General features: G+C 28.2%; 6 protein-coding genes and 1 long non-coding RNA gene across 12 annotated transcripts; 3 read left to right on the top strand and 4 right to left on the bottom strand.

Annotated features, from left to right (window-relative positions):
- Nucleotides 1–18,542: 18,542 nt before the first annotated feature.
- LOC129966541 (probable G-protein coupled receptor Mth-like 1) lies at nt 18,543–46,113 on the top strand. Its single transcript, XM_056080981.1, has 3 exons — nt 18,543–18,627; nt 23,612–24,368; nt 45,735–46,113. The coding sequence occupies exons 2-3, from the start codon at nt 23,662–23,664 to the stop codon at nt 46,021–46,023; spliced, it is 996 nt and encodes a 331-aa protein (XP_055936956.1). The 5' UTR covers nt 18,543–18,627; nt 23,612–23,661; the 3' UTR covers nt 46,024–46,113.
- Nucleotides 46,114–50,658: 4,545 nt separating this feature from the next.
- LOC129965682 (ADP-ribosylation factor 1) lies at nt 50,659–56,555 on the bottom strand. 2 transcript variants are annotated; one of them, XM_056079786.1, is made up of 5 exons: nt 56,421–56,555; nt 55,245–55,421; nt 54,069–54,179; nt 51,806–51,930; nt 50,659–51,141 (listed from the first exon to the last, which is right to left on the bottom strand). In XM_056079786.1, exons 2-5 carry the CDS (start codon nt 55,390–55,392, stop codon nt 50,980–50,982), a joined length of 546 nt encoding a protein of 181 aa, XP_055935761.1. In that variant the 5' UTR covers nt 55,393–55,421; nt 56,421–56,555; the 3' UTR covers nt 50,659–50,979. The 2 variants fall into 2 exon arrangements, with proteins under 2 accessions (XP_055935761.1, XP_055935762.1); XM_056079787.1 differs by lacking the exon at nt 56,421–56,555 and adding an exon at nt 56,379–56,401.
- A 324-nt stretch (nt 56,556–56,879) lies between these two features.
- LOC129966548 (uncharacterized) lies at nt 56,880–70,002 on the top strand. The gene is made up of 5 exons (XM_056080992.1): nt 56,880–56,909; nt 58,687–58,764; nt 64,338–64,751; nt 64,939–65,064; nt 66,114–70,002. The coding sequence occupies exons 2-5, from the start codon at nt 58,695–58,697 to the stop codon at nt 66,467–66,469; spliced, it is 966 nt and encodes a 321-aa protein (XP_055936967.1). The 5' UTR covers nt 56,880–56,909; nt 58,687–58,694; the 3' UTR covers nt 66,470–70,002.
- Nucleotides 70,003–74,261: 4,259 nt separating this feature from the next.
- LOC129965991 (uncharacterized) lies at nt 74,262–91,166 on the bottom strand. The gene is made up of 2 exons (XM_056080320.1): nt 90,730–91,166; nt 74,262–76,238 (listed from the first exon to the last, which is right to left on the bottom strand). The coding sequence occupies exons 1-2, from the start codon at nt 91,005–91,007 to the stop codon at nt 76,034–76,036; spliced, it is 483 nt and encodes a 160-aa protein (XP_055936295.1). The 5' UTR covers nt 91,008–91,166; the 3' UTR covers nt 74,262–76,033.
- LOC129965990 (dual specificity protein phosphatase 19-like) lies at nt 80,470–131,076 on the top strand. Of its 5 annotated transcripts, none has more exons than XM_056080318.1 (3): nt 80,470–80,692; nt 127,776–128,011; nt 130,270–131,076. In XM_056080318.1, exons 2-3 carry the CDS (start codon nt 127,792–127,794, stop codon nt 130,677–130,679), a joined length of 630 nt encoding a protein of 209 aa, XP_055936293.1. In that variant the 5' UTR covers nt 80,470–80,692; nt 127,776–127,791; the 3' UTR covers nt 130,680–131,076. The 5 variants fall into 5 exon arrangements, with proteins under 5 accessions (XP_055936293.1, XP_055936294.1, XP_055936290.1 ...); XM_056080319.1 differs by lacking the exon at nt 80,470–80,692 and adding an exon at nt 101,386–101,514; XM_056080315.1 differs by lacking the exon at nt 80,470–80,692 and adding an exon at nt 127,374–127,593.
- LOC129965989 (uncharacterized) lies at nt 101,380–121,038 on the bottom strand. Its single transcript, XM_056080313.1, has 3 exons — nt 120,965–121,038; nt 108,460–109,728; nt 101,380–101,494 (listed from the first exon to the last, which is right to left on the bottom strand). The coding sequence occupies exons 2-3, from the start codon at nt 109,603–109,605 to the stop codon at nt 101,399–101,401; spliced, it is 1,242 nt and encodes a 413-aa protein (XP_055936288.1). The 5' UTR covers nt 109,606–109,728; nt 120,965–121,038; the 3' UTR covers nt 101,380–101,398.
- A 15,404-nt stretch (nt 131,077–146,480) lies between the features above and the next one.
- LOC129966814 (uncharacterized) lies at nt 146,481–153,951 on the bottom strand. The gene is made up of 3 exons (XR_008784297.1): nt 153,640–153,951; nt 151,082–151,188; nt 146,481–147,585 (listed from the first exon to the last, which is right to left on the bottom strand). It is a non-coding gene; the product is annotated as an uncharacterized LOC129966814 (long non-coding RNA).
- Nucleotides 153,952–249,992: the final 96,041 nt, after the last annotated feature.

Below are 249,992 nucleotides of genomic sequence, written 5' to 3'. Positions count from 1 at the left end.
GAAGACCCATTTCGCTATTTTGAAGTACCGCTTTGTAATCAGCCTAATCTACCATTAGTGTGCATTTAATATTTTATTTTGAAGTTTGCGACTGTAGAACCTTGCCAGGTTTTCTCACCGGAAATAACAGTGAAATTATGTTTTTCATATTTCTATCAAAAATGGGAGTGATGGAGAGCAGGGGACCATTGAAAACTTATCTAAGTGTCATAAACTTTCATATGAAATAAAAATTGGTATAGGACTGTACATAGGGGACTATTCTTTGACTTTTGCAAAATTACTTTAAATATATAGACGATAAAAGAATAGCTGGTTTCTGGAAGATGCTAGTATTGTTTTAATGACTAAATGTGACTTGCATAATATCGGGGGATTATATAAAAATTTATTTGTAATTTTTTATAGCAGTCTTTTTATTGACTCAAACAGCATGAAAAATCACTTTAAAGGCATTTAGAATATTTCCCAACCTGTAAGAATTAGCTGATCTCTGATAGTTAAAAATTAATCACTGGGCACCCAATATCTTACGATAGATTTTTAAGTAGTCGGAAGTTTTACAAATCAAAAATCTAATTTTCCACCTTTCTCCCAAATCTTTGCAGCATCTTTCTTTGCCTATTTGATACTGTTCTAAATAAAATGACGAATATTTTAAGAATGTTTCTAAAGCGATTAGTAATCTTGAAAGATTTTTCCTAATAAATAAATTTCACATCGTATTAGGAGATTTAACCAGAACTTTACTCTTTTGATTTCCGCCTAACAAAATGTTTCAACCAAAACGGCTATCAACGTGCTTATTTTGCTAATCTTTCTATACTTTGGTCGTACCATGTACGGAAAAAGAAAGCCATGTAGATGTTATCACTTGGAATCATAAGTAGCAGAAATAATGCAGCCGGCATGAAAATTGCTCATGCTATTTAATTCAATCTATCAAGATTGAAATATTCTTAAAATATCCGTCACACTACCCTCAAATCGACGACCGGACATGCCTGTCACTGGAGAGGGTGTTCCGTGATAGGCGATGGACCCTAGAACTCAAACTTAGTTCTCACCAACGCTGTCGCGGCGGTCCGATCAGTCAATCTATATATGCCTTAGTGGCGGGTCGGAGTAGCCAATTTGTGGTTACAAATATTATTAGAAAATTTTCTGAATTACTGTAGATAACATGAAGCAGAAATTAATTGAAGATCCTTTACTACTTTAATAAAAATTTAATATTGGGGAGTGAAGATCCTAATTAGTCCATTTCTATCGAAACTATTAGTGTTTTAAGATGGTGTCGGCAAAGCGATAGATGTCTGTTTTGCTAAAGCAAACAATTTCATAAGCTTCCTTAATTTATGGAAACTGCAAATATTATTCGGAAATTGTATTATATATTTCTACAATTTAAAGGAACTTCAAACTCGAAACTCAAATAATTCGATAATTACGCTATAGAGCCATGTCCTATAAAAAAATAATAAATAAATGAAAATGGAAGTCATTTTTTTTGCACGTGTAAACTTATTGTAAAGTTTTTTTTTTTTTTTTTTTTTTTTTGGTGTTGAGATAATTGTAACTAAGATTTAACTTCAGAAGAAAACAATGTTGAAATATTTCTATAGAATATATTATAAATAGTTCGAACTTTTTGACCATTACCATACTTTATATTATGTATACGAGAAAATGAAATGGTAGATATAATTTCATATCTAGAGCTGTGTCAAGTATATTTATTTCCAGCAATATTTATTTACTGCATATTTATTTCCAGTGCATGTATAAGGTGAGATTGCTCTTTCCAAAAGTCTTTGTGTTCAGGAAAAGTATTAAATATTTTATTCCTTTAACTCTGTGTTCATTGTACTCATCTTTCACTAATACGCAGAGTTGCATCACATTTTAAAGAAAAATCAGTCGAAGGTTCAATTGGGTTTTTCCTTTTCAAAAACGAAAAACAAATAACTTTTCGACTTTTAAAATAATAAACAATTCAAACCAAAAAAAAAAAAAAGGCACGGATTACGAAATCCTTTTTTTATTGTATTCCAATCGAACAATTTTCCACACGAATCTGAGTAAGAAATTTATTTTTTAAATAATATTTTTCTATTCAACCCCTTAAATTTTGTGTTCCCCCTTCATTTTCAATGGTTTTTTTTTTTTTTTTTTTTTTTTTTTTTGCGTTTTTCTAGATGGTTTGCGTACCACATACCACATTTCCAACAGTTGATCCCCATACCTCATGATACCTATACCACAGATTGGAAGCTTTTATTTCAAAGTATCCGCTTGATTGATTTTTTACGCTACATAATATATATAGATTAGAACTCCTCTTTGGTATAGATGGAAATATACAGGAACTGGAAATTGGTTCCGAGTGTGTATCTAAACTAAGGGAATGGAGATTAAGAAACGCTTCAGTTCCCGTTACTCCACAGTAATACCATCGTTATTTGACAGTAATTGATAAAAGAGAACTTATCCCGATAGATGTTAGCATCCACGGGAATCGCAATTTTATAACAAACTGAATATAGACAGTTGAGATAATGTGGTCTATATGCCCACTTGCATGTCAGATGTGTTCCACCCATGCAGTATTGGTTTAAGCCTCCTGGAAGCTCTTAAGCAATACAAATTTTCTTCGCCTGTGCAAATAACATATATTTGTATATGTTTGTTGATATAATTTCCTTTTCCAAGGATTATTTTAGACACCATATAGAAAAGGCAGCATGAAAACTGGAACAATTAGGATATTTCAGGTTTTCAGATATGCCAGTATTAATATAATGCCCCGATCCTTGCATTTCGTGTGCTTGTGAAAGGTGCTAGAACATCCTCATTGAGAAGAATATCCATACTTCAGCATCTAAAAATACCTGAAAAGATCAGATATATAAAATAAGGCCTTAACACTATCAAAAAATCGATATGATTGACGGAAAGATCCTTTAAGAGAATTCGGCAATACCAAATACCTTATGAACGAATATGTCGCCCACTTGGTTTTAACATAAATACGAAGAGTTGCTCATATTTTTGATATGAAAATTCTTTTCAGAGATGTACATCATAAATTTTTATAAAGTCAGACTCAAAGATTGCTCCTCGAGATATATTTCGACTTTTGGGCTGTGATGTTTTCACATAAAAATAATGCAGATCGCTTTCTTATGGCAATGTCAGTGTTTCAGTCGTTTGCAGAGGATGATCAGATCATAACTTTTCAATGTTTTAGTCTTCACCAATTGCCAAAGACATTAATTTTATAATTATGACATGAGTGACTAATGTGATTGTAAAAATTTTAGTTTCAAAATCCATAAAATAAATATAAAAAATCATGTCTCGATGGTACCACCAAATCTCCGCCCAACAAGAAAAGACAGCCACATGTTCCGGATTTTCCGATGCTTACCTAATATTTCAACAGGACAATACCCTAGGGGTTACTTCCGGGACCGTCAGCCAACCGTGGCCATGAGATTTAAAAGTCGATTCATTTTGCTTGATCTCTAATAGATTAATTATTTAAATAGCTAGGCTACTACAAGATTACTTCATTGGGAATAGCAGAGCAATGTACATTTAAAAGATCGTCATGCATGATCAATACGTGGGATTTTGTTATACATGAGAATTGAGCAATGGTAGCTTCTCATGAAAGCCCTCTCTCTCACTTACCGTCAAGGAAAGGAAAGGAGAAAGAAAACAGGGAGTAATGTGAAAGGGTAAACCAGATCACTGTGTTGTCTCAGAATCATAGAACACATAACATTTATGGAAAATGAACGACTAATAAATAATTTAAAATTTCTAATGAAAAATAATCAATGACAGAAAATAGTATAATTTATTGTACAATTCTAACAAATAACTTTAACAGAATAAATTAATTCAGTCTGGAAAATACTATATTCTTCTCTATTTGGTGTCCCCATATTGACGAATATTTTCGAAAACAATAAGATGGAAATAGGGGCACGGAGAGAGTCCTAAAACAAATTTTTTTTACCACAGTCTTATAAATCATTTAACCTTATAATTTTAAATTTTTAAATTGGTGAAAAAAAATTCGTTAATTTAAATATAAGTGCAATATATATATATATATATATTCCGTATGAATTGTCGAAGACAGAATTTGCTTGCGCACAAAGTTTTTCGGAAAATAAGCAACTTATATAACAAAAGTTGCGCTAATTTACTCCCTAAGTGCATAGCTTGATAATCGTACAAAGTGATAAATATTTTAATAGATTTACTGGAATTATTTTACTTTTCATGTTATTAAAACATGATAATGCTTTAAAAAAACATTTTTAACATATTCGCAAGCATTGAAAAAAGTATACAAGAAAATTCTTTGATTTTGATTACTTTTCTTTATTATGTGTGTCTAAACATATCTGGAAAATTTCATATTGATATGATGATTTTGTTTCTCCTACTCGCAAACTCTAAAAATGTGGTATTGAAAAAAAATGACTTTAAAATAAAAAATCCTTTATTAATTTTATAATAAAAATCCTTATTATCATTTATAAAAATTTCTTTATTCACGAATACTACAATTAAATACAATTGGCCTTCACGTTTATGAATGAAAAGCCAATAGTGAGCTTCACGTTTTTGACTATATCTTTTTAACCAATTAACGTAAACACATGGGCAACATCTTAAAATATTCAGAATGGTTTCGGTTATAAAATGAAATCATAAAAAATGAAATTTAAAGGTCTTTTAACACAAACGCTGCATTAGTATTGATTTGATTCTTTGCTATTTCTACCATTTATAAAACACACGGCGAGGCAAAACAGTGAGTGCTATCATAGGTTTTGTAAATTTAACTATTTCAAAGCGAGTTTTATCCTTAATGGATTTTCTATCCTATGCTCACAGATAGATTATTAAATAGGCTCCACAAATAAATACTTATGGGTCTCGTTAGTTTCAAAGGCCCAAAGGTCTAGATATTTCTTTAAGTACTTTCAAAGTAATTTAATTTGTATTTTCTATTTCATTTACAAGGGCCCCGTTGTAAAATATATACAAATTAAAATCAAAAATTGTTTAAATTTTCTGTATTTTTTTTTTTAAAATCTTTTTTTTATTTTCAAATGAGCTTTTAAATTAGCATAATCCAATTTATTTTAGACATTGGTTGTTGAACTCACAAATCAACAAATCTGATAAATTTTATATATGAGTATTTTAAATTCACTAAAAAATGTTGCAATTTATTTTAAAAAAGTACTTTTAAATATTTATATTCTTTTTAAATAAATTTTTTTATACACAAATTGAAATCAACTGTCTTGAAGCTGACCTGTAATTAAATATTTTATTTATGTTGTCCTAATATTTATTATTTAAAATATTAATAGAAATAGAAATCATGTTAAAATAAGGATAAAATAATTGATAATATGATCAACCTTAAAAGGGCTTAGTTTTGATAATTTGAACTAGGATTTATAAAAGTATTGCTTTTTAATGTTGACGAAAAAATATTTTATAAGAATTCTTTTTTTTTTATGCATACCTCTGAAAAGTCAAAAACTATATATTGTCATAGAACAGAAAGTTGGTGGAACGCAAGGGGAAGCTCCCAGTAGAAGAAGCATACTGAAGCAGAATACTCCAGCATACTGAAGTGGAAATCAGATTATCTGTTCAAATAATTTTTATTAAATCATTTTAAAAAAAACTAATTAGGAAATTTGATTAGCCTTAGTAATTAACACTTTGCATAAAATTCATATAAATAAAATTCTATCTCTAACATATGAAAAAAAGTCCAATTAGAATTGTTCTCTAATATTATGAATAAAATTCGAAGAAAATTAAATATTTTTGACGTTTCTTTTGGGGTTTTTTTTTTTCGTTCGTTTATTTATTATTATTTGTTGTTGTTGTTGTTGTTTAAAGACTAAATAGAACTTTAATAAATATAGAATGAAACTGTTCTTTTTGAACCTAATTTACATGATACAAGACCTTTTTATTATTACTTTTTTTTTTCGATTTAACCTAGAAATTCATTGTTTTCAATCTTCGAAAGATTAAAAGATTATCAGACGATAATTTATACTAACATACATTTATAAACAATTTTTTTGGAAAATTATTACGAGTTAACTGTTTATTATTGTTACTCGTATTGTTTATTTTTACTCAAAACATATCGGAACTGTTTATCCTTGAAATTGAAAAAGAAGCACCCATTAAAAAAATAAAGACGAAAAAAAAAAAAAAAAAAGAAGAAGAGAGAGGAAAATATATGCTTCATTTGACGAAAAGAACTCCAAAAAAATGGGAAATTCTCCAATCAAAAAGAATTCGACACAGAGGAAGGGATTTCCAGCGCTGGAATTCATCTTCAAACTCAAAATTCCGCCGCTTCCCGTGGATCTTGACTTCCACCCATACTTGCGCACGTTGGGAAAAACCAGGCTGACCCGCGAGCTGTGTATATGGACGGTGGATGCATGGTAATGGGCTCTAGAATGAAACGACTTCGTGCGGGAAGTGATCAGTTTGATTTACTGCAGCATAGAATTCTTAATTTGCGAAGTCCTCTCTACAACTTGTTTCGGCAGTAGATGGAAGACAGGAGCTTTCAAAGTAAGAACCAACTTTTCTGCTTGTAACTGTTTTGAAACGTTAACTTGAATTAAGATCTGTTAATGGGTTTATGCATTTGTGATTTTTCATTCTTCATTTCGTTTAAATATTGTTACCATACCAAGAATTTAATTTTATGAACATTGTCCTCAAATTTTAAACCTTCCATCAATCCTAATAACGACGTATTTTTTATCCAACCAAGTTGTAGAAAGGATTTTGCAAATTAAGAATTCTATGCTGCAGTAAATCACAGTTATGCTAAAGAATATTTGTGCATATTTAAGAATGGAGATGTAAGGTGAAATATTAAAAAGCAGAGGAATTTAATGTGCGCGCATAAAAGCATTGATGCATTTAAAATATGCATGCATAAAAGCGACAGTAAGTGGTAATCATATAGTGAAGACGTATATAATTGCTATAATATAATCCAGTGATTATAAGTGATTTTGTAAATATAGATGACATAAGATTTTGATAGACAGTGATATTATTTACATAGATATATTATTTTTTCAGTCTCTTCATAATATTTTTAGTTCAAAAATAATGAAAATGCGTTTATGTTTTATCACAGTGACACACCCAAAGGCTGGCGCAGGGGAGATCTCCGCTCCGCTTATTCCTATATGTCACTGTTCTTTTGCTAAAAGAAAACACAATATTATGTGTGAAATTCCTAATAAAAGGTCAATAACATCCTTGTAAAAATATGACATGTGACCCGAGGTCAAAAATTATTTCACTTGTGTTATATGTAGCCGAGTGTTTTTTGGCGTTTTTACGTGACCAATCTGACGTTGTTCTATTTGCCACTGACAACTTCGAAAACAATCAATAGGAAAAAAAAAAGTTGAAGGAAATTCGAACCGCTATTTCAAAACATTACAATCTGATAATCTTTTCGGATTGATACATCATTTTTTTATATTGATTTTCAGAATTAACCTTATTTACAGCATCGTAAAGTGCACAATCAAAAAAATATTTAATACTGTTGCAATGCAGGAGTATATAAATATATTTGCTAAAACAAAAAAAAGTATTAATGCAACAGATGCTTAATTTTTTAATAAAAATTTATTAATATTAGAGAAAATGTTGTAGAGAAATTAAATTAATATCACTGAAAAGCCAATTTTTTAAAGTAGTGTAAAAATGGATTTTGGTCGATATTATATTTCTAAATTATTTAGGAAATATTATTTAATAAATTTTTAAAAACGTGAAAATTTTAATTAATTATTAATTAAAAGTTTCAAAAAGAATCCCTTTTCTACTGGATATTTACTGCCTAAAAAGTAGTTACCTGGGAGTTCTATGTCTAATCACCTGCTCTGTAGAGCATTTTGCACAGATTAGTGTGTCAAGTACTACAGTATTGTTAGGATTTAGCAATAAATATTAGAACTTTGAATAGAAGGTGTGTTCATATGACTACAAATTTAGAACGATTTTTTTTAAGAGAGAGTTAGGCTGATTGAACCTGGGAGGAATTAACCATGTTGTGGATGGATTCATTATAGTTTGCTTTCCTGCAGTATTTTTTCATAAACACAAAAGCAGCATTTACAGTAACTTTCAAAGCCCTTTCTGGTAATAAAATTGTTTTATAATTATCGTTCGACCGGATTATTGGATTTTAGAGTTAATTATGAGAATTTTAAACTGGGCGACTTGTTTAAATTTTGACTATAAATTTAGGATGACTTTTTAATAGAGAAATAGCTTAGTGAAGAAAATTGTATTCAGTCATTAAAATTTTCCATTTTCAATGGAATTGAAATATAATTTAAAATCTACTTTAGCGCACTTGGCTAAAGTAGGAAATTTTTCGCTTGACTAATATTCCATTTATATGCTCTCTTAAAGTGATACTGTTTACAGGTTGACATACTATCTGTAAATTGCGACATGCACGGTAAGATACCACCGGGGGGGGGGGCTGCTTATAACATTCTACAGTGCTATAATTGACTTATTTTTCAAACACTTTTAAACAAAAAGCAATGGCCAGAATGGTATATACTGCGATATATATAATGGCCGATGTATTGACGAGAGATTGAAACAGAAATTAAGGAATCATTAAATTTTTTTGTAAATTATTAGTGTAAAGTCATGGATTTTCCAAAAATTTTAATCTTTTCTTAAAATTTTAAAGGCTGCGTAACTTTGTAATAATCCATTTATGCCTTTATATTTTGGTCTCTTACCCGTCAGTATTATAAACTAAACATACGGAAAATTTTAGATTGATATTTTTAATAGAATTTTAGTAATTGTGTTTGAAAAATGAAAATTTTTAGAGAAAAGTGAATTTAGAGTTTACCTTTTTAATTTTTAATAGGATAAAAAAAAAAGGTTTTATCCTATTTAAAGGATCCTTTCCTTTTTAAAGAGTAATAAAGTTTGCTTAAACTTTAATGATTATTTATTTTGATCAGCTATGCAGGTAGCACCGGATATTTTCAGTACTTTTTTTTCCATTGATTTAAATTGAAAATGCATATTAACTAATCTGGAAATATTATCAAATAATATGTGTCTTAAAAATGGTTTAAATGTTTTCCGTCCATTTACTGTAAGAAATTACAACGTAATTGGAAAATTTACATACTACATATGATGATTCGCATTTATCAACAAACCATCAAAAAAGGAAACATTTATCATCAAAAACGGAAGAATTCATATTGTAAATATTCCAAAATAATATCTAGTATACAGTAAAAGAAATGGAATAGAAAAAGACAATAATTTTAAATTACCTAAATAAAAATAACAATAACAACTTGCTGATAGCATTGCTTACAATTCTATTTTCAACCGTTAAGTTCTATTAAAATGTATTTAATTTAATTTCTATTTATCGTAGACCTAAAATAAAAATGGCCTTGAGAAGATAAAAAGAAGAGGTTTTCATATAAATTATTAAAATATACGTTGTTTTCTGTCAAAAATGAATTTTTAATATTGACGGATACCTTAAACAGAAATTATAAACCCTTACAACAGTCAGAAAACATTTTTTTTTTCCCCTGTTAACATTTTTTTTTTACTTCTTATCTTCAGCAAGAAATCAAATATTCAAACGAAAACATGACGTCAGCATTAAAGAAAGTCAGTAATAAGATGCTTATTTTTTTAATGTATCAGTAACCAAATACTTTATCATCTAACTATTGGGAAGGTTAAATTTCATTTATTAATTTAGAGAAAGCACGATGATAAATTTAAATTTTCTAAAGTAGAAACAGTTTCGTAATGAATTTTATTAAAAATAGTTCAGTTCCTTCATCTCTTTGCTCTTCGACTCAACTTTTTGTTTCATTCCGGCACTCTTGACTCTGGATTAAACTGCTCTTAACTGGTTCTAACCGGAATATCAGATTGTTGAAAGTTCAATTCCATCTGACCTAGTTACTCATCAAACCAAGTGTTAATCAAAGAAAACAAATGTAAAAGTCTCACAGAATTGTTTACAGAATAATAATTCGTTATGGGGTTGTCTGAAAGTTTCATCCAAGAAAATGCTAAAATCTTAACTGGTTAAGAATTCGTATTCGTTTGTATTACTAATGCTTTAAATTGAATATAAAAGGCAACAGTGTAATTCATTAACTTTAACCAACTACATCGATTGACCTTATTTCAGTAGTGAAATCAAAAACAAAAGGAAATTCTCCTCGTCTTTATTAAAGCTTAACAAACAGAAAATGCTTTTAATACCTTAAAATAATTCTAATGAATTAAATTATAAGACTTAAATTAAAATATTTATTAAATAAATTACGATATCTCCTCTTAAAAAGCAATACCTTATATCTCAATTTTCCAAATTTTACAACGGGGGTGATTTATTTTTTCGCAACCAGTAACGAATAATTTTAAAGACATAGGCAGTCTCATGCTCATACCAAATGGGGGGGGGGGTCAATATTAATTGCAAAAAATTCAGTTTTTTTTTTTTTACCTGTTATAAATTTTGCAAAATTGTAACAACTGGTTGTTAAACGATAACAACATCGAATCACTAAATAAGCAAATTATACAAATGAGGGCCCCAAGCTTTTGAGATTTTTTATTTGCAGAATGTTAAAATTTATTTAACTTAATGTTTTTAATTAAATTAAAATGGCCGTGCAGTCGAACTTATTCCTATTAAAATAATAATAATAATAATAAAACTTAAATTTGGAACATAATATTTGTAACATTTCTAATTAATTGTCATTCTCAAATTTTATGCCATGTTATATTATAATTCCAAAAATTGTGTTGCTTTAAAATTCTAAAAAATATTAGATCTTATTAATAAATATTATTTAGAATGCGTTAAGAAACGTTTGTTATTCTTTTTTTTCACTATTTTGTTTAAAATTAATTTTAAATTCAGGAGTACACGTGAACTAGCACCACCGTCTCCTAACTTCATCATGCATCAATCAACATGAGAAAGTGTTTGGCTTACGATGTCAGGTTGAGCGTGCTCCAGGGCCACATACATTACGGATCTTTAAATGAATCAGGTTTGAACCTAGAGACATCCATCTCCTAGAGCAAGACTTTATCATTAGCCCATAATGGTCACATAATTTTTGGCAAATATTTTTTTATAGCTTTTTAAAGAATTTTTAAGTTTAACTACTACTTTCAATGTTTCGTGTCATCTTTACTTGTGTCTTATATCATACTCCTGGGGCCGCTGGGGCCTGGTAGTAAGGTCTCAGTCTTGGGGCTGGAGGGCTAAAGACTCGATTCCACCGAAGAATCGCCGTATAAGCGGGTCTGGTACACGCTAAATCAGTCGGGGCCAAATGACTTCTCGCTTGCGTGGTGCGGAAGTTTGGAGAGGGGGATGCCAGCTCATATGTCGTCATCACCATCTGACCGCAGTTCAAAATTACAAGGTCTGTCCTAAAATAGTGATAATGTAGCTTTAAAAACGGAACTTTAATATAACTAAGCTAAACTATAGCATATTCCTTTTTTAATGCATTTTGCGTTATCAACAAATTCTTGCGTTTTCTGATGTAACTTCTGTCTATTAAATTAATATGTCTTTTCAAAAATCCCTAATTATGCGAATGGATAAGTTTATATTATTTTTATTACGTCCTGTTTCGAAGCAACACCAGGACTTTCTTCGGACGGACTTCCTAATTTTTAATCATGGACATATCACGTGATATCTGAACCAGTAACCCTCTCATCAAATTTCAGGGTCACACCAATGGAAAAACATTTGGCCCTGACGGATTAAGTGTGTACCAGAGCCCCTTATATGGTAATTCATCGTATGGCTAATTATTTCGAACCTGAAACCTTTTAGTCACGACCCTATTACTTGGCTACTTCACTTTCATACTGGAGTAAAGTGATGAGGACAGCTATTTTTCATTTTTCCAAACTCCCTTACCGTGTCAGTGCTAAAATGTTTGGCACACCAGTTCCTATGCAACATATAACAAAGAAAGTTTCCAAGTAAAAAGGGATCGTCCGTGGACTGAGTCTACAATCCTCCAAATCCAATATCCCACAACCAGATCCTCGAAATGAAATAGAAATGCAATAAATGAAAGAAAAAAAATGCTTAAAGTTTCAATTTTTTAAAAATTGCAGGTTAGATAGCTGAAGTTTCTTTAGAAATTGAAGTCCTCTGCACCCGATTCACCTGAATCCTGAAATATTTCTTTCAATTTGACGGAGGTAAACAACCTTGAGTTCAAGAATTCCGTAAAGTCCCCTCAAATCGGCTTTCAATTTGACTGTGCCTGCGTCGAAGCTAATAGGGTATCTCCAAGCAAAGGCCTGCTTTTAGCCGCTTGGATCACTTATTCCCTATCGAGCCCCGCGCCAATATGCCATCTACCCTCCGCGAAAAGTAGAAGCATTATTAAAATAGATCTCTGCCAGAGGGTGCAAAATCGGTATAAGAGCGTGAGATCGGTTTAACTGCTACGATTTGAGAAACTAATTTTTTCTTGTTTCTTTGATTAAGAACGCGATAGATCAAAAACGAATAAATTTAAGTAATGATGTGTGCTATGTGATCATAATACCAAGTTGTAGGTTTTTATCAAATTATGAACGAAATCCATTTTAGAGAAGTCTATAAATCTTTCCCTATGTGTGCGTGCACATATTATGATTCCAAAAACGCATGAAGCTAGAAAAATGAAATTCAACACAATTTGTGGTATTTATCAAACTTTACACTGAATCCAACAAAATATTTATTATCTGTTGATCTGTCTATTAGTAAGAATGTGAACACTACAACTCAAAGTTAAAAAATGTAGATAAACGGAAATTTGGTATATGGTCATCCGGGTACATCATAAAGCATCAACTGCGTTTCCATATTAAAAACAAAACAAAAGGAATCGTACAAACTGCAAAAACAATTGATGGTATGAAAATGTTCAGATGTACTAGAACTCCCACTGGGGGGGGGGGTGCACTTCGTAATTGAGGATTAGAAGTTTCCGGTATGTTGGTTGGTTCTCGCCACCCTGGTGGGTACAGAAAAAGGGGATTCAGCTCCTCCCATCGATGAAAGGACGTATTCCCCAAGGGAAGGGTTGTACCGCAGTCGGTGATGGCCTTTAGGACTCAACCACAGTTCCCTCCAGTGTTGCTGTTGCGGCGATCCGATCATACAGATTTTTCCATATGCATTCGGGCGGACCGGTGTAGCCGGTTTAAGTATATGCTAAGAAAAAATAAAAGTATTAATCTAGAAATGGTGAATGAAACATTGTATGATCTCGTAACTCTAGATAACATTGAAAGCAGCTATATTATAAAAGAAGATAAAACGTTTTTAACTTGCAATAACTGAAACGTATTGTTAGTAAAGGCATAGGAACTATTGAATTTATCAATGGAGACTGATCCAAATGAAAAAAAGAAGACATTTTATGTGATGCAATTAAAAGACTCTGCGATTTATATATATATATATATATATATATATATATTAGAATTGCGTTAATCATGTCAAGACAAAAGTCTCCAACAATTTAAAAAATGAAAACGGAGTTCGAAAAAATAAATGCATCACGCAGACGAAATATAATAGAAGTCTTTTCAATTATATTTTCTTTTTTCTCTTTCTATTTTATTTACAAAAATATATGTTCGTTTCAATCATACATTCTTCCTAAATTCGAAGTATAGTAAACAATTATTTTTTCTACAGAAACTTAACTTTGCAGAAAGTGATTTTGTCGAGTAATGTATTAATGACGTAACTTCCGCATTAGGCAAGTATTTACTGTGGATACATAAGAACATTGCCAGGCATAAATAACTGTAATTCCGTCTGTCAAGTTTATCGACATGTAAAACAAACTGAAAAGTAATCATACATTACTAGATTATTCATTCTCGCTGTTATCGTTTAAGACAGTTTTGAAGTGATTCACGAATTTCTGTTAACCTTTGAATCTTTCCCAAACGTTTTAAAAGTGGAAATTTCAGTCAACATTAGCTAGCTTGATAAACACGGATTTGTTTATCTTGGAATGTTAGCATAAAAAATTTCTTCTAACCGACAAAATCAAAGCAAGAGCAATGTTGAAAATGTGATAAATATGATATTTAAACTTGAATAATAAATACAACGATTTGCGTTTTTATAACTTTATTTGTTATTCACATTCTTGGAGTCCATTGTGTAATTTCTATACAAACATGCGATTGTGTACGCAAACATTTTCTTGACTTTTCGTTACAACTTGCTAGTTGATAAATATTTAGTGATACGCAGTCACGAGTGTTGCAGGAATTTGCAATTAGTTTCCTGTGATAAAATTTTTGGTTTGGAGTTTCATGGTACAAAAGACGTTTTTGACAAAGCTACGCCAGTGTAAATACAGATGGATATGTGCGTGTGGAAAAGAATGCATTATTAAACAAGAATTAATAATTATATAAGAAATTTGAAAATGATTCAATATTTAAGAAATGGAATCCCCAAAATTTTAACAAAATATATTCGCATATGCATTTCTACTAATAATAAAGGAGATTGTACATGTGTATGTGTTAGCACTCTACATGATAGACCGTTAGACATAGAGCTCCCAAATTTGGCACATTCATATTTTGAAGGGTGGTAATGTGCATCTTGGGTTAATTTATTTTTCTGGAAATTTTAAAAAGAATTTTAATTAATTATAAATTAAGCAAAACCTATACCACTTTTTACCATAACTGCCGAAAATATTATAGAAAAAGTGAATTTTATATTATTTTAAAATTCGAAAAATTATCTTTACAATGATGCTATCTTTATTGCCATATATCTGTTTTATCTATTTTTAATTAATTTTTAGAAATATTTTGTTAAATTTAACTATCAAAAATACGATTCATTTTTATAATCAAACTGAAATCATTATAATTGTTTCTACTAATATTATATCTTGTTTTTTTTTCACTGTTGATATTGAAAATATAAAGATAGGGCTTATTTCCCCAGGTTGGACAGGTTCTATTTAAAGTATGCTTTCCATAATATTTTTGAAATTTTGCTGTGTATACAATTAAGGTTTAACTCTATATGAAAGCAACCATGAATTTTTTTTTTCAAATTCATCCATTATTAAATTTTTCTACTCTTTACATATAATTAGATGCTAGTATAACAAGATGTATAAAAATGTGCCGTTAATCTTTAAACATCGCTTGTATCTGAATCTGCCAAATTAGTTAGAATAGTGTATATTTCTTTTTTGAGGCAATTTATATGTTTTTATCTAAAAATAATAATTCAAAATCGGCAAAACTTGTATGGTGTTGTCAGGTCCGATCCGAACAAAAGTTGCTCCGGTCAAAGTTGATTTGAAGACCTTCGAAGAAAGTTTCGTTCTACAAAATAATAATTTATTACATTTTGCTATTTATTACAACGCACAAACAGTTGCAATCATGTTTAGCCACATTGATTTTTCCATGTTTTTTACACCCCTGCCCCATTTTTTTAAATAACGTATTTTTCATTGTTACATACGCAGCGAATTTTAAAAAATTACTGAAATGTATTTAGATATAATACAATTATTAAGGCTATTATTTATGCATGAAAAATGCAAATGATTTCGAATTTGTTCATATGAAGTTTTGATTTATTCTGGTATTTACGTATTTTATTTAGTTCGACTGTTTCGTTTCTATTCCGATGTGTACTTTTGCTTCAAATGTTCTATTCTTAAAAAATATCTCGGTGGTAAAAAAAAACTCTTGAAAATACATTCAATCATGCGATATTTCGCCCCAACAGAAGTTTTTTTTTTTTTTTTCCTTTTCTTGTTTCTTTTTACCTGCGTTTGCTTCCCATTGCAAAACGATGTCCCGTGCTCTCTTCTTCATTTCCATTGTTTATTGTGTTTCGCGTCCATATTGTATTCGTTAACGGGCGTATTATGACAGGAAGTGGAAGCAAGACCGATGCTGGTTTTCCCTTGTTAATAGGGTTTCGAACGGAGCTATGAGAATTGTATTTATGTCTTCGAAACGATGGAATATGCTTTTGCAATGAAATATTCCAGGTGTAATTTCCGAAAAGAAGAAATAATATTTTTGCTTTCAATATATTGTTTTGTTTTAAGTTTTGTAGTTATAAACGACCGGCGGGAATTTTCTACCTTTGTATGTACCAACACATGTGTAATTAATGACACTTTTGTTAATATAATGAAGATAATAGAATGTGTATTTTGGACTAAACATCACTGACCAGTTGAGCCCACACTTTGATACAAATTCGGGGTTTAGACTATATACTAAAATTCCTTTACCTAGTTCGTTGCTTTTTTTGGAATAGCATGCTTACACACATGCAAATAAAAAAACATAAGAAAGTCAGTCAATTGAAATACTCGAAAAATTTAATCTAAAATTAGGTAAAGTTCTACAATTTTGATATCAAAATCTTATTTTAAAAATCATCCATTTATCCTGCGATATGAATTATCGTGGTCATATACATCCACTAAGACACAGACACCCAGACAATCAACATTTTGAAGGATTTATTTTCAAAATTTCATGATTCATTTCAAAATTTCATGAGTTTCTCTCACACAATTTGATGTACAAAATTTGTGTGAAAATTGTACCTCGTTGTGTCCTTGAAAAATATTATTGTGTTTACTTCACTTGAATAAATGGACACACTTTCTATTAATATATTTCGATGATATGGTGATAAAAATTATATCATAAATTTATTAAACAAAGATTATCATCAATTTAATCTGACCAATGTTTTCTTCAGATGAAACTACTATATATATTTTATATAGAAATTATATAAAATAATATAGTTGCATTATTTTATATATCATACGCCATTACAATACACTTGAACGACATTTTTAAAGTTTATTTGTCAAAGACAGTTTTCATCTATTGCGAGTACTGATGGCCGCTCTGACCTCTCTTCAACCTGGATACTCGGCCAACCCTTTTCGAATTTTCGATGGCACTCATACTTTTTAATTCGACTCATTATTATTTCATCATTTGAAATGTAAATAATCTTGAGCTACTCATCATATACAGTAGCACTCATGAGCTATACACATGCGTTATAAGTATTCAAGGTGTATGAGATAGGTTGCTGTTGTGACTAAGCTATCACATGATGCTTTTCAAGGGTTCAATAGAAAATGAACATACATTTGGAAAATATTAAGAAAGGTTTCCGATTTTTTTCGAAATTGCGCACAAAATCCAGATGGCTCAGAAAGAAGCATAGGAAAATCTGGTCACTCTAGTTTATTATGTGACTGCGCTGTCGCATGAATTGAGCACAATGGTTTTTATTACATAACTATATTTTTGAAGTTTCACTCTATTTTTTAAAATAATTTATAAAAAATAGTGAATATAACTTAATAACAAAAATATCAAAATTTCTTATCAGAGGTTCTTTTATTTTATGCACTCTTCATCAATCTAACTTGCTTCATCCTTATAAGTATGTAATTTTGTTTTCAATTTTTAGTCATTCTCTGAAACGCTAGAATTTTGAAAGTTTGTATGTTTAAATGTTCTCGTTGACAATATTCTATTTTAATATTCTCAGTGCTTTAATATCAATAATTCGATTGACTCAATTAAATTTGTATTCATTACTAATAGTGCCATCTGTTAGGGAATTTAATAAAAATTGATTTCAAGATTCTGTAATATTTATAACAGTGTAATAGCATTTATAAATGTAAGACTAAAAACTTAAAGGCAATTGGAATACAAAAATGTAATTTGATTAAAATGTGTATTTAAAAAGGGCTTTTTTTTAATATTTTTTTTTTTTTTTAATTTCACTACCTTTAATTGTAATCTTTGGTATACTTGATTTTAGTAAGTTATTCTCTAATATTCCTTTTCATCCTTCTTTTCCAAACTATTCAAAACAATCATTTATAAGTCATTGTTTATGAAATTTGTTGAGAAAAATAGGAAGCCGCGGCGGCCTGGTGGTAAGGTCTCGGCTCGTGAAACGCAGGGTTTTAGGTCAGAGACCCAATTCCACCGAAGAACTGTCGTATAATGAGGTCTGTTGCACGTTAAATCCGTCAGTGCCAAACGTCATCCAGCTGGTGTCGTGTGGTGTGATGTGGAGAAGGGGGTGACAGCTCAGGTGTCGTCCTCATCATCTGACCGCGGTTCAAAATTACGAGGTCCGTCCCAATATAGCCCTAGTATTACTCTAAAATGGAAAGTTAATATAACTAAACTTGAAAACTAAAATACAGCTAATATAACTAAATAAAACACTATTTTTTAAATTTGTGCTCCGAATAATTTTCTATGTTTTCTCAACTTTTCAGTACAGCATTCTAATAATATATTATAATTTTCATTTTTAGTTTCCTGATGTCACTTCTGGCCAATAGGATATGAAAGTGACAAGCTTGCTTTCTTTGATATTATTCTTCGAAATGGAATCCTGCAGAATTGGAAGTTAGTAAATTCTATTTTTTTTTTATAGTAAAAAATTTCATAAGATAGTATTTCTAGGTTTTCTGAAGACATTTTCGGATTTTGAATTTAAAATGAAAGGCAACTTAAAAATTAATTTTTTAAATCTTAAATTTTTAATTAAATTTGGTAAAAGAAAAAAGAATTTTTCGATGAAATGTGATTCGGTTAATTCGTTAGTTTACGAGATAAAATTTAAAAATATTTTAAGGCTACTCTAGAGAAATTATGAATGTAGTAATAACTGTTATATTTAAAATCATAATTTTACTCAGACTCTCAGAGGTCTTAGTTTGAAATATTGTATTGTGGATTTTAAGCAATTTTTTCACTCACACCTTTTTCGTTCATACGCATTTTTGCCAATTACTTTTACTTTTTACTTTCTCATAGTATAGGGAAAGTATAGTAATCGTTAAAAAAAATTGGAACTCGAGATTTTAACGAGTCACCTCGTTTTATAACTCCCTGAGTTCGAAAAATCATTTCTAAGGAAAATGTCCTTCCGTCTGTCTGTGACAAAGATAATTGAGCTAGACGGATTAAATTTGGTATATGATCTTTACATCAAGTTTGAAGATTTCTGTCAAATTTTGAGTAACATCTGTTATGAGGAAGTCCGTCTGTCCGACTGTTCGAATATAAGTTAACACGATAATTATAAAAAGATGAGTGCTACATAGATAAATATTCAGTATACAGATTTCAATTTACAATATAGACACCTGTCAACTTTTGAACAAAATCCGATTAAGGGTTGACTGTCTGTCTGCCTATACTTTCAGAAATATATAAATGCGATAATTCAAAAATTCAATGTATCAAATTTGGTATGGAATTTTGTGACTACAAATGCTGTTTTATGACAAATTTTTGTTTCAATCGGTTGAGAAAAACGTAACTAAAACACAATTCGAATTTTTTGGATACTATTAACTCGCCAAGGGTGACACGTTAGATTCAGTTTAAAAGCTAAATTCACGCCAAAAGTTAATATTTCGTAACTATTGTACGCCAATGGCATGTAAGGCGTTCTCTGGCATGACAAGTTTATTAGAGAATTTGCGAGAAAGTTTTAGGGAGACCATTTCGACTGGTTGTTAAATTAAATAAGTATTTAGACGTTATGAATGCAAACAATTAAGATAATTCCGACACAACTAAGCCAGAAGCTTGGCAACTGAAGGGCAAGTAGTTATACATGTCCTGAGTACCAAACCAAGAGCGACATGAAGACAATATATTAATACGCATGCCATTTCTGAAAGGAAAATTTGATGAAAGGGCGAAAAAAATAGTTCCATGCTCAATTCATACATCCAAAGTCACTGATGATAACTAGGGATGAAAAAAAATTCACATTATGTTATTCTCATACGCCACTTACTTCCGCAACGCCACTGAGCTAAGTCATTTCAAACTAAAGAAATTGGTCCCTATAAATCTTTCTTGCATACTTTCTAATAAAGGCGTTATTTCCCACCCCCAGAATTATATTGTGGATTTTGAGTAAACTTACTTTATATGAATACTTTACAATAGTTACGAAATATTCATCTTCGGGTGAATTTAAGATTTCTACTGAATCTCTCATGTGATTCTTTGGCGAAATTTTTAACAATTAGTCCCTGCATGAGGTCATTAGTTTCTAAAAATCGAATATGTGTTTTAAACATGTTTTTTCCTAAACAATTGAAACCAAATTTCGACACAAAATTACAATTGCATTAGTAAAAACCCCACCAAAATTGCTTTCTTTTCTTAATTACATACTTTCTAATAAAGGTGTTATTTCCCACCCCCAGAATTATATTGTGGATTTTGAGTAAACTTACTTTATATGAATACTTTACAATAGTTACGAAATATTCATCTTCGGGTGAATTTAAGATTTCTACTGAATCTCTCATGTGATTATTTGGCGAAATTTTTAACAATTAGTCCCTGCATGAGGTCATTAGTTTCTAAAGATCGAATGTGTGTTTTAAACATGTTTTTTCCTAAACAATTGAAACCAAATTTCGACACAAAATTACAATTGCATTAGTAAAAACCCCACCAAAATTGCTTTCTTTTCTTAATTACATACTTTCTAATAAAGGTGTTATTTCCCACCCCCAGAATTATATTGTGGATTTTGAGTAAACTTACTTTATATGAATACTTTACAATAGTTACGAAATATTCATCTTCGGGTGAATTTAAGATTTCTACTGAATATCTCATGTGATTCTTTGGCGAAATTTTTAACAATTAGTCCCTGCATGAGGTCATTAGTTTCTAAAAATCGAATGTGTGTTTTAAACATGTTTTTTCCTAAACAATTGAAACCAAATTTCGACACAAAATTACAATTGCATTAGTAAAAACCCCACCAAAATTGCTTTCTTTTCTTAATTACATACTTTCTAATAAAGGTGTTATTTCCCACCCCCAGAATTATATTGTGGATTTTGAGTAAACTTACTTTATATGAATACTTTACAATAGTTACGAAATATTCATCTTCGGGTGAATTTAAGATTTCTACTGAATCTCTCATGTGATTCTTTGGCGAAATTTTTAACAATTAGTCCCTGCATGAGGTCATTAGTTTCTAAAGATCGAATGTGTGTTTTAAACATGTTTTTTTCTAAACAATTGAAACCAAATTTCGACACAAAATTACAATTGCATTAGTAAAAACCCCACCAAAATTGCTTTCTTTTCTTAATTACATACTTTCTAATAAAGGTGTTATTTCCCACCCCCAGAATTATATTGTGGATTTTGAGTAAACTTACTTTATATGAATACTTTACAATAGTTACGAAATATTCATCTTCGGGTGAATTTAAGATTTCTACTGAATCTCTCATGTGATTCTTTGGCGAAATTTTTAACAATTTGTCCCTGCATGAGGTCATTAGTTTCTAAAAATCGAATGTGTGTTTTAAACATGTTTTTTCCTAAACAATTGAAACCAAATTTCGACACAAAATTACAATTGCATTAGTAAAAACCCCACCAAAATTGCTTTCTTTTCTTAATTACATACTTTCTAATAAAGGTGTTATTTCCCACCCCCAGAATTATATTGTGGATTTTGAGTAAACTTACTTTATATGAATACTTTACAATAGTTACGAAATATTCATCTTCGGGTGAATTTAAGATTTCTACTGAATCTCTCATGTGATTCTTTGGCGAAATTTTTAACAATTAGTCCCTGCATGAGGTTATTAGTTTCTAAAAATCGAATGTGTGTTTTAAACATGTTTTTTCCTAAACAATTGAAACCAAATTTCGACACAAAATTACAATTGCATTAGTAAAAACCCCACCAAAATTGCTTTCTTTTCTTAATTACATACTTTCTAATAAAGGTGTTATTTCCCACCCCCAGAATTATATTGTGGATTTTGAGTAAACTTACTTTATATGAATACTTTACAATAGTTACGAAATATTCATCTTCGGGTGAATTTAAGATTTCTACTGAATCTCTCATGTGATTCTTTGGCGAAATTTTTAACAATTAGTCCCTGCATGAGGTCATTAGTTTCTAAAGATCGAATGTGTGTTTTAAACATGTTTTTTCCTAAACAATTGAAACCAAATTTCGACACAAAATTACAATTGCATTAGTAAAAACCCCACCAAAATTACTTTCTTTTCTTAATTACATACTTTCTAATAAAGGTGTTGTCGGCTCTGCCGAGCTTTTTTAATTCTTATTTCTCATCAGAAAAATTAATAAGGCAAAGACTGCCCTTTTAGTAAATAAATGTAAACGAAAATAATTGGCATGACACCATATTTAAATTTTTTTGACAACATTTAATTAACGTAGGACGAAACATAACATATATGAACACAATTACAAAATTTAGCATGAGAACATCATAGAACTCCGAACATCCATCTCTCTCCTCTCTCGGCACCGTCTCTCCCGCCGTCCTTCTTCTCCACACTTCCCTTCAGTTCGTTTTCTGGTTCTAATCATCCGCAGCGCCCTCACAGGTGTTATTTCCCACCCCCAGAATTATATTGTGGATTTTGAGTAAACTTACTTTATATGAATACTTTACAATAGTTACGAAATATTCATCTTCGGGGGAATTTGACATTTCCGCTGAATCTCTCATGTGATTCTTTGGGGATATTTTTAACAATTAGTCCCTGCATAAGGTCATTAGTTCCCAAAAATCGAATTTGTGCTTTAGACATGTTTTTTTCCAAACAATTGAAACCAAATTTCGACACAGAATTACAATTGCAGTAGTAAAATCCCCACCAAAATTCATACATTTATGGCATTGCCTTTTTTTCTTTTTAGTTATTCTGTTTACCTGATTTCAAAAGTACAGATGGACAGAAATTCAACCTTTTAAGGGATTTCATTTCATATTTGATAAATATCAGTGTATATGATAAGTATAAGTTTCATTTTTGATAAATATACTTTAGATGTCAAATCTGTGCACCAAATTTTTTTCCAAATAGTTCTCTTCGTTTTGTAGTTATTGTTAACTTATGTTCGGACAGTCGAACAAGATTCGAAAATCTATTTAATTAAATCTAATTCGAATTCTCGAAATAGATTTAACTCAAAATTTGATAGATATCTACAAATTTGGTGTAAAGATCATACACCAAATTTCATCCGTCTAGCTCAAAGTGTTTGTGAGCTATCTTTGTCAGAGACAGATAGATATAATGAGAAAAATGTATTTTTCTAACTGTAGGAGTTCTAAAACATCGAAATTCGTCAAAATGTCGAGTTCAAATTTTTTGACGATTACAGTACTTTCTCAATACTTCATACACGAGAAAAAAAAAGTAATAAAAATCAGAGCAGAAGATGTTCACTTTGATGTACTATGACAAAAATATTTATAGCTCAAAGAATAAGGCGCAGTTAATTACTTTAATTTATTTATAGAACATTGTTTCGTTTATAATTATATATGCTTTTCTTTTCTAGTATACACCTGCAGAAGAGTTCAGTAGGAAATTTCAATCAAGGCAAAGAAGATGGAAAATTTCACCTCAACTTCAATATTTTCATCTGGATTCAACGAAACTACTTCCAGTATTTCATATGAGAACTTGACCACAGTGCCAAAGCCCGTTTTGAACAAATACTATCCATATCTAGCTGCTGAACTTGGATTTTCCATATTGTGTTCTGTGATACTAATTCTCGTTTATGTTATAATAGGTGAATATAAGACATTACCTGGAAAAAATGTCATCTGCATTTCTTTGAGTTTGATTGTAACTTACATTCTGCTCATTGTAGACTTGTTAATGAGAAACAGAATACCATTCAACACCTGCTTCACAATTGGAGTAACAATACAAGCGACATTTCTTGCAACTTTCTTCTGGACGAATGTAATGTCATATGACATAATGAGAACAATGGCGTCTGTTAAGCCTGATACAGTCAGGACATCCAAATTCTGGAAATATTCAGCATATGCATGGTTCATGACTTTGATCTGTGTGTTGCCAGCAATTGTTATAGACCTTACTGATTTTGTTCCTGAAGAATATAGGCCGAAATTTGGTGTAAAGAAATGCTGGTTGAGTGGACAGTTAGCGTTTCTGTTGTATTTTAATCTTCCGGTAGGTCTGACGTTAGCTTCTAATTGTATATTCTTCGTATTAACGGCGCGGACAATTGTACGAGTAAGAAGCGCCACAGCAATTTTAGCAGCAAATCGGCATAAGAAAAGGTAAATATTCAATTATTTAAAAATTATTCAATGGTTAAATTCATGTTATGTGATTGAATCAAATATTGTTCATCATTTCTGGCTTTAATGGCTTTAATGACAATAAATGTATTATTATAGTTTTTTGAAAGGAGGTTAGGGCAACAACATACATTTTTGAAGTAAAAGCTATTATTTTTAAAGTTATCTAATCATTCATTTCAAATTCAATGTAAAATTTTAATGACAAGGTACATTTTGAAATTCGAAGATTCATAATCAGATGAAAGTTAAAATACGAACTAAATTAAAATAATATTAATGAATCAATTTATTAATTCAGAGATATAAAATAAATGAAAAAAATTAAATTTAATACAAATTGTCACCATTTATCAAAAAGAAAATTTAATAAATGGCATTCGAGGACATTATTTTTATAATATTTCAATAGTGTCCACAGAAGGAACTTCTGAAAAGTCTTTATAAAGGCACTATGATAGTAAAAATTAAAAGAATATTTGAATTCATTCAGTTTTTATCATTATCATAAAATTTGCAGTATTCATCTGAGTGGAAGTGCAAAACTAATTCAGAAATTTAGGTTTAAAGTTGAGGAAAATGGAAAGTGTGTTTGATTTCTGCTGATATAATGTTGCTATATGCATGCTTTATTCGTTTTCCTTTTCTCTTATGAGCAAGGGAATGTAGGAATAAAATATTCTGTTGATTTATTAGAAGTACCTGAGTAATTTACGATATTGAAGAGCAACAATATTTCAAGTTAGAAAAGTTTTTGATTTATAATTTACAAGAGAAAATAATGTATAATTCTGAAAGTAATCATAACCTCATTCGTTGCTTGTTTTGAAGTCGGAAATTTACCATTTGGCAATGATAAAGATTCTGAGATTTTAAATAAAAAGTTTTCCTAAATTTTGACGCTTTTTTGGGGGATTCCTTTTGATTGCTGATTTGAACTTTAGGATTTATATTTATCGCTTAAAAATCACAGATATGAAATAAAAGAAACATTTCCATCACAAAACGGAACTTTAAGCTAACATGAAAATTTTTATGGTGAATTATTGATAATGATAACGTTATAATGGATTTAAATGGTTTGTTTGGTTAGATACATCAACAGATGCTTTCTAATTGCAGAAGCTTAACTAAATCCAGCTGGAATCAACATTTTTGAATCAATTCATTGTCAGGCTTCTGAATATGGGATTTGTTGGACAATTACTGTTAGAATCACTCTTTTGTCCTTTTTCCATGCAAAACAAATTCACGAAAAAGAAGTATATATTCGTTTGCAGTTCTCACATTTCTCCTTTGGGATGTATTCACTGTTCTCATAGCACTAGAAGGGAATTTCATTGCCATGCCATTTACCCTGTTCACCCATGACCCTGTTATGTATGGATATTAAGAACCCTGAGTTCAAGCACTCCTGATGCTGCTCTCACATCGGCAGTCTTATAGTTCGTGATGGAAATGTTTCTTTTATTTCATATCTATGATTTTTAAACAATAAATATTATGTCTTTACAACAGACGCAAATGAGAGTCCCATGAAAGTAATAATTTAGAATGTCTGAATCATTGGCACTGGAAACATATACATGCATTAGATCTGATGATCTATATGATCAGATAAATTAATCAAATTAAGATGGTTAACGCATTAAATAATTAAATTTAACATACTTAAATATTTTTGAACAATTATTGTTAAAATGAATCTTCAGTTGTTGAATTGTTTTCTGCCATATCATTATATCTTTAGAATAAGATTGTATTCGATATTCTGAATACTTTACAATATTGGGAAGGCATAGTAACAATATTGAGAGAAATCTTCTGCTTATAGGAATACCATACACAAATCATTCCGATATACGGGTCATCCCATGGGCCACATCGTAATTTTTTCAACATTTGGCAAGTCTATGGTAGAGATAACAACTCTTTCAAAAGAATTCAGACTTCCGCGTAGATCGGCAGACATATAAACCATTGAGAGTTATTTCTGTTATTAATGTTTTGCCTCGTGTTTTAGGGCTGAATTTAATCAGCAAGTCACCACAGTGCAACCTTTTAACCCCCGATTCATTTTCCGATTGGATCAAAACTTTTTCAACCTAAAACAATGACATGTTTATGAAATTTTTTCTGGTTTGAAAATATTTGCGAAATATTTTAGAATAAAAATTTTGGAGGAGTATTTGTAAATGGGTTCAAATTGTTATCCTCATGACATTGAAAGAAATTCAGGAAAGACGACATCTCTTACCAGGAAACTCTACGAGGAAAGGGAGATGAAAGATTCAGAAAAATTCTAACCATAGTTCTTACTTTTGTACAAGATGAAGCTCATGTGTTCAGTTATTATCGTGAGAACCCTTAACGCCAAGTTCGAAAAAGATGTAAGTTCGCATGAACTCTAAGAGATTCGTTCTTTTTAAAGGCTAATCTATCTGCTAATTTTTAAAGCATCCTTCCTAAGACCATCATGCGCAACCAATACATAGAATATTTTACTGCCTATGAGAAAACAGCTAGAAGCAAACAGAGCATTGATTTTGAGGAAGGAGGGGGGGGGGGGAAGAAAAATATATAGAAGTTACAGAAGGTTATCCCACCAGAAATGGAAAGACATTTCTAGGGTACCTCAAGGTCATGTTGACCGTCACATGTGAAAAAGTTATGCTTCAAAATCTGAGTGACTCTCAAATTTTGATTTTTCTATGTACGAGGAATCTAAATATTTTATCTACAAAAGATTAAAAAAAAAAAAAAAAAAAGGAAACTTTTTTTTTCTTTTTAATTCACGTTTTTAAAATCCTTAATTATGCAGATATTTTCTGTTTTCGAATATGGAGGTTTTGATTTCTAAAGGATATATGTCTCTTTTTTTCTATTATGTAAATCTGCGAATATTGGCTTATATTGTGTCTTTTAGTGAGAAAATAAAGTAGGAATTATTTTCCTCAGCGGTAATACTCTTACTATTCTATGCATCAGAGATTGGAAATTTGTTTATACTTGATAAAATCTCTCGCATCGAAGTTCCGAGTTAATTAATTTTTTTTTATTATAGGACATAAACTTTTCAGAAATGTTTTATGTAAAGGCTGCCCGAAAAAAGCGTAATCTTTATTGTTGGACATTCAAAGACATCAGTTGCTTATTTAAGCTGGTTCGGATTACATCTTCAGAGAGAAAAGCAGCGCCATCTAGTTGCACATCCAGTAATTATACTTATTTTGTAATGAGTACACTACTTTAAGGAATTACCTCGAATTGATGAATTTGATTAGATAAACGTTTTAAGCACATAACTGGAAAGTTCTTATTATTCGGACATTTTAAATAAATATGAGTAATTTTCCTCAAGCTCAAATTTTCAAAATTCCAGTTCGTCAATTATCAACTTTGTAGAAATCGAAGAAAACAGAAATTATTTTGTTTGTCTATTTTTACAAATAAATAAATAAATAAAAATAAAGGAGTGGGAGTGATAAAATTTTTCGTAATTAAATAATTATATTGTAAAATAATCTAATAATATTATAAGATTTTACATAATTTATGATTACCTACTTTTTTTTTTTTAAATTTAGGGGCCATGGTAATTTAATACTTTCTCATCATTTGAATATTTGGAGAATCACTTAAATATTCGATGAAATAATTCTGTGTTTTTAAAACGTTACAAAACCTGAATTTACTATTCATACCATCAGACAATTTGTTAAGGGGTATTTTTCATGCTTCGATATTTGAATTATTTTGTTCTTGCCTATATTAGGAAAAACGTTTTCCTGCTCCAAACTCTGATAAACAACTTTAAAATACAATTTAAAGAGTTCCCACAGATATACGTAGACATATTTAAATACCAAGAAAGGAGGAAAAAATCCGGACCAAGGAAGATAGAGCGTACACTTTTTAAACACTCTTTCCCATTCCCAAATTAATAAATAATTATATAAGCTAGAAATTTATTTTTTGCATTTTAATTTTTCAGTATAGTGAATTCTGACAATATGAATAATATCTAAGGAATATTGCGTATACAGTAGACTCCCGATTATCCGCGGGCGGGTTATCCGCGGTGCGGATTATCCGCGCCTGCCACACGAAGTTTTTTTTTTTTTTTTACTAATTTTTTCAAAAAGGTGCAGTTTTACCGTTATGCTTTTGTGATTACCTACTACATTACAGTATTAAAACAGTACGTATGTATTAATTTTTCTGTGTATCCTTGACGCTTCTCGTAAATACAAAGCACTTTTCTGTTTTCATTAACAAAATACATTTTAGGTTAGTTTTTAGTGATATACTAAAATATTAAGCGTTAGTTAAAAATTTCCTGCTGTTTATTTTACGTTTTATTGTACATAAAACAATTTTTCAAAGTTGGAATGACTGTTTTCTTTTTTGCTATACCCGTTTTTAGCTTTATTTGGATTATCCGCGATTTTTGTTATCCGCGGCCGCCGCGCCACCCAATTCCGCGAATAATCGGGAGTGTACTGTAACTGAAAAAATGAAATGAATTCAATGCAAATAACAACCAAAAATAATACAGAAATAAAAATTATACAAAAATTATCATTGAATTTAAGCGCTCCTTGTGACATTATAAAACCAGATGCATTGTGAAATAAACACTTTGATAAGTTAGTCATTAATGCGTAGAAACCAAATTTTGCATGATCCGTAAAATGTTTTCTCTTTCCTTTCTTCCCCCCCCCTTCTTTTTTTTAAATAAGTACATTTTTTAAATAAGTACATTTAAATAAGTACATTATTTTCAAAATTTGTATTTTGGAACAAAAAAAAATGCATTCCTAAAGAAAATTTTTTTGATAATCAAGTAAAAATGAAGCAAGATATATGTAAAGTTTATTTTTTTGTGTTTTCTGAAGAACCTTTATGAAAAAATTAATAATTTAATTCGACAACTGCTGATAATAGTAGAATTTGTATAACTTTTTATAAGAAATTTCAGATTATTAAGAATATTATTAATTCTAAATAACAACAATAAATCGTCGAAAGAATTCTCTTTTCATTTTCTTGTACATATTATTTATTTATTTATTCACCATTTGTTTTGGACATACTTTCACCTTATAAGGAGAAGAATCGAGATTGCATTTTGGACTTCCTTCCATTGGCAATTTGGATTCAAAATACGAAACTAATCTATCATTTCAATGTCAAAAGCACATACCTAATTTTTAAATGGTTCTATTTTTCTGCTTTCTCGTAAGTGAAATACACTATGCGAACATATTGCTATCATCAAAGAATTCAAACTCAAGATGTTAACGAATCTCCACGTTTCAAATCGCCTTCATTTCGAAAAACACATTTTAAGAATATGTGAATCTGACTGTGTGAACACAATAACACAAAAACGCTCTGAAATAGAAGGATAAATTTAGGTATCACACATTGACTACTCCGACCCACCCCCTTGAAGCACATGGATAAAATTTGAATAATCGGATGGCCACAACACATGGATAAAATGGCGAGAACTAAGATTGAGTCCTAAGGGCCAACATCAGCCGTGGGACACCCTTTCTCTTGAGAAGCCCGTCCTGTCATCATTTGGGGGTAGTCGACCCTACTTCATTTCTGTACCCACTCGGGTAGCGAGAACCAATCACCATACCAGAAGCTTCTCATCCTCAAATCTGAGATGTCCCTTGTCGGAGATGAATTTAGATATATAATCGTTGCACCAAATTTATATATATCTGTCAAATTTTGAACGAAATTCATTGATAGGAAGTATGGCAGTCGATTGTCAGTGTACAAGCGAATGCGATAACTAAAAAAATATAAAGATTTAAATGGATAGTATTTGGAATACACAGTTAACGTCTAAAATGTAGATTAACGTCAGACTTAGAAACAAATCCATGAAGGAAGTGGCAGTCTGTTGGTCATACTTTCGAGTGCATGTAAACTCAAAATCTGATAACTTAAAAACGCAGAAGACGATATTTAGTATGTAATTCTATGATTACAATTGTAATTCTATTTCAGATTTTGGTTTAAATCGACAAAAAAAAAAAAAAAACAACAACATATATTGGATTTTCTGGTACTTGTGTATTAATCGCAATAAACCTGTCATTAGATTTAAAACAAAGATGGAGGTTTCTTAACTATTATAAAGCAATGATATGCAGTTAATACAAAGTACCAGTTGTCTTTACTATACGAAATACACGGGCCGCGGAGGCCTGGTGATAAGGTCTCGGCTTCAGAACCGGAGGGTTTGAGGTTCGAGACCCGATTCCACCGAAGAACCGTCGTGTAAGCAGGGGTGTTTGTGCTCCGGGGAAAGCCCGGAATTCCGGGGATTTTGAACTTCGATACCCGGAAATTCCGGGGATCGTCGTTCAAAAGGAAGTAGGAATAATAATGAATTATTTATTTTGATCTGGGTAATTTTGTTTGCTTTGAAAGCAGAAAACGCAAGGTCAGTGTGTGTGGTGAAAACTTTTCCTTTCTTTCTCCAAAGGCAGTGATAATGCGTGAAAAGCGGGGAAAAAACTTCTTTTTTGTTCTTTCCTTATTGCGAGTTATGACTCATTCCCCCGGTTCTCGGACATTCTCTTCTGGATTCTTTTCGGCAAGTAGGCGCGGCAGAAAAAAAAAAGGGAGAGACTTCGTTCAACCAGATGGGCGATAACGTGACTCTGGGTTCAAAGGTCTTATCTCTCCTGGCGTGGCGCCAATAAGTAGAGAAGGGGGATTTTTCGCTGTATTAGCTATTTGTTATTGATCGCTTCGCAACTTTTTTTTCTCCGCTGTGTAAAATTTTCGTTTCATTTATTGATGCACGTGTAAATTTTTATTTTCGCTTATTGAAATATTTTTTTTATTTATGTACGCAAGAGAATTTCACTTTGAAATTTCAGCATATGAAACAGAAATTACCCCTTAAAAATTCATATCTAATTAGTTTTACAGCATTAGATCCAGAGCTAAGAGGTAAAACCAGTACAATATTAGCTTTTGAAAAATTATCATCTTTTATGTCCCATATTTTTAGTGATAATGAAAAGTCAAAAGTAGAAGCTGAAATAAGGTTATACCAGAGTGATATTGATATCACCAAAGAAATGCTCTACAGATCTGATGAAAGTGGAAATCAAGTCAAGTGTACAATTGATAAATATTGGTCTAAAGTTTTTAATTTAAAAGATGATTTCACAAATGATTATAAGTATCCTACATTGGCTAAATTGGTCAAAGCCTGCCTTAGCTGCTTCCATGGCCCATTAGTGGAAAGTGCATTCAACTTAATGGATACACTTGTCACTGACTATAGAACCTCTCTTAAGATTGATTCCCTAGATGCAGTGCAGACTATTAAATATGATTTAATGGCTTCTAAAGAAACCTCATGTGAAAAATATGGCTCAAAAAATCCAATGACTGATCCAATTCACAAAGATCTCTTACTGAATATGAACAGAAGTTGGAAAACATATCAAGAGGACTTAAAAACATGTATTTCAGATGAGTCACCTATAAAAGTCTCTGAAAAACCTTCTACATTAGCAGAAAAGCAAACTGCTTCTACCTCTGCATGTGCAGTTCTCGAGGAAATTTCTTCAACTGTAAATGAGGAAAATAAAAGCCAACCTTCCTGCAATTATGAAGTTCACCACAAAAGAAAGACAAGCCCACAAACATCAGAAAATAAAAAAAAGCAGCAGAAATTAGATAATTTTTTTTAAAAGAATTAATTCAGGTAATTTAAAATATTTGCATAAAATGTAGTAGTTTATATGTTTGAAAATTTATGGCTATTAATTTTGCAAAAAAAAGTAATTCATTGAACTTTTATAATTAGGTCATTCAATACTTCATAATTGTAATTTTTCATTTCTCCCCCCCCCCCCCTTCTCGAAACTCCAAAATGCCGGTAGTAAGTCCGTAAAAGTTTCAGGGGATTTTTTTGGGGTCCCACAAACACCCCTGCTGTAAGCGGGTCTGGTGCACCTTAAACGTCCTGGCCAAACGTCCTCCCGCTGGTGTGTCATGGTGTGGAGAGGGGGGTGCCAGCTCAAGTGTCGTCCTCGTCATCTGACAGCGGTTCAAAATGACGAGGACCGTCCCAAAATAGCCCTAGTGTTGCTTTAAAACGGGACGTTAATATAACTAAACTAAACTATACGAAATACACAACTGTCATGGGGGAAAATAAATTTTGTGCACTCGTCATGTTCACGGCTTTGCTCAAGATAGACAATTTTATGCGGGGAGGGGGAGGGAGAGGCATGACACCATTATTAGAGAATATCCAAGAAAGTGTCCACTCTCTCAAGTTTAGTTATGGCGCTCATACTATAATGACAGAAACAGTCATTTTATTTTCTAATGGATTTAGTTCAAAATTTGATCCACATCAAATTGTTAGTGTGTTATCATCTAAAATTTTGTGTGTTAATGGGTTATCATCTGGAATTTTGATGTGATGATAACACACTGAAATTCCACCCTCTAGTTTATTACTTTTTTGAGTTACGACATAAATACAAACAGATATAAAGATAGACATTCAACTCGTTGGTGGATTTTGCCCGATTTGCATTTTCAGTGATAAGACATACGCCTGATTTCTTTTTATCTAGTGTATTGTGTTTTTGTATTACCGTATTTGCATGTACAAGTTTGGGCAGACAAATAGACATTTCTTAGATTACATCTAAAAGTGGTAGAAGCTAAACGTAATTAAATGAATTCCATACTATCTTTTTTGTATAATGCAAAAAAAGTAAACACTGCCATTATGGAGTGCAGCAGAGGGAAATACACACGCACAAAAACACAGTATTTGCTTTCCGTGGTTCCCAGGTTATTATTTTTAAACAAGAACAATAAAAAATTACACAATATCGCTTTTTTAAGGCATTTTTTTATTTTAATATTTTTGTTGTCTAAAGCTAAAATCTTTTTGAAAAAAAAAAAAAATAAAATTAGCTGAATATCTAAGCAACAAAAATAATTATTTCATTAAATAGCGTTTATAAAGAAGTCGCATGTTTTTTTTTTATTTTTTTAAGATTTAAGATACATAAACACTGACATTTCTAGATTTTAATTCCGTAGAAAGAATTAAAAACAGCAATATGAACTTTTTAAAGCAAAAATTAAAAAGAGTGAAAAATTGATATAAGCCCATAATGGTGAATAAATTGCAAAAATAAAATTTTTATTTTAATGAGAAATATTTTATAACTGCAAGCTTTCATTATATAAAAAAGATCGTTAAGTTTATTTTCGGAATATTGATTAATATATAGTAAAATAATTTCAATGTCATAAGATATAAATGTATAGTAATTAAATAATAGTTAACAAAGTTAAATAAGAGTTGAAGAACAGGAAATATTAATATATACAAATACAGTAATAGAATACGACTTCGTAAATCCCAAATATATCAAGATAAATCTCCTTTTTCTGAAGAGGTTTTAAGAAATTAGCGAACTTTATTATTTTAAGTTCAGTTTCAATCTAATCTAAGTTTCATTTAACCCTTTCTAGGGCCGTGGGAAGTATGTTTCCCACCAAATTTATCCATCTTTGTATGAAATTATGTAGGTTGGCATAGGTTCTGAAACATTTTTTTAGTAAGTCAGAAACTTAGATGCTTCAGTTCTTTATCTCAGACAAAATGATATGTCTTGATTTGTTATTTAATTATTAATTAACCAAATTAATTAATGAATCAAATTAAATTTATCTAATAAGCTAAATGAATCCCTTTTCTTATTTTAATTTCAAGCCTAAAAATATTTTAACATAATGTGACTAGAAAAAAATGGCCCTTTAAAGGGTTAACAGAATTTTTTACTAATGTTATAAGAGTGGATAGTAACTGTAAACTGCAGGATGCAAAATTTGTTCTAAATACTTTACAGGGCAGATAGTGGTACTTAATTCTACCAATAATGACACGTAGTTATTGTTTGGGTAGTAAGTGTGTACTAAAAAAAAAGGTTTAAGAATTTTAAATGCCTTTTTAATTAAAAATTAAATGAAACTTTATTATTTTCCTTCAAAATTTTCAAAAAATATTATTTAAAAAAAGAAAAAAAAAATTTTAATCTTTTTTAAAATTTTAAGGCAATGGTATCCCCGAAACGTTCTTGTATACTCATTGATGAATGTAGTTCTGTCTTATTAACCGGTCATTGGTGGATAACATATAAAAATGAGCCTATTAATGTGTGATTTCTGCGATTAATTGCTCGAATGCGGTAATTATACAAACACCGAATGTGCATTTAGAACTTTTTTTCATCAACTAACTAAAGCCAAAATTTGACACAGAACTATATTTGTAATCACAAAAGTACAAACGAAATTTCATATTTTTATGTCACTGCATTTTTGAATTACCGAGTTTACATAATTATGTAAGTACAGATGGGCAAACAATCAACCTTTTGAAAAATTTTATTCCAAATTTGATAGCTATCTAAACTTTAGATGTTAAATCTATATACAAAATTTTATCTATCTAGTCCCCTTCATTTTGTTGTTATCATGTTTACTTTTATTTGGGGCAGCTGCCTCTGATGGAAATCTATGAATTTGGGGAAAAGACCATATACTAAATTACATTCGTCTAGCTCAAGAGTTTTTGAGTTATTGTGTTCATAGACAAACATAATTAAAAAAACTTATATTTTTTCGGTCTCGGGTTGGATAAAACATGGAAATTCGTCAAACCTCCAGTTAAAATTTTTTTTGTTAATTATAACATTGTTTTTTTTTTCGTATACGAAAAAAAAAAAAAAAAAAAAAGCTGTGATGTTTCCGATTAGATGCTCGAATTTCCTTAATTTCTTCTTCTTCTTCTTCTTTTTTTTTTTTTTTTTTTTTTTTTTCATCTTCCAACAAATTGATATATAAGAAAAACATTTTTACTCTCTACTTTTATTACTTTATTTATTTACTACATTTATTACTTATTATTCTATATTTATTATGGCTTTGGTATGTTTTATTCAGAAGAAAAGTGGTTTATTTTACAGTGCAATATGATTTCCTATCGCTATATTTGTTTGAAAATTATTGCTTTTTCGTTTATCAAAACTTTACCGTCTGAAATGAAATTTTGTTTGTTTATTTTTACAAAATAATATATTATATCCATGTGAGACGGCAAATGTAATTGCATCTGTAAATGTGTTATCTAATTACACATTATTTCCGTCATTTTCTGTTCCACCATTTGCCCACTGGATTCTAAAATTAAACTGAAGCGGGGCACGTTTGAACGTGTATTTCATTTTATTAAATTAATTTTATCTCTGATACTTCTTTTTCCAATTTCACATATTTTAATTTCAGTAATTCCTTCAACGATACTTCGCATTTCAACTAAAGCAAACTGGCCAGTGTTGATTTAAATGCAACAGATATCAAAAACATTGTTTATACCTATAGTAAAAAGAGTATATGTTGGTCCTCCATATGACAGACTATTTGATTTAAAAGTATTAAATCTGGCAAAGATATATTTAGAGAGGATAAAATGTGTACATCGGCGCGATATTTTATAAATTTTCAATTATTAAAAATTAAAAGATGATCTGACGCTTTTTATTGATAACTCCCCAAAATATTATTGTACAAAATTAATTTGTCCACCTTTTTAAAAATAATTTAATTGCTATAGCATTATTTTTTTTAATTTTTATAATATTTGGTATTAATTTCAATAACATATTTCATTGTCTCAATAAAATTTAAATTCTTTTCATTATTTCATCCAATAATTTAATCGTTTGATTTTCTTATGTTATTGAAACCAAAGGAAAAAAGGTTCTAATTATTCGTGCAGTTTTTTTTTTTTTTTTAAATGTAATGAAACTTGAATCCATGTACTAAATGTTCATGTTCACAATAAATAGAACTGATCAATAGTTATTAACCCTCCAAGCGGCGAACCCGGAAAAAGACGGAATCTTTTCTCCCTTCAAAACGGCGGACCCGTCTATAGACGGAAACAAAAACTCCCTTAAAACTGTCACTGCCCGTATTTTTACGGGTTCCAGTTTTTCCCTACCCCCGATCTCAAGCTGTGAGATAATGAGAAGGGAATGTGAGATAAGGAAAAGTGAATCGTTATCAGTGGACGATATGATTGATGTCTTCCTGCTCGCGCCCTTTTAAGCATTTTAAAATCTCGCTTACGTTCTGAGGCGTTACTTTTGAGATTTTGATAATAATTACGTATCCAAAATGAAATTTGAATAACGAGAATAAAATTGAACGTATGGAAATATATACCTGGAATGAATACATACATAAACGTATTATTATTGATAATTTGAAACATAAGATTTTAAAGCTTTCTAACATAAGAAAATAGTTAATGTAAAAAATAAATAAAAAATATAAAATTAAAATTTGACAAGCTTCTTTTTTATAGCGTGCTTTCATTTAAGGATTTTAGAATTGACATTGCTTATGCAGCTTATTTTTGAAAATAAGACACTAAACTTATTTACAGAATTTACTTAACGAACGAAACTTTTTAACTTTTAATGAATTATTTTTTTAGTATTCCTTAATAAGTGTATTTCAAAACGGGGAGATATATAGAACCAATATATTAAAGTGCGATTTTTCGGAAAGATTAGTATTCGTTACATTAAATCCTTATTTTTATAACGTAATAAACTATATATGAAAATTGAATATTTGTTTCATTCTTTAAACCTTATAGAATTTCACAATCTTTGACAAATTCGAACAAAAATGTAAGCATTGTAGAGATATAAGTTTCATTGTTTTTATATTTTTCCTCTGGTTTTTAATAATATTTTCAAAGTTAATATAAGCGCAGTTTTTAAAGGTTCTATTTTTTGTATCGAAATATTAATCTTATTTCACTGTACAATCTTATATATACATCGCACGATTCTGTTTATATTGACATTTTTATTCTTAATGCTGAGTAATTTAATCCACGAATTTTAATCCACTTGAAAGTGAGTGAATGTGAGAGTTAAATATGAGAATTAATAATTTTAAAATTGTTGCCATTATTTTAACTTCTTGATCTAATTTTATCTCATATGTTATCATTTAAAAAATTTTTAATGCGTACAACTGGCATTTAGACTATTTTCTTCACCTGTTTGGTCAGTTCAAGTTCACTGGATGTGATTTTTAACAAACAAGACGGGATACGATCTTTGTTTTATTTTATTTTTGATCACGAGAGTAAAAAATATTCGGAAACTCCCACTTCCATTTAATTTGAAATTCTTTATTCTTAATAACCTTTAGCCTCACATTTTCATTTTTTAAAAATAGAACTAGTTTGAACAAGGGTGTCAGACATGTAGGTCGCTTGCGAATATTTCTATTAAAGTAGCGAATATCTCTAATTATAATGAATATGAATGTTCGTATTGGCGATCTCCAGATCAAACTGTTTGACTTAGAGCGAACACACTTCGTCATTAAATAATTAGAAAACTGTTAATGTTTACCTCGAGAGGAAATTTTCAAAATTTTAATTAAAACTTCTGTTAATTAAAAATTATTTAAAATTTTACCATTTATCAGCGATAAAATACGAAATTATTCTAATATAATTTATACAATGTGTCATTTATACATTTGAATGTATCACCAAGAAAATTAATTCTTTGAGGTAAAATTAAGATCTTGAACTTTTAGTGTTTTATTTATTGAGATGCTAATTATGGAGCATTCTCTTCAGCCACATGGTTTATTTGTATTTCAGTAAGAAATTTTTACCCCTTTGCTTTTAGCTTAGATCTTTTTAACCTTTTAACTAAATCATCATCAATGGGTAAAAAGCCGGAATGAAATATAAGGATAACAATGAAAACGTTTAGTTTCAATTCAAAAATAAAATATATTTTTAAAATATGCTAAAATATTTTTAATTTAATTAAAAGTGGGGAAAAAATTGAATTCACAATTAATGTACAAATTATTTTTCTACTGTGATATTTTCGAATCAACTTTAAAATTTTAACAATTTTTATAAACCCTTTAAAGGGCCTTTTTTTCCTAGTCATGTCGGAGTAAAATGTTTTTAAAATTAAGATTGGCCTAGGAAAAGTAATTCATTCAACTTATTACATCAATTTAATCAGATTTATTAATTAATTTTTCCAATTAATAACTAAGAAATAAATCAAGACACTTCATTTTATTTGAGATAAACAATTGAAACCTCTAACCTACAATTGAAACCTTATTGAAAAATTCGTAAGAATTTATGCCAACTTACATAACTTTATTCAAAAATTGTTGAATTTGGTGATGAGCATACTTCCCTTGTCCCTTGAAAGGGTTAATTAAAATTTTAAAGAAATGATTCCCACTGTCCAATGTATGTAGGTGCAGATTTTGGTAATTCTATTTCAAATTGTCTGGTCTGAAAAGTACCAATACAACCAGACAAATAATGACACACACACTTGTCCATCTTTATTATTAACTTAGACGAATGTTTGTGCGTGGCGTCTATAAGAGTTTCCATATATATCTTAGTGGAATATGTATCTTAGAAAATAAAAATGTGTAAAATGTTTTTTTTTTAATTTTTTTTTTCTGAAAATTTTTAAAAATTATGAATTAAAAATAAAATGAGATTTTGAAGTGTATTCTATCAGAACTTTCGAAATTATTACAGAATAAGAAGGAATTTTTGGAAATTTTTATTGAATAAGAGATATGATAAATCATCTGAGTCATTTCAAAAATTAAAAAGAAATATTCAGTATATACATAAAACTTTATTGCTGAATGATTTTATTTCCCGTATTTAGAAATTTAATAAGCCTGATTGGTTTCAACAAAACAGGTTTTGCATTAATTGAAGTTTATTCACTCCCGTTTTAAATTAAGGAATTACTGTCAAGGAGCTGACAGAAAATTAAAAAAATTTGCAATACAAAATGGTACAATGAGTCTGCAGTAGTATGAATTATATGACTATCAAAATTTGAAATTTCAAGACATTTTGCTGAAGAAAACATTTAATTAAAAATTTTATATTGGCTAGTAACCTCGACGCAACACATGTGCTGACCACCGAAAGCAATAAATAATGTAAAAGTAATAAGTAAAAAAGATCAATGCAATTGTATTTGCAAAGCTTTTAAATTCAGATTTTTCTTTTTAATGATTCGTTTACCCCACGGTTTGTCGTTACCCGATTGCAAAATAGTAAGAGCTTTGATTCTAACCCGAAAAACTTAAAACTGAGATTTTTCAAAAATTGTAATTTATTTTAAAACAGTACTTAATATTCTGTAGGAACTTGATTTGAAGGTATTCAAAAAATTCCAGTTGCAAATGGTTAATTATGAGTCTAAATAATCAGTATTATTTGAGTCATTTTTCCAGGCCAAATTTGTATCATGAATATTACAAAGAAATATTTTGACAATTATTTTTATTTGTTACAGTCATAAGGTCGACCAATTATTTCAGCATTACTGAATAACTGGCCAATTAGCTTTGCCAATTAAATATTGTATAGTATATTTAATTATAAAATTTTAATCATGCAGATAAATACTGAAAACCGATATATTTGAAAGTGAAACATTGCATGAAATTCCCTAATTACACAATTATTTTTTTGAATACTGAAGAAAAAAAGTTATAACGTAGTGTTACTTATCGCAATTAATGTTTTAAGCACGCATTTTAAAATATTAAAATAAATTGGCAATGCGCTGAAAGGGTTGTTTTTTTAAATTAAATCACTTACAGGTGATGTCGAGAAATAATTTCACAGTACTACGGAATAAAATAATTTGCGAAACATATTGCAATGAAAAAAATATTAGACGAGGACTTTCAATTTATAAAAACTAGACTAGTATCAAAATAAACATGATAATAACTTATTCCTAACATAAATTTTATGTATTGTTTTATAAAATAATTGAAAAACCTCTAAAAAAACCAATCACATTTTCGCATTTTCAATCGATGTTATTGTCAATCTCTTCCTAAGCACTGAAAGAAAAATGCTCTTAGAAATCGGAAGACTACGATAAGAAACACCTGCTACTCACAGCATGAAATTTGCTAATCACTTCCCACCTGCAGCGCTGAACTGACCACAAAAGGGGAAAGCAATCCTTTTGACCAAACCGCGACATTTTTAAGGTTGAACCTGTTATTCCGGCGTGCCGCTTTCGGTGAGGATAGCAATCTGAAAGCCGCCGCCAGGAGGGTTAAAATATGCTTGTCACAATGCAATGATTAAAAATATTTTGTTGAGGGAATCATGAACATCAAGCTTTGAATAAGAGATTAAAACTAAATACAATTAATATTCTCGGAGAATAAACCGATTGTCAAAGGCGGTTAGTTAAAAATAAATCTAATTATAGTTCAATTTAGTTGAAGAAGCTCTAAATCATTCTTTATAAAAATCATTATTTTGATCTAAATTTCTATCCATCGACAATTCGCAGCTGTTTTTGTTTATAAAATCAGCGTCTACTGTTTGTTCACCGCATTGCCATTTTCTAAGAAATATTGCTTTTTTAGTTTACTAAAGATTATGAAATAGTTGGTAGGTTTGAATTCTTGTTTGCAAACAGACATCGTTATCAGATTTTAATGCGTGTATTCATAGTTTTATTTACAGGAATGTAGGAATATCCTGTTTTTTGGATAAATGAAGTTTATACAGCATTTTCTCCTTGCTAGGAAGATAAACCAAATATTTTGGATATTCAAAAGGCTTATAACAGACGCCGAGGAGCGCTTTTTTTCAATTACATGCTAAGGTAAATATCGAAAACTACGCAGCAACGTTATTGTTTTTTGCTTTGGAAGCATTAAAAATGAAACAACTATAACAATAACATCCAAATCACAAACATTTCAAAGAAAAAAAAATGGCTCTGATGAAACACGAACATGCATTTACTTTCTGATGCTTGAAAGCATCAAGCTACCTGGTGCTTAGACGATTCTTACGAAATTTCAAAGGAAGAGAAAAAATTGGATGAAATCATTTAGTTCACCATATTATTGTGTACTAACTGTTATTTGTGAGCAGCTGGTGTCAAATAGCTACAGTAGTTCTTTAATCAAAATTAAAATAAAATAAAATGCTGCCGATTCACTCAATAATCTGTTAGCATTACATTGTGATAGGAATCGAGTTTAATTAATCATAATTTTCATAATCATATTTCTTAATATCCTTACACAGGTTCTATTTATGAGAGACAGTCGTAGATATATATAAAAAATATTTTTAAAAAACTTGTTATTTGGTGTCGATGAAAATGGCTTAAAGGGACAGGTTGTTTAGACAGATAAAATAATTAACTGAGTTAATTAACTAGTATCCCGACATTTTCACATTACGGTAATCGATATATTTCAATAACTTGAACCAGCAGGTCTTATTATGCACGTGCATCAAATTTTATTACGAAATTCGATATAATTCTTAAGACATATTTAGTTTTCTTTGCAGAAACTTTCTTCTAATCCACTGGGGACCGTATATTAAGTAAATCTCAGCTTGTGAATAGCAATAATAATAATAAAACTCATTTTCTCGTTTTAATTCACAGGAAATTCTGAAGAATAACAACACTATTCAGATTTATCCTTAATATTAAATTTTTAAATTATAATTTTTTTTTGCTTTTATTTTATTGAAGCATTATTAAAGCAATTATTCTTTTTAAATCGCTTCGTCATCTTTTTTAGTTTATCTCATATAAGAAATTAAGAGCCATTTTAATTATTATGGCAAATTGAACACACTGTTTAGCTCATTTTTTTAATCGTTGCTTGATGAGATGCAATTTCTGAAAAGACACTTTAAGCCAATGAAAGTGAGTATTTGTTAAAAGGAGAGAGTACATTCATCGATAACATAGCAATGAAATAAAAAACAACTGTCCGGCTAATCTATCTTTAATTGCGAGTTTTCTTTAGCAGGACTAGTTTACGCCCTCTAGGGGCCCTTTAATTAATTAAATCTTGGTGCTCTTTATTCCAATTTTTTAATTTCCTATACCAGATATATTTTATCGTTTTTTATAAATTGTGTAAGAAGTTTTATAAGCAAAACTTGATAAAATAATAAAATTTCGGAACCCTTTCGAGAGAGTTTCAGTATTTCTCATTAAAAAAAAAAAAAAAAAAAAATCAAGATTCAAATTTAAAAAAAATTGTGAGCAAAAAATTTCTGAGCCCAATCTAAATACTATTTATTATAAAGTCGTACATTTTTAAAATATAAAACATATTTTTTCACTGCTTTTAAATGACACAGTATAAAACTTTAAAAAGATAATTAAAATTATTAGAATAATGCTTTATCATTTAATAAATTTGAATAAGTTAAGAGTGCACGGCTTTTGTAAATTAAATGAAAACATTAGATTAATGTATTCAGAAAATATCGCAAAATAATATATTGAAATTTTGGGCCAATAAGCAGTTGTCTGCTTTACCTACTTGCTGGTTCGGCTCTGATTTTAAGCGGTAATATAATTCTTCTTCCTCAATCTTCATGTAAACTGTGAAGATAATAAATATAACCTTTCTTCCTTAGTTTTCAATAAAAAAAGCGAATCGGGCGATTTAATATTCGTTGAAATAATGAAACCGAGTCGATTTTCATTGTAACAATAAAAAGTATTAAAAAAATTCTGAAAAAAAAAGTTCAAGAAAAAAAGCCCAATTAAATTGATATATTGATTTTTTTGAAATTCATATATTGTAAAAATTACATCAAAACAATAACAATTTTCCGTAGTTATCTCGGTAAAATGACAAGAAATTAATTTTTAAGATTATCCGCCGAAGCATATATGCGCCAAATTTGGTACTTTTAAGTCAAGCTGTTTGGTCTATAGACATTGCGTTAATTAATAAAACAATAAATGGATAATGCAGTAGCAGTTGACAACATTTACTACATCAGATCAGGAATTCACCATTACTGAAATAATCTTGAGTTGTGTCAAGAGTAGGAAAACACAATGAAGCTTGATTTAAATACTAAATTCTGAAAATATCAACTATTTGTAGGAGGGCGATAAGCAGGTATTGGGTCCCTTCTTAGTTTCCACCAGCCTCTCCACTTTTGGTAGGGCAGATCTAATAATAATAATAAAAATCATTGTAAACAAACTAGCAACGCCATCTGGTGGTTACATTACTAATAAACTTCTTAGAAATATGATACAAATACTCTTCTTTATTAATAATCTTAATTTGGATATGCAGAAATGTTACGCAACTAAATGAACTCGAATACTATTAATAAAATTCTGAAACAATCATCCGATTAAAATTTTACCGAATATAATTTCTTTGATATTCGTCAATTATTTTTTCGTATATTTTTGTTTCAAGATAACGAATTTTACATAATTTTGGAAGCTTTTTACTAAATTATTTTTTCCATAATGCTGCCTCTCCATTAATTTTTTCAAAAATTTATTAATAGAATTAAATGATTTTTGTATTAATAAATTTAGATGAAATTTATTGCTAGCAAGTTTTTGAGCTATTTTGTATTACTTAGTTCCCAATAATATTTTCAGAATATATTATCAGTATTCATTTAATTTTGATTCCGTGAATTTGAAAAGAAATAAATGCTTTTAAAAGCTTTCATAACAATTATAATGATAATTTATAAAATACATGAAAAGACTAGTAATTTTATTTAAAAAATACGGTCATTAAAAGCATGCTGCGTGGACTCAATAATACGTAAATGGATACACAATGAATATCAAAAGAATTAAAAACTTTCATTAATAATTAAAATATATAATATATGCAATTAAAATTTCATTGGGCGAAGAGTATAAGTGAATTACAACGGCTATGACATCAACTTTATTTTGAAAAAAAAAATTATTTGTGATTACGAATATTATATTCGTATGCGAAGTAAAATGGTTTACTAAATTATGAACGAAAACAACGCCGTATATGTCAAAGTAATGTTGATGAATTTGAAAAAGTAAGTTGGTACACAACTTGAAAATAAGAATCTCAAGCCAATTTCTGCCATGTAGCTAGCGTTTGAATAATCGTTTTCACACACATTTGAATTCTATAAATTCAAATTCTTGAAGTTGAATGTTTTCAGAGCAATAAAATTCTTCTGTATATTTTGTACTAGCCGCCTTTGATGACTAGCTGGTTCGCCAATCTTAATGCTCGTTAAAATTTTAAAAATTAAATATTTTATGTAATTCCTACTTCAATAGCTTCTTCATCAAAATATTTTCAAATTTTGATAGTCATATAATTTACTCATAATATTATAAAGGCCTTCAGTCATAACGTAGTATGTATCTCTCTAATTTTCTGTTAACTTCAGTAGAATTTCTGCTTTAAATTAAAGTGGAAATGATTAATCTGCAATTAATATAATAATATTTTTTACTGAAGCATTTTTTTTTATAATATGATTACTGAAAACAGAGTCTCTGAGCATTTAAACCTTATGGGCACTAAAGAATATCTTTCTTGATTTATGTAATATCTCAAGAATTTGTCAACAAAATTTTCTCAGATTCATCACGAGCAGATCGATTAATCAACAATGTTTAATTTTAAATGCATCAACACTAAGAAAATAAACAGAATCGTTTAAAATAATCGGTCGAAAACAGGTTAAAAAAACGATGTAAAAACTATAAGCACCTACAAAAAATATATAACTCACATAAATACAAAAGCCTAACCTAGAAATAATTTAAATCAAGTCCGCATCCGTTGAAAATAATTGTCAACAATCAGAAAACAATGCGCATGCGTGAATTTTTAATGCCAGTTGGGGTAACGATATGCAGATTAGAAATCTTTAATTTCCTTTATTCTGTTTTATTTTAATTCAAAAGTACTTCAGAATGAATCTGAAAGATCGATAAACAATATTTAATTTTAAATGCCCCAAACATTAAGAAAAACAGAATCGTTTGAAATAATCGGTCGAAAAATGTTAAGCCTAACCTTATTAGCGGGGGGGGGAGAGAACTGAAGCCTTACTCATTTGGCGGTGGGGAAATGAAGATTTTTTTGGCGGGAAAGTTAGCTTTTAATTAATAATTAAAATTCTACTTAAAAAAAAAGAGACCCAGGTGCACATTCCCGACCTCCAAGGTATACTTGTACCAAATTTGGTAGCTGTAGGTCAAACGGTCTGGCCTGTAGAGTGCCTACACACATTGAGCTTTATTATAGGTATAGATAAGAGGAAATTCTTGAATATTTATATTATCACAACTCCCCCCCCCCTTCTTATCAAACATTTTTATTTTATTTCAGATTCCGTCTCTGTATGAAACTCGTCCTCATCATGGGTCTAGTATGGATTACAGAATTTGTTCCATGGCTAACAGGAATATATTATCTGTATGCCATAGCTGGAATGCTAAACTGCCTGCATGGCGTTTATTTATTTTTAATCTTTGTATGCAAAAGACGAATTCTCAAACAAGTTGTGACGAATCTGTCGTGTCGCTGTTCAAGAGCGACACCATCGACCATCAAAAAGAAACAATCACCTTCTTTAGATACAATCACAACTACAGTTTCAAATATTTGTTCACCTTAAAAAACACAAAACAAGTTTCATAGAAGTGTTTAAAGATTTAGACATAACCTGTGATAAATATTTGATACAACAGTTTTCAATTTTGAAATGCTTCAGTCACATAGCATTTATTTCATTTCATGACTATTGAATAAAATAAAAATATGACTTTTGAAGTTGCTGTTCTATTTCTTAGGTACCAATAATTCCGAAGTTTGAAATTTGCCAATAAGATCAGGTACAATAATTGCCAAATTTTTGTCTGGGATCCTACTAATGGAAAGTACCCACGTATGAAATTATTTTAGGATTCGTGTACTTTTCATTTACATGATTAGAATGTCTATTTAATTTCGTCCATATCCACTAGTCAAATTTGCTTTGAAAAAATATTTTAGTCAAAAAAATTCTGTTATTAATACAGTTTAATTAAATTTATGTACAATTTAGAAGCAATAAAAAGAAACATTCGATTCTATTCACTTGATTTCATTTTTAAAAACGTGTATTTAATGGGGAATTTTCATTTTGCTGCTGAATGAAGGAATTTGACTGTTTTGATTTCCAATTCAGATAAATTTCAAGTATGAAATATGTTTCAATGCATGGTGTGTGTGTGGGGGGGGGGGGGAGGTTGACTATGATAAAGGTAAGAGATGAATTATCCCATACTTGCATTCAATTTTAACAAGGGAAATTTTGATGCTAAATTTTCCACATTTACCTTCAAAAATTAATTTCAGTAACTTAAAAAAATATTTTTATACTTTTATTGCCAATTACCATTTGCATACTATCAACTACTTTAAATTATAACTTGCATCTATACTTTAGGAATGCAGAATCTTGTACTACATTTAAAAAAATTACTTCAATATTTTTGTGTATATATATATAGGCAAATTTCTTCCTACAAACAAAATTTTGATGTAATATTGATTTTCCTCAAGCCTCCAATAAATTTAATATTGTAAAGAGAAGCAATAATTCTTCCTTCTAAAATCTGAAGACCCAGCAACAAATATGCTATTATTAAAAAAAAAAGTTAAATGACAATATTTAATTAGATAGTAATGATTGATGTACACAAAGATTTTGTTTCATTATATAAAAATCTGTATATTTAATTTGAAAAAGTCAACCCTTTGATTGCAGTGGGGGTGTATATATGTCCAGCACAAGCCATTAGTTCAGTGATTGATTACAGGCAGTTATACACTGCTTGCATGAAGTACTTAAACTTAGAGCAATTAACAATCAAAATTTTAAATTGCATTACTCCATAATCAAATGCAAGTTTGAAAAATAGTCACATGTATGTATACTTTGTCAAGTTTTATCATTTCATACACTAAGAATCTTATAAGGACATCATATTATAAAAGATGATACATGTACAAGATTTTGCATTAAATACTTACCTTCAAATAGCATGCACTCGAAAGAAATTTATGTTATCTTTCAATATTAATCTTTGTTTGCAAACTAAACTACTCTTTCTAAAACATCTGGAAATTAATAATCAAAACAATAGCTATCAACGTCAAATTATAGTTTGTAAATCATCGGCTACTAAATTCAAGTTTAACATACCATTACCACTTAAAGCTATAAATAGTTACCAGAAAAATACAATGCCACCTTCAAAGTATTCACTAAAAAGTTCACTAAAAGTGAACGAGAAATTTTTCATAAATTCTTTAGATCATATCCCTAAATTCTCTATTTTAAAGATCACATAGTACTATTCAATTTCAACTTAAGACAATTACCACTTTCACTAAAAATTCCATCTTAGTAAATAAAAATGCTGATTTTTTTTCTCAAAGCAATATTGAAATTGATTTCAAGTACAAAAAAAATTTCACCTGCTTTTTATCTCTAAACCACATTTCTTTAAATCAATAACTGTACTAAATAAAAAGATCAAAAAAGAAGTCATTAAAAAAAACTTATTCCCTTAAAGTAGAAGAAATAAACAAATAGCTATTTTCAGCTAAGTATGGTAAATACAGCAAACTCGTGTAATGCAACACAAAATTTGTTTTTATATTCTATTTTGAATGCTAAAAACAAATTACTTATGAATAAAGAAATAGTTTATAAAATTAACAGACTGAAAGCAATAATTGGTTTCAAATTAAAAACAAGTTTGACTTAAATTCATTTAATGTGTATCTTTATTGTGTAACCTACAATGTTATTATCCCCTGAATTTCACTGAAGTCTACTAAATTTCACTGCCATTAAAAAAAATGACTAACTATTAAGTTTTGAAAAAAAAAACCCATTTAAATTGAACTTTTAATTTTATAAATTCACATTATATTTTGTTTTTGAGACTAAACATACTTTGATTTAATGCTACATCACTTTAGATATTAGAAAGAATAACATTAACAGAAAACAAAAAATTTCATGAATTAAAAAAATCTTGACTATGATATAAATATCCTGCAATTACAAAATTTTAAAAACCTACTAGTTTAAAACCTCACCACAATAGATAAATTTCTTTACAAGAAATACCAGAAATGATTTTTCAAACATTAGATCTTGAATGAGTGCAGTTATTTTTTTATAAGGAAAACAATAGTGCTCATCTGAAGATTTAATGAATAATAAAGAAAAACAGACATCCAATTTTTATATTTGCTCATCAAGCCTTCCTTACTTAGGGACGATTCTTATAACTTAATTTAAAAAGCCTATAATGTTACCATTTTAAAAATATACAAAAAAAAATAATAATAATAACAGTTACAGATTAAATAACTTCTATTCAACTCATAACAAAGAAATAGTTCTCATACCTAGTTAACAGGTTAAGCAATCTTACAAAAATTTTATAGAAATAAGATTTCAAATCCCTGAACATGTAGTCATAATTGTGAAGAGGCCCATTTGGAAATAAAATTAGTTACCCTGGTTTCTCAGTAAATCTGCATAGTAACTTGCCCTCCTATGCATTTTTAAATTTTGAATAAAATAAAGAGTGAAAATTTATGATATATATATTTTTAAGAATGAGATCAGATTTTTTAAATCTAAGCTAACCCTAGCCAGTATTATTAATTACCATATTTACTTTAGAAACAGTTGCACTGAATTTTTTTAAAAGCTTTCCTTTCATTTTTATTATATAGCAATTTAAAGCATAATACTTTATAACAAATAGACCAACAAAACTTCCAAGGTCAAAAAAGATCAAGAGCAATACACTATGACCAGAATATGGATTTTTTTTTAAAGCCTGAACTACTAGTAAGTGAAAATTAGAACAATTTTTGTATAAATGATTTTATACTGTTACATGAAAATGCAAACCAGATTGAAGAAAAAAAACTTAGTATGCTTTGTCTAATCATATAGTTTGCAACAAATTCCACAAATAGAACATATTTTATTATAACCTCAAGAAATTGAAATGAAATATAAATGATAGATTTTTAAAACAAGTTTTCAAATTATTTTATTACTTGATTCCAATTCAAATTTAAAAAGTGCCATAAACTACAGAATTATCCAGCACTAATAAGGCTTTCTATTTATGCTGAATATAACTTACACTAAAACCCCTCTTAAATATATACATACTTTGGAAAAAAAAGAATAAATATAACATACTTAGGTGCACAAATTAAAGTCTTTGCAATATAACAATATTAACGTACGAGCTGCATGTGAAGGTTGAATACCATACTGTAATCTTTTGAGGCAAGTTTCATTTTCTCTTTCACCAATTTATAATACTTTATGAAAAATATCTTATGTTTACTAAAAAAACTTTTAAGGGATAGAAAATTAGAATTGAAATGAAGGTGAGAAAACCTGGAATCAAAAATATATTTAGTATTGAAAAGACTGTCTTTTAAAAAAAAAACCTGTTTTCAAAATCTTGAAAATAAAACATTAAAAGCATAAAGGTAAAAAGATTCCTAAGCATTTAATGTTATTTAATATAAGTTACATTAGTTAAATATACAAACTTCACATTTGACAAAAACCAGCAAATGGAATAATGGTAATAGGAAAGTATAAAACAAACTGAAGAGATCAACATCTCATACTCTCAGTTCCATATTAAAGTGAGCCAACCCTAAAATTGAGTACATACCACACAAGCCTGCACTACCATTTTTAAAGCACAACTTAAACAAATTTGTGCTGATCATTAAAAAAAAAATAGCATTAACTGTCTTTAAGAATGTCATTTCTCACTTCCCAAGAATGATTTTAAAGATTTATGTATAAAAAAAGTGAAAGTGATTCTAAAGTAACTGAGAATTGTTTCTTGCAATATTAATAAATAAAATGATTATGAACTGTAAATGTATCAGATTTTCAAATTGTAAAAATTTAATAAGTAGGAAGGAAAATAAGTAGATTTTCACAAAAAGCAATTTATATAAAGTGTTTGATAATTTTATTGGAAGGAAAATTACAAGAAACATTCTGAATCAGTGAACTATCTATTGTGATGAAACGAGTACCAGCTCATTCAATTTACCTGTCACATTCACCAAGCACAGACAAAATATGAGCAAACTTTCTTATGCGATAAATTATCTTAAAAGCTAAAACAAATACATAAGTGTAATAAGACATCTTAGTACAATGTTAAATGGATGATCATTTGGGCCCTAAACACAAAGCTGAGAAGTTTTAATACTCATTTATTTACAAACATATGCCATTTTCAAAAAAATCTTTTCTTAGGCGTTACACTTTCAAGGTTGCAACCCTGATGAACAAGCCTTAAACTGAATAAAAAATAAATTCAAGAAATCAGATTTAATATAACATATCAGTTGAAGGCTCATAAATAAGGGAAGCAATAGCATACTGGGAAAAATACCAGCTTGATTTTTTTTTTCCTACAAAATACTTTTTCCCATGGAATTTTTGTTTACTTTTCTTCTCCATGCTCAAGTTTTTAAAGTTCTCAATATGAAATTGTTCGAAAGAGTTCCATGGTTACTTTTGGTTTTTCAACTGGTTAGAAAGCCAATCTAAGCCTTCATACAATCCATCCCCACTTGTTGCACATGTAGCCTGAATGTACCAGTTGCGATTTCGTAAGGAATGGAGGCCAAGTTTGTCGGTGATTTCTGCTGCATTCATAGCATTAGGGAGATCCTGAAATTATAATTCATAATTATGATTGTTCGGACACACTAAAAATAAGACAGATTTTATGTTCATAGCAGTTCTTATTAATTATTAAAATTAAAGTGTATATTAATGGCAAAAAAATTCATGCGATACCTTTATATGTAATAAATGAAATATTTTGAATACATTCCCATTAGTTCTCTTTTAAAGGTGGTTTAAACTACACTCAAAAGAATCACATTCTCAGGTATTAATATTTTCTATGTATTCTAATATGTTCTATATGCAATAAAATGAAATATTTCAATTTTCCCCATCTATATGAAATATATATATTCAAAGACATACTGCATGCAATTACTGCGGTTAAAAATGTAATACAAGCCTGTTAGATATGATTAATTTGACAATATATCCTTGTTTCATGAATATCTACTAGCAGATACCTCTTCAAAAATACCAAATAATAGATGCAAATAACGTCCTTTAAGAGTATTTAAAACTTAAACCCTATTCCTCATTAACTTCACGTTGTATATGAATTTATTAATAAAATTTTTTTTCAAAAATCTTTATATTATATGTATGCAATATAAATATACCAAAAACTAAGAATAAAAATGTTTTCAAGAATATTTTTTTCAAAAACCACCTAAAAACAATTATAGAAAGACAAAGCCATATTCACCTGTTTGTTAGCAAATATCAAAAGTACAGCATCTCTCAACTCATCTTCAGCTAACATTCTCATTAATTCTTCTCTAGCTTCTCCAATACGCTCTCTATCATTGCTGTCAACTACAAAGATCAATCCTAAAAAAGAAATTAACAGAAGAATTTAACCAGGGATTCAATAAGATAAATAGATTTAAATAATAAAAGAGGGAGAATTCATGAATTTTTTTAAAACATATTCACAAATAAAATATACTGGCAAAATATTTTATATATCATTTTTAATGATCATAAAGTAGATATAATACTATCAATATAATTTGCTTCGAACTTCACAATTATCAAATTAGTAACATTTTTCTGTGATGTCAACAATCATTAAAAAAATTAAATCTTGCATTCTTTAAAATGGGAATAGACTTTCCTTCTCAAAATCCTGCAAATCAAAATGAAAGAAAGGCTTTAATTACCTTAAATACATAAATTTTAATGAGATTGAAGGTAAAATTCCTTAAAATTCATATAATTAAAAGCTATAGGAAAAGTACTAACAATCACATAAACAATCAAGTTTAAAGATTATTATAATATTCTTCTCAATGTTTATATTGCTATATTTGTCAACTAAGGAGTACTATTGATTCCAGTTTTACATTAAATATCAACTTAGGAAAAGTGATTATAGGTTATAGTCCCCAATTTTCTACAACTGACTTTCCAAGCAACTAAATCAAATTCACACAGGGAGGGAGGGGAGAATCACTTGCACATTTATATCAGCTCCAGGTTACTTCTTCAATAATTTTATCTCTTCATTTCAAATCCCCTTTCAAACTTGTCAATATGCTTGATACAACAGCTAGAATACAAAATTCAGAGGAAAGATCCACAGAATGGCTAAAAACTTTATATTTATTACCTTTACATAACTTAAAAAAAAAAAAAAAAAAACGGATAGAAATACTTGCTCACAGCTTTTAAATCTTAAAATTTTCATTTCAAATTTACAAGTTTGATGAGAACAGTTATATTAGTTTTTAAAAAGTTATGTTGAAGAACCGATAACTTTCTAGAACTTTTAAATCGCAGCTGTTGACAGTTTCCTTATATCTTCAACAAATTCCTATTCTTCAATTTAATATTATTGATTTTTCACAACTTTTAAAAATATCGATCAATAATAAGCACACAAACTTAAGAGATACGAATTAAAGATAATCATTTATAAATAACTCATTCAAACAGATCTAATATTGTAACCTTTTTATCTCAATGAATTATTAAATTGTGAGAATAACTTTAAATGCTAATTATCAAGAAAAATATCAAATAAATTTATAATTTGCAAATAAAGCAAAATAAAATCCTCAATTACTATTTATTATGGAATCAATATCTAAACCTAGAATTTCTCTCGCTTTCTTGTAGGATGATTAATTTCTGCTCTTGACAAAATAATTTTAATCACATTTGTTTTAATAAAAACAAAATTTAGTCAAAAATAATCTTATAATAAAAATTCTTTTACAATATATGTTAATTACTTTCCAACTGAATACCTTAATCTTAAATAGACCATGAAATATTTGATATCCACAGCAATTAGAACTTTATCTGACGATCTACATAACTTTTACATTCTGATGTTTAAGCTTCAATTTTTTTTTCTTCCTTCAAATGAGTAAGATTTCATAAATAATTAATATACCTTTTTAATTTTATTTGTTTTACACAAGTAAAATACAATCTGTTCTCGCTTATAAAATTTTCATGTAAAATGTTGTACTAGGATATATCATAAACAATATTGTATATTGGTGAAAAAGGAATCATGACAAGATTTTAATTTAAGGCAGAAAATGGACTATTTTGGAATTCCAAATCTTTTTGATCTTTCCGTTTAATATATGCTCTAAATATAGAAGTGTTGTCCAAAACTTGGACACTTATTTCTAATATAAAAAGGACTTCAGCTTAAAATTATTTCTCATGTGCAAACTTTATCTGAAAAAGACAATAATAATAATAAAAAAAAACATTAAATACTTATTTCTTACAACAATAGGAAGAAAAAGTAATACTTTCACATGTAAAATTGGAATAAGATTTTCATGAAGTCATGAACCTTTTTATTATCTTTACTTTAAATATTAGCTTATTAAGGTAATATCAACAGAAATTGTGTTTATATATAGCTATTCAGCAATTAAATTGCCAAGCCAAATCAATGCCTTTAATTAAATCATCGGTGATTAAATGTCTTTTAAATTTGTTACCTTGAGTGTTCTGGAAATAATGTCGCCAGAGAGGTCTGATTTTATCTTGACCACCTACATCCCATACGGTAAAACTAATATTTTTGTACTCCACAGTTTCAACATTAAAACCTGTAAAGAAAAACAAATATAATAAGAATAATCACAGAAAGAATGTTCAAAATATAATTTAAAAAAAAACTCAAAGTAAAAATAAGTTATGGCAACAAAGTTCAAAACATCCACAACATTTCATGAAAATAAATTATTTTCTTCATAGTTTGCTAGCAAAACAATGCATCTACAATCGTATGTTTTTTCAACAAATAAAATTACAAAATCCCATAAAATGATACACATATACTTCTCTCATAATTTGTAGCAGTTCATTTCTTAAATAAAAAACCTTACATTTTACAATAACTACGAATATTTACTTTGGGAAAAACAGAAAAGACTATGCTTATACCTCTTTATTTATTCAAATACATTAACATAACTTTAAATATATAATAAGGAAAATATACACAATATAAAACAATTTTTATTTTCTTCGCCTACATGAGTATTATAAGAAATAGAAAGATAAATTTTAAAATTGAAAAAAAAAAACTCTTAATATGTATAAATTATCTTTATTCTTTAATATTACTATAAACCGAAATATAATAGTAAAATCACCTTTACAACTAGAAGTAAGAATTTCCTCAAAAAGATTAAACGGCTCATCTAATAAATACACCTAACAGAACAAAATTTTAAGAAGTAATTAAATGGCTAATGCAATTTCTAGTTAAATAAAAAGGAAATGGAAGAGAATAGAAAATCTCCAAAACATTCTTGTCTCAACTTTTCAAAACATTTAAGATGGGAATGTTAGAAAAATAGAACAATCTGTTGTCGAAAACTTAAAACAGAATTCAAATGTTAATAAATTCATATTTAAATAATTTCCGTGCAAAATTTTAAAAAATAAAAATTTAACTTAAGTATCAAATTCCATTCAATACTATACATAAAATATCTTTAAATGAATAAATGACTTTCTCCCATAAAAATAAATTACAAATTAAACCAAAATGCAAGGAATTAAATTTGATTTCAAGCTGATAATTAGATTAGAAATATATATTTTGAAAATATTAAATGAAGATAATAGCTCATGAAAACATTTAAGAGCATTATATATTTACTTACCTATAGTAGGAATTGTAGTAACTATTTCTCCCAACTTTAGTTTGTATAAAATAGTTGTTTTACCAGCAGCATCCAAACCAACCATGAGTATTCTCATCTCTTTTTTGCCAAAAAGGCCTTTAAACAGATTGGCGAAAATATTTCCCATGATGAATTTTACAGATTAACAGCTTTTTACTGTGAAAACAAATAAAAAAATTACAAGCTATACTTCATGAAACCAGTTATAATAAAAAATAATTTAGAACAGTTTTAATGAGCTTAAATTCTAAAACAGCGGTTTTAAGCAGCTCTACAGGAAATTTCGTATAGCAAACATTCTGTTTTCATTTGGGCGTAGCTACTTTACGAGAATTCTTTACATAAAACAAAATTTTTAAACACAAAAGCCCTGAATTTGGCCTGGCATTTAAACCACAAATTTATTTAAATGCAGAATTTGAAGTTTTAATAATATTAATTACGTATAAAAACTAAACTCGATTACGGAATGCATATGTAACAGGGTCATATCATGACGGAGCAATACTAGAACTGATAAGTAAATGTATTTAGCGAAACAATGGAATACAATTGATACTTTTTATTGATATATTTAAAATGAATGAGTTTAATAAAAATTCTTGAGTCAGTATTAAGATTTAACATTTTTTTTTTACCTTGAAATAATCACGGAAATTTATAACACAGCTAAATATAATTATGTATTTTCTTCGTACTTTTCTTTCCTATAAAGCAATATTTAAATACACAAAAGAAATGAAATATAAAAGTGCTACGCCTTCATATTTCGATATCGAAAATGAATGACGATAAGGGAAATACCATATAATAATATATTACCTAATGTTGATACACAGAATACACCGATTTTTCTAAACTTTTTCCACTGAAAATTGAAATATAAACTAAGGAAAAGAAGCGAATGTTTGATAAAACCACTTCGTTAAAACTGCTAAGGCAGACGACAGACATATAATTCTACCCTAATAGCACAAGGATATTTAAAGGTCCCAAGTCTCGTATTTACACTAACTTCTACCTAATAAAAATTCTTTATATAAATATAAAAGTTTTCAAATATTATTATAAACACTTATAAAAAGTAAAATGAATTTAATTCAATATAAATACCTCGATTTTAATGTATCAAAAGGCGGAAATTTCCTCACTTACCGGTAATGCTAATACGCAGAAAATGGCGGGCATAGAAAGGAGTTGACAAGGCTTATGCCACGTCTAGTCATTGGTGGGTACGCGTTGCAACATCCGTAACCTTCTTTTTCTAGTTTTTGATTTCGAACAGGAAAAATAGTTCGTTCAGTAAACATACTTTATATGTATTTTTATTCATTTTGAGTAAGAGAAAAATATATACTATCTAACAAAATATGAAATAACATATTATATAAATTCTATAAAATTTTAATATTCAAGATTTTTTTTTTCAAAAGAAAAAAGGATTCACTATCAACATATAGAATTATGATGATTTCTTTGTGCTTTTAGAGTAGTATTTTTGCAGTAAAATAATTATAAATCTTAATAATTTTTCTTTCATTATTAGTATGATTTTTATTTTTTTAAATTAAGTATGTTGATTTTTCTTAGTGTCATCCACAGAGAAATGTAACTGTGACTTTCGGGAATTCGGATGTTTTGCTTGTATGCAATGTTTTGATTTTAATGACATTTAATTTTGTTTATTATAATTGATCTGTGTCATTATATTTGAATAAATTAGTATTCATCCCTTATTAATATAGTTTTTTTTAATGAAATAAATTAAGCATTTTTAAAAATATATATAATCTAAAGACATGGATTCTGTTACGTCATTTTTTAATACGTAACTATTTCATGTGATGATGACTAATACTTTGCCAGTTCAATTTAAAACTAAAAAAGATTTTTTTTTTAATAATTTATTTATGTATATGTATTAAGCATAAAATATAGCGAGAATTGATTGCTGTTCAGCTTATATTTGGATTCTTTTGTTATAAAACTTGCAAGTAATTTATTAAAATGCTTTGCCATAGCTTTAGTTTTTTGTTTTTTTTAAACAAGTAAATAGCTGACAATAAAATAGAACTCTGTTTTTATTTCAAAACAACATTTTTTTATTTTCAAAGCAAAACAAAACAAAAAAATTCTTCATAAATACCATTGAGAATCGATTTAATGATTAATAGTGTTTCGATCGTGTTCGAACAGATCACTTTTCTGTGTTTTTCAATAATATAGAACATTTCTTATTGCAGTATATAAAATTAAATGTGAATTTTAATATTTTTTTAATTATTTCATTGAAAATTGTTAAAGGTATAGTTATTTTCCGAAGCTTTTTTAAATGAGATTGAAGCTATATTTTCATAGATTTACATTATTTCTCTGTCTTGGTTTGATTTTTTTTTCAAGTATAGACATTTTCAATGTTCTAATGCTTTGAACTAGAGGCTTTGTTTGATCTTAATTGTTTTAACTCATTAATGTCATGGATATGCTAATTAAGTTGCATTGTACATTATTTATTCTTTGTTCTAGTGAGTCCTTATATTTTTTTATTAATTAATATTTAAATACTCACAGTTTTATCTTGCTTCCTATAGAAAGCATTACCTATTTTTTAAAAAATTTCATTAAAATCCTACATGAAAATCCCATTGCTTTGATGCATATAAGTTGTTAAATGATTAAAAAAAAAAAAAATTACAAGATTTGTGCATTCTGTGTCCATTTTAAATCACTTTCTGAAACATTATTTAAATAATGGCATGCTTTATGTTAATATATATAATGATCTATTAATATCCTTTGTGAAGTATATTATTTTTGACAAATTATGTGGTTTTAGATCTGGCAGAGACTATATTAAAAATGTTTCTACAAATTCGATTCAGCAAAAAAAACAAAAAAAAAAAAAAAAAACATCCAATTGTAAAAAAAAAAGCATAATGGCAGTTTCCTAAGCTTACCATGCATTCAGTTTTGAATCGGAGATAATCGATTTTTTAAATATATTTTTTTATTGTATCAATTGAAGAAGAAATCAGCTTTATTCCAATTTCATAAGTGTTTTATGACACACTTTATGAATTAAACTGTCTATTCATGATAAATTTACTGTGTATATCAGAGAACCGGAACATGTTATATATTTGAATTTAAAAAATAAAGAATAAATTTTTGAATTTGACTATAGGTTTATTATATTATTTATTTATTTTAAATGAAAAGAAATCATTTATGTTGCAATACTATGTATCTGATGTTTCTAATTAATAGCACTGTTTTTAAAAATTTGGCCTTTAAATATTTGATGTAAGTAATATTGCATGGCTCTAATTATACTCTATTGTTTTCTAGCAGATTTGATCATTTAGATCCATATTCTAAAATTTTATTTTTTAAAGTATTTTTCTTTCTCTTTTCTTTCCAGCATTTACTATGAATTTCATTTTTTGTGTACCAGTCTTTATTTTAATAAATTGTCTTCATTCTGCTTCAACATATGAAGGTAAGTGCAATATGTATTTAGTTTCTTTCTAACAGATAATTTTTAACATATTCATTATATTTAAAAGGATTTTTGAAGCTCAACATTTTAACTTCATTATGTATTATTACTTTTCTTATTATGTTGTAAATTTTATTATATATATATATATATATATATATATATATATATTATGATTATTTTCTTTATATTATTTATATTTATGTATTATTCTTTATATTCTGTTACAAATAGTGCAAAAAAGCTGGAATTACTGATTTATAGCAAATGCTGTATCTCTCTCTGTTATTTCATATCTTGCCAACTTAATTTAGAAAATTCTGATCTGCAAAAATAATTTTTTTTGAATTTTAGATTTTTTAAAAAAATTTTTAAATATCATGTACAGGCTTCTAATTTTTTTTTTAAATTTAAAATAAATTTGTATATTAAAAGTTGAAAGGAATTACTGTATATATAGGATCTGTTCTAGATCCAGAGAAGAATGAAATGCATCTGTAGAAAAGATACCAGGTTTGATACGATAAATAAATTATAGATTTATTTTCGAAGGCCACTAAGGAAAACTTTTTAGCAAAAAATCTGCACTACAATTTTTTAAAGCTTAAAATATTTTAATCACTAATTTGACAAAAAAAAAAAAAAAAAAAAAAAAAGTTTTTTTTTTTTTTTCTAAATATACATTGTTAATGTTCAAATATCATAGTATGTGATTTTTTATTTCATTGAAATGAAGTGATAATGTCAGTCAAAGATGGGTTGGATTGTACTTGAAGAAGATGAAGAAATTAATGATCGATGCAAGTAGTTACTTTGATTATTTATAAAGTAATGCACACAAGAGAATAAAATATGTTGAAATAGCCATATAAACTGGTATATCAAATTTTGAAGCTCTTTTTAGTCATTTCTAAACTATAAACAAAGATTATGATTTCTTTTTTAAAGAAAAGTTGGCTCTACTTTTCAAAATCTATTTAAGAATATATCTAATTAAAAAATTATGAATGAAAAAATATTGATAAAATTAATTAAAATAAAAAAAAGACTAAATTATACTGTATTTGAAGAGGAAAAATATTTGAAATAACTAAGCTTTTTTAATATATCTTGAAAAAACTACAAATAAAAAAAAATAATAAATAAGCTATATCATTGTATTCAAGTAATAATCTTTAATGACTTAAGCAATAAAAAATAAATTATCTTGTTGATTTGAGGCACTGCATTTTTTGTTCATGAGGTAAGTTGTTTTTCTGTACAATAATTTAATCTTCTTAGAAGCCCAATTTAAAAATTCACTTTTCCAAATTTATCTTTGAATCATCTATTCTTGGTCTTCTTAAACTTTTTGTACCCAAAACCTTATTTTATGTTTTAAATTTTCATGTTCCTACATTGATTATAGCAAAAATAAGTTGTGCTCAAGGTATAATATGATTTCTTAAAAATCCTTTGTTGACATTGATGACTTTGCATTTGTAATTGGTGCCGAGAATATGTTATTATTTTTTGCCACTTCTGTATGTTTGATTTTAAAAAGCTTTATAGACTGTGGTGAATAGCTTCTACCCAAACGATCGTTTTGGTATAGTTGTTAAGTTACTGGACTGCTAACCACAAGGTCTCAGGTTCTATCCCCGTGCATCGCCTATCGCCTCATTGGTGACCTCGGACGATGAACCTTCAACCTTCTGATCAGCTGTTGTGGCCCCATCTACCTGCAACCAAAGTCGTCAGACTCACTTGACACAGCTAAATCAAAGTCGTCAGATTCACTTGACACAGCTAAATCAAAGTCGTCAGATTCACTTGACACAGCTAAATCAAAGTCGTCAGATTCACTTGACGCAGCAAACCAAAGTCGTCAGACTCACTTGATGCAGCAACCCAAAGTCGCCAGACACATTTGGCACATCAGATCCCACAAAATGCATGCCATAATGCTTGGCGCTAATCAACTGGGTAGGCCCATTAAAACAGCAGCTACTAATAACTTAATATATCACCACTTAACAGCCATATCGTTCGTCTCACCTTCGACTCACTGGAGGGAGAGTACTGTGGTGAATAGCATATAAGCCAGTTAACAATTCTTCTACCCGAACGATGGTATAATTGTTATGTTACTGGACAGCTAAGGACAAGATCCCAGCTTCTCTCCCCACGCATCACCTACTGCTTCAAGACATTTAAAGATTTATTTCCATGCCATCCCCTAAGATCTTATAGTCCTAGTGTGACTCTTCCCATCAGAAATTTTTACTGTATACCAGAACTTGAAAAATAAATAAGAAAGTATTGCTTAATAATCATTATAATGAAATTTAATTGTAAAAAATGGATTTTCAACAAATATAAGTCAACTTTTGAATGACTTCAATATCCTTGTCTATAAACAGAGTTAAAGTTGCAATTTAAATTTCAGAGCTATAATTTAACCTGCATATATATTATATGATTCTTTAAAAATTTCATAGAAAAAGGTTCCTTATTTTACAAAGATTTAATTTTATATAAAAAATGTAATTTATCTACTTTATTTATTTATTGTTCAGATTAAAAATCGTAGCATGTTCTCTTACAAGTTTAAATATCATTGTAATATTGATATTGTTTTTTTATGCTTGATTCATAACCATGCGCTTGTATCTTGTTTCATGTTATATAACACATCTATGATGGGCTAGATAAATCTTTTCTCAGTTATCATATTTTGCAATATTTATGATTACTAAATATCAAAGAAGTGAGATTTATTTTATGCAGTCTTAAATTTTACTGAGCAAAAGTGAAAATAATATAGAAACTATTTTTCTAAAATGCTTATTTAATTGCATTGAAATATACTTTTAATTCTTCCATTATTGTTTTAATTTTCTGTTAGACAGTATTTAATTTTTTTTATTGCAAATATTATCCCTCTTTCCATTCCTTTAGAAATGTGCTTTCTGTTTATTTAGTATTAATAAATTTTTGTGAACTATATAGAATGGAAGAAAATAGAACTATCTGGTAAATACATGATGTAATTTTTGCATAGATGTTTTCTTCTTTTGTTATCCATCTTTAATGTCTAGATGGTTTACCAGGATTAATAATTGCTAAGAATTCCAATTATGTCTTTTATACATAACTTGGTCTTAATGGCTTCCTCAGGAAAATGTTTTTGAATTTCAAATTTTGATAAATATATATATCATAGTATTTTTGAAGCCTTGCAACATTTTGTTTTTTGTGCTAAACGCTTCTCTAATTTTCTGTCATTCACTTAAAATTTGAATGTCAATTTGAAATGAGAGGTGATTATCTATAATTCAACAACTTTTTTAATATATTGAAACATCATCATAAAAATTATAAGCATAGAAAGCAGAATCATTTAGAATTGAAATTTTGTATGTATTACAGAATATACTTCATATTTATATTATTAATACAATAAAATTTCTTAGATTCTGTAAAAGAATTAAATGTATTGAAATAAGAATCCAAAATTTCAAACTAAAGGTGTGGTTCTATGAAAGAAAAGAGCAGCCATTCTTAAAAAAGCAAGAATTTTAAAGATATGTCATCATTGTATACTGATTAAGGAGCTGAAATTAATCTTTAACTGTAATTGCAACAAGACTTCAAAAATTTCAAGAAAAATAATCTAAATTTTCATATTTTAATCACCAAAAATGGAAGGAAATTCCTGGATCAATTATTTAAAACACTAATGAAGATTATTTAAGTTTCATTGCAATACTGAAAATATTATTATAAAATATATTTTAAAATATTTTTAAAAATTAAAATTAGACAGAAAATTTGATGATAACTAAATTAGTGTTATTGGAAAGATAATTTTTTTGAGCTTGAAAGTTTAAAAATCATTTTTATTATAATAATTTAGCGAGTTATGATGGGAAAATGTCAACATTTTACTTAATTTTTAATGAATTAAAATTTCCAAGAAAAAAAAATTGCTCTGAAAAGCATCTTTCATAATATTTTTGGTAGTTTTTGATCTCATAGTTTTCCTATAGAACACCAACACACCGATGCTAATTCCTCTTTAGAAGAATTATACTAGAAGTAATTATATATTAGTCATAATATAATTGGTAAAAAAATTTATAATTTTGTTATGAGGCTTTTTATTTTATATATACAATTCAATTTCTCCATTCTCATCAGGTTAAAAGTTCTCATCTATTTGGAAAAATAAATTTGATGCAAGAAATGATGAAATGAATGATTAATGAAAAGTTTACTGAAGTTCAAATTTCCATTTCAAACATAAGAATTCATGAATTTTAATGACTTCTATGCTTTCCAGAATGACTATTGAGCATCACAAACCATGCATCATTCCATAGTTTTTTAAAACTAAAGTTGTGTCTTTTAAATTTCTTATCTTTTTTCCCATTCCGAGTTATAAGATAATAAATTTAAGATAATCAGAACGTCTGAATTCATTTTTCCTCATTTTCAAGATTTTAATTCATTTATCAAATTGCTTTGAATAGAACTTTCTCTAAATCTAATATAAGTCAAAGTTAAGAAATTAATGACATGGATTTTTTAAAACAAATCTTCATTATATTAATTGATCAAAATTTTTTATTACGTCTTTATATTAAGTTTTTAAAAGTTAACATATCATTCATAATAAATTTCTTAATTAATATATTTTTAATACATAATTGTTTTTGGTAGGTTAAGCATTTATTACTTAAAATTTGTCTTAAATGTTTATAATAAAGCCATTTGAATATTACTATACATTAAAACACATATTAAACTATTTATTAACTTTCTTGCTTTGTAATCTAATTTTTGCTAAATTTCAAAGTTACACAATTTTGAAGGCTATTGTTTATTTCATTTTCACATGGTTAATAATATTTATAATTATACTAAAATTCTGAAAATTCTTATTGCTTTCTGTAATATGGATATTTATTAAATGAGAGTATGTTTCATTGAAGAACTTACTGAAATTGAAATTTTCCATAAAATGAGTATATTTAATAAGATATAATAATTAATTTTTTTCATTCTTTCTTTGCTTTTCCTCCCCCACCCATATCTCTCAATATGTATTTTCAAACTCATAAACAATTTTCAATTGCCATATACCATCTATTAGATTTTGAAGCCGAAATGTTGTTATTTTGAAATTTTTTCTATTTTCCTTAGATTTATTTTTCTTGTAATGCAAAGAATTTAAGGGGCAAAATCTGTATTTTTAGATATTTTATTTTATAAAAAAATTCTTTTAAATATGTATTTGTAAGAAAATTTCAAAATAACTTTTTTTACTATTTTTTTAAAAAAAATTTCTGAATAAAAATAAAAGTTAAAAGATAATTTTACTATTCAGCTATCTTAATCATTCAAAAAAAAAAAAAAAAAAATTTGAAATCTACATTTTAAATTAAATTTGATATTAAAGTGTTAAAATTGTATTATTATTATTTTGCAAGTACTTAAGCAAGTTGATTAAGCTGTTTAACAGTCAGAGGTCAGTTATTTTTTAATTTGAATTATTTATGACATTATATTTAAAAAGTTTTTTTTTCTAGTTTCTTATCTGAAATATTGCCTCAATGAGAGTAATCCTGATATTTTCCCGAGTGATGGAATTCATTCCTCTGGTTCCATCGTGATGACACCTCAACCAGAATCTAGTTCATGGTATATGCCTGACATGAATTGTTCTGTTACTTTTGCTACTGAATCGAATCATTATATTTTATTGACTTTTTCCAATGTCAGTTTGAGGAATTCAAGTATGGACAACTTGACAGTTTTTTATGATAGTGGAAATTCTAATGCTATTCTTGCTGGACAGCAAGTATGCTCCAATGAAAATTGTGAAGGTCTGAAATTTGAATCTGGAAACTTCAACAATATGACGTTGAAGTTCATCAGTGCTAATGTAACAGTGCCACAGAATGTAACAGGATTCAAAGCACATTATACTGTTTATGATTTAGGTAAAAAAAAATTATATGTATTTTTAAATATTTTTATTTCATTAATTTAGTAAATTGTAATTTTAACAAATTATTTATTTCTTTAATTCACGTTCAATCAATTCATGTTTTGTGCAGTTGTTTTTAATTTAAATATTTTTGTTAAATATATTAGAATTAAATTAATATTTTATTTATTTTTTTATAGCAAATCCTTTGACTGGAGCTTGTCGCGACAAGCACAAATTTTTATGTGAAAACAAGCATTGCATTTTGTATAATTTTGTGTGTGATGGGCACAATAATTGTGGTGATCTGTCAGATGAGACCAAATGTATGTATTTCTTTTTTTTTTTCTAAGCCTACCTTGATTTCCAGAATTTTCTTAGAATAGTTAAATACTTTTCATATATATCTAAATTACTACATTTCTTGGATTTGTATACATAAAAAAAAGATTCAATGCATTTTAAAACTTTTGCCACATTAAAATCAAATTATGAAAAATATTTGATATGGGAATTATGAAATTCATACATTGTAATAACTGCTGTACTTAAGAAATCATTTTTCCTTGTTTAAATATATTTTCTTAGGCTTATTATTTAGGTGAATGTTATTTCAAAAGAAAAGAGAGAGAGAGAAGGGTGGTGGGGAAGAATAAAGTGTAACACTAAGTAGTGAATTTTTTAATGAATTTTGAATATTAGCGTTATAGATGTTTCTGAGTAAATTTTGCTCTATCTGTTGTAATTTTTTTGGAATCAATTGTTTAAATATTTTGTGGATCTTAATTTATAATTTGCAAACGCTAAAATATTACATTTCCTTAAGATTGTTAAATATCATGTCTGATTCATTTTGTATATTTTTTGATTTTATTTAATTAGTAATAATTTTTTTCTATTCAGTTGTGATTCTTAATTCCTGTGATACTTATAAACAAAATTTGTGTGCTTCATCTTTTATAAAATTAGAATTATGTATTACTTTTGGTAACTTTATTATTTATTTAAATTATGGGTTTAATATTAAAATAAATTTGTAGAAAATGTGTTTATAAAAGTGTCATTTTTGCTTATTTTCTTTAATAAAAAACTGCAATAATTAACACCTCATGTTTTTTTTTTTCATATCAAATTATAAAGACAATAATGATAATAATAAATCTTAGCATCATGCCAATAATTTCTTTTTGTAAAAAACCATAATTCCAATGCATGTCTTTCTAAGAAATTGTTTTAATAAGAATTTATTTTGAAATATGTTAACTTTATTTATATCCCATAATTAATGTAATTTTATTTTTTAAATTTATTAAAATAATTTATTTATTTTTTGCAGTTTGAATTGTAAAATTTTTTTCTCAATTGAATCTTTCAGGTGAAATTCCAGTTAAAGATACTGTTTGGGGAATAGTAGCCATTGTTGGGGCCATTTTGGCTATTATTATATTTGTCCCTTGCATGATTTACTTGGCTTTTTCTGGCACGCAAAATATTGTGAAATTAGTAACTTTACCAAATGATCCGACTCCATTGTTAAATGCTGCAGACTGTGGGGAATCATCTAGTCTTTTGACATCTTCTGAAGCTGCCAATATCTGCTGGCCAGGAACATCTTATGATTCATGCAATTATGGAACTGTTCAGCATAATGAATATTCTGTTAATACTGAATCAAAGAAGATTCGTTCACCTTCTCAAATTCAGGAATCGCAAGAGAACAAATTTTTATAATAATGGATATTAGTATAAAAATTTGTTACATTAATTTATTCTGAGTGCAACAATTTATATTTCTTAAATATATTTCCATTTCGTACCTTTAAATAGCTGCAAAAAATTTAAGGTTTTTTTTATATGTTAAAATACATGTTTTTAAATGGTCTTTTAAAAAAATAGTCCTTATAGCAATAAATAACTTTAACGAAATTAAATTCAGCTGTTGTTTCATATTTCTGAATTAATTAATTAGTTACAAATTTTAAATATTATTAAGCTATTCTCTTTAAGCTATTCTTTTCTTCTTCCTCTTCTTATTACTAATGGAAAAAACTCATGTGCAAAAGTTTGCTTATTTCATTTTATTATTTTTTAAAGGAAATATTGTTTTAATTTTTGTAATGTTCTTCAATGCATGTTCTCTGTTTAATTTTGAATTAATTCAAGCAGCTTACTTGGCAGTTTATTTTCAGCTTACTTTGCAGCTGAAACGTTTTATTTAATATTGCCAATTTCAAAACAATCACAATTTTAAATTATTCTCTTTTTAAGCAGTTATTTGCTTACATTGTAATGTAATATGTGTTTTGTAAGATTTTCAAGTATTAGCTTGGAAAACAACAATTTTGTATTTGTGATGTTTGTATTGAAGTATTTTAAATATTTTTAATAATATATTTGTGTATCAAGAATTAGAATATTGACACTGTGTAGTTAAAATTTTTGTCCCAGTGCTGGAATAATTTAGATTCATATAGCTGTGAATGATCTATGTTTCAACAAAAGTAGGAATTTTTTAAGAAAGTAATAATTAGAGAAACAAATGTAACCAAGTTGAGATAAGCTTGCTTTCTTAAAGTTGTGTATTTTGTAATAACCTGCAGTATATTGAATGTTTGGATATCTTTAATGTTTTGTGTTGAGCTTTCTCTTTTGTAATCTTATCAGATTCATTCATTTATAGTTACTGTTTAAGTAATTTACAATTCTTGTTGAGTTATTGTTTGTTAGGCTTATTTTTAGGTTTTTATTGTATGGTTTTTAGGAAATCCAGTTACTTGCTTTGGATTATGTTTGTTTATATCTATCATTTTTTATGTTTTTTATCAACTAATATACATTATTCACAGTTATAGAGATAATCTGTATTGCCTTTTTTATATGTATATATATTCTTTCTAATTTTTTCCAAAAGTGGTGAGATGTACAGAATTTTGAGTAACATTTTAACTTTCAGTTCTTACTCATTGCTTTGGTTTTAAGGGTTTTGTAGATGAAAAGAACTTAGCTGTCAGAAGTACATATATACATAACGAATAATTAGAATAAGAATAAATTAAAATATTTTGTAAAGAAATGTGTTTAAAACTCTTCAATTTATAATGGTTATCATACTTGTTTTCTTAAAATAGAAATATTTTCATTTCTTTTAAAGTGTGTGTGTGTGTATATATATATACACACTTAAAAAAGCATTAAGATGTTTTGTGTGCCTAGCATTCTCAATCTACAGATATCTGCTGATATATTTAGCTATAAATAATTTTACTAAAGTTTTTTTTACAATTTTTTTTAACATTCCATTTTACTTTTTAAAGATAAACGAATCTTATGTATGTATTTGTCCAGATTATGCTTGCCTTCTTTCTTTATAATTGAGCTTTTAAAAAATTTGCCATTAACTTTCGTTATAGAAAACATTTTGTGACCTAAATTAATCCGAAAATTTTATTGTCTCCTTTAAATAAGTAAATGTACTTCTATTTAAAAATGAGTTATTTTTTAATTGAACATCTTTTTGCTTAGCAACTTTAATTGCAACACTTCAAAGTAGTATTATTTTCAAAACAGCTCTAGCTTAATAATATTAAAGAATTGAGAAGATAGTGATTGTGAATATCATATTTTAAGGTGCCCTTCTTTATGTCACCCATAATTTATTTCCCACATTGTTATATTATTTTGTTTTATACTAGGTGTTATATCAGTGCAATTACTCTAATGCATGGATTAAAACTGAATTTATAGCTTTAATTTTTTACATATGCTCTTTATCAATGTATAAGCTTCTATTTAAAACAAATGTTTATTAATAGAAATCTGTACACATATTAATTTAGTTATTTTGGATAATCATATAACATATTATGCATTTTGTGCAATATTTTGAAATGGCATAGAATAAATTATTAAGCAGGTAGCTCTATAAAATTCTCTTTGAAAATTTGCTGTCTATTTTGAAGTGGATTAATTGTGAAGAAATTTTATTTTTAGAATATTTGTAATCTTATTTCATTATTTATGAACTCTAGTACTATGTGAATATGCCTGCTTATGAATATACTTTCATTCATATGCCTGTATTTTTTTTTTCCTATTTTTTAATTTTAAACCAAAGAAACTAAAAACAGTTTAGGTAGAATAATCTGTTTCTTATGTATATAACAAAAAATGAGGATAAGATATGTTTCTTTTGATGCAAAGTAAAACTGAGAAATTGTTATTATTGCTTATAAATTATTAATCAAACTTCAGTATGTATAAGGACTTAATTATTTTATGTATCTTTATGAGACACATATATTGTTATCTTGGATACACTGCATAGAAGTATATCATAATTTCGATTATTTTTCTCTATCTGTAATTATATATATTGCAACAATATAGTCTGATTTACTAACATCCTGTATCAGGTGCTATCTCTGAGAAGTGAAATATTTCAATGTCCCATAAATGTTTACATATCAGTGCATTTGGCACTTAGATGTTCGGCAATAATTTTAAAAGATAAATGCCGTTGAAGATACCAATTTTAAAACTAATGGCTTCTACTATTTTAATGTATACATACAGTGTCATTTTTAATGTTGTTATTCAAAGAAAATTGTAATAGTGATTCAGTAAATTATAATCAACTGTAATAATAAATAATAACTTATTAATTATATTTGTTATAATGATTAATTTAAACAAATTCTTGAAAAAGAAACTTTTTGTTTCTTTCTTTCTTTCCAAGTCTTCACTTTTAATATGTGAATGTTTCATAATTATTTCATAAAAAATTAGTAAATATCAAATATTTCTATTTTGTTTGGTGTTTTTAATATTACTTTGGATCTGAATTATTCATCATCTAAATTATTTTTTCCTAGTAATCATGAAATTTGTGATTTTAATGAAATTTTTATTCCTATGTTTTGTTGACTTTCATTTTCTAGTTATATTTTCCCCCTGCAGAAAACCCTGTGACATTATTATAGCCAGTAATTTATAATCGGTGATATTATCTTATGTTTGCATATATTGTGTAATATACCGATTTATCAGTATTATATTTATAGTATTCTTATTTATCAGTGATATATGTACATTTCATGTTCTGAAAGTTACTGTTACAAAATAGAAAATAATTTGTTGTAAGGTCACAAAGAAATTGTATATTTAAGGTTTTATAAAGAATTTTTTAAAATTAATTTTTTATGTAGTCCCAATTTATATTCCTGTGATAAAACAACTGTTATATTGACACGTGCCTTGTGTAAATATGAAATTAAAATATTTACCATAAAAAGCTGTTTACTTATTTCTGTTTTCATTTCTCTGTCTTCCGTTAAATTTTAAGAAAATAACAGTAACAAAAATACTCAGTATACATGTTATTTACTTTTAATCCTTTTTACATGTTAAAATAATTAAAAAAAATTTTTTTTGACATATATTAAAACCATTTTTATCCACAGAGCAAAATTAATGAAATATCGTGAATTAATCAAGAAAATTGTGTGAATGTTTCTTTTTGTTACATGCAGACATGCACAAATTGAACTTTCAAATATCATTATAATAAATTACTTAATAATGTTTACCTCTCTAAATAAAAAGCTGTTTATATATATGTGTGTGTGTGTTCTTAGTTTTCTAAAAAATAATTTGTAATTTGTCAGACTTCCTGCAGTATTAAAAATATTATCAGTGGCAATAATCGGAAATTGTGTGCTTGCTGATGGAATTTACTGAAGAAATTATCTGTTAGTTATGCTTTTTTTTAATGAGAACCCAAAGTTTTCAAAAAGGAAAACTGCCAATATCTAACTTTCCTAAAAAATGATAATGAAAAATAGTCTATGTATTTTAAATAATTAGAATAACCATGTCATTTCTCAGCTCTGACCACTTTACCAGTCTTGCCAATTTTTATTTCATTTGAAACCTCACAATGTCACTATCCTTCTTTTATGTTAATTAAATAAAAGCTTGATATAACTCCCAGTCTCAGCAACTAGACCAATTTCACCATTTTGCAAGTGTAATAATTGAAAATGATACTTCCATTCGTTTCGGTAAGACATTTTTCATCCAAGTTGGTTGATATGACTAAATTAATGTTTTTAACGGTAACTGTCGAAGATGTCTAATTTTTTTTAAATTAAAGGATTTCTGCTAATTGTTTCCATTTCAATTTTATTCATCATCATTGCATAATTTATTTTAAAACATGCAATTGTACTGTTTTAATTGTAAATGTTTTAAAAATATAATCATACTTTAATTAAAAATATAATTTTTTTAAAAGTAAAAGTGTTATTATTAATGATAATAAAGTAATGTATAAAAAAATGAGTATCTGCAAGCAGGTTTTCCACAAAAAATTATCACTAAAAATGAATATCAACTGTAAAATTTGTATACTGAGTATTTAAATATATATTTCATCAAAAATATCTCATTTTAGATGGGATACTTGCTCACCAATTTTAATTTTAATTTGATTTGTTGTGCTTTTGTTTTAAATTTATTTTAGTTTTTACAATCAACCAGATCACTATCAACTCAACCCCATAATCTTTGATAGTGCTTTAGAAACTATGAGCCAGTACTTCATCCGTGGATAATGTAGAACAGACATTCGTAACATAGCGCGCATTTAGCAGTTATATCCAGTGGATCAGTTAGGATTATGATAATGGCGGAAAACACAAAACATAAGAGAATAAAATACAGAAATGTTTTGATAGATTTTGTAGATCCAGATCTGTATGCAAAATGAATGTTGGGAAAATCCAAAAACTAAGTATGTGAAAACCACCAGGAACTCGATGTTAAAACAATAAAATACTGTGAAACTACACTTAACCAGCATAATTCATTTCCGAATCTTACTAGTTATGCAAACACCCGTTAAAAGAAAAAGGGGTTTTCTTTTATATAAATAGAAATCTATATAAAATGGAAAAAATGCGTTCCACTCCAAAAAAAAAAACAACAAACCTGAAACAAATTTATAATAGTGTGATTTATTATTTATAATGTATCCTTTTTTTAAAAAAAAAAAATGTCTAACCATATTTGTCTTTGGTTACTAAAATGTGACAACATTATTATTAAATGAATTTCTAACAGTACATAACTACTTCCTTATAAGGGTGGTGCTTTTTAATATGCGATGCAATCACTTCCCATACTTTCAACATCTCCCTCATTTTACTGGAAGATTGTTGTTCTATAGAGTTCTTCTCTCCAGACCAAATCTCTTCTGCAGCTTTATGCTGTGACACAGAATACAGTTCTATAAGATCTTTGGTAGTTTTAGTTATGTTCTACCAGCTCATCAATGTCTTTACTATCGACCTGTTGCCCCATAATCTTTGCCACAGACACAATCTCGTTGATTCTGGCATCAAAGGCAATAGCTCAAACCTCCCGGAGTCGCGCTCGACAACGCTATCTGGTCGAAACTTTTTCTATAAAGGGTTTTTTTCAAACAAGCGTCCATCACACACTGATGCAGGCTGATTTGGTATCTGATTCACGGTGTCTCCTTTCCACTCGTTCTGCGAAATATCAGTCGTTAAGCGAGTCTGTTTTTTAAATTTTGTTTTTCTCGCTGTGCCAATCACCCTTTATGTGAGATTTGACTGCATTTAATTCCTTTCACAAACGAAATATTTGTGGGAAGAATAGGCTCTTCTTAGATGCATATTAAGAACAAATGTAGTAACCACGATTCATCAGAACCTAATTTTATAAAACTTATCCCGTGAAACAAACATTTGCATTAAAGTTGTCTTCCATTAAATTGCTGCTTATCATGATATGTAATTATTGACCTTTGTTTTAAAATTAGTGCGAAATTATTTCAATGTTCTTTTCTTTTGTAAGAGTATGAAACCAAAACTTGTTACAAATACAAAATCAAAAATAAATCCTGCAAATGTTAGGTTATTTTGAGTGATTTGACTATGAAAGAACATTAGCATCTCTATTACTAATAAAGAAGCATGTGCAATGATTTTGGATTGGGCCAACTATAATGTTTACTAAATTTTATAATATTATATATTAAATCTTTTTGGGACTTAAATAGCTAGCTCAGTAATGTTTTTTAGTCGTTATATTTTAATCATTTTCAAAATGTATGTTCAGAGTGAAAGCCTGAAACAAAAATACGGTCACTCAGTTTTTTTTACATTATTCTAAATTTATTTTTACTCTGAATCGGTTATTAGATGGTATAAATAGCTTTCCCAAATGAATTTAGTTTGTTAGTATTCGAGAATAAAAGCAATGGTTTTTATTAAAAATTTTTAAACTACGCTTGTTAAGTTTATTAACGTAGATGATGTTTATTTTCCCTACATTTTGAGAATAAAAATTATAATATTCTTTTAATAAAAATATTCTTTGTTTTTCGTTGCTATATAGTATTTTTACTTCTCTTATTTTTACAACAAATATTTATTAACATTATTTCTGATTTCTGCTAAAAGCATTTTTGATAAAACCATATTTTCTCAGTTATGAAAAGAACAGTTGTATGAAGAAGAACGAGGTAAGGTTCTTAGTTTCAGAGAATGTGGTTTGTATTTCTATGAAGTTGCAAAACGATTAAGAGGCTTAAAAATAATTTCTTGAAAAAGTTCTTTTGTGAATAATTTTTTTGAATGAATTTTTCTGTGAATAATTTTTTGAAAGAATTCTTCTGTGATTAACTTCTTGAAAGATTCTGCCCACTACGTTATATATAAACGATGGGGTAGAATATCTTCTCTGATCGATCAAAAAGAGCCATAATTAATCAGGCTCTTTTTTAATATTAAACTTTTACTCAAATTAAAAAGAATTTTGTAAATGTCTTGTTCGAGCAGAACTGTGCGTATTGTCCTTTTAAAATCCTCACATGTAAAATATGTCATTGAAAAAAACTATCTCCACTAACAAAATTACAAATGATTAATCGCGTAGAATGTGCAAAACATTATATCGTCCTTCGAAATAAATGGAATGACGTTTAGGGGAATATCTACTGTGATAGAACAATTCGTTTAATCTTTTTGAAATCAAAAGTTAACTCTGAAGGATATTAAAACTTGCTTGCTAAAAAATTACATTATGTCAAAAAATATGAGTTACAGTAGGCAATCTAAAATTCGTGGAAAAAATATGGAAACAACTTTTAAAAAGACTTGTGGACTCTATGACACCTAGCTTGATAGATATCATACTAAAACAAGTCAAATTTCTGAATAATTAGTTGTTTTGTAAACCAAATTTGTAACTGGTCTTATTTTATTTTCCAATTTTTCTTCTGTGTAAAAGTTAAACATGAGTAAAACTGTGATACATTAAAATGAAATAAAGAATAAAAGCGGCTTTTAATATACTTTTATTAAAGTGTTAATGACCATAATTTTTTTTATAAATATATAGAATCTTTAAATCAAGTTCTCTGAAATTTTCACTAAACAAGGAGTATTGAATAAAAAATAATTATAGTAATCAATTAACTTATAAATGAGTCCTAAAATATTAAAATAGTGTAGTGTCACTGAGAATACATAAATGGGCAAAATTTCAAGCCATCAGAACATAAGGAAGCGAGTAAAATATCGATTACAAAATTCCATTTTAGCAAACATAAAACAAATAAGTTACAAAAACAAGTCAGACAAATCAAACACCTCATAGTTCAAAAACTTTTTATTGAAAAGAAAACAATTTATTTACAATAGATGCACAAATGATGTGAATGTATTATTCATCATTAAAGAATTTTTATTAATTTCTTGAACTTGAATATTTTGATTTGCGAGTTAATTATTTATAGCTCTCTTTTTATAAGGTATTTTATGTCGCAGCAAAAAAAGGAAGTGGACTTTTCGTATAATCTTTGGGATAGTTTACTAAATTAAAACACCGTTATTTATCTATTATATAAAACAACACAATTTCATTAATTACATATGCATTTAAAGAACATATCAATAACGAGCTGAAAATTCTTGAAATGATTGTTGATTTCAAATTACAAAATTACGAATTGTAATTAAGTCGACCCCCCCCTTCCTCCAATTTCCATTAAACCGAATTTGCTTCAATTAAAGTATAGTATTCTTTATTCAAAGATCTTATTGATTTTTTCAGAAACTTTGGACTTTTAATAGAAAAAGTTTTTTTTTATATATATCGAATAAAATTTGTATAAATCGAATAAAAAATGTGCACAAAAAAGTGTACTAGCTGCTGTAAGAAAAGGCCATTGATTTCTTTCATAAAAAGAAATATTAAATAAATACGAAATTTATTTTTTACCGATTCTTACTGCATGAAAAATTCCAGTGAAACCGGAAATCGTTGATGAATGTTGAGTCATATGTTACTCTTACCTTCTGTTCTAAGAATCTATTTCTTAATATGAAGTGAAATTTTATCTTCAAATTCTATTTAGCTTTAGATTTCTAATATTGAATATGATCCCTGAATAGAAATCTTAGTGAACAGTGTGCCAGAGAAATTTAACTGAACAAAGATCTAGAAAACAAAAGAAAAAAAAAATGACAAAAAATATAAAATTTTGATTACAGTGATATTAACAATTTTGGATACTACTTGATTATTTGATCATTTTCTAAAATAAATTCTTTGGTATTTTAATTTTTTAAAGTCCGTTTTGAACCTAAAAAAATAAACTATGCATATTTGTTTTAATAAATAAATGAAAAAAAAATCCATCATGTATTTCCGCACATTGGCGTTTCTTATATCGACATTTCTATGAGTCGATTTTTTTCTTAGAACCCTTTAAGTTCCAATATATAAAGGCTCGACTGTGTTTGCCTATTACAAGGAAATAAAAATTAGTTTTATTCATAGAGTGGATAATTTATTTGGCAGAAATCAATAACTTCATTCTTGTTTTGTGCAGAGGATTCCTATTTTAAAAATGTAATTCAATCCAGAATTATTTTTAAAGTCAAATTAATGTATCCCAACACAGCATGCAGTACACAGCATTTTACGTGCATGATTTTCAATCACGTAAAATCCAAACACAGCACAAAATTTATGTACACAAAGTAATTATACATGCATGGTTTTCAAATGATGTGAAAGAAGAGCAGAGAACGTTTGAACACTCCCATCACTGTTGTATATGATAACTGTATATGACTCATCGCTACATGTCCATTGTTCTTGAAGCTGTTTGTTTTCATCAAATTAACAGTCTATGTGTCAGGTACTGAGTGCATGATTTGTATAAGTTTCAGAAAATAATACCTGTCACGAACTTTAGGAGTTCTAACAAGTGTTGTCATCGGAATCCACACAAGAGGTATTGTTGGTGCTATTTAATTCTGTCCGTTCCATCACCGTTCTGTCAAAAGAACGCACAAGCGATTGTCTCTCTTCAGCCGAAAGACGAGCAGTTACATTTGGTCCTCGTGTAAATCCTAGTTTTTGTAGAATGTCCCGTTGGATAGATAATATCCTGACCTGCCTTTTTCTGAAATGAAAGAAAAACGATTAATTTCAGTAGGTATTTTGATTAACGATTAATTAATTTGATAACGATTAATTTCAGTAGATCAACAAAATTAAAATGAAATTTGTCAGCGTAAATTTTACTGGGCACTTTCTTTACCTAAGACACTTTCTTAGGTATGAAGTTCGATACCATGCTGCGTACATTCATCTTGCAATTACCTGAGTCATGATAATTGAATTGAAACTTTTCCTAGCAAGTTGATTGGTCTCATTTAGCTTGTAGCTCTTACAGATCTTTATTTGTAGCTACGCATTTCTGTGCCCGAAGAAGTAATAAATAATAAGAAGTGTAGAGGATTGGTGATGAGCGAGAATAGAACCTGGGACCTAGTGGTTCACAACCCAGTAACATGGCCACGATACAAAAGCAACTGCTCTTGCAGCGTAGCTGTTAACTGGCTTATAAGCTTTCACCACAGACTCCAGTGAGTCGAACGATATGGCTGTTGAGTGGTGATGTATTAGCTGTTGATTCTAATGCGCTTGTACCCATTTGAGTAGCGCAAAGCGGTATGGCGAGCGTGTGTGGGTGAGTGGTTGCTGATGCTGTTGCTGCGTCAAGTGAGTCTGGCGACTTTAGTTACGCGTAGATGGCGCCACAACAGCTGTACGAAGGTTGAAGGTTCATCGTCCGAGGTCACCAATGTAGCGGAATGGAGATGAGAGAGGATAGAACCTGGGACCTTGTAGTTCACAGCCCAGTAACATGACCACGATACAAAAGCAACTGCTCGTGCAGCGTAGCTGTTAACTGGCTTATAAGCTTTCACCACAAAAGATTTTGGACACAATTCCTACAAAAACAAGTTATAGAATGCCTAACATCTTTTTTCTGAAATATCATAACATGAAAACTTTTCAAACTAGGTTCGTCTAGGAATTTAATTTTTAAAATTTAACTTTTGATTACGTAGCAAAAATTTAATTTCTTAGCAAACGCTCATGAGAATAAATCCACTAATTAAAAAAAATGGAAAAATTAGGTTGCAAAATATTCTTAAAATGATTAATTGCGATGATGAATTCCTCATACAAACGGTGTTGCAGTGGCCTGGTGGTAAGGTCTCGACTTCGGAACCGGAAAGCTTCAGGCTCGAGACCCGATTCCACCGAAGATCCGTCGTGTAAGCGGGTCTGGTGCAAGCCAAGTCCGTCGGGGTCAAACGTCCTCCAGCAGGTATGATGTGGGAGTTTGGAGAGGGGACGCCAGCTCAGGTATCGTTCTCGTCATCTGACCGCGCTTCAAAATTACGAGGTCCGTCCCAAAATAGCCTCACTGTTGCTTTAAAAAATCTGGCCGTTAATATAACTAAGCTAAAACGTCTCATGCAAATTTAATATTGATGAGGCACATGCGCGAATTCATTTGCTCGCTATATTATTCAGAACACTAAAATTATTTTTTAAAGATAATATAAAGATATGCAAGGGAATCTAAAATTTAATAACGCTTAGTTTAAGTATTTTTATTTTCCTTTTAGAATAAAGGCTTTTCTATCTTGCAATAATTATTATTACTATACGATCTCCCTTTACATATAATAAAGCTGAATGTGTGTACATGTCTATGTATGTATGTATGTGTGTGTGTGTGTGTGTGTGAGCGCTCTATAAGCTAGATCGTTTGATGTGAAGCTACCAAATTTCAAACATATATTCATTGGAAGGTAGGAATGCGCATCTCGGATTTTAAAATTTTAATTAGGAATTTAATTAATTAAAAATCAATAGTTTTACTACAATAACTACCAAAAATATTACAACACCACAATAATTTTTATATCACTTTAAAAGTTAAAAAAAGTACCTTTACAAATATACATATTATTTTGCAGTGTAATTTTTTAAAATTTTTAATTAATTAAAAATATTTTAAGAATATTTTCCAAACAAATTTATAACACAAGAATAAAATAACTTACACAGAGCACTTTATTCTTGCATGAGAAAAATATTACGTCCCGGCTTCTAGCCACATAATGAGGTATTTTTAGTAATGCAGTAATTCAACCCACAGTGGTGGTAGGGGCGTACCATCCCGGAGTGGCAATTTCTTAAAGCGATAAAATTTCACAGTAAATTATAATAATATTTTGTAATCGGAACTGAAAATTTGAACATTTTCTTTTTATATTTTCGAACTTTTTCATAATTTGGCAGGAAACATTTTATTATTAAATTTGTGACGGAGGAGCCTTAGAGGTGCAAAACAAGAAGGATATTCTTGAGGATGAAAGTAGAGATATCAACATGTCTCATGAAAATTAGTTGAGATCCAAGTTATTTTCTCCGTTAGATAGAATAATTGTAGAAATTTCTAAAAGGTTTCAGCAACTACAGAATTTGATTGAAAAGTTTGCCTATTAACGCCGCTTGTACTACTAAATTTGGACGATAGTGAATGAATATAATCTAGACAATGCATGTGCCGAAATTGAAGAATATAATTTGAAACTCGAACGAATCCGACTATGGGCTTTCATAGCTGCCACAGGTAAAGAAAATAAATTAATTAGGGTGGATTCAATGCGGAACTCTTAAATGAATAGACTTTATTGTGAAATCCACGCTGGAAAATATTCTGCCCTTTATTATAATGATGTTCCGAAAATTCCTTACTGTTGCCACAAGCAATACCAGTTGTGAGAGAAAATTTTCAAAATGAAATTAAATCAAAAATTATTTTAATTAAACAATAAATACATTAAGAATAACCAATTTGGCTACCTTGTCTTATATGTAGTTATAGACATCAAAAATGAAATAAAAGACTTTGTTCTTATAAAAAGCAAACGAATATTGTTTTAGTTACAGGTAAAAGTTTTATTTTTAATGTCATTAACTTTTCAATAAAAATATATATCATAACAGTGTTATTCTGGTTCTAATTGGAAGTAGATTTGTATTTTATATTCTGTTCGCTGTTATTCATTATGTGTTCTTCATTTTATGTAATAATATTCTTAATAATCTTATCGACGCATATTATAAATGCTATGTATAGGTATCAGTAAATGACATACATGAAAAAACTTTGGTAACAAATATATTTATTATAAAATTTACATATGTGATTTCATTATTTTTACCTGTATAAAAATAAATTATTCTTCCCAGAAAGTTCTTTAGAATTTCTGTTTTAGAAACTCTTGGATTTAAAAACTGAAATAAGGGAGCAGCGAATTTGGTCTATGTCCAGGCGGCTGAAATACATTCTATACCTTTATCATCACATCAATATTAAAATTTTTTAAAATAATGTACTTTAGAGTTCTATAATTAATTTTATTGACCCGTCAACTTTTTTTTTAAATATTACATAACTACAGTTAACAAACGTTTCCATCTCCCATGTAGTTTAATCCGTTTTGGAAGGATAAGACCGGATTTGTAAATAAGAATTGCATCCAACTTTGGAGATCTATGAAATTTCCGTTTTTTTATGTTACTTTCAGAGCCATAGAATTTTATGCTTTTATTTGAACTTCAAGGATCATGGACGTGGACATTTTCATATTAAAATAAGTATAATTTAAATTTCAGAATTTTGGAATATTTTCTTTTAAGTTTCAAAGTCGTTTGGAGATAAGTGTTCTCTGTTGTCAATTGACTGACTTATCCGTCAACAATTTCATTATTGTATTTAGAATGCGTTAATAAACTTTTGTAATTTTTTTTTTGCCATTTTGTTTTAAAATTGTTCTTAAATTAATTTTTTAATACAAATTATTGAAATAGATTCTCTTAAATGTCGTCTGGACTTAAATGTTTCATTTTTTCGATTTGTCCTCACATGTGTTATTTAAAACTTCTTTCATAGAAATTAATTAAAATCAATTAAAGAATATCCGATTTTAGAAGGGAAGAAACCAGATAAAAACTGGCGTTATTTAAAGACTTCTATAAAACTTAATTCGGCCCAATCACAAACAGAAAACATAATTCTAAAAAGATTTTTTTTTTTAACTCGCTAAAACGCCAAAGTAAATCAAAATCTCAAGATCGAAATTTTTTACTTTAACACTATTTTCTCTTTAACAATTTGTACAAAACAATATTTTTAAATTAAATCTGATTAAAAAACAGTTTTCACTTTTCAAATCTCATTTTCTGTATTCATTATGAACATTCATCTATCGAATTATTGCCCTTAATTTTATGGACGACGTGTTACTATCACGTGAACAGCACGTCTGTTCCAACTGTCTTATATATTTATCTTTAAACAAAAGAAAAATAATTTAACAATGGCTGCATCATGCTTATTATTTCAGAAGCTTCATCAGTTATTTTTTTCACACCGGAAGTTCCAGAACTAATTGAAGTTGTTTGCTATCCTTCAGCCAGGATGTGATCCACTATCATTCTCTTTCAACAGGGTTCATAATACGTCATTGGTTATTAGACCTCTCGGTAAGTTTTTACGTTTCCAACTCTTCAAATGTTTTGTAAACTTTTTGTGTAATTAAACTTAATATTTTAAACATTTTAAAATCTGATGTACGTTTTATCATGATAATACATTTAGATTATTCAGTAATTGCGTGACGTTGGTTCTAGAGGTATCAAATTTAAGATAATTTGATAGAGGTAATTACTTCTAGAATAATAGATGCTCATACTGGAAGATTTTTCAAGATTCTCTTTAGGTTTTTGATTAATAAAAATTAAACAAATTGTAATGCTTTCTCTCAGCTAATTTATAGCATATTATGCCATAAGAATAATGTTTGCATTATGCTGGGTCAAGATGAATTCATCTTACCAATATAATGAATTAGATCCCTTACTATTTATTATATTCCTATAAAAATTTTCATACGAAAAAGAAGGTTCTCAGTCAAACCAATTCTATTTCAGTGCAATTTTTCTATTTTTAGTAATTTTTTAAAGTTAATTTCGAGTACAATTTATAACAATGCTTTTTAGTACTGCAATAAAATTCAAAACAAATTTATTATCTCATCAATTCTTTCACTTTTGTACCTTCGCTTCTGTTAAAGTTATTTATTAACAATTTTTAACCTGAAATTCTTTCTGCAAACTGCTTGACATATTATAATGCGCCGAACTAAAAATTCCAATTTTTCTTTGTCTTAATGTTATTTTTTTATCGTTGTTGGCTGTAGCGTTAGATAGTTTTTGTTATGCGCAGTATATCTCTGCTAATAATAAAAGAGAATGTCTGTCTTTATGAATGTGTTGATAATTTGATCTAAAATACGAAATTTGTTATAAATATATTTTGGAAATTGGAAATGTGCATCTTGCAGCGATTTCTTTTTAAAATTTCAATTGATTAAAAATTAATTGAGGTTTTGGCGTTTTTCTTGAAATTAGTACAGGAAATACTAATGCACAAAATAAATTTTTATACTACTTTGAAATTTAGTTTTTATCTCTTCAATGATACTTAATTAATCGCTGTGCACATCTTTTCCGAATTTTGATGATTTAAAAAAATATTTTTTGCATCATTTTCAACAATAATTTTCACTATTGCAATGAAATTTAATCGTTTTCATTCTTTCTTCAAATACTTAGTCACATGTTTTGCTTCCATTGTTTAAAACTTATGAAGGAAGTTTCTTGCATTTTGCATGAGGAATAAGACAGGAAGATTCGTATCGCAGTTCCGCCAGACGATGTACAATTAGAAAATATATTACCTGCACAATTATGCTTTTAACAGTTTTATGATGTCATGGGACTTTATCAGAATGATTTATATGTTATAGAACATATGTAAGGCTATTAAAATAATATGAATGTCTATTACAATTACCTAAAAATATTGTGTTGAGGGAGCCATGAACAAATTATATATGAGATTTACTTCAAATTAAACACTGTCAATATTCCAATGGAACCACTTGATCGTCAAAAGCGGCTAGAAATGTAACATAACAGTAAACGCGGAAGGAAAAGGGGACATGCAATATTAAAACCCAAAAATAAAGTATTGATATTAAAGATAAAGGTCTAAAATAATTTAGCTTTAATGTATGTGATGACATTCCATAAGACAGAAAGTATCTTTGAAGCTAAATAATTTACAGCATTGTAAAAGTTAATGTAAGAAAAAATTATAATTATTATCACTATAAATGGAAAGCTGAATGTATTTGAAAAAATATGCAACATCTTACCACAGTGATATATCCGGAAGTGGTGTTGCATATATTAGAATACAATTCAGTATTTTCGATACTGAACGCTAAATATATTTTATATTATTTCCTAATTAAAATAATTTTTTATTTTTTTCTTTCTTTAGCTTATTTTTTTAATGCTACATTAAACTAGCGGAAATGTCTCCGCGAAACTTTCTCGTATACTCTCCAATAAAAGACATATCCTTCATTGGTATAAAATTGAAAACTTTAGGTAAGGCTGCGAATACTTTAATGACTTTAGTCAACGATTGTTACGAAATTTTTGGCGGAAATCTAGCATACACTGAATCTATCGTGAAAATCTGTATTTTGTTCAGCTATTTTAAAACTGATGGATATCAAAATTTGACACTACAGTAAAAATATCGGATTTTAATGATTTAAATCACTGCATTTAGATGCTAGCCAAAATATTTTTCCATATTTTGGAGGAAAACTGTGTGCCAAATTTTATTTAGCTAGCTTTTTGCCTTTTGTAGTAATCAAATCCATTTGCACTCGAACAGTCAAACAGATATACTTCTTGTGACCGGATTTCGTTCAAAATTTAATAGAAAACTGCAGATTTTACCATTATTCCATATACCAAATTTCAGCTATTTAGCTCAAAGTGCTTTTGGGTTATCTTGTTCATAGACAAACACAATGCCGCAATTTGTTTATCATTCTCAGGGAGATCTAAAATGTGGGGATTCGTCAAAATCTCGAGTTCGAATTTTTTGGTGATTACAATGCTTTCTCTATATTTCGTAGGCAAAAAAGTAAAAAAAAAAAAAAAAAAAAAAAAAAAAAAAATCTAGGAATTAAAAAAAAATTATAAAATTAGAGATCAAGAAAATTATTAGTATTTTTATCTTGTCGAAAGTTATTATTGCAATTTTATATATCACTGAAATTCGATAGTAATATTATGGAAATTTGATAAATTCATTTCTTTATCTGTATATATCAACAATTGATTTGAACTGAATATAAAAATATCAGTAAGGGAAAGCTAAAATTGAAGATTCAATCAATAATTTTTTAAAAATATCTAAAAGATGAAAGTGACTCGCTTGAAATAAGAATAAATATTTACAATAGCATGTTTTATTCATTCTTACTTAATAAGATTTTTTTTTTTTTGCATTGATATTATTTTACAGGAAATTGTCAATATATTTAACCATTTCTACGGTCGTGGAAGATATACTTATCAATAAATTCATCCCTTTTTTTGCACACTCTTATATAGATTGGCCTAAATTCTTGTCAAATTTTTATAAAACTAAAAAGAAAACCCAGATGCTTCATTTTTGTATCTCACGTCATAATAAGGCGTCGTCTTTTGTTAATTAACTTTTAATTAATAAAATTAATTCCCAAATAAAATTAATTTTATCTATTGCGATTAATGAATCATTTTGCTTAAACCAGTCTCAATTCCCGAAATATTTTAATGCATCATTAAAGAAAAAAAATGGTCCTTTAAAGAATTAAGCCAATTTTAAATGCATACTACTTGAACTATCGCTGATTAAATTAAATATAAAAATAAATTATACTTTTTTTTTTGCCGCTTTGCGACAAAATGTGCAAGAATATCTCGGCCTATATTCAGAAAATTAACATTTCCCATTATTACGCAAACAATTTCCTTTGAAACTATGTAGCAAACTTTATTCATTACCCAGATACTTATTTGCGATTTTAAAATAATCTTCAATCAAAATTATCTGATAAAAATATTATCTAATATTTTGACATTTATGGTGATTGATTATTAAGTATCTTGAAGATTGAATATACAAACGACGCGAAAAAATTAAAACGTATCATGAAGTTCGCTGGTTTTTAAAATAATTGAATCAAATGACCAATAGCTGCAATTTAAAGTAAATTGTAGTTCATCAAACAAACGAAAAATATGAAAGTTTTCTGATATAATTAAATGATGTTAATGGCGTAATACAGATAGCAGCTTCTTTTGTTATCTAAACATGAGCTATATAATTCTAGCAAACAAGTTTATAAGAAACAAGCTTTATACAACAATGTGTGCATTCTAATACAATGTGCACATTCTAAAAATATACATGAAATCTTTTTTACTGACATTTATTGTGTATGTCAATATTAATAATATTATTATTTAATATTATATTAATATTAATGTTTTTGGGCTTTTATTGTATACTAGCCGCCTTTGGCGACCAGCCGGTTCGCCAATCTTAATGTTCGTTAAAATTTTAATAATTAAATATTTTATGCAATTTCTACTTTAATAGCTTCTTCATAAAAATATTTTAAAACTTCAAATTTTGATTGTCATATAATTCACTCATAATATTATAAAGGCCTTCAGTCATAACGTAATATGTATCTCTCTCATTTTCTGTTAGCATCCGTAGAATTTATGCTTTAAATTAAAGTGGAAAGAATTTATCTTCAATTAATATAATAATATTTTTTACTGAAACAAAGCATTTTTTTATAATCTGATTACTGAAAATAGAGTCACTCAGCGTTTAAACTTTATGGGCACTAAAGAATATCTTTTTAAATTTATGTAATATCTCAAGAGTTGGTCAAAAAAAATTTCTTAGATTCATTATGAGCAGATCGATTAATTAACAATGTTTAAATTTAAATGCATCAAACACTAAGAAAATAAAACGAATCGTTTAAAATAAACGATTGAAAACAGGTTTTAAAAAAACTACTTAAAAAACGATGTACTTAAAACTATAAGCATATACAAAAAATATATAACTAACATAAATACAATTTACTTACAAAAGCATGCAACTAACCCAAAAATAATTTAAATCATCCATTGATAACGTTGTCATGGCAACAATCGGAACAGAATGCGCATGCGTGAAATTTCTTCGCCGGTTACGTAACGCAAATACGTGATTTTTTCTACGCCAGTTGGGGTAACGCTATGCGGATTAGAAATTTTTAATTTCCTTTATTCTGTTTTATTTTAATTCAAAAGTACTTCAGAATGAATCTGAAAGATTGATTCATTAACAATATTTAATTTCAAATGCATCAAACATTAAGAAAAAAAACAAAACCGATTGAAATAATCCGCCGAACAATTTTAACCCTAGCCTCATTACTGTTGGGAGAAAAAAAAAACTGAAGCCTTTCTCGTTTGGCGCTGGGGATAATGGAAGATTTTTTTGGCGGAAAAGTTGGCGGTGGGGAAAATGGAAGATTTTTTTGGCGGGAAAGTTAGTTTTTAATTAATAATTAAAATTCTAATTAAAAATTCGAAAAAAGAAACCCCAGGTGCACATTCCCAACCTCCAAGGTATACATGTACCAAATTTGGTAGCTGTATGTCAAACGGTCTGGCCTGTAGAGCGCCAACACACACACACACACACACACACACACACACACACACACACACACACACACACACACACACACACACACACACACACACACACACACACATTGAGCTTTATTATAAGTATAGATGACAAAAACACTAATATTAATTTTAGTAATTTTCTTTTCATATTTTTTAATGCTATATGAAATGTGAGATCAAGGAATGAAAGTCTACCGATAATTAAAGAAACCATACTTATTTAAAATTTAGTAAAAATACAAATAAATGACAACATTTAAATCAACGTTTCATTTATAATGGAGTGAACCATGTGATATATCAGCCATTTGACAAATAGAACAGCGCATGTCATTAAATATTTCATTGCATGTTATATTATGTTTTTCCTCAGCTGCTTATTAAATACAAGCACTTTGAGAAAACTCTTAATTTGTGGCTCAAAAGAAATAATAGCTTTTTTTTGGAGAGGTGTTTGCAAAATTATTCTCAACAATAATTAACTACACACATTGTATTTGTATATCGATATACAACATAATTTCTCAAGCTATGGCATATTGAATTATATATTTTATATTTTTATAATAACTTTTACATAAAAGATTTAACTGATTATTGAAATTGAATATAAAATTGTTTTCTTTTTAACATCTATTTTAGACTATAAGAGTTTTAATGCATTTCAGCACAATTCTTGCCAAGCTGATTTTTCGTCATGTTCTTAATAAACAAAATAAAAATCTGATGCGTTGTTAATTAAACCTCCTTTATGCTTTAAATCAACAATGAAGCCCGATGCAGCAACATTAGTTAAAATGAAGCGGTCCATTGATGCCATAAATTGTTAATATAATAAATCCTAATCATATGCTATTACGTATTACCATCCTTCGCTTTTTTATATGTTATATTTATATTTTACTTTATATTTATGTATTATATTTATATTTTATTTATATATTTATCTTTTTATATTATATTAATTTCATTTCATTTTTATTTTCATTATCATTGAATAATAAACATTTAAAAGGATTTATTCTTTGATTATAAACACTCCAATTAAAATTAGATGATTTTTAACGAGAAAATATTTTTTAAAGCGGGGCGTATATCTCTGATTCTTATTTATGCGGTATACAATTTTAATAGTAAGAAATCTTTTGATAAGAAGAAAGAGAAGCGATATAAAAATAATTATTTGTTGCTAATTTAACTGTGGCAATTTTAAGTTATCAAAAGCAACACAAGGTTGATGAATATGTGCATGGAGCGGGTATATATTGTTGATTGATAATTCGTTTGATAATTTTGATAATATACCAGAATATAAATTCTACAGTTCAAAATATTTACTCTCTAAACAACTTCAAGCAAAATTTCTTTTAACAACATCGAATCATAATCAAGAAGCCCTTTTTTATCCCTATAATTAAATACATTCTGATTGAAATGTATATATATTCAGGTATTAAATAAACACATTAGATTACAGCGTATTTAAAAAGTAACACTTTCATTTTGATGTAATATTTAACATTAAATTTTCTGATTAAATCAATTAGTGGATTCATAATACAGCAATACAGTGACTGGGGAAACATTGAAAGTTTTAGGAAAATTAACAATGTATTAAATATTGAGAGAACTTCTTAAATAGTTTCAATTTATATTTAATATATTAATTTTCTTTCATTGTTCAAGAGAGAAAACGATTAATCAAAAGCTTTTTGACTATAATAGGACCTCCTCCCCCAAGAATTAGGGATGCTTATAAAGCATTTCCGTAGTTTCACGTGGAGAAGCAATTTATTAATTTTTTTTAAAGTAATATATCAAATAATTTTTATATATTGGAAAACAAATATAATATGTAGCATAAAAACAACACAAAGAACGAATACACAACAAAACCAAAAGTAGATGAAAAATAAGATTCACAATAAATTTTGATATTGTAAACTAATAAGTATAATAAAAAAAATAAATCAATAAAAAATTTTTAAAAAATGACAATATATAAAATAATAATTATACAAAATATGAAAATTTCTAAAACATTAAAAAATTTTAACATGAACATTTGCGAGCGATAAAAATTTAATTCAAATAAATTGTCTAAGTTTGAAAAGATTACTTAACAATGAAGAGTAATAATGAACCATCAAAATAAACCAGGAGGGGAACTGATAAAATAACAAAAACAAATAAAAGAAAGTTAACTCCTATTTATCCAATTGAATTGTCATGAACTGTGCAAAAATGTGGAAAAAATATAAAATAGCAATTTCATTGGTTTAAGCTTAGTTGACTGTATAAAACAGGCCCGGATATGTTACCAATTAAAGGATGAAGGATTTGTGAAATTAAACTTCATAATTGAATGAAAAACATTCCTTGAAATTTCGCACCTTGGATCGTGAGCGGTGACTTTTTATTAATTGAAACAGGTTTAAGCAAAATATTCTTTAAATCAATCGCGACGTTTAACGAAATTTTATTCTATGTATATTATTAATGTAAAAATGCCGCAATAATGGATTTGAAATAAAAATTAAACGAATTAAAATTAAATCTGGGCCTCAATTTTCTCCAATCGTCCATTCAGCTGTGTTTCAGATATACTGCTAATTAAAAAAAAATAAATTAAATTTCTTATTTATTTTTCATATATTTATGTAAACATCACTAAACTTCTATCCAAACTATATAATATTCGTTCATCATATTAAATGTTATAAGAAACGATATTAATAGTGCATGAAGATATTATTTAATATGAATAATTCGATTCTCTCGCCATAAAGATGAGACTTGAAAGACAAAATAATAAAAGCACAGATGTTAAACAATAAACTTCTTCATTAGCATTCAAACAATGAAAGAAAATCAGGTAATTGAATATTTGACGAAACAATGAAGACGATTTAAATTTCTAGGGAAGAATGCGATCAATATTTTAAAATTGGACAAAAAAAAATTGCCAACATTTTAGAAAAATTTATATGATCATTAAACTAATATAATAAATTTTTTTTAAAAGTTTTGAAATGGTGTAAAATTATTTTTATGCGGTGGCAATTTCAGGAGTCATCGCGGGAAAACAACAAATATCCCTAATTTTTTGATTAATCAAAATTCTAGTTATTATTTTTAAAAAAATCGCTCCGAGATGCACATTTCTATCGTTTAAGGTATAAGGCATATCTGTGCCAAATTTAGTAGCTCCAGATCAAATGATCTGCTTTGTAGAGTGTCAACAGCAGCTCACACGCACGCACACACACACACACACAGAGAGAGAGAGAGAGAGAGAGAGAGAGAGAGAGAGAGAACACACACACAACACATACACACAGAGAGAGAGAGAGAATAGGAATGATTGAACTTTCCCGGATGTTAAAATTCGGTACAAAAATTGCGATTAACGCATAAATTCTATTATTCAAACAGCTGAATCAATAAAAAAGCATTTTTTTCCAGAACAGAAGATATATAATTAGATATTTTGATTAGATAACAGAGGAAACCGATTCAATTAATAGGTTAATGTTAAATCAATCCCCAGAAATTAAAAAAAAAATCTGTTGTTAAAATAAATTTGTTAAAAGAAGATCTAATTTGTTAAAAGAATAACGAAATACTTTTATGTCTTAAGTTCTTCTATTAGTAATACTGGTTCCAAGCGCTTTTCAGAAAATTAAGTTTAAGTTAGTAAATATATATATTTTTTTTATTGTATTATGTTCAAATAGAGCACTCAGATTTTATAAATTTCAGAGTTGGGAGCGCCCTTGAAGTAGAACGCTCAGATAGAAACTTTAGCTTAGGTGAGATGGAATATTAGAATAAATTCAAAAAATAAAGAAGTAAGTGATTTTTAAAACAATTGAACAATAGAGAAATATAATACTGTTAAGAAATATTCCTGGAAAAAGCAGAAAGAGGCGAAGAAGTACAAATAAAACAGTTTTTAATTACTTTTATCAGTTTTCTTTAGACACTTTCAGCTTTTTTTTTTAAAAAAAATTAAAACTATTTAAAAATTAAAGGTATTACAATCATAATAAAATTTCCAGTTTGAAATCAATGCACCTGAATTGAATGGTTTATATTTAAAAACTAAAATATTTTAAATTAGCATGTATCAAAATAATAAAGATTAAAACAAAATTTTAAAAGAATTGCTTTTTTATATTCATTTAAATTTACTGTATGAAAATTTTACTACCCAAAACTATGTTATTAGTGGTATATGTAGCAAAGGGTGAGAGCCCCGATCATAATCAAATTCTATATACAATAAAAGTTGTCAGGAACTCTTCAAAAGCAAACTGAAAGAAATTTAAAAGTAGCTTATCGTTTTTAAATATAAACTATTTATCGGCAAGTGGTATTTGGGATATTTAATCCCAATTTGGTGAAAATCAGGATGATTATTTCAATCCTGGATTACGATTCGAAATTCAGAATTGCCCCAGCTAATCTGAGACTTCTAGATATAATGGTCAATTACGTATATATTCTAGGCATTTTATTTTAAGTCAATTAAAGTAATATTTGTTGGACATATTAAAAAATGCTTTCAGTTAATCAGAGATTTACAACATCTTTGTAAATTATATTTAAATATTGAGAATCGCTTTTTCCAGCAAGGAAGATACATTTTTTTTTTGTTACTAGAAGTGATATTTTAAGATCGGAAATTCTTGTAGAACACATATTAATATACACAGCTGTCGAGTTCGTAAGAACATTTTTTTTTGTATATGCAAAAATTAATTTTTAAATTTTATATTAATTTGATTATAGGAAACAGAAAGGTCTGGAATTAGAAGTAATTGTATTAAAATAAAAGAATTCCAATGAAATAAGTAGGGAAAAGAGAAAAGAAAAACTGCATTTCTATTTAGTCTTAACCTCACCTTTCTCTGTAGCGAATAAGCATTTGATGAGTTTCGTTATCACTGATGATATCATTAATGCTGGTATTGGACACGAACAGATTATTGGCTTCCTGAATCAGCAACTGTGCTGCAGATTGGTTCAAGTGCAGAATTAGCGGAGTCGGCAGAACATGTTCCTGTGAGCTATTGTTGCTGTTATTAACCACCCCATCGGTATTTTCAGATTGGGAATGATGCAGAAAAAGATAAAAGCACAACACCCAAGCCGCCAACCTCAGGATCGAACAGAACGGCATGCTGTTTTTCTAGTAGGTTCTTTATTTTTGAAACCCATCTAGCAAAGGCAGCTGACTCATTTGCTGTAATTGTAATGTAACCATTCTCTAGAGCTGTCAATATACTAAAGAGCAACAAGTGTTTCTTAGAGGACAGCTACAGCGGAAATATAATACCCTGAGAATTGAACTTATCTTGTACCCGCCCCGTTAACGTGGTTCCTGGTTGCTATTACTCAGTGAAAGGATTAATCGTTTGCATGTATGACGTCATAATGAGGAGTAAAATTCAATGGAGGTCAAGACCTCTTGTTTCAAGTTCGTAGTAGGACTTGAGTGATGTGTCTATTTCGTTTTTTTTTTACTTACATTCTTTATCAGTAATTTAATCGTACCATTTGTGGAAGTTAGGGCGGTAAACGCGGGAAAATGATACAGTTCAGAACATTCCGAATTGTTACAGTGGAATCTGGCAATTCAAAAATGAAAAGATCATAATAAAAATAAAATTTATCTAAATATTCCAATAAAGAAAAATTAGAATTGTTAATGCTTAGATGCTGAAATTGGCCATAAAGGCTTTTCATCAGTATTTAATGATTGGAATAAATAATATATATAATTAATTACTAAACGTAAAGTAATTTTATAAATAGACTAATAATAATTATTGCAATTTTTTCCTAATTTAATCATTAATTAATGTATAAACAGCATACAGTCCCAACAAAAAAAAATTTGCTAATTATAAAAACGAATGTGTATAGGTCTATTGGCACTCTACAAGGAAGGTTATTGACACGAGGGTTATGAAATTTGTCCCATATCAAATTTGGAATCAGTGCTGGGTTTTTGAAGTTTTTAATTAGGATTTTAATGAATATTTAAGTGAAATTTTGATACTCTTCAACAATAACTTTCGAAAGTATTACTGTATTAAATTGTTTTTTTTATCAACATTTATATTCAAAGATCATCTATTCAATGATTTTTAAAATTATTTTTAGCTATTAATAGCAATAATGCTTTTCATTGTTGTAATGAAACATTCTTGATAAAATTCCCCTTCTTTTTAAAAGAAAAAATATAAACACACAGCAAAAAATATAATTGTGTTAATTTTTTTTAAAAAAAATTAGTTATTCCAAAGATTTGTGTGAAAATAAAAATAAAAAAAATAAAACAAACAAACAAACAATATATTTACATTTGAATTTGAGTAAAGCTAATTTTTAATTAAAATAATTTTTTAATTCTTTTTATGATTCTTGGTTAATGAATATAATTTCGTTTACTGAGTTAAAAAATGCACTCCTTTCTGCAAAGCATGATATAAAAACGATAATCATTGGAAAAAGCCTTGGTAAGACACGTGACATTTGTTGATAAGAATGTATGATAAAACTTATTCGGAGCATTTCACGGTCAACATGCAAAATGTCATAATCATAAACTTTCTTCATAATTGAGTAGAACAGTTTTTCTTATCAGTATTTACAGCTGTATAAATTACCAGAAAAAGGAACTTGGGAAACAAATGGATGTCTTGACCTTCAACTATTAGATCTGTTTATTTCCTTGGATAACCTTGAACTTCATTAACTAAAACATGTAGTTCAAGATAATTCATACGAAAAATTAAATTTTTTAAAAGTTCATTTAAAAATGATGCTTTGTGAGATACTAATATATTTTTCGGAAAGTTCTGAGAGTATAAATATGACCCTATTCTTCTTTAAGTTACAAAAAGGCACTTGTTTGTTATGAAAATTAAAGATCGATTTATTCAGAATATTTCACCGCAGAAACTGCAACATTTATCCATCTTTAGAACAACAAATGAATTCTCGAAGAAAAAAGCCTGATTGTTTAGATGCAATCTAGTTGTCAAACCAATTTTTGATTTTAGTGTGGGAATGGAACCACTTCCATAAAAAGACACATTTCATGGAGTATAATGAATTATAGTCTGAAGGAGTAACGTCTGGTGAATATGGTCAGTGGGGTAACATAATCTAGGAAAGTGATTTGAAAATTTTTTTTCACTGGTATGCCAACATATGTTTGTTGTCCTATGCCAACATATTGTTTGTCATGTTGGAAAACAATTTTGTCAAATATTTCGCCATATTCTGGAGGTTTCTCCTTCAATACTTCTTTTGAACTGATTAATTATTGCTTGTATCGCTCTCCACTGATAGTTTCATCAAGTAATAATCCCAAATCTGCATCTTGGAATTTTTTTTATGTTTAAACTGCTCTTTCGTATCAATTGGAACCATCATTTTTAAAACGCCAAAACTATTCTTTGCAAGTTGTAACTATAAATTAACGTTCACTATAAATGTCCAACAAATGTGTTTCTACTGCATTTTTATATACAATGTGACATAGATTCTTGCAAATAAAATTTATTTAACGCAAAATTCGACAGGTTTTCTCTCTCTGTATATATGCAGGCAAGCAGTATTACTAAATCCATCTAATAAAATAGATAGGATCATATTTATACATTCACTATAATTAATAGATGAATTTTCGAACAAGGAGGAAAACTAAAGCTGCGATATAGTGCTCATATTAATCCCAGTTCATTTAAGGTTTGTCATATTGTAATTACATTTGAGCAGAGTTAAGTTCCACAGGTGGGCAGCGAGCCAATTTTCGGTGGGTCGCTATAAGATCAAGAATGTATCTTACCACAGTTTTCAAAACTGTGATGTGCTCTTAAAATTTCTGTCACTTGACATGATATTAATGCAACAACAACAAAAAAAATAGCGCATTGAACAAACAAACGAGTCGAATGTCAAGAAATGAAAGAGCAAGTGTCTTTTTAAGAGCCGATATCCTATACAAATAAACCTTTTTTGTACATAATAGATTTTGTCGAGTCGGTTTTTGCTCCAATTTGATACTTCACTAAAGGTTATGCTTTATTGCAGTACTTCGGACCAGTCAACCTACCCAATTAGCAACTGTTGTTTGTTATAAACTTTCAATTCAGTTTATGTACATAATTTCGAAGATGTTTGTTATCAATTGTGTATTCGGTCTATTATCATTTGTCTAATTATTTATTATATTAATGACAATTTTTTTCTTCACAAAAGTTTCTTTTTGAAGCATAAAATTTCTTTCGAAATAAACGTCTGCAATTCGAAATGGTCTTTCAAATAATTTAATGCACCGTAGAAGGAGTGGGGTGTAATAGATTGAGTTTTCAAAATGCATGTTGCAATATTTAAAAGTTTGGGGTGCCTTGCCTAAAAGCATTATAAATAAACCTTATGCATTTTGATTAACTTTTTAAGTACAGGCTCCTTTTTTTTGCAGATATTTCTACAATTTTAAAAAAACTGTTATGAATTGCTTCAGATATTTTTCGAATTTTTTTTATATGATAATATAAATGAGGGCATTAAATATTTCTCTATATTAGAATTTTTTTCCCCAAAACTTTTGGTTGAAAATATAAATGGAGGAATAGAAAAATTTGTGAAATGTACACAAAATGGTTGGATATAAACTGATTGATAGATTTAAATTTTTTTGCAGATCCTTTGAGATATATCTGGCTTGGCAAATAAGAATCACAACATATTACATCATCCTTATTTTATTAGTTTAGATTAATTTCTAGCTGGGGTGACCTCATAATAATCAAACATGATCAAATAATCAGGAAGAATAATTGACTCCGAATCCTCCGCATTACACCTGCGAGGATTTAACTTATAAAACTGAATATAACAATTATTAAACACAGTTAAGATTTATAAATATCTCCTACTTATTAGTTTGACATACTGTTGATCGATCAGAACATCTGTTATACTTGTAAAACGAGAGTGTATCTTGCATTTCTAGTGTTTTATACAAGGTATGCATTCTAATCATGGCCAGTAATTACTTTCAATGACGTAAATAATTATATTTTGTGTTGCTTTAGTAAATAAAGGCACTGCTGAAAAAAAATGCGAAGTTTAACTGTCTGTACATATTAATCCCATTGTATCAATTATATTTGGTAAATTATTTTAAGCACATTAAAATCTTTGACAAAACAAGCTTCTTTGTGTTGATGGATGCTTGGAGGGAGGGCGGTAATAAGAAATACTTTAAAATTAGAAGACTAATCAAAAGGACCGGGAGGAAAAAAAATTCGATGCCACCGCACTGAATTGAAAAAGATAATTGAATTATATGCAAATAACCAATATAAACATGATCTTATTTGGATATAAAAACAATTATCTTCAGGTAATTTGTGCGATTGTCTTTTTCATCATAATATTTTAGCATTACTTTGTAACAATTACTAAGCCAAAAGTAAATATAGTTCCAAAAATACCCAGCAGCGTTGATCTTCTTAGTGGTGCCATTTTCCAAATCGTTAAACTTACAGGAAAAAAGATAATTTTCTGTCTTAAATCATAACAAAACTGAGATGAACCACTTGATAAGACGAGGAAAGTTATATCTCGTATTTTATCAGCGCTTTCTGATACAAGCGATGCAAACACAATCAACATTAGAAGAATCAGTATATTGCATGCTAAAGAGATCCCAGTTTCTGAATAGGCGGCACTTAAAAAGTTGCCAGAAAATCTGGTAAACACGTAAGCATTTACAAATATGTTGAATGAACACTGTAGTATGCACCAAAATACTTGACTCGAGAAGTCATCATCAAATTTGGAAACCAGGTTTGTTATTTCATTATGAAAGTTCAGGAGCATTTTATAGTTCTTACTTTTTTGAAAAACAACTCTGTATTCCAAAAATGTCACCTGTAGAAAATAACATAAAATGCTATAATAAATAACGAAGGAATTCATCCAAACATAACTTGGCTGCAAAATGAAACCGATGATGTATATAAACAATCCTGTTAGATATTCTGGCAGTTCTATATCAAAAATAAAATCATGAAGAATATTTCTTCTTAAAACTTAATCACTTAAAAATCGCCTAGCTGCTATGGAAGCTGTAAGGAATGGTATTATAAGTGAAATTATGCAAGACATCGAAGAATAAATTTTTATTTTTATTAGTAGTTTATTAGTAATAAAGTTCTTGGAGATATTTTGTATCAGATAAATGTTTTCGTCAACTTTGGTTCCTTTTTTTAAAAAGTCGAGCCCTTGTATGAGACTGAGCAAGCCATTTATTATTAAACTTATTTTCCAAAAATAATTATTAGTTTTGTGAAGTAATCTAACAGTAGAAGATAAAACAAACACTTTCAGAGTTAGAAAAATAAACAGAAGTGTTTTAGCGATGATGTTCAATCCGTGTTTCAAATATCCATGCTGTCTTCTGTTAGTGCGTCGAAAACCCAGTACATGCAGAAAAATCAAAAAAGGTTGAAAAGTTCTTGCATCGTTAGATTCGTCATGAGATAACGATTCAACCTGTTTCCACTTTGAATGGCTTTTCATTGATTTAGATTTTTCACTTACTTTTAAAGAGAATCGTTTGAAATTTTCCATAATAAAAAAGTAGGTATTATTTATTAAAGTGAAACTTTAGTATAAATCGTTGTAATACTTAGTTTAGATGACTAAATGTTCTGAATTTTAATCTGGAGTGCTTTCGCAATTGTGTGATTATCGGAGAGTATAATGGATTTGGTCGAAAACCAAAATAATGACAGTAATAAATACATAAAATACAAAAAAAAAGAACAGAAACAATGGAAGAATTAATTTTTTAAAAATATTCACAAATGCAAAAGGTAATAAAAACAGCATTGATAATATACATTTTTATCATTTTTGATAATTTTCTTCAGGTTGATTCAAACACACAGGTCATATAAAGTGGACATATTTTATAAATAATTAATCTTGAAACACACACACACACACCTCCAGATGCTAGATTTTTGAAATGAAATGAAACATGCTTTATTAATATCAGTAAGATAATTTAATTACTAGAAGTGGATAATCGGACACAATTAGATTTTAAATTTGGCAACAATTTTTAATCTAGGAAAAAGAATTAAAAATTTGGTCTAGCTTGGACAATCCGAGATATCCACACTCTATTCAAGATTTAAAAGTCATTCATCTTTTTTCGCAAAAAATGATATTCTGACCAATAAGACAAACATTTTAGTTCTTAAATGGTGCCAGGAAAGATTGTTCAAAAACATAGAATTATTCTACTTTCAAAGATATAAATTTAGAAGTTTCTTCATTAGTTTATGTAATTCCTGAAATTTAAACAGAAAAGGCAATATAACATTTGCGAACGTTCCAACTTAGATGATTATATTTGTGTTCATACATTCAGGAATTTGTAAAGTTTTTTTTTTATTGTCAGTAAAATTTGATAAACGTCCGATGTTTATTATAAATGTCTATTATGAAAACAACATGCAGTCAGTATTTGTAATGGAGATATATCGTATTAGAATTATATTAATCGAAATTGGATACAAGTGAAATAGTGCGGTGTTTCGCAATGAAGAGATAGAATTTTCATAATTTGTTGTGCAAATAGGACAGTGTTTACACTTCAATAATTTATTATTATTATCGCTGTTTGAGTCAAGTAAATTAAAGACAAATTTGTCGTATTTCAAAAATTGAGCTAAGATATATGCTGTTATTAAAAATCATATGCTAAAAGTTTACGATATCACTACTTTTCATACCTAAATAATTCAGAAACATTCTAACAAATTAAAATCGATACTAGTTGCATTGCCTGATATAAAGGTTTTGAATCATAATCAGTCTGTTGGTCATAACAGGAGTCATAAGCTATTCATTGTGATATATTGGAAAAGTGCAATGTTGTTTCCTTTATGTAAATTAAAAAATTAAAGTTATTGAAAATCAAATTAAAATTAAATTCAATTAAAAATTAAGTTATTGAAAATTTTGCTGAATAGATAAATTAAAATATATTTTTATTAAAAATATCTTATTTTAAAATATGAATATGACGGCAAATATTTTGCAATAGAAATAAAAGTAATTGCTCGTATTAGGAAAACATCAATTTCGAATAAGTTATGCTATTCAACAATATTGATATGTCGATATTAGCATTTCAACCAACCGTCTTCTTGTAAATTATCTGAAATTTTAAAGTGCTTTTTAAATTCTTAATAGATAATTCTATTGTAAACAACGTTGTTATAGCACGTGATGTTTAGAAGATTATCGATTTTAAAGGAAATTTTTTAATTTTATATATTACGAGTTTCAAAAAGAAACTCAAGATGATTTATTACCAAAATGCACAGCAATAAATGATTGAAACTATCAGAGTAAACAAAAATTATATTGCTATAAAATTTTTTAAAAAATATTTAAAAAATTAAAAAAAAAAATGCAGCTCAGAAAAATTTTAAGGTATCCGAACGCATTGAAAAGGTCGATTTTCGCTAAAAATGAAATTTAAAAAAATTCTTTTATTGGATAGACTAGTCTTTGAATATCCAAAACAGGTTTATTTTTGTCACTACGTTAATTAGAAGTCAAGACATTAATATTTTCGTAACGATCTGTAAACCGGAAGTGAACATTTAAATAACCGGAAGCATAGATTTAAAGGGCCAAAAACATGTTAAAAATTTGTGTAAACGCAAATTTAGTTTTAAATACGGAAAAGTTTTTGCACGGCAAAGTGCCAATGAGAGTTTCAGAGGTGTTTTGTGGGAATTTGTACCTAAAGATGTCTTTGTTGAGCTCCGAATCCTCAGGTTAGGGACATTTATGTCTGTAATACATTTTAACGAAAGTTTTATAAGATTACTGAATATCCTTAAGATTATTGGAGTGTATCCAAGTGCAAATGCAGTTAGAGAATTTGCTGACCTCGACAAAAACAGAATAAATGAATCTAGGTGTCATTCAGTGCCAAATGCAAAAATTGTCAGAAAAAAAATTAAAATGATTAAAAAAGGAAAATTATTAAAAGCTGAGGTAAAAGAAGGTATAATCTATAAATATGTTGAATTTTAAGTATGTACACCCATAATTTATTCTTAAAACATGTCACAGTATACTTTAAACGCATTTTTCTCAAAATTGATTTTTACTTATTTTTTGCTCACTTCAAATCAAGTAACTCAAAATATAATTATCATATTACTATGAAATTTGGTTTAATTTGTCTTTATACTATTTTATAGGGAATGAATTAAAAAAAGTTAGATTGAGCGAATATTTTTTTCTAATTTACAGCCTATTGTTTGAATAATAACGTCATAAATTTGCTAAAATGTCGTGATAAAACTTCGATTGGTTCTAAAAATTGTATTTATTATTATATTCATACGCTTGTAAATCATTTCCTAGAGAAAACTATGTAGTTTATTTCGGTATAAGTTTTGTTAGGATGAGAGTGATAGTTTTTGGTGTAGCCAATTTGAAGAATTTTTAAGAATTTGCTTAAATTTATGCTATTAAATGCCAATTTTCAAAAAGTATTACTGTTTATTTCAAATATTGACATCCTGTTACTAATTTTGAATAGTCCTAAGCCCAGAAATATGGTTAAAGTACACATACACCATGCTTTTCTAAAAAAGTGCTTCGAACGTGTTCGGATACCTTAAGTTGGTCGTTTTTATATAATGTTGCCATTAAATCCTTCTCCTTCTTTATTTTTATTTAATTAATTTTATTCAAGCCTTTATTCTTTACTCCACATGCATTTAAACAATTTCAAATTATAGAAATAAAAGAAAAGTAGAAGTTTTATTTCATTTTTTTCAAAACTGACAACATAAATTATTGATGTTAGAAACAGTCAAAATTAAGGCTTGAAAATTGAGAGCACTTTATAATAAACTTTGAAGTAACTGCAGCCATCTAAAAAAGTTGTTCTTTTTAATGATGCTCTAATTTGGATAATTTATCTTCAGTATTAAAGAAGTTAAAGCGAAATGAAAATTTTACCCTCCCCCACACACACCTCCACCCTTTCCAATCTCTTTGAGCGTCTACGAACTCATTTGAGTTTGCACTTTTTACAACATATTCCAAGACGGTTAAAATCCAAACAAAATTACTCTAATTATCTTGGTCACAAAATAACACACACACATATACATGCACACATTTTTTTAAATGTAAAGTGTAAATAATAATACAGTGGTTTGTGTTCCAATACTGCAAGAATCTAAGCTTTGAAAAGTGCAAAGATGTCGATAAGTTTAGTTACTCATTTTGCTCCGGTAAAAACTCAATAAAGAGTGTTGTGGATGTGAAAGCTGCGCGAATTTTAATTTTATCTTAAATTCTTTTAATAATGTTCGCTTTTATAACAATTTATTTTTCATTTTAATAAAATATGTGAATTTTAGATCAAATTGATTTAATATTTTCTTTTATGTTTGTAGAATTCATAAGAATTAGTCCTTTTACTTCTAATTGGCAAATTTCAGTTCAAAGTCAACAATCAAAACCAAATTTTTAAAAATCTATTTTAACATTACAATCGTTTTTAGTATTTTAACTAGTACGTCATCATGGTGTAATCAATAACATTAAGAATAATCCATCATCGAACGGAAAAACTGCAGTTGATGGTTGTAATCAATTGAGTCAAGGAGAAATCATATTTTATGTTTAGTTTAAAATAATGAAATTAGTTTAAATAATTATTGAACATTTTTGCATTTTGATATGTGTTATGTGTAATCTCAGAAAAAAACATAATATATATGTGAAATGAAATAAAATAAAAAAAATCGATTATTATTTTCTGCTTTATAAAGCAGTATCTAAAGTAAAAAAATAATTCAATTTAATACTCTAAGGACAGTTATGAAGTGGCTAATTGATCGCGTTAAAAATAATTCTGAATATCATTTTGATATGTTATAAATATTGTTATTAGTTAATGTATAATAATAAAAGAAGTTTATGTGTATGAAGTTTCAGTTTCTAATGCAATCGGTATGTGTAATCATTTTATATTTCAAACAAACAATTAAATTTCATTTCTATATTCGTGGGACATATGAGATGCCAACATACAAATTTCTTGAAACTTTCTAAAAGCCGCTAAGACCAAACAAGGTTTTATTATAAACTAAGTTTCTCGTGATGAAGCTTTTACTCTTTTCTTTTTATTAAATAAAATAACAATAAGGTGGAAATATTCTCCGGATTATTGATTAATGGAGTGTTGCAAAAATGTTTGTTTCAGTTTAAATACATGCAGAAACAATTACAATTTATTTCATAATCGAAGGCGAACAGGAAATACTTTTATCCTTCATTTTAAATTGCTATAAATGCCAAACGATCGCAATCTTTATCGTATGACGTAATGAAACAAGAATCATTTAAAGAAAAGAATGAGTCGAAACGGTGGAATGAAAGCTTTTGCTTACATTCTTGCGATAGTAATGTTTACTTACCTCTTAATTTTTCTATAATTTATTTCATTATCTGGGACAGCTGTTCGAGGACTGAAATCGATGTGGGACGCGCAGATGGATCAGGACTGGTACACTTTCGCATGGCTTGACGCAGCTGCAGAAAATGCAAATGAGGTATTAATTTTCTAATATTGTGGCAATGACATTTACAGCCTATAAAACTTTATATGGTATTGTTTTTCCGCTAGAATAAAAAGAGCGAAAAACGTTTTGATTACTACTAAAAAGAGGATTGAACGTTTCTATGACAATTTTATTTGTCGCAAGAATTCTAGAAATTTCTTTGAGAAAATTTACTTTAGGTTTCTGAAATACATAGTGGATCTCAAAAGCATTCCTACATTTTTTTTATAGAAATAGTGCTTTAAATATTCATAAATTTCGTATTGCAGAATAAATTTAAAAAATAATAATATTTATATTTTAATCTTATCAATTCCATGCCAACTTTTTCTATATATTCTATACTATCAATTCTCTTATGTCTTTAATCTATCAATTCTATTAAGTACACAATAAAACTATTTTTTTTAGAAATTAATTTTTTAAATATTATCAAAAATGTTCTTTTACTTAAGTATTCGGGCATTCATAAAAAACAACTGCACATTATCATGTTTTAGAATATAAACAAGTAATTAAATGTAAAAATCAAACGATAATTTAAACGTTTCCATAATGTAATATTTAAAAAAAAAGCGACAGACGATAATTTTATCAGTAACATTATCTGGAAATCTTTTAGTTTTAAAGCATTTTCATGGTGCGTTATTTCATTATAGGTTTGCATTTTAATTTTTATGAAAATTGAGCCAAGAATTAAAAAAAATGCTATGTTTTATTTAAAATTAAAGAGAGAGGATTGTTGTAAAAACAGTCAAATTTCTCTTTCACCAAAAAATATGCTTCTGTGGATGGTATTAGATAAATACAGTGGCTCCCAAAAGTGTTCGTACACTAAAGAAATTTGCAGAAATTGTGTTCTATACTTCTTAATAAAGCATTTTATTAGTTGGTTTTTTTAGTTGGCATCTTTAAATAGTTCTTAATAAAACTGAACAAATATTTTTATAAAAAATCAAGTAGTATTGTTCTAAAAAATAAATAAATAAAAAATGTCACAAAATTAGAACACAAAAGTCTTCGTACATCCAAACATTATTTATTTAAATTCATCATAAAAATATCTTTTGCTGCTTATTTTTCTTCTAATTGAAAAATACACTAAAATCGTTTGATTTCAGTATTTAATATCACAATTATTTATTCTATTTACTTTATTCTTAGGTATGACGCGCATTCGTAAAGAAACGAGTTTAGACGTACAAAAATTACTTATATTTCATTTTAAAGCTGGAAAATCAATTAGAAGCATTGCAACTATAACTAATCTACCTCATTCAACGGTGCAAAGCATAATAAAACGTTACAGAGAGGGAAAAAGGATTGCAAACAAGCCTCGTAGTGGTCGCCCTCAAATTCTGTCAGCTAGAAGTCAAAGAAATATTGTGAGTAAATTTCTAAAAAATCCACGTCTGAGTGCAATAAAGTTTACTTTACATTATAATGAATCAAATGGGACTTCTATTTCCTGTGGAACTATTCGTAGAATTCTTCGGAATGCTGGTATACATGGCCGCTCTGAACGAAGAAAATTCTTTGTAAGTCAGAAGAACAGAATTGCTAGGCTTAAATTTGCCAAATCTATGATAAACCAGCCAGAGAGCTATTGGAATCGTGTCTTATTTGCAGATGAAAGTAAGTTTAACATCTTTGGGTCGGATGGGAGAATCATTGTATGGAGGAAAAAAAAAAAAAAAAAAAAAAAAAACGAAGAATTTAATTCCAAGAATTTAGTTGGAATAGTAAAACATGGCGGTGGAGGTGTCATGGTTTGGGGGGTGTATATCAGCGGCTGGAGTAGGCAATTTAGTATTCATTGATGGTATAATGGATCATAGAGTTTATATAAATATTCTCAATAATAATTTAAAAGTGTCAGCACAAAAATTGGGCATTTTAAATAACTTTGTGTATTACCAAGACAACGATCCTAAGCACAAGGCCATGAATGTTCGTCTTTTTTGCCTCTATCATTGCCCTCAAACCCTTAAAACACCAGCTCAATCACCGGATTTAAACCCTATAGAACATATTTGGAAAGAATTAGAGGTGCGAATAAGAAGTCAAGACATTAAATCGAAAATACAATTGAAAGCAGTAATGATCGAAGAATGGAACAAGATCGGTGCAGAAGTAACCGACCGTTTAGTTAAATCTATGCCCAAACGTTTAAAAGCTGTTATAAAGAATAAAGGATATCCTACTAAATACTAAACATTTATAAAAATTTAGAAAATTTCATATTTAGTGATGTTTTTTTAAAATGTATGATCACTTTTGTGTCCTATTTTTGTGCAATTTTATTTACTGTCATTTTTAAAAAAATAATTTGCATCGTAATTAAAATTTATTCTTCACTGCTTTATTAAGAACTGTAAAAATATGCTATGAAAAAATTTTCATGTAAAAATAAGAATATATAATGGTAAATAATGAGGTTTTTAATTGATTCTTGTTGGTGTACGAACACTTTTGGAAGCCACTGTAGTATTAAAAAAAATTTTTTTTTGAGAAGACTTTTTTTTTTTTTTTACTAATAAGGAGTTCAAATATTATAGGCAAAATTAAATATGCATTATTAATTAATAATTAAATTTATGTTTTTAGAAAGACTGAAAATGCTATTTACGACAAATAACCCTTTTATAATACAAAACAATAAAGAATATTGATACTTCATTAAGAAAAAAATCCAACCAAAAATTATTAAATCTATATAATACATACATTAGAAAATCTGCTACCATGAATAAATACACACACATCTATATTACTCTGAAGAAATTATCTGTGTGATAATTTAACCCATATCTCAAATAAATTGAAATTCCCTATGCATTTTCAAACAATAAAACAGATAAAATACCATAAAAAAGACGAAAGGAAAAAATACTAAAAAGTCATGGTCATAAAAGGGAAAAATAACATCTGAAAATAATAACAAAATTATTGCAAATATATATAATGATTTAAATAGAAGCATGATACAAACATGAAATTTTTAGAAATGGTGAATGAATTTTAGAAGGTGATTTTTTTAGAAAAAGAATTTTACGGTTTATTTAGATCTTAAATGCCTAACATTTTATATGTATAAAGATATCGACGTAAGATCAACTAAAGCATGCAGGAATTCCCAAGGAAAAACTTATTTACTTTTTGCATTTAAATACAATTTGCATCTTAAAATTAAAAAGAAAATGAAGAAAACTCGAATTTCTAATCTGAAGCATCATAGCATAATCATGCTTGAAAAAACTGATTATTCTTTCTTTATTTATTTTCAAAATTTACTCTTAATTATGGCAATTAGAAGTATTCTTAAAAATGCATTTAATATTGGATAACAAGTTTGTTTGTAATTGCACTTATTAAAATGATGAAAAGAATGGAAAAAACACAATATTTTGGACAATTTGTGTAATTGAAAAAAAAAATATTGTAGAGAAATATATATAAAAAAAGATCACTGAAAAAAAAATCCTTAAATTTTAAAATAACCCAAAGATGTTTTTTGTGTATTAGTATGTTCCGAAGATATTAAGAAAAAAAAATTTAAATTTCAATCAGTTTTTAATTAAAAATGCACTTTAAGTTTTGAAAAATTCATTCTTTGTGAATATTTACTATCCATGAAATAAATATTGTTACATGAGATAGCTCTATGTCAACAATCTGCCATATAGCAAGTTTCAAATTTTTTTACTTGTGACACTACTCAATTTGCACATATCATACTGGCCTATGAACATTATCATTTTGAAATTTTGTACAAAAACTTTAACTTTTGTCTTATATGACAAAAGTAGAATGTGAACATTAGAAAATTAACGCGATACATACGTCGTACAAAAGAAAATGATAAATACTAATGGACTTCACCAATTCTAAAATTCATTACATGTTGTCCTACTGGTTCTGTACTCAGTAGAAGCTGTGGTTTAAAGCGCCAAAATTTTATGTACCTTTTGCCAAATTCCGCTTTGCAAGCTATGCTATCTACGGTTGTTTGTATGTAAAAATATTTGTTTGTGAGATATTTTTGTTGTTTTCTTACCTCCGCTTAACTAGGATACCGGTGGTATTTAACGATTCAGCTAGTAATACCAGTAAAATATACATATGTCCCACTCGTACAAATTTTTTCTCTCTTCATAACATGAAAAGAGGAAGAATGATAATTATGAAGCTAGTCATACTTATGATCAAATATGATTAACTTTAACAATGACTCTCTAGCAAATTTTTGTAGAAAAAAAATAAGTGAAAAGTAAAAATAGCTATAAAATAATAAAGCTGGAGTGGTCTCCGAAAACTGTTTTCGCATACACTCCAATAAAAGTCTTATTCCCCCTTTCTCTGCATAAAATGAGAGCTGTAGCTATAAAAATTGTAAAACTGGAGTGGTCTCCGAAAAATGTTCTTGCATACACTCCAATAAAAGTCTTATTCCCCCTTTCTCTGCATAAAATGAGAGCTGTAGGTATAAAAATAGTAAAGCTGGAGTGGTCTCCGAGAAATTTTCTTGCATACACTCCAATAAAAATCTTATCCCCCCCTTCTCCGCATAAAATGAGACCAGGAGAAAATCCGTGAATACTTTGCATGGCATTTGTGAACGGGAATTAAGAAATATGAATCTTTGATGTAAATCTAGCATTTTTACTGAATCTATCATGATAATATGTATTTTGGACACCTTGTTGCCGAAATATTGACACGAAACTACAGTTTAAATTGCAATGCATTTGGTTCCAAATTTGATATCTATATTTTAGATGATTTCATTTATCTAGCTTTTGCGATTTTGCTGTTACCGAGCTCATTTGCATTTGAACAAGCAGGCAGCAGATTTTCTGTGAATGAATTTTGTTAAAAAAAATTTGAACAGAGATCTACAGATTTGATCGTAATTCCATATACTAAATTTCAGACCTCTAACTCAAAGCGTTTTTGAGTTATTGGTTCACAAACAGATAGACAGATATGCTGCCAAATGTGTATTTTTTGGATTCTGATAGATTGAACTTGAATATAAACAGTGAGATATATAGCGACAAAGGCTGTTGTCCCCTAGGACCAATTCTGAGAGATCTGAAATGCGGAAATTCATCAACATATCGAGTTCACTTTTTTTTGACGAATTACAATACTTCTTCTATACTTCGTTTAAAAAAAGTAAAAATTGGTAGTCATAGGGTTAATGGGGGGGGAGGGAGTGACTGAAGATTGTGTAATCTTTTGAGCATACTGAATGAGCACAAAATCCAATAAAAGAAACAGAATATAGTGCAGTATTGTTTACTCTCAAGTTGATACAAAGTATAACAAAAAGAGAAATCAGTTTTAAGTATTATCTCAAAGGATTTGGCTCAAGCCTCCACTTGACACAGAAAATAGTCCCATTTAAATAAATTGAAATTGTTTCCTTGAACTTTTTGATTTAATATGAGGACTGCTTTTATTCGTGATAAACAAATAATTTAGCCAAATGAGCTCATAACAATATATTATCAGTTCTTATATATAGCGGTAATGGTTTTCCCAAATCTTTTTTTTTTTTTTTGCATACTTTCTAATAAAGATTTTAAATTCCTCTACAAAATTTTGGACTTTCTTTAAGGCTTCGCATACCTTGTATAATATTGGCTAACAATGGTTACGAAATATTGATTTTTGGCTTAAATTTAGCATTTTTAATGAGTCTATCATGCGAATCTTGGCAATGTTTTGGCAATTAATTTCTAGCATGGGTTTAATAGCACAGAAAAAATCAAATTTATGTTTTAAATGCTTTTTTCTAAACCCAAAATTTGACGAAGAACTTAAACTGTAGTCATAAAATAACATACTAGATTTGATATATTGAAAACACTGCATTTTTTTTTAATTATCGAATTTACATGCTTATGAAAGTACAGACCGATAAGAAGTCAACTCCTTGATGAGTTTGGATTCAAATTTAATAGATTTAGATTTTAAAAATGCATAAAATTTATCATGCGTCAAGTTCTTTTTTGTTTTGTAGTTATTATGTCAACTTATATTCGGATAGCCGGGCAAAAAAAAAAAAAAAAAACGTCCTCTGAATGTATCTCATTGAAAATTTTATAGAATTAAAAAAATGTATGTAAATATCGTATATCAGATTTCATCCGTCTACTTTAAGGTAATTTCAGTTATTTTCACAGACAGATATAATGAGAAAAAAATATATATCGAACTCAAGAGAGAAAATTTCCTGTATTCTATACTTTGTATAGAGAAAGTAAAAAATGTTATCAAGAATATACAGAAAACATTTCAGAATTCAGATCTATGTTTCTTGTAATTCGTGTTTTTTATTTCCCTTGGCACTAATGTTTCTCTCATTGTCATTTGGATATTCATATCCTAATTACGGATAGTGAATGGGATTAACATATGGTTTAATATGTGTTTTTACACGATCGATCGCAGTCATTAACAAAAGGTCGAAAAGTACTGAAAATAAAGAATTAATAAAAGCTTTGAAATGGCTAGTGCTTAATAAGGCTTAGTGCTGCTCTATAACCCAATGAATGAAGAGCCAGTTTTTGTAACATTGAGAATAACCTGAAGGATCTTAACAGTAAAAAAAATATAAAAAGTTTCATTTTATCTTTAAGTGATAGTTATTTTCAATGAAAAATTATACAGAAAATCTTTTAAAGTAAAAGATTGAACTCTTCACATTTATATACAAAATGAAACGCAATCCAATTCTCGTATTAATTTCAACAAACAAAAACAAAATCAGTGAATACAAGTTGCTGAATTGGTAATATTAAGCACTTCACTATCTTAAAAATAAACTTATAAAACTTTAATCCGTTTTTAATGTTTGAAAAACAATACATCATCACTCATGATTAATTTATAAAACTGAAAAATTCTATGATTTCTTAAAGAACTTACCGCATCAAGGATTAGCTCATCTTCATCTCCTTTGGTAGGAAAATTGAACAAAGGACATACATCCGTTCTAATTTCATCGATTTCTTTATGTTCATGCTTTTTGTTTTCATTCTTTTCCTTCCACAGACCTTTGAGATGTCCTATCCCAGATGAAAAAGGAAAACGTTTCTGTTTTCCAATAATATTCTCACTATAGCGTCTGCCACTTGCACCAGAATTTTGTTTAACTTTTGAAACTTCGTCAGATTGATCCGCTTCTAGTAATTCTTTGCTGTTACGAATGCCTTCTTCAGCAATATCACTTGGCCTCCTTAGATCCAAAAGACTCCTGCATCTATTGTCTATGTTCTGTATAACGTTCTGGATCCATTGGATAGAACCTGAACGACCACGTGGGACTGGCATGGTTATGTCAGCCGCTGAACGCCTTCGCTCAGAATACTTATCAACTGTTACAGAAAGTGTAGTATTACTTTCAGATGAAAGTTTTTCAATGACTTCATCTTTTTTCGTACAACTAAAAGAATTGACCAGTTTGTCTTCAGTACTTGGAACAGATAGAAACGGATCAGAGGATGTAATACTATTGAATGGCTTTAGTGACAGTTTTTCATAAGTTCCATCCCTACTCGAATCGCAATCTCCATTTTTTAGATAAGGTTTCGGGATCCTTTGGATATTTATATCACATGTTGAACTGTTTGCATATTGAAATTTGTTATCGCTTTTTGAAGAGCCGATATCAGTTTTTCTGGCGGATTCTGTAAAAGTAATCGCAGCGGATGAAAGTTGTTTTAAATCTCCTTCTGAGTTGCAAATGCTTTCTGTGATTTCAGTTGATTTCAGACTGATAGTTTTGTAGCTTAATGCGGTGACTGAGATATCTAGTTTATTTATCGCTGAGGGACAAGAATTATTTCTTGGCACTGGTCTTATTTCATTTTTTATGGCAAAATGTATTGGCTCACAGTAATGATGATCATCATCACATGAATGATTTCTTTGTACATATTTAGATTCGGTTTTTGTCGTGAAATGTATTGGTTCACAGTAATCCTCATCAAATGTTTCATCATCTGTGGAACATTCAGGTATGCTATACATCTGCATATTAGAACACGTAGACATGTTTCTAGTGAATGACATGATTGCTTTGGTTAATGGCTATAGATTAACGGTAAAAAGCTCAATGTAAATTACCAGAGCTATATATTTCATCAAAAATTCTTAGTATCACTGTTCAAGCAGAGATATCTTCCATTGAGTAATCTAAAAAACAAATAAAACAATTAAAATCGGAAAAAAATACGAAAAGATATATAATTGCAATTCAGCTTAAATTTAAAAGATATATAATTTAGCTTATTGTTTAAGAGCAGTTGTTGACAACACAATTATAAAAATTGTACACATTAAACTTGAAGCATTAAGTTTAAAAGAAACATATTTATAATATCTTTTAATTTAACGACATAGTTTCAATTTACTTAAACTTGATGAATGTTAATAATAAACCAACAGGAGTGGTATCTCAAAAATCTTCTTCCATACTCTATAATAAATTTGCCTTGCCAGAGAAGCCTTACATGACATTGGCGTACAGTAATTACGAATTATTAATATTTTGCGTGAATTTAGCATTTTTATTGAATCTATCGTGCCATCCTCGGTGAGTTATTTGGTGATAAATTCCTGGCATGCGGGTTTATAGTAATCCAAAAATCGAATTTGTGCTTTAGACACATTTTTCTGAACCAAATGAAACAAAAAGTCGATACAAAACAGCACTTGTAGTCAAAATACACTATACTAAATTTGATATATTTAAGTCACTACATTTCTGTGTTATCTCTAGATAGAGATATAGACAGACAGTCAACCATTAATTCGGCTCAAAATTTGACAGCTGTCTACACTATAGATATTAAATCTGTGCACCGAATCTAATCTATCTAGCTCTCTTAATTTTGTCATTATCATGCTAACTTATATTCGGGTAGACGGACTTCTTTTGAACAGATTTTACACAAAATTTGATAGAAATATGAGCATTTAGTGTAAAGACAGTATACGAAATTTCGAACGTCCAACTCAAAGCATTTTTGAATTATCTTTGTCAAAAATAAATAGACAAACATTTTACAAAAATATGTTTTTCGAACTCAGGGATGGATAAATGTGGAGATTCGACAAAATATCGAGTTCAAATTTTTTGACGATTACTATACTTTCTCTATATTAGGTGTATAAGAAGTAAAAATATAGTGCATAATCTATACTTATAATAAAGCTCAATGTGTGTGTGTGTGTGTGTGTTGGCGCTCTACAGGCCAGGTCATTTGACATAAAGCTACCAAATTTGGTACATGTATACCTTAGAGGTCGGGAATGTGCACCTGGGGTAACTTTTTTTGAAATTTTAATTATTAATTAAAAACTAACTTTCCCGCCAAAAAAATCTTCCATTTTCCCCACCGCCAACTTTTCCGCCAAAAAAATCTTCCATTTTCCCCACCGCCAAATGAGTAAGGATTTAATTTTTTTTTCTCCCAACAGTAATAAGGCTAGGGTTAACATTTTACGGCGGATTATTTCAAACGATTCTGTTTATTTTCTTAATGTTTTATGCATTTAAAATTAAACATTATTAATTAATCCATGTTTCAGATTCATTCTGAAGTACTTTTGAATTAAAATAACACTGAATAAAGGAAATTAAAAATGTATAATCTTCATAGCGTTACCCCAACTGGCGTAGAAAAATTCACGCATTTGCGTTACTGTAAAAGGCGAAGAAAATTCACGCATGCGCACTGTGTTCTGATTGTTGGCATGGCAACCATTATCAACGAACGATTTAAATTACTTTTAGGTTAGTTGTATGCTTTTGTAAGTAAATTGTATTTATGTTAGTTATATATTTTTTGTATATGCTTATAGTTTTAAATACATCGTTTTTTAAGTAGTTTTTTTTAACCTGTTTTCAATGATTTAAATTATTTTTAGGTTAGTTGCATGCTTTTGTAATTAAATTGTATTTATGTTAGTTATATATATTTTTTATATATGCTTATAGTTTTAAGTACATCGTTTTTTAAGTAGTTTTTTAAACCTGTTTTCGACCGATTATTTTAAACGATTCATTTGATTTTCTTAGTGTTTGATGAATTTAAAATGAAACATTGTTAATGAATCGATCCGTTCATGATGAATCTGAAAAAATTTTGTTGACAAATTCTTGAGATATTACATAAATTAAGAAAGATATTCTTTAGTGCCCATAAAGTTTAAACGCTCAGTGACTCTATTATCAGTAATCATATTATTAAAAAAAATGCTTTGTTTCAGTAAAAAAATATTATTATATTAATTGCAGATTAAACCTTTACACTTTAATTTAAAGCATAAATTCTACGAGGGGTAACAGAAAATGAGAGAGATACATATCACGTTATGACTGAAGGCCTTTATAATATTATGAGTGAATTACATGGCTATCAAAATTTGAAGTTTTAAAATATTTTGCTGAAGAATCTATTAAAGTTGGAATTGCATAAAATATTTAATTATTAAAATTTTAACGAACATTAAGATTGGCGAACCGGCTGGTCGCCAAAGGCGGCTAGTAATTAATAACCGCAGACATTTGTGTAGCAAGAGAGAAATGGTAATAAGGATGTAGAATGTAGTTTTGCTTTCTCTTCTTATCTAATATAAGAAGCCTGAAATAGATGCACTCATAATCTGCCTTGACGTTGCCTTTTGAGACTGACACAATCCTTATCTTAATCTCTTATGATTACGCCACAAACAACAAATCAAATTTTTATCACAAACATAGACTTAAAGATGTTAAGAATGGCATTTTACAACAACGAATTGAAAGTTTTTCTTTACATTTGTAAATTTTTTATCATCATTTCTATGTATATATATATATATATATATATATATATATATATATATATATATATATATATATATATATATATATATATATATATATATATATATAAGTTGAGAATTATAATTCATCTTTCACCAATCTCAAATCAAAATTATGAGCATTATTTCTAGTAGCTGGAGAGGAAGTAAATTTACAGATATTCCACTTTTTAAATTAAAGTCAGAGGTTAAATTTCATTTCTTTCCTCTTTTTTTACTTCTTCGTCGTTATCTTTATAGAGTAGCTTTCGATATTTATGTAAAATCTTAATGTATATATAAATGCAAAAAATTGAAAAAATACGGCATTATTGCCTCTGCATTATTCAGATATTTCATTATTTAATATAAAATGAATTCGCGAACTTAACTACTTTCATTTATCTCTACAATTAAAAAAAATGCATGTGTTGGCGCTCTGCAGATATACACTGTACCAACAATCATGGAATTCGACACAGATATATTCTTGAGAGTAGGAATGTACACCTCAGAATTATTTGTTTTTGAAATTTGATTATAATATTAATTGATTGAACATTGAGAGAAATTTTATCGTTTTTCCTAGATAATATTTGAAAATATCACAAAATGGGTTTCATAACATCTGAAAAAAAATTATACTTCGCATGATAACAATTTTATATTAACGCTGTAATTTTTCTGTAATTTTAATAAATTTTTCACTTTTTTTTAATATCTAAATTTTTTAATCTTTTGATTTTTTTATTAAAATACAAATCATTTCTATTGCTACAGGAAATATATTTTTTCCCCTGTGTTTTTCTTCAAATGTTAATGTTATTGCTTTATGAATATTTGACGTATTTTCTCCATATAGAGTAGGGTTCATTTTTTAAGTAAGGTTTTAATAAAAATTTTAAATGTTTGTAGTTTTGTGGTAGTTAGATATAGAGTTTAACTTCAAATTTATACAGTAATGAAATTTTAATTATAAAATGTATGTACATTTCTTTACAACTATATCGTATAATGCAATTGGATGTATAAAAGTATATCATATAGCCCTTGTAGTTTCTCTTTCTTACTGTAACGTAATACATTTTTTTTACTGAATCAGTAAACAGAAATTCATTAAGATATGACAAAAAAAAATGAAAAATATTCTGTATTACCAATATTAATTTTATGTTAAATGATTCATTTTTTATCATTCTGTATTTTATGAGGATATTTCGATTCAGCAAGCCAGTTAGAAGGGTCACTGAAATTTAACCATTTCTTCTCTCAGATAATAGTTCAAATTGTAATTGAGAAGGTTGACAAGTAAGAACATAACACAATGAAAAGAACTTTTAAAAGCTTTTAAAATATTAGAAGTTCCCTGCTATGAAAATTTGAAACTTAAAACTACTTTGTGAGGGGAATCATTAAGACCAAGTTGCGGACAGAAGATTTCATTGAAATTTTTTGTCCACGTTAATGAGGTGAAAAAGATAATTGTTAAAGATAGCCAATCTTAAATGAAATTTTTTTATAAGAAGTTATTCATTTCTGTCGGTTGTATGTATTTACGAAAGAAAGAAAGCTATATGTTCTGTTATTCATAATTTTAATTACAGAAAAGGCCATTTCTTATATAAAGATTGAATGGTGTAATATTAATTTCTAATTATAATTCTATCAAAAGTTTCAAATTTTAAATAATTGAACTAGAGCTTTTTGAGTTTCCGTATATGTAAAAATATTTCAATACATTCATTATTTAAACTATTGTAGTAATAGAATATTTTTAACTAGCCCACCAATTATAAATATTTAAAGAATGTTTGTGAAAAAGATATCACTGAAAAGCTAATTTTTTTTTTTTAAATTTTAAGGTGGTAAAACACTGATGGTTGTTTTAATGTTAATTTTTGAAGTTATTGATAGAAGATATAAACATTACAACATCTGAAAACAATGAGGATAAAACTTCATTAGGAAGAATAATTTCGGTTATTTTCAAGGAAATTTTAATCATTGACTTTCAAAACGTTTCATTGCATAATGCGCATGCGCATTTATTTCCAACCACTACGTCATTATGTACAATTATACGAGAAAATGGAAGGAAGAACACGTCCATCTTTTTCCAACGTATTGAAATTGGAATTCATGCGCTCATTTTTGACCACATGCTATAAATGACGTCATTAGATGTAATTATCAGTAGAAGTCAAAAGATGAATTCCATGGAAATTTTTCCTGTCATTTGAGATGACATTAATTTACGTAATTTCGTAATGACGTAAATTTTCTGCGGAATCATTGAAAACAAAATTTTTTATGTATTGAAATTCCTAAACATGCACTGAATCAATAAATATTCCATACATTGAACATTTATCAAATAGTATATTTTTAGGTATTTATTTTTTAATGTTATTTTTTTCAAAATTACTGAGGGATAATATGAGAATCAGGCCCTCTTTTATCAGAAATTCAAAGCGCATATACACGGAGACAGACTAACATTGATAGTTTTCAACACGAGACAACTTCATCGTTTCCCGTCAAATATAAGTGATTTGCTTCACAAGGAACCAGCGAAAGCGGTTTCCCCATACTTTATCCTATATTCCCGAATAAAGATGTTATTCCCTTACCTTCTGGGGAAAAAAAGAAAGCTGAAATAATCTTCCCAAATCTGACGTACAGTAATTACGAAATATTAATTTTGGTATGAATTTATCATATTTACTGAATCTATGGTGTAATTCTTGAGATTAATCCCTGGCATGCGTTAAAAATAACGAAAAACTGAATTTGTCTTTTAGGCCTGTTTTTCTCAACCGAAACAAAAATTCGACACAAAACTACTCTTATAGTCACCAAAATCCCATACTAAATTTGATATATTTAAGTCACTGCGTTTTTGAATTATCGCGCTTACTTGTTTCTGAAAGTACAGAACCGACAGACAGACAACCAGTAGTTGGATATGGCTCAAAATTTGATAGGTGTCCACACAATAGATGTTAAATTTGTGCACTGAATTTTCTCTATATGGCTCTCTCCATTTTGTAATTATCATGTTAACTTATATTCGAACAGCAGGACAGACGGACTTACTCTGAACAGATTTTATTCAAAATCTGATAGAAATCTGCAATTTTGTTGGAAAGACCATAAACCAAATTTCAATTGTCTAGCTCAAAACGTATTTGAGTTATTTTTGTCATAGCCTGACAGACGGACATTTTCCAAAAACGGGTTTTTTTCTAAATCAAGGAGATGAAAAACGTAGAGATTCGTCTAAATCTAGAGTTCGACTTTTTTTTATCATTACTATACTGTCTATACAACGTATACGAGAAAATAAAAATTGTGGACCTTGGGCAAGACCATGAACTCCGTGAATGCTCATATATTCATTTTCTGGCCCGCACATGAGTGTTTTGAGCTTCAATAGTTAGATGAAGAAAAGCAGAGTACACATTTTGGGCGTCTTTTTTTTCCGATTGATTGAAACAGAAATTTTACCCAAAATTACAGTTGTAGTATATCATCACCATCATATACAGAATTTCATTAATCTAAAACTTAGCATTTTTTAGTTTTCGCGTTTGCATGCATGAAAATATAGAGATCGAAAAACAATGAATCTGTCGACAGATTTGCTTCAAAATTTGATAGACTTATAATTTTGAGGCTAAGATTACTGACTACAATTTTTATAACTAAAACTAAACTAAAATAAAATTTTATTAATTTGAACTGTTTCCGTTTTGATGCTATCTAATTTACTTGTATTCGGGCAGATAGATATAAACCTCTTGTGAACGAATTTCGTTCAAAATTTGATAGCAATGCACATATTTGTTGTAAAAAACCCATTCAAAATTTCATTCTTCGAACTCAAAGCGTTTTTAGGTTATCGTTTTCTCAGACAGACAGTCAAACAAACAAACAGAATTCCAACCCAGGATTTCCTATGAATTCAGGTCTAATACTTGGAGATTTGTTAAAAGCGCGCGGATCACTTTTTTCGTAGATCACACTATTTTTTTTTTTTCGTATCTTTCTTCGTTTTTTTCGTATGAGATAGTACAAAAAAAAAAAAAAAAAAAAAAGTCAGGTCACAAGGCATTAATTAGGCAATTTAAATATGCAAATATTAATCAAATGTTTTCGCAGTGTTCATTTTTTTCTACAATCTTTATTATTATTAAATCACAAACAGAAACATATCCGTATGCACTATTTTTTTCCTTTGAATGTTCTGTAAGATAATTTTTCATTGCACAATTTTGACATGCGTGCATTTACCCTTCAAAACTTAGCACATCGGAAGATGATGCTACACTAAAAAATCAGCCAATTTCAAACACTAACTTTGTCTATTTTTGAAATTTTACTCATCTTTGGAATCAATTAAATTGTTGCTGTTTTTTGTTTAAACATGCCAAAAGATTTTGAAATGAAGGATAAATTCTTTTAATTCAAAAGCGAAATAATTTTAACAGAATGAAATTATTGTAAGGTGAAGGGTTAATTGAAATGAAACGAAATGAATCAGTTCGTCTATAAAATCGATCATAATAGCAATCGTTCTTGATAAACGATTTCGCAATTTCTTCAGGATAAATCAATAACCTGTGAGAAAGCCAAGAGTAATGAAATGCAATTATATGTTATAAAGTTAATCTTAAATTTCATTTGCCGTTAGAAGTTTAATCGGAAATTTATATGAATCATTTATTTCAAAACTATTTCAAAGACAACAGAAAGATGTAGCAAATATATGACTATATACTTGAAAAATATTTTAAACCTAAGAATTTCGTTAATAATAATTCATGCTTATGCATTTCCTTTTTTTGTAAACAGACCATTAATCTTCGAATGTGATTTTTAAAAATCATGCAAAAATTTCGCTACAAATATATTTAAAGTAAAAATTTAAAATTCTTAATTTAACGAATAATTTTCCTTTTAAAATAATTTTTCTTTATTTTAATATCATGTTTTTCTATCAAAAATAGTTCAAAACAGTTCAGATTTAAATAATATGAAAAAAGAAATTAATGTTAAATGAAAAATAAATTAATAAATAATAACAAAAATAAATGATTTTTTTTAAAAAACAATGTTTAAAAAAATCATTCCTTCTTACTTAGTACTAATTATAAAAGATAACATTTCGGATCGAAAACATATGTTACTGAATTTTATTTTATTTTAGTAATATATTATATGAGTGTGATTTCAATAAAATAAAAATATATATTCTTTCAGTCTTTTAAATAAAATTTAATTAAAAATTGGAAGAATAACTATTTAAAGTATTATTTTATAAAGATTTTTTATGATAAAATCGTGGAAATACGATAAGTGTTTATTAAAGCTTTGTCCTACCGCTAGGCTAATGTTAGATATTTGGTTACACTGATGACAGATAACTTCTACGCATTCATTTAATGGATCTCATTTCCTTGTAGTTGATACATTGTTTATGAATTCATTTTTGCTTTTAGCTGTCATACTTTGAAGGAAATGATACGCCTTCTTGATTCGTATTCATTTTACCTTATACCAAGCAAGATTCATAAATAGAATCATTTTGTTATTTAATTTTCAGATATGTTTTAATTTAAGGCACAAAATTTTTCTTAAAAATCTTGTTAGAAAATCTAATTTCTGGTTTTGGAAAAGAAAATACCTTTGAAAGAGAAAATATTTTCTCAGTTCTTCTTTTTTTTCACTTGTAATCAAATTATTTTTTCCTAAACTATCTCAATGAAAAAAAGAATATTGTCAAATATGTTTTTATAGTTATTCAGTTTAAATCTTTATTATCTTTTTATATAGCTCACACGATGGTGTCTAAAAAGATGTAGTATATATATATATATATATAAAGTTTTAAAAATGTTTGTAAATGGAAGAATAAATGGAATTTTAATATGATTTCTATTCAAAAACTTTTGCTTCAAATACTGATAAATTATTGCGTCTTTGATTGTTGCTAAACTTGTAAAATATTGTCAATGTTGTTTAAAAATTTTACTTTATGTAAAAAGCCATTTAAACTGTTTGTTTTCGTTTTTTCTGAATTAAATTCTAAAAAAGTAATTCTGATTAAATGCACATACAACAAAGCTCAGTTGGAGGAAGAATTCAACTACTTATAAGCCGCTCGACTATTTTATTACCCACTGAGTTAGGTTAAATAAAAACAAAAATATTATTTTTTGCAGCGTGATATGTCAATGCACAAATTAATTTAACACCAATCCGAACCTAGCCTTATATGATTATATAAACACTTATTAGAAATTATAACTTTTCATTATAACTTTTTATCTTGATGATATCTTCTGAAAATAGAATATATTATTGAACAATAAAAAAACTCGACGCTGAACTAAATGAAAATCTAGTTTAAACTGAGAACTGATTGGATTAAAAGAATTTAAGAAGATTCGAACATTTAGTCCGAGACATTATGGCATTTTAGTATTTTTGAGGACTGATTTATCTTTATTTTATTTTTGAATTTATTCTAAATTCACTGCCTTTGGTGACTAGATAGTTCACCGACATTAATGTTTGTTAAAATTTCCAATTAAATATTTTATGCAACTTGATTTCTTAATAGCTTCTTCTTCAGCAAAATATTTTAAGCTTCAAATTTTGAGAACTAAATAACTCTTTATTGAACTTTATGAAGATCTATTCATTGTAAAATGTATTTCTCAAATATTTTTTTAGGGCGTAAAATTTGATTTGAACTTTGAATTGAAGTGGAAATAATTAAATTTCGATTACAATGAAAAACCAAATTTGTTTTTTAAAAATAAATATGAGAGCAGAAAAAGAATAATTTATGATTGAAATTTTTATATGTAATGCAGAGTATATATTTTTTTATAATTTATGCAATATCTCAAAAAATTATTCAATAAAAATTTCTCTGATTCATCTTAAAATTTAGTTTTTTGTTTTACTTTCAAAAGGATTTAAAAAATAATATCTAATTTTGTTTCTGTTGATAAATGCACCTCTTATAAAAAATTAAATTATGAAGTCTAAATTATAAAGTCTAAATAGTCCTTTATACAATCCTAAGAAATCATATTTAATAAAATATTCTTGGTAATCCAACTTTAAATAACAAAAAAGCGCTTTTATTTCAACCGGCCTATTCTGATCAACTCACGATGTTTTAAATATCATTTTAGGAGAAATCTTCAATAATCATAATTTTAGACTGATCAGCTGATTCCGTGCACTGATTAGCGTATCTTTTTTGTTGCGATCAACAGAAATATAAAATCGCATCTATTTGTAAGAGAGTAATATTAAAATTTTCATAACTCGCTCAGTTTTAACTTTTCTTTTAATTTAAAATATTAGTGACTCAATATATATATATAACAGCACACGTATACGCATACATCTTTATTATAAGAAAAGATAAAGATTATATAGCAAAAATAACGCGCGCACAAAAATTACATTTAATAACATCAAAAAAAAAAAAGTCGAATATAAATACAATAAGCAAATAACGAAAAATGTTGTTGTGAAATGTGCTTAAAAATGTTTTTTTAGAAACGACTGAACTTGTAGAAAGGAAAAGAATTTACAAAAATAAAATTGAAATTATTTAATAATTAATTTTTTGTATTCTTAAGTGATACAAAAGTGATTTATGCGCACCATTATTCTTCGTAGCTATCGAAATTTTTTTAAAATTTTGTTTAATTATTAATTAAAGGTATGGTAAAATTTTGAAAAGCTATATGCATTTAATAATAGCATGCTAAATTTCATAGTTACAAGTCCAACAATGATTATTGTAGATTGCTTTGAATGATGTTTTTCATCGTGCATTTTCTATTTCATTTAGATTTACTCGGACCCAGCCTACCCGAACGGGTGTAAGACTGTTTATAGGCCAGAGAAGAAGAAGTTATATATTAAAATACAATAACTGCATAATAGTTTAATAAATTAAAATATAATAAAAATACATTAAAATACTTCAAATTAAAATAAATAAAATCATCATAAAATCTTTCATTAACGTACAATAAAATTTTGAAAGAGAAATTATAATGAATTCAAGTTCAAAAACAAGGAAATGAATAAGAACTTATAACTGTGACCGTGAATATAATTTTCAAGAGGAATCTAAAAATAAACTTGATACCAATTCCACAGAAGCCCCGACACTGCTATCCGATGAGCTCTGCGATTGCATGACTTAGTTTGCAAATACATTGGCATGATAGTGATTATAGTTAATAAACCTATAAACATTCTCATACTTCTTAACTTAGATATTCATCTGAATACTAAAAAATATGAACTTTTCCTCAAGTAACACATTAAATAAAAAATTAAATATTTAGAACAAAGCAGTTAAATTGCAAAGAATGCTTAACAACTCTAAACGCTGTGTCTTTATTCTGAAAAATATGTAGAGAAATTACTGTCTGAAATGATAATAATTTGAAATATGATTCAGTAAGTCAAAAATGATATTGATGATTACAATATTTTAAAATTAAATTAGGTGAAAAAATAATAATACGAGAAAAAAACTTACGTATGAAATTTTTAATGCTTGCAGCTTCGATCATCGTTTTCTTTCTAACTGCTGAGCTTAAGCATTTAATCTAGCATTTCCTGCGAATAAAGTAACTTCCTACAAAGATATCGGAAGTAAACATAAGAGAGTGGTAAGAACGATAGCGACTTTTCGGTTTTGAGAGGTTGCCTTTCCATATCTAAGAGAGTAGGAAGAGGTTGCTCGGTTTTCGAGAAAATTGAGTTTTACGTCAATATTGTGGCTAGTTATTGGTTTCTAATAATTTATGATGCGAATTTCTAGATTAAGAGAGCCCATCTGGACTATGTTAATCCAATCTAATCTTTCGCAGATACACAAATAAATCGTTATGATATTGGATATTTGTATTGTTTATATAATATTTCGTGGATTAGCATTTTTTTTATTGTTTATTAAATTGTTGTTATATTGGGAGAAATTCTATAATTTCTTGAATTTACTTGAACATTCTCAATGTCTCTGGCATATCTTATTTTGAATTAATAGTCTTTGGCAAATGATTCGTTGGGAAAATTGATTGTTTGGGTTAAATTTAATTAAACTTAAGGTATCCGATTAGGTTAAAAATATGAATTGCGAAAAAAATTTGCATTTTTAAAAAATAGGCACGTTTCTGTTTCCAGTGATATCTTTATTTTGGCTCTATGTCAATTAGAGGCCAAGTTGAAGTTTATTTATAAGAATTACTTTTAACACATTTTCTGAAGAACTGAATTTTTTTCACAATTCTACAGTACGAGCCTCAGAAAATAATAATAAGAACAATTTAGTGGTTCTTAGTTATAAAATACCTTAAAAAATAATCCAAATATCTGAAAGAAATTTATAATTAGTGCTCGTTATGTAATGCAGAATGTAATGAACTACGGATTTGATATTGAATGTTCTAGAAGTGGGTTTTATTTATAATTTTTAATGTAAATATTGTTGAAAAAATTCTAAAATTTCATGGATAAATTCATATATTACACACAAAAATTTTATTTTTGAATATAATTCTTAGATAATAGTTAGTTACACATGTAATGCACAAAAAAAACTGAAAAACTGTAAAAATTTATTTTTTTCTAGAACAATTCTGTTTTTGTAAATAAATGCTAAAATTTGCATCAAAATGAGTCTTTTCTTCAAAAGCTATATATGCATATATTTAAATAATTTCACTTTTATTCATCATTTTATCGTTATATTAATAAAAAATATCATATAAAAAGTAGAATATTTGTGTTTCTTTAATCCCCTCCGAATTTAGTCGGATACCTTAACTTAATTTCAGTTAGATCTCTGATGCATAAATTGAGGTTCAAGATCCCCTCAATAAAGTAATTTAAGCATTAATGTGTGACAAATATTAAAGTCGTGTTATTTTATTAATTACACAACTGATTTGTTTATTGTATGCATAATAATCCTGATTAATTTTGGAACCTGACATAATGGCACCATTGAAAATTTAAATGTTTAGTTAATTTATTTCAAATTGCACGTTGTCTCTTATGGTAATGTAATTTCCACTCTCTAATTCCTCATTTAGTGTAATTAGCAGAATCTTTTTTTCCTTGTTTTACGAAAAGGGGGAAAGATATAAATTCTTATATGAATATATAAGAAAACAGTTAAATATTTGAGGAAACAATGAAAACTGCTTGAATTTCATTGCATTTTTGGAAATTATGCTAAAATATTTGAAAAATTATCAAAATTCTGGAAAATTTTGAATGATAATTAGATTAATATACTTAAAAACATTTTAAAATGTAAAAATCAGGTTTGAGTAATAATATTTTTAGAGTGATTCCAAGAAAAGCAGTAGATGCGTTATTCCAAAAGTGAAGATTATTTTAGACTATGAATTAAGAAACATCCAAGTATGTTGATTTAAGAAAATAAATGGTCTATATAAGAAACAATTCGTACATCTACACATGGATGTGATGATTCAAAGATCTATTTATAGCTCAAAATCTATTATTGTTGCCACGAAAGATCTTTATTTTCAAAGATAATGAGGTTTTAATATATGTTTTTGATGCCCCCCCTCCCCCAAATGTGGAACATGCGTCTTTTTTTCCGCCAGATTAGAAATACAAATAAGTCTTTAACTAATCAATTTTTATATATTTTAATCTTGTGAAAATCGATACCATAAGAAAAACGATCAAAATGTCATTTTTTTCTTTATTTTTAATCAAGTTATGTAATTTACACAATTCTTTTAACTTTTTAAAAAATTTCTTATTTTCCGTTATTCTAGAATATTTACTAATACCAGTTGTACTAACTCAATTGTTTAAAATTGCAGAAAAGACATTAACTAACATAATTACTAAAATTCATAGAACTTTGTTTCCTTAATCATTTGAAACATTTTTTTTTCTAAGTTCACCAGCAACGTGATTAAAATACATGCAGAAGAAAATCCTGTAATTGATTTTCTTTATTAGGAAAATTAATTGCTGGAAACATTCAGAACGAAAAAATCTACTTCATGTGTAAATTTGTAATAAATGGCAATTCAAAATCTAATTGATATCATTTAAGGTATGAAGCAGACACACTTTGGAAAAAAATATAAACATGGATGAATAAACCTTTTTGAGAAAATAAGATGCTTTGGCAGAAGCATAACCATTGAGAAATTTGTAATTTTATTAAAATTCCTAATTCGAATGAAATATCCTATTTAGCATATATATTAGATTATTTTAAAAATAAATGTTTTAATCAGTTATGTCAAAAGTTATCTTCCAGGAAATGTTAATAAAATAATTTTACCTTTAATTTTATAGATAACGATAAAAATGTATTATAGAAAACGTATAATATTTTTCAGAAAATTGCAGTGACTCATCAGCTTGCAATCGGCAAAAAAAAAAAAAAAAAAAAAAAATCTTAAAGTATTTTCTATCAAAGAAAGATACAATTTGTCGGTATGAATAGAAAATTAACTCAATATTAGGAGAAAAAAAACTAGATAATAAATTGTTACTACAGCTGAATTCTATTAATTCAATAAAGAGTACAATTACAAATAATTTATTAACATCTTTAATTAAAAAACAAATGTAAAATTGCAAAATTGAATGAGGAAATGGGACTATCTTTTTGTTAAAAGGAATTCTTTTTTTTTTTTTTTTTTTTTTTGGCTGTACAAATGATGAAGATAAATCCACTGCGTTATTTTTTTAAAAATAAGTAACAAATGTCAATGCGAATGCAGAAAAAATTCTTGAAACTATAAAAATAATTTTCGCAGTTATATTTTCTTTTCTTAATATTCATCTGCTCTCAAAACAATTCGAAAGTTGCAGACGCTGAAGTGTCTAAACTCTCTTATGGAAACTATAAAACTTTTATGAAAGATTCTCGCTTTCCAGGGAAGATTTTCATTACATTTTTGCTGTTATCCTAATGACTTAGTAAGAAAGGGTCAAAACTTAAAGAAAGGATTCACATTAAAGGCTTGAACATGATTATCCTCGTTCCCATATTTGTAATGAATGGTAAACTAGGTATACCTGTAAACGTAGTCTCTGTAAGATAGGTTAAATCGATATGATGGTTGCGTTATATCGTCTAAGTAGCTTCAAGATAAGAGATAACATTAATAAAAAAAATCTATCTTTTATTTTGCATTTATTAAAAATAAAAGTTATGTTACAATATATTGAAGTATTGCAATTAGAGAATTCTGTGCAACAATTTTTTATATAAGTAATAGTCAACACAAAATAATTTTATAATAAAAAGAGAAAGAGAGAGGGACACTGCTTAAATAATCCTTGGTGTTCTATAGTAAATAAAATATTGAGTAATATCATAAATTTATTTGAGATCTTTTATACTCTTAGAGTTGTTGTTCTCGTGTTCGTGAATTAGCAGCAAATAAATAAATAAATAAAATGACAAAAAAAAGCAAGAAATAATTAAAAGCATCAAATACACTTCAAAATATTTAACTCAATATACTAATACCTTAAAAACATTCATTACTTTAAAATCTTAAAACACTGAATACCCTAAAATTTTAAAACGCCGTAAAGAAAAAATTCAGAACACAATTGCAGCATCAGAATCCTTCCAAAGACTGAAACAGTTGCGGCGGACGATTTCAGTACCTCAGGGCTATACAGTGTTTCACATAGTGGGTTAATGAGTGGTATCAGAAAAGCTAAACATTCAAAGATAATATTTTTCTGTTAGAGTAAATTACATAATATAAGACTCGATACAAAAACTTCTTTTACTTCTTATCTGGGGTCGGATTATTAAATAGGTAAAATAAATGATTCCCTATGATCTCCGTAACTCTAGAGGGCCCGGAGATTCTTTTATTTGAACAAGGCAATTTAATTAATTTTTTTAACTATTATAAAACCCATGCACACAAATTTATTAAAATAATATGAAGAATTGTATAAATTTTAGAACAAAAATCGTAGAATATTTTTTACGTTTACAAATTATAATAGCAGATAAATGTGATCTAATTTGTTTAGTAGAACGCAAACTTAGTTACAGATCTTTAGTTATGTGAGTTTCAGGGTCCTCCCCCCCCCTTCTAAATACAGGTAGTTTTTACATATTTCAATTTATAAAAATATGAACAGTTTTTTAAGCAACAAGCTGAAACAATAAAACAGGTAATTACAGATAATTTTCAAGGGAATTGAATTCAAAATTTAAAATTCGAAGAAATTTTAAATAAAAGGTTAAATGCATTAATTAAAAAACTTTTTCTATTATTTTTTTATAATTTTTTTTTCTTTCTTACCTTTCGCATTTTAAATAAACAAATGCGAAGATTAACAAAACTGTCAATTTAAGAATCGATCAGAAATCTTCAAAGAAAAAAATATCTGAGTACTCTAATCAGCAAGCAAATTAAAAAAAAAGGGGGGGGGAGGAAAGAAGAATGAAAGCTCTAAAATTTATACGCTGTTTCATTTTTATTTAAATTTTATAATAAAATTTCCGTTACGAATCAAATAATCATTTTAACACAAAATTAGATTACTCTGAAAATATCGACGAGAATGGAAGAGAGAGAGAGAAAAAAATCTTTTGGGACCTCTAAACAGTTGCCTGATTCAGCACTATGGTACCTATAAGCTGATGCGAGACAATTTTTCTGTCAGAATATTTAGACTGTGTTAAAAGATTTTATAATTTTTTTACAAAATACTTTAAACTTCTAATGTTTTAAAAACGTCACACTGAAGTTATTTCCTTTGAAGACGATCAACGAAAGAATTATCCTTTTTATTTTATTAAGTTTGTCAGAATATTTATTGCTTACAAGATGTATATAAAAAGATTAAATAAAAAATAACTGGTTTTAGAAGAAGAAATTGGGGAGAGCAAAGAGATACTTCAAAATTTGTATTGCCTAAGGGCTCATACAGGGCTTAACCCTACTTTGATCCTGTTATGATTGAGATAGTTTAAATTAAAAAGCGAAAATAATTTATTAGACAAATTTTAAAATATTATCAGTGTAGGAGGTTGTGGCTAGAGCTTCCAAATTCCAAGAGCGTTTAGACTTCGTCATCGATTGAAATATCATGATAGATACTCAATTATGAAGAATAAAAACTAATTTAAAATTCAGTTTTTAAGAAAATAATCCATTACTTATAATTGTACACTTATCATTTCAATAAAAATAAACTATCTCATCTTTTATTTTTAATATCGCGAAATATTCCACAATATTATTTGATATTTTCAATGCCGTGCAATATCAATATCTTGAAGTTATTGTAAGAATATTGTTGGGCATTCTGCGTTTATAATATTCTATAATTTGAATTGGAATCTATATCTTTGTTATGGCGAAAGCAAGCAAGGAGAACGTAAGAAAAATATTCTTTATTAGGAGAACAATAAACTTAAGACGCAAGTTATATAATTAAATTTTGCTTATGTGGTTAGGGATATCTGTATTCTTTGGTTCAGGGAACATTATTGTTTCCAACTTGAGCAAATTATGCGTTAAAGTTCGCGTCCATTTCTTGTCTTAATGCGAGACAAGAAAGCCAGAGCAGTTTACTGATTCAAGGCCAGTCGAGGAAAATTTGTGTATAATTTAAAGAAGAATGGAAAATTTTAAACCTAAGAAAATGATTTATAATTTAGTGTTTCTTTTCATTTTCAAAAAATAGGAAACATAAATAAATAAATAACTTCATTTGAAAAAAAAATGAAATTTATCCCTGAACCTTCCATTGTTAATAAATGGCGAACTTATGTTTCGTTTTCTGTTCATTGTTATTGTAATATAATATTTTTAGATCATTCATCTGGAATAAAAATTTTAAAAAACTGGAAAGACAATACAACTGCTTGTATTTATTTTTAGAACTTGGCAATGGTCTCTATTGTTTACGTTTTCTGCTGTTCTAGTTTTGCCGCTGTTTTTCGTTTTTGTTTCGGATTTCTTTTTATTGTCGATTTCCGAGATGAAACGCGCAAAAGATCCAACTTTCTGCCTTTTTATCGTTATCTAATCGTTGGATACACATCTAAGAATTAAGAGTCGTATTTTATCGTGTTTATGAGATATTTTACTTGATTTGTGTACTTTGCTCAGCTGCATTTTTGAGGTTGTTTTGCTCATTTCTATCAATCATATTTATATCTGGTTTCACACTGAGGTCACCGGCTTTGTTTTGTGTTCAGTAATGATTTACTATAAATATATATTAATTTATTTAAAATTTATTGCCATATTTTTAATTTTTCTTATGTGTTTTGAATAAATTGTAATCACTAATTCTTTTCTTAGGTTTCTTAACTGAGGAATGGAACAAAAAAATTTTCTTGATCAAGTCCGTGGTTTTCGTAATAATAGCCTAAAGAAAGTTAGTACAAAAGTAACTGCTGCTGATGGTCAACAGTTTATTGAAACTCTTGAAGATGGGGCTTACTCTGTCCATAAGCAATCAGTGATTTCAGCTGGTTATGTTATTGACAACAGAGCAGACATTACAGTATCATTAATTATGCCTGGTTTGATACTTGGTGAGAAGATACTTTTTTTTTTTTCGTTAATTTAGGTTAAGTTTAAGAAACTTTTTTGCTTATTACTTAGATTAAATTTGATTTATATATTTACAAATATCCTGTTTTGTAATGACTTAGCACTGCTTTTAAAATGAAATATTTGATTTTTTTGTCATAGTTTATTCATTATTTAAATTATATTATAAAACAGAAACCCATGTTTAATTACTATATCATGCATATGCATATGAAAAGGCTTCATATTTAAAAGGTAGCATTACTAACAAAAACGTTACAGTTTTGTTGATGAAGTGTCATGTTTCAATATATGTCCCATATTCATCACATTACCTGCTTTTTTTCTGTCTTTATTTTTTTTAAATTTTGAAATAGATTTTTATTATTTTTTCAGTTTTTTTGCTTTAAAAGTTTTTTTAATACATTTTGAGAATGTTACTTTTAATTTATTATTTTACTTAAAAAAATATTAACTGAGTTTTTTTTTATTAGTTATTATTTTCAAAAGTATTGGTAGGACATATTTATTTCAGTTCATGCCCACTCTTGATCTAATGGATTAAGAGACTGCTTGATTGAGGAACAATGTTATAGGTTCTGTTTTTTCTTGATGTTCTTAACTAGTATTATTCAAAAACTGACTGCAGTTTTGTGACAAATTGTTTGCTATTATCATGCTGATTTCTGAAGGTTTTTCTCCATGAAAACCACAAATGTGGGCCAGTTTCTTCTGATAGCCCTCCTGGTTATCATTCTATTTTTTTTTACAGTAGAACTGAGTCAGACTTCGACCTTATTTGATACTTATTTGCTAGGTGGTTAAATAGAAGATATCACACTTCTCTTTTATTATGAATTCTTGATTCATTGACCAAATTAAATATTTTAGGCTAAGTGAGAATAAATCCATTGTCAGTGCATCTAATTTTATGAGATATTAAAGAAACTTTTATTAAATTTTGAAAATTGAAGGATTTAAGATGTTCAAATCACATTTATTTGCTGATTTCTTGCTCATTATTGGAATAGTTATGTTATTGGAGATTTCATGATTTAATATTGTTTGAATTATTTCTTGTAAAGTCCCATTTGAAGTAAATCTTGATTGAAAACTCATTAAAAATAATGTTTATGTATTAACTGATTAAAATATATTATAATTATAAAATTTAATAGAATGTTTTTTAGAGAATGTTTACTGTATTTTAATAAAATTCTGTATTTTTGATTTGTAATTAAAAAATAAATTCTACTTTTTCTAAAGTTATTTTTTGTACAAAATATATAATTAACACTATATTTAAGTGAATGATTATTAGTCTATGATAATGAAAAGACTGCTCTCTCTCTCTCTCTCTCTCTCTCTCTCTATATATATATATATATATATATATATATATAGCTGATATAATTGTAGTTTAACCCAAAAATACATAAACCACAAATATCATAAACATAGTAAAATTAACATGATGCGTAGAAATACAGTTGAATATTTTTAAACCCATTAGTGTGTTTATTGACATAATGCAAAGCATTAGTGGAATAAAACCTGTCATCTCTACGAAGAGTGAAACCCTTCCTTATTTATTTGAATCATGCAGAATCATAGAATTCAAAGTAGATTTTTATTATTTAATAAATCTTGAAAACTGATATGATTTGTATACAACTCACTTTGTTTTTCATAAATTCTTTTGATTAGAAGTAATCCTGTAAATAAGTAGAGTGCTCCTAATCACTGGCTTGTATAACAATTCATTAACTAATGAATTATAATGCAATCTGGGAAGATTCATATTTCTATGTGTATTTGCTTCTCTCAAATTTTTGTCCTTTCCACTATTACCCTTTTCAGAGGCTAGTGTCAAATGAACTTCTGCATAATAAAGTATTGATAGTTTTTTCACTATTTGCAGTTTTATTCTTTGCATCTAGAGTCTCTTGGCTAATAATATGATGATTTTACATAATTATGGAAAGAAAAAATTTAAATTTTCGTTAATAAAACTTTTGGCTAAAAATATTCTTTGTTCAGACGCATGTTAAACAGCATTAAAGAAATTAATTCAAAATAGTTTTCTTTTTGTTTCTGAATTGTGTATAGGATGTCATATTTATTTGTATTAATTTTTAGTGAAAGATGATTTAGTAAATGTAGCATCAAAATATGGCTTAGATGAAATAAATCTGAATAACAGTTTAATTTTATTGTTCTAAAAGATCTTTCCCTAATACTTTTTTGTTTCTTTTTTAAGGTTCCCAAGATGTTGCTGCAGAACTACAGATACTTGAAGATTTTAATGTGACACATATTTTAAATATAGGTTTCAGAATTCCCAATCACTTTGAATCAAAATTTATTTATAAAAATGTTGAAATACTTGATGACCCTGGTAGCGATATCAAAATATTTTTTGAGGGTTGCTTTGATTTTATTGATGATGGTCGACAAGAAGGGTGCGTATTAGTACATTGTAATGCTGGAGTTTCTCGAGCGCCTACCATTGTCATAGCCTATTTAATGAATAGGTGCAAAATGACTCTGAAGGAAGCTTATAGCTTGGTAAAGAGTGTCAGATCTTGTGTTAGGCCTAATGATGGTTTTATGAAAGTTTTAGAAGAGTACGAAAAAGAACTTCATGATTCGAATGATAATCAACAATAAAGTACAAAGATTTGTTGTGTTTTTTATAGTTTTCTTACAGCAGTTTTTAATGAATAGAAGTGTTGTTTTTACAGATTTTTTAAAATTTTGTACATATTTGAAACATTTAAATGTGTGTTATGTTGTTGGATTTTATAGACCAGATCATGATTTTACTTGTTTTATACCACAATTCTATGAGTATATTTTTTAAATTTGAAACATATAAATATTTTGAATGAGTTCAAACCATTTTATAAAGATAATAAACTGTCCATGTTTATATTTTTAAAGCTTATCTTTTGATTTTTTTTCATTGGAAATGCTGTGAAGTTTATATGCTTGATAATTATCTATTTATTACTGTGAGAAAATAATAAAATGTTATTGTTGAAATACACCAATATCATTCATTCAGAAAAATATCAGTCCTTAGTAAAATATATATATATATATATATATATATATATATATATATATATATATATATATATATATATATATATTTGAACATTTATGGCATATAAGATAGACATTTTTCTGCATCAGAAGGATTTTTTTTCTATACTATATGCATCAAATTAAAAGTGTTTTGTTTATATCTTATCTGCCTTAATGATTCATTACTTTAATCATTCAATACAAGTGCCTTAGAAAATCTATGTCTGCTCCTCCCCCCTCCCCGTCTTATTTTGTATATAAATTCACGGTTCTTTTATGTCTTGAAACAAAAATTTAAAATTCCTTGTGTGAATATATTGTCTGCAAAATAATATTGTCAGTTAATGATAAAAAAATTTAATTTGAATTTGGTTTAGCATATCAAAATATATTGGATGCTGTTACTAGTATTATTAATGAGCTTTCTGTGCTAATTATCTCAATGTAGAAAATATTGGCATATAACAAGAATATAATAATCAAATATAACTAGTGTATAGAAATTTTAATGTGTTGTATAACATATTATGTATGCATATAATAAGATTAATTATTGAATATGTATTGACAAGTTGTATTTAATATTTTATCATATTTATATGTTTTTATAATAAAAGATCTGTTATTTCATTGATATACTTATACTATTCTTGTATTCCTTTCACTAACTGGAAGCATATCCATTAGGCATGTCATGATGAAATAAACATTAGCCATTTAGGTTTCTTTTGTAGATAAAAGCCATTTAGATTTCTTTCATAGATCCAAAAATTTATAATAAAGTTTCTTTAAAAAAGATTAAAAACGACAGAATTTTCCTTACATTAGATCTGTAGAATTATGAGAATTTCTTTGTTAAAGTTTGAAATATTCTTACAATAACATACATATAAAGTTTTAGAATGTTTTTTCAAACTGGGTGAAAAATGTGTATTTAATTCATTATAGATTTTCCAAAATGAATGCACTGAATGATTGCTAGTATGTAAAAATAAAAGAAAAGCAGTAAATATTACTTATTTATGAATATCGTTAATTTTGAGAATATCTGTAACATCAACTTGTTCAGATTAAAAAAAAATAAATAAAAAATGGAGGAAGAATTTTGAAAAGAAAAGAGAGGGCTAAAAAATCCCTACTAAAAGTATACAAAAAGAAATTTCTAATCTAATTTCTTCATATCTTTATAGAAGAAATATTACCCTTAAAAAATTGCTGAATTTGAATGTAAAGCTAATGCACTTGCTCAACAAGTGGAATAAGCTGGAGTCTTTTCTTTATTAAAAAAAATTAATGTATTGTGAAAAGCTATTAGTAAGGAAAGCTGAACTATTAAAAAAATTAGTTGAAAAAATTTCTAATGAGAATCAGGATATTTTATTTACATAGTTAATAAAATTTGCTGATTTTTATATCTTAGATATTTTTATTTATGTTTATGATTTTTTTTCAAGGGATTGAAATTTTAATGAAGTGGTGGTGTAATATTATGGTGTAATATTTCTTAATTCAACTAACAGTAATGTAATAAAGTAATTTTAGATATGCTATGAAAATGCTTTCATGAAAAATTTGCAGAAAAAATATTTTTGAATAACTTTGCTATCATATTTGTGAAAAACATTCATAAACTACTAGTGATATTCTATGCTCATATTTGTATAAAAATGAATACATTCTTTTCTAATTTAATGAAGTTCATCATAACACATAGTATCAAAACTATTAGTTAATCCTTTGATGACACATTTATTTTAAACAACTTTTGTATTTGAATGATATTGGTGTATTTCAACAACAACATATATATATATAATTTACAGATTTGTAAAAGTACAATTTTAGTTTAAATTTAACTAGAAATACTTTTTTCTGTATTTTGTTGAAAATGTAAATATAAAATAGAATTAATATATGCTTATTTCAAAAAGTTATCTACTTTTCTATTAATTTGTTGCGAAAATTTCAGAAAGTTATAGAATATGATAAATTTTATACTATCAAGTTTTTAAGAATATTAGTTGGTTTTATCACATTTTTTATCGTTTAATGTTGTTTTATATTAATTGTACTGTTACTGTGTTATGAATGTCGATTATTTTGTTGTAAATTATTAAAGATAACTCAGACTTAGGAATTTTATCTCCTTTTCATATTATTTTTAAACGTACACCATAGAGTTTTACATTAGGGAAATTTTTTTCTGACGCAATATTATCACTTGTTTTAAAAATTTATTTGATTTTTTTTAAAACAAATAATATTTATCCCCATATATTATATTTTCAGTGGCTTTGTAACATTATTAAAAACCAATTTTAAGAATGAAAACTGAAAAACGTTTATGTAAATTCTTATCAGATGAATATAATTTATCCAAAAAAGGTGACAAAAGCAAAATTAATCATCATGCATCTTAAAATAAGATGCACATCTAAATTAATTGATATACCAGCATTTAAGAGTTTTAAAAGAACTTTTATGTACAATGTTTTTGATATAGAAACTTTGTTAAATACTATACAAATTTCTTTTTAAGACATATGCATTGAAATTAATTTAATTCAAAGTCTTAACAGCGTCCGGCAAAAGAACACCTCCCTACAACTTGATTTAAAAATCATCTGCATTAAATTTTCTAAAGAATTGTTAAAAATTAAAAAATCCTATCAAAAGACTAACATGGCAAGGAAGCTTTATTGTAAATTCTCAACATATGGCTCAAAATTTGGGATTCAGTCAGCAAATGGGAAGAATTCATACTAAATTTCTTTCTTATTGACAGGAACTTGAAAACGATCGATAGAAAACGTCCTTCATTTACTATGTATATTAGAAAGTCGAAATGAAAACGCATCCACTACTTATATAAAACAAAAAATTGTAATTAAATTTTTTTTAAATGTTGCATTTTTCAGAACAGATGATTATATTTTAGTCTTTATTTTGAACAATGGAATTTCAATTAGATTGGCACAATTTTGCATAAATATCAATATCAAAAATAAATCGTACTTTATTAAAAAAATTTTGTTCTGAAATTTTACATTTGCATTTTTTTTTACAAGCACTTTCTACAGGATATAATCCGACCATCTTGACAACCATCGACTACTTCTCTTTAGAAAGATTGATTAATGTATTAAATTCATTTGGGTTTGTTAGCAATTCTGTATCTCGCTTGCATAATTTAATATCAAAATCGAATGTCCACCTACAGAAATTTTGGGCAAGATATTCAAAAGGTTTGCTGCAAGTTAGAAAATAGTCTCTTCGAAGTATTGTAATCGTCAAACATTTCGGACTCGAGAGTTTGGTAGAGTCATGGCTATAGAACTTCTTGCATTAAAAACACCTTTGATTGTGTGAATAGGATTGATAAAAAAGCATAGAGCTAAATGCTTCCATTTTAGTACATGATCTTTATGTCACCAATATACATTTCTGTTCAATTCTTATAAAATCTGAACAAGAACTATGCAAGTCTGTGCATGTGAACTCAACTATCTGGATGGATGGATAAAACTTGATGCATGGTTCTCACTAGAATCTGAAATGCGTACCAGATTTTATTTATCCATTTGCCTGAGAATGCAGTAATTTAAATACACATTCTGATAGAGGAATTTTAGCACGTCATCCTTACATCAGAATTATATATCATTTGAGTATTCATAGATTTGAGTTACTAAAAAACTTACAGCAATAAGTCTGTATTACATAAGATTGTACACCCTTAAATTACAAATAAGTCTACAAATTACATAAGTTATCAAATTAGGAAAAAAACTCGTAACTCTTAAAACTTAAAAAAATTAGTATCGTATAAAACAGTTTTGCTATATACACCACGAACTTTCATATTAACAAATATTGTTTTTATCTTGTTAGATAAGTAAAATTTGCCTACTGCTGAATAAACTAAGGGCCAAATATGATGAAACACTGCCTTTGCGATTGGTGCTGCTACAATGGCGATATTTTCATATTGCCTTAAAAATCTGTATATCATAAAATTAAGGTTCAAAGCTTAAGAAATAAACATTAATTTGTGTGTAAAACTTGTTTCTTAAATTTTGAATACAAATTTAATAACGTATATCGAATTCTTGGGCATATGAAAATGCCTACACTGCGGCGGCACCGACCGTAGAGTTGAAGTAATTGATTTTTTTTTGCAGTAATGAAAAGAATTCTTTGCTTGCCATTACATTGCATTACTTATGACGAATCTGCGCTAACTCTTTCTGCTCCTGAAGTATGTATCAAAATAGAATACAGATGTATTCTAATGTATCAAAATAGAATACAGATGTATTCTAATGTATCAAAATAGAATACAGATGTATTCTAATGTATCAAAATAGAATACAGATGTATTCTAATGTATCAAAATAGAATACAGATGTATTCTAATGTATCAAAATAGAATACAGATGTATTCTAATGTATCAAAATAGAATACAGATGTATTCTAATGTATCAAAATAGAATACAGATGTATTCTAAAGATTCTACATTTCTAACGACTGAAGGGTTGGTATAGATTTTTGTTAACTTGATTCCATACAGTCTACTTCCTTATCAGATAGTTTGGCATTCCAAAATATATAAAGATATCATATTATAGACTTACCATAAAATATAGGAATTTATCTTTACCAAAATGAATCTCAAATTTAAAGACTAAAAATATTAGAAGATATTAATAAATTAGGATCAAGAGAATGTCATATTTACGTTAAATTTCGAAGCATCTCGACAAATGCCGAGGGAAAGAATGCTTATATTCTGAACTGTTGTCAAGCTGACAGTTTATCCGACATTTATCAAATCGATTTATTATTCTAATGCCTAGGCCATAAATTTAGATATATTGTTGAAATTGAAAAAGAATTCGAGAAGACGTTTGGGATGGGGTTAGAATATTTATGAATTTAACATCCATTTTTTACTTTAAAGAATCCAAATTCTTATAAATCAGTATTCTTAGTTAACGCGAAATACTCGACAGTAAGATACTGTACAGTATTCAGAATATCTAACATCGTGGAATTATTAAAATTGGAATTTCTGCATCATGGAATTTCTGCTAATAGGATTTTGCATTTATTTTTAAGAACTTTAAAATATCGTAAAATAGCTGGCCCTTGGATTTCAGGAGTTTATATAAATAACAAGGCATACAAATAAAAATTAAATACATTGAGGACATGAAATAAAACTTTATTTATAAATCCATTACACATAGTTTGAAACAAGATAGACAAAACATTTAAACTTCTAACAAGATTAATAAAGATCTATTAATAATAATTTACATCTATTTCAAAATTGTTATTTATACTAATAGCAAAACATCAACAGAAATATACATAAGCATAATACATAATCATATGCTCAGGCATATAATATTAAAGTAAAATAGATAATATATTCAAGTTTTTATAATGATACAAGTAATTAAACATTCTAATTATTTTCTAACATTTGAAGAATTAATTTCTTAAAATGTTCTACAACTTAAAAAATTTACAGGAAAAGTTTATACAATTTTAGACACTTCAGAAAAGGTATGCAAATATGCGTTAATCGTAAATATAACACGGTTTGTTTCAATTTTGTAAAGATCGAATTTTGTAAGATAATTTTCACTCAATTCCCGATGGATTTTAGACTTTTTTTTTTTTTACTTCTATATAGGTAGTGAAAAGGCAATAATTTTCAGAACTTAATTATCAATTCATTTAATTAAATTGATTCCACAAGCGTGGCGCCATCTAGTAGTGAATTCGTGGAAATTGTTTAGATTATCCTTTAATATTATTAGGAATTATAAATTAAATTAAAAAATAGAAAACGATTAAATTTAGTAATTTTACAATTAAGTACTTTTTTTATTAATGTTTAAAAATTTTTAATTTAAACATTCCTATGATTAGAAAAGAAACTTAAAGGAAATTTACGCTCTTACTGTTCATTGCATCCATTCAGTACTTCGAATGAATCAACGATTTTACACATTAGAATTTATTGAATAGAGCATCTACACACAATTATATTTTTGTAAATAATTTAATTTTCGATATTATGAAGTTATATTTTTTTAAAGCATATTAATCACCATGTTGATCAAGCATGGCGATAAAATGCATTAAAAAATTCGGTGGATTCCTGATCGACTGGCTAGCACAGCCATCAGTCATCCTTTGTATTGTCATTAAAAACTCGTAATGAATCCCTTTAAATATGAAGAATTTACTTTACTTACAATTGTATAAATATTGAAAAAAATATTTTAGATTTAGAATTTAAAATATTAAGATAATTAGAATTTATAAACAAAAGAGAAACGCCAATTTATTATTGGATGCAATAAACAGAAAAGCATTTTGATAAGTTAATTTACAATGATTAAATTCTAACCTTTTCTGGAACAATTTTAATAAAATTAGATTTATACTCTAGTATTGTTGCGAGACATAATTTGCCTTTAAACTTCTTATAAGCGCATTCCGAAGTAGAAATTCATAAAATTGAAACTCGTTATATAATTAAATTCTGATGTTAAATATTTTTTAAACACTGACCGTTCACAAGATCAAAAATATTTAGGAACAGGAATTAAAAGATGTTGCATATCATTACTTGTGCACAATATCAAATTTTCTTTGTCAGGCAACTTTAAATTAATTCGCAAATATGGTAATTTAAGATGTTCTAATTAACAAATACGATATTAAATTTATAACATTCGCTTTTAAATATTACCAATGAAAACTTATTTAATCGTTATTTCAGTGCATTTTGCATTGTGTGCCAATTTTACCATGAGCTCGTAGCTCACTGATTCAAATATAAATCAAATTTTTCTGAAGACTTGATTATAAAGAGTAATCTCTTAATATTAATAAAATAATTAACACTGAAAATAAAATAATTAACACTGAATATTAACAAAAGCAGTAGAATTCATTCCAAATTTTATGTACATTAAGCACTCAAAAGACAGATAACAAGATTGTTGAGTATACATTCAATACATTGGAAGACAGGAATGGTATTACTCAACATTAAATTAAGCAAACATTTAATATTTTTCACATCAATAATTTCCCGCTGTTTACAAATTAAGCAATAAGATTTCATAGCAATGATTTTCATTCTTTTTATTAAACGATTTTGATAAAATTGTAGCATAAAATTTACAGTTTAAATGTGAACCAGCGAGAAATTTTAAAAGCTAAATCAAGTTTATTGTGATAATAAAAAGACAATTTTTATTTTAGTTACGTAGTTATAACCAATTCTTTAACATAATTACAATAACTCGCTTTGATTTAAGGTTACCATTTTATCCCATTTAGGAAAAAAAAATTATGCAAAATTAGAACTTTAGTGACAATGCATAAATTTCATTTATCTACGAAGTTACAATTTTCATTAATAATTTCCACATATCTATGAACAAACGGGCTGACACAGGATGGATCCTTTCGTGGATTTGAGTCAATATATACACAATAATTATGATAAAACAATATGCTAACTAAATCTTAGCTTTGAATTAACATGCCCACATGAAGATAGACAAGCAGACAAAATTTCATTCAAAATTTGATCGATATCTGCAGTTTGGTACTATAATCACAAACCAAATTTCATTCGTTGAATTATCGTGTTAGACCGATATTCCAAAAATATCTGGCTGACGAATCTCATTTTAAACCTTCCTTAAATTCTACAATTTTAGAATGAGGTAACTCGTAAATTATTTCATTTGGCACTTCTGGAAATATGGGCAGGCCATTTGACCTGCTTAATACAATTCTAGAAATATCAAGAACTAAGCTAACAGCACTCTGATGTGGGCCTTCTTTAAGTAATCGGTTAAAGGTTGGCCCAGGGTTTTCCATATTTTGCAGAATTAAGAATGTACAATTTTTTGAACTGAATATTAGCAGCCCAACAAAATTGGCTGTTTGTAAATCGCACAATCAGTTTAAATTCATTTGGAAGTTAAGAAAAAAATAAAACTTTGGCACTGTTTATTATATTTTACAAGCTACAATACCAATTCCTCCAAGCTATCGTTTGATCCTCCAGAATGAAGTGCCGAGTTTAATCTGAATAAGCAACGAATTTATTGCGCGCCTTTAATGCAAGATCAATTTTTTCTTTCAAATTCAAAGATACTACGAACCTATATTAAAAGTAATGCTTTATTACCAAGCTAGAATTTTTTTGAAATCCAAAAATGTCTGCAGAAACTAAATTTCGAGTTTTTGCAAATATAATAGTATTTCTAAAAAACTTTTGAACAAATATTGTTAATTGAGATTGATAAATTCATTGTGAAGCGAGAATTTATTCTGTTTTCCCAAAATATTAAACATCAAGACATTCATCAGTGGCCTTTGTAAGCGGTACATTAATTCTCGGAAAAATTTCGAAAGACTATGCTCAGCTGTGAGATACATGACTATCAGAATGCCCATGTGTACACCGACTACATTTATTTGGCGCACAATGTAAAATTTGAAAAAGTATTCACTTTCCAAGTATTAAAAAGGCATTAGAACAATAGCACTAGTAAAGATTAGAATATATCGATTTCTTTGATAATTTCGTAATTTGCTAACCAAATGAATACATCACATTTTAAACTGTTGTTGAATTCCTTATTTATAACGAAACATTAAGAAAAGAGTTACTTTACAATTTTGGATGTTTCCAAGTTGTCAGCTTGCTTGATTTGGTTCGACGTCACGGCTCAAAAGTCTGACTGTCAGAATGTCACGAAGAACTGGTCTCAACCTGTAACATTCTTCTGAAGACCCGGAATTCCAAGAGTGAATCAAGATACAGTTCTGAAACGTGTTCAGAAATAGTGCTTTAGTTCAAGTATGCTCTTGAGAGATCTGAAAAAAGGAATCGAATTAACAGATTAGATACGAATCCCTCTTATATATCAAGCCAAACAAATAAAATGCAGCTTTTGTCTAAATCTGTCAGCCACAAATTTATCTGAAAATAGAATTGCATCGAGGTCTCAGTTGGAGAAGAATTTAAAAGAAATCGGGTTTTTGAAAAACACTTTAAAAAAGGTCTAGAGTACCATTTGACATCGCCGAAATAACATGCCTTTCTAGGCGTTCCCGTTAATAATTTGGACTGGAGAGTAGTTGGGTCCTAGACGATAACGATTTGAAATAAATGGCGAATACTTCTAATAAAGAAAATAAAGATATAAAGTTCAGTTTTCCAATGATGAAATTAATTTAAAAACTAAGTTAAACGGAAATGATTAAGAAACTTCTACTGCATTAGAATGTGGAATTTAGTATATTTTAAAACATTCAATTGCGAACAATTTTATCTAATCTTTAAGATTTCTATAACAAATAAGTTATAAGTTTCGAATGGTTCTATATGTATAAATTTCAGATTAAGATAAAGAATGCAAATCATAAATATAGTAAAAAGTGAATTAAAAAATAATTTCATTTCAAATTGAAAATTAATTTGACATTATAACTCAACTTACCAAGTCCTTCAACTATTAGCTGATCTATCCATATCCTTGAATATCCATCCATTCCAGGAGAGTCTTCCAACAAATGTAGCAGTTTCCTTTGGTAGAGTTCGTTAGTTCAAATAGTTTCTTTGAGTGAATCTACTTCGTGATTGCATAGAAAATTGATTTTATCAGCAGACTTGTTCAAAAGTTCATAATGTTCAGAGCTTCATTTTTCTGAAGCTTTTAACTCAGTTTTTTTTTGTCCATTCATTCGCAAGGAAAAGTTTGTACCATTTCTCTAACAACTTTGATTAAAATCAAGAAAAATTCTATTTTGTATTCCTTGACAAAAACTAACTGCATGACATCAAGAGATTGATCATTCCTACTCATTCAGATTACTTTGATTCCATATCAAACAAAAATTTCCTAATGGAAAGAGTTTAAAAACGGGCCAGTACAAAATTTAAGAGAAATTAAATTTATCGACGGAAGGATATCATCCAACAAATATTCCCCGGCGGTTAAAATTTTTTAAATACGACTAATAAACTGATGGATTCTTAAAAATGGAGTTTATTTCTGTTGATTCATTAGTTAATGATTTCACTTCCAGTTCCCATCTTAGTCACTATTTTTTCCGACTGATATTTATTAACGAAATAGTTTCTTACGACTTAAATATTTATAGTTGTTTTGCCGCAAGCGTTTTTGGTTAAGACCAGTACGATTTCACAACAGTAATAAATATGAAGTCTACAGGATTTTATACATCTACAGATCTAGAAGATGAAATCCACATCAGCTTACGTCTTTAAAATTCCCTAGTTCAGTATAATCAAATGAAATCAAAAATATAATCCAAGATCTTTAATCTACCTGGAGAGGTATACAACAAACCATCGCTGTATGAAATTGATTAGTTTTAGCAATTTCGATCTTTTTATTTCAGTAATCGACTCGTACACACAATGAATAAATGCTATTTTTAAAGCTTATTGATACCTAGAGTTAAATATGTTTTCAATGTGATGCAACCTATTGTCTTCATACAAGGAGAAAATTATCAGAAATTAACACATTACCGCAAAAGATAGCTATATTAGTATAATGTTTGGCAATATGTAGATAAATGAAGGCTATAACCGCCAGTTGGCAATAGAAATAAATTATTCTTCCAGATATTACTTTAATATTAAAATTATTCCACATGATTAAGAAAAGGTGTCAAAACACACACACAAAAAACTTGGAATAATTTGCCGTTTTAGGGTCATCATAAATTTTAAGATTCTGAAAAAGGAATAGGATGAAAGTGGGAGAAGAATTGGATAATTAAGAATTCAAACTTGGATTTATTTAATAGTAAAAGGATCTATGGAAATTTCACTAGTAAAAAATGATTAAATAAAAAAGTACTCCAAATTGTTTTAGGTATTGAACCGTTTAATGGGAGTACAGATAATTATGATCGTCAGGTCGACCAAGCTCAGTTTAACGATGCTAATCTTTACCCAAATAGGACAATATTCATTTAAAAAGCGCGCGCGTTGAAAAGAAATTTTGTTCCTGCAATTATTCTTTTGAATTTAGTTTATAGGCTTATACAGCTCAAACCCGTCCTAATGAGAAGTTTTCTGAAATGAAAGTTGTTGCGAGAGAATTGCCTCTTTATTGAGTATTTGAGAATGCTCCGGATGGAAGTTTTTAAGCGATATAAAGATGTAATTAGTTACTAGTCAAAAACTGAATTCTAGTTAGAGAATTTTTTATTAACCTTAAAATTTGATATCCGATTCTTTGAATACAATGAGTTTGCATTTCAATCCAATAAATACAAGAAAAATCAAGATCTCGGAAGGTTTACACGAACTATTTCTCGATCTATATTTTACGTATGATTTCGGATCTCAATATTTGAATAATATCAATAAGTTATTACAGTTGGTCATTCATTTGTCACTTTCATTTATAAGTAATAATTGATTTCCGGAGCTCAAATTCATGGAAGGATGGACTTCTCTAGTAATGGAAAACGTTGAATTATTGAAGAAAATTTCGGAAATGAATTATTTTAAACTGTCAACATAGTAATTATCCCCAAATGGGTTGCCTTTCGGTTTGACATTTATCCTAAGTAAATGAAGCTACAGCTACAAGCTCTGGTCTTTTTCCCATCCGAATTTCTGGAATTTCATTTCGTATGTGGATATTATCTTAGTATGAATTTATTATAGGTAAGTTACAGAAACCTACATGTACGCTACTACTGTAAGCTACACGTTTCAAGAAAATCCAATGTATAATATCGAAGCAAATCGAAAAAAAAAAAAAATAGTATGAGAAGATTTCGAAAATGGGTAGAAAAATTTAGCATACACTTTTAATTTTCTAATTGAAAAACCTCGGAATGTTTCAATTTTGGAAATGCTATCACACTTGTTATAATTAAGGGTTTTAATTCTCCAGCATCTCATCTCTGTACAAACAATATACTTAGATGGACATTGTTTCCCTTTTCTATTATAGAAGAAAATTAAATTCTGTATTACTGGCTTCGTTGCAGATATTTAAATTTTAAAATTTTTGTTCATAAGATAAATCGGATCAAGGACTTAGATTGAAATTGCAAGAAAAGAAAAACTTAGCAACCAGAAAGATTTTATGAGCCTTTGATTCAAGAGCTGAATCCTGTACACTGAAATCAGTGATTAAAATATTATTAAAAGGTTGGGATTTTCTAAAATACACGTTATAAATACTGCTTATTTCTAGTATTTCCGATGAAATGTACATAAAATTTCTCGTTATTATGGGAAAATATTCACAATAAAACATCAGAAATAACACTTCGAGTTGAAAATTGCAGACCATTTAATATTACAGCAATAAAAATTTCCATACACTGCAACGGTTAGCATTATTCAATTTAGCCTACGTAGGAAAATGAAGTGAGGATTTATCACACATGCACACATACATTCCACACACCACATCCATTACCCACACTCCTTTCCCCAACCTTCCTCCACACACCACATCCATTACCCACACTCCTTTCCCCAACCTTCCTCCACACACCACATCCATTACCCACACTCCTTTCCCCAACCTTCCTCCACACACCACATCCATTACCCACACTCCTTTCTCCAACCTTCGTCCACACACCACATCCATTACCCACACTCCTTTCTCCAACCTTCGTCCACACACCACATCCATTACCCACACTCCTTTCTCCAACCTTCGTCCACACACCACATCCATTACCCACACTCCTTTCTCCAACCTTCGTCCACACACCACATCCATTACCCACACTCCTTTCTCCAACCTTCGTCCACACACCACATCCATTACCCACACTCCTTTCTCCAACCTTCGTCCACACACCACATCCATTACCCACACACCTTCACAGACCACGGTCGACACAACACATTACGTACATTCCTCTATTCTCGGTCCACACATTGCATGCATTATCCATACTATCCCTTCACAGCCAGGCCACACTACACTATCCTATCCTATCCTATCCTATCCATACCCCAGATATACGGCTTATATACACATCCATTCCTCACACTACTGCATCCACACTCAGTTCATATATCCTACATTACCTCTCCGGGAATTGGGAACAGTTTTTAATCTTTACACTTTTTGCGTCAAGATAGAAATTTCATTACATGTGCAAATAAAAGCTAATTCAACGCTGTGTATGTCTTCACCCATAAAGTGAAGGAAAGACGATATCCTATGGAGAAAGTTTTAATGCCCGTTGTGGAGAGGAAATATAACATAAGACAGAAAATATCCCTCTAGCACATTTTGCTGCACTGACTTCACGTTTAGTTATTTTTATGAATTAACAGGAAGTTCCTTCGAAGCTTTCGTTCATATTATGAGGAGGTATCACTACCCCCCTTTCGGCAGAGTGTCCTTTTAAATAAGAATTTTCCCATAAATTGGCGAAAAGAAAATGAAAACAATCAGTCTTGAGACAGTTAAATATCTGTATCTTGCATCACCTTGGTCTTTTCCTCATGTTCTTCCAATTCAAGTTCATTTTAATCTAACGATTCTTAACGAATTTCAATAATCTAACGATTTACTAATGTTATGTACATGGAAAATGGATACAAAGTGGTTTTAGATCTTATTTTGAAATAGTTTAAGGGCGGATTGGTTTAAATATTGCAATAATTTGTTGTTACCCATGAAATATTTTAATGAAATTTATCTTTCTCGTAATAGATATTTCTTTTCAGTCATTAGTTTTCCTGAAGGCATTTTTTAAAATAAACCTTGCGTTTGAATTTTGTATTTATCGGAAAAGCGAAATTAAGCACATGCATATATTTCAGTCTCTGGACAGGAAATAACTTGGATTTAGTCGTTAAAAGTTAGTTGGCGAGTATAGAAAGTTAAAAATATCGCCGATTACTCGTATTCCAGCACTTTGATCAAAAATTAGTGCATGCAGTACTACCGATTTCATATATGACAAAAAATTCAGAGTAGAAAAGTAAGATCTTAAGTACTGGTAATGAATGACTCGAGGCAAAATGCAGCCTATTTTTGATTAATGTTCTATCGAGATAAAATAGTAAGACAAGAAAGAAAATGGCAAGATAAGAAACTTATTTCAGGAATTTTATGTTCGAGATTTGTAGAGATTTCTAGTCGATATCCACCAATGAAATACCTCGTTGCTACGGATATAGGACTACACAACTCAGAATCCATGGAAAAAAAATTCATGTTTTGTTGAGCAAATGAGTTTAAATCGGAAAATATTGGAAATCACAGGGCGTGAAGCATCTAAAAGAAAGTTTTTGGTGATTTCATAGCTTCGAATGAAATCCCAAAAATTCACTTGATAAAATACTCAATTTTCGACACCTCTCTAACAAGATAATTGACAGCACGAAAAGACTATGCATTAAGATTCAAATTCATAGGACATTATTTCTCAAGTTTTATTGCAGATACGAGATTACTAAAATTTGGTAAAATCTATCTAAACAAATTAAACGACAGTTGATATCGAACCGGATATAGTCAAATAACGAATCCTTCCTGGAAATTGTTGAAACGGTTAAATGCGATACATTATCAGAAACCCCTATTGAGCTCTGAAATCAATAAAATAACTGCAACCGAGTGACGAATGAATGGTCAATTGTGATAATTTATTGATAATATTCAAATAAACATTTAGATCCGAAAGTATGCGATAAATACAGATCGAGAGAGTTCTCTTCAGTCTTACAGAAATCTTGGTTTTTCCAATATTGATTGTAATGAAATGCCAATTCGCTGCTTTTATAAAGTTTATATCAAAGAGAAATTCTATAAAATTCTCGATTTTTCGTAAATTTACTTACTCCTACAGCCAAAATGCATTATTAACCAGTCAACAAATCTTATGTAAAAAAAATAATTTCTAATAAGTTAACTATTGAACTATCCAGAACATACTTGAATGCTCCGTTTCAAGGAAAATCTTTCATAACGACCCCCAGTTCGGAAAATTTGGAAGATTTGATCTCTACAGAAATTTAAATGGAATAACCCAGAAAATTACACAAACTAAATTTTCCCTTAACAAGCTTTCTGAATGAATATTGCCCAATAGAAACAAATTCTACATCGTTTAACCAAACTTGATCTATTTAGCGATCGTAATGATGGGTACTCTTATTAAAGGGTTAAATTCTTGCTATTAATTTTAAGGCAACTTGTTTAATTTTATTATTTCCTAATGGACTTTAGATAGTTCATTTGACTATATATTAAGTTTAAATCGGCATACTTAAAATTATCTAAATCATTTCACATTTTAATCCCATTTCTTTTTTCATAATCTTAACATTTTATGTTAATTCTAAAAAGCAAATTATCCCCAATTACGCTTTTTTGTAACTTCTCAATCCTTCGCCGAATAATTTAATAATTGAAATATTACCTGAAAACTCAATTTATTCATATTGCCATCTGCAACAGTTATAGCCTTCATTTGCCTACATATCGCCGAAAATTAGGTTGATATAATCCACAATTGGGGCAATGCTTTAATTTGATTAGATTTTTTCTTCTATGGAATGGAAAATACTATCCTCATACACGTGGTTTAAGATTATACTCTTCACGATTGACTGATATTTATGTAGATTAATTACTGAGAAATTATATTAAGAATTTAATTTGTTAAAATTACTTAGGGAATCCATTTATTCATAGTAAATTTGAATCATTTGCCTACAACACCGATTTTCCACATATTTAGTTTAACGAAATTCGAATGGCAACATGCTATAGCGTTTTAGTTCATTCAAACCAAATAAACCGACTAACGGTTTTACTTCCAGTTCTTGTAAACTAATAAAATCTCCCATTTTTAAGATAAGATCCATTTTAAAGAGTAAAACGAAAAAGATATCTATAAATCACATACAATTTTTTTTAATGCTGAATATGACGTAAAGTTATCTGATGAATCAAGGGGAATATCTGAAGGATAACGTCTTATTTGTAAAATTAGTTTCCCGACATTTCAATTTCCCTAAAAGCAGACATTTTTTAAATTCGAAATTTTTAAAAAAGGTTTTTAATCATGATTTCCTGAGAGACTAAATGAGAAAGGAACAATTCTTAATGTCATACAGCCTGTTCCGATAAACGAATGTTCTAAATTGTGCGGTCTTACTCTGTCTTCCAAAGCGATGAAAGCTTCTTGTGTTGCCACTTAAAACAGGACACAGTGTAACTTGATAGCATCGACTTTTTTTCATAGGCAATATGCAATCATTACTGGGATATAGACAACTTATAATTCTGCGACTTTCGGCGACGGCGTGTGCATGACTTGCCAGTTCTTTGACTTGATTGATGGAGATGAGGATGGGCATTGCCTGGATACTCTGCATTATGAATTGCTTTTGCGACAAACTGGACCTGAAAAGATGAGATTGTATTAAGAATTAGTCCTCAGGCGATTATTTGGGTCTTTGAGTATATTAGTTTTCAGATTTAGATCCAGTTTCATGTCCGATTCCATTAGTGTCGGACATTATGCCATGTTATTTTATTTGTCTTGCGTTTTTAATACGTTCATGAATCTTTCCAATGGAGATTAGTCCCATGTCATCAAAATGCATTAATGAAATAAATTCATTTCTTATAAATTTCGCAATATTGTAATTTTAGTTATATCTATTAAAGAAGGCGCTTTGTAAGTGCGCCTTGTAAAGTAGAAAGATATTAAATAGAGTCATTCGTTTACAACAATGAAAGAAAGTCATGCGATTAAATAGTTTGAAAACGGTTGAATTTCAGGACACCAAAGTAATATATTGTTGCAAATTAGACAATTGTACACCATTTTAAAGTTTCATTTCATTTTTGTGCAACATTTTCAGACAACTAATATTTGTTATCATGGAAAAACGTTAAAGGTGAATTTGATTTTAATTAAAGTTGTTCCGTGATGCACATTTAGTTTTTAAAATATATGTGGGATAAATTTAATAGCTATAAGTCAAATAGTCTCGCTTGCAGAACGCTAACGCACAAGCTAGCATAACTTTAAAATATTAAGAAATTTATTCACATCATCCAAGCCATCAGAATAATTGATACTCAATTGGCATATAATCCTCCAGGTAATCTACGATTTGTATACAATGTCTACATCGCAGTTCTAAACATTTAAATCTAGTATCTGCTGTTATTAAATGACTGCCACTATAAAATTAACAATAGTCGTAAGATACAGTTGGCTTATTAGCAGATTTCAGTTCTATAAAGTTAATACCTTAAAATATTGTATCTATTTAACACAGAAATTTGATTTCTCACTATACATCTCGGTTCATATATCTAATAACCAACTTCAATGCTTTGTTTTTACACAAGATTTGCCTAAGTTGGTCTTCCAAATACTTGAAATTTCAATATGATTAATCATAGAAAGACAAGGTTATAGTCAAAACTTTCTTCATGCGGTTCTTTAAAGAAATTTTACTGTATTAGAATTTGACTAATTCGAAGATAATGAGACTACTATAAAACTATAAAAATCTCGATGAAAATTTGGTCTAAAACAGAATACAGCGTAAGAGACGCCTATTTGAAATAAGAATAACGATAAAAAAATTTTAATGCAATATTTTTACTAAATGCTTACATTGTAAGCAATTTTGAAAAATAAAATAACGGTTATAAAATAATTTTGAAAAATAAGCGAATTATAAATAACCAGGATACAGAACGTAGAATTGCACGATAATACATGTTTATTTAACTGTACTTCTAATCGCATTCATTCAAAAAGTTTGTAAAGACTCGGTTCAAATCCTTATGAACTAAAATGAAATAGAGAGTGGGCACAATGCATGAAAATTTAATGAAAAGAATGAAGAATAGTTTTTAATTCCGACTCTGAATTAAGCAATACAAGTTTAACCACTTAACTGTTTTATTTTCTCCATCTAATAATATGACACCTATTTTGGGAATGTTTTCTTATTTTGATTCAAATGGAAATCCATTGAATACTTCACTTATCTATGTATTCGAAGTAATTTTAACGTTGAATTATAATCGTTATGCAGGGTTTATTTTTGCTTACAACTATCAAAATTCGATAAATCGATGCACGTAGGGCATACGGGTAAAACAGTTAAGCGGTTAAATTAGAGCCGTTTTAATAAAAAATAGACAAAAATTCCATTTTCTGACAAATTCGAATTCAAAATGTAACTCCTTGCGTATGGGTGGGAGGTGGTGGGCACATAAATTACACTAAAAATGCAGCACGACAGTCGATGTATTAACCCAAGTCCTGTTAAAAATTTTGAACCCAACAGTTTCTGAATACCCCACTATTGATAATTTATAGAATTAAAACATTCTGGTTAGATGAAAAGTTGTAAAGGAATATCCTTTGCAATACATAGTATTTATCGCAATCATCGCATCAACTTGATGCTTGTCATTACATTGTGTATGCAAACATACTTTTTTGTGGTCCGACGGCCTACAGCATGCTTTTTTAGGACATTCTTCCCTCTTGCTCGATTCTTAATTTTATTTAAAAGAAACAAAGCAACAAGGATTTTTCTTAATAACCAAATTTAATGCAACATTCTAGTATTATTTCTCTGAATAATTAGATTTTGGTTTTGAGAACATTATCAAGAAATTATCACTTTAAGGGATTTTAAGAACTCGTACCAAAGATAATGTGAGCTAATATGTATGTCTAATGTCAGAAGAAATTTCTTAAATTTGAGTACTAAATTTAAAAAATTCGAAAACTAATAATTTAATTGTTTCGTAAAATTTTAAAAAGTAGATCGCAATGTGGAAAAATTTATCAATGCAATTGTCGAGTCTTCCAATCTTTCATAAACCTCAGTTGAGTGTATTTTAATTTCTCTTCCTTGTTATAATGGCGCAGTAAAGTTAAATATATTTCAATTTTGCATTTTAATATCTCGAAAGAAACCGATTTTTAATCTTAATACTTCTTATTTAAAGCAAAAAGTACCTGTAAAATACAGAGGGTATTTACATATTTTTAAAACGGCTTCCATAAAGAATTTAAAAGTGCTACTGTTTTGCAATAAAGATGTCTAGCAACAATTTATTTGAAATATCACCCGCTACTTTTAAATTTATTCTTTCAAAATATTTTATGTAAACAAGGTGTCATTTGAATATATTAGTGCTTTCTTAAGATAAATATTCCTATTCCATAATTCAAAAACATTGTGAAATGCACGATAGTAAAATTTCTAAGCGCAAAATAAACACTAATCGAAAATAGAAAATGTTTATCATTACTTCCACGTCGATAGATTCAAAAAGAATACCCGAGAAAGTTATGCGTTTCAATTACAAAAGTGAAATCGCCGGTTGAAAAGAAAATTCACGAATGCAGAAATCAAAGGAATGAAGTCTTTCAATACATTTGTAATAAAATAAACTAAGGTTTACAACTCGAGATTAAAAATATTCATAAGCCTTTGCCTGAGCCTCAGTGCAGAACAGTTTGTTAAATAATTTGATACAAGATTCCACAAAGGAAATGGTAATCGTATGAACCTCGATACAGTATACAGAATAGTTTACTTGCATGACTAATAAAATTAGGGCTATTTACTGCTGAAAATTAAAAATATACAAAACTGGTTCTGTCAATGCAAAGAAAGTTAAGTGAGGGATTTACGATTGTCATAAGGTTCTACAGTAGGAAATCAAGAGCGAGGGAAATGCCAAAATAAACTACGTACAATCAAGTTTTGTATCTTACATTTACAGAAAAAAATTCCATTAATTCCAATGATTCAACGAATTAAGTTTCAACAAAGCAAGGCTGCAAGTCATGCTTTGACAAATACCACAGAAATTCATGAAAAATTAAAGACTGAAAAACTTATCTACATACCTTTTCTACATATGTTTGTGAAGACTTGATATTTCATATTATGAACTATTATGCCTTTGGTATGTTGAAGAAACTCTTTCCAAGGGTAGACCTACGATTGATGGACTCTGAAAAGTAGTAAAAGAATAGAAATCAATACCCTTTGAAATATTTCTATGTATATAAATATGTTAACGTATGCAGCACAATATTCGCTCTTAGTGTCTAATAGCAACAGTCAAAAGTAAAAAATTGCTTTATGAATGTTTCAGACTCATTGAACCCTTTTCAGCTATATTTAATTCATCACTTCGTAAGTTAATAGAACTGTAAATTATTAGAAATGATCTGGAGAGAGCTCGCTTTATCTCTCAATACTTCAATCAGATGAAAAATGTAAAAGAAAGCAAGAGAATACAGCGTGAATTGCTTGTTGAGTAATAGCTATGACTTACAGAAATTGGTGACCATTTCTTCAAAATTATAATCTTACAAAAAGGTTTTTTTTTACATTATAATAAAAGAAATCAACTTTCTAATACTAATTTCAGTTAAATATTTTAAAAATTTTTTTAAGACATAATAAGTACCTACATTTTTAATGTTATGATGAAATTCAAATTCATTCATGGAAACGCTCAATCGCGTGATTTTGCTAAAATGAAAGCAGTGCTAAAGTTTGCTTCCTTCGGACATTAAATCCAAAACGGGAATTTCAATTTAGCTTTATACATTTTAATTTGAACCTCATTTATGACGCATTAATAAAAAATCATTTTTTCAATGTTATGAAGTAAGAGAAAGTTTGCAATTAATATTGAATACTTTAAACAATTTAAAACTAGCGAAAATAGGCGAATAAGCTGGTCAACTAAGGCGGCTAATTTCAGGAAAAGCCCCTCTACCATGGAAATCTCGACGCAGAGTTAGTTCAGAAAAAGGCTATGAAATTAAACCTTTATTAAACAATCTTCACATTTAAAACATTAATTAAACGGCCCCGAAGTGGTTCTAAAAATTAAACACTGCGTTTCAACTTTATTTGATTAATTTTCATTCAACCTTGTTTACAGCTACATTAACATTGTAGTTATATGAAAAGCTATAGTTTAAAAATTCTTATTCTTTTCTTTCCCCAGTTAACTTGGAGGTAAAATTTATTAGCGATGCAATATTAGCAAGAAATTTTAGAAGCATAAATTTAAGAAATTAAGGAATTTCCTTAATTCTTTAAGTGTTTACAAGAAATCCCGTTTAGAAACGGTCTTTCAATCCTACGGGAAGATCGCATTATTTGAAATGCCGGAAACTTAAAAATTCTTAACAGACGCGATGGCATTAAATTAACAAATTTATGAGTTAAAATTAAAATAATCAAAAAACACCATAATTCGATTAAAAATATTATATAACCCACAAACATCTCAAATATTCTATGACTTTTTAACTCAGTAGGATGGTACTCTGCCGATAGGGAAGATGCCATTTAATTAGCCAATGAAGAAAAAGAAAGAAAAAAAAAAAAGAAAGAAAAGAAAGATTAATATACAGTGAGAATTTAAAAAATATTTTAAAAGTTTTTTTTAAATTTTATTTTCAAAATGTCATGTTTAATATTTAAGAAATTCTTCGAAATAGTAAAGAAAATAGCAAATTAAAGACCATAATTGTACTTAGTAATGTAAAAGGGGAAAATTTTTCGAGCACAAATAAAGAAAGCATTTTATTCTTGTATTCATACCAAAACACTATGCATGAGCCCATGTAGGTTATTTTATAGATTTTATCACTTGTTTGCACGCGCGTGATAAATTACAATGAGGTGACCCTCTAGTTACATTTTTTTTGAACCCACATTTGATGTTCAATGATTCTTTACTGTGCTTTCTTCCTACATAGGCTTGTTTAAATTCCAGTTTATGCAACTTTGTTATTTTACCGCTTTCAGGGAAAATGAAACATTGCATTACCTAAATTGCCTTTTCCAATTTAAGCAACTGTTTGTAAACTAGTTTCAACTTTCGGGCAAGAAGTAGCTTAATTTAACCATTAAATAAGAATTAAGTCAGGGTTGATGCTTTCCCTCTAATTGTCATGTTATATTTTTTGCTTTTTACTTTAAAATAATTTCAGCAGTTACTTGCTTATTGTTAAAACATTTAATTGATAACATTCCAATTGTAAAAACATGTTCTTTTATTGCTTCCATGTAGCAATTTATTGAAATAAAAAATATTTCCACTAATCGTAATTACGACACTAACAAAAGTTCTGTTTATTTAAATTTTAAGAAATGAGGCTACGGTAAATGCACTGTATAATCGACAATAAAAAAACGTAACTAAAAGTGACATATTGGGACATTTCACTCTAGTAAACAATGCAAACAATTATAAAATGCTTTCAATTCCTTGAAAAATTTCCATGTAACGCATCAACCGAGATAAAAATCTTTGAGTGGGAAAAAGTTTATCTTAAACTAGTTATAATGAGTGAAAAATTCCCGTAATATTCAAAATAGAAAAACCAATTGATCAATAAAAGTTAGTGTTAAATTTATGCATACATAAATAACTTACTTTCTTAGCCTTCATGTGCGAAATAATCATCCTGCTATCATCATGGCGCAAGACCCATTCTCAAGGACATTCGAGCATCTTAAGACTTCATTTTAAAAAGCCATTTTCTTGTAAAAAAGATTGCCTCGTGTATAATTACAGTTTTTAAGCCGAAATTATGACCAGCTCAATATTTCTAATCTTCATAAAGCAGCAAAAGTCTGTTATGACAACAAGAATCAGAAGAGGCCAAAATAGTCTGCATAGAATTAAACGAAAAAAATCGCATTAAACTCGCAAAATCCTTAGCAGTTTCAGAAAAATTATAAACGATATTACGTGAATCATGCAAAAACATCATAGGTGAACCAACTTATGATATATAGATTAATGGCTGAGGGAACTTAGAGATATGCAAATGAGAAAATCATCCATTATTCTCTTCTTCATAAAAGTTGAGCACGTCAGCCGCTCGAATGGCATGGAAACGGAAACTAAACAACATACAAGAAGATATTCGGATTCGAATCCAAATAAAGCCTACATCAATATCTTAAAAATGCAGCATTAAAGGAAATATTCAACATCATTTAGTGATAAACAAAACAAAAAAATCGATTAATTTTCCCAAAGAATTTTGGTAATGAAAAGAAAGATGGTCTGTAGTTCCATCAACATATGTAGAAATAATATTAAATATTATCAGCTGTTTTTCTTTCAGGGACGCCAAAGGACTCTGTGGCATGGTAGTTAGGGTTGACTTTAGGATAGGAAGATTGCTATTTCAAGATACTATTCCATTTCCGATTCGCTGGGCGTGTGGGCTAGGTTCAAAATTCTCATATTAATACGGTGTGGAAATTTAGAGACTTAGTTTCGGTTCAGCTGTTGGTCTAACATGATAAAATTAGCCACCCTTGAAAAGTGTGAGATTGTTTCCAAGATATATATAATTTAGTTCAAAAACCAGTCTTCCATTTGTTTGAATTAACTAAATTAAACTAAAAAGAATTAGCCCAGGTTCACAGAAGATTTTAATGAAGTGCGAGGAGATGATCAAAAATTTCAGTTTCAAATCCAGCTATTAAAAAGTACGTATGAGCACTGAAATATATTAACATGATTTCATTGGTCGCTACTGAACCACAGCCAGTTTAGTAGCTGTAGTTTAAAATTTAACTGTTTTCTGTAACCTTTTAAACTAAATGTTTTATTATTTTATTTTTTAAAACTCTTTTTGCTTACAGTGGCATATATGAATTGAGTGACTGAATTCTCCATATTCTGTTACGCCAAATTAGAAATTCATTAAAAAAGACAAAAATAACCTTTCTTTACAATCTTATACGGATTACAGTAACAACAACTGTCACAAATAGGATGATATACTTAATTAAATAAATTCTTAAATCATTCGGTTAACGCAATTTTTCCACACCTCTATTTCCTCCCGTACTCTTTAGTGGGTGTCTTTATTTTTGACTCCCCCTTCTTTCAAATCATTTCAATCATTCGTTTGATTACAGAGGTTGCCAGAGATGTGCATCGAATTTCTGAATTTTTCTATATTTTGTTTCCTCATAATAATTGAAGACAAAAGTATGCCGAAGTATCTTAGATATGTTATACAATCTTATTTGTATTGAGATAATAATAATTGATTCAAAGAGAATGATCCATATAATTAGGTTCAATAAATCTGTATACCATTTGATTAATGCAGAGGTTACAGAGTCCATTTCCTCCCATATACTTTCCTCCCTCTTTCCATTTTAGAGACTGGAGCTCAGGTGTCGTCCTCGTCATCTGACCGTGGTTCAAAATTACTAGGTTCGTTCCAAAATAGCCCTAGTGTTGCTTTAAAACAGGGCGTTAATACAATTAAACTATACTAAATTCCATTTTAGAGACATTCTTATTTTATGTACTTCCCCTACAATCGTTCCTTCGCTTAAATTATAAATTCTTTTCCATTACCAATATTAAGGGTTTAAGTATATAGCTTAAAAGGCAAATGGCCAGAATAAATAATTAAATATATTTTATGGGCGTTTATTTTTGATTTTACATTTTATTGTTTTTTTATAATAGTCTTAGCTCTAGTGTATGCTTTAGATGCCGATGGAAACTTATTACAAAAGCTGATAATCATTCACGGCATTAATCATTCATTTCAATGGAAGAAAACGTCAATGCGATTTTTAAATTTGTTTCACGGAACTGAACTTTATAAAATTAGATTCAAGTGAAAGAAACTATGGATTGTATTATTAAGATATTTATTATTAACCCTTAACATACAAGTTTACCTCGTAATTAGATGACACATCCTGTTTGGGGGCAATTATTATTATCTTAGTTCTTATAATAATATTAGGGAATGCGAGATAATGATGCATTTTAAGTGATTTTTGCATTTTAAATTATTTAATACTTTCACTTAATGACATGTGAATAAAGGGCATATGTGCTGTCATCATCTGAATATGACTAAAGTAAGCATTTACGACTTCTTGCGGTAATAGGGTAAAGCTTAAGTTATGCGGAAAACTGTTTTTTTACCGTTTTAAAATCTAAAAAAATTATATTTAATGTTATCAACTTAATTGATATGTCTTTAATATTATCAATTTGATTAACGAATTTTTTATATTATCAGCTAAGAAGAAGAATTTTGTTTAGTATATCAGGATTATATAGACAAATTACATAATACAAAAATTATTTGATATATATTGTTATGTTTTTAATAGCACTCTCATATTATGGTATCACATTTGAATTATTGAAATCTTAGCTATCTTCAATTTATTATTCACCAAATAAACAGCAGAGGGCAGCACTATCCAATGACAATGGGTATTTTCCAAAATGTTTCATTTATAGATCTGCTTGCTATTGCAGATAATTTTTTTTTTCCTTCACGAAAATGGCTAGAATTATAAAACAAGAAAAACTATATTACAAAATATGGACTTTTTTTTAAACCCTATAACTTTATAAAATAGATCCCATTTTCCATGCAATAGGGATTTTTTTCTCCTTTTTCTGTATTTTTCAAAGCAAAATACTAATTCTAAAATTACAGAAAAGTTAGTATGTATATTTGTGAACTTGAAATATTTCTTAAACTTGCACAGATAAAGTATAGATGTGTGAAAAACAAGAACTAACTTTTGCATTTTTATGATATTTCCCAAGAAGAAATGAAATTGATATTTAACAATTTTTCTACAATTTTCCATCTCTTTCTCATTTTTTTAGAATAAAAAAAAAGCACTTGTGGAATTTTCTTTTTTTTTTGTTTATTCTAATCGCAGATTTTTTTTTCTCTGGCTTGTAGGAAGTGGAAAATATAAACACATTCTTCAAATTTGTAATATTCTTTTAAAATTTTGTACTATTCTAAAATTTCTGTTCTGGTTCTTTTATAAAAAAAGCATATTGTGTTAAAAAATTTCTTTAAAAACATTGAATGCTCTTTTTAAAAAGACTACAGATGATTTCAGTGATGTATCGAAGGAATTTTACGGTATAAGTGGAATATAGATACCCGAATGAAGTATATTTGAGATTTTAATGCATTTATGTCACCATAAAAAGTCAAATATGCTGAAAAGGCATATATATATATATATATATATATATATATATATATATATATATATATATATATATATATATATATATATATATATATATATATATGTCCAAAATTAAGGTCACAAACATAAAATCTGCGAAAAATGAAATCTATTCACAGTGTTGGCTCGAAATGTGGCACAGAGGTACACTACAATGAAAGAAAGAACATAGACATATAACAACATGGAAAAGATTTTAATTGGGAATTAAAAAACAGGGTATATCAAAAAGTGTTACATTATGAATCAGAGAAAAAGCATTTATCTCGGGAAAAGCCTGTCTAATATGGAGTATGACCACCGTGCACTGTTATGCAGGCTTCACAACTAGCTTTCATACTGTTTATGAGGGTGTCAATAAATGCTTGGGGCAACAAAGTCCATTCTTTCAAAAGGGCGGCTTTTAACTCTTGGAGGGTATTAGGAGGGGGGTTATGCTGTACAATGGCTCTTCCGAGACCATCCGAAACATGTTCATTAGGATTAAGATTCGGAGACATCGAGGGCCAGTCCATACGTCGAATATCCTCTTCCTAAAGAAAATCATCAACGATCGCGCTGTGTGTGGAGGCGCGTATAACAACGTTTTGCCCCATAACAAGGATTAATATCGTGTTACCGGTCCTTCACAATATATAAAATATAATTTGTTTAAATTTTACTGGTAGCCATTTAGAATTACTTTAAAAACATTTTTCTGACCTTAATTTTGGGCATGAGTGTGTGTAAAAGGTAGATTTAGATATTTTGTGACAATTGGCAGTGCATAATATAATGAATTTAATAAGTTAGTCAATTTAGGTTTATAATTCAGTACATTTTTAACATGTTGATAATTCATTTTAGGCTAATTATTTTATTTTATTTAAATTGTGAATATATATTTGTTTTTATTTAACATTTATGACTCCAGACTGTCAGACATCGATATTTCTTTATAATATTTTTGAAGCATGTGTTCGGTTATATAAATATTCTTTTAACAAAATGAACTTAATGAAACAAATAGCTACTGAATCGATTATACTTTATAAGGTGTCAATGTTATCCTAATATTTTATCATTTTCAGAATTTGTATTTTTATAAACTTATTTATTTGGCAAATAGGTAAAAAAAATTTTTAAATCGATCTGCTTATGGCCTCCTTTAGACCTAGAGGTACCAGGCAGCTTCCTGTTTGGAAATCCATTGCTATCACGTGCCTGTTTATAATGATGACTGAAGGATATGGAAAAAATTATATTATTCCCTGCATATAGTTTTCTTTCTCCACACCACTGGAGAGACCACGGTGACCTGATGATAAGGCTTCGGAACCTGAGGATTTCAGGTTCGAGACCCGATTTCACCGAAGAACCGTTGTGTAAGTGCCGGCGTCCTGGCATCGGGGTAGCACGTCTTCCCCGTGATCTTGGGGTCCTGGGTTCGAGTCCCGGTTCGGGCATGGTTGTTCTTCATCTGTTTTATCTGTGAGATGCGTGAATGTGTCCTCCTGTAAAAAGGGGTTGTGCAAGAGAATGTGTTGCGTGAGTAGCTAAGACGTACTCTTGGCCCTAGTTGGCGCTACTAAAATAAGAGACGCTCCCTTGGCTTAAATTCGCTGACTTCGTCAGCGAACTTATCCATGGCAAGTGCCATTATAAACAACAACAACAACCGTTGTGTAAGTGGATCTGGTGCACGCTAAATTCGTCGGGGCCAAACGTCCTCCCGCTGGTGCAGTGTGGAAGCTGGGAGAGAGGGGCTTCCAGCTCAGGTGTCGTTCTCATCATCTGACAGCTATTCAAAATTGCAAGACCCGTCCCAAAATAGCCCTAGTGCTGCTTTAAAAGGGAACGTTAATATAACTCCGCCACTGGAGGAATTACACTCTAACAGACAGCTACACAATCTTTGCATGATAAGACGTGTTTCTACCTAAACTACACATGTTTAGCTTTAAATTTCTTACATTCTTAATAATTTTTTATTTCATAAGAGAGCATTAGGTGTATCAGAAATTTAAACTAGGCTAAAATTCTCTCATCATATTCGTAATCTGTCTTAAATTTGATTTATTGCGGATTTAATCTGATTGCCCTCCAACTTGGAAGGTTACTCGAAAGGTGTTGGCGATGATTATCGTTCTTTTACAAATACCCTAGCCGATGCGAATAATACAGGAATTTATCGCAAAACTATACAGATTTTGCATTGCATTAGCATGCCGAGATTTAACATATAGCAACAAATTTTAAGTGCATCTGTAATCAAGCTGAGCTTAGGATGAATATAATGCTGAACCCACAGTTATATTTAGAAATCGAAATTGATTTAGAGAAACACCATAACATTTCTTTCTTAAATAATGGCAGATAAATTCTTGTTGCGTTATTTCATATCATATGATAAAGATGCGACGATCTGGGCTGAAAAATCTTGGCTTCAAAACTCGGGGATCCGAGATTCCAAACACGATTTCACCGAAGATCAGTCAAGCCTGTGTACTTTGTGTATGTTCAGTTTAATCTCGAAAATAGCTATTAGAGAAGAATTATTAAGAGCTGGATCTCATAATTTTACGGAAAATAAAGGTATCTTTCCCATTTTCACACATCCATACAGTAACTATGGAAATATGTTTGCAACTCGACTTTTGATTTAACGTGTTCTAGAACACCGCATATCATGGATTTTGAATGGAATTTATTTTCTGGCCTGGAAATCTGGAGTTATTAAATTGATACCTCAAAACAGCTCCATACTACAATCGCATCAAATTAAACCAGAAAGAACTAGTCTGAAAAAAAATTAAAATTGACCTTTAAAAGAATTTTCCAAAATTTATTTCTGTATTTCACTAATATGGTAAGCATTTTGGATCCATGAGATTCTCAGGTTGTTCATTATCAATGGAACTACTGTTATAATGTAGAAATAGAATTACAACAATGTTCAAGAAGTTATTAATCACTGTATAATGAGGTGTATTAGTAGTGCTGTCTTCCAATTTGCTTTTTGTGTAACAGGTATTCAAACAATAAAGGCTCTAAATAGCACGATGAAATGTATTTAATTTGGATTCAGATAATTTAAGAGCAGTCTGTTGCCAAACCGATAAATTACAAACAGAAGTAACCCTTTTCTTCTTTTGGAGTGTGAAGCCAAGTATATTTAAAAATGCTTGGCTTCAAAACGCTTCGTATTGTGCTTGGCTACAAAATACTTGGCGAAATTTGTGTTGCATTCTTTTCCTTGAAATAGTTCCAAATATCACTGCATATTTGTTTTATAAATCAAGATCGATGTTAATCCCTTTAAAATTAAGGAATCAAAAAATAATAAATTTTTCTGATTTGAAGTGTGAGAAAATTCTGTTAAGAATTTTCAAAACTGATATTTTACTAGGTTTTGCCAATCACAATCAAACATCTTGGTGACGTCACGAGTCGATACATTGTTTCTGTACCAATGCGCTTTCAAAGGAAAAGTGTATTGTTAGTCTAGACGAAGAATTGCTTAATAGATTTCAATAGGATTTCCATTGTAGCTTCATTTCTTCAGAAACAGAAACATGGATCCTAAGTGCACCAGATTACTAAAGGGATTGAGAGAATATATTGATGTAGCTGAAGAAGAGTATATGAATAAAGTGTATCCCAAATCTATCAGAGAGCTCGACAGTAAAGTACTAGCAGAAATTGCTGCAACAGCGGCGGGAGATATGGCTAAAACTTCTATTCGCCTTCTAAAGAAATTAGAAAAAGCAGGAAAAACCAGTAGAAATATCGATCAAAGATATGCAAACATATATGACGCGATTTCAAGTACAGACGAAAACAAAATTGCAGAAGCCCTTCAGGAACAAGAAATTTCCGAGTTTGCAAGTACAAAGAAAGACAAAGATGTAAAATGTGTTAAGGAACAAACATTTTCCAAATTCGAAAGTAGTGACGAAGAAAAAATTGTGGAAATTGTCCAGGAGCAAGAATTTTCCAGGCGAGCAAGGCTTTCCTCCAGTACAGAGGAAAGAAAAGCTACAAGAACCTTCCATGGGGTACCTTCACCTTCTGATTGCCATGCAGAATTATCTAAAGAAAGGAAAAAATTCCAAGTACAGTTGAACGTGAGCAACTTCTCGCCGAAAGACGTGGAAGTGAAAGTCCACGAAAAGTACCTTGAAATTCATGCGAAGCACGGAAGATTGATGGATGAGCATGGTATAATTTCTCGTGAATTCACTCGGAAATTCGAGATTCCAGATGACGTCGATCCTGAGACATTTAGAGCTTTGTTTGATTGCTATGGTGTTCTGCACGTAGAAGCTTCGTTCAAGCAAGATAGAAGCAAACCCAGAAAAGTCATGATACTATTAGATGAAGAAACTAGAGGACAGTATAATGTGGAATCATTTGAAGATCTAGGGACAGAATTTGAAGAATTAATACAAAGTTATATAGAAGACGGATATGAAATGGCAGAATTTGCTCGAAATCTTGCGAAGCAGTATCCATCCGATTACATTCCGATTGAGGAAGTCATTAATGATTAATCCGAAACTTAAAAGTGCAATTTTTGTGTTAATTTTGTTGCAGATAGCACTGCGATTCTTGTGCTTTCTGCTATGTTAGTTTTTTATTTCGTGTTTTTTTGCTAAATCCTAATAAGTGAAATTCAATAAATTTCAGTTGCATTTTTTCCAAATAGGGTATTTATTCCTTATTTTTATAGTGATTCACTAAAAAAGCTTATATTCATTTATTATTTAAGAACTTCTATGCATGGCCTACCAATTGATTGATCGTTTGATGCAAAGTCATCTTGTTTTAATGTTTTAAATAAAATTTGTAAGAAATATTTATTTTCAAATGAAATTTCTGTATTCTACTCTTTAATATTCCTTGCCTTCAACTCAAGACTGATGTTATCTTATTTCAAGGATAATCTATGGTAAATATGAAACTTTGAGTACCTATATACAATATTATTTACGTAATGCATGAATTTTTATGGCGTGATCTATGCTTTATTAAAGTATTTAATACTTTACAATTTCCTGCAGTTCTATAAACTGTATTAGGCAAGTCGAGGTCTCAAGTAGTTGATTAAAAAATTTTTGTTAGCTTAATTGCCAACTAAATTTGTAAAAAATGTAAGTTTTTTGAATTATAAAATATAAAAATAATGCTAGTGTTTTGTCATATAATTGTTCAGTTCTTAATTGCATCATTACTATCATTAGAATATTTATAAAACCGTGCATCTAATTAAATACTTTGCATAAACATAAATGCCATTCAATAATGAATCATCCTAAAATAAAAACGTATATTTTAAAAAATGTTACTGATATAAAAATTAACCTACAATAATTAATAAGCATATTGAATTAGTTAAAAAGGTGTAGAGATGTAAAATTAAATTGACTAAAATAAGGGCTTCTTAATTTTCACTGCTTAGGGCAGTAAAGTGTTTAAATCTATTACTGACAGTAAGTGTAAAAAGATAAAGAATTTTAACAAAAATATTTAGAATTGAGACGTTAACACTTTACCGACCGGTAGCGGTTCGAACATACTATGCCATTTCACCGTCCGCTCAGCTGAATTTTTGAAAACGACAGCTGAATTTTTTTCAGGGCATGCTGAATTGGTGGAAAACGTAGTCACCACAGATCGGTCAAAAGTCGATTAATCGACGACCGGTCGGTAAGCGCTGGGGAGCAAACGTCGAATAATCGACGACCGGTTGGTAAGCGCTGAGAACAAAACGTCGATTAATCGACGGCCGGTTGGTAAGCGCTGAGAACAAAACGTCGATTAATCGACGGCCGGTTGGTAAGCGCTGAGAACAAAACGTCGATTAATCGACGGCCGGTCGGTAAAGTGTTAATAGCGAATTTGTAATGTAGTAAAAATTTAGGTAATTTCTACAGTTATACAATTTTTGCATATAATCTTTCTTTAAATAATCGTCGAATAAATAATTAGTCGAATCAAGTGTTGTACCACTAAACTTCGAATCTCTTACAAATTAAAAAAAAAACATTCTTATTTTATTAAAATAAGATAAAATTTATTGGAATATTAAATTTAGTTGAATCAGATCGACAAAATGTACTCGCTTCCATGAACGTACTCCATTAAGTATGTAATTAGACGATAAAGGAAATTTCATTTTTGAAGTAAGAACATAGATTGCAGATTATGTCTCTTCAAAACTTCATCAATTTTTCATTTTTGTCAACCTAAGAAAAAACCATTGTTCGATTCATTCTGCAATTTAATTCAAAATACATTTGGTTATTCTAATTTTGCTATTGCTTTAAAGTGTGGAAAAAAGAATGTTTTTGCCAGCAAAAGTGTTGTTTATATCTTTTGACAAAACTGTAAATGGAATCTCATCCCAACAGCTTAAAATATGGAACATTATTATAAAAACATTCAAGCTAAAAACCTGCGAATACGATAAGGCCGGGTTTACTCTCGGCCAGTTATAAGAAGACCAGTAGACAGCGCACGAGCAGAAAGAGACTTATTTATGTTTGCCATAATTTCATAAGATTCTGGCATTCCATGCTTAGCTATAAATTGCCGTTTTGGCGTCACTGAATTTTTCTTTTTCACTGCGTATTTAATTGATATGATGAATATTTACACAAAGAAACATGGTAAAATGACAAAATCATGCACAAAATAGGGAAAACTATAAAAAAGAAATGACAAATACAATGAAAAAAAAAACGCAGCCTCGCATCAGAAAGAACAAAGAGCAAAAAATGCCGTAATTAATCTATGATAAATGATTAATTTTTTTCGTGCTTCAAAAAAAAAAACTGTCAAATTCTACAAACGCATGCGCAGTAAGCAATGAAGAAATACAGTACAGTGGCATGTTGTTGTCCCGTCAAGACAATTACTTGCTATCGACCAAACAGAATTTTTCAGCCTTTCTACGCATGCGTCTTATAACTGGTCGTTTTATAACTGGCCGAGTGTAAACTCGGCATTAAAATAAGAATAAATCACTTGAAAATATCTTTCTTTTTAAAATGAAGCATCTTATGGTAGAAATGAAATGTTTCTTTCTATCGCAATTTCACATGTAACAAATTACAAAAAATTTTCATAGCTACATTTTATATTGAAAAAAATAGTCCAGTAATTTGAGAAAGAAGCAAGCAAAAAGATACCGTAGATTTATATATTTCATTTTAATATCTTTAGATATAAAATATTTCTGCTTTGGATTAATAAACTGTATTTCCAACATTCCAAATTTTGTCAGAATTGGCTATGGAATGCATTATTTATTTATTTATTTGCCTTGTTATTTTATTTCATATGTCCATGCAAACGATTTATTTATTCGCATAAATAAGTAGTTTATTATAAATATTTAATTATAATCGTTTGGTTCGTGAATAATAAACTAGGAATGGCATTATTAGAGACTAAAGAAATATCATGGAATATTTTGTTTAAATTTTTATTCGAGGCTATTCAAGAAATATTGATTATTAAATCTTATGAGAAGTAAGGTAATAAAATATTTTTTATAAAATTGTTAATATTATTAATAAAGTTTATAATTCTTTAGATTATGATAAATATAATTAATAAAATTTATAATTATTTAGAATATGATAAATATAATTAAAATTTAAAGTTTTTAATTATTTAGTTTATAAGTATTTAAATTTTTAAAGTTTGAAATTATATTAGTCGCTAATATAAAGCTCTATATATATTTTAGAAAATTTATTCTTTCCTATGGCTAACAGTATCAATTAATAAAACCTTAACAAATATTGAATAAATATATGCATAACTATTATGTTATATAAAATGTTCTATTTTCTAAATAAATGTATATAGAAAACTATTCAAAATATTCATATTAAATTGTATTAAAAGTGCAAATACAAGAATGTTTTCCTAATTTTTACATACTATTTGCAGTTATTTAAGTAAAAGTAACTTTAATAAAAAAAAAGTTTTTTAAAATACGCATACTTATGTATTTATAAACAGAAATTCTTTTCTTTCCATTTTTAATTTAAAATTCATTAAATTTAAAAAATATCTTGTAATCGATTATCTTTTTCGAACTCACAACTAGATGGCGCTTCTCTTTTGAATCAAAATTTAATTACTGATATGGATTAACTATAATTTAGTTCTGAATATATTAAAACAGCATAATGTCATAGAACTTGAAGTGCATAGTTACGTAGATTTGAAAACTTTTGCACAAAGAAACTGAGTGAAAATTGATTACAAAATTCTATTTTTAAGCAAATGAAATTAATCAAATTAAATAAATTTGCATAATAAAATTTCTTCTTTTAATGACATTTAATATGCATTTTTTTTTTTACCTTTACAGACTTCGTATTCTTTAGTGATGAATATAAAAAAGAACTAATGCCTACGAAAAAATATATATAAATAAATTTCTTTTTGTCCTCCTCACACTTCGTTAACTGAGCTGACTGAAGGCTCGCATTACCAACTTTGACATTGATTAAACCTTATTATGCTTTATTATATTCGGTGGCATCATTTTACTGCTTAGCTGCAAAGTGATCCTAAAAGTGTGCTATCGCGAAGAATGAATGTAGTTACTTATGAATAGCGAGTGTTTTGTTTTTGAATATGTCTGATGGAATTAGAAACCACTGGTGATTATCTAGGACCATTTTCTACTGATGCTGTTAAAGGTATTTCTAGAATTTTCTCTTAAAACATATATTAACTATTTGTTTTGTGATAGTCAGCTTTGGAGTTAAATAACAAAAAGTTACTGCAATTAATATTTCCGTGTGATTTATGAAGAAACAAAAGGCATTATGAAGCTTTTAATAAGCCTTTAACGAGTATAAAATTTTTTTCGAATTCTGTTTTAAATATTCCTGTATAGGTTTTATATAACTGAAATATAAAAATTTTCCACTGTGATTTTTTATATTATATTTTCTTTTTAGAAGTTAAAGGTGATAGACATAAGTTTAAAATGTTTTTGATAAAGACCTCAGTCTAAAATTCTTTAATTTTAATCTTTCGAACTTAAATACACTAAATAAAATATAATGAATAGTTAGTATACAACTACAATATTCCATTTCTAGAATGTTAAATAGTTTTTTACCTTTTAGTTGCCACTTCAAGATCATAAATTTCTCTACAACATCATGGGCTGGCTGACTGCATATTTTCGATTATTTTTTATCCAAAACCAAGGAGAACAAGTCTCGATCTCATGATGAATTGTGGTAGGTGTTTTAAAGTTTTAGTCTATACGTTTGGCTTTTTATTTTTGGCATCTAAATAAACTTTTAAATTGATTCCAATAGATGTTGAGATGTTTTGGTAAATATTCATTTTGTTAGTAAAAATCTATTTATTTTACTTGTATAAATCTTTGAAATATATATATATATATATATATATATATATATATATATATAATATGATATGTTTAATAAATTAGAAGATTTTCAACTTGTAAATAAAGGAGAAGCTTTGTGATTGTTAAAAAGATATCATTATAAGGATCAATATATAAACAACACTTATTTTTGGAACAGAAGGCTAATTTTCCAAATTAAATCACATCGCATTTGCTTGATTTCTTCATAAAATAAACATAATTTGTTTAAAGTTTTTATGTTTATGGCTTAATCATGAATTTTTACCCACATTTTTACCAAATCCTTCCAATCGTACGATGCTCCAATTCGACAATTTTGCTGATGATTTAGTCGTGTTTTCCTTTCTTTAATGTAAAAGCTATTTAGCCATTCCTTGTAAAATGAAAGCCACAAAGTGTCTTTTTGGTAATCTGGAAGTCGTATCATTCTTAATTTTCTTGAAAATTCTTTGAGAATAGTAGACGAATTGAAAAGGTTTTTATTTAATGAACTATTATAGTCATTTACATAAATTATTTAGAAATAATCTTACACATGCGAACCTCTCAAAGTTATTGTTTAGAGAATTTTTTAGACTTTGAAACTGTACAGATTTACTAATGTTAGAAATTACAGCAAAGTTTAAATCTAACGTATCATATTTTTCTTCTGATATTAAGACATTTCAAAATATATTGTTTTAATATTCTAAATATTTTCTTTAAAAAAATGGCCTTTAAATTATCAGAAAGTTTCGCATATCTTGGAATCATTTGGTTTTTTGTGATTAAATACATATTATATCCACTATTAATCAATTAAAAATAGAATAAAAATCCGAATTATATAATATTCCCCCATTAAATAGGTATAATTTTGGTTATTTTTTTCAATAGTGTTTATCAATTTTTCGTATATAGATTAAGAATATACAAAATATTTTAATTGCAAATTCTTTTTGTCTATTATCAATCTGTTTGTACTTTTGTAAATAAACGCGATGATTTAAAAATTGGATTGATGGGATTTGGTTAATGATTATTTACGTCTATTTATAAGATTTATGCCAAATTTTGGTCTAGATGGATAAAGAAAAGAAGATTTTAGCCTAAATAAATAGTTTAAATGGTCGGATGTCTTTCAGACGCTCAAACTGAATTTAAACACATAACCAATTTTATTCATTTTGTTAAAATCTTTTTCTGATCATTTTAGCCATATTTCACTAGTAAAAATTCTTTTTGAAGTTCCTTACCGATCTTAAAATATTTATGTTCAGACATTAAAAATAAATCTTATAAGATTGGCAGTGCTGCTGGATATGGACCGAAGCTACTTTCAGAATGTAATTCAAATATACTCAAGTATACTTTGGTATGTTTCAGCTATAATTAAAGAGGAGTTACTTTGGGAGACTCATATAAAGATATTAAAGTTAACATTTTAGTACCTCAGTCTTTGTTACTATTTCATCCAGTTACATTGGTTTAGTGGAGACAGATAATAAGAAAATACCACACATCATTTACTTAACTTCAGTCTATATGTATAATTTCAGAGGAATAAAGACAACCTCCATCAAGATTATTGGAAATTACATTACCAGATTTCTTATCCGTTACAAGTTCGGAGAATACAGCAATAAAAAAAAGAATAAAATGACAACGACTTCAGTTGTTTGAATATCCCGGTTATTTTTTTTATGAAAGTAATTATCTTTTTGTTTTATTATTTAAGGAGGTTATAAAATGTTTTGTAGAATTTTGCAAAATGTGCTTAAAAAATAAGTCACCTGATAATCCTGTGACACGTTTTTTTAACATCCAGTAAGCCTTACTTCGCATTTCGCTATCACCAACCAAAGAAGCAAAGAAAAAAGATATAGTGAATTTATTATCATATTTTTCAGTTTGCGTCAATTTTTTAAAAGAAAAACCCATGTGAAATTCTTACAAGTGTTTCTGCAGCTTTACAAATGCAAATGCAGATAGAAAGAAGTTAAAAGATTTTTCTTTAATAAGATTTTTATTGTAACAGTTACTGTTTGCAACTATTTCTTAAAACTAACAATATACATAATTAAAAACCTTAGCTCTATATGCAAGAAATGAGCTGGAAATAAAGGAAAATAATTATTCTTTTCGTATAACCTAAGTGATATGAGTTGAAAGAAAAAATGTAATTACAAAACACTCAAAGTACAAAGAATCAAGTCACATAGATTTGAATTGAATTAAAAGTACCCTTTAAAACATATAACTCTACTTTTTAAAAAAAAATATGAGGTGATATTATATAAAGTACATTATATAATTCTGTTATATTCAGATAGTATAAATTTTCTCTGTAACTAAACATTTCACAAATTTTTTATTTAAGTCTATTTTTGTCAAAACTTTGTTTATATAACTTGATTATTTTTGAATGTATCATAGATTTTTTTTTTACTATAAGTAGTTTCTTTTACTATATAGTAATTATATATAACCAAAAGCATACCGAAAATAATATTAATAAGTTTTTATTTATTATAATTATTGCAGTATTCTGTAGTATAAAAGTCTATGCTAAATAATGGAATTCTAATAAGAGAAAATATATATTTCTCTTTCTACCATTTTAAGTTGCAGCGGATTCATAAATTTTTATGAAAGAATAAAAAAATCCGCCATGTTTTTAAGTAAAATAAACTTTTAAATTAATTATTTAAAAAATATTTGAAATTATTTTCAGTTGTTATTGTTTCAATAAAAATATCAATAACAAAACGAGATTAAAAAAAGAAATTATCGGGGAAAATTATATTTCAAGGAATAAAAAGAAATTTTATTCTTTCCTAATTCTGATTTTAATATGTAAAGTTGGTAAAATTTTTTATTTGCAAACATGTCTTGTATTCTTTCGAATCTCGTTAGAAAACCGAAAATAACCAAAAGAAAATTATTTTTTGGTAAAAGTTTGTTATCAATAATTCAATTTAGTTTTCAAAAATAGTTATTTCACAATACTGGCAAAAATGGTAAAAGCTTAAAATTAGATAAAAATAGGTAAATTATTTTGACCTTCCCTTATTGATATTAATAAAATACTGTAAAAAGTAAAAACAAATGCAGGATAATATTAAGAATTAACGATAAAACAAATCTAAGAAGTCGAATTTAGGAATATTTTTAGTTGAATTTAGCAGCAAAGTACTTAAATGCGATTTAGATTAATAACACATTGTACAAAGATCAGACCAACAAAATACCCTACGTCTGTTCTTGTATTTGCTTGTTTATGAACATAAACCTATTATAAATCGTATTTTAGATTCTCAGTTCCATTTTTGTTTCATTTTTATTAAGTTTTGAAAGCTTAACCAGACGGAAAGTTTGTTAGGTGAAATGTTTTGGTGAAATGATTCATTTTCCAATACTTCCTGAACTTTAATTACTTGGTGGCAACATATCGGATGAATTTCGATTACTGCTGTTTTACTAACTGAAGTTGTGATTACGGTTAAAGTTTAATTGCTATTTGCGGGGGAGATGTCATTGCGAAATTCTGTATAAACATTAGATAACACATATTGGATTTTTGGTTCATTGGACAATGATAATGGGTAAAAGTATTTTTTTATAAAGTAGGAGGATATATCAAACTTTATTTGGGAAGAAGGTATCTGAGTGTGTCCGTAAACTTTACTTTTTAGTTGATAATAAGTCACTTTATTCGTTCAAGTTGCATGGAAGGACATCTCATTCAATAGAAATGAATCGAACACAATATCAAATTTGTTCCACAAACATAACTACTAGTTTCCTTTTTCTATTTAGGTACCCTTTCTATGGCACATATCGTCTCATATAACTTTCGATTTCCTTGACCAAATTCTTTGCATTGTCATGTTCATTTGATGTTAAATGGATAATTTATGAAATTAGATATAATTTGATTTATCTTTGGCTTCGATATGAAGATTATTCTTACGATAACTCTATAAGTTGCATACTTTCAAGAAAGTTTCTGCAAAAGTTTTGATGTTTATGAAGGAAACCCATTGTTTTACATAATTACATCAATGATGACATTTATACAATCTTATGACATTATTCGACATACATAATAACCATATTTGGTAAGGCCAAATAAAAAATAGTACTTTGCATGTAACATTTGACATGCAAATTATTATAATGAAAAATATTTGTTAAAAACATTATCATTATTACTCTGAAATACAAGATGGTAAGAATTCAAGCATTCCTGTTCAGAATATGTTAGTTATAAAATTAGCGGTTTAAAGTAGAGGTATTTTTTAACGGTACGGTTTACAAATTAAAAAATTAAATTTACTAAATATAAAGGGAAAAAAATGGTGAAAATAGCTATGTTGAGCAATTTTGTTTAATGGTGATTTGAAGTGAGCAGTGGACTATACTTGATCTTAACTTCTTTATTTACAATCCTTTTGCTATGAACAATTCAAATACAAGTGCAAGAATTAGAGTTCACATGAAATCCTTAATACATGGCTGCTGCGGTATAACATTGAGGTAGCTTTGTTAAGCCTAACAAATTGAAGCCTTTTACAGCTTCTGTGGTGGCTGTTGTGCCGATGCGTGTTAACATTCTAATGAATCTTTGACAGACTCGAAGTGGTAAGGCGCGTAAAAGGGTTGCTGTAATTTTAAAACCGCCAAGTATGGCGCCATGCTACGTTCGCGTGAACAGTTTAATTTGTTCCAGATTTAAAAAGAGGAAATTTATCATCTACTTTTCTACATTCCTTCTTGATTCACTAGAAGTTTGCAATTTTATACACGTGTATTTTCGTTGGTAGTATTCCACTTTCATATTTTCAAGTTATCAGTTAATCATCAAATATTATTAGTAAAACATTAAAAAAATTATAATTTAATTTTTACTTAAATAAAGATGAATGTGCGTGTCTGTGTGCTAGTGCTCTACGGACAAGAATGTTTGATTTAAAGCTTACAAAACTTGGCATATATATACTTTGGAATGTCGGAGTATGCACTTCGAAGTAATTTTTTGGAAATTTTAATTAATTAATTATTAAGAGAAATTTTGGCATTTCTCTGAGATAACTTCTGAAAATATTGCAATGTGAAAATAATTTTTATATCAACTTATAATTCAAAATATTATCTATTCAATAATGCCAATATTTTGCCATATAAATTGACATCAATTTTTAATTAATTTTTTAAAAATAAATATTATAAGATATTTTCCGACAATTTATTTTATACAAAATAAAAATGATAAAATAAAAATTGTCCTAAAATAGTGTTATTTAAAGCTTCATATCTTAGTCAGATTTGGTTGCAGAAGATTGAAACGTTATTAGAGTTGATAGGGTCAAGGAGATATTATTAAGTATGATTACTTAGGACCAAAGATCTTGAATAAAACTAAGGCTTCATAATTTTTTCAGAAGCTCTATTAATAACATTTATTGACTGAAAAAAAAATAAAATATAATTATTTATGTCATTAAAACCTTTTTAAATTATAATTAAAGACTGAATTGTGATGAACCTGAGAAATTTTTATCGGATGACTCTTTTTAATATCTCATAAAATATATAAAAAAATCATGTAGCGCATACAAGACTTCAATGCTGAGCGATTCTATTTTCTTTATTAATATGTTTTAAAAAACATATTTGGTATCACCAAAAATTTTTTTAAATCCATTTCCGTTTCAATTTAAAATTCAAATCTTACGGGATTCGACATAAAATTAGAGAAATACATAGTACAATGAACAGAACAGAATAAGACAGCTATAATGTATGAGTTATATGGTTATCAAAAGCTATAACTTAAATATATTTTACTGAAGAAGCTATTACGATGTTATATGACTTAAATTACATAAAATAATGAACATTTTAGATACCATTAATCCCAATGAATTAGCTGATCGCCAAAGATGGCCAATCATTAAATTTATCCCTTTTGATTCCAATATCAGTGCCACTTGGAAGGGTGCTTGAAAAACAATAAATTTCAAGAATGAAAAATAGAAAAAATTGAAATAAAAAATTTCTATTGTTTTGTACTCTTTATAAAAGATGTTTTTTAAAAACTGTTATGTATTGATTTACATTATTTGTTTGGAGCTTTGACGCTCTGGTGTTCATGGTAATTGTTAGTTCTAGGAAGAGAATGCCTTTCTTCAGATTTTCTAGAGGTATAGGCACAAAATTATTCGTATTATTTAAACAAAGAAAAGTGAAAACAAAATTTCATGATTTAAATTTTACTGAAGGAAACTCTCATCCTGTTAGTTTATTGAGTTATGCTAAGCATGATTCTGTCTTACAATCCCCCTTTTTCTCTCTCCCAGATCTAATTACAATGATTATTAATTTAAATTTATCAGTTAGGTCAATTTAAAAATTCTCAATGAAGTATGTAGTGATTAATAAACTAATGTGCTAGATGTTTTGCGAAAAAAATTCAGTTTCTTTTCCTGTTTAAACGAATTATTAAAGGCATCAAAAATTGTATGCTTAAAAATCTATAAATATAAAAAAATACTAAAAATATTATAAATATTTCTATCATGATAATTTTTTTCTTTATTTTTAAGAGCCTTTTATAAGTCTTTCTGTTTAATTTTCTTCAGTAGATAATAAAAGGGTTTCATTAGAATTAATTTAAAATATTTTATTCGCTATTTATTTAGAGTTGAAAAAGGAATATCTCTTTAATATCAAAAATATCCTTAGAACAAAATGCATTTTAATATTTAATAGGGTCTATTCGATCAGAGTTCAAGAATGCACGATCCAACATATACTGTTTAGTTCATGTTTTGGGTAGAAAATAGAATCAATTTATTTATTGTAAATTCTTGCTTACACTTTAAGGAAATTAGTCGCTTTATACTAAAAGGCGAGAGTTCTTGCATACACTATAGTTATTTTCACATTTAAGACGAGGACGGCACATAAATAAAATGATAAAAAAGTATGCCTACAGCACAGTACGGCCATGAATACAGAATTCTTTTTACAACAATGTTGCTATACGCAAAAAGACAAATTCAAACAAATACAGTGCCGACATGGATACAGAATTCTTTTTACAACAATGTTGCCATTCGCAAAAAGACAAATTCAAGGGTATTAAAAATAAAACTGGTATATAGTATAATATAATATAGTATAGTATAAAATAATAACAAAATATACTGGGACAATTCCCAAAATAAAATAAAAGGTAATATTATTAGAATGTAAACATATCCAAGCAGAAATGTCTCGAATATTTTACCATAAATGGATTTATCAGACTTTGTTCATTTAGTATTCGTTAGAAATTGAAATACAATAGGAAGAATTTTTCGCTTTTATTATGTTTTACATTTGGTATAAAATTTTTTTTGAATAAACATTTATCGTTTTTGAATATTTCTAATATTTCAACATGTAAAAAAGTTTAATTTCATGTTATTGGCAAAAGAAATGATTTCCAGAGATACTACTAACAAAAATGTTTTATAAAAAAAAGCTTGTTCTATGAATTATTTTTATCAGCAAGCATTTTATAAATATATTTAGGTTTTTATAAAACGCTTAAAAGCATTTTTTAAAAAAAAATGTTTAGATATATTATAAATATATTTTTCTCCAATATTGACGATATATTTTGCCTAAGTATAGCTAAATGAAAGCCAATGCGCCTATTAAATCAAACACCTTTCTACTAAAGTCAATAAAGTTTGATGAACTTTTCGGAATTATCCACACATAACAACGTGATTCCATTCCTCTTGACTGCCAGGTTCATCTGAGTAATGAAATATTCAAGGCTTACTCAATTATTCGAACCCGAAATAAATCCATCAGTAAAGTAAACTCCCTCATTAACTCCAATTTTCAGAAATCCGAAATTAGTACCAGTATGCTGGATATAAAAAGAGAATGCACACAAAGCTCTTTAATAGAGCGTTCAATAATTACCCGTACTCGTACCTGATGAAGCTCGCTTGTTAATAAAAGATTAACGGAGCATAATGATCGCAACCTTGGTTTGCAGCGGTCCTGTCGTAAGTTTCAATTAATTTCTGATTGTTCAAGTGTTTGATGAAGTCAAAAGTCATTGTTTAAAGCAAAGTAGGATTTTGAAACGGATCATAAGAAATTGTTGAATCGTAATACTGTGGAAATAGCGGCTTAAAGTTTAGGTTAAAGTTCTTTATGATAATTAATTAAAATTAACTCATTCACAACTATGAGAATTTACGACTATGGTTGTAATCTAAAACTAAAAGAATATCAATGACTTGTTAAAATATCCAGTGTTCCCTTGACTGTGTTGTATATTCAACAAGAGATCATAACATGAGATGAAAAATGTTTTTACTTATATATTTTAAAACTACACATTCTAGGCTGATGGCAAAGGACTTTTCTTAAAAGGGAGATCCTTTGCATCTCAGATATTATATCACCTTTGATTTTTGTCTTCACGGAAAACAACTTTTAGACCCATTTATTACATGTGTCATTGCTAAAAATGACACATGTAATGATCCAGGAAAAGGTAGTAATATATTACTGTATTATAAAACTAAATACTTTGATCAATGTTTTTCATTTTATTCCAAATATTATCCTCCTGGCATAAAGAATAGTAATCTGTTACCAAAAGTAAAGTCTCCTTATCTCCATTAAGCGAACTGTTATTTAAGAGGACAGTGGACCTTGAAATAACAGAAAATATGAAATTTATTTTTAAGTTTTTATCACTAAAATATATATTTATATTCAACTAAAATAGCATTAGAAAATGTATTATTCAATAAAATGAATATTTGAAAGGTCCAGAGAAAAAAGTACATTTTAATGAATTTTTTTTTCAAAATGATATTCTAATTAGATTTAAATATCTTTGAAATGTATCAAGGGCCTTAATTTTTGGGGAAATTAAACAAAATTGATAATAGAGAATTTTGTTAAACATTAAAAGAACACAGAGTAAGCATTTTATGCTTCGAATTTATTTTTAATAGTTAAAAATTTATTTTAGTTCAGAAAAATTCTTCTGAAAATGCAGTGAATGTGCATAAAATTATATTTTAAAAATTAACATTTATTTGGAATTAAAAAATCGTTCACAGTTTTGTTCCGGATAAATTTATATAGGGTAGCAAGGAAAAAATAATCGAAAAAATTAAAAATTAAATCGCCTGGAATATTTCGAAAACTTTAAAAATTATATATCTTCTAATTTTTAAAAATAAGGTATTTCATTTTAAAGAATTTTTTAAATATATTTTATGTATTTATATTTTAAAACATACGCATAAAACATTTTATACTCTAACTGTATAATTTGTTAAAGTGCTTATTAGAGTCTACCGTCACCTTAACGAAATACTTTTAAGATTCTTAGTTTTGAATGATATCAACTCTCCATATTCCGAAAGATAATTTCTATAAAACAATTTTTTGGAATGTTCAAAACTACTCATTTTCCGAAAATGCAACAAAATCAAACAAATCGTCTACCAGGCATCTAAAAGACTTGAAAGTTGTTGAAAATATAGAACTGTTTCAATTTCTACATGATTACAAAAATATTGCGATCGTGGAAAGCAGAGCGAGAGATGCAAAATGTTACTATAAATAATAAAGAAACTAAAGTGAGAGATTTTGATGTCAATGATGCTAAAAAAATTTCACGAGTTGAAATGCTAACAGCATTAGATACAATATGAAGAAGATTATAGTTTTAAGAAAATAATGCAGATGATGTTTTTCAATATTTACAAAAATATAAAATATTTCTTTATAAAAACTTTATTATAAGAAAGGAACCTGTATAAAAAAGGTTTATTTATTTATTCTACAGTTTATTATATGTATCAAATAAAAAAAGACAAGTATGTTCCACTCATTATTATTTTCTTCTTTTTTCGTAACATAAATTTCTATTTAACCAATTTTCTTCATAACGAAATTTTTAATTGGTACTATAAGAGCTCGTTAAATAGAATCTCAATAGCATACGTATAAAATTATATTTTATTCTTAAATTTATTTTTTATCTTTAAGTTGATATTTAACATACGCTTGATACATACCAGCTACCCAAACTCTTTAAATAAATTTGACCGTTATCCTTTATAAATGTCCTTGAACTTATTTTTTTCATCCTTTGAAACTAGTTTAACAACGCAAATTGGAAAGCCTACCTTATGTTTGATTTATAGGCGGGGATGTAAATACATTTGACTGAAATACACTTCCTTATTGACTTCAGCGGAAATGAAGATTTTTAACAGCCTCCAAGAAAGATAAATTTCATTTTCTCTTACATTTGACGGAAATCTTGTTTTTTTTTCAATGTACACTCCTTAGTTTATTTATTTAATTGTTTATTACTGTACAGTTACTATTATTTTATTACTGTATAGTTACTATTATTTTATTACTGTATAGTTACTATTATTTTATTACTGTATAGTTACTATTATTTTATTACTATATAGTTTAATTATATTAACATTCTATTTTTTAAAATTTACTTCAAGATTATTTTTGGATCAGTATTGGAAGGATTATTTTTGGATCGTGGCTAGATTGATGGCAAGGCTAATTGGATCAGTGCTATCGTCTCCAAACTTATAAAGAACACCAGGAGAACAGTATTTAATAGTTGATATATTTAATGTGGCCCATGTCGACAGGTCCACATACACGGAGGATTTTCAAAGGAATCGAGTCTTGAATTCATTTTCCTCTATAAGACAATCCTAGTCGAGTATAAAGTCGATAAAAGGTAGGTATTTAATTGCTAAAAAATTCAGCTTAGTTATTTTGAAGTATATCTAAATTTTATGTTTCCCAAAATGAAAAAAAGTAATTCGTATATTTTGTGTAGATCAATTACAGTCAAAAAATTCGAACCCGTGATTTTGACCCGAGATCTCCACGTTTTCGACCTCCTTGAGTTCGAAAAAACATATTTTTAGAAAATGTCCGCTTCTCTGTGACAAAGATAACTCAAAAACACAAACTCAAAACGGCGGTATTTGGTCTTAGCGCCAAATTTGCAGATTTATATCAAATTTTGAGTAAAATCTGTTCAGAGGATGTCAGTCCACAGGCTGTTCGAATACAAGTTTACACGATAGTTACAAAGCGAAGAGAACTCGATAGGTAAAATTCGATACACTACTTTAATATTTATAGTGTAGACACTTGTAAAATGTTGAGCTAAATCCAACAAAGGGTTGAGTGTCTGTCGGTCTGTACTTTCAGAAACATGAAAACGCGATAATTCAAAGACGCAACTACTTAAATATATCAAATTTGGTATGGGAATTTGTGACTATAGATGTCTCACTACTGACTATTATGACTATTGTGTCAAATTTTTGTTTCAGTCGGTTCAGAAAAACGTGTCTAAAACACAAATTCGATTTTTGGATACTATTAACCCATACCAAGGATTAATCATCAAATAACTCGCAAGAATGACACGATAGATTCAGTAAAAATGCTAAATTCACACCAAAAGTTAATATTTGTGAAACTATTTTACACCAATGCCATGGAAGATGTTCTGTGGTATGAGAAGTTTATTAGAGAATATGTGGGAAAGTTCTGAGTAGACCACTCCAACTGGTTGGAATTATGATGTTAGGGGATAAGATAATTAAAAAAAAAAAATCAACAACTTATGAGAACGGAATTTGGCATAATTTTGTCATCAGAATTATTGATATACAATATCAACTCTTGAACAAATTTGTTTGCTGATTTTGCTTGGATGCGCTTCTTTTTTTAAATAATATTCAAAGAACAGAATATTTTTAATAAAAGAATGTATACAAAATTCTCGAATATATATGTATATAATATAATTTGTTTAAAAAAAATCTATTTTTCCAGCTGGCAAGAAAGTTTAGGAACTCGAATGATTTTTGAGATGAGAGAGGGGGGGGGGAGAAAGAAAAAACCATTGCTTTTTGGAAAGTTGATGATTGCGTAATACAATAGTCACGTTATTATTCCAAACCAGTTTAAACTGCATTTTCGAATAAATAAATAAATAAATAAAACTTTGAGATAAAATTTTGGAACTTGAACGATTTTGAAATGATGTTGTTTTTCTAACGGATTGATTCCACCTGACTCAAAAAAAAAAAAAAAAAAAAAAAAAAAAATGTTCTCGCATGATAACTTGAAATTTGCAATTTTTATATTTTTTATTTATTGATGAAATTTTTTTAAAAAAACCCGTTTATTCTATTATATATTTTTGCGTATTACCAGAAAATACACAATGTTAATAGAAAACATAGTTTTTTGGAAGTTTTTCACCTAGAAGAGATTTACAGAGTTAATTTAATATAAAAACTTCAATGTTGTCTAAAACTACAGAACACAAACAAATAATTTAGTTTTAAGCTATATATTACAGAAACATTGCATTTTATACAACACTATATTTTAAAGTCCTTGCCAAATTATCACTCATATACTATATTCTGTGTTACTTTATTATTTAGTTGTTTTTTTCCCTTTCTTACTAAATCTGATCCATACTGCTCGATAGAGGCACTAGAGCAATTTTGGTGTCTTCCTTTGCCACAAAACCTCTCAGACACATCCCAGGAGCTCTCCTTATGAAAGGTTAACCTCCTACTATTTACAAACTTCCTTTCTACGAGGTTCCATAACATGGAGAGATGATGGAATAGATATTCAATCCATCATAGCACTCATCAGCGAACAACCCGCGCACCTAATGCACATTCTGGCAAAACAAGCAGGCCTGGGGGAACGTTATTAGAGGGTCTGAAAGCTTTTCTTTAAACAGCGTTTTTCTAGGAAATTCTTTGGCCAACTGCGTTATGTTACTTTTCCTATAACAATAACGGTTGTAATGAGATGACGCGTTTCGGCGAAGGTTTAAAATATTTTCTCTTCAACAGCTTTTGTTGGCGGTAAAAAAAGATTGGGTATGAAGTCACCACTGAGGGTAATAAGTTTAGATAAGGAGAGAAGAAATTTGATTAATGTTCTCAAAGTAATATTTACACTTTTTGGTGCCAGAAATTGCGGTTTCTTCTTTATAAAGAAATTGGATTTACAATCTCTGGCTTTTTTGGGGTGGTGGTTAGATATTTTACGAAGTAAGAGAATAAAATAGTTGTTTTAAAGATGGTTGCAAATGTTTTTATTCTATATTATAGAATTGTCAGGATTTACACCAAAACATGTTTTTTTTTTTCGTTGAACCGTAACAGATATGAGAAGAAAAACATTTTGCGGTTTTTGCGTAAAGGAAAGAAAGAAAGTGCTTTTTTGGTATAATGCCAACACATCAGAAAATCCGAGTGATCAATGTTGCAAGAAATGAGTTATTACAATATTTCACTCGAAAGCATCAGTGAAATTTATTTCGGGAGAGTTTTGAGAAAATGATTCAAGTTTCCCAGTCAAAATATTCTAAATTTTTAATAGTTCTAAAAGAATTGAAAATATTTCTTTAAGCATTTATATTTCTGATAACATTTATATTTTTAAGAAATATATTTTTAGCACAGAATTCTTATTTCATTGCCAAAATTCGGGTTAAATATCAGATATCCGGGCTTCAACGAGAGTCACTAAAGCTGAAGACTTAGTAATTCTCATTAATAAATTAAAATACTTTTAATAAAAAAATGATTTAAGAAATTTTAAAATAATAATTTTAGATACTTTTAAATAAGATTTGCCTTATTCTATCAAATTACTATGAAGGATATATTAAATATTCTCCCAACCCTATATTAAGGTCAGCGTTCATTAGTTTTCTCATATTTTTTATATTATTTTTCAGTCGATGATTAACAGAAGGGAACATATAAATATTAATTAATGATTTGAAAGATAGAAGTGAAATTTGCACAAACAAATTTATTTAAGATTATTGAGTCTTCCACTCGTTAGAAATATGAACATATAGCCTTGTGATTATGAACATACTTTTCGATACTCATTTAAAACTGAAAGAATTTAAAAAGTGAATAACCAAATATTTATTACAATAAAATGTCTATGCATTTAATATTAAGTATCGAATTTCAAATGTACTTCTGAGATAGCAACCTTTCTGAGAATATGAGATTAGATTTTAGAACAAGATAAAGAGAAAAATAATATAGGAAGTCATTAAAAAAAAAGGCAAAGAAAGTACGGAATGAAAGGAAAATAAGAAAGACGAATGGCTATTCTTTGCAGACGATCGCACGGTTTCACACACCATTTCATTTCATTTCTAAAACGCCAACAATCATTTCCTTGCTCGAGGAATAAAATGGTCGCCCCGGGCATCATAGCGGTTATAGAAAGAAAGTTAACAAGCAAGGAAAAACAAATTATGGAGTCATGAATGTAGTGAGATATCCAAGAAAAAAGACATCTTTTTATTGCTTTTTCGACGTTTTTCTATTTTCGATAATCCCTCTTTATTCGAAGGAGGAAAGATTAAAATTCCACAAAAATATTCTTTCCGATAACTGAAATTATTTTCAGCTCTATTCTGAACTGCTCTAAAAATGCTCTAAAACTTATTTAATTTCTTTTGACAAATCCAGTCTTCAATTGATAAATAGTGAGATTATATTTCGGTCGGTATTTCAGCACGTGTTAACGAAAGTTGACAACTCTGTTAGTTATTTTTTTTAACTCAATGACAATTCAAAGAAGACTTGAAAAAAAAATCAGAGCTTAGATAGTTTTCATTAAAATTGCTTTATATTATTTACATCTCAAAAAATTAATTGTAGAGATAACGTAAAATGTTTCTTATTAAATTATTTTCATGAGTGTTTGCATCTGTTGAAAAATACTGTTTTTATATACTTTTATTTCCTGTTTAAAAAGGTAGAATAAGTAATCGATTTTCCACTCATTTTATTTTATGCTAGAGGTTTAAAATCTAATATGCTGCTGTATCCTCTATGATGCCGACGTCCTGGCCTAGGGGTAGCGCGTTTTCCCCGTGATCTAGGTGTCCTGGGTTCGAGTCCTGTTTCAGGCATGGTTGCTCTCTTACGGGATTAATAATTGTTATGTTAGTTAAATTTTAATTATTTTCAGGCATAAGTATTTGATAGTAAAATGATTATTTCTCCTTTTACGATTTTTTTTTACTTTTCGAAGTAAATACAAATACATCTTTGTCCAAGTTCTAAAAGCTTTTTATTGTTATTCTAAGGCATGAAGTTCGTATCAGAAATATGTGACAAAACTATTTCATATTTATTTTCATATCAGTTATTGAAGGAAAACATAGTTCACAAGATGGCTTATTGAAATATTTTAAATAATTATTTGCATTATGGATGGTAACCTTTATTAAATAGGCATACTATCCGCAAATAATGTGTACGCCATTTGACGTGTGTGATGTAAAATTTACTCAAAGTCCTCTATCGAGCAAATCTCTGGACCTAGAGTTTTCAAATTTAGTTCGAAATTATTTCTTTTGTAATTGATATCTACTAAGAAAAAAATGTTTCACAATTTTATTTGGATTTCTTATTTAGTATAAATTAAGAGGAAATTTTCATGCTTTTCCAAAATAACTTTGGAACATATCACTGTGGAAAAAAGGAAATTTTTTATGCCTTTAAAAATTTTATATCCTAGGAAATTTTTAAAATTTTACTACAATTTTCAAGATTAATTTTAAATACATAATTTTGTAACAACACTTTTCCATTAGTAACCGCTTATAAAAAAAATAACAAGATTATGAACAGTAACGATTAATTCCTGTGTGACAAAACAGAAATAAATATTAGATTTTTTTATTTAATTAGTTAATAATACTTAAATATATTACAAAAAAATTGAATTTTTTAAATACAATAAATTTTTTTAAGCTGGACGATGTAAAAAATTGCTGCAACTAAAAAGCAAAAGCTATTATAATGAAGGCACTGAGGACAAAATAATTGAACCAATCTTTGAGTGGTAGCATGTTGCAACGTTTGGGATTGGAATTCGAAGCTTACTTAATTTTTTTATATATTTGGAATGTAAATTGAATTTAAATTTTTTTAAAATTTAACTGAAGTTTGTACTCTAAAGGACTTTTAAAATTGGAAATCGAGCTCAATATCCTTAAGAGTTTTCAAAAATTATTTTATTAGTCATTTTCTGAAAAAAAATATTATACAGATGCTTAGAGTGATTTTTTAATGTCAGTTTTCCTTTCATTGTTCAAATTCAAAATAAACACCAAAAATTTCAAATGTAGATTTAATTTTTTTATATCAATAACTTACATTACATTTTTTCCAATCCTATTTTTAATAAATTAATAATGAACCATTTAATTATTTTAGATAAATTTAGATTAATATCAAGTTTTCAGCTAATAAGCTTAACTTATATCTTATTTCTATAAAATAAATACAGAATGAAAAAATGTCTTTTTTTATGTATAGGCATAAATAGTTATAAAAACTTTTGTCCACAAAACAGTTTAATGAAGCCAATTTGATTGAAAAATAATAATAATGATAAATATATTAAGAAAAATGTTTACATACTCAAATTTCTCGAACAAAAAAAAAAAAAGAAAGAAAGGACTTTTTAATTTTGCATAACCAAATATTCATTTACGAAGGAAGTACATTTTTGTCTGGTTTTTCCTCCGGAATAAAAATAATTTTCCTAATAAAACAAAAGGGCGCAAAAAATGATATTATACAGAGAGTATAGAATGAGGCTCTTGTGATTGATTGCCTCTTTAGGGATAATTGGGCCATCTCTTTTGACAGCTACAAGGCACGGCCGGAAAAAATGATCCAGGAAATAAAGTTAAAATCTCACAAAACAATTTCCCAGCGGTGCAAGCTCAAGTTATTGCATTGTTTATTAATGGATAATAAGAGAGCCTTCCTGCTTTACGCTGGGGAAATTAACTAATAAATGAAATGCATAAAAAGAGAGGTTTTTATTCTAAATGCCCGCTATAGAAAACTTTTATTTTGATTAGCCCAATTAAACGCACCAGTGATGAAATAAAATCCAGCTTCTTAAATAGAAGAATAGTTAGAATTAATGAAAATACTTCTATTATAAGTGTGATAAATGCGGATATGTCAAGCTTTTGTAACAAAGAGAACAAGAAAATCTAAATGTGATTATAATTAGTTGATTAAATTGAATCGATTAAAATATTTATAAGATAGCATATTATCTGTGTGATAGGATATGCATGATTAAGAATCATTAAAAATACCAAGAAGAACTGATTATTGGTCCCGGAGCTATCAAATTCAACAGACAGTTACCTCTTCAGCAATAAATGTTCACAAAAGGAGTGTTTTTTTACTTTCTCGCATATATATAGTCTAAGAAGAGAAAATATTGTAATCTCTAAAAAATTCGAACTCGAGAGTTTGATAAATCTCCACGTTTCAGATTTTCCCTATTCCGAACAATACATTCTTAAAATTATGTCTGTCTGTCTGTCTACATGATAGTTCAAAACTGTTTTTAACTAGATGGATGAAATTTAGTATGTGAATTTTAGACAAAATTTCAAATTTTGTACGAAATCTATTCAAAGGAACTCTGTCTGTCTGACTGTCCTACTATAAGTTAACACGATAGTTACAAAACAAAGAGAGCTAAATGGATGAAATTTATTTCACCCATTTACCATCTAATGTGTAGACATATGTCAAATTTGGAACCAAACCCTTCGAGGAATTGACCATCTGTCTCTCTGTACTTTCACATGTAAGTAATATGTAGCTTAGTATGTAAGCACAATAACTTAAAACCGCAATGAGTTAAATGTGTGAATTGGGTATGTGATTTGTATCCTGAATTTTAGTTTTATGTCAAATTTCGGATTTAATCATTCGGAAAACAAACGTCCAAAATACATATATGGTTTTCTGGTACTTTTGTATCAATTGCTTTCCAGCGATAAATCACCGAATATCTCTGTTTAATAAACTCTTTCGTAACTATTTTTCTGCATTGTCATAGGCTAATAATACATAATTAGAGTTATTAGAGAGTATGCGAGAAAGCTTCAGACCACTCCCCTTGATTTAAAAAAAGTATGAATTCAATTGCTAATTAAAATTAATCAAAAATTTACTGTTTCCCTCGAGTAACCTCGGAGCACATTACGGCACAAAAAAACTTTTTACGGCTCCTCAAGATGTAAATATTTAGCATTATGTAGATATCAGTTTCTTTTTCGTTCATTTTTTAATTTAATTTTTTTAAATAATTTTAATATATTTTATAACATAATTTGCCAAGTAAGATATACATAAATATATCTTACAAGTATATATATCTAACAAGTAAGGTATAAGTAAGTATATCTTACTTGTTGTTTTATATATTTAATAATGTTTTTATATATCTACTTATATCTTATTTGCTTTAATAACTGCTTAGACATCGCTCGTGCTTTAATGATATTGAATGCATTTTTTGAGTGCATCTCATACTTATTATAGTTGAGATTAAATTTTAAAGATAAAGATATAGATAAAAAAGATATAGACGATCCAATCTTAAAACAGAATTTTGTTACGATGCTTCGGAGTAGCACAACTAAGTTTAATTTTTGATTTATAAACCATAACAGATTAATTTATGGTATTAATAACTTATTTTAATTATATAAATATTCCGCTTCAAAGAAAATGTTTTAAAATAGACTTCGTAATTTTGAGAAATCCAAAAATCAGTGGTAACAGGTACAATTCTGCAAACTGCCACGCCACATTAGAGGACATACGGTTTTGACGTCAGATTCTATACATATTAGATACGGACATTTCTTGGTGATTTCGAAGCGCTTTATATTCGAAATCGTGTCCAAACCAACATAGCCTGGTTTTAAATTCAACAGCAAATAATTTTAGATGCGTTTGTAAGGGGAAAATTTATATCTTATATTACGCTTTTATATTATACATAAATAATTATTTGAGGAATTCAAAGTAAACCATATGATATTAAGATAAGTATTACAATTTGTTTCGTTCTTATAAAAACGAAATAACTATTTCACGGGGAATAATCACATATAAAAGATTTAATTTATTTTATCTTACAGTGAATATAAACATAACAAAACCTGTTGTTCCAAAATAAGGTATTAATAACGACATAATATAATAAAGAAAAGCAACAATCAAATTGATCAACCGTAAACACTATTTAATTTTATTTAAAAATCTGGTTTTATAAAAAAACCCATCTCTTAACTCAAATTTGTGAGAGTATACAGATTCCCTTGTAGCCATTACACACCATTTGATTTGTCATTTTATTTTACTAGTATGCAATTATTAGATTTTATATAATGAATTTAGTATTAATTTTTCATTTCAAAATACTATTGCCAAAAACGGTATTTTACATTTAAATTAAAAAGATGTTTTAAAGCTTTCTTAAGTTTGAATCTCCAATTCTACTACATTATTTATTTTATTTATACGAACACGAAGCCGATATGTATAAATTAAATAATACATATTAATATCTCGTAAAGCATGTCCTTTGTTATTAAATTTCTTATTTATATCTTAATATTCGATTCTCCATATTTGTTTTTTGTAAATTTTCTTTCGGAAAGAATATTCTTTTTTTTATATTTAGATTTCATATTATCATAATTAAAGGAAAATTAGTGTTTTTTATCAAATTTCATTGATTATATTTATTAATTATTGTTTTAGATTATGTTCATTAAATACTTTTTATTAATTTTTTAATTTAATATAAAATGAATCGATTTTCTTACATTTTTATAAATTGGCTGTTATATTATTAATTAAAAAGAGAAACTTACTGCATTAATTAGAAAATAATTTTAGCATTCTGATTTTTTAAAAAAATATAACCAGAGAGAATAGAAGGATTTAGAAAAAAAAATACCTGATATTTCTGTAATTATTATAAAAATTACAGAAATCAATTTATTAGAAATCTAATCATCATTTATTTTGAATTTTTATATTGCCAAATGGAAAAAAAAACATAGCTCATGGAAAGAAAACAAAATAATTTTTCAACTTTGTTGGCTTTTCATACTTTTTTATGGTTAAAAGTTTTTTTAAAAACAGAAAAGTTTTCGTGTTCTCAAAAATTAAGAAAAATATTGAAAAATGAATTCTGAAAAAGTTCTTCAAAATTATGTAACTTTTTAATTGATTACAGCTATCCAATCATTGAATTATTTTAATCAATCATTACAATTTTTTGTCACATTTTTTTTAGCATTGGTTAGAACTAAATTTTATTCTTAATTAAATTGGAAGATTAAAATAGAATAATTTTGCTTTTTATTCTGAAACATAAAGAAGACTTTACAAAGAAAACTTTTTGCATAAAAAGCAATTATTCTTTAATTTGTTACAAGGCATTTAAGAAAAGATGTTGAAAATTGTTTTTCACCAAGGAATTGTTTCTTATCTTTAATATAATTATATTCATTCGTGTTCTTTATATTACGGTTACATATCGTTTTAAAAATATATTTTACTAATCAGAAATTCGTAACAAATATTTAGCTGCAAGATTAATATTTAGGAAAGATATAAGACTTATGAATGATTTAAAAATCCAATTTATGCATAAATTAAATTGTGATTTTTAACTTTATTTAGAAATCCAATTAATGCGTAATTTAAATTGCAATTTTTAATTTTGTTAAATATTTATTATGCATCCAGAACATGTAATTTAATTAAACATTTGCTTAAATGATTGGTGCATTTAAGCTGCATTGACGGATATTTTTAACAAAATATATTAGGAAGATTATTTTATTAGAATTGGAAAAGATTAAATAAGAAATGAAGAACAAATAAAAGGAAAATAATTTCACTATGGAAAACGAAGAACTCAGAAGATTGAGAAGTATCAATTGAATAGAGAATTCTTTTTACGTTTATTAATCATCAGTTGGAGTTTCAATGAGAATATTGCCTATAAACATATAAATTCAATAAACATTTAATTGGGTATTCATTAATAGTAAATTTCAAATGTGAATGCGGAAGTTAAAATTAAATCGTAAGATTCGAAATAAAATTGGTTCGTTAATACGAAAAAAAAAAAAATGTGTTTTAGAAATGCTATCTTTATCTTTCAGCTTATAAAATCGTCTGCAGTTGGCGGAAAAGATATTTTAGACTATTTTCCCTTTGTTACAAAGATTGTATACGAATAAATATAAAAAGAAATAACAATGAATCTAGAAATGAGAACAGATGTCTTGCAAATAATATGTGTCGTGATAGCGATAAAATTATATATTTGTTAATAAACACAAAACTTTTTAACAACGCCCACGTTTTCACTGCGAATTGTAAAATAATAATAATTATATATATCTAAAAAAATTAAATTCTTTCCTCGTTTCCGATGTGATGTTTTGTATTTTATTTCTCTGATGCCACCAGACCAATAGCTCAGTCGTTTTCAAATAAAACTATTCATCACTTATATCCCAAAACCATATTTTGCATTGATAAAAATAAACAGCAAAATTTTATCATCATTATCTAAAATAATACGCAATCTAATTGAAGTCAAGAAATGATTCATTTTCAATAGATTAAATCGATTTATAGTTTCTCGATTGATGACTGGATCAGTTAAAGAAGCTGCTTTTCTTATTCTTCATTATAATAGTTAAGTTTCTCTTTTTAATGCCTAGTTTTCTCGAAATAACTATGATAAATGCATTTTATCTTGATTATAAGGTTTATCTGAAAATTTAAGAAATGTCATAGTATTTAGTTACAATGAATATTTAATCAGTATTTAATAGCATAAAGTAACTGAATTCCTTAACTTTTTTGTTATTATTAGTTCTTTATTCAAATGTTTTACATAATTTCACAAATCGTGTATAGTTATTTAGAAATTAGGGATGTTTTTCCGACGTTATATAAGATTGTAAATAGATGTAGGAACAAAGTTTCAAGCGAGACTTTTTCTTAAGATTTTTTTTCCATGAGTATTTAAATGCATAGGATGAATCTATTAAAAAAAGGTTGTTTAGCAGTGTTTCCAAGGGAAAATATAATGGGAAGAAATTTTTTAGTCAATATTGGATTGAAATTTTCGTGAGTTTCCTATGTATTTATTTATTTGTATATTATTTTTTTCGTACGATCTGATTTACTTCTAAAACTATTCAAAGAAATAGTTGAAGTATAGCCTTTTGAACTTCAAAGGGAAGTATTGAATGCTCGCTTCAAAAGTATGTGATGTCATTATAAAATTCGATTTCTTTAAATATTTGAACATTCCATCCATTTTCACCGTGAACACTGCATTAAATAAATTTACACTCGTATGACTATATCGTCAAAGAAAAAGAAACTATGTATCAGAAGCAGATCAACCTCTTTTTTAAAACTAAATATCTCTTAGAAAGAAAAATATTTACATACATTGATTATCTCGTTGCATCACTCTGATTTCTAACTAATATCTTCTAAGTTGGCGACATTCCCCTTTGATGTGAAAACTCAAATATAAGCTAAGTTCCTAGGACATTATTACACGAAGTCCTACTTCAAAGACTTTGCCAAAAGTAACATTTCTCGCAATAAAGCGGAGCAGATATTTAGCGAAGAGAAAATCTGAAAAAAAAAAAAAAATGCTAAATTTTTCTATTGAGCGTATTTTACAACTGATTTTATTTTTATCGGAAAAGTGAATTTAAAAAGAGATTGCTGCTCTAAAAAGTAAATATTTAAAGACTCTAGTTGCTATAGGTTTCATACTTGTAAATATTGCTACTGGTAACATATAGTAAATAGAATCATTGTAGCTTTAAGCGTAGGAGTAGCTTTTTATTTTCAGAAATAAAAATATTTCAAAGAATACGCTGTAAATATTCAAGGTCACTTGAGAAAAGTAAGGTTTGACTTACGGAGCGGGAATGCATCGATGACGTCAGCTGGGGAGCGTGGCTCTTCGTCTCCATGTTATGTTTTGAAAGAAATGGAACAAAAAACTTTTTCTAATAAATTTTCTTTCTACAGTGTTAAAGAGTCATAAAATGTGGAATATTTAATAGAAAATTTAAATCAAAATCAGTGGTCTAACTTACTGATATGGTGTATAAGCAAGAAATGATGAAATAATTATTTCTATAGCCCATAAACTTAAAGAGTAAGAATGATTTCTACTTTAAACATAGAAGAATTATTAAGGAACAGAATGATAAGAAATAAATTTATTTCTGATTGATAAAGCACAAGTTCATTTAAATAATAGTAATTCACTTGCTTCATCTATCTAAAAACGAAACCTATTTTTGCGTGCTCTCTTAAAACTAATTTACAATTTTGAATTAACATTAAACAAAATAACTTATTTTATACATGTTTGCTTTCTTAGCACATTTCTCTATTGAGTTATATACATACAATGAGTGACCAAACTATTACGATCACTCGACACTGATTCGCAGATCAGCTATAACTTCAGGTTACTCCATTAGAAGGTCAGATAGCTATGAAAAGGGAAGGCCGGAAAAATGAAGCATCAGTTGCATTATATTAATTTCGAAGAAATGGGCATAGGACGGTATTTAATTGAGTTTGAACGCAGGATAATTGTAGGCGCTCGAAAAGTCGTAACTAGTATCAGCAAAACGACTGCACTTATGAAATGTTCGAGCTCCGCAATTAGTAGCCTATTCAACAGAAAACTGAACTCAACATCAGGCTTGTAGTCTTCACAGGCTAGTGAATGCTTAATCTAAAGGGAGATTTGATAGAGATGTTCGGTACAATTGAAGAGTTATGATACCTCAGATTGCGGAGAATCTTAATCAAGAAGTAACTGCGAAGATCTTTGAATAAATTGGTTGCTGTATATTGCACAGCATAGGCTATGAAAGCGCTGATGACCTGTTCTGAAACCCATTAACAGGCCTTGAACAAACCCATCTGCCTTGAACAAGAGAAGATAAAGGATTGGACATTAGACGACTAGGAAAGATTCATGAATTCCGATGAATCGTGTTTTCAATTACGCCATACAGATGACAGATTGGGAATAAGGAGAAAACAGCACGAACTGATTAGCCCCCAACTGCATTGTCTTAATATTTGAAGCAGATAGAGGCAATATTATAGTTTGATGTAAAAAAGTCCTTATTAGTTATAGTTAAAAAGGACCTTAGTTTGTTGCTTTTTTTCTAAATGGCAAGAAAAATGGATCTGCAGATTTAAACCAAACTTTCTCTGCTTTGCCACTCTTCTTATACTGATATTGAATACAAAATTGCTTTGCCTCCGTATGCAGCAATTACATTCCATCCATTATCTGTTTTTAGAGTTTTTAAGAATATATATTTTTAAATCTCTTATACATTTTTTTAAGATTTAGATTTCGAAGTTTCTTAATTTTAGTACTTTTTTAAGGATTTTAGATAACACACACACACACACACACACACACACACACACACACACACACACACAAAAAGTTTAAAAAATGAATCATAAACACACACACACGTGTGTGTTTATGATTCCTTTTTTAAACTTTTTATTTTTTGTACGTTATTTGCCGTTTTTATAACGCACACTGCAAATTAGTTGCTTTCTGTAGCGTTCTGTCTTTCATTAAACTAATAAAAAATAAGCTCATCTTTGAAGAAAGGACATTTTGTACGACTTGATGGATAAAAAACACTATCAATATATATATGTATATATTTTTAATTTTTTCTCTTTTATTTCACATTTCTTTACCTGTTTTTTATTTGCTTTTCTTTTTATTCCTTTTTCGAATAATCATGACATTTTATTTTTTAGATTCATTTTTTCCATTAGGAAGTTAAATTTTCTTTTGTTATTACTGGATTTTAACCATATGCATGACTCCTGTTTTGCTAAGAATAACTCTTACGCCAAAAGAGATTATAATGAAATCAAAATAAAAAAAGATTTTTGATATTACTCAGTGTGTGAAGAACACACAGGGTGGCTCAATAAATCAATATGTTCTTTTATAAAATAAGATCAATTGAGCCAATTTAAGGCACAAAAGTCAAGAACGCCAATCCTATTTCATTTCGGTATTCAGTGTATATTTTCCAAGATGGTGTACACAATAAGAATTGAACATCTCACTGCTATTTCGTTTAAGTTAACTCCCTTTTACATTCAGTTCAAAAAAATGTAAAGATATTTTATTAAATTTATATTGATTATAAATGTACTTTAAAGTTAAGTTGATTTCTAAAACTTTGCAGCAATGTGGCAAATGCACGAAAACTTTATTTAAATGTTATTTCAGGCATATTTTGCATTTTTTATAAATGGCATGAGGATTTCACTGCTTACATACGACAAATATTAACAAATTTCTTTGAATAAATACTTGATTATCATATTATAGTTATATCATTATATCAGCTATAGTATGTATCTAATGGCAAAAAAACCCGAAGTATATTGTTCCTAGTTGTCGTGAATATTTCCAAACTCATCTTTTACAAGAAAATGTTTTTTTGTCTTGTAAACATTTCAGCAACATTTGAAATATTTATACCTCATGCAAAATAGGCTGCAGAAAATAGAAGACATAACAGGCTACTGAAAAATTTTTTCACATCGAATACTTTCAAACTGAGCGCTGAAGTAGAAGTTTTGAATAACTGGATGTATTTTAAATGCATTTACTTAAAATTATGGCTGTGAATAAATAATAAATTGTATATTCCTTAATTTAACCCGTTATATTCTGTTCTGAAAGGGGCAATCATTAAATATATTCGCAGGCATTTTCAAAGGAATGAATTTCATACCATGTTCAAGAATTTTCATACAATCCAATATAAACATTTTTTTATGCGGTATATTGGTAATGATATTTTCTGAATAATCTGATTCTATATTAGCCCCTCGAAATATTAAATGACTATACCATGATATATTTCATGATTTACACTGTAATTGATGAAAAAAGAATATAACCAACGGGAAAATTCTAAACTCAACTTTTTCGAGTATCTGTACGATATGTTTTTTTCAAGTACATTTTCATCTTCTTATGGTTAATTTTCTACTATTTTATTAATTATTAATTCTGGTTTTAATATTTTTCCACTTATTCCAGAAGTTATTTAATAACATAAAATTCCTAAAAATGCTTTATTTTTAAAAATTCTTTTTCCTTGAAATTTTCTCTATATATTATGTCATAACACGTCTTAAACTTTTATCTGATGGGTTAGGAAAAACATCCATTCCGGTTAAGACAAAATTTTTGACACTGAAATATAAAAAAAAGTACCTTCCCCTTTTCAAATCACTAAAAGATAGGATTTGCAGTTATCTCCTTGCGGAGTTGTTTATTTTTGTCTTATCTCACTATATATATATATATATTCCTTGATAATATGATGAGATAGCTGAGAAAGGGATTGAAGCGATTGGTTTATTCACAGATAAATATTCGGAGGAAGAGAAACTGCAATTCTTTAGTGATACAACAGTTGTACCAGTCCATATGTACAAAGAGAAAGGAAGAAAATCTTCTAATTCATTATCTTCACTGTTTGCAAACAAAAATTGAAACAATCCTCTATCTACAGGAAATGGTTTCAAAAATAATTGGAGCAATAACTAAATATTATTAAAAGGAGAGTTTTTAAAATATAATTGCATTTTTAAAATATAAGACTATAAAACTAAAGTAAAAAGAAAGTTTATTAGCAGCGATTTCCTAAAGAGATTGGACAGTTTGATATTTGTGTGGAAAACCCATTAAGTTACACTTATAAATTTTAAAAAATATAATAAATAAAATATAATGTTCAGTAATCTTTTTTTATTTCATATCTATATTCTTTTAAGTAAAATCTAAATACATTTTTTTAGATAAATATGGAATCAACTTTTCTAAAAACCATACAACCGAAGAAAAAACATGTCACAAAGTCATCGATATCAAAATATTTTTTTTTGATAAATTCATAAGAAATATCGTCATCAACTACTTTTTTTTATTTTGAAGTAGCAACGACATTTTAAAAATCATTTAGAATTTATCTGTGCTTATCTATTTAGCAATAATAATTAATTTATTATTTTATGTATATATTTATATAAATAATATTAGTGTAATAAATACATTTATGTATTTTAAAATGACTCTTAAATGGAAGGAAACGAACGAAGTTTACAAATCAGTACGCTATAATATTGATAAGTCAGAAAATTTATTTCAATCAATTATATACAATGCGAAGAAAAACTTTTGATAAGAAATTGCTGTACATCAGTGCTAATTCGACAAGATCATTGATTTATTAGTACAAAAACTTCAGAATTTCTACTTCATTTTCATTGGAAAATACAAGTATTTGATCAAATTGTGAATATGAGCATTCAGCCAAAAGGAAGTTTTTTGCGAGCACGAAGCGTTGCACTTCATTGACGAAATCAAAGATAAATAAGCCAGTGTTTGAAGGGAATAAATACCTATTTATAAGTGATAAGAAATGTTATATATTTTTTAATTTGAGATCTGTGTTTAAGGGAGTGGGGGAATAAACCCCGGGGAAAATGATCCTAAGGACTTAGAGCAGCAAAGCGAGGCAGACATATTTTATTACAATCAAGCCTAGGCAATTCGATATTTAATAATAATAGTGAATAGGAGGTGAGATAAAAGAAGTATGACTGAAAATTATAAATATAACTTTTCAATTAAAAATTGTAAAATATTTTTAAATTGAGAAATTTTTTTAAATCGTGTAATATTAAAATCCTAAGGAACAAAATGCATGACTGTACATGACAGATCGTTGGAAATAAAACTAATAAATCTGGCAAAAAATTACTTCTTAGATAATAGGTGTTCAATAATAAAAGTGTTTTCAGAATTGGAATTAGATTTTTAATTAATTAAAAATTAAAATTTTAACAGCATATTATTACATAATCTTTTTATATCACCCTAAAAAAGAAAAAGAAAAAAGGATTTTCAGTGGTTTCAGTTTTACTTTTGTAAAATTTTTCATCTAATTACAAATTTTTCAAATTTAATGTTAGCAATTTCTTAATTGCTTTTCCTTGTTGCAATGAAATTAATGTACATTTTGTTGTTTCATCAACTCTTTCACTCGCATGCTTTTGTTATTGTTAATTGTTAAAGTTAATTGCTTATTTGTTAAAGTTGTAATGAATTATTTTGAACATTAATTGCAAAGCAGAATTTTTCTGTTTTGCTTTCAATTTGGTAGCATTTTTATATAGACATTCTTTTTGTCAATTGAGTAAAGGAAAAATATTTTTTCACAAAACAGAATGACTGCTGAAAACAATCTAAGCTAAGATAAATCTGATTAATTAAATCTAAAGCATTATAATGCTACAATGTTTCGGATTATGGTTCTAATGCCCTATAATTTTACTTGTAGCAAAATCTTTGCGTAAATCTTTCGTAGTTTCATTTTATTATATATGAAGTTAAAGAATTTGCTTACATTTAAAAGCAAAAAAGGGGAAAAATAAAATAAATTTATTACAAGTACATGCATGAAAATTATTTTGAACCCATTTATGGTGGATAATATGGCACCCATAGAGCCACGCAAATTTAATTTGGAATTATTTGAATTTTACTGAAGTAATAAGGAACACGCCGCATAACAGTTATATGTAATATGACGTGGGATAATAATATCTTGAAGATTAAACAGTAATAATAATGATTTTCTTGCTTATAATTAATGAAATAAATTCCAAAACCTTATTTTATACAAAAGTAAGAATATATATTATGAATAAACAATAATATGAACATTAAATTACAAACAATCTAAAGAAAAATGCTAATTTTATCAATTTTTTTCTAAAAAAAACTGTTTTTGAAAACATTTTGATTTCTGAGGTGGTCCCAATAAGCTTGTCTAATGACGTGCGAAATCACTTCCTACTGCAATGTAAGGATGTGTCTCTCGATTGCTAAGTGACAGTTTAATATTTAGTGATAAAGTTGGGCTAATGGGACCATATCCAAAGCACTAATCACCCAAATCTCTTGTGCTGGCTCTTACTTCGACGCGTAAACAGTTTCTCCCCAAGACTTTTGACGATTACACAGTCCAGAAGGCGTATTATAATCCGTGCAATTTCTGTAAGCACGTGTAAATATGTAGGTTCCAGTCTACTGGATCGGAACATAAACAGGCAATTACTGAGTAATGGAGAAGCGGTAAATGACAAGTAAAAATCCGATTAAAATGTTTTTGAAATTGAATCTGAAAAAGACTTCCGATATCGTGCTTAGAAAGAACTTCAATTAATTAAATGCATTTCATATTTTACTACAGTCTACTGCATACTCTTTTCGAATATTTTCAATTTTTTTTCAAATTAATTTTAAATAATTTAATAATTAGGTTTTTAAAACATTGTTATTATTTATTTTAGACTAGCCATTTTTGTCGAATAACAGATTAATCAGAGATATTAGTTGCATTTATTTGAAATAAGTATCGTAGATATAACTTCATGTCTATGATTCTCTCAACAAACTATTTTTAGGAATCAAATTGTCATAGATATTAAAGTCATGTTATTTTAATAGTCTTACACATGTTCTGTTCAGTATGCGCATGAACCTTTCTAATGAAAACCATCCCATGACATTTTAGCACTAATATAAATGTAATTGATTGGTTTATCTTCTAATTTTCAGATGTTTAATTTCACTTTTTTATGTATCATGTAAATTACTCAGTTAAAAGAAATCAACCTTCCTCAGATTTTAATGATCCAAAGAAATTCAGTGATTAAATATTTGATGAAATAATGTAAACGCTTTGAATGTTTGAGCAACAATGTAATCTATTTTTGAAAAAAAAATTAAAGAAAAGAAACCATTCATTTTCAAGACGCATGCATAAGTTTTCAGTATATGAATTCTGAATTTAAGAGAGTTCTCTTAAGAAAAAATATGTGATAACAAATAGATTTCATTTTAATATTAAAATAATCCTTTTGTTTACTAGTATGTATAATAGTTTTTTCAACAATACATTCTTTGAAAAAGAGAATCCCTGCTTAAAAAAAAATTTTTTTTTGGGGGGGGGGGTATCATAAATAAGGAAAAGTATTTAAGAATAAAGCACTTTAAGATAGATATTTGTGTTAAATACACAAAGAAAGTGGAAAGAATAGTGGAAAAGAAATGAATGGCTTAATTTTATCAACTTATGAAGTCATTATATTTCAGATAATAATCATTTATCCGAAAACTTCGAAATTAATATGACTAATAATGAACTGAACACTATTATAATTACTGTTATATGTTATTAGTAACAAATAAAATTATTAGCAAAAATTATAGAACGAATAAAAAAACCACCCACTTTCATTAAAAATACTGCAACATTATTTTATTATCGATTATTATTATTAAATTAGTTGTTGCTTTTTATTAAACATCGATTTCTGCATTAAAATTTAAACAAAGCTCGAATATACATTAATGATATTATGGAAATTAAGAGATATAATTCTTGTGAAGGCGTAACGTAATATTTTGTTATATATCTAGTTAATAATTTATATAAGATGTTGTTATCTAATTAATGAAGTGTCGTTCATACTCAAATTTATGAACCTCAAAACACTAAATTTGAAGCTAAACCTTATTTACAACCAGATTTGTTTACAGTTCTCATTATACTATGTATTGATTTTGTGCTTCATTTGAACATGAACTCGGCCACAGAATGAAGGCACTGAGTCAAAAGCACTTGCAATTATATTTAAGCTATTAAGCTTAATTAGCTTGACTGGTTACTCATGTTGAGCTCGTAATTGCTCATTACATAAGCGACATTCTTGCGAATATATCGTTCTACCTGATATTTATCCATTCTTCCAGTTTTCTAACACTTGTATTAGTTTAAGTTCTTTTATACTTAGTATAATTTTGTCCTATGCTTGAATTTTTTGAAAAAGTTGTGTGAAAATGTTTTTAAATAAATTTTATAACTCGTTAATTATTAATAAGGTTATTGATTCACTCAATAACCTTAGTAGGTTTAGAAGATAATTACAAGAACTTGCTTAATATTTCTGATACCTAGCAATATTGTATGATATCACACAATAGTGTACAATATTTTAGACTAAATAAGCATTACTTTAAAATCGATCTATCGTCAACATAAAAATGTTTCGAATTTCTGAAAAATTCAATTGGAATATCTAAATAATTTAATGATTATGCATTTGATAGAATTCTATTTCACTCTTCTGATAATTTATGTGAATATTTAATGTAATGTTTTGAAATACATTTTTACAAAACATTTACAAATAATGTCTCAAAGGAACTTACAAAATTATTAACAAGATGTTTCGAACGCTTTGAACATTTTCACTTATTTAAAATGGGTGGATATTATAAATATTTAAAAAGATTCATTCTGTTTTGGGCTTAATAGAATTATCTAAACATATACCAAATTTCTTAAAATTTTCATGAAGAATTTGAATTAAAATATGTTTTTTGACAAAATGGCGAGGTAACTGAAGCTACTTTAAAGCATCCAGAAATTTAAATATCTTATAAAAATAATTTTTCATTGCAATCCGTTAATTTAATATTAGCATCTGACATTATATTTTGAAATTAAAAGTGTATATTTAATGAAAAAAAAATGAACGGCTAAACTGAAGAATTTGACCCAATTGCCAAACTATAATTTTATGAAAACAACGTGAAGTATTCTTTACTTGATATTTGGGGAGTTTGACTCAAGTTTGGCATGAGTTTGCCGGGATTGGTGAAAATTCTGAACCATGTTCCGTAGTTTTACTGAATGAACAATTTCAGGTGCAAAGTGTATGCTATATATAGAGAGAACCATTTTGTTGTGTTTTCCATACAAACAATAAACGTATGTTCTCCCTTTCACTTTCTCATTTAATTAAAGAATGGAATATGTTTTGTTTTGATCTTCGCATTATACAAAAAAGGATCGTGTAGGAATTTGGAACTTTTAACATTGAGCAAATGGGTATAAAATTTATTATAAAATTATAATTGTGGCATAAAGGCGTCATATCAAATTTCATCCATTTTGATTGTGAACTTTAAAACACAGAAAAATCCCCTTTTTGTATTATTTAGTACAAAATTATACATAGATTGACAATTTTAGTCTATAAATCATAACATCAATGACGTAGCGCCCACAGGTACATTTGATATGCTAAATTTGATCATAATTTTATTGATGTATATAATATTGGCCTAAGACAACATCGAAAATTCTAACAAAGTAACTTGTCGCTATTATTAATAACTTAATTGCAAACTGACAGACAGACATATTTAAAAAAGATTTCCTCCAGACTCGGAGATTTATTCTACTACGAAATTGAATTTTCAAAACGATGCATTATTTGCTTTTCATATGATTTATGTGAAAGGAAGTAGAAAATAATGCCGTAAATAAATTTTATTAAATAAAATGAATGTTAAGTTATTTTGTATAAAGATGAGTTTACAGTTTTAATTTTGAAAGCATTCCAATAATAAGTAAATAATACAACCTTGTATCGCAAATAATTCCTAGGATTAATTATATAAACATACCGGTTTCATTTGACTGCCTATATTATGGCACATTTTTAAAGCATCAAAATTCTTTTGTGAGTGACTGTAGGTAATATATGAAATAACTGATATTTTTTTCTTCTGGTAACAAGCAATATGTTATCTACCAATAAGATACTCATAGACAGTAAACTTGTACATGACTATCATTTTAAAAAACGACATAATTTGTTTTTTTGATAGATATTCTCCATTATATTTTCAGAAAAAAAAAACAGAGTTAACTTTTTGCTTAATGTCAATGAAAATATGATTTTAATCATCATGTTCGTGTGCTATTAATAATTATTTTTCTTCTTCAAAAGTAAACATATAAAAATATTTATATAAATAAGAATTAATCTACATGAATTAAGAATATTCAAAATCAATTTTATTTTTTATCAACAATAAAAACAACATAAATCACATCTACTAAGAATGTTACATTTGCTAAATTCAGAAAAAATATACATCATACGTAAATGTAAAAATATTACATCATGCTCAAAAATAGAGGACAAAATGTTTAAAAAAAAAAAAAAATTAAACATGTATTTATTTGTACCGGTAGATAGAATAAATTCTCATTTCGAAAAAATTCATTGATAACTGCTTCTAAATATAAACAAATAAAATTAAATAGAGGCCTACATTATATAGAAAGTTTAAAGTTAAATGGAGTATGACCACCGACAAAAATGTTACAAAAAAGGGTTTTCGTACCAATAAATCGAATAAATTTCCATTCTTCTATATAATAAGTTCATAAGAAGGAAGAAGAAAATCCAAAAGCTTTATCTAAATAATAAAGTAAATATAGAACATTTTAAACGCTTTGAAATTGCAAGAAAAATATTATAATAATAATAAACATAATTGAAGCAGGCTATTAATATTGGACAAAAAATTAGAAGATAATTGTTTGTCTAAATTCTAACAATCAAAGTAAACAATGATGTGCATATCATACTAAATTTCATTTATAATGTACGTTAATTTTTCTAAAACACAAGCTACGGAATTTACTTTCTTATTGTGGTTCAATACTGGTAACATGCATAGTTTTTTTCGGCTTACAATTATACAATTTTTTACTGACTTTTAAATTTTTAACAAAAATACTTTTTACTTATTAGTATTTTGACAAAACATATTTTTTATTACAAATGAATTTATTTTTATAATTGTAATTAGCTTTGATTAAATCAGAGGCAAAACTTGAAATTATAAAAAACTGTTTTTATTTCTGGATTGTTTTCGTTGGTTAAATGAATCAGCATCTTAACACTTCAAGGATCATTAGGAAAAATTTCCTAAGACTCTTAATTTACTCAAGGACCTCATTAGTAAATGATGTCTTTTACCAAAAAATTCTCATTTTTTTCAAAAAAAAAAAAACCTTGAACATGGTAAATTTATTTTTGAACATTAAATTTTTATTTGTGATTGTTATATTCAAAATGCTATTCATTGTATGTTTATTAAAATTACCTACTAATTAATTATTTTTAAAATTATAATGTTCTTAGTATTTAAGTAAACAAAATAATTTAATTTTTATTAATTATGTACTAGAAATATTATAAATATATCTTCAATGCAACTTTTGTTTTGTAATTTGATTATCTGAATAAATCTAATTTTTATTGCGATTCAACAACCATTTCACAAGTTTGAAATTTTGCTGGATCTTTTATTTAATTAGATGTCTATTTCTTAGTGAATAATTTCATCAGAATTTTCTAAATTTTATTTACTGTAACATAAATATTTGTTATTACCACTTTCTTCAAGGTTAAGAAGTTGCTCAATTACGTCCTGCTTTTTCGAATTTCGTCTCACAATGCTGAATAGTTGATTAGAGAAAAAATACATATCGAATGATACATACAGCAAATATTATGAATAGGCGAAATTAGAAATTTAATGTGGTCGGACAAAAGTTAATATTTTGTCTAAATTTTATCAAAAAATATTAATATTGCACACAAAACTACTAAAACTTAAAACTGAAATAAAAATAATGAATACATACCAAATCACCAATTGATAAATAGTTTCTATATAAAAGAACTGTTTTGTTTTTTTGATTAAGCCATTAATTTTCTTCGAAGACACTATAAAATTCGAAATCTAGAATTCTTTATATTCTCGTGTTCTTAAGGTAAACGAATAAATCATTAAATTACTAGATATTGTTCTAATCTTCCAATACGAACAACTGACAAAGGATTATTATTATTTCTGTTCTGGTTCTAAATTAAAATGTTTTGTTTAATTACGAACTTTTTATATAACGATTACGGTTACATGAAAATCATTGACATATCCATTTTTCACCACATTTTCATCAAATATTTCAAACATAAATAAGAATATAATCTTATAAAATAAAAATAAAAGTTTATGAATCGTTTGTAGCGATTAATGCCAAACTGTCAAACCGATATTTTTCAAATTTTGTTCTATAGTACAATGGAGCATGAGAAGAATTTTAGTAAATGCTCGAAAATATTGAATAAGTAATTTTTTATTAATAAAATATCATATTTCCATGTAAGGAAAATGCATCTTATGTTTATTTTTGCAAATATTATAGAATAAAAATATTTTATTTATATGTCTTCATGTTATTACGCGAAATATTAAAAGAAATGTTCTATTAATCCCTAAAAATATTATTTATATTTTTAGGAAATAAAAAGCATCATTATTATTAAAAAAAATTAGTTTCCAATATTTTTAAAAAATGGTTTATTACAGTTGATATCCTTATTGAGATTTGGAATAAATTGCAGACGATAAAAGAATTTGCATATGTTAATGTCTGATATATTTTTTGCATTCAATATTTTACGTAAGTATTGGCATTCCGCCTAATATTAATGCAAAATATATTTTTGTTTCTCGAATATGTCGTTTGCACAAGATAATTGTCAGCTGCTGTTTTGATATACAGGTAAGTAATCTTTATGTTTAATTATCTCTATATTGAGGGAAGATGGAAATAAGATTGAGTTATATAGATAGAAATAAGTTTGTATTAAATGTTGATGATTATATATAGTATATAATTTTTTTTTAGGTTTCAGCCAAAACTTTTTTTCAATCGTTTGATCTAATGGAATAATATTAGTTTTTCTTTAAAATAGATGTTATAATGAAAAAAAAATGATAATTTAATAATGATAATTTGATTACTCATAAAGCAAATCTCTGTTAATATATTTGTTAGAAGAAGTCTCAGCTAGTATTATAAGTTAAAGAGTTATATAGAAATAATACATGCTACATAAATAACGTGCAGGCAGTTAAAAAAAATGAGGTTAGGTGACATATGTAGTTGTGTTTGTCACGGGATGCAACATAAATTGAATTCAATGAGTTGAATATATGTGAGAAATTGAACTTCTGACAGTTATAGAAGATAATTTTTCAGTATTTTATTTTGACAGTATTTTATAGAATTCCTTTTTTTATAAATATTAATCAGTATGTAATAAATTCCAAAAAAAAATTGATTAGTTTTTAGTATCTGCATGAAAAAAAGATTCTTGCTGCATATATTGAGTTCCACTCTAATAGTGGCACTATGCTAATTTAAAATGGTTAGATATATGTTATTACTACTAAATTAAAAACTACTTTAAATAAAATATATTTTACATTATTTAAATCAAATAATGATGAAGAAAATTACGAAATCTTAATTTATAAGCATTTTTCCTATCCTTTTAATCATATTTTGAGTAAAACATATTTAATTAATTAACATTTTAAATAAACGAAATTAAATTAATCTACAATAAAAACAGACCGAATTATAAGGCATGAAACTTCATTATTTTTGGCCATTTTAGATCATTTTAAACGCCAACTTGAAAAAGTTTGCCGATCAATGATAACCGCTTTCTTGAAACGGCCTAAGATAGGCTTAGTGAAAGTTAAAACTTCACAATGCAATCAATATTTGTCTCAGAAGAGTGGAAATTTTCTTGTTTAAAATTTTATTATTTCAAAGATTATATTACTAAATATTATTACAAGATAGAAGAACTGTATAAGAATTAAGATTTCGCACTTTTTTCAAGAATCACATACTGTCCCAGTGAATATAATGTTTTTAAAAAATTTATTTACTTAATGCATTTTTGAAATCGAAATATATACATAGCTATAATAGTTTACAAATTAGTTCTGAGGCTATGAATAGATACGATATTGCTTTATATGGTAAAACGGAAATTAAATAAAACACCACGTACATTTACTTTATTTCTGTCTTTAGTTATAACATTTCAGTGAGGGCAAACGAAAGACATTATTCTAGTGTCTGAAAAATATAGTATTCCCTCATCAGCAAGAATTCTTTTTCTCAGTTAATAGCACTTTTCACGAAGTAATTTCATTATCCACATTATTTTCCGTATTATAAGCGTGGATGAAATGTAGCCATTTGTGTTCTTTCAATTCTCATTCCTTCCATTTCGAGGAAAATTAAAATTTTCAACTGACTAATTACAATTATAATAAGCTATAACTGTAATGGGTTTAATTAATTATAATTTAAAAATAAATGTGACATTCCTTTAGAGATGGTTTCAAATTCGTATGGATTTCTAATACTGTTTAAAATATTTTCAATTATTACATTTCAATTCTTTGAAAATATTGTTGAAATATAGAAAGTGTTTATTCCATTGTTACACTTTTGTGCCTTAACCGGTATCATTGTTTACAAAGAGAGTCAAAGAGAGAAAATATTGTGCATAATATCTCACATTTATTGATAGGTACGAATTCATGATTTTCAGCTGTAAAATAGATTTCTTATCGGGATAATTATTCTCTTATTTCTATTCAATTACTGCCTTCAAATTATTCAGCATACGACATGACCTTCATTTAACGTTTCTTTAATGAGATGCTTGGATATGGTGGTTTGATTGACGTACCTTCCTTTTATTTTGATCAATTGCTAAAATTGTGATGCCAGTGTACAATTTGCTCCACATAGTTTCGAAATTTTCATAAAATTTTATATATACTGATTTGTTCAAATTTTTTTTTTATCGAAATTGCTACAATTTTGTTAAGTTTATTATGAAAAAATAATAGAATTTGCAATAACTGATTTGTTTACATTATAATTTTAAAATACGTGATTAGAGTTTGTTTGCATTTGAATTGCAATCGTCGCATGCCTTCATGAGATAAGATAGGAAGACCTGCGCACAATAGATTTCATGAGTGCTTATTGACCTTCATAAGCTTGCCTTTTTAAACTGCTATAAAAATATAACTAAATTTTATATGCAAACTTTATGAATTTGAATGTAATTCTTAACAGCATTCCTTGTATCTCGCTTCCATTTTTTTCAGATTCGAATGCTTTATGGTCTTAACTATGATTTCTGGTATTTGTTCTGGTATACTTAGTCAAATCTATCTTGAGACAAAGGCTCAGGGTATAGGAAGGGTGGAATCTTCTGTTGATGAACGCGATTTTGGCGCATGTAATAAGCTGTCGGCTGAAGCAAAAATCTGATTATGTTCCAATATATGAAAGAAAATATCTTAGCCTGATTGTCCTAAGTTTCTATTTCATCTCTTAAATAATCCACAGGACCTAGTCGAACTTAGTGAACGATTCTTTACTGAAATGCAAGTTAGTTTACCAGTTTTTGCATAATATTATTGAAGATTACTCTCTGATTACGGAACTCGTAACATTCTTCATCTTGTTTTAAAATCAATGTTCAACTTATGTTTTTAGGGACTGAATTAAAGTAGCTATAATGTCTCGGAAGTTTAAAACCGTTCAGTCCGTGTTTTCCGTTTAAAATAAATCATCACAGGTGTCTTCTTCTTATTTATGTTCTTTAACCATGTCGTGACATGGTTTTATTACACCACTAAGCCATTAGTAAACTTGCACACAAGTGATCAAAATTAAGAGAATTTGACATTTTTATAAAATTTCTGCAAACTATATTTTGATGAAATTTGGTTTGGATACGAGTTTATATAAAGGAAAAAAAATTATACCGTAACTGTCATAATAGTCGGTAAGATTCGTCATTTTAAGAATATTGTCACTTTGAACATAAAATGAATCGGAAAGAAATTGTGTTCCAATTTCTTGATCATCACATGATTGTGCGATGACATGTTAGAAACGAAACTGTTGCTGAATCCTTGTGGTAGTCACTCCCAAAACTGAAGCTCGAAGATATCATGCGTATAATAGCCAAGAACTTCTTAAAATCTCACATTGAGGAAAGCATTTAAAGTTATTTCCATCGTGATTTCAACTGAAATCGAAAAGGACGAACTAAAAAAAATCTTTAACCAATACGAGATAAAAATGCACCGGTTTTTAAATACTTCTCGGGATAAAGGTTTTGAAATGTGGAAAAACATCTAAAATTCTGACATAAGTCTGGGAAGTAAATGCCAGGTTCAAAAGGTGGTGGAATCAGAATTGAAATTTTCGTAGAAATATATAAGAATATACTTACTGTTGTCGAAATGGGTCAAATAATTTTTACAATTGTCATTTTCATCCTCTTTTAAGTTGATGTCTTGACCCATTTCTCTAATCATGGCTAACTGCGAAATCGGCTTGGGAAATAAGAATGGTTTACATTGAAAATTATTTGTTGTAAAAAAATGTAATAAAAGCTAAATGGAATTTTTGTATGTTGTAGGTTATAATTGGTTTAACAATTAGAGCAAATAATTTAATGTCAAAGATGATTTATATAATTTACAGGAAGTGAAATTTTAAAAACTAAAATTGAAGTTACTGAAATGAACTATTAAGAATAGATTGGACAATCAATTGCTCAAATGTGAAGGTTTAAAATGAAGAAATAACAAATGAAAAAAAAAAGAACAAGGCTATTTTCTTTTCAAATATAAAAAGAAAACCAAACAATTAATCATCATGAAAGAAACATTCATTATTTTCCTTTGATTATACTAAATAAATAAAACAATTAATGAAAAGTACCCTTTGCAATCTAGATTCCATACATCTTTCTACTAAACAACCCTATTTTTTTTCTGGAGGTTAAATATATCCTTCAACAAAGGTTATTAGAATTTGGGGTGAAATTATAAGGTAGACTTCCAGTTAGCAAGCACCTAATAATAAATCACGTAATATCGTGTTTTGCTAATCAAAAAAATAATGTTATCCAATCGTTTTTAGGGTATGGAGTATATTTTTTTTCATTGTTCAGTAGGATTTGAATCTTTCCTCTGTTAATAAAAAATATATATTGTACATTAGTCTCTTCCAAAGATATATAATTCTAACATACGATAATCCAGTATGGAAATGGAAATCAACTCGTATAATCATATAGTTATTATTTTATAGATAAAAACTTATTTATAGATATATTCAAGATACAAATATATTTGTTTTTTATTAACATTAACATATTAATTCATGAAATATCACTAATTCTTAGATTTATCTTTTAGACTCCTTTTATTGGTTTTATATATCGCTCTTATCAGTCTTATATTATACAGAAAACTTTTTAATCCTTTCAGATGTTTAATTTAACATTTAAACATGAAAATTCGTGTCTCAACTTCCATTCTTTCCCATGCATATTCAGTAATATATCTAGTGCAAACTAGAGGCCTGTTGTGAATAGCCAACTCAACAATCCAACCTAAGCCACGAAAACTGCTGTAATGCCCCTTTTCCAGGAAAAAGAACAATTCGAATGAACTGCAACTTCATATTCAATTTGAACTAGCTTCTTAAAAGGGATAAAACGATCTATTTTTTTCGCCACGCCACATAACAATGTTTATCAACCCGAAGAAAATATAAGCTTGAATGATTGAATATCTACAACATTTTCATAACCTTTGGACAACTATCTTTTAAATAGAAAAAAAATAGTTGCAATTGCTAAAGAAATGTAATCAATATATTTTTTAAAAAAATCATAAAAAATTTGCCGTATAATAATGATAAAAACAAATTTACAACTTTGAGTTAAAGTATTTTTATTTTGACTGATGACCACCTTCTTCCACGTTAGAGGTAACGTCCTCTATCAGATTATGCTATGAAGAAAGATTCTTTGACCACATATCACACAATTATAAATACAGAGATGAGTTTCCATAATCTGTTCTATTAAGTATTCATTTCACCATTTTTAATACAAAATTTGAACTATAGAAATATGGAAAAGAAAGTGTCTTCATAACTTAAAGTTTAAAAACAGTCCCTTCAATGTATCGCATTCTATAATAGTTCGTATTCAACCTCATTAATTGATACGACAACTAAAAAGTTTACATTTTCTGTTTAAAAGCAAAAACTTAAAAAAAAAATTGCCCCGGAAAGGAACAAGCTAACAAACTCTTACATTAAATTTTCTGATCATGTACAAAAGCATCTGTAGAAGCAGGGGTAGTCTGGAATATCCGCAACTGGGGGCAGTGATCCGACTAACTGTCAACCGTGTCGGCAGTTTCCAAAAGGGTGGATTTCAGCGCAGTGGGTTAGTTGGCCGAAAGCTTTCTTATCTTAAAGCCACTCGTGCAAGTCGATTGGTTTGTATCGGTCAGTGGTACATTTGGATCGCTAGTTGACCTTCTTTGCCATATAGTACAGATTCCTTTGGAAAAGGTTGCAAATTCTGCGGTAAATGCTTTTTTTAGTAGAACGCTGCTTGTTAAAAGCAAATTATAAAAAGTGATTTGAGTTTGAGGCTAAATTACTAAACTGATAGAAAAAGTAGGTTTTAATGATCCAAGAACCCGAAATGGTATTGATAAGCCAAAAGGAATGAGATTTTTTTTTTTGATATTTAGGTATTGATAAGAGAATCAAATCGTGATGAGTACGATAAACATAATTGTGCGTGCCATCTGATATCCAACAGCACGTCTTTTCTGTCTTAAGACGGAATCTCCTTCTTCTTCCTGCAAGTCTGAGCAAGCATTTAAAGTCTTCGATAAATTTGTGTTTGAAACATTCTATGTTTTATTCACAAATCTATGACTTTTTCAAGAAAAACACTTGGGATTCATATATGATTGAAAATGAACATACGAACAATAATATATATATATATATATATATATATATATATATATATATATATATATATATATATATATATAACGTAGATAAGCATATGTTTATACGTTATGCAATATAAAACATAACGTATAAACATATGCTTATCTACGTTTTAGCAACTAACCATTTGAATGTGATTAGAGAGGGTACTTTCTGTATGTAATAACAATTGCATATTATAAAAATATACATTAGAAATATTTTATTCTTCTCTCATTTGAGGAGGGGTGGGGGTCAAAGAATTTATCTAATGGTGATTGCTTTTTTATTCCACGATTTTTCTAGGTGAAAGGTAACAACTTCATTGTGGAGTTTCTTATGTTTATTCACAAACTGATTAAAATACTACCGTAAACCCCATTTTCCGTATATTTTTGCAATTCTTCAAATGATCTTAAATAAGCAGATTATTTTAAGATAATTGCTGGCGCTATGTTCAGAAGAGAGCATTTCTGGGTTTCTTTTGTCTTTTATACAAGCCATCTGAGAAATCTTCATTCAGTAGAACATTATCATACTAATACTAGTTGCTATTGTCGGTCAGCTGTCCCGCCGATGATATTGGTTATATTTAATATTATTGAAACTATTTAGATATAATTTTATGTTCATGATTCTGTTAAACTGCTAGACACTAAAGTCGTGTTATTTTAATTGTATTATTTCAGTTCTGTTTATTGTTTACATGAATCCCATCCCATCACAGTGCTGTTAAAATTATAAACGTCCCATTCATTCCGGTTCTGAATTTCATGGTATTGTAAATTCACTTTTCTGTTCATTCTGTTATCTACAGATATATTAAACACAATAAAGCACAACGCACGCACGCACGCACGCACGCACACACACACATACATGAAGATAAGTTTTTCAATGGCTTCTTCATACATCACCAGTTCCAGAAATGGTTCAGGAGAATTTAAAATGAGGATAATTTTGAAAAACTTCAATTGACTTTTTAAAAACTATTTTAATAGGTAAAAGTGATTAAATGTCTAAAGAAAAGCTCTGATAACAAGTGTTTTCGTTGCGCATTTTGAGAAGTCTCCTCATTTAAAACGTTTTTGGATTTTAAAAAAATGATTATTTTTGAAATATATCTGGTTGTCAGAGTGCATGCGAGTTCATTTTTCTAAAAAATGCAACGAGTTGAATGAATGAAACTCTGAATTAGGGCTATGGTGTCTAGTCTTAAGATCTCGGCTTGGGGTGGAGGGTTCCAGATTCGAAACTGGTAACCACTGGATTGTATGTGAGTCTGGTGCTCGTGAAGAATTGAACTTGGTGAACCAAATACCTTATATGCCATTAGTGTGTTGTAGAAGCTTGGTAACAGTTCGGGTCACCTGGGTTCAAAATTAGTGTCCGTCCCAAGAATAGTTTTTTATTTTGAAATGGAACTTTAATATACTTTAACGAAGCCAACTAATTCTTCTTGTCAAAATTTCTGAGTGTAGTTTCGGAAAATAAATATAAATTTCTATGTGCTTTCAAATAGAATGAAGTGATTTCGAAAGAATGATGCGATTTGTTTTTATACTTGAACTTTTTTACAAAAATACAAGGCCATATTTACTATGCTACTTAGCATGCATGTTGTCATTCATGTCGAATGAAAATCTTATATACTTTTTTAGCGGTTGAAATAATTTATAAGCTCAGTGCTGTTCTGTTTCATATATTCAGCATTTTTTTTTAATTCACTGTCTTTCATAAAGCTATTGTATAAAAACTAAAAATCTCATGAAAGTAAACGAAAATAGATTTATAAAAACAATTAAGGTGTCTGATTACTTTCAGGATGAATTTTTTGAAAAACTCAGTAAAGTAGCTCCATTAAATTTTTTTTTTTTTTTTACAAAATATATCAAGAAAAGATATTTGAAACAAAAATATATTATTTAAATGCCAACTTTTTAAAAAAAATTGTAAAAACTGGAAGAAGGAGAGTTGGCTAAAAAAAGATATAGAACAAAAATTTTCTAACTTAAATGTTTATTAAATTATTTGTGTTAAATGTTGCAGGTAACTAAAGAAATATATTTCCAGTTCCTGAACAAATAAAAAAACAACTGTTTTCTGTCTAATTAACGATTGGGTTTCGATTGATAAAATGCACCAAATTTTCGATTTTATCGCAACGTCGAGCATTTAAACAACCATAAAATATTTCAAGATAAACATATTGCTTATTCTCTGTTTCAGTAAATGCAGAGCATACGGAGAAATTATTATAACAAATTGGGCCAAAAATTATACAATAATTTTAAATTATAAAACTTTTCGCAAGCAAATTCAACCAAAGTTTAGAATTTGAGAAAACAACATTTAAACATATAGCATTAAAATGCATACTGTAGTAAGATATTAATTTAGTAAAATAGCATCAAAATGCACACAATGCAAATATAAAAATAAACCTAACTTCCAAAAGAATGAATTTACGAAAGAAAACTTAAACGGTGTTATGAAGAAGATTGTTCAGAAATGAAGGATAGTAAATCAAACAATATATTTCCCGAATATATTGTTTGATATTTTCCCAAAAAACTGATTTTTCAACTTAAGTCATATAATCGCTTTAAATGTTTAATAGGTATAAATATATTTTTGAGACAAAAGTATATATAAGGTGATCAAAAGTAGTTTGATATCAAGTCTTTCAATTCGCAAAAAATTTCTGAAGTTAATTTAATCGTAATGTACGTTTTTTGATATCTTCGGAAGTTTTCAATGAAGTGCATAGTGTGTCACATTTACGAGGAAAGACATGTTAAAAGGGATTTGAGTTAAAGATAATATTGAGTGTCAGTTTTGTTTCCCTTTTTTAAGAAATATTGCTTTTGAATACTTAATTTCTAAAATTTTTTTAATCTTGAGAAAATCTCGAAATGGTTGAAAAAAAAAAAAAAACACTTTCCCTCTCCCTATTCTTTTCAAATCAAGGATGCTCAATGAACCAGACGAACTTAAACATCCTTGTGACGCATAAAAAAAAAGAGCGTTGGTTTTCATTTTTAAGTGAATGAACCGTAAAAAGCAGGTTCTGAAGCCTACGAATGTTTTTAACTGATCGGAAAATTTTTATTTTTATTTTCTATTTATTATTTTGAAAATGTTGAAATCAATAACATTTTAATTTAATGAAAATTCGTTTGAATTTTTATCGAAAGGTTGGAACTCACAGAGAAAAATAAAAAGAATCATAAAAGTATTGAAATCTAATTAATAAGAAAGACGAATGTGTGTGTATTTATGGGTGCTCTACAGACCAGAACATTTGATCCAGAGCCACAAAACTCGGTAGATTTTTAGACGTTAGAATATATATATTTTTTAACCGAATATACTTTTTGTATGATAGAATATATTTTGGATGATAGTATAAATATTTTTGAACTATAGAAATGTGCACCTCGGAGGGATTTTTTTTTGTCCGAAATACCGAGGTTTTCCCGGTTGAATTTCCAAAAATGTTTCGGTACAAAAAATTTTTTCATATCATCTTAAACTACTAAACTACTATTTTTAGTGATTTTTTTTTTTACCTCAAAGATGTTGCACTACAGGAAAGATCAGTACTTTAATACTTTATTGTATGAATGATGTTAATTGAATAACTACAAAGATTAAATTGTGGAATCTTATTGATTTATGACGGATTTTATAGGAGGTTTCTTTCTTTTTCTTTAAAAGTATCCCTATAACTAGAATTTCACCACATATTAAAAATTAAGCTGTAATGTATGAAAGTTCGCAGATTTTCTCAATGTTTTTCCAAATTCAGCATATATTTGCATTTTGTGATAAGATGATATATGAATCATTATTTACAAAACTTATGCACAATTTTCCGAATGGCATCTCTCAGCCAACCAATCAGAGCTAACCAGAACTGACGTCAGTTTTTCTGTTTTCATTTATCGTCTATATACTAAGAAACTTCTTGGTGTATTGTGTTGTGTTTGTGTTGTGATTAAATGTTTTATATATCCCATCCTTGTTTATTCAGTATATTTTTAAATTCACTCAGACAAAAAGACATCGGATAGATGCCAGCCCATTATTATTTGAAATTTTGAGTAGCATAGATTTACGCTACACAGAGAATGATGAACTTTCCCTAATGCATTAAAGAGACAAAAATGCTAATGAAAGGTTACAATTACATATTATTTTATACGAGAGATTTTATTTTACAAGCTCTAATGGATCAAAAAATTAATATAATAATTTTCGATTAATAATAAAAGTATAAAGAACAAAATGAATTAATAATTAAATATTATGCATAAACGTGGTTTTCTTTTCGGCATAATCGAAAGTGAAACTTTAGGTATATGTCACAACAGCGAAACTTGATTTTTTCTTCGAAATTCTCTGTTTTCTTTTAAGACAGGAATAGATATAGCAAGAATTTCTATTCACCGTTCAATTACATTAAACAATTCAACGTTATAAAGACAATTTATCTTGCTTCATAGGTAGTATCGAATATTCAATTCTTTAAAAAAAAGACAAATCTGGATGTTTATAATGCATTATCAGTATTATGATCGGGCAATTGATAGATTAGAAATTATTTCCATCCTCCTGGAACGTGCACGAAATCGAAATAAAAGTTTTATGGCTGCGGGCGATTCGAAAATAATCAAAGCGATTGGACAATTTAGGAAATCCCCTCACAGAATACATATTTGCAGGAAGATAAATTATGCCTTTCTATTAATACACTACAACGGTTATTTCTGGAAATCTCATTTGTTAATAAACTATATTTAGTTTCAGTTTCTATATTTGATGAAAAAATTGCCTTTTCAATTCATCGTAGTTATTTTGATCACCTATTGGATAATCAATTTTCAGAGCCAGAATTATTAATATTACACACATATATTGCATAAAGTCCTACCTTAAAACCTGCAGAAAATTTCGTTATCACTTCAGAAACATATTCTAACTTATAGATAAATTTTGAATTGGATTTGAGCGATGCACATATAGAGTTTCCAGTCTAACCATGAAATAAAATCAATTCTCTATTTTTAGCGATACAGTTAAACCTGTTTTTGTGCGGTTCTCTTTTATGCGATTTTATTTTTAAATGATTTTTTAAATGTAGTATATGAATTCCATCGGTGTTGGCATTAACACACTATTATTATATTTTCTATTAGTGTACATATATACACTTATACAATGTATCTTCTATACAATGTATTATCATAAACTGCCAACTAATTCTAATATTTGAAAATAAAATAAATAATATATTCCAAAAATAAATCAACTCTAATATCTCCAAGTGATTAAAGGGATTTTGAAACAGTTCATCACAAGAAGATTCGCGGTTTGGATTACGATGGGTAGTATTCAATTAGGTACATTTGAACATTTCTCCTTGTTTAAAATGAGAAATTAAATTAAAATAATGTTTACGTGTGTAATTTGATTATTTATTTTATTCGGGAAGCATTTTCTCATTATTTTGTAACTCTTCGACAGATTTTTTTAAGTGAGTATTTATAAGGTTCCCCTTCTCTACATAATTTTTTTTCTTTAATACGTTGTATTAAATTGTATGTTATAGCTATTTATGAAGTTTCGGAATATTATTTCCGTGGAATTTCTTTTATGCAGTCCGTATCTACCACACTCGTGTTTTCATGATTTCCTACAATGGCGGATCTCCGATAGGACAAACTAGGCAGCTGCTTAGGCTCTCTGAAATGATAAGGGAGTGGAGTCAAGCAGATTAGAACGATATTATTAACCTATTTCTACTTAAGCAAACTATAAGAAAGCAAATTCTGTGAGTTATAAAGTTTTAGGATACTATAAGTTCTTTGGCAAGTATAATTGGTCAGAATTTTTATTTGCTTTGTGTGTGCATTTTTTTGCGAAATTATGAATTTATTTTATTTAATATTCTTTGAACCTATTTCTTTTTAAAACATTGATTTTTATATTTGCATTTACATTTGTTTTAATGCTACTTTACATCGTTAGATGCGATTTTCTCAAATTTTAATTTTTTGTAAAATTTTCTTACGAAAAATCACATAAATTAAAATCTAATGCGCACTTTTTGTGTAAATTTGGTATAATAATTTCTCAAGATATTCTGCAGTTTATAAACTAGAGATATATTCTGATTGCAACCAAAATCTGATACAGAACTAAGACCGCAGGCATAAAATCATACCAAATTTCATATTTAATTCATTGTGATCTACAATTATCCCAAATACAAGCTTGTGGAAGTACAGACAAACTTTTGATAGAAATTGACAAATTTGGTATCAAGACCATATGCCAAATTTCATACTTTTAGCTCAAAGGATTTTGGATTTATTGGTTTTCACAGACGGTTAAATCTACAGAGAGATAATAATAATCCAAAAAATGTGTTTTTCAGATTCAAGGGGATTTGAAACATAGATATTTGCCAAAATCTCTAACTCGGAATTTTTTACGATTACAAAATTTTATTATTTTATACGAAAAAGTAAAAATTAGTTCGCATGTGTTACCCCATATTAACATTTTAACAATCTCGAAGAACAATCACAGGTAAGAATATTCGTGAAGATTGTTATTCTTCGTTGATTCTTTTGCATTTTCTCTACAATTCTCTAAAGGCTTTCACAAGAATATATTTCTTCATTCAACAGCATGAAACTTTCCGATTGCAATGCTATTTTTCATGAAAGTAATATTATTTGATCAGAAAACTTTAAAAAAAGTTTAACAGTGGAACTACGTTTATATATTTTAAAATTTTTATTCTTTTCTTAAAAATAACTTCCTGAGTAATGATCAAAATGATCACGATAAAGAGCACAGAAATGTGAAATTTGGCTAACTAATTTAGAAATCCCTTCCGAGAAATGAACTCCCTTGATGTTTTAAAAAAATGTTAAATAGTTTAATTTTCTTTTACTGCCTCGGTTAATAGAGTATCAGTTGATGGAGGCCCGAATAATCGAGATTCTACTATAACATATTATCTTCGTGCCATTCTCAGGAACAGCATTCGAAAGAAACATACTATTATACCACTAGTGACGCTGGTTACGACCTAAACGCTTCCATTGAAATTTCAGTTTTGATCGAAAGCTTATACTCTGATCGTGCAAGTATTATATAAGTATTTACTTGAACATGAGTAATGCTATGAATGTTTAAAACTTATGAGCGTAGGCGTATGAAAGTCCATAAGACTAATGAACCTTTAGAATACCTGCAATATTTAAAACTGCCACTACTGGAATTATTAATCTGCACTGTTTTAGAAACCGAGTGCACTTTTAAGCATTTCCACGGACAATGAATGCACTGGGGAATGCCAAAGAATGCAATGAGTAGAAACCTGGCAAGGTACTTAATACTGCGAAATTTTAACATCAAACGCTATTATAACGAATCTCTCGTGTAGGAGATTAAGATTTCAATAAATTACCCGTGCCGGCTAAATCTCTTACGTCGCATCATGTGGGTAACCAGGTATTCCTTAATTAATTCACTCTTAAGTGAGATCGTTTTAAGTTCTGGCGGTCGGCGAAGAATTCAACTGTACTTTAAACAAGAACTCCTGCGTGTTGTGTTTGCGCCATTACGAAGAAATTAGTTCACTACTAAGTATGCATGGTATTTAAGTTTTGAAAGGAGATAGGTTAAGTTTACTGAATAAATGATTATGTTCTCTGAAATAGTCTCTAGTTTATTATCGAGTGGTGAAATGAAATGGTACTCAAAAACAAACTTTAAGATTTGTTAATTTAAAATGTATGGAACTATGGTTCGTAATTCATCATTTCTATGAAAAAGAATTAAAACAAATAATTAATACTTCATATACAAAATTCTAAATTAGTCATATTTTGGGTCTCGATACCATCAGTTAAATCAATCAATTAATACCTTCTAATTGATTTTTGTCTCTCAAAGACTTACAGAAGAAAAAAAAATGCCTACTCAAATTGATTTATCCATAGCTTCACTTTACACTCTTTGGGAAAAAATATAGACAAATGAATTCGAGAAATATATAAATAATATTATGATTCGTTAATTTCTCAAAAAAAAAGTATTAAAATTAGAGATTTTTCCGAGGCTACAGGGTTTGAAATATCGCCTTCAATAATTAGTACAATTTATGACAAAAATTGTAAGATGAACATATTTTCGATGAATTACATTCCATTGAACTAAGTTGATATCTTTTGCTACAATGAGAAAGTTATAGGAAATCTGACTCCACTTTGATTACGTTCAGACCTGTGAGCACGTTTTGTTCGTTGAACTTTTATCTACTGCATACAATATGCCACACTGATTTTCTAGACATCTGTGCTATGTCTAAATAGCCCATTTTTATTCATCTTTAATTAAAATTTTTAATATATCATTTTGAAGCATGTGTGACTTGATGGGAGACTAAATATTTAAAAATTTAAATTTTATGAGTTATAACAATTGCTCCTCTTTTTTTTTTCTTTGCCATTAAGTATATAGTATTTCATCAACTAACTTTTAAACAGACATGTTTCATACATCCTGTCTTTTGGAATTTGCTATTTTTTGCAACTCAGCCACCGGATTGGAGCAGAAAGGCGAAATTTGTGTCCTTTTGGCCTCTTTTTTATCATTAAACATTTAGTATTTTATTTATATTCTTTTAAATCGACATATTTCTTATTTTTCTGTTATTTCGACTTTATCATTTGCTTGTATCGGAATCATAAGTTTGGCGTAGTATGTTTAAATATAGGTCTTATATCAGAAAAATAAATTAAAAATAATATGTAGAGTTAACCATTAAATTATAATCTACAACAAGGCTGTCAAAACAGGACAAAAGAGTGACAGTCTTCATAAGTCTTCCAACAACTATTTCGCTATAATATTTAATGAATCAATCATGATATTGTAGAATTGGATATACAATTTTTTATTTTTAGTCCTGTACAATATTTTTATACCTGAAGTGTCAGAAATCATCAACCTGGCATCGTATCCTGACAAAGATAACAAAACGACCGGAAAATACCAACGGGTCTTTATCTTGTCATTTTCATCAACAATATATATTTTGATATATATTGTTAATGGATGGAATAAAAATAAAGTTTCTTCAAATTTCATTTATAAATATTATGAATATAAGAAAGGATTTTAATGGTTTTCGGAGCAATTTACTAAACGTCCCCTTCTTTTTCAATTAAAAATTATGTTTACGTCGTGTAAAAATGCATCATGGCGTTGCCCAAGATTTGTTAAACAAACTGAATTTAATACAGGCAAAATAAGAATAAAAATATATTTAAATAAGATTAATTTAACCTTATTGATAAAGTGTGAAAAATATATTTTTTTAACTTGAAAATTGTTTTGAGGTTTACTGTTACTCAAAAATTAGTTTGGGAACCTGATAACATGTGTTTGACGGTCGATAGCAAAACGGCTGTTTTCATGTTCTATATTGTAAATAAGTTGCCATTTCACAATATTCAGCTAACAATTTTTTTAAACTTTTTAAGAGTTTATAAATGATTTTAAAAATGTTCTTTGAACGAATTACATTTCTGTGTTATCTAAAAATTATTTACATCAATCTGTTATTTTTCGAAAAAATATATTAAAACTCTTTGGCGCAAGATAGTTTTTCTGTTTGATTAAAAGTAAAATATTAAGCGATAAAAAGATTTTTTGTAGTGAAAACTTTTATATACAACGTCTTTTAAAATAAAAAAAAAGTTTCATTCGATAAAAGGATTTTGATCATATTATAAATGGAATTCTTAGACTTATAACAGGAATGTTTTTACTGCTCTTTATACATTTTACTTATTATACTGCTCTTTATACATTTTACTTATTATACTGCTCTTTATACATTTTATTTGATTTTTCCTAAGTTTGAAAACCGATAATTTTATAATTATTTTTCTGTTCACTTATTAATGTGGCCGAAGTTTGAAATTTTCTACAATAATACACTGTTTTAATATTTACAGAACTTTAATTATTAGCTAATAATTTAATTAAATTTTGATTCCTCAGTAGGTACAATCTTAAAATAGATGAATTTAAGAAATTTCTGATTTTAATATTTCGTAATATTCTTTATAAAATATTATAAATTAGGGTCTGAAAAGTAGAAGGTAATTAAAATTTAAAAAAAAATTGTACTCAAACAAAGGCATGGTTTTCAAAACAGTTTTTATTAAATTTATTAATTTCCCGTCTGCAGAGTAAATTAAATATCGAAATCATTAAAAAATCATAATCGAGATTTAGATGACTCTGTTCATTTTAAACTCTCTCAGGTCTGAAGACGATTTTTAAATTAGACTTAAGTATCTGACTGCAGACATTTAATATGGTAATTACAAAAAAAAGCGAGATTGATGAATGAAATCTGCTTTATAGTTTTTATTACCATAATTGCAGATCTACATTGTTACAGAAAAATCGTCCGATGGGTTTACGGTGAAAAAGTCCAATAAACAAAATAAAGAATAACGAAGTTTTATTCTCTATGATGACACCAAACGCGATAGCAAAACACAGCGAAGCTTACACAAGAACAGCACTTACAGTAAACAGTAGCACACAAGCAGCAAAATGTGATTAAACAATCACAATCGCAGTAAACGTTCAAGAAGAAATTGCCGGAGATCAGTACTCATTAGAAAATATTTATTCAAATACTCACGTCTCACTATTTTACGGATTTTTATAACAACATGGCATCAAATATTCTAAAACAAGCGCTGGAACGAGTCCTAATGGAATTATTGCCAAGATTCTTGAATATTTGGGTCCTTCATTTTTATAGCCAAATTTGTAACCAAGGTGGTAGTCATTGGCTTGGGATACATTTAGAAAAACTGTTACCTTTTAAAAATGACCTTCCTTACCAGAAGAAATACTGCGTAGGGAATCAATATTCTAAATTGTAATAAATTGGAATAAACCAAGGAAGAAAAGGAAACATTTTAAGCTATGTTTACTTTGTGATATATATCTGATTTTTCTGCATTATCATATTGATCCGTGTAATCCAACTCTGCATTTTTTATGATTTAAATGTTAATCTAATTATATTAAATTTTATTGTTTTTTAGAAAAAGAATTAATTTTAAACACTAGAAATATTATAAGCTCTGAAACTGTGCCTTTTTAGCTACATATCATCTCTTTTTACTATAAATATTTTTTAATCTCATTGTTTACTATTTCCAGAATTAATTCTTAGGAAAAAATAGTATAAAATCTTTTACATTTGCTTTAAAGTCATTATTCAGATAAAGTAACTTAAAAATAAGAGAGTTTTTGAAAACTTTTTTTAGGAATTAATCTCTTTAAAATGCATTTGTTGTTCCATGCTTTCTGTTTCGATATCCAGAATATTTTTCTCACTATGTTCAATTTTTTTACTGTCATAATAAATTCATTTTTTATTTATTATGATTTTGCATTTCTCGCTGTTCATGCTTATAATGGTGCGTTACAAAGATAAATAATTATCATATAACAAACTTTTCTTGATAAAAAATGTTCTTTTTTTATATAAAATAAAAGTTTGAGAAATTTAAATTCTACATTATAAATTCTTAAATCATTTTCTTTCAAGTCAGCAAATGAAAATGAAAAACATTCATTAATATTCAAGAAAAAACGAGATTTTCCAGCTGAAATTTTTCTAAAAATATTTAAATTTATTTAAAGTGATACTAACGACAAATATTGATAATTCATAAAAATTTTTTTTTTTACTATACCAAAAATTTTATTCTTTATTTTAGTATAGTTAAGTTCAAGTTATCAAATGGTTTAACATAAAAGATTTCTACACAATTAATACAGAAATTGCAGAGTATTTTGAATTACGCATTGTTTTGTAAGATTAATATTCTGTTTTAATAAGGACGATGATTCTTACGAGACTTTAATCAGATACCGAAAATGAAAGAATTTATATAGTGTGCAGTTTAGACCATGAGACAGCGAAAGATGCAATAAAAAAAACAGCGAGAAACTTTCTCGCATATTCTCTAATCGTGATGAGGGCCGCAGTGCCCTGGTGGTAAAGTCTCGACATAGGGATCTGAGGGCTTCAGATTCGAGACCCGATTCCACCGAAAAACCGTTGTGTAAGCTGGTCTGGTGCACGTTAATTCCGTCGGGAGCGAGTGTCTTTCCGCTCGTGTGGTGTGAAAACTTGGAGAGGAGTGCAGCTCAGGTGTCGTCCGCACCATCTAATGCGACTCAGATTACGAGATTCGTCGCAAAATAGTTCTACCGTTGCCTTAAAAACGGGACGTTAATGTATCTAAATAAAATCAAACTTTAATCGTGGTGTTACTTCACACCCTTAGAGCAAAATTGTTGAGAAAGTTCATGAGCACCGCTAATACTCAGTTTTTTTATTTCATCATACCAATAAATCAAAATACCAAATTTCATATAACTATGAGCCTATAAGCGTTTTATCATACATATTACTAGAAAAGAGGGTTTTCTTAAAAAAGAGTGTATACGCATTGAACATCTTTTTCCCAAATAATTTAGACAACAGCACATCTACAATTTTAGTAACAACAGCACATACCAAATTCCATATAATAAGGCAAGGTGTTTTTGAATTATTGCGTTTACATATACAGGGAAAGTATTCGTCAACTGGTGATCATTTTCTTACGATTTCTTACGAAATTTAATACAAATCTACACTTTAATTAATAAGACTGTATACAAAATTCTGTCTATCTGGGTCTTGCATTTTGACATTTTCGCGTTCACACATGACAGAAAACTTTTTGTTTATTGTTTTTGTTTGTTCTAAATTTGACAGAAATGTACAAATCTGCGTACACATCCCAAAGTCTAGTTCAAAGTGTATTTGAGTTAGCATGTTCACAGAAAGACAGATGTAATTCCAAAAATGTGTTTTTCAGGCACAGGGAGATCTGAAACTTCAATAATGGTCAAAATCTTGGGTTTCGAATTTATTGACGATTACAATATGTAGTATACGAAAAAAAAAAGTCGGAAAGAAGATAAATATGTGTTAAGAGTAACCTTTTGTTTTTTTAAATTAGAGCTCTAACTTGCATGCATTAATAAATTTGACTCAAGTTATTGATATTTATTTCCCACTTTTACTTCTTACAACCAATGGTACCCCACTCGTCAGACTTTCATGCCGCATCAACATGAGTAAGTTTGGCTTTTGACCGTTAGTTAAAATATTGTTACGAATCTGTAACATTGCTTCTCAGCGCGTTTAGTTCCATCGTAGGAAAGACCTACGATGGACTATTGGATGCTGATCGAATGCCGGATCAGTGACTCCCGAGCTTGGCAACAAACTTCGCGATCATTTGGCGACGAAACGAATTTGGTGACAAAATGGATGATACTAGAATCTTCAAGAATTTTGGCAATAGAGCCATTAAGAGCTGAGATATGCTTGATTGTTCAAGGACCTTCTCTACCTTGTTCCAGAAACTCTAAAAAGCCGGCAGTCCAAGCCGAAGACAGTCGGGTAGTGGTATAGAGTCATACAGCGAGTCAATGGCGAATTACTTGGATCAGTCCAATGAAGTGCAAGCGTTGAGTGGAGCTCAAGCCATTACTGAATTGAGCTGTGTGCCGAATCTTGGGGTTTAGTATAGAAGCAGAATCGAGTCGTGTGTGGAGTAGCCAGTCGTGTAGTTGTGAGTCGGCAGTTGGATACAGCTAAAACGAGGAGGCAGTGGATAATTGCTGGCGTTTGGAAATTCCGTAAAGATTAGCTATGTAGATTTCCTCCTCCTGCTTTCTATCTGGCCGCTTTCTGTGCTACCGATTACTATTAATGGGCTGCTGTTTCTTCTAAATGTGCTGCTGTGTACTGCTTGTGTACGTCTATGCTGTGTTTTGTCGCCTGTGAGTTCGAATCTTCGTCTTAGTAAACGTCTTTATTTGATACTGTGTCCTGCTGATTGTTTTGCACTATATACCCATCTAGTGGAGGAATTATAAATAAAATTGTATTATTAGAGTTGCTGTAATTTTAGGTACCAGTATTTTATATATCCAGTATAACTATTGGATATACAGAGTGGTTATAATTAAAGTTTCACTTTGAAATGGTTATAAAAGGAAAACTGAAGGACCAAATTTTATAAAACTTGATAATAATTTAAAGGAAGTTATGAGAATTTTTTTCGGTAAAAAAAAGGTTAAAAACTCACCCCAGGGGTGAAACGGCGCTGTATCAATATTGTTAAGCAAAATAGTACATGAAGACACCGAATTTTCTGAAACGCATTACAAAGCATGTTGTATGTTATCTCAAAAGCATTGTTTACTGTGAGAATCTAAACAATTTAACGGAACTAAAAGATGCGATACACCGATATGTGCATAACATTTCTCCTGATTTGCCAAAAGCAACTGTTAAGAATGCTGTAATGAGATTCAATTTGCTTTTAGAAAATGGTGGAGGCCACATTGAACATGCCTTGTAAAATGTTTCAAAAACCATTAAACACATTTTAAACCGGTATCTTAATGTCCTGTTTTGCTTAACAATTTAACAATATTGATACAGCGCCATTTCACACTTGGTGATGAGTTTTTGAACTTTTTTTGGAGGAAATTAAATTCTCATGAATTTCTTTAAACAATTACCAAGTTTGACAACATTTGGTCCAGTAGTTTTCCTTTTATGATCATTTCAAAGTGGAATTTTGATTATAACCATCCTGTATTTTAACCCGTAACAGGACACTGGAGTCAAAATGATTCCACGTTATTCATTAGCTTTTATTATCAAGTGGTATTTTGTCTTTGAAAAAAATCATAAGGCTCAATAATATCTCAAAAAGATAATTTTTTTTCAAGTCTAAATATATATTCCAGACAGAAATTCAATATTTTTCGTTTTTTTGTTTAGAATACATGTCTGGAAGCTTCCCTGTTCATATTCACATAAAAAAATTTTCATTCACATGGAGCAAAATAATTCCGTCTATTTTATACTATAATAATGAGATGAAATATACACACTTCTAGAATCCTTGGTTGCATTCATGCTAAGCTTTTTGAAATGAACAACAAATCCTCAAAAACGTCCAATTTATATAACTTCCAAATGTCTTCCAAAGTGCCAAAACATTTCTCAAAACTTCAGGATCTTATTTCAAGGATAAACAATTCTATGCCGTGTTTATCTGGTTAGGCAATCTCACAATATCATTCGAACTTTCAGAAACACAATACTCTGGTTTAAGCAAATATTGTTCCTTGTTAATAAGGAGGGGGACATTTTTCTGATCCCCCTCGATAGCTTCAAAAACTACAATTATTTCCATAACAGCGCCGAATTTTTCTTTAGAAGTCTGAGTGTAATGCTGAGCCCCTTCTGGTAGACATCTTTCATTAGAATTTGGTGTATATATTATATCGACCGGGGGGGGGGTAACTTGCATTGAAAAAATAGTTTAAATTTTAACTTACGAAAATTTAATTAAAAAAATCATCATCAAATTCTTTAAAATGGTATTCTGTGTCTAAAATTATTTTTTTACATGAAAATTCGAATTTTATTGGTCAATTACTATGGTTATGATAAGAAACCCTTTGTGTTGCATTGCTCGATGATAGACGTTTGAAAAGTTTGTGAAAAACGCTCTTGTTAAAGCAAAGTTTGAAAAAGATTATTAAATTCAAGGAGATTGTGGAGTTGGTTTTGCTGCCAGAGAGAGGACAAAAACATAATGTAATTAAAATTGTGAAAGAAGTAAATGTTATTAAGCTGTGGGTTGTACTATTTCTGAGAATCTTCACAAATTCTCAGCGATGGTAAGTGATTGCCTGTCTGTTTATCTTCGTATACTAATTGTTCTAACATTGATTTCAAAGCTGGGGCAAAACTTACATGGTTAAAAAGTTGCAATTCCATGACCCACATCAACCCATTGATTTTGCTTGCTTTTAACGCAGGACAGACACGCAAGCATTTATATATGTTATGAGGTTAGAAACTGAGCCACAATTTTAGTACTAAAAACATTTGTGAAAATTCACGATAAATTTATGTTATCGTATTCATATAAGCATAAGGAAATAGATTTGTGAATCTGCCCGTTGTAGGAATTAATCACAAATTATATACATTGTTATTTATTTAATTATAGAAACACATATCAAATTTCATATATTTAGCTTGAGGCTTTTCTGAGTTATCATACTCAAAGACCAAGAAACTATCATAAAAAAACTTTCAAAAAAATATTTTTTTTTGTCGGATTAAAAGAAGGAATTTCATTAAAATCTCGATGCTCAAGTTTTATCGAAAACAATATTTCCTCAACGAATGACTTCGTTTGTTTTTCGTTTCAAAAAAATAAAATATGAACAATAAATTTCATAATTATCAATATCTTCTTTCATTTCTTACTTGCCAGTCAAAACATAAAGATGTTCTTTCTATACAATTTGAAGAAAAAAACTTTTTCCCGATTATTTATAATGAGGTTTCCTGCTCCATTTTATACAAGCGGTAATTGTGAATCTGTTTTTCTGATATGAAATATAAAATACATATTTGAGCTAAAAAGGCTAATTTGATCAATTTTGATTAATTTCAGAGTTATACTATAGAAATATCTGTATAGACTTTTTTTAAAAAAGTAAGCCTATTATAGATTAACATGCATTTTAAATAATAAGAGCACTTTATGAAAGCTCCAATTATTTACGAAATATCCATTGAATTTCCCACATAATGAACTCAAACGTCTCTCTTATCATAACATTTAGAGCAACTCCAACTACTTAAGTACTCGAAACAAATTTGATTTATCTTTGAGATTGCCTTATTTTATTTAGAAAGTGGATAAAAATGATTATCTTTAGTTCTCTTAAGAAATAAAGAAAACAGTCCCCTTCCTTTTTTTTTTCTTTTATTCCTGAATGACAATGAATGAAAAAATATGAAACTTTAATATTTCACTTCAAAATGTTAAGAAAAATATGTGAAAAAAATTAATATGTTCGTAATAATTTATAAGTATTTCAATATTTAATAAGTACTTCAACAGTGGAGAGAGATTAAATATCCTGAATAAAAAGAATTTGTTCTTGAATAATGGATAATTTGAATGATATATTCCCGAGCTGGGTACACTTAAAATGAATGTACATAATTACGATAGATCACAAGATTATTTGCAGAAGTCGTATCACAAGTTGAAGTACTTCTTCATTGTTTTCTTAAATGGATCATGGTGATGCCGAACATAATAATCTTCGAAGGGAAAATGTCAAGAGATCTGTTGACTTTAAGGTTTTAGATTCAAAGACTTTTCATTTGTGATTCATTTTGCTTTACCGCTGATTACATTTGACAAAAATATTCAACGAGATTAACGACTATATTGCATTTTTGTAAAATTGTAGCCTTTAAATTGCTTATAATTATTGTTATGAAATTATTACATTTTTTTTTACATTTCAAACGCATTTTCATTATACAGTACACTCTCGAGTATGACTATCCGGCTTACGTACTATTCGGCCTAGATCTCTTTCATCGTAATTAAATGAGGTAGGCAAAGCGTTGCATTGGCAACATTATTTATGTTCCCTGCACTTAAGTTAGGTATTACAGAATTTATATTGAAATGTGAACTGTTTATATTCTTTAACTTACTTTTTCTCTAATAAATTCTTGAAACGTGCAGTGCAGTATATTAACATATATAAACTACCAGTACAGAGCCACCTAATTTAACTCGACACGTTACCGGCAACTGCTTCTATGATTTACCGGGACTGGCCAAGATCTTTTTATACGTGGTTTGAGATAAATAGAGGGTTTAATATTCAATAAGAAGTGAGAATCCTTTTTTATTATCCGGCCTGCCTTTCCGCCACATTACGCCGGATGCCCGGTAGTCTACTGTACTAAATATTAATTGCTGTTATAGGACTGTATGGTTGAAAGCTTTGTCCCGGATATTTTTAATTATTATTTATTTCATTTTTCAACAAATAAAATTTTAATAAAACTATCGAAAATACTATTGAAATGAATGCTGAAATAAATACATTGTATGCAAAAATTGAAAATGTTTGGAGATCACTTTTTATAATACTTTTTATGATACGAGGCTTCAAAATACATCAGAACTTATTGAAAAATTGTTGAAAAAAATTGAGAAAATGATTGAAAAAAATATAATTTTAAAATATTTTTTTTAGAGGATGGAATCTTTAAGAAATTAATATCCATTCTAAGCGACATATGGATACATTCTATAAAAATAAAATTATAATTTGGATTGCTATTGCAAATTTAGAATTAATTTAAATAAAAAAATTAAATTCATTTTATCTATTTAACATTTTAAAAATCCACATGCATTTTAATAAACGCTTTGGAAATTTTGAAAATTTTTATTAAATATCACACAGACGACGCCAGGAATTGAGGATATAAAGCCTAGGCTATTGTCCTTTACATTAATTCATATTTCTCTTAATGAATAAAGCAAATAAATTTTACTATACAGGAAAGCAATAAGAATATTGATGAACAGTAAAGTCCCGGAGCACTAGAATGGGCATCAAATATCTCATATTCGTTATTTGGATAACTGAATGAATCAAAAGTGGCAAGATGCTGATTGTTATCAAATTCATTCCAATTTACAAGATAAACCACTATTTTGTAATTGATTTAGCTTTGTGTACAGACATTTAATACAACTGAAATTTGATGATGCTGTCAATACAACGTCTCAAGAAATAATGAATGGTCTTGTGTTATCTACCCTTCATTGATTAAGAATTCACGTGATATCATTTTGACTGGTTAGTAGAGACCAGATCTTATTAGAGCATAATATAATATAGCATATGTTAAAATGAACACTTATTGTTAGATATTTCTAGAAATCTGAAGAATCAATTCGTTTTAATAAAATATTTCTATTTATTAATTTATTTCATTTTATTAAGAAATTAGTATATTTACAATATTTTAACCCGTATGATCTTATTAAACGTAAAGATGAATGAATGCACACGTTTTTTTCGTTAAGTGCCTTCGAATTTATTTCTAGTCGGATAAATGTATTGTTTATCATAATTTCATGTGTAAATTTAATATATGCCTATGGTACATCCTTTATTTAAATTATCTCTTTTGATATTGAAGTAGAATCACTCACTCTCTATTATGTCAATGTGTGATGGATTGTTATGGATGGTTACCAAATTTTGCACAGAACTGTGAATTTGAACTGTGAGAAAAGGTATTCTCGAGACACTATTTTTAGGAAGTTTGATTCACTGCAAATTAAGTAAAATGTTCAAGTTTCTTCACCCTATTTTCCGAAAATATTATAGCACAGAAATTATTTTTATCTTATTTTAAATTTCAGAAATTCTTTTTAATGATATCAATCAGCATATCGTAAAATTTTTGTATGAATTTGGACCATATTAAAAAATACTCCTACATTATCTTCATTATTGAAATGAGATTAAAACCATTTATATTGTTTAACCAAATCTTTATCATACGATTTTCTTCCATTCTTAAAAGTTATGAAAAATAAGATTCTTCTTATTGCCTAACAAATCAGAAGAGGAATAAGAAGTACCACGAATGGCAACATGCCATTAGATTATCCTGAAAATAGCATATTTTGATGGCAATATGATGTCATAATTTTTACTCTATTTGGGAGGATTTTTGGAAATTGATATTAAGCGTTGAAATCTATAGACACTCTTCATGACTCCAGCGTTTCATAAGATATATTAGAAGTAAAATACATACGTTTCCTGATGTCTTTGTTCTTTTAAGGCGTGTCTTTTCCGCAGCATCTCTTATTTCTCAGCCACCGACTTTAAAAGCGTTTGTGACAAATCATTCTAACGTGTTGGAAAAGCGAAATGGCAGTCTGATGACAGCGAGGGTTAGTTTACGAGATTCTGCCTGAGAAATTTGCTTCTTTATGCTCCCGCTATAAACGCTTTACTTCCAAAATATTTTCCAAAAAAATGTACCAAAGAAATATTTTACCAAATCTTTTTTTTTATTTACTTTGTGAAACGATATTTTACAAAAACAATATGTATTTTTTGTTTTATTTTTCTTTTCATTTATTTGGTCAATACATGGTTTTGTCTGTATCTTAAAGAGGAAGGAGGGGACGGCTTAAAGTTCAATATCAAAATTTAAAGTAAAAATTACATCTTGCTAACATGAAGATAAAAATATTGATTAATCTAAATTTTATTCTATAATGCAATTTTCCTATTTTTAATAATCAGCAGCTTTGAAAGAGAAATTTTCTTTGAGAATCTCAGTTTAATTAAAAAAATTAGTGAAAACATTATAAAATACTGAGTATATTTTGAGAATACACGTTCTGAGGATTCGGTTTTACATGTTATACATATCCGCCATATTTAAGAGAAATAGATACATTTTTAGAGAAAGGATTATTCTGCTCACGTTTTGACGCAAATATCTTTATCACCCACTCTAGTTAGAGAAAAGAAGGTGTCGCTTTGGACCGGTTGAAAGGTCTCGATTTCGGAGCCAGAGAATTTCAAGTTGGAGACCTGATTCCTCCAAAAGACTGGCGGGGCAAAGTGCCCTGCCGCTGGTGCAGCATGGAAGCTTGGAGTGGAAGGGTTCCAGATCAGGTGTCGTCCTCGTCATCTGACCACGGTTCAAAAATGATGAGGTCCGTCCAAAAATAGCCGTAGTGTTGCATTAAAGCGGGGCGTTAATATAACTAAACAAACTGTAGAAAGACGGTCTAGGTGTACCTGGTGGAAGTCCAAAATTCCGCGACCCATCTCTAAATAGTCCCTGTGCTGGTATTTGAGTTATTTAAACAAATAAAGAATCAAATTTATTCTGAAACTCTCTAAAATAATATAGTCGTGTTTTAGAAATAATAATACATTTTGACACTCAAGGTGAATATTTTAAAAATTCCTGCGGAATTGAACTAAAATAAAAATGAAGCCTTTCATTTAATATTTATTTTATTTCATATTCTTTATATCATGCAATTATCTTCATTTTTTTCTCACGTTGTGCTGTGTTATATTCCACTTGTTGTAAGATTTAAGGCGTATTTAAACTGTTGTAAGGGAAACAAACTTTCGAACACGCGAAACATTATGGTAAAATTTCTTCAAGTTTTAAATCGTAAATTATTTTCGGAAGGGGAAAAAACATTTATCGACTCGGGATAAAAAATAGTATTCATTGGTTAGTTCTAGGATGTTTAAGCAGGTGATGATTGCGACTGCACCAAAAATCCTGAAAATTAGTGTACAGTAAAAAATCCAACTAAATATCGAATAATTCAGAGCGTTAATGTGATGCGCATACATACATTAATATATTTTTTTTAAATTTATTATTAGCGCAAAAAAATGGAAAAAAAATTAGGCAACAAATATTTCACTAGCAAGTATAATTTTTAATAAATTGTGATATTTTCAAACGATTTCATTCTGCAAAAGATGTGGAATTTATAAAATAATTATTCAATATATCATTTCCCAATATTACTTAACCTTAAATCAGCATTTTTTAAAAATAATTCACATCCGGGTTTTTTTGAGATGGAAGCAGTTCTGGTAATTTTCAGAAATGAATGTTTCAGAAAATATCCATTCAGTTCTTGTTTATGAGATCCATCACCGTTAAGGCACAAAAATGTTTCAGTTTCACACTTAGACATTCTTTTAACATATAATTCAAATCAAAATGAAAGATACCTTAAAATACAAATAAATGAATCCGAATCAACACGATATCTTTAAAAAAGCATTTAAGATGCTTATGTACACGCATACTATTTTTAGATGCCTGAATATATTCACTGAGTTCAAAAGTTTTTAAAATTTTTAAATTGTGTTTAGACAACAACAAACACATAACTGAATACTTGTGCAAATAGTCTCGTTCTTATTTTTTTCATGATTTATGTATGTGAATTCTTCATTTAGTAAACGATCCCTATTTTTAAAACTGATATACAGCATTTTTATTGTAACGTCCTATGCAATAAGATTGACCCTTTCTGATGTTTTTTCTCTGTGGTATCAACAGTCATGCAGGATTAACTATATGAGTTTACGAAATCACGAGCACCGAAAGCGTAAAAAATGCGAAATCCATGCAGATTTTAGAAAGCGCAACATCTGAAGGTCTAGTATAAATAGGATAGCCATGCAGAATCTGAAGTTTCATGTTAGATTTTGAAAGAGGGATCAAATGCTTTTTCTTGGCTTAAAGGGCTGTGTAAAGAAAGAGAAATAAAAGGTCACATGCACATCAAAAAGAAGCATTTTAAGATATAACATATTAACCCAAATCTTCCCGTAAAAATGGCATGCTCTTTTTAAGGTAGCAAATAATATTCTGAACAAACTTTGTTTTCAATTATTTTTTAAGCAGTTTTTAGACTTCATTGCAAAAATATGCAAATTGCGACTTCTTTAAAATAAGGAAATTTTTATATAATCTGAGTAAATAAATAAAACCAATAAAAATACAAGATTTTTCAAATGTCTTCCAGATTATAGAAATTCAAATAAATTTAAAAATTCTTCTGATTCTTACGCAAATTTAGAATGCTTTAATGTCATATCTATTACTTAAATTATCTCTATTTCTAACAAAGGAGGTTGTCTGTATATCTATGTGTGTTGACTCTCAATCGGATAAACCGTGAAACTTAAGTTCTCAGTTGCACTTTTTTATTTAATTAATGCTACACGAGCTCTGTAAAAATGCTTACATCAGAGGTTCACACGCTCCCAGTAAAGGGATAAAAATATGCCAAGCTGAACAGTTTTTTTAAAAAAATACCTATAAATCCCTTATCTAAAATGACACGTGTAAGGAAATCCGTATCAGAATTTCATAGCATAAAACCACTGGGAAAATTATTTATGTCTCTTTCTCTTTTTTGCTCTTGTGTCGCGCTGTGAATTGATGTGGCTCGTCGCTTCTTGTTTCTTACATAAATTATGCCTGCCGGGATGGAATAAAAGCGAAGTTTAACAATTCAGTCTTCTGTCTCTTCGGCCTCGAAACTGCTGTAAAAGTTTTACACACACACACACACACACACACACACACACACACACACACACACACACACACACACACACACACACACACACACACACACACACACACACACACACACACACACACACACACACACACACACACACACACACACACACACACACACACACACACACACACACACACACACACACAATTAGAAACTTTAAATAAAATATGTGCAAAATATTTAACATATTTTTATTTCAAGAGTAGAGTCTTTATAATGTTGAATTTTTAGATATAGATCGGTCACTGGTTGCAATAAACAGGAATTATACAAAGATAAGAGGCTTTCAGAAAGATTTCTTGCAGCCTGAATTCATTAGAAACACGGTATTAGAATATAGATGTTGCCAATCCCACTTGATCTAAAATGTTTAGATCAATGTATGAATCTCATTGTATCATGGTGAAAGGGAAATGTAACACATACTGATTGGCAAGCGACTGTAGATAGCAGAAATCTTATTTAGTTACATTATCAGGGGATAAATTGAATTCTGTAGAAACTCCAGGCGAAACTGACACGTATTTGCAATCTGATTAGAGAAAAAAGCTTTTAGCTTCTAACGCTAGAGCAGAGAACAATTCTGAAATGCGTATCGGTTTACCAATGTTTGATTAATGCTAATTTAAGTCACAAATAAATAATGAAGTCCATGCATTTCATCCAATTTATGCTTGTCTGTAATTCAATGCCTTTAATCTATTTCAAAATATGTCAATGATCACAATCAGAAATCATCTCCGTCTTACTTATAATAGTTATTCCTGATTTTTTTTCGCCCAATGAATAAGTTTTTCCCCATTTATTTTAAATGGTTGTACTTAAACACGTTTCCTTGTCTAAATGGCAAATAGGTGTAATCATCGCGAATGGTAAAAGAAAAAATATTCAAGATATTAAATTTAATAAAGCAAAATACACAAATTTCTGAACAAATAAAAATTGCCCTTATAATTTTAATTATAATTTCATAAGAAAATATGAATTTATTATTTTATTCATATTTATGTAAAGTGTAAACTAATTATTGTTTAATTTTTCGATTGATATTATCTATGCTTCAAATAGCAAGAATATTTTGGGTTAGTGGATTGATTAATTAAACGCTAATGTCTTATTTGGAAACAGCGGGAGTTTTGTGGTAAATGTTTATTTAATTATTTTTTGATAAAGTTTTTGTAAATTCTTTATTAATAGGAACCACTAGTAATAGTAATGTAAATAATTAAATTGGGACGTAACGTTTTTGAATAATTGGAGAGTAAAATCACATTTTTCTATGTGTTTTTCCACATCTAATACTTATTTAAAAATAATATTTATATACATGTATGCTTGCAGATTAGAAATAAGTACTAACGTATAATATGTTATCTTCATAAGAAAAAAAAATATTTTCTTTGAAGAAATTATAAACTCTCTTACTTTAGAATGTTGGCTTACATCCATATCACGCCAAAGAATATCTAAATCAATCAAAGCGTAGTCAACTTTTACACTTCACGGAAAGAGGAAAAATATTTTTCATCTCGGGACCCAAAATAATATTTATACAAGAAAAGAGATAGACTCAGCTCAAATGTTTTGAAATGTTTCTTATGAAATACATCTGCAATATAACTGTACTTTTTTTTATCGTAAAGTTCATTACGTTATCATGCAGTATTTTTTTTTTTTACTAATGTGGAGATCGATATCCATGTAATCTAACTATTACCGTTTCAAAAGAAATTCCCTAGTTTTCTTAAGAATTCTTCACTTTTGATTTATTTAAAAGGTTACCGAAAAAAAATAGGACATTTTTCTCTAAAATAATTTTAAAAAAAGTGACATGAAATGAAATATTACTAAAAATGAAATGGCAAGTTTTTGTATATCTTTATTAGTGGCAGGTGGAAACATCTGTTTTCATAAACGTAGCCATATTGATCATAATCTATGAATATAATTTTTTAATAAAGAATAATAAATTTTGATCAGTAGAATTTTTTGATTAGTTTATGGGTCATTTTTTTTATTTGGAAGTGTATGATAAAATTGGGGCGGGGGTGGATACTTCGCAGTTTACAATGTATCTTAGTTATCAGTTGAGTGGTCTAATTTATTGAAACTTCCACAGCTATGCTTAGTACGATTAACCATTACAAGTGCATAATGTTGTTTTTAATAACCTAAAATGCTTTTTCTCTGTATTGGAATTTAATATTTATTACATTTGTCATACGAGTTTTCTACATACTATGAATGAGCATTTTTGTTCCCATCACATTTTCTACATATTATGAATGAGCATGCATATGAATATGCATTTATATAAATGCATATGTAATATATAAATGCATATGAATATGAATTTATATTACATTTGTCATACAAGTTTTCTACATATTATGAATGAGCATGCATATGAATATGTATTTATATAAATGCATATGTAATATATAAATGCATGCACTGCGTAAAAAAAGTAGAAGGACGCTTGATTTTGTAACAATAACCGAAAAATATTTTATTTTTATTAAAAATTTTTTTTAGAAACATTTAACAAATGTTTCAAAAATACAATTTTAACATCAGAATTCTGATGTTCAAACATAAAATATTAATGGCAACAAAAATAGTTTCTCTCTCTCTCTAATAGAAACTTTGTAAAAAAAGTAGAAGGACAGCATTATAATGAATGAAAAAATAGTGACTTTAATAAGGAATGGTCTTCCCATTGGCCTTTATAACTTCAAATATTCTGTTTGGAAGTGAATTGTATAGAGTTTGAATTTCATTTTGACAAAAATTGTCCCACGAGTCATTCAATGCTTCTCGAAGCTGAGTTTGCGAATCAAATTGCCTTCCATCAGCATAAACTCGATGAACTAGCATTGCCCAGATGTTTTCCACTATATTAAGGTCAGGACTTTTGGCTGGCCATAGTAAAACATCCACATTATTTGTTAGGAACCAATTTTTGACTCCAGTCGCGGTGTGAATGGAAACTCCGTCTTGCTGAAACTTCCACTCTTCACCCCCCCATGTCAGAGGCATAAGGAAGAAGCTCGGAATTTAGCACTTGAATGTAGTCTGTATGTTTTTGCCTACCATTTAAGAAAACCAGACTTGTCCTTCCTCCGTATCCAACAGCCAACCAAACCATTAAACTCCCTCCTCCCATTTGTCGTGTTGAATAGTATTCGCCTTCAGTCCCCACACAATGCCAGTAGTGCTGATATCCGTCTGGACCGTCTAAGTTAAATTTTTTTCATAGGAAAATATCACAGAAGTCCATTCTGTAGTCCAGGACATGTGCTCCTTAGCCCAGGCTAAACGGTTATCAATGTGAGCTTGTTTCCACTTAGGATGATGTTTCCGTTTTTTGAAAATGCATTTTTTAGATCCTTTAATATAGTTGTAAACTGTTTGTTTCGTCACATGATTAAGTCCTGCTTGATTTCTTGCCTTTGAAACCATTCCTTTGTTCTTCTTCAGCACACGAGCAAGTTTTCTTTCATCACGTAGTGTTAACTTCTTCGGTCTACCAGTCTTCCTTTTATTTCCATTTTTATAAGGATTTCTGATAAAGTTTGAAACTGTATTGGGGCTCACCTGCAACAATCGAGCAATCTCTCTGACACCTTTACCATCATTTTGATATGCAGAAATTTGCCCTTTTTTGCAAATCGTTCAAAGCTATTCTTTTAGGCATTTCTGAGAACGGAGAAACAACGTAACTTTTAAACAAATTAGATTTTTTTGACTGAAAAGGATAAACAAAGTACAAAATCACTATTTAAATAAAGAACAACTCACTAAATTAAATATATTAACAAGTGTCCTTTTACTTTTTTTACGCATCGGAAATTATATATACTAATTTTCTTAATAATATTAGTGGTAGATGTTTAATTTTTGCCTAAAATGAAAACAAGAGTCATTAAACTAAATCTGCATAAATATCTAGTAGTTTGGAGAAATTAAGAGATATTAATTGGCAAAAAGACTCTGTCCTTCTTCTTTTTTTACGCAGTGTATGTATATGCATTTATATATTACATTTGTCATACGAGTTTTCTACATATTATGAATGAGCATTTTTGTTCCCATCACATTTTCTTAAAATTCTTGGCTCTCTTGACTGTAGAGGAAGTAATACTTGCTTTCCTCCTACGAAAATATAAATGCAAACATTTAAGAGTGTTATTTCGACCCAATAAAATCGCTCTGTTTCATTTGTCAGCAAAGCAAAAAGGAACAATAAATATAAATTATAAACAAGTAAATCGAAATGTATGTAAGCGATGATTGTTTCCTGAATATTCCATTGATGTAAATTTTTTTTACAGATAATTTTTATTTTATATCAATATGAACAAATTATATGGATTACAAACAAAGAAGTAAACATACAAAGCCTTATTTTGATTACTTAAAAAATAATTTTCTAATCAATTTCAAGAATTCCATTTAAAATTGCCGAGCTCCAGACAAAAAGAAGAACAACACAGCTAAACAGAGATTCACTTCCTGAAATACTCTCACTATAATCGTGTCACATAGAATTGAAATTTTACAGCAAACAATTGATATGGCTGCAGGCGGGACAAAGAGTTCCGTATTCTAATTGTCAGAATGTTATGCAATTAGAAAGGAAGTAAGTAAGTGCTACCTAGAAAGAAAAAAAAAAATTAAGAAACAAGTTTATAGTGAATGGAGTAGTAAACAATTTATTATTTTATGAAACAAATTTGAACTGGAAGGTATAAATTAACTTGAGGCCAACAAAATTATTATTAAAATTTAGAAAACGGGGAAAACCAGTTCAGGAAGAAACTCAATGAAGAGATTAAATGACTAACTTGTATATAAACGATATCAAGAAATGAATCGAAGAAACAAATACTTAAATTAAGAAGATTAGAAGGATTCTGATGTAAATGGTACGAACAAGTGAAGTCCCCGAGGAAACTATTCAGCTAGAATAATATAGACGAAACAAGATCTGAGTAGTAATTTAATTATTGTTAAAGAAAATGACTCGTTCTATTTAATGCAATAAACTGTAATAATGTGTTATAGTTATAATTTAAATAAATTATTATAATTTAAAATTCCAAATGAAAGAATTTTATTATTTCCGAATTGTTCAATATGGAAAAATAGAAAACGCCCAAATGCCAGATAAAAATGTATATATTGCTACTTTAATAAAAATACCAACAAGAACAATGTTATGTGTTAAACGATATTTGCATTGATTTGAGTTTAAATGTAACCAACAGATAATTCAATTAGCACCTGCATATGTAATGAATCATGAGATTTACGATATAAATAAAATGATGGCAACTTGGAATTATTAGTGTTTAAAATTATGACCTTTGAATAATTTGTATTCTGCTAAGCATAATCAGTCATTTCAACTCAAGAAGACACTGTTTATTTCTTAACAAGGCATTTCACTTGCCATGTGTATTTACTATATTTTTTTTTCTTTATAAATATTATGTGCTTGCTTATTTTATATCAAGGTATCCATTTTAGTTGTTATTTAATAGTTGGTTATAAATCGTTAAAAATAGCATTACATTTTTAGTTTGGAAAAAGTTTTAAATTAAATAAAGATTAATTTTTATGAGTTTAAAATTTATATGTGTGTTGCTCAAAATAATGAAATCAAAAATTTTATATAATGGCTCAATGAGTCATGTTTGTAAAATAGTGTTCCCACATTACTATTTTAAACACAAATATTTGATCGTTTGAATCTAATTGCTTGAGTTATGAAGCTTTCAATTCCTTATTTTAGTCTATGAAAGGCATCTTCGATCAGCAGCGTGCTTTGATTGGTGGATTGTAAAACCTGTTGAAATGATTTAAAATAGACAAATGGTTATAAAATTCAAAACCTCATAAATTAGTCAGCTTGGGAGAAGAAAATTAAAGTTTTGTTTTGTTAAAATAGTAATATGCCGAGATACATTATTTTATTAAATATGATTAATAGGATCGGGGAACTGTAAAAAAATTTAGATTTTTCATTTTTTAAAAAGCATATTTACTGATATTATATTCTTAATGAAGTAATTTCATTTCTAATCCCTCCTTCATTTAAAACGTTCCTTCAAACATTTTTACTGAGAGCATATGTCTAAATCTATCGTTTAAGAAATTAGCTTTTATGTCTATGTATTTAGATCTGTTCTTTTTGCTTTGCTTATTTTATAAAAAATTTTGTTATTACTCACTTTATAATCTTTTCTTTCATATCGATCACATTTCTTCTGCCGGGACAATGCATTATTTCATTCATTTAAAACATTTTTTAGTATATGCAACCAATTATTGTGGTCCTTCCACATATTTATATTCAGTATACTTATGTCGACTTCATCTTAATCCTTTTGAAACTTTCTTCCTGTTTTTATTGAGTATATTTTGAATTTTGTAAGCCTTATGCTACAGTTGCGGACGAACAAGGAATATTTTTCAAGAATCTCAAATAATATCTATAAAATGAGTAAATGACGAAAAAGGAATAATTACTAAAAATAAAAATTAATAATCATAAATTTTAAGGACAATCTTTATGATGTTATAAATATGCATAGGACTAGGAGAAATAGTTTTATACTTTTTAACTCATTTAGAAAATTGGATATATTAAATTTTCAGTGTAAATAATTGTTTTCTTTTTCTTTTTTTTACATTTTTGTCTTGTGTGCTTGAAATTTTGGTATCAATTTTAAACTAATTACCCAATGAGATGCACTCTATGATAAAATTTGTACTGAACTGGTAAGAAAGAGTGTTAATATTTCAATATCGTCCAGTTCTGAGCTGTGTTTAAAACTTTAAATCCCTAGTTCTTCAGTAAGTTAGTTTAAAATCGATTGTAAAATCTATTACCTTACAGACAAATAAATAGACAGCCAAGAAAGCGATGAAAAGATTTTAATAAAAGATCTTATTAGCTTATACATTCAAAGAAACCTGTTCAAAGCACAAGACAAGTATTTTATTTCAAAATGAAACTCTAATTGGTATTGAATAAATTCTCCGGTGTTGTTTTTCTTTATTTAAAAGATTATTCTATCGGTACGAACAGATAACAATCGCCCAGCAATGAGATTATTTTAAACTTACGTTATTATATTATTTTTAATGGATTCATAATAAAAACATTTACATTTTAAGCAGATTTTTATTATTAATACGAGAGGCATGCAGAAATCGCTTAATAGTCCAATAAGATTACTTTAAAACGGCAAATATTGCATTTGTTCAAATATCAATAAATATTAAATTCAATGATCGTTCCGGAATTTCATCGCTTATACTTTATATTTTCAAAATCAATGTTGTTTTAAATAACAGTGTTTAAAATTCATCCAATAATTTAATATCGTATCATATTTTTATTTTCTAAGCGCAGTTAATCCGCAGGTCCCATGAGTAAGCTCATAACTTTCATATTAGTCCTTTGTTTGAACTGTTACTTTAAGATTAATAAGCGAAATTTCAAAGTAGAATATCTTCCAGAAATATAATTAAAAAAACATATGTATTATATCAGCACTCTTCAAAAGATAACCTCCTGGCATGAAATGTGAAAAATCCTGTCTCGGATTATTTCGATCCAATAATAAGTTTTCTTTTCAATCAAACCGAGGCATCCCACCCTTTTTTAAAAAGCCAACAAGTGGAAAGAGAAAACACTCAACAGAAACACCAAGTTTAATTTTGCTGCGAAGCGTAATCATCAGCTCGATGCTTACTCAAACGTATTCAAAAGCCTTTTCAAGCCCAAGATAATTGAAATTTCGAGAAGAAGCTCTACATAAAACTCTAATTACATAAAGCGAACCTTTAGGAAGAAATGAATGAACATGTGGATAGAAAAAGGAAGATATTCGAAGTCTTCAGGAGAAAGATTCGAACTGTAAAAATTCTGCAGAGGAAGGTTTATTTCGTTTCAGAGGGGAGGATTTACGAATTTTACATATCAAAATAAGGAACGAAACACGAGAAAGGCGTTGCAGAGGGTGAAGTAATTTAGAAGAGAAAGATTATTTACGTGAGAAACTGGATCACTTGCTGTGAATCAGCATACAATATAGCTCTCGTGGTAAGAGAATAAACATTTCACTCAGTTACAGTTACGTTATGAGCTTAAAATAAAATATAAAAAAAAAGAAGAGAAAAAGAGGAAAAATTATAAGATTGAAAAAAGAATTTTCTTCCAAATTTAGTTATTTGTGTAGTAATTTAGGATTGAGTGCAATAAAGTGTAGTATAGATAATGCCTATTCCATGTAAAAATAATTCTTATTCTTCTTATTAGGTGTGAAGATAATTCTTACTCTGATAATATTATGGTTATCATTATCATTATCTTTCGCAGAAGTCATCTAAAAAATGTGCGGGTATTACTTAGTTCACATTGTTCCTCTAAATGTTTTTCAATTATTACTTTCTCGTATACGTAGTATAGAGAAAGCATAGTAATCGTCAAAAGATTCGAACTCGAACAGTTTGACGAATCTCCGCATTTTACAACTTCCTGAGTTCGAAACACACATTTTTGAAAAATGTACGCCTGTCTGTCCAGGACAAAGATAACTCAAAAACGCTTTGAGGTAGAGGGTTGAAATGTAGTAAAAAGTGTACATCAGCTTTGTAGATTTTTATTAAATTTTGACAGAGGTTGTCCGTCTGTTCGAATATAAATTAATACGATAATTACAAATCAAATTGAGCTAGATAGATAAAATTCGATGTGCATTATTAATATCTATACTCCACATAAATTTTTTATTTTGAACAAAATCCAACAAGGGATTGACCGTATTTCGGTCTGTACATGTTCGAAAATATGTTAACGTGATCATTCCAAAACGCAATGGATTTGTGGCGGATTGGTATGAGCGAGGATAAAACTTGGCACCTTGTGGTTCGCAGCCGAGTAACATGACCACAATACAAAAGCAATTGCTCGTGTAGTGTCACTGTTAACTGGCTTATAATTTCACCAGAGCTTAAATGTATCAATATTGGCATTTGAATTTGTGACTGCAGATGCAATTCTGTGTCACATTTTTGTTTGAATCGGTTGACAAAAAGGTGTCTACAACACAAATTCGATTTTTGGATACTGTTAACGCATGTTAGGGATTTATTGTCAAATAACTCACCAAGGATGACACGATAGATTCAGTATAAATGCTTATTCACGCCGAAAATGAATATTCCGTAATTATTTTAAGACAGTGTTATGTAAAGAGCCCTCTGGCATTGCAAATTTATTAGAGAGTATGTGGGAAAGTTCTGGCTACATCACTACCACTGGTTCTCTCTGCTATTAGTAAAATATGCCTTGTCTTTCAGTTTTTATATTTTTCATGCATTTCCGAACATAAAAGAAATCTTCCACTTTCATTAAAGTATGCAGCAATCATATTTAAATGAAAAATAAAGGAAACTTTTAAACAGTTTTGTTAAAACTTTTAAAAAATGACCAACAAAACATATAATTAATCCAAAGCAATCTGATCGCTAAGCATATAATATATATAAATACACATTCTATTCATGCTTTTAAAGGTAATCAACAATGATTCATTTAATCATTTCCTGCATTTGCAGACAAAACTGTTTGTCCTCGTTTTTTGAGTAAAAATTCTGTAATGAAAAATAATTTCAAAACATTTCTATCGATCAATGTGATGATAATCGACCCTCTCAAGAATCGCAATGCCTGTCGCCTTTGATTTCTGTAAGATTTTTTTTTCTGTCTTTAAAAAGTCCCGCTGGCGACTCCACCGACACAAAACACCTTGACAGATCATCTCTTAGGAAGTGATTACAGTTCATCATTAACTTTTAAGCCAGCAGATAATCACCTACTGATTTTTTGGAGCATAACTGATCTGTCATCCAAGGGAAGGAGGTGAAAAAGAAGTGAAGTGAGTTTTTCGTTCCGGCTGCTTGGCTTCGAAAACGACAGTTGTTGCTGTTGCCAAGAAACTAACTTATCGGGTTGAGGAGTTCCTTTGCCACCGGAAGTTGCGACCGTTTTCTCTGATTTGATATCATCGTATGGTGTGATGCCTGATGAGAAAGCAAGCGTGCTTCAGTGCTAATGAGGCACGCTGTTTAGATCTGTCTCTTGGCGGTTGGTTGTTAATGAGTCAGAAATAAACAAACAGTTCACTGGATGGGGGTAGAAAGTGTTAACGTTGCGTTATGTCGCCATCAGAAAAGTATTTTCTCTTTCATTTTTTTGGATGGTTGAAATGCATTTACTAGTTTTTGATGCTATTCTAATTTAAAAAAAAAATAGAGGAGATATTTTTATTTGAAATATTTTTTTGCAAAAATCTACATATGAAATTAAAAAAAAAACTATTTGATTAGTCTTTTAAAGGCATATTTAAACAAAAATAGATCATAATATAATCTTTTACGTGCAGGAATGTATTATTAGATGAAGGATTGACACAACAACTTGAAATAAATAAAAGTTCTTACTGCTCCTTTTTTAATGTTTCCAATGTTTCAAGACTACCTTCTTTGAAAACGTGGTTCGATTCAGTAAGCATGCTATTATATTAGTTGAAATTCAATAACTTCTATTTCAAAATTAAAATTAATTCAGATGATTTAAAATTTTGTATACATTTAACATCAATATATCATTCACTAATCAACATTTTATTAACCAAATTTTGATTGATCATTGTCTAATCCTAATAACAAAAACAATTATTAGTAACAACAGCGATGATATCTTAAAAAGCCATAATCGTGCTTATGAGGTCTTTCCCATTGAATTGTATTGTAACTTTTTCACTGAAGATTATAAAATATATGTAAAATTAATGATAAACGTGGCTGCATTTGTTTTAAAAACTATTCTCAATTTTAAGTAGAAAATCGTAAACCTCTGACAAAATTATACCGAATTATTCTAAAAATTATGAAGTGATAATTGCACAAAATAAAGCGTTGTTTTTTATAAGGTAATAGCCAATTAACAATTCTAACAATATTTAATATTAATAACAAGGATGCTGTGACGAAAGATTTTCAAATGAAATAATTGACTAAATTCGGAATTTTAATATCGCTACCAATTTCTTTAGCATGATAATGATATAAAATGTTTAATATAACTTTGAACATATGTATGAGAGATATGATATGTAATTTATGGTAATTACTAAGCAAAATTTTTAACACATGATAATTAAAAATGTAGAATGCTTCACATGAATGATTGTTGGATTTAAAGCTACCAAATTTGGTAGGTAGTTTTTTTTTGAGGAACGGTACTCACCAAGGGAAGAGTTTCAATATTTTAGCTAGGCTTATGGTTAAAAATGAATCGAAATTTTAAAGTTTTTCCTCAAAAACATCGGAGCATATTACTGTAAAAAGAACTATTTTGGTACTAATTTTTACATAAAATAAGTTTTTCTGTAATAATAATTTTATTTACGTACAATATTTTTTTAACTAATTTTCTAAAGTATTTTAAAATTTATCTTATAGCCATTCTACTATTGTTTTACTGCGCTAATACACGCGCACATTTTGACAATATTAAATAAATTCTCTGCATGGTAAATTTTGTTGCAATAATTAAATTTTTAAAAATAATATAAAAATGGTGGATTCAATCCCCAAATATTATTATGCTACAATTTTTGATATTAAAGGTTCGAATCAGTTTTGATATTTTTCTCAGACATCCAAGTATTCTCAAAATGGATGAGACTTAAAAATAAGCGAATTCCAAAACAATAGGCAAAGTCTAAAATTCTTTTTCTTTGTCAATTCGAGTTTTGCTACATCGCACTGATCACATGAGACAGCTAACAGTAAAAAAACATTGCCGAACGCAGTTTTTTTTCTCCTGGATTTCAAAAGTCTCTTCAGTCACGCTGAGCATAGAATAAAGCTTTTAGGTCCAAAATGCAAACGCTTCTACAAATGTATCCGGAAACCCTGTTCTACACAGAACCGCTTTAAGCTTCCAGTTTGAATTCAGAACCCTACTTTTCCTAAAACGATGCGGAAAAACAGAAGAGAAAAAAAATACAAAGCTGCGATGAAAATAAAGAGGATTTTCTCCATCTTTAAGACTATAAGGGAAGATAAAGTGTTCTCTGTCACGAGATCTCACCGCTGTTGAAACGGACGAAATTTTGTTTTGAAAAAAAGAAACCTTTTATTTTGTCCGAGCGAAGACGAAATGGTCAACCTAGAAAATGTTTTGTTTGAAAAGGGAAACAAGTACAGTATTTCGAATCACTTATCCAATTTTGAGATATATATTTTTTTACCTTAGAGATCAGAGAAGATGGTTTCAAGCATCTAATCTCTGAATTTCACTCTATACTGTTAGACAGAAGTAACAGTCAGAATGGCTATTATAACGTCTACAAGATACTTGGGTATTAATAATTTTTATGCGTTTTAGAATAAAAGGAAATCTTAAATTTTTTTAAAAGAAACTATTAGTTTCTAAAATTTATTTATACTTTTAGATGCAATAATAAGGAATAGTTTTTAAATATATATCTTTTGGTTTGGTTTTTAGTCAATAATTGTCATTTTGTTAGCTCTAAAAATGTTAATTATTAAGTAGTTTTGAGCTATATTATTTTGATGAATGACACAAGACAATAAAAGGTATGTATTTGCCTAAATGTTGCTAGAACATTTTTCAATAATCAAGATTTTCCAATCATCCATCTTTTTGTCTTCTGAATTTCTATAACAAATTCATTACTTGAATTTTAACAAATTCATTACTTGAATTTGTACACTTTTTATACACGGGTCAGTAATTTTTTGTCAAGATCCAAGTGACAAAAAAGACGAGAAAAATTAATTTCTTACAAAACGTTACTTGCAATCTTGGTTACTTCTCACCATAACAGCCATAAAGATTTAGTTATTTGTGATATCGGTGAATAGGGCTTCCGATTTTCTCTTTGAAAAACGTTGCGGCTAGTAATATAAGATAGTCATTAAGGTTCTTTTTTAGTTTCTCATTAGTCCCCAATTTTTATTTTGGCATCACCTAAGTTTTGTTGTTCTAATGGAATATATAAAAATGAGTCGGCTATAAGCAACATTCTCTATGAAAGGCAACAAAGGTTCAAAACTATCACAACAAAGATTCTTCTTGTTCATGGAATTGACAAGTCGTTCAAAAAAATTGAATCGGTTGATAAAGTCGTGCGACGATATTGAAATCAATTTTTTTGTGTGTAATATATTGTGGCTATAATTAAAAGTAAATTTGCAACAATAATATGTAGAGAGAAGAATCAAATCTAAAACTTTATTATGTTCTGGATTAAAGGTTCATATTTTAATTAATATTTTTTCAATTTAGGCATGAATAACACGATTTTATCTTTCTACAGAACTTTGATTTTCTATCAATATTTTCTGACGGATTGCTAAATAATCAATTTTTTAAAGAGAGTCCATCACACACAATCCAAATTGAAGAGGAATTATTTAGAAACAAATTGTGATTTAAAGAGTTCAACCATACAGACTTTTAATATATAGCAATTTTTCTTACTGAGGGTTGCTTAGGAGATTGTTAGTAAAATCCATTTCGTCTATCGGTATTTTGGGAGAAAATAAGAAAAGATATTGAATAATTGAGGATATGCAGTTAAAAATTGTTAGATGTCATTTTTATTCAGACTTTAGAGTAAATTCTGCATTTTCTGCAATGGATTCGAAATTTATTCTTGATTGTAGACATTCAAATAGTTCTGAATTTTTTTTAAATAATTTTTTTTAACATATACATTAATACGTAATGTTGAATGAATTACTTTTAGATTAAATTATTTCCTTAATTTTCTAACTCATTGCTACTGTATCGATGAAGAATAATAAACATATTTTTTGAAAGCATAGTTATTGATGGTTAAACATTGAAAGAGAATTGGTGACCGAAAATCAACGTCCTCGCGCAGTCCAAGAAAATTTACATTCGCTACATAGAAATATGCAAATTTCTGCGCCTGTGCTTTCTGCGTGTCTCACAAGGACTGCTAGCTGTTAAGATTTCTCATATGGATGGAATACATCATTAAGAAGGCATAATATAAATTGTAAGAAATGTCACACGATTGATAGAATGGAGCTAGAATTGACACTAATTGTCTGTTAAGAGTAAAATCAGAGGTCTCTCCAACACTTTCTTACATTCTCTCAAATAAACTAGTCATTTCCAGAGAACTCCTTCGTATTGGCGTGCAATACTTACATAATAGTAACTTCTGGCTTGAATTTAGTATTTATACTGAATCTATCATGTCACCCTTGGCGAGTTGTTTGGCAATTAATGCCTAGCACGCGTTACCAAATTTGATATATTTAAGTAGTTGAATCATCGCATTAGCATGTTGCTGAAAGTATAGGCCAATAATCAACCCGTTGTTGAATTTGACTCAAAATTTGAAAGTTCTCTACATTACAAATATGAAATCTGTTTATTGAATCTTATCTATCTAGCTCTCTTCGTTTTGTGGTTATTGTGTCAACTTACATGCGAACAGCTAGACTTCCTCAGAGTAGATTTTACTCAAATGTTGATAGAAATCTTCGAATTTGCTGTAAAGATATCAAATTTCAACCGTCTAAGTTATCTTTGTACAGACAGACGGACATTTTCCGAAAATGAGGGAGGTCTAAAACTTGGAGGTTTGTCAAAATTTCGAGTTCAAAATTTTTGACGATTTCTATAATTTCTCTTTACTGCTTTCACGAGAAAGTAATAAAGAACCCATTATTCATATTTCATTCCAATATATAATTTTTGTGAATCTATCTACAACAGGAACGAGAAAGTCTAATTTTTTTTTTTTGATCCAACATTTTTTTTTATTTTTTTATTTGAATAAATCTTTTTATGGAAGTTTTTACCCCCTGAATATTTAAAGAATCCCAAAAATCCTTAGCACACTTTTTTTTTACAAAATAATCGTAGGAAAAATTGGTCGGAAAGCGGTCAAAAAGCTCTGGTAAAAGAAATTAACCGAAGCGTGAGTCCATCCATCTGGAAACAATTTCCTGAACATGAACAGTGTCGAAATTCTAACTAGAGCTCTGAAATTCGAAAATGTCTCGTTAGTTGATCGTTATCTTAAAGCGCATATCATTTTTGGAGTGTAATGGCAACAAAGTTTAAATACAGTTTGGATCAATTGGGGCTATATTTATTATGTGAAATAGAGTCAAACGTTTGTGCATAAAAAAATTATACCGTAATTGAATACTTTTTATGATTTTTAACATAATATGTGATTTGGCATACCAATAAAAATTTATCGTGATAGATTTTTTGTCAAATTCTACATTTGTTCAGATTTTATCAATTTTCATAAAGTAGCAGAATAGTAAATTTATTTTAAATATTATTTTTAAATTTTATTATTATCTGAATAATGAAATATAAAATATTTCTGTTTATTGGTTTCATACAGTGAAAATAATATAAATAAAATACAACAATTCAGCTTAAGAACATTATGCAAATTTGTATAAATATTTTTTGCCTAAAATTTTGTAGAAAATAAGAAAAATTTCTTTCAATTTTCGCGAATTCTATAAATTTTTTTGACCAGAGAAACTCGGAGGAAAAAATGATAATTTCAGAAAGAAATGTAATTCTAAATACTGCCAAAATTTTAATATAACTATTCCGTATTACAAAAAATAAAGAAATGTGAAGAATTTGATATTTTTAAGTAATTAATTAAATGTGAATTTTTTATCTTGTAACATTGTTAATAATTCTCTGGTTCCCACATATGGGAAGAAAGTGAATCCGTATCTTTTAAATGTCCATCTAGATACATGTTCTCTTCACCTTCATTTCGTAACAAATGGTAATTTTTTTACGAACAATTTTTCGGGAAGCACAATCTAATAAAAATGTTAGTAAGTATTTGGTTAAATTAAAGGACTGAGATGTCGTGACAGCAATAGGCGAGAATGATGGCTGAGTTCTAATGGTTATTGCCATCCACGGTACAAACCCTCTATTACGAGACATGCCCTTTCATCGTCAAGAGGGGATTCGATCCCACATCATTTCTATATCCACTAGGATAATGAGAATCAATCATCATATCCGAAGCTTCTCATACCTATTTTTTTAGGTACTCCCCAGAGGAATTCGTAAGAAAATAAGTCATCAGAATTGTTAAAAAAATTTAATGAAGGCAATGAGTATAGAAAAAATTATTGAAGTGTAAAATAAATTTAATTAATCAAATACACATTTTATTTTATCTTACAGAATTTGTATTAATTTTCCTTATTTAATAAGCTAAAAATCTTCATTTTTATATTACTTTAATACACAGACTCTTAAAAGGGAATTTTCTTCGAATGCATTGAATCGCCTTTCAGCATTAACTCATTGGATTTGTCTCAATTAATGTTTGATAGTTTATGTAAGTGTTTGATCTTAAAATGAGATGTGAATCTCATTACTTCTCATAATTGGATTGCACTATATTTGGATTAAGTACTCTATCTTTTCTTTAATCTGATGCATTTTTCTAACATAATAGACCACTACCATTATTAAACAAAAATTCTCTTCAGTACTGGGCTGAAGAATTAAAATATTTCTTTTTTCCGAAAATGGCTGAAGTAATTTAAAGTCATCCACATAACATTACATTCGATGATTTGTTATTTCAACAAAGATTACTTAATAATATTTCTAGCAATTGGTCATTTCTTTTCAAATTTTGAGCTGGCTACTTTAAAAGGTGATAAAGGAAAAAATAAATTCTCGATAAAGAAGAGTGCTTATTTAAAATTCGTAAAAATGGTTCCAACTTAGCATTAGATCTTTATCTTACATGGTACCTTAGATGTCTTGCAGTAATTTTCTTATAAAGTCTAACATGTATGTCAGTTATTTTTCCAATTTATAATTTTTTAAACTGTTTAATTTTTTTTTAAAAAAATTAACTTTATTTCTGTAAATTTAATTTTTAAACTGCTTGATAACAATTTATAATTGTTATTAATATTCACATATTTATCATTCTTTCATTTTTTTACAAAAATTATAAATAAATTCAATAAGAATTTTTAATATAAAAACAACTTTGATAATTCACCGTAAACTTTCATGAATTAATATGAATTAATTTTGTGGAGAATGTTTTTTACCTGTAAATTTGGTAGTCTGAAATATTTCTGTGTTAGTTTCAAAACTCTTAAATGATAACTGTACATTATTCAATTTATTTAAAATTATTTATTATTTAAATTACTGAGTGGAATCCACTTCTATTTAGAAAAGTTATGAATATATCTATTTTATAGAAAATTAAAAATGCATGTTTGAGAGCTGTTATTTTAAAAGCACTATTATTATTCAAATTGTTTAAGATGACATTAAAAATTCGTCTAGAATAATAAAGACAAGTAAACTGTATAATAAAATTCATAATTCAGGAATACAATTTCTAGCTAAGCATTACAGAAATTGTATTCTTTAACAATTTAAATAAACCATTATTAAATTTTAAATATTTAAAACTGGAGGAAGCATAAGCAGTCAAAAGTATCCATTAGTATTCATATTATTCTATTAAGTTCAATAATAATTTATGAGCTTTTTTTATATTCAAAAAATGTGAAAAGTATTGAAGTGCTTGGCAAAAGTCTTTATATTATTTGAAATTCATAACTCTATAACAAATGTATTTTGATTATTAAATTTTATTGCTTTTTGTGTATTTTCAAATCCTTAAAAGGGAAACCAAGAGGACGTAACTGAATATTTTTGAATCTATTTGCTTTAAGTATTGAACTGATATGTCAAGACTACAAGTGAAATTTGGGCTGTGTAAGGAGATGCCACAAAATAGTTCCATGTTTTATGCACCTTACATTTGCGAATAATGAAGAAAAATCAATGTGTCCGTCAAGCAACCAAAGGAATGATCAAAAAATAGATTTGATACGAATTCGAATATTTCTTATTTATATAAAAGTAACGACAAAATTTTGTTTTTGCATATCTTTCATATAAAGTTGCAGTTTTTGCCCAATCATAAAGAAATCAGTCATATGTTCACTTCAAGACAAGAGGGAAAATCAATGTCAACTTCCCACGCCTCAGAAGTTCTTTAAAAATTGTGCAAGTTTCTGCCGTTTTTCAACTATGTCTTCTGAAATTATTTTAAGAAAACGACTTTTAAAACATTATAAAACTCAAAACAAGATATGTTTTTAATGATGCCATTTCATTTTTGTTCTTTTTTTTTTTCTAATTTTGAATAGTTCAGTTTCATTAAATT

This window comes from Argiope bruennichi, chromosome 4 (genome assembly GCF_947563725.1).
Source record: "Argiope bruennichi chromosome 4, qqArgBrue1.1, whole genome shotgun sequence".
In the NCBI taxonomy this organism is placed as follows: Eukaryota; Metazoa; Arthropoda; class Arachnida; order Araneae; family Araneidae; genus Argiope; species Argiope bruennichi.
Note: the sequence above shows the minus strand (reverse complement) of the source record. Positions and strands in the feature narration are given on the sequence as shown.

What these genes read in the sequence shown, in the direction of transcription:
- LOC129965990 (XM_056080318.1), top strand. Translation starts at nt 127,792, where the DNA reads ATGGAACAAAAAAATTTTCTTGATCAAGTCCGTGGTTTTCGTAATAAT. An exon ending in TATGCCTGGTTTGATACTTG is followed by an intron (nt 128,012 to 130,269) that starts GTGAGAAGATAC and finishes TTCTTTTTTAAG; the next exon opens with GTTCCCAAGATGTTGCTGCA.
- LOC129966548 (XM_056080992.1), top strand. Translation starts at nt 58,695, where the DNA reads ATGAATTTCATTTTTTGTGTACCAGTCTTTATTTTAATAAATTGTCTT. An exon ending in TTATACTGTTTATGATTTAG is followed by an intron (nt 64,752 to 64,938) that starts GTAAAAAAAAAT and finishes ATTTTTTTATAG; the next exon opens with CAAATCCTTTGACTGGAGCT. An exon ending in TCTGTCAGATGAGACCAAAT is followed by an intron (nt 65,065 to 66,113) that starts GTATGTATTTCT and finishes TGAATCTTTCAG; the next exon opens with GTGAAATTCCAGTTAAAGAT.
- LOC129966541 (XM_056080981.1), top strand. Translation starts at nt 23,662, where the DNA reads ATGGAAAATTTCACCTCAACTTCAATATTTTCATCTGGATTCAACGAA. An exon ending in GCAAATCGGCATAAGAAAAG is followed by an intron (nt 24,369 to 45,734) that starts GTAAATATTCAA and finishes ATTTTATTTCAG; the next exon opens with ATTCCGTCTCTGTATGAAAC.
- LOC129965682 (XM_056079786.1), bottom strand. Translation starts at nt 55,392, where the DNA reads ATGGGAAATATTTTCGCCAATCTGTTTAAAGGCCTTTTTGGCAAAAAA. An exon ending in TACTACAATTCCTACTATAG is followed by an intron (nt 54,180 to 55,244) that starts GTAAGTAAATAT and finishes TTTTCTTTACAG; the next exon opens with GTTTTAATGTTGAAACTGTG. An exon ending in TGATATTTGCTAACAAACAG is followed by an intron (nt 51,142 to 51,805) that starts GTGAATATGGCT and finishes TTATAATTTCAG; the next exon opens with GATCTCCCTAATGCTATGAA.
- LOC129965989 (XM_056080313.1), bottom strand. Translation starts at nt 109,605, where the DNA reads ATGTCATTCACTAGAAACATGTCTACGTGTTCTAATATGCAGATGTAT. An exon ending in ATGAGCTAATCCTTGATGCG is followed by an intron (nt 101,495 to 108,459) that starts GTAAGTTCTTTA and finishes CATTTTCTGCAG; the next exon opens with CTGCGTCAAGCCATGCGAAA.
- LOC129965991 (XM_056080320.1), bottom strand. Translation starts at nt 91,007, where the DNA reads ATGCCGTTCTGTTCGATCCTGAGGTTGGCGGCTTGGGTGTTGTGCTTT. An exon ending in CTTATTCGCTACAGAGAAAG is followed by an intron (nt 76,239 to 90,729) that starts GTGAGGTTAAGA and finishes CTTTCATTTCAG; the next exon opens with AAAAAGGCAGGTCAGGATAT.